This window comes from Panthera onca, chromosome Y (genome assembly GCF_046562875.1).
Source record: "Panthera onca isolate mPanOnc1 chromosome Y, mPanOnc1 haplotype 2, whole genome shotgun sequence".
Classification (NCBI taxonomy): Eukaryota; Metazoa; Chordata; class Mammalia; order Carnivora; family Felidae; genus Panthera; species Panthera onca.
In genome coordinates, this window is record NC_138358.1 from 20,468,739 (window position 1) to 20,731,238 (window position 262,500).

At 41.5% G+C, this 262,500-nt stretch overlaps 4 protein-coding genes, 2 long non-coding RNA genes and 1 pseudogene across 6 annotated transcripts; 6 read left to right on the forward strand and 1 right to left on the reverse strand.

Annotated features, from left to right (window-relative positions):
- The first annotated feature begins 9,945 nt into the window (after positions 1–9,945).
- LOC145714901 (uncharacterized) lies at positions 9,946–10,764 on the forward strand. Its single transcript, XR_014137041.1, has 3 exons — positions 9,946–10,349; positions 10,494–10,605; positions 10,698–10,764. It is a non-coding gene; the product is annotated as an uncharacterized LOC145714901 (long non-coding RNA).
- LOC145714900 (uncharacterized) lies at positions 10,756–11,725 on the forward strand. The gene is made up of 3 exons (XR_014137040.1): positions 10,756–10,843; positions 10,937–11,021; positions 11,557–11,725. It is a non-coding gene; the product is annotated as an uncharacterized LOC145714900 (long non-coding RNA).
- A 6,010-nt stretch (positions 11,726–17,735) lies between these two features.
- LOC145714980 (testis-specific Y-encoded protein 1-like) lies at positions 17,736–21,461 on the forward strand. Its single transcript, XM_081794571.1, has 6 exons — positions 17,736–18,569; positions 19,788–19,865; positions 20,022–20,133; positions 20,272–20,417; positions 20,523–20,614; positions 21,308–21,461. The coding sequence occupies exons 1-5, from the start codon at positions 17,886–17,888 to the stop codon at positions 20,592–20,594; spliced, it is 1,092 nt and encodes a 363-aa protein (XP_081650697.1). The 5' UTR covers positions 17,736–17,885; the 3' UTR covers positions 20,595–20,614; positions 21,308–21,461.
- Positions 21,462–33,220: 11,759 nt separating this feature from the next.
- Positions 33,221–36,514, forward strand: LOC145715060 (uncharacterized). The gene is made up of 7 exons (XM_081794641.1): positions 33,221–33,549; positions 33,799–34,366; positions 35,059–35,136; positions 35,281–35,392; positions 35,485–35,630; positions 35,724–35,808; positions 36,340–36,514. Exons 1-7 carry the CDS (start codon positions 33,221–33,223, stop codon positions 36,366–36,368), a joined length of 1,347 nt encoding a protein of 448 aa, XP_081650767.1. The 3' UTR covers positions 36,369–36,514.
- Positions 36,515–43,384: 6,870 nt separating this feature from the next.
- On the reverse strand, positions 43,385–47,224 carry LOC145714884 (uncharacterized). Its single transcript, XM_081794415.1, has 6 exons — positions 45,441–47,224; positions 44,671–44,748; positions 44,415–44,526; positions 44,177–44,322; positions 43,999–44,083; positions 43,385–43,463 (listed from the first exon to the last, which is right to left on the reverse strand). The coding sequence occupies exons 1-6, from the start codon at positions 46,662–46,664 to the stop codon at positions 43,435–43,437; spliced, it is 1,674 nt and encodes a 557-aa protein (XP_081650541.1). The 5' UTR covers positions 46,665–47,224; the 3' UTR covers positions 43,385–43,434.
- A 41,229-nt stretch (positions 47,225–88,453) lies between these two features.
- LOC145715072 (cullin-4B-like) lies at positions 88,454–226,090 on the forward strand. Its single transcript, XM_081794656.1, is given in 20 exon segments — positions 88,454–88,671; positions 92,334–92,449; positions 96,188–96,291; positions 96,551–96,620; positions 99,242–99,315; positions 99,958–100,120; positions 100,221–100,311; positions 101,501–101,606; positions 102,365–102,432; positions 112,787–112,905; positions 137,786–137,978; positions 138,777–138,881; positions 139,352–139,462; positions 168,773–168,858; positions 169,437–169,544; positions 170,659–170,772; positions 191,235–191,340; positions 191,413–191,585; positions 223,902–224,054; positions 225,575–226,090. Coding segments are annotated over 20 exon segments (2,364 nt in total). The 5' UTR covers positions 88,454–88,463; the 3' UTR covers positions 225,671–226,090.
- Positions 106,045–107,483, forward strand: LOC145714987 (cyclin-A2 pseudogene; annotated as a pseudogene).
- Positions 226,091–262,500: the final 36,410 nt, after the last annotated feature.

Consider the following 262,500-nt stretch of genomic DNA (forward strand, 5'->3'; position numbering starts at 1 on the left):
AAGATGTCTTCACCAGAATTGGAAACAACAATCAGGGTGCCTGGGTAGCTCAGTTAGTTGAATGTCTGACCCTTGATTTTGGATCAGATAATGATCCTAGGGTCATAGAATCAAGCCCTATGTTGAACTCCACACTAAGTATTGAGGCTGCTAAAGATTCATTCCCTCTATCTCTGCCCCTTCACCCAATTGTTCATGCTCTCTCTCAAATCATTGTTATCGTCGTCACCCTCCTCCTCCTCCTCCTCCTCCTCCTCCTCCTCCTCCTCCTCATCGTCATCATCATCCATCATCATCCAAGATTTTTAAAAATAAAACAAACAATCATAATGATACTTGCTATCCTAAAAAAGCATAAAACACACCAGAGAATCCTTGCTGCAGATGTACAAGAACTAAAGTCGAGGCAGGCTGAAATTTTAAAAGCTATAACTGAGATGCAAGCATGAATGGATGCCATGACAATGGGGATGGATGAAGCAGGGGAAGGAATCAGTGATATAAAAGATAAAAAGTATGGAAAATAATGAATCTTAAAAGAAGAGGGAAGGAAATAATTGAATCACAAATGTAGACTTAAGGAACTCAGTGACTCATTAAAGTAATATAATTTATTTCATTGGAGTCTGAGAAGTTGAGCAGAGAGAAAAAAGTGCAGAACACTTATTTCAGCAAATTATAGCCCAACACACCCCTGATCTGGGGAAAGTCATAGACATTGAAAGGCAAGAAGCTCACAGATCTCCCATTAAATTAAACCAAAGCGAGCCATCACCAAGATATATCGGAGTCAGATTTATAAACTATAGAGAAAAGGAAGGAATCCTGAAAGTAGGAAGAAAAAAAAAACACACAAAAAAACCAAGAAACAGACAAAGAAACAAACAAACAAGAAAACAAACAAAAAAAACACCTAAACCTACAAAGGAAGACAAATCAAATTCACAGCAAATCTGTCCACAGAAAGTTAGTAGGCCATACATGAGCTGCAGGATATATTCAACTGCTAAATGGGAAAACTATTCAACCAAAAATACTCTATTCATAATGGAAGCACTGATAAGAGATAAGGAGTCCCCCTAATAAAAACTAAATGAAGGTGTGACCGCTAAACCAGACCTGCAGGAAATATTAAAGGAAACTCTTTGAGTGAGGAAGCAAAGAACACAAACAACAAAGTCTAGAAAGGAACAGAGAAAACCTCCAGAAATGACAAGTTTACAGGTAATTACAATGGCAGTAAAGTCATATCTACTGATAATCTGACTATAAATGCACTACTAAATGCTCCAAACAAAAGAACCAAAGTAACAGAATGGATTAAACAATAAGAACTATCCATATTCCGGTTACCAGAGACTCATTTTATATGTAAAGCCACATGCAGGTTGAAAGTGATGAGATAGAGAACAATCTATCAAGTTAATGCACCTCAAAAGAAATCTAGGGTAGACATACTTATATTGGACAAACTAGACTTTAAACCAAAGACTATAAGAAGAGGTGAAGTTGGGAAGCATATCATAATTAAAGGGTCTAACTGTCAAGAATATCTAACGATTGCTGTGTCTCTGACATCTTTCTTCCTTCTTTAGGAAAGCCTGGCTTGCTAGATAGTTTCCTCTTCTGACCGGCTTTGCTGCATCCCAGAGGTTTTGAGTTGTGGTGCTATCATTTTCATTGACTTCCGTATACGTTTCAATTTCCTCTTTAAACCGTTGGTTAGCCCACTCATTCTTTATGAGGATGTTCTTCATTCTCCAAGTATTTGTTCCCTTTCAGAATTGTTTCTTGTGGTGGATTTCGAGTTTCGTAGTGTTGTGGTCTGAAAATATGCACGGTATGATCTCGACCTTTTTGTACGTACTTAGGGCTGATTTGTGTCCCAGTATATGATCTATTCTGGAGAACGTTCCATGTGCACTGGAGAAGAAAGTATATTCTGCTGCTTTGGGTTGAAATATTCTGAATATATCTGTTAAGCACATCTGGTCCAATGTGTCATTCAAAGACATCGTTTCCTTGTTGATTTTTTCATTAGATGATCTACCTGTCCATTACTGTGAATGGGGTGTTGAAGTCTCCTCCTATTATGGTATCACTACCGATGAGTTAAAATGTTTGAGATTAATTGATTTATATATTTGGGTGCTCTCACATTTGGCACATAAATGTTTACAAGTGCGAGGTCTTCTTGGAGGGTAGACCCCTTGATTATGATATAAGCCTCTTCTGCATCTCTTGATGCAGTCTTTATTTTAATGTCTAGATTGTCTGACAGAAGTATGGCTACACTGGCTTTCTTTTGTTGACCGTTAGTATGTCGGATGGATCTCCATCCCCTTATTTTCACTCTGAAGGTGTCTTTACATGTAAACTGGGTCTCTTGTAAACAGCATATTGATGGATCTTGTTCTCTTATCCATTCTGTTAACCTATGTCTTTTGATTGGAGCATTGAGTCCATTGACATTTAGAGCGAGAACTGAAAGATATGAGTTTACTGCCATTATGTTGTTTGTAGAGTCGGAGTTTCTGGTGGTTATATGATTATGAATATATTGAATATATATTCATATTCATCATGTCTCCCCTCAGAGTGTCCCCCTAAAAATTGCATGCAGGACTGTTTTAGTGGCCACAAACTCCTTTAATTTTTGTTTGTCTGGGGACTTTTTCTCTCTCCTTCTATTTTGAATGACAGCCTTGCTAGATAAAGAATTCTTGGCTGCGTATTTCTCCTATTCAGCACTTTCAGTATGTCCTACCACTCCTTTGATGCCTGCCAAGTATCTGTGCATAGGTTTCCTGCAAACGTGGTCTGTCTTCCCTTGTAGTTTAGGGACTTGTTTCCCTTGCTGCCTTCATGATTCTCTTCTTGCCTGAGTATTTTGTGAATTTGACTGTGATATACCTTGCTGAGGGTTGTTTTTGTTGAATCCCATGGGGGGTCCTCTGTGATTCCTGGTTTTTGATGTCCGTGTCTTTCCCCAGGTTACCAAAGTTTTCTGCTACGATTTGCTCACATAACCCTTCTACCCCTATTTGTCTCCCTTCCTCTTCTGGTACCCCTAGGATTCAGATCTGGTTCCTTTGGCATGAGTCACTGATTTCTCTAATTCTTCAGTCGTGCTCTTTTCCTTAAGCTCCCTCGATTTTCCTGCTTCCATATTCTCCATAAGTTTGGCCTCTATATTGCTGATTCTCTGTTCTGTCTCATCCATCCTTGACGCCGCGGCATCCAGCCGTCACTGCAGCTCAGTTATATCATTTTTCATTTCATTCTGGCCAGTTTTTACTTCATTTTTTCTCTGCACAAAGGGACTCTAAACTCCTTTGGACTCCAGCTAGTATTCTTACAATCGTGATTCTAAATTCTGCGTCAGACACCTTGCTTGCATCTGTGTCGGTTAAATCTCTGGCTGTCGTTTCTTCATGCCCTTTCTTTTCAGCTGAATTCCTTCCTTTTGTCATTTTGAGGGGAGAAGAGGAATTCATGAGGTAGAAAAACTTAAATGAAAAAAATTCAAATTAAATATTAATATTAAAAAATTAAGCACGTGAATAGAAAAAGTAGAAAAATGATGCTAGAGTCTAGGCATGTTTTGTCTGGGTGTTGAAAATGGTTTGATACAGTTGAGGAAAAAAACAGGGGGAGGAAAAATAAGAAAAAAATAATAAAAATTTTAAGATGAGAAATCGTTTGAGAATTTGAAAAAAAAAATACACTGAAGTAGACTAAAATGAGATGATGGGAGTAAAACAGATTTTGTGAAATATACACAAAAATATACACAAAATATACACAAAAAATACAGAATAAAGTAGAAAAAGTTAAAGAAAATTAGTAAAAATTAAAAAATATGTATCTTTTGTCTTTCTGTATTCAAGAAAAAGAAAAGAAACGAATTAGAGAAAAAAGATTTAAACTAAGGAAAAAAAGGAAATAGTTTGAAAATCTGAAAAAGGGAATACACTGTAGTACACTAAAATACATTATGGAAGTAAATAGAATTTGGAAAAAATTACATAAAGCAAAACATATAGCAAAAAGTGAAAAAATTATTTTAAAGGAAAGTGAAAGTGAAAATGAAAATTTTCACCTTCTGCAATCAAGAACAAGAAAAGAAACGAAAAAGAGAAAAAAGAAAACAAAGAAAAATGGAAAACGTTTGAAACATTGAAAAGGTGAATAAACTGAAGTACACTAAAATACAATATTGGGAGTAAAATAGAATTTGAAAAAAAGTACGCAAAAGTACAAAACAGTAATATAAATTAAAGAAAACATATTTAATGAGAATTGAAAATAAAAATGAGTTTTCTCTCTTGCTGTATTCAAAAAACAGCGTAAAAGAGAAAAGGAAAAAAGGAATGAAAGAAAGAGAGGAAATTGAATCGATGGACCTGCTAACAGATTGAAGTAGGACTGAAATTATTTCTCTTTCTCCTAGAAGTCAGTCTATGTACCGCTTTATAGTCCATAAACTAAGCCGGGTGTGAGACTTGTGCTGCTGAGAGCGAAGGTGGCCCAGCTAGGCGGGGCTCCGTGTAACCGCTCTGTTGTCCACTAGATGGCGCTGCCAGCCCACTGGGGTGGATTGTTGCCACTCTCCTTGGTGCATATGCACATGCCCAAGAGCGGTGAAAATGGCGCCGTCCAGCTACCCAGTCTGTTCTCCTGGATCAGCAATCACACACCCGTCCTCTGTCTTCAGCTTCTGTCCACTGCGCGCTTTTGCATTCTCCGTGACCAGGCCCCAGGGAGTACCTCTCTCCTGAGTTGCGTCTCAGATGCGCTGGTTTTCCGGGCCCCTTACTTCTGAAGGACTGCGGCTTTGACCCGTCCCGTCCCTCTGCAGAAGGGTCTCACCGAGCAATGGCCGAATGAGCAATGGCTGAACGTAGGCTGCACCTAGGAACGCTTGCTGGGCCCTGCTGCTGCCAGTGCTCCGACACTATGGACCAATGCCAGCCCGCCCCACAAAAAGTTTGCAAGTCAGTGTAACCGCAGCATTTCAGGGATTATGGAAAACCACAACACACATCTGGCACCAGACTTCACGACACTTAACGACCTTGTTCCAGCACCAGCAAATGGGGTGTGCATGGACCAGGTGGCTTCAACAGTCCCTACCAAATGTCTTTCCAGCAGTGGAACCACCTTTTTCTGAGTGGCCTGAGAACCTCCTACACGACCCTGTTCCTGAGAATTAGCCCTTCCCACCACAGCACTGCCAGGCATAGAACTGCGGATTTGCAGACTTTGCGCACCCCGTTTACAGTCTGAATGGAATTTAAACCCTCCTATTTCTCCTTTCTCCCATTTCAGTTTAGTCCGTGCGGCCACGTCCAATTTTCCACATTCTCTCCACCTGCTTTGGGGATGGGTGGGTTCCCTGTATGCTCTGCCCCCGCTTCCACCTGCCCAGTCTCCTTCGCCTCTCCGCGCACAAAAGCACCTCCCTTCCCATGCCTCCTCGCTCTCCAAGTTCACTTCTGCATGCCACGTACCTGCTGAATTCGGTGGTTCAGGATATGCAGATTGCTGTGCTAATCCTCCAGTCAGTTTCCTGGGTGGGTAGGATGGTTTAGTGTTGGTCTGGCTGTATTTCATGCACGCGAGACACTTAAGAAGCTTCCATGCTGTCTGCCATCATCTTGGCTCCTCCCCAAAGGGGTGAGATCTGTAGTACCCGTTCTCCAACATCAGCTATCCCACAGGACAGACCTGGTCGGTGACAAACCTGAAAAGGACATGTAGCAAAAAGGGAGGCCACCCTGGAGGGGGAGGCAGAGAAGTGGCTCCGGACCTGGGAGGGGAGGCAGGGGCTCAATTGCCGGAGCCACGCCCACTGCCCTCCTGCTGATTGCTCCTGAACAGCAGCCCACTGCTCACCTAGGCAGAGCTCCTTCACCCCAAGGACACATGGTCACAAAGTTCACTGCCTCTGCCTCTGCCTCTGCCCCACCTGCACATCAGCCAGGGCCACTGCAGTGTCCGAAGGGCCACAGGGCCGTGGGCATGCTTCCCAAATGCTAGTGGGCTCCGGAAGGAGGCAGCAGGCATGTAAAAGCCTTGGGCCTGGACACTCCACCTGAGGGCCTAGTCTAGAGCCTCATGCCTCAAGTTCCCTTTCCTTGTGCTCTGTGTCCCTAGCCTGAGATTGGGCTAGGGCCCCAAACCGCATGAGTCATGGTCCGCAAAACACTGACATTCCTGACAATACCAGGCCTCCATTCTGCTGGAAGAGGGCGTTCAAGGGTCCAGGAATCACAGCAACACCCCTTCTCTCAGTCCCAGATACTGACGCTCATTCATAAATGAACACACACACACACACACACACACACACACACACACACACACACGTACAAACACGTACAAACACACTTCCTCCCTGTGGCTATCTCCAGTTGTGACTTACTCTCCTTCCTCTGCCTCCTTCGGTATCCCTCTGGTCTCTGTCTGTCTCTTTGTCTCTGTGATAGTTTTCTTTTCAGAACGCTTCCTCCCACCCCACCTCCGTCTCTCTTTCTCTTTCTCTGTCCAGTCCTTGTACCGTATGAGTTCATCTGGGCTCCCGTGTGCCGTGCATGTCCATATGGACATAGTAGGCTGCTGACGGCACAGGGCTTCGGGGGAACACGCAAAGAAACACACAAGTAACAGGGGTGAGAGCACATCCAGACCTCCCAAGCCGTGACTGCCTCCAGGCAGCCCACACAAGCTGGGTATACATGTGAACCGTGAAAGGTCAGTCCCTTGGCCCTTGCCCTGTAGGTTGCAGCCAGCTGGGAGGTACTGAAACCCAAGACACTCCCCAGGGTTGAGAGGGGCTGAGGTGAGCGCAGGGGTCGATAGGCTGGGAACCTAGTCGTGGCTGGTGTTTCTCCACCTGCCACATTCCAGTTTTGTCGGTACTGGAAGGTTGGTATCAGTTGTGGCTGTCTTTCCTTGGCGTCTCAGTGCAAGCTTCCTTGACCCAATGGAGATACTGAATCTGCCCTAGTTTTCAGCCAGCTTTGGCCGCCAGCACAAATGCATGTGTTGTGTGAGGGGGGAAAGCAAGTGTGAGTCGTGGGAAGGAGCTAGCCTCGCGAGCGGGATGTGACAGAGGGCACGTGTGAGTGCAGAGGTCCACTAGAGTGTCTGTGAGTGTATCGTGGCTGGCGCCTTTGAGTACTTTTGCGTGAGACCCGGCGTTTGCGCTGGCAGCGTGTGCGTGTCTGTGTCCACGTGCCGCGTGGCCGTGCATCTTTGTGCCTGAGTGAGTGTGCGTAGGCCGTTGGGGAGCAAAGGAAAGAGACTGGGGGCTTTCCTGATTTGGTGCGTACCGGGGTGGTTCAAGTGCCAAAGTTCAGAGAGTGCCATCCCTTTGCTCCTGGGATCGCGCATGATAGGCAGCCTCCCCTAGGGTGGTGTCCTCTCCATGTCACACACCTCTTGTCACCGAGTGACAAGAGTTTTCCCTAGCGGGAACAGTGTGCCCTAGCGGGTGCACTGCTAGCCTGCTGTCATGACATACATGTCTTCTTGGAGTAGGGATGGACGTAGGGCGTATGCAAAGGAGGCAGACCAGATGCAAACCAGGGTGCAGACAGCGGGCGCACAGCTGAAATGCGTTTCACGGACAGCTACGCTGACCCGCTCAGTGGATTTGCCAGACTATGGGCACGATGACCAAAGGTGGGGGTGTAAACGTGAAAAGCGTGGAGGTCCCCCTTTTCCCGTGTGTGTAGATAGCCTCGTGCCCAGGCCGTACGGGACGCCGAGGGGGGGGGGGGGGGGAATGTGAAAGTCCCCTTTTCATTGACAGAGGCCAAACAGGGCACGCAGAGGGCTAAGTTGGAGGCCCCTGGAGGCGCCGCACTACCGAAGCCCGGGGCTCACTGTGTGCCGTTACACGCTCGCAGCAGATTCCCACCGCCCTGAAAGGTGGGGCCGCCGACGCCACGCCCACTGCCGTCCTCATGATTGGTCCTGGAGCCAGGCTGGGAGTCTGGGCGTGGTTTGCAACGCCCTCAGCTTCAGAGCCGCATGCGCACTTCTCTCACCACAAAGGCCTCTGCGGCAGCATCACCACAGCGACAGCCACCGCCGTGGCTTCCTGGGTACAGCGCCTGTGCGCATGCGCCCCCTGGGCCCTTGGTCCACGGCAGAAGGCGGGAGGGCGTTGTCAGCCATTGTCGTCAGGGCTCCACTGACTGGGTCTGGTGAGGGAGGCCCGTGCTTTCACCTCCTGCCGCTTCGTTTGAATCTGCCCCACCTGCGGTCCTGGGCCAGCTCCACATGGCGAAGGATGTAGTGTCTGGAAAATGTGGCAGTGCCCCGTAAACTGCGGTCGCGTTCGTCATGGAAGGCGGTAGTCAAGAGACCCGGGCTCGAGGGCATACAGTATTCCTGGACGCGACTGAGGCGCCACACGACGATGGTGTCGGGGCCAGAATGCCCCGAAGTGCACAAGAATATCCGGTCCGACGTGAGACAGAGGTGTCCGGCCGAAGGGAGGATTTGAAGCTGCTGGTGGACAACATAATATCGGTGGCGGAGCTGTTGGGCCTGGTGGAGGAGGGAGTTGAGGCGGCGGCCACAGAAATACACGTTCTTGCAGATGAGAAGGATGACCAGAGGAAGCATGAGGAAGACGAGGGACAGGCGGGGGAGCAGGATAATTATGTAGAGGAGGGACAGGAGGAGGAAGAGGAGGTGGAGGATAAGGACCAAGAAGAGGGGGAGGAGGAGGAGCGGGAGGAGGACGAGGAGGAATGGGAGGAGGAGGAGGAGGAATGGGAGGAGGACGACGACGAGGATGAGGACGAGGATGAGGAAGATGATTTTCAAGAGGAGGAGGAGTGGGAGGAGGATGACGATGAGGATGAGGATGAGGATGTGGAAGATGATTTTCATGAGGAGGAGGAGGACGAGGAGGAGCAGGATCATAAGAGAAGTAGGAGGAGGAGAAGTAGGAGGAGGAACAGGAACAGAAGGATTAGGAGTAAGAGGAGAAGGAGGGGGAAGAAGGTCAAAAGCCGACGATCAGGGGGAGGAGGAGCAGGGGCAGGAGCAGCAGCAGGAGGAGCAGGAGGCCTTACAAAAGGAGCAGAAAGAGAAGGGGGAGGATCAGGAGCAGAGAGATTAGGAGGAGGATGGGGAAGAGTTAAGGGAAGTTGCGGAGCAGGAAGCGGGGGAGCAGGGGCAACAGGATTTACAAGAAGAGCTGCAGGAGGAAGAGGCAAAGCTGGGAAAGGAGGAGAAGGAAGAGATGGAGCTGGGGCACGAAGAGCAGGAGCTGAGGAGCAGGAGAAGGAGGAACCAAAGTGGAAGGAGCAAGGTGGCTGGTGCCTGGGGAACGCACAGGAGCTGCACGTGAAGCAGGAGGAAGAGACGCAGATGAGTGCAAGCCTACATCCTTTCCTGTCCTTGCTCGAGGCTCTTCAGACGGAGGTGCAGCCCTTGAATACACATGCCAGCCGGGAGGACTCTCAACTCAAACCCAGCATATGGCAGAGGCGGCAGCGTCATCTGCAGCAGAGAGGTGCCCTTATTCAGGGCATCCGTGGTTTCTGGGCCAAGGCTGTATCCTTCCTGCTGCTGGTGGAGGGTCCAGAGGGGGCTGGGCTTGCGCAAGAGGAAGGAAAGGGCGGTGACATTTAGAGGAACCCAGGACAGGGACTGGAGCTAAGCCGCGCTCCAGTGGCCGGGAACGTGCAAACGTGATCCCATCCGGTGGTCCTGGCTCTGCAATGAGTGTGGGAGGAGGGCAGTGCCGGGGTGGGGGAGGCATGTGTGCTTTACGTCGCACCTGGCACGGAAACAGAGCTGGGAGAGTGGGGCGTGGCGGTGGAGGTCCAGGCCAGGTCCGGGAAATGACCGAGGGCTTCCTCCCACACAAAGCCGCGTGGGGGCACGTTTCTGGGTCCCGCTAGGCATCTTGCTGCGGGGAAGGCGATGTGAATGCCCACTGGTCGGCGCGAGACCGGATGTGTGCTGTCTGGCTGTGTGGAAGTAAGCGTCCTCAGTGTCCTCACGAGCACACAAAGCTAGGCGTGGTTGCGGGCGTCTGGGCATGCACAGCCTCCTGTGCGTGTCTAGCAGAGCCCTGCGCGATCCTGAGACCCCGTGGGCCTGGACGCAGCCTGTGGGGAGGGCTTGAGACCCTGGGGGAGGACGCCAGTCCCGGGGGGAGGACGCCTGGATGCTGTCCACACTGGTTCTCTGGTTCGAGCTCTCTCACGCCCAGCACCTGAAGGCTCTTTGACCTGCGGCAGTTTGTGAACCACCCTCAGATGTCAGCCCTGAGTAGTAAGCCCGATGAAAGCATGCTTCGCCACATGACCAATTTGAAGGTCGGCCTGGGAGTGGGAGGTGGTGTGGGTGGCTGGCTGTGTGGGGAGGGGAGGTGGTGGGGAGAAGTGATGTGTTCCTTCCTCAGGGGAGGGCGGGTCTCCTGGAACAAGATTTCACATTTCTGCCCCACTGTACCACGGCAGGTGGAGGAACACAAGTTTCCCAGGGAATGCCGGAAGATCCTGCTGTTTTTTGGCAAGAACTCCTACTTCCAGAATGAAGTCGTTACGAAGGAGTATGTCCTAGGCCTTGATGGTAAGTGTCCACTGACTGCATGGGCGGCCGTGGGTGGAGGGTTGAATGTGATAAGTTCTCTGGCGCCTTCTCACATACGCGTCTTCCTGCAGGGTATAGGGCGTCTCATTCCAGTCCCATCCAGTGGCACCCAAGGTACAGACAGGAGGCCTACAGACACAGGCATGACAACAGCAGCCTCAACTTCTTCAACTGGTTCTCTGACCACAGCTTTGCCGGCTCTAGCAGGATTGCTGAGGTGGGGCCCTGTAACAAGGAAGGGAGGTGATTTTCATGGGTTCCCCCACTGCGTGGGATAGCTACCTGAGGCCTGGCCTGTCTCCCCTACCAGATAATCATAGAGGATCTTTGGCCCAACCCCCTGCCGTATTTCAAGATGAAGGAGGCCCCAGGAGAGAGAACTGAGAGGGAAAGAGGTGAGCAGCCAAGGGTGTGGGCACGGAAATGTGTGCCGTGGGGTCCAGGGCACAATTCTCTTCTGCATGGAGGCACCGAGAATGACAGCGGCCCAGGAGGTGACCCCAAGTCAAAAGGGCATCAGCCTGAGACAGGGAGTCTTAAGAAGTAACGTGTCCAAGAGGCTTTGCCCCTTTGGGGAGCCTGAAGGTGGGAAGGGGGCTAGACAAAAAGAATGAGCAAAGCGGGACAACCAAAGCTGGCTCATCACATAGCACGGTGACAACTGTCATTCCCGGACCTTGAACCCCACCCTCAGGCCTCCTACCACCATCCCACATGTTGTCTGGCTTCTGGATCCCCTTGTCAGCTTTGGCACAGCTTATCACACCCTCCCATCCTACTTTCCGTTTGGAAACATTCAAGCAACCTTACTCAGGGCCAAGATAAGACTCTCACCTGTCCTGTGTGTGTGTGTGTGTGTGTGTGTGTGTGTGTGTGTGTGTGTGTTTCTGTCTGTCTGTCTGTCTGTCTGTGTGTACCCATATATCCCAGGGATATGCACGATCTTGAGAAGAGTATGAAGGAGCGTCGCACTTCATCGACCCCAGTGGAAACCCTTCCGATGCTCACCGATGGTCCACAAGATTCTCCTGGCCATGAAATAAGGACAAGGGTGGTGGTGACACGTGGCGCAGGGCGGGGGTCCAATACATTTGAAGAAATATAGACTGGGAGATAAACAGCATGAAGTGTTTGTGTGTGTCTTCCTCTCAGGTTCGCTCTGGGGCGTGTCCATGTATACATGCGGCTGTCCAGAGGTGTAAGTGTTCTGTGCCTGCACACTGGAGTTCCAAGGAAGGGCGGGACGTAGGACATTGTCTGTAGGGATGGGTCACACATTGGGATTGCATGTGAGGTCAGTAAGATTGAAGCAATGGGGACTTGAGTGAGGGAGGCCAGGGCACAAACCTGAGAGAAAGGCCAGTGCCCAGGTTCATAGCTTTCCTGTGAAAATGAGGAAATTCAAGGAAACGGAGAGGCCAGCACAGGCCAGGGATGTCCAATATTCAGGGTTTGGGCATGTCCATGATGGTGCCCCCAGAATCGCGCATGGGGACACCCTCAGTCATGTTGACTGAACCGCCACACAGAGAGGAATTCCCAGGGTTGATTACCCTCTGGTTTTCAGACGTCTACCAATGCAGACTGTCTTGTGGACAAGGTCAGGATCTCAGGACCAGCCACACATATTTGAGGGATTGTGAGCAGGTTGTAAGATTGGTGTCCAGGGGAAGGAACCGAGGGACCAGAGGCAGAGTGGGTGGGTAAGACCGATGAAGTTCTGCTTCAGGCAGAGTTGACAGGGACAACATACACACTGCAGAGAAAACAGCCCACTACAGTCTCACGCAACTCCAAAATCACAGCCAACTTTTCTGGTTCCACTTCCTGAAGCTGAGCCTCCCAAACACCGCTTCACTTATTCTCACACACACACACACACACACACACAAGACTCCTGAAGGAGTCCTAGTGCTGATGCCCTTGTGTGAACTTTGCTGTTTCTGAAAAGACCTCTGGTTACGAATGGGTGGCCCAGATTGCAAGCCAACAGAGGGGAGGGTCGCGGGGAGGTGGGGCTCTTCAAGGGCACGAACACGCCAACCTCTCCCGTGTGCCCTCTGCCCTCTCATCATCAGCCGTGATGAGTCGGGAGATGCTCTTCCTCTGTGTCCACAGGCTTAAGCCGTGTGTCCAACACGCCATGTGAGACTTGTGAGAAGACTCCCAAGTGCAAACACCAGCAGGCGCTCAGGGAGGTCGCCTCGTCCCAGGCAGCCTGTGTTCCTTTGCCTGAGTGCCAGGACAAAGGCTGCCTCAGCCACATAGGGAACGATGGACTTGTGAGGCCTTAGCATTCTGTGCAGAGGTCCCCGGCAGGCCTGGAGCTTAGAAAGGACTGGGACGAGCCTCACCTGCGAAGACGTGAGTGCTGGGATACTCCTTACACAGCAGATGGCTGCTTGCCAGAGATGTCTGTGCTAGGGATGGGGCAAAAGCTCCACCGTGCGAGCAGTGCAGTAGACAGAGTTCAGCCTTGTCCATCGCAGGCTCTTCTGTATCCCCAAGTAACACGGCCCCCAGCACAGCGTGCCTGAGACTGACATCCCGACACTAATATTCCTGTCTCCCAAGCTGCCCAAGCTCCCCAGGATCCCCACTGCACAGCTCTGCAGTACAAGAGGCTTCTCTGCAGTGGCTCTATTCCAGAGAAGGCGTGGGCAGTCCCAGTGCATGGAGGCCTCTTGCCCCTATCATATGCAGACAACATGGTCAGCGGGGTGTCAGCACGCTGTGGAGTTGAGGATCTGTGCGACCAAGCCTTACCTCTTCCAGGGCAGAGGCTGTCGCACTCTCTAGAAGGGAAGGCAGGCCTTTCTCTCGCTGCTGTCTGCACACTGGCTGGAGAAGCACGTCTTCTCAGCTGCTTGATGGGTAAATGTCAGGGTACCCTGGAAAAGCTCCCAGTGCTGACCCGAGTCTTTGGGTGTGAACATCCAAAGAAAGTATGGCCAGTGATTGTGCAGTGGGAATACGGCCTCAGTGGTCATGAGGCTGGGCCCTTTGGGGCATCTTCCTGCACAAGCAGGCCGTTACTTGATAGGTCTTGCCGAGCAGGAACACTTTAGGGGACAGGTGAACACAGGGTCCCCCACATGTTAATATCTCCAGCCAATACCTCCTTAGGGGCCAGGGTGACGTTTCCGCCCGGCCTGTCCCAAAGACAAGGTACGGACAAGGTGTGGGTGTGGAATGCACTCACGGCACCCAGAGCCAAACCCTCGAGTGTGGACACTTGAGGTCCGTGGGCAGAGGCCTCGGTGCTCTGTGTCCGAGGGATTACAGCCCTCATGCTGCACACCCGGCATCCCCGGGTGTCCTCCCGTATCCGCAGCTCTCCCCGGGGAGCCCTAGGGTCCAGGAGCTGCTAAACCCCCTGCACAACTGTATCTGCTGCCCAGCGGCCTCTTCCACCCCAACATCAGCGTGTGTGGGCTCCAGAGTGCTGTCCCTCGAGAGAGGACACCCTCAGCAATTCAGGAGCCTTCTGACTTCCATGTCTCTGAACCACACGTGTCTCATTGGCCTGTCGGGATCGTCACATTGTTCTCTGTTCACAGGAAATGTCTCGCATTGCCTGTGCTCCTCTGTCTCCCTGAGTGAGCCCTGGCGTGTTTGTGTCTTTTCCTGGCTTTGCCTGTGCCGACACCTCTCTGGTGATGCCTCCTTGCCTGGCCTAAGTGGGCACAGCTGTACCCGTGTAACCGCCTTCGTCTCTGCACACCTGTGTGTTGGGTCAGCTGTGGCTCTGGTGGCCTGTCTTGTCTTTGGTGTATGCTTCTGCGCTTGAGTGTGCTTCCCTCTGCATTCAACCCCTTTCTTCCACTGACAGATCCAGTTGCTGTCCTGCTGTCAGGTGGAGGGGCTTCTGCGTGTTCTGTTCTATGTTCCAGGAGCCAGAAATCCTTCCGTGCCTGTAGGACCTTCGTCAGAGGATTGGCCATGCACTCACTGCCAGCCAGTGAATGTCCCCAAATGCAGCTGGCTTGCTGTGAGCATTCCGTCACACCTCTATTTTCTGTCCTTCTGTTTTCAAACCCTCTGCGCCCGAGGGGCTCAAACGTCACTGGCCTGCACGTTGCAGATGCAGGCGTAAATTGTGAAAAGCGGACCGGCAACGTTTTCCCACTTACTCTTTTGCCACGTGGCATGTTCCTGGCTGGGAGAGACTTCCCCCTGCCAGTGTGTGTCTCGTTTCCGTGTGCCTCCTGTGTGTTCTGGTCCCTAATTTGTCCATTACGTCCTACCTGGGAGTCTGATTCATGTTTGCAGGAACGAGGCTGACACCTTTGACTGCTGGGTTCTGAGCTCAGCTTAGTCCACCAGGACTAGTGCGTGCCTGAGGGACACAACGGGCAGTGACGGATGTGCCCGTATCCTTCACGTGCAAGCGCTCCGTCCAGCCACCTTCACCGGGACATTTCTCAGCGACCCCTCTTTGTTTGTGGTGAGAGCACTTGCCTCTGAGAAATCTGACGAGGCGGTGAAGCATTGCTTACGGCTGCCCTGTGCAAGTTAGATCTCCAGAACTCATGCACATGGCATGACTGCATCTTCACACCCGAGGCCCGACACCTCCTCATCGCACCCTCCCCTGATTAGCACCACTCTACTCTCTGGTGGACTGCATGCCTTTAACTCCTTTAGTCTCCTCAGGAATCCATCAGGCAGGGCTCACCACCACTGTGCTTCTGTCAGGGGCTGGCTTCTTTCAGTGAGCCCAGTGCTTTCTGCACTGATGCTCAATGCACCCGCAGAAGGGTGAGCCACACTAAGCCCGGCGGCAAACCCTTTGGCCCTACGTTTCCCACATGTGTGCCTGGTGGCAGAGGTGCACAAGGAGCCCGCCTGCATGCGTCTCCCAGGTCCTCCACAGGGTACAAAGTACCGCCTCAGGAGGCTGATCCGCATCACATGGGCATAGCTCTGCTTGCACGTGTTAGCCTTTCGTATCATACAGGCAGCCCAGACTTAGAAATCCTGCTACCTGCTTACAACTATCCAGCCCTCGTGCTTCTGCAGACGCTCTGTGTCTGTACAGACATTTGAGTCACGGTCTCGTGACCTTCCAATACAGCTTGATGGTCTGTCCTTAGCTTACAGCCTGGGATGCGGTTCTCACTCATTGTCCTCCCCTCGGGTGCGAGTTTCCTCCATCACTGTGGTGGAAGGTAACCTTTATCACCATACGTTGGCTTGAAATTACTGGGCGGATCACCTGTCTGCGTCCGGGGATCCGAAGGAGACCTTGGCTCTTTTGCTCACGGTCCACCCTTTCTCTGTGATGAGTCGCTTTGGATGAGAAGCTTGCCAGAGGCGAGGGGGCCTCAGAGTTGAGCACATTTCCTGGGCATCTGTGAGAACTTCGTTGGTTCCACTCGGAAAGCGTTCACATTCATGGATGTGCAGCCTCTGCTTTTGCTTGAATTTGCCGAGCTTTGGGACGTGATTTCTTCCCGCACGTGCTCTGCCTAAATCTCTGCTGTGTCTTTCCGGCAGTCCCGTTTCCTGTCTCCTGCTGGTAAGTACAGGGCTTCCAGCAGCCCTGTGGGGAACGGGTCCTTGTTTTCTTCCCTGCGGTGCCCTCTTCCTCACCCCGAATGACCTCATTGCAGCTTCCTTCTAGTTCAGCGATCGTTTCAGACTGCCCTTAAGGTCCAGGTGGGAGCGGTGCCTTTTGTGCTGAGGGCTGACCACTGTACAGCATTCGTCTCTGTGCAAATTGCACAGGTGAATTTCACCAGGTGAAAGTGCACACTGCAGTTGCCCTGTCTTCAGAGTCAGCCCACCTGTCTCCGCCTCGGCTGCCCCTGCTCTCCTTCCTCCTACCCTCTCCTTACCTCCCCCTCCCTTGTCTTCTTCCTGTCCCTCCCTCCCACTTTCCTTCCAGCTCTCTTTGTCTTCGTCTCCCTCCTCTCCATCACTAATGCCTCCCCCTGTCTCCGCCTGTCTTCCTTGTAATAGGTGCCCCTCTGTCTCTTCTTGTCTTGCTCCTCCTCCCTGTCTCTCCCGCCAATCTCCCCGGACTCTCCCTCTCCAGGCCGGTCTTCCCCTCCACTCGTCCTTCCTTCATCTGCTTGCATGTGTCTCTCTTTCTCTCCCTCTATAGCTCTGTCTCTCTGTGTGTCTCTTTCTCACTGTCTCTCTCAGTGGACCTTCTGTGTCTGGGTGCATGCTTCTTCAGAATTCTTGTTGGTGCCTGGGAAATGGGAAGGGAACTCGTCTGCTTTCGTGTGTACTAGTGAAAGCAGGCACGGGGCTTTCTCAGAGACAGACACAGACAAGTTTGCAATTCTCGGTGAAGGGCCCCTAAGTGCCCTGCTTGGTTGGGGTTGTCCTCCTTTTCGTGGAAGGTTAGATTTCCGGACCAGAGCAAACTACTAAATCCTACTACCCATCTCCCTGGCGCTCTGTACGGAGATCAGTAGGGCACCAGGGGCAGATGGTGCTCTGGGGGTTGTTCTTTGCTCTGAATTGCAGTGCAGTGAGTTCTACTGAGCTGCTTTCTTGCAAGGACACGGTGGTGGGGTGGGTCTAGGGTGGGTGTCACTGGTTCTGGGTGGGCACCCACCTTACCTCCGCCCTCAGCCTGACGGCCGAGGAGGAGAAACCGTGCAGACGGCCATGTGGCTCTGGTAGGCGCGACACCAAGGACTTCTCCAGGCCTTGCCCAGCTTCATGAAAAAGGGGCAAGGGACGGAGCATGCCGTGGCTCACGGCGTGGACATTCCTGTGCTGAATGCTCTGGTGCCCGCAGTGAGGCCTCTGGGGAAAGGGTGTACAAGCGACCACAGACTGTGTGATACCCGGGACCTCGCAAGTCAGGCCTGGAAGGTGACAGCGCTGAAGAGGACATGCAGCAAAACGGGGGTCACGCTGGCGGCTGGGCACTTGCTCCAGAGCCGGGACCGGCCGCTGGCGCGCGCTTGCTGGCGACCAGCACCCTGTCTTGCTGTCTTGCAACTGATTGCTCCCCGAACCTGGCTAGCGGGCCTGACCTGCCCTGGAACCACTTCTCTCCCAGGCCGCATGCGCACACTCTTCACTGCCTCTGTCTCGGCCCCTCCTCCACAGCAGCCACAGCCAATGCGGAGTCCTCAAATCCCAGAGGCTGTGCGCCTGCGCCCAACTTGGGCGGGCTGCAGCGAGAGGCAGCAGGGAGCTAACAGCCTTGAGGCCCAGGCTCCCTCCACCTGCTTCCACTTCCTTGTCCTTGTCCTGAGGCTGCCCTAGCTACACTGGGGCCGGGGCCGAGCGTCATGGCCAGCGTGTCGCGGTCCGGACAAAGCGGAGATTCCCGCCGACCCTGGGCCCTGATCGTCCCGGATGCGAAAGGTGGAGAGTCCCGGCCCCGCGGGAATGCAGGGGCGCTGGAGGGCGTGGGCTGGCCGCAGTCCCCAGGTTCAGGGGCGGCAAACGCCCATCCTGTGCAGGAAGCCCAGGCCGGGTGTGAGATACAGGTGGCAAGCCCAGCGGAGGAATTGGTGCTGATATTGGATGACGGAATGGTGGCGGCTGAGGTGGTGATCGGGGAGGAGGAAGAGGACGGCGAGGCGACCAAGGATGAGGTGGCTGGAGAGGAGAATTCTGAGGAAGCCAAGCCAGAAGCAGAGGACATGCACGAGGAGGAGGAGGTGGAAGTTGAGAGACAGCAGCAGGAGGAGTTTCAGGAGCAAGAGGAGAAGCGCGAGGCAGATGCAGAGGCGGAGGAGGGGCCCCAGCTCTCCCAGCCGCTGCAGCAGCAAGAGCCAGCGCTGCGTCCTGCCTCAGCCCAGGACCCGCTGGCAGCACTGGAGCGTCTTCAGCTGGAGATCAGCGCTGGGAATGCCCAGGATTCCAGGGCCTTATGGCGGCTGAAGCGCAGGATTCTTCGGAGGCAGATTTCTTACCTGGATCACAGAAGGGCCATCATCAAGCACATCCCTGGCTTCTGGGCCCAGGCGGTATCCTTCCTTGTGCTGGTGGGTGATGGCGGGGGCTGTTGTGCAGGAGGGCTGGGCACTGAGAGCAGGGTGCCTCAGGGCGATGGCCCCCAGAGAGGAGAGCTGGGGAATGGTCCCTGGCCCTGGGTTGGTGTGGTCTGGGATCCAGTGTAAGGCCTTGGACAGGGGCGGTTGTTGGGGATGGGGGGACTTGGTGACTGGGTCTGTTTCCTCTAGGTCTCCGCCAACGTTGGCCTGCAGGCTGGTCTCAAATATTACTTGCAGACACGAGCCATGTGTCCCCATGCTACCAGAGCTAGGGTAGCACAAAGCAGCCTTCACTCAGAGCAGATAAGGCAAGGAAATATTTCGCTGCAAAATGGGAGAGTTACACAGGCCGCACACCCACCTTCACATTCACAGGCTGTGCACGTTTCCTAGCAGTTCCTTCAAAAGAGAGCATTTCAGACACACACTCATGACCTTTAGTGGAACCACGCCACGCCCCTTTGCCTGACAGTAGGACGACTGAGACCCACTCCGAATGGGGTACAAGCTGCCTCCTCAGACCCTGACACACACACACACACACACACACACACACACACACACACACACAGAGGATTCTCTCCTGGTATCTCCACCCCTGCTTCCCTCTCTGTCCTCAGGCTCCGGCTCGGTCCCACCCATGTCTTTCTCTCCGGACTGGCCGTGTCACTGTGTCTAATCCTTTTCCCTCCTCGGCCCTCCTCGTCCGTGCTTCTCGATCTCTTTCTCCCTCCCACACCCTCTGCTTGCAGCGTAAGTGTGCAGTCGGGTTCCTGTAAGCCATGTTATTCCATCTGGACTCAGGAGGCTGGTGACAACATAGGTCTTCACGGGAATATGCCAAGAAACCCAGCCGTGAGGAGGGGTCAGAGCACATGCCGACATCACAAGCTATGATGGGCTGCTGGCAGCCCACACAGGTCAGATATAGGAAGGAACTGTGAGGCGTGCAGGCAGTGGAGTCTCTCCCTGCTGTGTGCAGACAGCGTGGGAGGTACAGGAAGCCAACGGACTGCCCAGTGTCGATGGGGTCTGATGCATCTGCAGAGGCTGAGGAGTGTGGGGACTAGTGTTTCCTGGTCTTTCTGCACATGCCGTGATCTAGTCCCTTGCTCTTAGCCTGGGAGGGTTGGAGGGGGGCTGTGTCTGTTTCCACAGCATCTGAAGGCACAGCTCCTTGACACAGCACAGATTCTGAATCACCCCCAGTTGTCGGCCATGATCGGTGCCCAGGACAAAGACGTGCTCAGCTACGTGGTCGACTTGGAGGTGAGACCGGGGAGGCTGTGGCTGGGGGCCATCCCGTCGGGGGTGGGATTTGGGCAGGAGAGGGTGGGGCAAAGGTGCTCACCCTCACAGCCAGGCAAGTAGCTCAGGACCCCGAGGGAGGACACTTGCCCCCTCCTGTCCCATTGCTCACGGCAGGTGGAAGAAGTGGGCCATCCCAAGTACCGCTGCAGAGTGATGTTTTTCTTTGGGGACAACCCGTACTTCTGGAACCCAGTGATCATTAAGGAGTATCAGCTTAGCTTTGCTGGTAGGGTGTGGGTCCCATGATGGTGCGGGGCAGGGGGATGAGGAGCATGAATCAGGGGCAGGAGGGAGGGGGAGGGGGAGGGGCAGGTGGGTGGGGAGGAGGCCATCAGCTTGCTCCTCAAATCCTCTCTTCCTGCAGGCTACAAGGCATCGCGTTCCACTCCAGTCCAGTGGTTCTGGGATTATGAACGTGGAGCTCCCAGTCGCAGGCATGACCCCACCAGGCTTAACTTGTTGAACTGGATGTGTGAGCACAGCTGCCCAGGGACAAACAGGATTGCCGAGGTGGGGCCCTTGAGGCCTTCGTCAGCAGTGGGGATGTGGGTGGCCCTGGGCCAGAGAGGTGAGGGGGCTATGCCCAATATGGCACCGGCCTGTGTCCCCTACCAGATCATCATCGAGGACCTGTGGCCCAATCCCCTGCAGTACTTCCTGATGGAGGAAGGGACCAGAAGACAGTGATCTGACATGCGCATGTGTCGGTGAGAACCCCAGTATACGGTGTGTTGACCTGTGTGTTGTATGGGCAAGGGAACGTGGGCCACACATTGGCTTGGAAATGGAAGGTCCGCCAAGACAGGGACACAGGTAGCATGGGGAGAGGGTGGGAGGATGACAGGGAACCTGCAGAGACTCAGCTGCAAACACACAGAGGGTCGAAGCCTGCAAACCAAATGCAGTTGTGCTGTGGGCTGGGGCTTTGGAGAGCAACTCGGGAGGAGCAGTGCTTCACCACAAATGCTCCCCGTGGATGTCCGCCCTGTCCCGGGCTTCCCCCTGCTCCTTCAGTCTGGATTTGCCTCCCAGTCTTTGGGTCAGGAGCTGCCGTGTCCCCAGGCGCCACTGTGGTGAGAATCTCTCACTTCCTTCCATGTGCCCCACCACGCCATGTCCTCCCGCAACCTGACAGCCATTCTTAGATCTGTTCCAAAGCCATTGGGGGCTGGAAACGACTCCCTGGGTGAGAAAGCAAGGGGGATCGCAAAAGGGTGAGGCACAAGAGTGACACCATCTGGGATGTATTTGCAAATATCCCATATCACTCTTGGTTTCTGTTGCATGGGGGTGTGTGTGTGTGCGTGTACGCAAATGTGTCTCTGTGTGCCCACATGTGTCAGGGGCTCTGCATCTGTGTGGGCATGAATGGCGCAGAGCTCCTATGTTTGCCCATGCAGAAACAATGGAGGACGTGACCAGCACTAGAAGAGATGGGTGGATGAGTCTCCTGTCTTCTATGAGCCCGGGAGAGAACTAAGGAAGAAATCACGTTTGGCAGTCTTGAAGAGTTTCCACGATGTTTATGTGGACACATACAGGAAGCTAAAAACCCTTCTGTTTTTGTGTATGTGTTTGTGTGTGTTTATGGGGGACGCAAGGAGGCTCGACGAGAACGGGACCTGAGTGTGACTGTCCTAGCCGCTGCCCGGGTGATTCTGTGTGTGCAGGAGAGGTGCAGTACTGGCGTGGGGCCGGTGTTGCCATGTGCACAGAGGCCTGCCTTCTTGGGCAGGAAGAGCCTGGAAGGAGGAGGAGGAAGAGACAGACCTGTTATTTGGAGATTTATTGTATAGGCCAGAGCCGAAAGGCAGGGAAGGGGATTGCACAGTGGGACCAAATTGGTCCATTGGGTCCTGGTACAGTGTGGCCAGGACTCGGGGGGTTTCAGCCAGGACCCTTGATCCCAGAGGGGTGCTGTGTCCTTGGTGAGATAGAATCCAGTCAGCAAAGCCTCCAGTCAGGATCAGAGCTAAGACCACATGTCCCCGGACAACTCAGGAGCAGGCAGGCTTCTCATAGTCGATGCCAGTATACCTTGCTGCTGCCTCCCACACCCGGGGCTCCTTTGACCCCGAGCCCTGTCCTCAGACAGTGGCTCAGGATGGGAGATGTGTGAGGGGGAGGGGCAGGTGTGGGTTGTGGGCAGCAGCGAGGCTTATGAGTGGGAATTCATGGAGAGAGTACGCCCGAGGGCAGAGATCCAGCGTGAGTTCGTGCGAGTGTGTGTGGGCGTCTGTGGCAAACTGGGCCTGAGATCCGTGGTGGTGCCGGCAGTGTGAGCGTGCATATGTTTGTGCGATTGCGTAGCGGTGTGTCTCTGTCTGTGCAGGAGTGGGTGGTTAGGCCACTGGAGAGACAAGGAGAGACACAGCGGTCTGTGTGAATGAGGTGCTTATGTGGGACGGTCAGGTGCCAGAATACAAGAGTGCAGTCCCTTCCCTCCTGAGTCCTGATGGTAATCGCTGGGATGGGTGCAATCGTTGCTGTGCCAGGGGGCTCAAGTCAGGATGCAAAAGGGAGATTGGTGCAAGGTCAAGAGGGGGGCCGAGGGGAGGAAAGCCTGTGTCCAGTGGCCAGTGGACCACTTGTGAGTAAGTGTGCTTGTGTGTGTGTTAGTGTGTGTCTATGTGGGAGTGAGTGTGTGTGTGTGTGTGTGTGTGTGTGTGTGTGTGTGTGTGTGTGTTGAGTGGCCCTGGTGGGCCGACAGTAGCAAATACGTAGGGGCTACATGGTGTGCCCAGGCTTTGTGCACAGGGTAGCTAGGGAACCCAACCTGTCAGGCTACGTGGTGTGCAGAGGGCGTAGGTATTTCCCTGGAGGGAGCCGTCCAGCAAGAATCTCTGCTCTTGGCAGATGAGCCATGTTTTGTCACCAGTCAGCTCTTCCTCGGGGCTCTCCTCTCTGCTTCCTGTGCACCAGGCCCAGGGAAAGGGAGGAGCTTGGACCCTAGACCTCAGGTGACTTGAGTCCCCCAGGGGTGCCATAGCAGGGTGGTGTGGGTGATCCATGTGTGGACGGGCAGGTGAGCAGCCTGCCAGCTGCTCTCTGAGGGGACAGTTCCTTGCCAGCAACACCTCTCCCCGCAGCACAAGATCACCACTGTCGCTGCAGCTGGGCTGGGGACATGTCAAGGTGTGTCCCAGAACTGTGTTCCCCTTGCATGTAAGTGGTGCCAGAATGCGCCTCTCAGTCCCTGTGCGGGTGACCCTGATTAGCCTCAGGCTTTGTCGACTCCTGGCCTCATGTAAATGGGGAACTGGGTTCCTTTCTCAGTGTCTCAGCGGTTGCATGTCGACAGAGGATGCTGTGGACATTGTGGTCAGGATTCTGACCGGGCTCCCCCCGCCCTGCCCCAAACCACAGTGGGCAGCACATGGCCCACTGTGTGTGCGCTTTGGGGAGTCTAAAGCCGTACAGCCCCTCCAGTATTCTTCTCAGGTGGTGGAGGGTCAAAGGGGCCTAGGGAGGAACACTGGTCCCAGTCTGCTGCCGGCTGTGCCCACAGGTGTGTGTGCCCAGCTCCTTGACGCTGAAGCTGCAAGGCTTCCGCACTGCCCCCAAAGCCCCATCCCTAGAATTTGCATGTGGGCCAGATGGAAGTGAAGTCCCAGTGACCCTGCGGGAGCACAGCGGGTGGTCTCGTCTGTGCTTGGCCACCCACCTACCTGCCTTCCCCGCAGCCCGTTGCCCCCATATAGGGCTTTCGGTAAACACGCGGCCACCGTCCAGCATGAGAGGAAAGGCTTGACGGTGTCCCAGTACCGCTGGTCATGTGTTGGCTGCTGCCAGCTGACAGCATGGAGACCCCATGGCCCAGTGGAGGGTGTCCGACCTGTCCTACAAGGAACTGGGGACGACTGTACGGATGCATCAGGTCCCATGCAGTAACCTAGGCCTGACTTTATCCGCCTAGGGGGTGATCGAAGAGCCTTGGGGTCCCAGGCCTGGCATATGTGTCGGTGAGCTTCCTCCTGGATGGCGCTGCCGACACAAGGCTGGCTGGTCAGGGGTCGCGTGTGAGGCCCGTTGGGTCCCGGCCTCTAGGTCCGATACTGCTGTAGGTGTTGTTGAAAAGACAGAGCACGATATGACCATCCCTTGGGTGTCGCTGCACCGGGGATCCCGTCGCTGCTCCCAGGGTCCCACTACCGAGTCTCCCCGGGAGGCCTGGGAGGTTGCCAGGCTCCTTTTGCAGGGACACAAAGGCTTGTGAGAGCCCATCCGCAGGGTCCGGTGCTCATTGCGGATGACTTGGGGGCAGTGCGAGATCTATTGCTCCCGTCCTTAGAGGAGATTGTGGTAGTCTTAAGGGACAAAGATGTGCGTGGAGAATAGAAGGATGTCCAGAGGAAGCATTGGAGGAGGAAGAGGACGAGGAGGAGTAGGAGGATGAGGAGGAGTTGGAGGAAGAGGATTGGGAGGAGTTAGAGCTGGAAGAGAAGGGTGAATGATTGGGTGCAGGAGAGGGAACAAGTGGAGGAGGAGGATGTCCAGGATGAGGAGGAGCACGAGCCAAAGGAGCAGGAGCAGCTGGGGGAGGATGTTGAGGAGGACGAGAGCAGAGGGAAGAGGGTGGGGAGAAAAGATAGAGCCAGGGTTCCAGAGCATGAGTAGAAGTGTAGGAGCAGAAGGAGGAAGAGCCCGAGGAGGAAGAGGTGGAGGGAGAGGAGGAGCAGGAGGAGTTGGAGGAAGAGGATTGGGTGGGGTTAGAAGAAGAGGAGGAGGAGAAGGAGCAGTGAATGACTGGGTGCAGGAGAAGGACAAATGGAAGAGGATGATGTCCAGCACCAGGAAGAGGCGGATTACGGGCCAGAGGAGCAGGAGCAGCTGGAGGACGGAGTCGACTAGGACGAGAGCAGAGGGAAGAAGAGGTGAAAGGTCAGAGGTAGGGCAGGAAGGGCGGTAGCAGGAGAGGACCTGGAGAAGGAGGAAGAGTCCTAGGAGGAAGAGTTGGAGGAGGAGGAAGAGGTGAAGGACGAGGAGGATCAGATGGAGGAAGAGGACTGGGAGGAGTTACAGGAGGAGGAAGACGAGTGAATGATCGGGTGCAGGCGAGGGAAGAAGTGGAGGAGGAGGAAGTCCAGGACGAGCAAGAGGAGGAGCACGAGTCGAAGAGCAGTAGTAGCTGGGGAGGAAATTGAGGAGGACGTGAGCAGAGGGAAGAAGAGGAGGAGGAGGAAAGGTAGAGCCAGGGCTGGAAGAGCAGTAGCTGCAGAGGGGGAGCAGAAGGATGAAGAGGCCCGAGGCTAAGACTTCCAATACTGTGTTGAATAACAGTGGAGGCGGTGGACATTCCTGTCTCGTTCGTGACTTGAGCTGAGAGCTTTTGCTCCTTGAGATGATATTCACGTTGGGTCGTTCATACATGGCTTTATGATCTCGATGTGTGCTCCTTCTATCCCTACTTTCTTGAGGGGTTTTACCAGGAAAGGATGCTGTATTTTGTCCATCACTCTGTCTGCATCGATTGAGAGGATCCTGTGGTTCTCGTCCTTTCTTTTATTGATGTGAGGAATCCCGTTAATTGTTTTGCAGATGTTGAACCAGCCCTGCGTCCCAGGTACAAATCCCACTGGGTCGTGGTGAATAACATTTTCATGTATTGTTGGATCCGAGGGTCTAATATCTTGTTGAGGAGTTTTGCATCCATGTGCATCAGGGAAATTGGCCTATAGTTCTCCTTTTCAGTGGGGTCTCTTTCCGGTTTTGGAATCAAGGTAACGCTGGCTTCATAGAAAGAGCTTGGAAGTTTTCCTTCCATTTCTATTGTGAGAACAGCTTCAAGAGAATAAGTGTTAACTCTTCCTTAAATGTTTGCTGGCACTCCCCTGGAAAGCCATCTGGCCCTGCAGTCTTCTTCCTTCGGCAGGTTTTGGATTACTAATTTGATTTCTTTACTGGTGATGGGTCTGTTCAAATTTTCCTTTTCTTCCTCTTTCAGCTTTGGTAGTGTATATGTTTCTAGGAATTTGTCCATTTCTTCCAGATTGCCCATTGTATTGGCAAATAATTGCTCCTAATATTCTCTTCTTATTGTTTGCCTTTCTGCTGTGTTGGTTGTGATGTCTCCTCTTTCATTCTTGCGTTTCTTTATTTGGGCCCTTTCCTTTTTCTTTTTCATCAAACTGATGACTGGCTTATCAATTTTGTTAATTCCTTCAAAGAAGCAGCTTCTGGGCTCATTGATCTGTTCTCCTATTTTGGTTTGTTTCTTTGTTTGTTTGTTTGTTTGAGGTTGTTTTTGTTTTTGTTTTGTTTGGTTTTTGGTTTCAATAGCATTAATTTCCGTTAATCATTGTTATTTTCTGTCTCCTGAATGTTTTGGGTTTCGTATGGTGTTCTTTTTACAGCCTCTTAAGGCGTAAGGTGAGGTTGTGTCTCTGAGATCTTTCTTTCTTCTTTAGGAAGACCTGACTTGCTAGATAGGTCCTCTTATAACCGACCCTGGTGCGTCCCAGAGGTTTTGGGTTGTGGTGTTATCACTGACTTCCATATACATTTTCATTGACTTCCGTATACTTTTTATATTCTCTTTCAACCCTTGCTTAGCCCATTCAATCTTTAGTAGGATGTTCTTCAGTCTCCCAGTATTTGTTACCTTTCCAAATTGTTTCTTGTAGTTGATTTCGAGTCTCTTAGTGTTGTGGTCTGAAAATATGCACGGTGTGACCTCGATCTCTTTGAACTTCCTTAGGGATGACTGTTTTCCCCAGCATATGATCTATAGAGGAGAATATTCCATGAGCACCGGAGAAGAATGTATATTCTGCTGTTTTATTATGAAATGTTCTGAACATATCTGTGAAGCCCATCTTGTCCAGTGTGTCATTCAAAGCCCCCGTTTGCTTGTTGATTTTTCGTTTACATGATCTGTCTATTGCAGTGAGTGAGTGCATAGAAGTCTCCTCCTATGATGGCATTACTAAGAATGAGGTTCCTTATGTTTGCGTTTAATTGGTTTGTATATTTGGTTGCTCTCAAATACGCCACATAAATGTATCCATTTGCTAGGTCTTCTTGGTGGATAGACCCCTGAATTATGACATCATGCCCTTGTGTATCACTTGACACAGTCTTAAATTAAAGTCTAGATTGTCTGATAGAAGTATGGCTACTTTGGCTTTGTTTTGTTGACGGGTAGCATGACAGATGATTCTCCATCCCCTTCTTTTCACTCTGAAGTTGTTTTCACATCTAAAGTGGGTCTCTGGTAAACAGCATATCGATGGAACTTGTTTTCTCATCCATTCTGTTCCCCTATGTTTTTTGATTGGAGCATTCAGTCCACTGACGTTTAAAGTAGTACTGAAAGACACGATTTTATGGCCATTATCTTGTTTGAAGAGTTGGAGGAAAACATATCTATATATCTTTATATCTATATCTACGTCTCCATCTCCATCTATATGTGTATGTGTATGTGTATGTGTATGTATATGTATATGTATATGTATATGTATATGTATATGTATATGTATATGTATTGTATTAACTGTATCTATATATCTATATCTATATCGATATGTATATGTCTATATACATCTATATATATAATTCTATATCTATTTGTATATATAAATATAATTATAAAGATAGATAGATAGATAGATAGATAGATAGATAGATAGATATCAATTTCCCTCTGAGTGTCCCCCCTTAAAATTGCGTGCAGGTGTGATTTAGCGGTCACAAACTCCTTTAAATTTTGTGTATCTGGGAACCTTTTTCCTCTGTTTCTATTTTGAATGACAGCCTTGCTGGATAAAGAATTCTTCACTGTGGATGTTTCTAATTCAGCACTTTGAACGTATCCTACCACTCCTTTCAGGCCTGCCAAGTTTCTCTGGATAGGTCTGCTGCAAACCTGATCTGTCTTCTCTTGTAGTTTAGGGACTTGTTTCCCTTGCTGCCTTCATGATTCTCTTTGCCTGAGTACTTTGTGAGTTTGAATATGATATGCCTTGCTGAGGGTCAGTTTTTGTTGAATCTGATGGGGTCCTCGGTGCTTCCCGGATTTTGATGGTGTGTCTTTCCCCAGGTTAGCAAAATTTCCCACTATGATTTGCTCACATAACCTTTCTACCCCTTTTTCTCTCTCTTCCTCTTCGGGACCCCTATGATTCTGATGTTGTTTTTCGTTCTGCATGAGTCACTGATTTCTCCAATTCTTCAATCGTGCTCTTTTCCTTAATCTCCCTCGATTTTGCTGCTTCCATAGTCTCCATAAGTTGGTCCTCTGAATCGCTGATTCTCTGTTCTGTCTCATCCATCCTTGACACCGCTGCATCCATCCGTCATTGCAGCTCAGTTATATCATTTTTAATTTCATTCTGGCCAGTTTTTACTGCATTTTGTCTCTGCACAAAGGGACTCTAATCTACATTGGACTGCAGCTAGTATTCTCATAATCGTGCTTCTAAATGCTGCTTCAGACATCTTGCTTGTGTCTGTGTTGGTTGAATCCCTGGCTCTCGTTTCTTCAGGCTCTTTCTTTCTGGGTGAATTCCTTCCCTTTGTCATTTTGAATGGAGAAAAGGAACTCATGAGGTAGAAAATTCAATGAAATATTCAAATTATAAAATGTTAAAAGTAAAAACTTAAAAACACACATGTGAATAATGGAATGAATGATGCTAGATTCTAGGCATGTTTCACGTGGGTGTTGAAAGTGGTTTTGACACAGGAGAGAAAAAAACGTGGGAGTGGAGAAAAATTTAGAAAATACTAATAAAAAATATTAAAAAGGGAAATGTTGTGAGAATTTGAAAAATCAATACACTGAAGTAGACTAAAAGGAGAAGATGGGAGTAAAATAGAATCTGTGAATATAGACACAAAAGGAAAGAATAATGTAGAAGAGTATTAAAGAAAGTTAGTAAAATTTCCACCTGCCCAGTCTCCTTCGCCTCTCCGCGCACAAAAGCACCTCCCTTCCCATGCCTCCTCGCTCTCCAAGTTCACTTCTGCATGCCACGTACCTGCTGAATTCGGTGGTTCAGGATATGCAGATTGCTGTGCTAATCCTCCAGTCAGCTTCCTGGGTGGGTAGGATGGTTTAGTGTTGGTCTGGCTGTATCTCACGCACGCGAGACACTTAAGAAGCTTCCATGCTGTCTGCCATCCGGGCTCCTCCCCAAAGAGGTGAGATCTGTAGCACCAGTTCTCCGATATGAGACATCCCACAGGAAAGTTGCGGTCGGTGACAAAGCGGAAAAGGGCATGTACCAAACAGGGAGGTCACCCTGGAGGGGGAGGCAGAGAACCTGCTCCAGACCTGGGAGGGGAGGCAGGGGCTCAAATGCTGGAGCCACGCCCACTGCCCTCCAGCTGATTGTTCCTGAACAGCAGCCAACTGTCTGGGTCTGGCCTGGAGCGCCTTCACCCCAAGGACCCATGGTCAAAAAGTTCACTGCCTCTGCCTCTGCCTCTCCCCCACCTCCACCGCAGCCACAGCCACAGCCACAGCCACAGCCACTTCAGTGTCCGAAGGGCCACGGGGCCGTGGGCGTGCTTCCCAAATGCTGGTGGGCTCCAGAAGGAGGCGGCAGGCATTTAAAAACCTTGGGCCTTGACACTCCACCTGCTGGGCCTAGTCTGGAGCCTCATGCCTCAAGTTCCCACTCCTTCTGCTCTATGGCCCTAGCCTGAGGATGGGCTAGGGCCCCAAAGCAAGGGAGTCCTGTTCCGGAAAACGCTGAGATTCCTGACAATACCGGGCCTCCATTCTGCTGGAAGAGGGCGTTCGAGAGTCCAGGAATCGTGGCAACACCCCTGTCTCAGTCCCAGACAATTTCACTCGTTCATACGCACTCACACGCACACGCACGGGCACACACACACACTCCCCCTCTGTGGCTGTCTCTAGTGGTGACTTACTCTCCTTCTTCGGCCTCCTTCCATGTCCCTCTGGCCTCTGTCTGTCTCTGAGTCCCTGTGATCATTTTCTTGAGGGAACGCTTCCTCCCTCCCGCACCTCCATCTCTCTTTCTCTGTCTCTGTGCTGTCCTTGCACAGTATCAGTGCATCTGGGTTTCCGTGAGCTGTGCGTGTCCATAGGGACGTAGTAGGCTGCTGATGGCACAGGGCTGCAGGGGAACACACAAAGGAACGCACAAGTACCAGGGGTCAGAGCACATCCAGACCTCCTAAGCCGTGACTGCCTCCAGGCAGCCCACACAAGCTGGGTATACATGTGAACTGAGAAAGGTCAGTCCCTTGGCCCTTGCCCTGTAGGTTGCAGCCAGCTGGGAGGTACTGAAACCCAAGGGACTGCCCAGTGTTGAGAGGGTCTGAAGAAAGGGCAGGAGCCGAGGAGGCAGGGAACCTAGTCATAGCTGGTGTTTCTCCACATGCCATGTTCCGGTGCCATTGGTACTGGAAGGTTGGTATCATTTGTGGCTCTCTTTCCTTGGCATCTCAATGCAAGCTTCCGTGACCCAATGGAGGTCCTGAATCTGCCCTAGTTTTCAGCCAGGTTGGGCCCCAGGACAAATGCACGTGCTGTGTGAGGGGGGAAAGCAAGTGTGAGTCGTGAGGAGGAGCTAGCCTCGTGAGTGGGATGTGGCAGAGGGCATGAGTGAGTGCACAGGTCCACTAGAGTGTGTCTGTGAATGTATTGTGGCTGGCGCCTGTGAGTACTTTTGCCTGAGACCTAGCGTTTGTGCTGGCAGCGTGCACGTGTCTGTGTCCACGTGCCGCGTGGCCGTGCATCTTTGTGCCCGAGTGAGTGTGTGTAGGCCGTTGGCAAGCGAAGGAAAGAGACTGGGGGCTTTCCTGACTTGGTGAGTAAGGGGGGGCTCCAGTGCCAAAGTGCAGCGAGTGCAATCCCTTCGCGCCTGGGATCGACACGGAGCTAGCTGATCACCTTTCATGACGGGAGGAAAGCCCGGACTTTGCCTGGGTCCGCTCGTTCTGTGTTGCCTTGGCCAGGGGCAAGTTGGGGTTGGGCCACCCATGGCGCAGTGGAGGAGGACCAAAGTTCCCTGCAAGGAAGTGGGCGTTAGTGGAGGGAGGCAGCAGAGAGCATGAGTAAGTCTGGCCCTGCTCCTGGAGCGGCCTAGGGGATCATCGCAAGGCCTTGTGGTCCCAGCCAGGGTATGTGTCTCGGTGAACATCCTCCTGGATGACCCTGCAGAGACAGGCCTGGCTGGTCTAGAGTCCCTTGCGAAGTTGGGGCCCGGCCCCTGGACCCCAATACTGTGGTAGGTGTTGTTCAAACTGAAAGGCATTGCCTGCTTGTCCCAGACAGTCCCTGCACCTGGGACCCAGATTTGTTCCCACGTTCCTGCCACGGGGTCTCCCGGCGATGCGTGGGAGTTTGACAGGCCCCATTTCTCTGGAGGGAGTGAGTTGCATAGGTCAGGTGCACCAGGGTCTGGGCCTGCTTTCCTGTCTTGCCCACCCGCTACGTCCTCTGCTGAGGGCAGCTTGAGGGCTCACCACTGGACCTGTTCCTCTCCCTTTCTGGGTAAGAGTTTGCCTCTCTGTCGGTCACACTGGCCACCCCCTCTCAGCCCCCTGCCACCTGTTCAGCCTCCCCCCATCCACCTGCGTTTCTATGCATTGCTGTCACCTGAAGCGGTGGTGTGCTGCCTCATATATCACAGCCACCCTGGAGCATTGCTGTACCCCGTTCGTATCCTGACATAGCCCAGCGAGTCTGGAGGAACCTCTTCTGTGTCACGGAAGCAACATGTTGGCCAGAGGGCCCGGCACACGAATTTGGAAATCCTAGAATCCCCCGCCTGCCTGGCAGCCTCCTGGTCCCATAAAGAGGTAGGGGAACACTGCATTCCACCAAAGGGAAAAGGCAATGCATGAGTGTGGTGCCTGGCCAGGCAATGCATCTCGAGCCTCCAATCCTGCAGTGGCTCTGTGTGGTGTGTGTGTGTGTAGCTTATGCTGTCTGACATAGACCGGCAGGGAGTCCACATCACCACTGCCCTGACAGGGAGGGAGACCACATCATCGCCCTCACTGCACACCGTCTGCAGCTTATTGCTTCCCCAAAGTGGTCATGTGGCTTCATGTAGACCCTGGGGCGTGTCCCTCACTTGGGTCCCAACACTGCATCCCCCAACCCCCCGGTACCTCTCGGAGACCCTTGAAATCATGCTGCCTGTGGCACAGGGGGACAGTGTTTTGAGCCAGCGCCCACGCTCATGGCAGCCTGCCGCCTAAGTGAGTGGTAAAGGAAATGGGACCAGGATGAACAGACATACGGCCAACGAAGGCCTGGGGAGGGTCCCTGTGAGAAGATGGCCAAGCATTGTGGGAGGAAGGGGACCGCTGTCTGTGGGACAGACACAAGCTCCAGGAATCCCAGGGCCCACGGTCACGGGTCTTTCCTGTGCACTGCCACACACGGGAGCAATGGGCAGCCCATCACGAGAGGGGGGTGTGTGCTTGCCAGTGTCACTTTCCAGGCAACGGGGACAAACGGCAAGAGCGGCGCGCATGATACGCAGCCTCCCCTAGTGTGGCGTCCTCTCCACGTCACACACCTCTGGTCACCGACCTTCCCTAGCCGGTGCACTGCTAGACTGCTGTCATGACATACATGTCTTCTGGGAGCAAGGATGGACGTAGAGAGTATGCAAAGGAGGCTGAGCAGATGGAAAACCGGGGTGCACAGACAGCAGGCGCACAGCTGACATGCGTCTGCCGGACAGCCAAGGTGATCCGCTGAGTGGATTTGTCGGACTAGGGGCACAATGAACAAAGGTGGCGGTGTAAATGGGCAAAGCGGGGAGGTCCCCCTTTACCCGTGTGTGTAGATAGCCGCGTGCCCAGCGCAGCGTGGAATGCAAAGGTCGCTTTCGCATGGCCAGAAGCCAAACAGGGCACCCAGAGCGCACAGAGGGCCGGCTGCAAGCCCCCCGGAGGAGTTGCACTGCACGGGGCCCAGAGCCTTCCTGCCTATGCAACAGACGCGCCCCAGTTTCCGGGTGACCTAGGGGCGGGACCGCCGAAGCCACGCACGCCACCGTCCCTATGATTGGTCCTGAAGGCAGTGAAGCGGCCTGGGCGTGGCTTGGAGCTCCCTCAGCCTCAAAGCCGAAGGCGCACACCTCTCCCCACAAAGGCCTCCGAGGCAGCATCGGCATAGCGATAGCCACCGCCGAGGCATCCTGGGTACAGCACCATGCGCATGCGCCCCCTCGACCTTTGGGCTCTGGGAGGAAGGGGGAGCGAGTTGCCAGCCATTGCCCTCAGGGCTCCAGTCACTGGGTCTGGGGAGGGGCGCCGTGCTTTCACCTCCCGCTTCGTCGTCGGTAGGAGCCACAGTTGGTGTCTCGGGCCGGGGCCGCATGTTGCGTGACTCGTGTTTCCGAAACACTGGGGATGCCCGGAGGCCCCATGCCGCCTTCGACCGGGAACGGGGCGGTCGAGAGACGAGGGCCCGTGGGGACACTCGGTCTCCGGCAGGGCCAGAGGTGCCGCAGGCCGAAGGCTTGCAGGCCACAAGCGAACAGCCTGTGCAGGAAGGCCAGGCCCGACCCGAGAGGCAGGTGGGCGGCCCCAGCGAGATATCGGTGCCGCTGGTGCATGACATAGTGGCGGTGGAGGCGCTGTGGGGCCTGGCGGAGGAGGAGGTTGAGGTGGCGGCCGCGGAAGAGGACGCGCCTGGGGAAGAGGGGCATGAGCAGAGGAAGAAGGGGGAGGAGGACGAGGAGCAGGAGCCGGGGAAGGAGAAGGTCCAAGTTCACGAGGAGGAGGACCTGAAGGGCGAGGGGGAGCAGCAGGACCAGAAGAGCAGAAGGAGGAGGAGGAGGAGGAGGAAGAGGGGGAGAGGCAGCAGGAGTAAAAGATTAGAAGTAGGAGGAGCAGCAGAAGCCCAAGCAGAAGGAGGAAGAGCGGAAGGAGGAGGAGTTGGCGGAAATGAAAGGGGAGGAGCAGGAGCAGCAGGGTATACAAGCGGGCGCGGCGGCGGCCACGGCGCCGGCCGCGGCGGTGGCGGTGGAGGCATTGGCGGCGGCAGTGGCAGGGGAAGGGGACCAGGAGGAGGAGCAGGAGGAGGAAGGGAAGGCGTGCGAGCCATTAAAGGGAGAGCAGAATTGCAAACCGAGGAGGTAGAGGAGCAGGAGAAGGAAGCGGAAGCGCTGGAGGAGCAGCAGCAGGGCGAGGAGGAGGTGGAGGGCAAGGAGGACAAGGAGGAGCGGGAGGAGGAGGAACAGAAGCCGAGTGAGCAGGAAGGCCGATGGGTGGAAGAAGCCCAGGAGCTGCAGGTGAAGCAGGATAAGAAGGAGCAGGTAGAGTCAGGCCTCCGTCCTTGCCCTTCCCCACTGGAGGCTCTGGAGGCTCTGGAGGCCCTTCAGATAGAGCTAGAGCCGGTGAATAAACAAGCCAGCCAGGAGCACGCTCGACTCAAACTCAGGATGTGGCAGAGGCGGCAGCGACATCTGCAGCAGAGAGGTGCCCTTATCCAGGGCATCCGTGGTTTCTGGGCCAAGGCTGTATCCTTCCTGCTGCTGGTGGAGGGTCCAGAGGGGGCTGGGCTTGCGCAAGAGGAAGGAAAGGGAGGTGACATTTAGAGGAACCCAGGACAGGGACTGGAGCTACGCCACGCTCCAGTGGCCGGGAACGTGCAAACGTGATCCCATCCGGTGGTCCTGGCTCTACAATGAGTGTGGGAGGAGGGCAGTGCCGGGGTGGGGGAGGCATGTGTGCTTTACGTCGCACCTGGCACGGAAACAGCGCTGGGAGAGTGGGGAGTGGCGGTGGAGGTCCAGGCCAGGTCGGGGAAATGACCGAGGGCTTCTTCCCACACAAAGCCGCGTGGGGGCACGTTTCTGGGTCCCGCTAAGCATCTTGCTGCGGGGAAGGCGATGTGAATGCCCACTGGTCGGCGCGAGACCGGATGTGTGCTGTCTGGCTGTGTGGAAGTAAGCGTCCTCAGTGTCCTCACGAGCACACAAAGCTAGGCGTGGTTGCGGGCGTCTGGGCATGCACAGCCTCCTGTGCGTGTCTAGCAGAGCCCTGCGCGATCCTGAGACCCCGTGGGCCTGGACGCAGCCTGTGGGGAGGGCTTGAGACCCTGGGGGAGGACGCCAGTCCCGGGGGGAGGACGCCTGGATGCTGTCCACACTGGTTCTCTGGTTCGAGCTCTCTCACGCCCAGCACCTGAAGGCTCTTTGACCTGCGGCAGTTTGTGAACCACCCTCAGATGTCAGCCCTGAGTAGTAAGCCCGATGAAAGCATGCTTCGCCACATGACCAATTTGAAGGTCGGCCTGGGAGTGGGAGGTGGTGTGGGTGGCTGGCTGTGTGGGGAGGGGAGGTGGTGGGGAGAAGTGATGTGTTCCTTCCTCAGGGGAGGGCGGGTCTCCTGGAACAAGATTTCACATTTCTGCCCCACTGTACCACGGCAGGTGGAGGAACACAAGTTTCCCAGGGAATGCCGGAAGATCCTGCTGTTTTTTGGCAAGAACTCCTACTTCCAGAATGAAGTCGTTACGAAGGAGTATGTCCTAGGCCTTGATGGTAAGTGTCCACTGACTGCATGGGCGGCCGTGGGTGGAGGGTTGAATGTGATAAGTTCTCTGGCGCCTTCTCACATACTCGTCTTCCTGCAGGGTATAGGGCGTCTCATTCCAGTCCCATCCAGTGGCACCCAAGGTACAGACAGGAGGCCTACAGACGCAGGCATGACAACAGCAGCCTCAACTTCTTCAACTGGTTCTCTGACCACAGCTTTGCCGGCTCTAGCAGGATTGCTGAGGTGGGGCCCTGTAACAAGGAAGGGAGGTGATTTTCATGGGTTCCCCCACTGCGTGGGATAGCTACCTGAGGCCTGGCCTGTCTCCCCTACCAGATAATCATAGAGGATCTTTGGCCCAACCCCGTGCCGTATTTCAAGATGAAGGAGGCCCCAGGAGAGAGAACTGAGAGGGAAAGAGGTGAGCAGCCAAGGGTGTGGGCACGGAAATGTGTGCCGTGGGGTCCAGGGCACAATTCTCTTCTGCATGGAGGCACCGAGACTCACAGCGGCCCAGGAGGTGACACCAGGTCAAAAGGGCATCAGCCTGAGACAGGGAGTCTTAAGAAGTAACATGTCAAAGAGGCTTTGCCCCTTTGGGGAGCCTGAAGGTAGGAAGGGGGCTAGACAAAAAGAATGAGCAAAGCGGGACAACCAAAGCTGGCTCATCAGATAGCACGGTAACAACTGTCATTCCCGGACCTTGAACCCCACCCTCAGGCCTCCTACCACCATTCCACATGTTGTCTGGCTTCTGGATCCCCTTGTCAGCTTTGGCACAGCTTATCACACCTTCCCATCCTACTTTCCGTTTGGAAACATTCAAGCAACCTTACTCAGGGCCAAGATAAGACTCTCACCTGTCCTGTGTGTGTGTGTGTGTGTGTGTGTGTGTGTGTGTGTGTGTTTCTGTCTGTCTGTCTGTCTGTCTGTGTGTACCCATATATCCCAGGGATATGCACGATCTTGAGAAGAGTATGAAGGAGCGTCGCACTTCATCGACCCCAGTGGAAACCCTTCCGATGCTCACGATGGTCCACAAGATTCTCCTGGCCACGAAATAAGGACAAGGGTGGTGGTGACACGTGGCACAGGGCGGGGGTCCAATACATTTGAAGAAATATAGAATGGGAGATAAACAGCATGAAGTGTTTGTGTGAGTCTTCCTCTCAGGTACGCTCTGGGGCGTGTCCATGTACACATGCTGAAGACGCTCCAGCGCTGCCAGCGGGTCCTGGGCTGAGGCAGGACGCAGCGCTGGCTCTTGCTGCTGCAGCGGCTGGGAGAGCTGGGGCCCCTCCTCCGCCTCTGCATCTGCCTGGCGCTTCTCCTCTTGCTCCTGAATCTCCTCCTGCTGCTGTCTCTCAACTTCCACCTCCTCCTCCCCGTGCATGTCCTCTGCTTCTGGCTTGGCTTCCTCAGAATTCTCCTCTCCAGCCACGTCATCCTTGGTCGCCTCGCCGTCCTCTTCCTCCTCCCCTATCACCACCTCAGCCGCCACCATTCCGTCATCCAATATCAGCACCAATTCCTCCGCTGGGCTTGCCACCTGTATCTCACACCCGGCCTGGGGTTCCTGCACAGGATGGGCGCTTGCCGCCCCTGAACCTGGGTACTGAGGCCAGCCCACGCCCTCCAGCGCCCCTGCATTCCCGCGGGGCCGGGACTCTCCACCTTTCGCATCCGGGACGATCAGGGCCCAGGGTCGGCGGGAATCTCCGCTTTGTCCGGACCGCGACACGCTGGCCATGACGCTCGGCCCCGGCCCCAGTGTAGCTAGGGCAGCCTCAGGACAAGGACAGGAAACGGCAGCAGGTGGGGGGAGCCTTGGCCGCAAGACCATGAGCTCCCTGAAGCCTCCCGCCGCAGCCCGCCAAAGTTGAGCGCAGGCGCACAGGCTCTGGGATTTGAGGACTCCGCATTGGCTGTGGCTGCTGTGGAGGAGGGGCCGAGACAGAGGCAGTGAAGAGTGTGCGCATGCGGCCTGGGGGCGAAGTGGTTCCAGGGCAGGTCAGGCCAGCTGGCCAGGTTCGGGGAGCAATCAGTTGCAAGACAGCAAGACAGGGTGCTGGCCGCCAGCAAGCGCGCGCCAATGGCCGGTCCAGGCTCTGGAGCGAGTGCCAAGGTGCCAGCGTGGCCCCCGTTTGCCGCATGTCCTCTTCAGCGCTGTCACCTTCCAGGCCTCACTTGCGAGGTGCCCGGTATCGCGCAGTCTGTGGTCGCTTGTACACCCTTTCCCCCAGGCCTCACTACGGGCACCAGAGCATTCAGCACAGGATCGTCCACGCCGTGAGCCACTCCCTGCTCCGTCCCTTGCCCCTTCTTCATGAAGCTGGGGCAAGGCCTGGAGAAGTCCTTAGTGTCACGCCTACCGGGGCCACATGGCCGTCCGCACGGTATCTCCTCCTTGGCCGTCAGGCTGAGGGCGGCGGTAAGGTGGGTGCCCACCCAGAACCAGTGACACCCACCCTAGACCCACCCCACCGCCATGTCCTTGCAAGAAAACAGCTCAGTAGACCTCACTGCACTGCAATTCAGAGCAAAGAACAACCCCCAGAGCACCATCTGCCACTGGTGCCCTACTGATCTCCGTACAGAGCGCCAGGGAGATGGGGTAGTAGGATTTAGCAGCTTGCTCCGGTCCTGAAATCTAACCTTCCACTAAAAGGAGGACAACTCCAACCAAGCAGGGTACTTAGGGGCCCTTCACCGAGAATTGCAAACTTGTCTGTGTCTGTCTCTGAGAAAGCCCCGTGCCTGCTTTCACTAGTACACACGAAAGCAGACGAGTTCCCTTCCCATTTCCCAGGCACCAACAAGAATTCTGAAGAAGCATGCACCCAGACACAGAAGGTCCACTGAGAGAGACAGTGAGAAAGAGACACACAGAGAGACAGAGCTATAGAGGGAGAGAAAGAGAGACACATGCAAGCAGATGAAGGAAGGACGAGTGGAGGGGAAGACCGGCCTGGAGAGGGAGAGTCCGGGGAGATTGGCGGGAGAGACAGGGAGGAGGAGCAAGACAAGAAGAGACAGAGGGGCACCTATTACAAGGAAGACAGGCGGAGACAGGGGGAGGCATTAGTGATGGAGAGGAGGGAGACGAAGACAAAGAGAGCTGGAAGGAAAGTGGGAGGGAGGGACAGGAAGAAGACAAGGGAGGGGGAGGTAAGGAGAGGGTAGGAGGAAGGAGAGCAGGGGCAGCCGAGGCGGAGACAGGTGGGCTGACTCTGAAGACAGGGCAACTGCAGTGTGCACTTTCACCTGGTGAAATTCACCTGTGCAATTTGCACAGAGACGAATGCTGTACAGTGGTCAGCCCTCAGCACAAAAGGCACCGCTCCCACCTGGACCTTAAGGGCAGTCTGAAACGATCGCTGAACTAGAAGGAAGCTGCAATGAGGTCATTCGGGGTGAGGAAGAGGGCACCGCAGGGAAGAAAACAAGGACCCGTTCCCCACAGGGCTGCTGGAAGCCCTGTACTTACCAGCAGGAGACAGGAAACGGGACTGCCGGAAAGACACAGCAGAGATTTAGGCAGAGCACGTGCGGGAAGAAATCACGTCCCAAAGCTCGGCAAATTCAAGCAAAAGCAGAGGCTGCACATCCATGAATGTGAATGCTTTCCGAGTGGAACCAACGAAGTTCTCACAGATGCCCAGGAAATGTGCTCAACTCTGAGGCCTCCTCGCCTCTGGCAAGCTTCTCATCCAAAGCGACTCATCACAGAGAAAGGGTGGACCGTGAGCAAAAGAGCCAAGGTCTCCTTCGGATCCCCGGACGCAGACAGGTGATCCGCCCAGTAATTTCAAGCCAACGTATGGTGATAAAGGTTACCTTCCACCACAGTGATGGAGGAAACTCGCACCCGAGGGGAGGACAATGAGTGAGAACCGCATCCCAGGCTGTAAGCTAAGGACAGACCATCAAGCTGTATTGGAAGGTCACGAGACCGTGACTCAAATGTCTGTACAGACACAGAGCGTCTGCAGAAGCACGAGGGCTGGATAGTTGTAAGCAGGTAGCAGGATTTCTAAGTCTGGGCTGCCTGTATGATACGAAAGGCTAACACGTGCAAGCAGAGCTATGCCCATGTGATGCGGATCAGCCTCCTGAGGCGGTACTTTGTACCCTGTGGAGGACCTGGGAGACGCATGCAGGCGGGCTCCTTGTGCACCTCTGCCACCAGGCACACATGTGGGAAACGTAGGGCCAAAGGGTTTGCCGCCGGGCTTAGTGTGGCTCACCCTTCTGCGGGTGCATTGAGCATCAGTGCAGAAAGCACTGGGCTCACTGAAAGAAGCCAGCCCCTGACAGAAGCACAGTGGTGGTGAGCCCTGCCTGATGGATTCCTGAGGAGACTAAAGGAGTTAAAGGCATGCAGTCCACCAGAGAGTAGAGTGGTGCTAATCAGGGGAGGGTGCGATGAGGAGGTGTCGGGCCTCGGGTGTGAAGATGCAGTCATGCCATGTGCATGAGTTCTGGAGATCTAACTTGCACAGGGCAGCCGTAAGCAATGCTTCACCGCCTCGTCAGATTTCTCAGAGGCAAGTGCTCTCACCACAAACAAAGAGGGGTCGCTGAGAAATGTCCCGGTGAAGGTGGCTGGACGGAGCGCTTGCACGTGAAGGATACGGGCACATCCGTCACTGCCCGTTGTGTCCCTCAGGCACGCACTAGTCCTGGTGGACTAAGCTGAGCTCAGAACCCAGCAGTCAAAGGTGTCAGCCTCGTTCCTGCAAACATGAATCAGACTCCCAGGTAGGACGTAATGGACAAATTAGGGACCAGAACACACAGGAGGCACACGGAAACGAGACACACACTGGCAGGGGGAAGTCTCTCCCAGCCAGGAACATGCCACGTGGCAAAAGAGTAAGTGGGAAAACGTTGCCGGTCCGCTTTTCACAATTTACGCCTGCATCTGCAACGTGCAGGCCAGTGACGTTTGAGCCCCTCGGGCGCAGAGGGTTTGAAAACAGAAGGACAGAAAATAGAGGTGTGACGGAATGCTCACAGCAAGCCAGCTGCATTTGGGGACATTCACTGGCTGGCAGTGAGTGCATGGCCAATCCTCTGACGAAGGTCCTACAGGCACGGAAGGATTTCTGGCTCCTGGAACATAGAACAGAACACGCAGAAGCCCCTCCACCTGACAGCAGGACAGCAACTGGATCTGTCAGTGGAAGAAAGGGGTTGAATGCAGAGGGAAGCACACTCAAGCGCAGAAGCATACACCAAAGACAAGACAGGCCACCAGAGCCACAGCTGACCCAACACACAGGTGTGCAGAGACGAAGGCGGTTACACGGGTACAGCTGTGCCCACTTAGGCCAGGCAAGGAGGCATCACCAGAGAGGTGTCGGCACAGGCAAAGCCAGGAAAAGACACAAACACGCCAGGGCTCACTCAGGGAGACAGAGGAGCACAGGCAATGCGAGACATTTCCTGTGAACAGAGAACAACGTGACGATCCCGACAGGTCAATGAGACACGTGTGGTTCAGAGACATGGAAGTCAGAAGGCTCCTGAATTGCTGAGGGTGTCCTCTCTCGAGGGACAGCACTCTGGAGCCCACACACGCTGATGTTGGGGTGGAAGAGGCCGCTGGGCAGCAGATACAGTTGTGCAGGGGGTTTAGCAGCTCCTGGACCCTAGGGCTCCCCGGGGAGAGCTGCGGATACGGGAGGACACCCGGGGATGCCGGGTGTGCAGCATGAGGGCTGTAATCCCTCGGACACAGAGCACCGAGGCCTCTGCCCACGGACCTCAAGTGTCCACACTCGAGGGTTTGGCTCTGGGTGCCGTGAGTGCATTCCACACCCACACCTTGTCCGTACCTTGTCTTTGGGACAGGCCGGGCGGAAACGTCACCCTGGCCCCTAAGGAGGTATTGGCTGGAGATATTAACATGTGGGGGACCCTGTGTTCACCTGTCCCCTAAAGTGTTCCTGCTCGGCAAGACCTATCAAGTAACGGCCTGCTTGTGCAGGAAGATGCCCCAAAGGGCCCAGCCTCATGACCACTGAGGCCGTATTCCCACTGCACAATCACTGGCCATACTTTCTTTGGATGTTCACACCCAAAGACTCGGGTCAGCACTGGGAGCTTTTCCAGGGTACCCTGATATTTACCCATCAAGCAGCTGAGAAGACGTGCCTCTCCAGCCAGTGTGCAGACAGCAGCGAGAGAAAGGCCTGCCTTCCCTTCTAGAGAGTGCGACAGCCTCTACCCTGGAAGAGGTAAGGCTTGGTCGCACAGATCCTCAACTCCACAGCGTGCTGACACCCCGCTGACCATGTTGTCTGCATATGATAGGGGCAAGAGGCCTCCATGCACTGGGACTGCCCACGCCTTCTCTGGAATAGACCCACTGCAGAGAAGGCTCTTGTACTGCAGAGCTGTGCAGTGGGGATCCCGGGGGGCTTGGGCAGCTTGGGAGACAGGAATATTAGTGTCGGGATGTCAGTCTCAGGCACGCTGTGCTGGGGGCCGTGTTACTTGGGGATACAGAAGAGCCCGTGATGGACAAGGCTGAACTCTGTCTACTGCACTGCTCGCACGGTGGAGCTTTTGCCCCATCCCTAGCACAGACATCTCTGGCAAGCAGCCATCTGCTGTGTAAGGAGTATCCCAGCACTCATGTCTTCGCAGGTGAGGCTCGTCCCAGTCCTTTCTAAGCCCCAGGCCTGCCGGGGACCTCTGCACAGAATGCTAAGGCCTCACAAGTCCATCGTTCCCTATGTGGCTGAGGCAGCCTTTGTCCTGGCACTCAGGCAAAGGAACACAGGCTGCCTGGGACGAGGCGACCTCCCTGAGCGCCTGCTGGTGTTTGCACTTGGGAGTCTTCTCACAAGTCTCACATGGCGTGTTGGACACACGGCTTAAGTCTGTGGACACAGAGGAAGAGCATCACCCGACTCATCACGGCTGATGATGAGAGGGCAGAGGGCACACGGGAGAGGTTGGCGTGTTCGTGCCCTTGAAGAGCCCCACCTCCCCGCGACCCTCCCCTCTGTTGGCTTGCAATCTGGGCCACCCATTCGTAACCAGAGGTCTTTTCAGAAACAGCAAAGTTCACACAAGGGCATCAGCACTAGGACTCCTTCAGGAGTCTTGTGTGTGTGTGTGTGTGTGTGTGAGAATAAGTGAAGCGGTGTTTGGGAGGCTCAGCTTCAGGAAGTGGAACCAGAAAAGTTGGCTGTGATTTTGGAGTTGCGTGAGACTGTAGTGGGCTGTTTTCTCTGCAGTGTGTATGTTGTCCCTGTCAACTCTGCCCGAAGCAGAACTTCATCGGTCTTACCCACCCACTCTGCCTCTGGTCCCTCGGTTCCTTCCCCTGGACACCAATCTTACAACCTGCTCACAATCCCTCAAATATGTGTGGCTGGTCCTGAGATCCTGACCTTGTCCACAAGACAGTCTGCATTGGTAGACGTCTGAAAACCAGAGGGTAATCAACCCTGGGAATTCCTCCCTGTGTGGCGGTTCAGTCAACATGACTGAGGGTGTCCCCATGTGGGATTCTGGGGGCACCATCATGGACATGCCCAAACCCTGAATATTGGACATCCCTGGCCTGTGCTGGCCTCTCCGTTTCCTTGAATTTCCTCATTTTCACAGGAAAGCTATGAACCTGGGCACTGGCCTTTCTCTCAGGTTTGTGCCCTGGCCTCCCTCACCCAAGTCCCCATTGCTTCAATCTTACTGACCTCACATGCAATCCCAATGTGTGACCCATCCCTACGGACAATGTCCTACGTCCCGCCCTTCCTTGGAACTCCAGTGTGCAGGCACAGAACACTTACACCTCTGGACAGCCGCATGTATACATGGACACGCCCCAGAGCAAACCTGAGAGGAAGACACACACAAACACTTCATGCTGTTTATCTCCCATTCTATATTTCTTCAAATGTATTGGACCCCCGCCCTGCGCCACGTGTCACCACCACCCTTGTCCTTATTTCATGGCCAGGAGAATCTTGTGGACCATTGGTGAGCATCGGAAGGGTTTCCACTGGGGTCGATGAAGTGCGACGCTCCTTCATACTCTTCTCAAGATCGTGCATATCCCTGGGATATATGGGTACACACAGACAGACAGACAGACAGACAGAAACACACACACACACACACACACACACACACACACACACACACACAGGACAGGTGAGAGTCTTATCTTGGCCCTGAGTAAGGTTGCTTGAATGTTTCCAAACGGAAAGTAGGATGGGAGGGTGTGATAAGCTGTGCCAAAGCTGACAAGGGGATCCAGAAGCCAGACAACATGTGGGATGGTGGTAGGAGGCCTGAGGGTGGGGTTCAAGGTCCGGGAATGACAGTTGTCACCGTGCTATGTGATGAGCCAGCTTTGGTTGTCCCGCTTTGCTCATTCTTTTTGTCTAGCCCCCTTCCCACCTTCAGGCTCCCCAAAGGGGCAAAGCCTCTTGGACACGTTACTTCTTAAGACTCCCTGTCTCAGGCTGATGCCCTTTTGACCTGGGGTCACCTCCTGTGCCGCTGTGAGTCTCGGTGCCTCCATGCAGAAGAGAATTGTGCCCTGGACCCCACGACACACATTTCCGTGCCCACACCCTTGGCTGCTCACCTCTTTCCCTCTCAGTTCTCTCTCCTGGGGCCTCCTTCATCTTGAAATACGGCAGGGGGTTGGGCCAAAGATCCTCTATGATTATCTGGTAGGGGAGACAGGCCAGGCCTCAGGTAGCTATCCCACGCAGTGGGGGAACCCATGAAAATCACCTCCCTTCCTTGTTACAGGGCCCCACCTCAGCAATCCTGCTAGAGCCGGCAAAGCTGTGGTCAGAGAACCAGTTGAAGAAGTTGAGGCTGCTGTTGTCATGCCTGCGTCTGTAGGCCTCCTGTCTGTACCTTGGGTGCCACTGGATGGGACTGGAATAAGACGCCCTATACCCTGCAGGAAGACGCGTATGTGAGAAGGCGCCAGAGAACTTATCACATTCAACCCTCCACCCATGGCCGCCCATGCAGTCAGTGGACACTTACCATCAAGGCCTAGGACATACTCCTTCGTAACGACTTCATTCTGGAAGTAGGAGTTCTTGCCAAAAAACAGCAGGATCTTCCGGCATTCCCTGGGAAACTTGTGTTCCTCCACCTGCCGTGGTACAGTGGGGCAGAAATGTGAAATCTTGTTCCAGGAGACCCGCCCTCCCCTGAGGAAGGAACACATCACTTCTCCCCACCACCTCCCCTCCCCACACAGCCAGCCACCCACACCACCTCCCACTCCCAGGCCGACCTTCAAATTGGTCATGTGGCGAAGCATGCTTTCATCGGGCTTACTACTCAGGGCTGACATCTGAGGGTGGTTCACAAACTGCCGCAGGTCAAAGAGCCTTCAGGTGCTGGGCGTGAGAGAGCTCGAACCAGAGAACCAGTGTGGACAGCATCCAGGCGTCCTCCCCCCGGGACTGGCGTCCTCCCCCAGGGTCTCAAGCCCTCCCCACAGGCTGCGTCCAGGCCCACGGGGTCTCAGGATCGCGCAGGGCTCTGCTAGACACGCACAGGAGGCTGTGCATGCCCAGACGCCCGCAACCACGCCTAGCTTTGTGTGCTCGTGAGGACACTGAGGACGCTTACTTCCACACAGCCAGACAGCACACATCCGGTCTCGCGCCGACCAGTGGGCATTCACATCGCCTTCCCCGCAGCAAGATGCCTAGCGGGACCCAGAAACGTGCCCCCACGCGGCTTTGTGTGGGAGGAAGCCCTCGGTCATTTCCCGGACCTGGCCTGGACCTCCACCGCCACGCCCCACTCTCCCAGCGCTGTTTCCGTGCCAGGTGCGACGTAAAGCACACATGCCTCCCCCACCCCGGCACTGCCCTCCTCCCACACTCATTGCAGAGCCAGGACCACCGGATGGGATCACGTTTGCACGTTCCCGGCCACTGGAGCGCGGCTTAGCTCCAGTCCCTGTCCTGGGTTCCTCTAAATGTCACCGCCCTTTCCTTCCTCTTGCGCAAGCCCAGCCCCCTCTGGACCCTCCACCAGCAGCAGGAAGGATACAGCCTTGGCCCAGAAACCACGGATGCCCTGGATAAGGGCACCTCTCTGCTGCAGATGACGCTGCCGCCTCTGCCATATGCTGGGTTTGAGTTGAGAGTCCTCCCGGCTGGCATGTGTATTCAAGGGCTGCACCTCCGTCTGAAGAGCCTCGAGCAAGGACAGGAAAGGATGTAGGCTTGCACTCATCTGCGTCTCTTCCTCCTGCTTCACGTGCAGCTCCTGTGCGTTCCCCAGGCACCAGCCACCTTGCTCCTTCCACTTTGGTTCCTCCTTCTCCTGCTCCTCAGCTCCTGCTCTTCGTGCCCCAGCTCCATCTCTTCCTTCTCCTCCTTTCCCAGCTTTGCCTCTTCCTCCTGCAGCTCTTCTTGTAAATCCTGTTGCCCCTGCTCCCCCGCTTCCTGCTCCGCAACTTCCCTTAACTCTTCCCCATCCTCCTCCTAATCTCTCTGCTCCTGATCCTCCCCCTTCTCTTTCTGCTCCTTTTGTAAGGCCTCCTGCTCCTCCTGCTGCTGCTCCTGCCCCTGCTCCTCCTCCCCCTGATCGTCGGCTTTTGACCTTCTTCCCCCTCCTTCTCCTCTTACTCCTAATCCTTCTGTTCCTGTTCCTCCTCCTACTTCTCCTCCTCCTACTTCTCTTATGATCCTGCTCCTCCTCGTCCTCCTCCTCCTCATGAAAATCATCTTCCACATCCTCATCCTCATCCTCATCGTCATCCTCCTCCCACTCCTCCTCCTCTTGAAAATCATCTTCCTCATCCTCGTCCTCATCCTCGTCGTCGTCCTCCTCCCATTCCTCCTCCTCCTCCTCCCATTCCTCCTCGTCCTCCTCCCGCTCCTCCTCCTCCCCCTCTTCTTGGTCCTTATCCTCCACCTCCTCTTCCTCCTCCTGTCCCTCCTCTACATAATTATCCTGCTCCCCCGCCTGTCCCTCGTCTTCCTCATGCTTCCTCTGGTCATCCTTCTCATCTGCAAGAACGTGTATTTCTGTGGCCGCCGCCTCAACTCCCTCCTCCACCAGGCCCAACAGCTCCGCCACCGATATTATGTTGTCCACCAGCAGCTTCAAATCCTCCCTTCGGCCGGACACCTCTGTCTCACGTCGGACCGGATATTCTTGTGCACTTCGGGGCATTCTGGCCCCGACACCATCGTCGTGTGGCGCCTCAGTCGCGTCCAGGAATACTGTATGCCCTCGAGCCCGGGTCTCTTGACTACCGCCTTCCATGACGAACGCGACCGCAGTTTACGGGGCACTGCCACATTTTCCAGACACTACATCCTTCGCCATGTGGAGCTGGCCCAGGACCGCAGGTGGGGCAGATTCAAACGAAGCGGCAGGAGGTGAAAGCACGGGCCTCCCTCACCAGACCCAGTCAGTGGAGCCCTGACGACAATGGCTGACAACGCCCTCCCGCCTTCTGCCGTGGACCAAGGGCCCAGGGGGCGCATGCGCACAGGCGCTGTACCCAGGAAGCCACGGCGGTGGCTGTCGCTGTGGTGATGCTGCCGCAGAGGCCTTTGTGGTGAGAGAAGTGCGCATGCGGCTCTGAAGCTGAGGGCGTTGCAAACCACGCCCAGACTCCCAGCCTGGCTCCAGGACCAATCATGAGGACGGCAGTGGGCGTGGCGTCGGCGGCCCCACCTTTCAGGGCGGTGGGAATCTGCTGCGAGCGTGTAACGGCACACAGTGAGCCCCGGGCTTCGGTAGTGCGGCGCCTCCAGGGGCCTCCAACTTAGCCCTCTGCGTGCCCTGTTTGGCCTCTGTCAATGAAAAGGGGACTTTCACATTCCCCCCCCCCCCCCTCGGCGTCCCGTACGGCCTGGGCACGAGGCTATCTACACACACGGGAAAAGGGGGACCTCCACGCTTTTCACGTTTACACCCCCACCTTTGGTCATCGTGCCCATAGTCTGGCAAATCCACTGAGCGGGTCAGCGTAGCTGTCCGTGAAACGCATTTCAGCTGTGCGCCCGCTGTCTGCACCCTGGTTTGCATCTGGTCTGCCTCCTTTGCATACGCCCTACGTCCATCCCTACTCCAAGAAGACATGTATGTCATGACAGCAGGCTAGCAGTGCACCCGCTAGGGCACACTGTTCCCGCTAGGGAAAACTCTTGTCACTCGGTGACAAGAGGTGTGTGACATGGAGAGGACACCACCCTAGGGGAGGCTGCCTATCATGCGCGATCCCAGGAGCAAAGGGATGGCACTCTCTGAACTTTGGCACTTGAACCACCCCGGTACGCACCAAATCAGGAAAGCCCCCAGTCTCTTTCCTTTGCTCCCCAACGGCCTACGCACACTCACTCAGGCACAAAGATGCACGGCCACGCGGCACGTGGACACAGACACGCACACGCTGCCAGCGCAAACGCCGGGTCTCACGCAAAAGTACTCAAAGGCGCCAGCCACGATACACTCACAGACACTCTAGTGGACCTCTGCACTCACACGTGCCCTCTGTCACATCCCGCTCGCGAGGCTAGCTCCTTCCCACGACTCACACTTGCTTTCCCCCCTCACACAACACATGCATTTGTGCTGGCGGCCAAAGCTGGCTGAAAACTAGGGCAGATTCAGTATCTCCATTGGGTCAAGGAAGCTTGCACTGAGACGCCAAGGAAAGACAGCCACAACTGATACCAACCTTCCAGTACCGACAAAACTGGAATGTGGCAGGTGGAGAAACACCAGCCACGACTAGGTTCCCAGCCTATCGACCCCTGCGCTCACCTCAGCCCCTCTCAACCCTGGGGAGTGTCTTGGGTTTCAGTACCTCCCAGCTGGCTGCAACCTACAGGGCAAGGGCCAAGGGACTGACCTTTCACGGTTCACATGTATACCCAGCTTGTGTGGGCTGCCTGGAGGCAGTCACGGCTTGGGAGGTCTGGATGTGCTCTCACCCCTGTTACTTGTGTGTTTCTTTGCGTGTTCCCCCGAAGCCCTGTGCCGTCAGCAGCCTACTATGTCCATATGGACATGCACGGCACACGGGAGCCCAGATGAACTCATACGGTACAAGGACTGGACAGAGAAAGAGAAAGAGAGACGGAGGTGGGGTGGGAGGAAGCGTTCTGAAAAGAAAACTATCACAGAGACAAAGAGACAGACAGAGACCAGAGGGATACCGAAGGAGGCAGAGGAAGGAGAGTAAGTCACAACTGGAGATAGCCACAGGGAGGAAGTGTGTTTGTACGTGTTTGTACGTGTGTGTGTGTGTGTGTGTGTGTGTGTGTGTGTGTGTGTTCATTTATGAATGAGCGTCAGTATCTGGGACTGAGAGAAGGGGTGTTGCTGTGATTCCTGGACCCTTGAACGCCCTCTTCCAGCAGAATGGAGGCCTGGTATTGTCAGGAATGTCAGTGTTTTGCGGACCATGACTCATGCGGTTTGGGGCCCTAGCCCAATCTCAGGCTAGGGACACAGAGCACAAGGAAAGGGAACTTGAGGCATGAGGCTCCAGACTAGGCCCTCAGGTGGAGTGTCCAGGCCCAAGGCTTTTACATGCCTGCTGCCTCCTTCCGGAGCCCACTAGCATTTGGGAAGCATGCCCACGGCCCTGTGGCCCTTCGGACACTGCAGTGGCCCTGGCTGACGTGCAGGTGGGGCAGAGGCAGAGGCAGAGGCAGTGAACTTTGTGACCATGTGTCCTTGGGGTGAAGGAGCTCTGCCTAGGTGAGCAGTGGGCTGCTGTTCAGGAGCAATCAGCAGGAGGGCAGTGGGCGTGGCTCCGGCAATTGAGCCCCTGCCTCCCCTCCCAGGTCCGGAGCCACTTCTCTGCCTCCCCCTCCAGGGTGGCCTCCCTTTTTGCTACATGTCCTTTTCAGGTTTGTCACCGACCAGGTCTGTCCTGTGGGATAGCTGATGTTGGAGAACGGGTACTACAGATCTCACCCCTTTGGGGAGGAGCCAAGATGATGGCAGACAGCATGGAAGCTTCTTAAGTGTCTCGCGTGCATGAAATACAGCCAGACCAACACTAAACCATCCTACCCACCCAGGAAACTGACTGGAGGATTAGCACAGCAATCTGCATATCCTGAACCACCGAATTCAGCAGGTACGTGGCATGCAGAAGTGAACTTGGAGAGCGAGGAGGCATGGGAAGGGAGGTGCTTTTGTGCGCGGAGAGGCGAAGGAGACTGGGCAGGTGGAAGCGGGGGCAGAGCATACAGGGAACCCACCCATCCCCAAAGCAGGTGGAGAGAATGTGGAAAATTGGACGTGGCCGCACGGACTAAACTGAAATGGGAGAAAGGAGAAATAGGAGGGTTTAAATTCCATTCAGACTGTAAACGGGGTGCGCAAAGTCTGCAAATCCGCAGTTCTATGCCTGGCAGTGCTGTGGTGGGAAGGGCTAATTCTCAGGAACAGGGTCGTGTAGGAGGTTCTCAGGCCACTCAGAAAAAGGTGGTTCCACTGCTGGAAAGACATTTGGTAGGGACTGTTGAAGCCACCTGGTCCATGCACACCCCATTTGCTGGTGCTGGAACAAGGTCGTTAAGTGTCGTGAAGTCTGGTGCCAGATGTGTGTTGTGGTTTTCCATAATCCCTGAAATGCTGCGGTTACACTGACTTGCAAACTTTTTGTGGGGCGGGCTGGCATTGGTCCATAGTGTCGGAGCACTGGCAGCAGCAGGGCCCAGCAAGCGTTCCTAGGTGCAGCCTACGTTCAGCCATTGCTCATTCGGCCATTGCTCGGTGAGACCCTTCTGCAGAGGGACGGGACGGGTCAAAGCCGCAGTCCTTCAGAAGTAAGGGGCCCGGAAAACCAGCGCATCTGAGACGCAACTCAGGAGAGAGGTACTCCCTGGGGCCTGGTCACGGAGAATGCAAAAGCGCGCAGTGGACAGAAGCTGAAGACAGAGGACGGGTGTGTGATTGCTGATCCAGGAGAACAGACTGGGTAGCTGGACGGCGCCATTTTCACCGCTCTTGGGCATGTGCATATGCACCAAGGAGAGTGGCAACAATCCACCCCAGTGGGCTGGCAGCGCCATCTAGTGGACAACAGAGCGGTTACACGGAGCCCCGCCTAGCTGGGCCACCTTCGCTCTCAGCAGCACAAGTCTCACACCCGGCTTAGTTTATGGACTATAAAGCGGTACATAGACTGACTTCTAGGAGAAAGAGAAATAATTTCAGTCCTACTTCAATCTGTTAGCAGGTCCATCGACTCAATTTCCTCTCTTTCTTTCATTCCTTTTTTCCTTTTCTCTTTTACGCTGTTTTTTGAATACAGCAAGAGAGAAAACTCATTTTTATTTTCAATTCTCATTAAATATGTTTTCTTTAATTTATATTACTGTTTTGTACTTTTGCGTACTTTTTTTCAAATTCTATTTTACTCCCAATATTGTATTTTAGTGTACTTCAGTTTATTCACCTTTTCAATGTTTCAAACGTTTTCCATTTTTCTTTGTTTTCTTTTTTCTCTTTTTCGTTTCTTTTCTTGTTCTTGATTGCAGAAGGTGAAAATTTTCATTTTCACTTTCACTTTCCTTTAAAATAATTTTTTCACTTTTTGCTATATGTTTTGCTTTATGTAATTTTTTCCAAATTCTATTTACTTCCATAATGTATTTTAGTGTACTACAGTGTATTCCCTTTTTCAGATTTTCAAACTATTTCCTTTTTTTCCTTAGTTTAAATCTTTTTTCTCTAATTCGTTTCTTTTCTTTTTCTTGAATACAGAAAGACAAAAGATACATATTTTTTAATTTTTACTAATTTTCTTTAACTTTTTCTACTTTATTCTGTATTTTTTGTGTATATTTTGTGTATATTTTTGTGTATATTTCACAAAATCTGTTTTACTCCCATCATCTCATTTTAGTCTACTTCAGTGTATTTTTTTTTCAAATTCTCAAACGATTTCTCATCTTAAAATTTTTATTATTTTTTTCTTATTTTTCCTCCCCCTGTTTTTTTCCTCAACTGTATCAAACCATTTTCAACACCCAGACAAAACATGCCTAGACTCTAGCATCATTTTTCTACTTTTTCTATTCACGTGCTTAATTTTTTAATATTAATATTTAATTTGAATTTTTTTCATTTAAGTTTTTCTACCTCATGAATTCCTCTTCTCCCCTCAAAATGACAAAAGGAAGGAATTCAGCTGAAAAGAAAGGGCATGAAGAAACGACAGCCAGAGATTTAACCGACACAGATGCAAGCAAGGTGTCTGACGCAGAATTTAGAATCACGATTGTAAGAATACTAGCTGGAGTCCAAAGGAGTTTAGAGTCCCTTTGTGCAGAGAAAAAATGAAGTAAAAACTGGCCAGAATGAAATGAAAAATGATATAACTGAGCTGCAGTGACGGCTGGATGCCGCGGCGTCAAGGATGGATGAGACAGAACAGAGAATCAGCAATATAGAGGCCAAACTTATGGAGAATATGGAAGCAGGAAAATCGAGGGAGCTTAAGGAAAAGAGCACGACTGAAGAATTAGAGAAATCAGTGACTCATGCCAAAGGAACCAGATCTGAATCCTAGGGGTACCAGAAGAGGAAGGGAGACAAATAGGGGTAGAAGGGTTATGTGAGCAAATCGTAGCAGAAAACTTTGGTAACCTGGGGAAAGACACGGACATCAAAAACCAGGAATCACAGAGGACCCCCCATGGGATTCAACAAAAACAACCCTCAGCAAGGTATATCACAGTCAAATTCACAAAATACTCAGGCAAGAAGAGAATCATGAAGGCAGCAAGGGAAACAAGTCCCTAAACTACAAGGGAAGACAGACCACGTTTGCAGGAAACCTATGCACAGATACTTGGCAGGCATCAAAGGAGTGGTAGGACATACTGAAAGTGCTGAATAGGAGAAATACGCAGCCAAGAATTCTTTATCTAGCAAGGCTGTCATTCAAAATAGAAGGAGAGAGAAAAAGTCCCCAGACAAACAAAAATTAAAGGAGTTTGTGGCCACTAAAACAGTCCTGCATGCAATTTTTAGGGGGACACTCTGAGGGGAGACATGATGAATATGAATATATATTCAATATATTCATAATCATATAACCACCAGAAACTCCGACTCTACAAACAACATAATGGCAGTAAACTCATATCTTTCAGTTCTCGCTCTAAATGTCAATGGACTCAATGCTCCAATCAAAAGACATAGGTTAACAGAATGGATAAGAGAACAAGATCCATCAATATGCTGTTTACAAGAGACCCAGTTTACATGTAAAGACACCTTCAGAGTGAAAATAAGGGGATGGAGATCCATCCGACATACTAACGGTCAACAAAAGAAAGCCAGTGTAGCCATACTTCTGTCAGACAATCTAGACATTAAAATAAAGACTGCATCAAGAGATGCAGAAGAGGCTTATATCATAATCAAGGGGTCTACCCTCCAAGAAGACCTCGCACTTGTAAACATTTATGTGCCAAATGTGAGAGCACCCAAATATATAAATCAATTAATCTCAAACATTTTAACTCATCGGTAGTGATACCATAATAGGAGGAGACTTCAACACCCCATTCACAGTAATGGACAGGTAGATCATCTAATGAAAAAATCAACAAGGAAACGATGTCTTTGAATGACACATTGGACCAGATGTGCTTAACAGATATATTCAGAATATTTCAACCCAAAGCAGCAGAATATACTTTCTTCTCCAGTGCACATGGAACGTTCTCCAGGATAGATCATATACTGGGACACAAATCAGCCCTAAGTACGTACAAAAAGGTCGAGATCATACCGTGCATATTTTCAGACCACAACACTACGAAACTCGAAATCCACCACAAGAAACAATTCTGAAAGGGAACAAATACTTGGAGAATGAAGAACATCCTCATAAAGAATGAGTGGGCTAACCAACGGTTTAAAGAGGAAATTGAAACGTATACGGAAGTCAATGAAAATGATAGCACCACAACTCAAAACCTCTGGGATGCAGCAAAGCCGGTCAGAAGAGGAAACTATCTAGCAAGCCAGGCTTTCCTAAAGAAGGAAGAAAGATGTCAGAGACACAGCAATCGTTAGATATTCTTGACAGTTAGACCCTTTAATTATGATATGCTTCCCAACTTCACCTCTTCTTATAGTCTTTGGTTTAAAGTCTAGTTTGTCCAATATAAGTATGTCTACCCTAGATTTCTTTTGAGGTGCATTAACTTGATAGATTGTTCTCTATCTCATCACTTTCAACCTGCATGTGGCTTTACATATAAAATGAGTCTCTGGTAACCGGAATATGGATAGTTCTTATTGTTTAATCCATTCTGTTACTTTGGTTCTTTTGTTTGGAGCATTTAGTAGTGCATTTATAGTCAGATTATCAGTAGATATGACTTTACTGCCATTGTAATTACCTGTAAACTTGTCATTTCTGGAGGTTTTCTCTGTTCCTTTCTAGACTTTGTTGTTTGTGTTCTTTGCTTCCTCACTCAAAGAGTTTCCTTTAATATTTCCTGCAGGTCTGGTTTAGCGGTCACACCTTCATTTAGTTTTTATTAGGGGGACTCCTTATCTCTTATCAGTGCTTCCATTATGAATAGAGTATTTTTGGTTGAATAGTTTTCCCATTTAGCAGTTGAATATATCCTGCAGCTCATGTATGGCCTACTAACTTTCTGTGGACAGATTTGCTGTGAATTTGATTTGTCTTCCTTTGTAGGTTTAGGTGTTTTTTTTGTTTGTTTTCTTGTTTGTTTGTTTCTTTGTCTGTTTCTTGGTTTTTTTGTGTGTTTTTTTTTTCTTCCTACTTTCAGGATTCCTTCCTTTTCTCTATAGTTTATAAATCTGACTCCGATATATCTTGGTGATGGCTCGCTTTGGTTTAATTTAATGGGAGATCTGTGAGCTTCTTGCCTTTCAATGTCTATGACTTTCCCCAGATCAGGGGTGTGTTGGGCTATAATTTGCTGAAATAAGTGTTCTGCACTTTTTTCTCTCTGCTCAACTTCTCAGACTCCAATGAAATAAATTATATTACTTTAATGAGTCACTGAGTTCCTTAAGTCTACATTTGTGATTCAATTATTTCCTTCCCTCTTCTTTTAAGATTCATTATTTTCCATACTTTTTATCTTTTATATCACTGATTCCTTCCCCTGCTTCATCCATCCCCATTGTCATGGCATCCATTCATGCTTGCATCTCAGTTATAGCTTTTAAAATTTCAGCCTGCCTCGACTTTAGTTCTTGTACATCTGCAGCAAGGATTCTCTGGTGTGTTTTATGCTTTTTTAGGATAGCAAGTATCATTATGATTGTTTGTTTTATTTTTAAAAATCTTGGATGATGATGGATGATGATGACGATGAGGAGGAGGAGGAGGAGGAGGAGGAGGAGGAGGAGGAGGAGGAGGGTGACGACGATAACAATGATTTGAGAGAGAGCATGAACAATTGGGTGAAGGGGCAGAGATAGAGGGAATGAATCTTTAGCAGCCTCAATACTTAGTGTGGAGTTCAACATAGGGCTTGATTCTATGACCCTAGGATCATTATCTGATCCAAAATCAAGGGTCAGACATTCAACTAACTGAGCTACCCAGGCACCCTGATTGTTGTTTCCAATTCTGGTGAAGACATCTTATACCTGCATTGATTAAATCCCTGGACATTACTTCTTCTTTCTGTTCTTTCTTTCAGGCTTCTTGCAGGATTCCGCTTCTTAATCAGTACACTTGTTTTGAGTGAGGGTTTTGTGCTGGTGTTCTGGGGGACGGTGGTTATGTTGAGCTTAATCTCATGCCTTAGTAGAGATGCACCTGTGAGGTGCACAGGGGTGAGTCCTGGTGTAGGTGGCTTTAGTAGCCACTTATTGGCACTGTTTAGCTCACCGAGGTCAGTCACTGATGATCGGTGGGGCAGGAAATGGCATCTCCCTGGTTCGTCATCCCTGGAATGGAGAGTTTGTCCTTGCCATTTTCTGGGAAGCTATCTCGGTAAAGCAAACAATCACCACTCCTGTGTACCTGGCTTTCATAAGATCCTTTCCCTCACTCTGTGCCTGAGTCCTTCTGCCTGCCAGGCAGCATAGTATCCCCATGCTTTATCTCAGGGACACGCTGGATGCCTAAACTCCAAATAGTAGGGACTCCCGCATCAAAGAACACTGCTTAATCTCACCACCCTTTTCCCATTTTCCAGTTCATCCCAGGAAAGTGATTGATGGCCACACAGTTTGGAATTCGTGGCAAATTGCAGCAGAAGGCCAACAACAAAGCTTGATGGCCTCAGCCACTGTCTCTGCTTCTACATCTGGGAACAGTGTGGCATGTTGGAGCCATGAGTTTTTCTCATGAGGGAGGCCTTGCTGCCATGCCCCAATGCACTGAAAGAAGGGGAACCTTTTCTACCTGTGCGACAAAGGGGACCGTGAAGCCACGCTGTCTGCACCTGGGTCACTGCCTTCCTTCCCCACAGTGAAAAAGTCAGGCAGGCATAACCCTGGTGATGGCAGACTTGTAAACTTTCAGATTTTGTGCTTTGCTGCGTAAAGGAACTTGTGGAAATCTTTATAAGCAGGGCTCCATCCACAGCATCGACAGTTCTTCTCTGCTCCAAATCAGCTCTACACAGCTCCTATCTTCCATGAGGTGGACATTTTTCGACTTGTTGACTTGCAGTTTTGTTCTCTTAGCTCCCAGGTTGATTTCCTGGGTGTTCGTAATGATTTGATATTTATCTAGCTCTGCTGAAGGACCATACGAGCTTAGGGTCCCCCTGCCCCTCTGCCCCTCTGCCAACTTAACTCATCCTAGGGAGTTCACATGAATGAAATCATGACTATGCAGTCTTTTCTTGGATTTCCTACATAATCATGCTGTCTTGGAAAACTTACACTTTTGTTTCCATCTTTCCAGTCCCTATGCCTTCAATTTCTTTTCATCCTCTTCCTAGTTGTCTAGTGGTTATCCTTAGCATTGAGCATATATACTCAATTGTATTAAATATCAAGTTACTCAATGACTGAAAATAAACGAGCAATTAAAAAAGCATTAGTCCTAATTATTCCTCTCTTGTCTAACGTGCCATATGTGACCTCCATGGCATTGGTATGTTAAAATTATAATCAGTGCTGGTTAGATATTCCCATCTGTTCACCAATTTCTTTGTTTATGATTGCTTTTGATTCAACTCCTTCATTCTGGACGCAATTACTGTCTTCCCAAAGGGCTCCTTTTCTATGTTCTTTATCTGAAAATGTCTTTGTTCTGTCCTTATTGTCAAGTGGTGGGTTAGTAGACACAGAGTTACCAATTGACCATTATAGTCTATCAGCACCTTGAAGAGAACATTTTACTGTTTTTGATCTTTGTTGAGAAGTATGGCATTTGTTGGTCTAATTGTAGATGTTTTATCATTTAATTTCTGTTTTCTCTTCTAGTGCCGTTTAAGGATCTCTCCATGGGTCTGAAGTTGCTGCATTTTCACTAGGGTAGGTGTGAATCTACTCAAGACTCAGTGTACTTTCGCATTCTGAGGTCGCACTTATTTCATCAACCCTGGAAAAATTTCAACGTCACTTCAAATGTCAAGATTTTCACAGTCTGTATTCCACTGAAATGCCTGGAGACACACACAGAGCCTTCTCATTCTATTTTCAAGGCCTTGTAAGTGCTTCCATGTTTCAAATTATCTTTATCTTCCAGGCTCTGTTTCAGGAAACTTCTTCATATTTACCCCCTATCTAGCTAGCCACCTAACACTACTATACAGTTTTATACTTCAAAAATCATATTTCTTGATATTGCCAAATGTTCCATGGTGGAGGGAACAAAATCCCTCCCAGTAGACCCCTGAGTTTAAGGTAATGAAAGGCCCAGGATGTTATCATATACTGATCCAATGCAATTTTATTTAATATTTTCCTCAAAATCCTCCCAACATGCCATAGCATTCATTACCCAGGGCCTTTGGCAACCTGAAACCCCGAGGTTCTCAATGGGGAGGAATTTTACCCCAAGGATATTGGGAAATGTCTGAAGATTTATTATCTCAACACAAGGGGAGAGGAAGCACCCCTTGCACCAAGTGGGTAGAGGCAACAGATGGGTATACACCTCTTACAAGGCACAACATACTCCCCCACCCCCAACAAATCTCGCCCAGAATGTCATTGGCGCTGATTTTGAGAAATCCCGTTCTATCCCAACCAATTATAATGCCTTAAAGATCTCTAAGCTCTTGACATGATTATTTTTCTGTGTGTATACGTGGGCTTATTTAAAATCTAAGTTTCAACTTAGAGTTTGTTGCATGCATTGTTGCTTGCACCCGAGTGTTTGCAGCATTCAAATATTTTTTATTCCTAACTTTATTTTTTGAAAGTGTATGCACGCAACATGTTTGCCTACACATTTCAGAAACTGAAAGGCTTCAAAGAAAGGAAGTTGTTTGCAGAAAAATGTAGAAGAGGAGAATAAAACGTCAGACACACCCTGAAAACAAATAGGTTTTATTTTAGATGATCACAACAATATTATATGTATGTAGGACATTTCTTCAAGAAATTTTTTGGCAGCCATTGCAAACAGTAGGACCTTCATTCACACCTTTCATTGGGGGATGTTTGCGTACAGTCATGGGTTTCACTTTACTCCTCTGTTTCGTGGAAAATGTTCCACAGAAGACATGGCAGCACTTATTAGCGAGAGGGTGGCAGTTGTGATTCCTAGTGGGAATACATAGGAGAAGCGTTTCCTTATCAGCATTTCTTTTCCAATGGGAAAACTAAGTGGGAAATCAAGGGTGGTTTGGCCATAAAAATCCACAGCAAAATTCCAGCTCGCTGTAATTGCAGTACAACTACAGCTACAGATGAGAAAGAAGGCAGAGACGTTGTAACACAATCGAAGGAAATCTGGGTATGGGGCATGGATCCAGCGGACCACAAGTGCCACTGAACCAAAAGTCAGGACTACGGAATTCAAAGAATTTGCCAACAATATCAGGCCCTGCCCATGCCAGATTTCATCTGAAATGACCCAGCTTCCATTGATCCTGCCATACATAGGCCACTCAAGAATTGCACCAGAGATGCTACATTTTTGAAAGTAGAAAGCTTCCCAAAGTCCAATGTACACAATGGAAACAATGTTGCTGTTAAACTCCCACACGCGCCAGGATCTGCTGTTGGCTAGACTGATGCCAAAAGCCCAGGCCAGATAACTGAAAAACAGGCCCATCAGTTTGAGGTACAGGTGCTTCAATTCCAGTTGATGGATGACAGGGTAGAGGCATCATGAAATCAAAGCAGGAACACACCAAAGAGAAAAAAGAATCAGAATGAATGAGTCACAGTTCCGAAAGTGCTCAATATTTATGTCTTGCCCTTCTGGTCTACGCGTCATATTTGATAGTCTCATATATGTATTCGCTTTCAATTAGTGTTCTAAATGTTTATGTAAGGATAAAATGACCCCGGTGACGGTATAAATTTACATGCCATTCTGGGAACACAGTGTGACATATCTCTCAACCACCAAACTGTTCAATATCTCTTGTCTAGCAACTCCAATTCCAGGACTTTTGCCAAGTTATTGCTAAGAGTTTGCAAAAATATACATAGAGAGATGTGGTTTTTTTTCCCAGCACTGTTTATCAGGGAGAAAAATTGGAATTAAGTGAATGTCTACAAATAGAGGAATCATTAACTAAATTATAGTACATCAAGGATTATAGTGAAATATTACACGACCATTACTAAGAAGGAGTGAATCCGTGTAAATGACCTGAAGAAACCTCCATGGGAAAGCAAAATGAAAAATAATCCATATGGTATGACAATCTGCGTCAAAAGAAAACACACAACTTTCTTTATATATCTGCAAGTATAGATATGTGCATACGTTTTTGAAAGTTTAGAAGGATGCACACAAAAAGAGGAACCCTGATCAACTGACAGAAGTAGAGAATTTCCTTCTTATTTTCATATTTTCTATAATCTGTATGGTGCATAGTTTTAAATGGAAAACAGAATAAACATAACCTTGATGATCTGTAACATGTTGCACACAACAAATCATGCTAAGGGTGCCTGAGTGGCAGAGTCAGTTGTCGGACTTGTGATCCCAGCTTAGGTCTTGATCTCAGGGTCATGAGATGAAGCCCCGCATGGCTCCTCCACTGGGCACAGAGCCTACTTAAAAAAATTCATGCCTATTTACTTTTTCTTAATCCATCCCTTGCTTAAAACTCTCCCTTTAGACGTTGGCTTCTTTTAAGGGTACAACTTAAAAATAGCTTGGTGTGTTTTGCATGAAGCAAATATCTCTTACAAAGCAAAATCTAGATTGTGGCCCAACCTGTTTGCATCTGTTTCAGTTTTAATCCTTGGAGTTCGTGGCAAGGATAATCAGAAAATGATACTCCTAGGGCTTCTCCCTCTGCTGATTAGCAGAAAGAATGAGACAGAGAGGAATGCTCAGAGTGGAATGCTGAGTGGGAAACATAAACAACCACCCACGTAGAAGAGTTTTAGGACCCTCCAAACTACATCTCCTTGCTATGAAGCCTGATATCCCCAACACTGTATCCTCTCTGTTCCATAATCTTCTGGGGAATGCACTTCCTCATTGCATGAAAGCAGCAGTTTTAGTAAAATTAGAAAGATGAATTTGGAGCTGACGGCCAGTTTGATGACCTCACTCTCCAGGAATGATATTTCCTTGCCCATAGAGGTCTGAGCGAATGGTCCATAAGACCAAGGAGTTTTGACAGCATGAAGAATCAGGACGAAGCATGTTACAAATGCAGAAAAGTATGCCAGTTCAAGGAAGTTTGGGTGCATCTGTGTGTGGAACCAGTGGAATGAGAACATGTTTTTCCTGATGATCAAATTTTAAACACTCCCTGTATCTTATGTTAACATATTACCCATATGCCATGTAGAAGGACTCCAGTGTGCAGAAGCTTAAAGAATGGTAAATATTCTTCGTAGCAGCAGGAAATTTTAAACTGGAAGGGGAAAATGTCAAGCCAACCTTCAAAGATCCACAAGGAGAGACGAACAACCTATAGTAAAAAAAAAAAAAGCTACAATTAATGTAGAGTTTGGGGCTCCGAAGAAAGCCCAACATACCCTGCCTCTTACCAAATGTTTATTATACATAGCTTGCATTTTGTAAAGGTCATTGCCTATTGCAGATAATTCACATTAACACATTTCAATTCTCATAGCAGCCCAATGATAGATATAGAGTTATGACCCCCATTTTTGAAACGAGGGGCTTGAGCTCCGAGAGGTTGAGTAACTTACTCTAGGTCACACAGACATAAATGGCAAAGCCAGACTCTAGAGCTCTTGGTGTTGACAGAGTTATTCATGGCTCTCCTGATACCAGATGGCATTTATTCACATCCAAAGAGAATAAAAAATACAGGTGCCTAGACAGCTCAATCCCTTAAGCGTCTGACTCTGGATTCATCTCAGGTCATACATGATCTCACAGTTTGTGAGTTCAAGCCCCACGTGGAGCTCTGTGCTGGCAGTGCAGAGACTGCTTGTGATTCCCTCTCTCTCCCTGTCTCTGCCTCTCCTCTGTTTTTTCTGTCTCAAAACAAATAAGTAAACTTAAAAAACATAGACAATTTCTATGTCAATTATAATAGTGGCCCATATTTTATGTCCCATAAAAAATGAAGCTGAATCTTGAAGGACAGCAACATATCGGAAAATAAATTACAAGCTTAGTCAACAATGTGCATTGCTGGTGGGAATGTTAAATAGCACAGCCACTGGGGAAAACAGTACAGAGATTCCTCAAAAATTGAAACTTAGGATTGCCATGTGGTGCAGCCCTTCCACTTCTGGATATGTATAACCAAAAGAAGAGAAAGCAGGAACTCAAATAGATATTTGCCCACTCATGTCCGTAGCAACATTATTCACAAGAGCTTGCGTGGAAACAACACAGATTCCCGTCAGTGGATGAACGGATAAGCTAATGTGGTCTATCCATATCCGGAATGATATTCAGGCTTCTACAAGAAGGACATTCTGACACCTGCTACAACACGGGTGAACCTCAAGGGCATTATAACGAGGGAAGTAAGTCAGACAAAAAGAACAAATACTCTATGGTTCTACTTCTATGAGTAACCTAATCAAACTCATAAAGACAGAAAGTTCAATAGTGGATGGCAAGGGGACTTAGTGTTCAATGGGTACCGAGTTTGTTTTGGAACATGAAAAAATTCTGGAGATGGATGGTTGTGAGGGTTGCACAACAACGTGAATGTCGCCAATGCTGCAGAACGCTTCAAAATGGTTAAATGAAAAATTCTTTGTGATAGATATTTTATTACCATAAAAAGTGACACAAAAAGCAGGTATTTTATAAAAAAACAAAGCAAAGTTGTGTTCAATCTATCGAAGAAATGACACCCCGTGGTTTGGCAACACCGTCCCTGCATTTCTAAGTTACAAGCAGTTAACGTTTACAAGTTTGCTTTCCCACAAACACACAGCCATATCACTGTGGCATGGAAAGACAGGTATGATGTCGGGGATGCCATTACCCCATATTGTGAGTTTTCATTCATAATCAAAGTGATACTGAAATAAACTCAGTTTTAAAAGCCGACGGCATAGACACTAGTAGGCCGTGGTAAAAATGTGAAGATGCTGGGTTATGTCAGAACAACAGGGGCCTGGACTTAACTTTCTTTGTTGGACCATCCAGTGAATGACATGTAAGCTCTTCACAGATGAGATGAAATGATTAAACTAAAATGACCCCCAAGATGTCTCAAGGCTCTCCTTGACCAGGGAAAAAGATAAAGCACGTTAGTTTCCCTACTGTGGCAAAAAAAAAAAAAAAAAAAAAAAGCCTTTCTAAGGACACACAGAGTAGTAGTAGCTGCCAAACTGTAAGGGAAATAAGTCAAATTATTCTTGGGGTGCCTGGGTTGCTCAGCTGTCAGAGCCTGTGACTCTTGATCTAGGCTTGTGAGTTCCAGCCCCACATTGGGCCTACAGGTGATTTACCAAACAAACAAATGTCCTTCTTTTTCCATGACTACAAGTGCGGATCTGTGAATTATGAGTGCCAGGTACATTCCAAGAGATGCTATAGAGCACCAGAGCAGTGAAACACCACTTGGAGAGGTGTTTCTAGAAGAGAAATTTATTTTTGGAGGACCTACATCAAAATAATCACAGTACTTCATGAGAGTCTTAAGTCGGAAAACTATAAGAAGGTTCATATTGAATTGGAAGAAAGATGTGTCATGACAGGAGCCAAAGTTAGGGCCAACAGGAATGCACCTTCCTTAAGCTTCCGTGGACAGGGATGCATGGATAGATATTGACGTAGGTCTCATATGTGGCCTCTTTCTGTTTTGTTTCAGTTGGAAAGATCGGTTCTATTCTCCCCCCTTTTGTTGCCAGCTATGCTTATAGTTGTAAACTTATATAATTTTAATCTAAGGCTATGATCAAAATTATCAAAACTCACACAGTAAGCATGATATTAAAGTGAACCAGAGCCAGAACTGTGCAGAGAAGAGACACAAGGGTAGAAAGATTTATAGCAAATAGGGAGAGTACAGAGAAACTTACACTATCATTGTTTTATTTCTTTTTGTTTCATACTTTACTTGCAGTGTAATTTACAAAGAGTAAAAAATACTCCCCTTCAATGTACAGCTCAGGGAAGATTTACCTATTTCCCACAGTAACTTCCATTTAAAGGAAAAGAATATTCCAGTCCCCCAAACCTCTTTCTTGACTCTTGCTAGTCGATAGTCAAGTCAATAGTAGGCCTGCCCCCCCCCCCACCACCCATGTGTAAACAACTAATCTAGTTTCCTCTACCATAAATGTGTTTGCATATTATTTTTAAATTTTTAACGTATATTTATTTTCGAGAGAGAGACACACAGAGCGTGAGCAGGGGAGTGTCAGAGAGAGAGGGAGACACAGAATCCAAAGCAGGTTCCAGGCTCTGAGTCGTCAGCACAGACCCCAGTGTGGGCCTCCAAACCACCAACCATGATATCATGAGCTGAGCTGAAGTTGAACGCTTAACGGACTGAGCCACCCAAGTGCCCCTGTTTGCGTATTCTTAAACTTCACATATATGGAAACACACGGAATGTAACGTATCTTCGCTGTCAGCTTTCTTTTGTTTGGCATACCGTTTGTGAGATTCACCTGTGCTGTCGAATGCATCATCACTTTGTTCATTTTTATTGTTGCATAGTATTCCGTTGTTTGGCCACACCCAATTTGTGTACCCATTCTTCTGTAGATGAATATCTGGGTTGTCTCCAGTTTGGGGCTATTAGGGGGATGAGTTTATTAATATTTTAAAAATAAAGCATATATTTCCTTTATAAGTCAACTCATTTGCTCAAGCAGCAGTTAGGAAATCTGTGTTTTGTAGAATTAGATTTTTTTTTTGAGAGGGAGAGAGAGAGGGAGAGAGAGGGAGCTAGTGTGAGCTGTGGACGTGTAGAGAGTGAGTGGTAGAGGATCCAAAGCAGGGTCTGTGCTGACAGCAACAGGCCTGATGCAGGACTCAAACTCACGAACCTTGAGATCCGATCCTGAACTGAGACAAAGTCAGATGCTCAACCAACTGAATCAGCTAGCTAGCTGCCCCTGCCTGTAGAGTTAGTTTTCTAAAGAAATGTGGCAAGTCAGGAATCTAGACGGACTTTTAACACTTCACAGACAACCCACACACTATTTGCTGCTCCCCTGTTTGGGGGGAGGCTTTTAGAAGAGGAGAAAGCCAGGAAAGACAGGTGGATGGAAACTTGTATTCTCCACAAGACTTGTGTCATTCTTGCAGAGAAAAAGCATATATCCTAGAGAAATATGCAGAGGGCATTGAGTTGGGGTGTGGAGTCTCTGATAGCACCCTGAGTCATGTGAATAATAGCTTTTGGAGCATAAAAATAACTACCCCGCAGATAATTCTATTATTGTGTCGACTACTATGTTGGAGGACCGTCAAAAGACCTCAGATTTCATCCCAGCTCATCCTCTGACCAGTGACAAGCCACTTAGAATCTCTATATTTTGATCCCTCATGTGGAGGATGGGAGCCACCTGCCCCACATCCTTTCTGTGCCACAGGAACTCTGTGCTTCCCGGTGCTTAGGCAATCAAGCACATTCTCCAGGGCTACCAGACAGAGAAAGGTAAAAGTAATTCATGAACCATGAAACATCAAGTCACTGGGCATTATGATAACTGTCACCTCCTGGTGTTTCCTCGGAACCTGAGCTGGGACTACTGGAGAGGATGAGGAGTTGCCAGCACTAGCCTGTGCTACCTTCCCTGCCTTGGTCAGGGAGTGCTGTCACTCTTATGTGGCTCCCTATTTCCCAGTCTCAACAACAAATATTCTGGCACTTTCGATTTCGTCTCCAGCCCAAATGCCATATGGAATCCCTCTTGCTCCTGATTACCTTGGAAGGATACCCATGAGGGAGAAAGAATGTAAGAAATGCCCCCAGCCCTCATAGCATCCTCTGGTACCTAAGTCAGTGCTAGATACATTCCCATGTCTAATACACAGGATATATTCTTTTTGCTTATTCCTGTAAAAAATAATCGTTCCAAGAGGTAATTTGGGAGGTCTTGAAACTCATTTTTCTCCTTTTCTTCTTTTACCCATCTCCCCCAAGGCAAACCCAGCCATGGCGATCCCCTTGCTTTATGTATCTAAAGTCCTTATGATCCACTGGGTTGTTCTCTCTTGAGACTGCAGGCAAAAGAGCTTCAAACACCCACCAAACACCCACCAAAGGCAATTCAGCCACTCCCCTGTGACCAACAGGTGGCAGGTGTGTCACTCTGTTGGTGGTCACCGTCTCCTGTGAGAGAAGTGGGTTGAGGCAGCCTTTTCTCATAAGCATGTCTTCTACAACCTTATGTTTTCCAAGTAACCTGCGGCATGGATCCTCTTAATTTACACAACTCCGCTTTAGAAGCCCCTATCTGTGAAGTTGGCCTTAATTAGACTTATTACGGTGGAAGGTTTCGTTGGGGGAAACGTGATGTTTACCCGGAAGCCGCTGTACAAGCCATTACAGTTTCCTGGAGAATATGTGGGACTCAGGCCTAGGCCACCCTGAAAGTCTGAATGGGCCTCAGACTTGCCATCATGTCTTTTCAAAGACGTGGGAAGGGAGCCAGGAACTCTTTAACTAAAGGAAAAGGATGGGATTTTCTCCCATTGCCCACTACTTGAGAGCTAAGGGTGTCATGTAAGTAACGGTCAGCAGAAAAATATGAGAATGCTATTAGAATTTTACAAAATCTCAGGGGTGACTGCGTGGCTCAGTTGGTTAAGCATAAGTAAGTCTTTTGCTCAGGTCATGACCTTGTGGTTTGTGAGCTTGAGCCCCATGCCAGGCTCTGTGACATCTCAGGGCCTGGAGCCTACTTCAGATTCTGTGTCTTTCTCTCTCTCTCTCTGCCCCTCCTCAGCTTGAACTCTGTTTCTCTCTCTCTCTCTCTCTCTCTCTCTCTCTCTCTCTCTCTCTCTCTCTCTGTGTGTGTGTGTGTGTCTCTCTCTCTCTGTCTCTCTCTCTCTCTCTCTCCGTCTCTGCTAAACATTAAAAAAATGTTTTTGTTTTTTTTCCAAAATCTGCATCAAGAGGAAGAATTTGTTGCCCAGAAACCATAATACAAAGCCTAAAGGCAAAGTGCCTGTTTAACATTCTACCAGAGCACTCAGCCCGCTTGGGTCTACAGGCAGTGTTTTTGGAAAATATATTTAAACAGCTGATAGACTTATGTTGCCACGGGGAAAAAAGTTCAAACACTATGCCGTCAAAGACTTAAATATTCTTTGGAAAGAAGGACATTCGATGTTAGCCCTCTGATTTCTCTTCTGTGAATTTTGCGTGGGCCATAGACTGTCGCTTTAGACTAAAGTGAGTATGTCACCTTCATTTTAATGTTTAACCTATTAAAACCTTGTTTTTTCAGTCATTCATTTAGTTTAATTGAGGTCATTTAAACATCTGAAGAGTGTGAATCCTATTAGCAACCAAGCAGCACAAGTAGAAGGTAGAAGTCTTATATACTCGGTATCATCAAGGCTCTTGGTTAAATGTTTTGGTGGCACTTTGCATGTGAAAGATACCCAATGAATTTTTGGTGAAAGAATTCATCAGTGGGTGAAGGACTGTCTTAAGCATGATTCTGGAATGCAATCCAATAGAAGGGATTAGAAGTTACCCTGGGAGCCGAAGCTGACTAGGCCACCTATAGAGTTTGGGAGAAGAAGTCCACAAAGGTCATACCTATTGGGGAGGGTTCTGGAAGAATATATTTAAATTTGTATAAACAAGACCTATACTCCTAATACAACTTAAAAATAATTACATTAACAGTTGTATTGATATCACCAAAAGAGAAGAGATATTTCCCGCCCCCCAAACCACACACACACACACACACACACACACACACACACACACACACACACAAATATAAGTGTTGAATAGAAAAAGTAAATATGAACTGAACTTCTAGGAATGAGTGAGACTTAGCATATGTCCCTTCTCCAAGTCCTACTCCAAGATATCTACTAAGAGAAATAAAAGTGCATTCGTTCATAAATCCAAATGCAAGTGTGTATAGTACCTTTCTCCGTAATTGCCTCATTCTGGAAACAACTCAGTGGGGGAGAAAAACTATCTTAAACAATCCTCAAGAAACAAAGTAGATGGATGTCTGGGTGGCTCAGTCAGTTGAGCACCCAACTCTTGATCCTGGATCAAGATCCCAGCATCCTGGAATCAAGCTATGCATCAGAGCTCTGCACTGGGTGTGAAGCCTGCTTGAGATTCTCCCTACCTTTGTCCCTCTCCTTCGTTCATGCTCTCTCTCGTGAAACTAAAAAAGTAAGTAAATATGGGTTCTGTGTGACTCAGTTGTTTAAAAATCCAGCCCTTGTTTTCAAATCATGGCTCATGAGTACAAGCCCCACGTCGGGTTCCACACTGACAGTGCAGAGCCTGTTTGGGACTATTTCTCTCCTCTTCTCTCTGCCCTCCACTGCTCATGCTCTCTTAAAATAAATACGACTTTCAAACAAAAATAACCTGAAAGAGAGGAAAAGACATACCATGTTCCTGAGTTTCAGTGCGGTGAGTTCTATTAAGCTGTTTTCTGGTAAGGACATGGCGGAGGAGAAACATGGCATGTGGAGAAACACCAGCTATGACTAGGTTCCCAGCCTCCTCAGTTCCTACCCTTTCTTCAGACCCTCTCAACACTGGGCAGTCCCTTGGGTTTCAGTACCTCCCAGCTGGCTGCAACCTACAGGGCAAAGGGAAAGGGACTGACCTTTCACAGTTCACATGTATACCGAGCCTATGTGGGCTGCCTGGAGGCGTTCACAGCTTGGGAGGTCTGGATGCGCTCTGACCCCTGTTACTTGTGTGTTTCTTTGGGTGTTCCCTTGCAGCCCTGTGCCATCAGCAACCTACTATGTCCATATGGAAACCCAGATGCACCGATACTGTCCAAGGACAAGACAGAGAAAGAGAAAGAGAGAGAGAGGTGGGGGAGGGAGGAGCGTTCCCTAAAGAAAATGACCCCAGGGACTCAGAGACAGAGAACAGAGGAATATTGAAGGAGGCAGAGGAAGGAGAGGAAGTCACAACTAGAGATAGCCACAGAGGGGAGTGTGTGTTGCTCTGTGTGTGTGTGTGTGTATGTGTGTGTGTGTGCGTGCGTGCGTGCGTGCGTGCGTGTGTGTGTGTGTGTGTATGGATGAGTGAAGGGTCTGAGAGAAGGGGTGTTGCCACGATTCCTGGACTCTCGAACGCCCTCTTCCAGCAAAATGGAGGCCTAGGATTCTCAGAAGTCTCAGCGTTTTCTGGAACATGACTCATTCGCTTTGGGGCCCTAGCCCATCCTCAGGCTAGGGCCATACAGCACAAGGAGTGGGAACGTGAGGCATGAGGCTCCAGACTAGGCCCAGCAGGTGGAGTGTCGAGGCCCAAGGCTTTTACATGCCTGCTGTCTCCTCTGAGCCCACCGGCATTTGGGTAGCATGCCCACAGCCCTGTGGCCCTTAGGACACTGCTGTGGCTGTGGCTGTGGCTGTGGCTGTGGTGGAGGTGGGGGAGAGGCAGAGGCAGAGGCAGTGAGCTTTTTGACCATGTGTCCTTGGGGCGAAGGAGCTCCGGGCCACACCCAGACAGTTGGCTACTGTTTAGGAACAATCAGCTGGAGGGCAGTGGTTGTAGCTCCCGCAATTGAGCCCCTGCCTCCCCTCCCAGGTCTGGAGCAGGTTCTCTGCCTCCCCCTCCAGGGTGGCCTCCCTTTTTGCTACATGTCCTTTTCAGCCTTGTCACTGACCAAGTCTGTCCTGTGGGATATCTCATATCGGAGAACCGGTGCTACAGATCTCACCTCTTTGGGGAGGAGCCAAGATGGCAGACAGCGTGGAAGCGTCTTAAGTGTGTCGTGTGCATGAAACACAGCCAGACCAACACTAAACCATCCTACATACTTAGGGAAGTGACTGGAGGATTAACACAGCAATCTGCATATCTTGAGCCACAGAATTCAGCAGGTATGTGGCATGGAGAAGTGAACTTGGAGAGTGAGGAGGGGCAGGAAGGGAGGTGCTTCTGTGTGTGGAGAGGCCAAGGAGACTGGGCAGGTGGAAGGGGGGCAGAGAATACGGGATACCACCCGTCCCAAAAGCAGGTGGAGAGAACGTGGAAAATGGAAATGGCAGCAGGGACTAAACTAAAAAGGGAGAAAGGAGAAAGGAGAGGGTTTGAATTCCATTAAGACTGTCAACATGGGGAGCGCAATATCCGCAAATCTGCAGTTCAAAACCTGGCGGTGTTGTGGTGGGAAGGGCACATTCTCAGGAGAGGGTTCGGTGCAGGAGGCTCTCAGTCCACACGGGGAAAAGTGGTTCCACTGCTGGAAGGACATCTGGTAGAGACGGTTGAAGCCACCTGCACCCAGCAGACCCCAGAACATGGCCACATTCGTTGGTGCTGGAAGAAGGTCATTAAGAGCGAAGCCTGTGTGTTGTGGTTTGCCATAATCCCTGAAATGCTGCTGCTACACTACCTCGTAAACTTTTCTGGGGTGGGCTGGCCTTGGGCCTTAGTCTCTGGGCACCAGCAGCAGCAGGGTCCAACTAGCATTCCTAGGGGCAGCCAATGTTCAGCCATTGCTCATTCGGCCATTGCTCAGTGAGACCCTCCCGCGGAGGGGCGGAGCAGGTCAAAGCCGCAGGCCTTCAGAAGAAAGGGGCCACGGAAAACAACCACATCTGAGACAAAACTCAGGAGAGAGGTACTCCCTGGGGCCTGGTCACGGAGAGTGCAAAAGCGGGCAGTGGACGGAAGCTGGAGACAGAGGACAGTGCACGATTGCTGACCCAGGAGAACAGACTAGGTACCTGGGTGACACCATTTTCACCACTCTCGTGCATGTGCATACACGGCAAGGAGAGCCTCAACCATCCACCCCAGTGGGCTGGCAGTGCCATCTAGTGGAGAACAGAGCGGTTACACTGAGTCCCTCCCAACTGGGCCACGTTTGCTCTCAAGACCACAAGTCTCACTGCCGCACTGGGGAGTCCTTAGGTGTTGCTACAACAGCGGCCACACCGCTGTCTACAGGGTTTCTCCTCTTTGCCTTCACGGTGGGGACCAGGATGCTGTGGGCGCCACCAGGATCCAGGGTCACTCGCCGCAGCCCCACCCCACCTCCATGGCCTTACATGAAAGGAGCTAATAGAAAATTTTGCGCTGACATGAGCAAAGAGCACAGCCCGGACAAGTTCCGGCACCTGGTGCCTGACTGGACTCCTTACGGAGCCCCAGTGAGGTTGGGAGGTAGTGTTTGGGGATACCAATGTTCTCTGGTCCAACACTCTAGCTTTCAACAAAAATGAGGATGCCCGCAAAGAGGAACTCTCGTGGAGAGACCAGAGCCTCCTATGGACAACGCAGAAGTATGTCTACTTCTCTGCTTGCACAATAGGGCTTTTGCCTCTCCCTAGGCAGAGGCATGTGTGGCAAGCTGCCTTCCGCTGTGGAAGGAGCACCCCAGCGCTCACCTTTTCCAGGGTGAGGTTTTCCCTGGTGCACTGTGAGTTCCTGGATTTCCCAGGACCTCTGCACAGAAGACGAAGGCCGCAGAAGTTTCTTGGTGTCTACATGAGGAACCAGCCTGTGTCTAGTCAAGTAAGCCGCGGGGACACAGGTTGCCTGGGACAATGCTAGATCAATGAGTTCCTCTTGTTGGTGTTTGCGCTTGGGAGTCTTCCCTCACATGGCGTGTTGGGCAAAGGGCTTAAGCCTGTATAACATAGAGGAACAGCAGCATCCAACTCATCATGAGAGCAGAGCCCCCCGTCCCCACGACCCTGCCCTGTGTCCACTTGCACTCTGGGCCACCAGTTCCTAACCTGAGACCATTGCAGACACAGCGGACCTCTCTCAAGGGCATCAGCACTACCACTCCTTCAAGAGTCCTCCTTGTGAGTGTGAGTGTGAGACGGAGTGACTGTTTGTCTCTGTGGTGTGGTTGTGTGTATGTGGGTAAGTACCTGACAGTCAGTGAAGCAGTGTGTGGGGGGCCCGAGTTGAGGAAGGGGGACTAGACATTTTGGGTGTGTTTTTGGAGGTGCGTGAGGCTCTAGTGGCTGTTTCCTCAGCAGCGTGTACTCTCTCCCTGTCACCTCTGCCTGAACCAGAACATCATCTGTCTTACCCACCCACTGTCCCTCTGGTCCCACGGTTCGTTCCCCGGGACACCAATCCGACAGCCTGCTCAGGCTCCCTCAAATATGGCTGGTCCTGAGATGCTGACCTTCTCTCCAAGACACTCTGCATTCACAGCTGCCTGAAGACCACAGTGGAATCAACCCTGGGAACTCCTCCCTCTGTGGCGGTTCAGCCAACGTGCCTGAGGACGTCACCACGCGGGATTCTGGGGGCACTCCCATCGTCCTCTCGAAACCCTCAGTCTTGGACATCCCTGGCCTGTGCTGGCTTCTCCCTTCCCTTGAAAAGGCGCACTTTCCCAGGAAAGATTTGAATCTGAAAACTGGCCTTTCTCTCAGGTTTTTGCCGTGTCCTCCCTCACTCAACTCCCTCTTGGTTAGATCTTGATGTCCTCACATGCGGTAGCAAAGTGCGACCCATGCCTATGGACAATGTCCTAGTCCTGCCATTCCTTGCAATTCCAATGTGCAGGCACAGAACTCATACACCTACAGACAGCTGCATGTATACGCCGACACACCCCAAACGCTACACAAGCAGGAAACCCACACAAACCCTTCATGCTGTTTATCTCCCATTCCATGTTTGTTCAAATGTATTGGAACCCCTCCCTGCCCCACGTTTCACTGCCACACTTGTCCTTATTTCATGAGCAGGAGAATCTTGCTGACCATCTGCGTGCATCGGAAGGGTTTCCACCGGGGGTGGGGAAGTGTGATGCTCCTTCATAGTCTTCGCAAGATCTGGCAGATCCCTGGAATATATCACACACACACACACACACACACACACACACACACACACACACACACACTCACACTCACACACACACACACACACACACACACTCAACAGGTGAGTGTCCAATATTGGCTATATTGAACGCTGCTGGAGTGTGTCACACCAACAACGTGATGAGATGGGGTGGTAAACTGTGCCCACGGTGACAGGTGGCACCACAGGTCAGCCAGCATGTAAGACGGCGTTAGGAGTCCTGAGGGTGGGGTTCATGGTCCTGGAATCACAATTGTCACAGGGGTATGTGATGACCCAATTTTGATGTCCAACCTGCTCCTTCATGTTGCTTAGCCACTGCCCACCTTCAGCCTCCCCAGTGACACGAAACTTCGATGTCACTTCATGTCTGAAGACTCCGTGTCCCAGGCAGACGCTCTTTAACCTAGGGTCAATCCCATTCGTCCTGCGAGGCTCACATTCCCCATGTGGAACACAACCGTGCCATGGAACTTGCGGGACACATTTCAGTGCCCATTCGCTCCTCTGCTCACATGTCTCCCTCTCAGTTCCCAATCCTGGGGCCTTTGTCCTCTTGAATACTGCAGGGGTTTGGGCCAATGTTCCTCTATCGTGATCTGGCAGGGGAGACAGGCCAGGGCTCAGATCTGTATCCCAAGCAGCTGGAGAACCCATCAAAATCACCTCCCTTGTCACAAGGCCCCACCTCAGCACTCCTGCTAGGGCCGGCAATGCTGTGGGTCCTGAACCTGTTGAAGGAGGGGAGGCGGCTGTTGTCGTGCCTGTGTCCTTATTTGGGTAGCACTGGATGAGACGGAATGAGACGCCGAAAGCCCTGCAGGAAGACGCGTAGGTGAGGAGGCGCTGGAGGCCTCTTGCTAGAAAGGGTAAGGGCATCCTGCATAGCAACGACTTCATTGTGGAAGTAGGAGTTCCTGCCAAAGAAGAGTGGGATCCTGCAGCAATCCCAGGAAGCTTGAGTTCCTCCAACTGCTGGCATACAGTTCGGGCACAAGGTGAGATCTTGTTCCAGGAGACTTGCCCCCACCTGAATTCAGAAATACATCTCATGCCCTACCACCTTCAGTCCGCAGCCACCCATTCCCCAACACAGCTTCCAGCTCTCCAGCCAGCCTTTCAGGTTCCACAAGGAGCGAAGGACGTCCTCAGCTGTTTCCTGTTCCGTGCTGACATCTAGGGGGGTTCCCAGCCTGGCACTGCTCTCACCCGTCCTCCCCCAGGGACTCACGTCCTCCCCACAGGCTGCCCCTAGGCCCACGGGGTCTCAGATTTCTGCAGGGCTCTGCTACACACCCACGGGAGGCTGTGCATGCCCAGACACCCCCATCCACGCCTATCCTTGTGTGCTCATGAGTACACTGAGCACGCTTACTCACACACAGCCAGACAGCACACACCTGGGCTCACGCTGACCACTGGGCATTCACACCGCCTTCCCCGCAGCAAGATGCTTAGGGGACCCAGAAGCGTGCCCCCACGCTGTTTTGTGTGGGAAGAAGCCCTGGGTCTAGGCCCCAGTCTGGCCTGGACCTCCACACCCAGTCCCCACGGCCCCAGTGGTGCTTCAGTGCCAGGTGGGACCTAAAGCACACATGCTTACACCGCCCCTGCACTCCCCTCCCCCCACACTCATTCCAGAGCCAGCACCATTGGATGGGATCCCCTTGGCACGTTCCTGCCCACTGGAGCGGAGGTTTTCACCACTCGCTGTACTACATTCCTGTAAATGTCACCTACCTTTCCTTGCTCTTGCACAAGCCCAGTCCCATCTGGACCGTCCACCAGAAGCAAGAAGGACACAGGCTTGGCCCAGGAGCCATGGAAGCCTGGGTAAGGGCACTCATCTGTTCCCTATTTCGCTCATGCCTCTCCTCTCCCTACTCCTCCCCCTCCTCCTACTCCCCCTCCGCCCCTTCCGCCTTCTCCTCCACCTCTTCTGCTACTGCTCTTCCAGCCCTGGCTCTATTTATCTCCTCCTCTTCTCTCTGCTCTCCTCCTCCTCAACCTCTTCCCCCAGCTGCTCCTGCTCCTTTGCCTCAGGCTCTTCCTCCTCCTTGTCTTGGACTCCCTCCTCCTCCACTTGTTCCCTCTCCTGCACCCAATCAGTCATCTTCCTCCTCCTCCTGTAACTCCTTTCAATCCTCTTCCTCCATCTCATCCTCCTCATCCTTCTCCTTCACGTCTTCCTCCACCTCCTCCAAATCTTCCTCCTCGGCCTCTTCATCCTTCTGCTCCTCCTCTTCTGCTACTGCTCTTCCAGGCCTGGCTCTATTTATCTCCTCCTCTTCCCTCTTCTCTCGTCCTCCTCAACTTCTTCCCCCAGCTTCTCCTGCTACTTTGGCTCATGCTCTTCCTCCCCCTTGTCCTGGATTCCCTCCTCCTCCACTTGTTCCCTCTCCTGCACCCAGATATTCTCTCCCCCTCCTCCTCCTCCTCCTCCTCCTCCTCCTCGTCCTTCTCCTTCTCTCCCCCCTCCTCCTCGTCCCCCTCCTCCTCCTGCTCCTCCTGTAACTCTTCCCTAACTCTTCCTCCAACTCCTCCACTGCCTCGTCATTCTGCTGCTCCTCTTCTGCTACTGCTCTTCCAGCCCTGCCTCTATATGTTCTCCTCCTCCTCTTCCCTCTGTTCTCATCCTCCTCAACATCCTCCCCCGATGCTCCTGCTCCTTTGGCTCCTGGCCTCTTGCTACTTGTCCTGGACTTCCTCCTCCTCCACTGTTCCTTCTCCTACACCTAGTCATTCACTCCTTCGTCTACTTTCTCCCCTCCTCCTCCTCCCCACACCACCTACTCTGTCCTCCTCCCCTCCTCCTCTCCTGTCATCCTCCTCTACCTCCTCCCCCTCCTCCTCCTGGTGCTCCTCCTCTAATTCCTCCCACCCCTCTTCCTTCAACGCCACCTCCTCGTCCTCCTCCTCACCTCTTCCTCCTCCCCCCTCCACCTCTTCCTCCTCGGCCTCTTCATCCTTCTGCTCATCCCCTTCTACTACTGCTCTTCCAGCCCTGGCTCTATCTTTTCTCCTCCTCGTCTTCCTTCTGCTCTCATCCTCCTCAACATCCTCCCCCAATGCTCCTGCTCCTTTGGTTCCAGACCTCTTCCCCCTTGTCCTGGACTTCCTCCTCCTCCACATTCCTTCTCCTACACCCAGTCATTCACTCCTTCTTCTCCTCTTCTCCCCTCCTCCTCCTCTCCTTTCTACCTCCTCTCTCCTCCTCCTCCTCTCCTCTCCTCCTCCTCTCCCTCCTCCCCCTCCTCCTCCTGATGCTCCTACTCTAATTCCTCCCACCCGTCTTCCTTCAACGCCACCTCCTCGTCCTCCTCCTCACCTCTTCCCCCTCCCCCTCCACCTCTTCCTCCTTGGCCTCTTCATCCTTCTGCTCCTCCTCTTCTGCTACTGCTCTTCCAGCCCTGGTTCTCTCTTTTCTCCTCCTCCTCCTCTTCCCTCTGCTCTCATCCTCCTCAACACCCTCCCCCAGTGCTCCTGATGCTCCTTCAGCTAGAACTAAGGGCCTGAAGAGTTCTCTCTGGTCAGGACATGGCATGGGCGGGACTTTGTGCTGGTCTTCTGGGGAAGGGGCATGCACATTCTGTGACTGAGGCTAGCATGACTTAAAAGGGCAGTTCCACCACAACGCAAGGTGTGGGACCTGTTGTATCATTCATTTAGCAGCTAGTTCAACTCTGCGCTTCTTCCCTCATACAGCTGTGTGTTTATGCTGCAGGGATAGGGAGGGAAATGATTCCAGCCAGTTACCTTGTTTCCAGAGAGGAATCTGCATGAATGTTACCTCACAGTGATTCTATCCAAGAAGAGTGAATAATCCCCACTGTGTGCCCTAGGCATGCCTTAGATCACACTAACTGCCTACTCTAGTAGTAGGGCAGTGCCCTCAGGGCTCTATCCCAGCCCAGTATTCTGACCTATGAAACCCCAAGCTCCAAGCCCCACTGGTTGTAAGAACTCTTGAAAATCAGCCTTTCTTTTTTTTCCTACCAATGGCTTTGAGGAACCATCCTGCTTTTGAAATCCCCGATGTGCTCCTCTCCCCCTCTCCCTTCCTCCCTCCCTCGCTCCCTCCCTCCCTCCCTCCCTCCCTCCCTCCCTCTCTCTCTTTCTCTCCCTCCATCTCTCTCTTCCTCTCCTTCCATCTCTCTCTCTGTCTCTCTCTCTCTCTCTCTCTCTCTCTCTCTCTCTCTCTCTCTCTCTCATTCTTCTCTGTGACCAGGGATCCTTCCCCTCTGTAGCATCCACAATTCATTTCGCCCAAACCACATCTCTACACTTCCTACCTTCCTCGATGTGGCTTCTTCTGTCTCTAGGGGTGGAGTTTGTTTTGTCAGTCATCCAGCTGTTTTCTGGGGGTATTTAGGATGATATGATAATTATACAGTTGTGTTTGTGGGACAAAACTAGCCTAGGGTTTTCCTACACTGATGCCATCTTCTAACATTTTTGTGTTTTTAAAAGAAGTTTATTTATTTTGAGAGAGAGAGGCAGAGACAGTGGGGACGGGGAGAGAGAGAGAGAGAGAGAGAGAGAGAGAGAGAGAGAGAGAGAGAGAGAGAGAGAATCCCAAGCAGGCTCCGCACTGTCAGCCTGGAGCCCCATATGCGGCTCGATCTCATGAACCCAAGAGTCAGATGCTTAACGAACTGACCACCCAGGTGTCCCTGATATTTTTGTCTTTTAATCTTTACACTAGAATTGTGTTAGTAACCGTCGTGTTATATGCCACAGTTTTTGCACTTCAGTATAAACTTGCTTTTAGCTGTGTTTTTATATTACTTTTAGTCCCCTTAGTGAATAATGAATGTCCTTATATCTCTGCTTAAAGAACTCTTTTTAACATTTCTCCTAAGGCAAATCTAGTGGTGAATTCTCTCACATTTGTGTTACTAGGAAAGTTCTTATCTTTCCATTTCTGAAGAGTATATGTTCTAGATAGAATATTCTTGATTCTGCTGTTTATGCTCTTTATTGGATATTTATTTTATTCATTGAACTATTTAGTTCCAGAATTTGTTTGGTTCTTTTTTATGACACCTATCTCTTCACTCAATTTTCATTTTTGTTATGAGGTTTTTGATTTGTTGCCTTGTCCTTGTGGGGTTTTGGTAGCCTATTGACTTTCTTAACAAAGTGATTTTTGAATTCTTCTCGGTTAAAACCACGTGTCTCTTCTATGCCTTTAAGTTGGTTACAACAGTTTATTGTGCTCTTCTGGTTTGTCATGGGTCCTTATTTTTCATGTTCCTAGAAGTTTTGCATTGTTTTATTGCCATTGGAAATAGCAGCCACCCCTTCTACTGTTTACTAACTGTATTCAGTAGGGAGACACCGTCTTTGAGCCCTGCTAGAATTTCTGAAGTTTCCTTAGACCTTATGGATACACCTTCTCCGTTCTTGTTGCTCTCTCCTAAGGCAGACTTCTTTTTTTTTTTTTAATATGAAATTTATTGTCATATTGGTTTCCATAAAACACCCTGTGCTCATCCCAACAGGTGCCCTCCTCAATACCCATCACCCACCCTCCCATCCCTCCCAGCCCCCATCAACCCTCAGTTTCATCTCAGTTTTTAAGTGTCTCTTATGGCTTGGCTCCCTCCCTCTCTAAACTTTTTTTTTTTTTCGTTCCCCTCCCCCATGGTTTTTTGTTAAGGTTCTCAGGATCCACATAAGAGTGAAAACCTATGGTATCTGTCTTTCTCTGTATGGCTTATTTCACTTAGCATAACACCCTCCAGTTGCATCCACGTTGCTACAAAAGACCATATTTCATTCTTTCTCATTGCCACGTAGTATTGCATTGTGTATGTAAACCACAATTTCTTTATCCATTCGTCAGTTGATGGACATTTGTGCTCTTTCCATAGTTTGGCTATTGTTGAAAGTGTTGCTGTAAACGTTGGGGTACAAGTGCCCCTATGCATCAGCACTCCTGTATCCCTTGGGTAATTTGCTAGCAGTGCTATTGCTGGCTCATAGGGTAGATCTATTTTTAGCTTTGTGAGGAACCTCCACACTGTTTTCCAGTGGCTGCACCACTTTGCATTCCCATCAACAGGGCAAGAGGGTTCCCGTTTCTCCACATCTTCTCCAGCATCTCTAGTCTCCTGGTTTGTTCATTTTAGCCACTCTGACTGGCGTGAGTTTGTATCTCAGTGTGGTTTTGATTTGTATTTCCCTGATGAGGAGCGATGTTGAGTGTCTTTTCATGTGCCTGTTGGCCATCTGGATGTCTTCTTTAGAGAAGTGTCTATTCACGTTTTCTGCCCATTTCTTCACTGGATTATTTGCTTTTCGCGTGTGGAGTTTGGTGAGTTCTTTACAGATTTTGGATACTAGCCCTTTGTCCGATATGTCATTTGCAAATATCTTTTCCCGTTCTGTTGGTTGCCTTTTAGTTTTGTTTATTATTTCCTTTGCAGTGCAGAAGGAACTGTTTGTTTGTTTGTTTGTTTGTTTTTGTTTGTTTTTGTTTTGTTTTGTTGTTGTTGTTTTTAAAACTCATGAGGTCCCAACTGTTTATTTTTTATTTTAATTACCTGCCCTTTGGCGATGTGTCAAGTAAGAAATTGCTGCGGCTGAGGTCAGAGAGGTTTTTTCCCTCTTTCTCCTCTAGGGTTTTGATGGTTTCCTGTCTCACATTCAGGTCCTTTATCCATTTTGAGTTTATTTTTGTGAATGGTGTGAGAAAGTGGTCAAGTTTCATCCTTCTGTGTGATGCTGTCCAGTTCTCCCAGCACCATTTGTTAAGGAGACTGTCTTTTTTCCATTGGATGTTCTTTCCTGCTTTGTCAAAGATTAGTTGGTCATACATTTTAGGGTCCGATTCTGGAGTCTCTATTTTATTCCATTGGTCTATGTATCTGTTTTTGTGCCGATACCGTATGCTCTTGATGATTACAGCTTTGTAATAGAGGCTGAAGCCTGATATTGGGATGCCTCCCACTTTGGTTATTTTCTTTAATATTACTGTAATATTAGGGGTCATTTGTGGTGCCATACACATTTTAGGATTGCTTGTTCTAGCTTAGGGAAGAATGCTGGTGCAATTTTGATCGGGATTGCAGTGAATGTGTGGATAGCTTTGGGTAAGTGTTGACATTTTAACAATATTTGTTCTTCCAATCCATGACCACGGAATGTTTTTCCATCTCTTTGTATCTTCTTCATTTCCCTTCATAAGCTTTCTATAGTTTTCAGCATACAGATCTTTTACATCTTTGGTTACGTTTATTCCTAGGTATTTTATGACTCTTGGTGCAGTTGTGAATGGGATCAATTTCTTTATTTGCCTTTCTGTTGCTTCATTATTAGTGTATAAGAATGCAACTGATTTCTGTACGTTGATTTTCTATCCTGCAACTTTGCTGAATTCATGTACCAGTTCTAGCAGACTTTTGGTGGAGTGTACTGGCTCTTTTATGTAGAATATCATGCCATCTGCAAAAAGTGAAAGCTTGACTTCATCTTTGCAAATTCTGATTTGTGCCTTTGATTTCCTTTTTTGTCTGATTGCTGATGCTAGAACTTCTTACTATGTTAAACAACAACAGTGAGGGTGGACATCTCTGTCGTGTTCCTGATGTCAGGTGGAAAGCTCTCAGTTTTTCCCCACTGAGGATGATATTAGCTGTGGGATTTTAATAAATGGCTTTTATGATGTTTAAGTATGTTCCTTCTATGCCGACTTTTCTGAGGGTTTTTATTAAAAGGATGCTGTATTTTGTCAAATGCTTTTTTCTGCATCGATTGACAGGATCATATGGTTCTTATCTTTTCTTTTATTAATGTGATGTATCACATTGATTGATTTGCGAATGTTGAGCCAGCTCTGCAGCCCAGGAATGAATCCCACGTGATCACGGTGAATAATTCTTTTTAGATGCTGTCAAATTTGAGTTGCTAGTATCTTGTTGACAATTTTTGCATCCCTATTCATCGGGGATATTGGCCTGTAGTTCTCTTTTTTTGCTTGGTCTCTGTCTGGTTTAGGAATCAAAGTAATGCTGGCTTCATAGAATGAGTCTGGAATGTTTCCTTCCCTTTCTATTTTTTGGAAAAGCTTGAGAAGGATAGGTATTATCCCTGCTTTCAAAGTCTGGTAGAATCCCCCAGGGAAGCCATCTGGTCCTGGACTCTTATTTGTTGGGAGACGTTTGATCACTGATTCCACTTCTTTGCTGGTTATGGGTCTTTTCAATTTCTTCCTGTTTGAGTTTTGCAAGTGTGTGGGTGCTTAGGAATACGTCCATTTCTTCCAGGTTGTCCAGTTTGTTGGCATATAATTTTTCATAGTATTCCCTGATAATGGCTTGTATTTCTGAGGGATTGGTTGTAATAATTCCATTTTCATTCATGATTGTATCTATTTGAGTCATCTCCCTTTTCTTTTTGAGAAGCCTGGCTAGAGCCTTATCAATTTGTTTATTTTTTTCAAAAACCAACTCTTGGTTGCATTGATCTGCCCTACCGTTTTTTGAGATTCTATATTGTTTATTTCTGCTCTGGTCTTTATTATTTCTCTTCTCCTGCTGGGTTTGGGGTGTCTTTGCTGTGCTGCTTCTAGTTCCTTTAGGTGTGCTGTTAGCTTTTTGTATTCGGGATTTTGTCTTGTTTCTTCAGATAGGCCTCGATAGCCATGTTTTTTTTCTTCTCAGGACTGCCTTTGTTTGCTGCATCCAAAGGGTTTGGATTGTTGTATTTTCATTTTCATTTATTTCCATATATTTTTTAATTCCTTCTCTAATTGCCTGGTTGACCGATTCATTCTTTAGTTGGGTGTTCTTTAACCTCCATGCTTTTGGCGGTTTTGCAGACTTTTTCCTGTGGTTGGTGTCAAGTTTCACAGCCTTGTGGTCTGAACGTGTGCTTGGTATGATCTCAAGTCTTCTATACTTATTAAGGGCTGTTTTGTGACCCAGTATGTGATCTAACTTGCAGAATGTTCCATGTGTACTCGAGAAGAGACTATATTCTGTTGCTTTGGAAGGCAGAGTTCTAAATATATCTGTCAAGTCCATCTGATCCAATGTATCATTCAGGGCCCTTGTTTCTTTATTGATCCTGTGTCTAGATGATCTATCCATTGTTGTCAGTGGAGTATTAAAGTCCCCTGCAATTACCACATTCTTATCACTAAGATTGCTTATGTTTGTGATTCATTGTTTTATATCTTTGATGGCTCCAGTATGCGGCACATAGACATTTATAATTGTTAGCTCTTCCTGATGGATACACGCTGTAATTATTATATAATGCTCTTCTTCATCTCTTGGTACAGCCATTAATTTAAAGTCTAGTTTGTCTGATATAAGTATGGCTACTCCAGCTTTCTTTTGACTTCCAGTAGCATGATAGACAGTTCTCCATACCCTCACTTTCAGTCTGAGGGTGTCCTTAGGCCTCAAATGAGTCTTTTGTAGACAGCAAATAGATGTTTGTTTGTTTGTTTGTTTGTTTGTTTGTTTGTTTTTAATCCATTCTGATACTCTATGTCTTTTTGTCAGAGGATTTAGTCCTATTACATTCAGTGTTTATTATAGAAAGATATGGGTTTGGAGTCATTGTGATGTCTGTAGGTTTCATGCCTGTAGTGCTGTGTCTGGTACTTTGTGGTCCTTGCGACATTTCTCTCACAGAATCCCCCTTAGGCTCTCTTGTAGGGCTGGTTTAGTGGTGATGAACTCCTTCAGCTTTTGTTTGTTTGGGAAGTCTTTTATCTCTCCTTCTATTCTGAATGACAGGCTTGCTGGATAAAGGATTCTCAGGGGCAAATTTTTTTTTCTGTTCATTACATTGAAGATTTCCTGTCATTCCTTCCTGGCCTGCCAAGTTTCAGTACCTAAGTCTGCCACCAGTTTTATGGGTCTCCCTTTGTAAGTCACAGCCTGTGTAACCCTAGCTGATTTCAGAATTTTCTCTTTATACTCGTATTTTGCCAGTTTCATTATGATATGTCATGCAGAAGATTGATTCAAGTTACGTCTGAAGGGAGTTCTCTGTGCCTCTTGGATTTCAATGTCTTTTTTCTTCCCCAGATCAGGGAAGTTCTCAGCTATGATTTGCTCAAGTACACCTTCAGCCCCCTTTCTCTCTCTTCGTCTTCTGGAATTCCTATTATACGGATATTGTTCTGTTTGATTGCATCACTTAGTTCTCTAATTCTCCCCTCATACTCCTGGATTTTTTTCTCTCTCTTTTTCACAGTTTCCTCTTTTTCCGTAATTTTATCTTCTACTTCACCTATTCTCTCCTCTGCCCCTTCAATCCATGCTATGGCCGCCTCCATTTTATTTTACACCTCATTTATTGCATTTTTAGCTCCTCATGACTATTTCTTAGTCCCTTGGCCTCTGTAGCAGTAGATTCTCTGCTATCCTCTATGCTTTTTTCAAGCCCCGTGATTAATTGTATGACTATTATTCTAAATTCACTGTCCGATATATTGCTTAAATCGTTTTTGATCAATTCGTTAGCTGTCACTACTTCCTGGAATTTCTTTTGAGGAGAGTTCTTCCATTTTGTCATTTTGGGCAGTCCCTGTGGTGGCTCCCAACTGCAGTGCACTTCCCCTGTGCTGTCGGGAGTAACTTGTGTTGGTGGGCGGGGCCACAGTCAGACCCGCTGTCTATCCCCAGCTCACTTCTGGGGACACAGTCAGACTGGTGTGTACCTTTTCTTCCCCTCTCCCAGGGGCAGGACTCACTGTGGAGTGGGGTGCCCCTGTCTGGGCTACTTGCACATTGCCAGGCTTCAGTGGGATCTGGCGTATTAACTGGGGTGGATCCACGAGGTGCACAGGGGCAGGCGGGGCAGGCTTAGCGCACTTTGCTGTCAGGGGTTCCCTGTGGGACGGGCCCTGCAGCACCAGAAGAGAGGCAGGCCAATCAGAGAGATGGATCCACAGAAGCACAACGTTGGGCATTTGTGGGTGCAAGCAAGTTCGGTGATGGAAACTGGTTCCCTTTGGAATTTCGGCTGGGGGATGGGAGAGGGACATGGTGCTTGCCAGTGCCTTTGTTCCCCACTGAGCTGAGCCCTGTCTTCCTGGACTCAGCAACTCTCCTTCCTGGTGGCCTCTCGCCCTCCCCGCTCTCTGAGAGCAGAGCTGTTGACTTTTAACATTCCAGATGTTAAGTCCTCCTGGCTGTCAGAATGCACACAGTCCAGCCCCTCCACTTTTGCAAACCAGACTCAGGGGCTCTGCCTTGCCAGGCAGGCTGCCCTCCACTGCCCGGGCTCCCTCCCACCAGTCCGTGTAGCACACACCGCCTCTCCACCCTTCCTACCTTCTTCCTTGGGCCTCTTGTCCATGCTTGGATCCAGAGAGTCCATTCTGCTAGTCTTCTGGCGGTTTTGTGGGTTATTTAGGCCGATGTGGGTGGAATGTAAGTGATCAGCAGGATGAGGTGAGCCGAGTGTCCTCCTACGCTGCCATCTTCCCTATTCCTCCTAAGGCTGGCTTCTTAAGATTGTATGCCTTTTCTTGATCCTACCACCAACCAGACGTTGGGCTAAAAAAACTTCTTTTTTGTTTTCCGAAAGGCATGATGCTAAATTCCACTTAGTGGTTTGGTTCATTGCAGTCTGTAGAGTCAGAGCTCCGTTCTGCACATACTCAATTGTTGTCTGCAACGTATGGTGCTCTTATCGGGAGCATACACAGGAAGCCGGCCACTAGGTGGTGGGTGGGTGTGGGTGAGGTATGCAGAGGCTTGGTGGTTCCTTTGGGCCAGTTGAGGATTTGTGGGTGAATCATCACCCATGAGCATTGTTTCTTGATAGAGTCTACGGTGTGGTCAATAGAATCCACATCACTTTAATACCTTCAGTGTTCTGTCATCCTGCCAACGTTTTTCCAAACAGCTCACCAAACAGCTCGTGAATCAGTACGCTGGATCAGATGAAAGAGAAATGAGGCTCTTTGGCAGTATCCCACAAAGTTGGGGAAACTGAGTATATACTCCCATGGTTTCATTCTTTTCTTGGTCTTACACTGAGTTCGTTGGGGGAGAAGAGATATAATCTGTTCCTCTTACCCTCTCTAATATATCCAAACTTGTGTTTCATTTGTTTAAGTATGTGGTAGAACTTTTTCTCTGGCCTTCCATAAATGTTTCTTTCCAGTGATCACTTATCTAAGACAGTGTTTTTCAGGGTCCTGAACTTCAGCTAAAGCAGTTCACAGGACACAGACTACAGCCAGGTCTGAGGTCTGTCTGCATATTGCCTGACACTTGGTTAATCAAGACCCTCCTGGGTCCCTTGATATATGGTGGGGGATCCAATGTCTCTTACAGAAGCACTTTTGTGTATGGATAGATGCCAGTTTTTTTGTGAATGAGGGAAGAGAACAAAACCAAAAGATGACTTATTCAGCCATGATATTGATGTCAGTCCTAACCACTTTTAAATGTACAATTCTGTAGCATTAAGTACATTTAAAATGTTGAACAACAGTAACCACTATGCATTCACAGAGTTATTTCATCATTCCAAACAAAGCCTACGTACCCATTCAAAATAATTCTACAAACTGATAAAAAGTAAAAAAAAAAAAAATTATAAATATATATATATACAGAAGTTACCCTTGATACAGATACCCAATGACCATTCACAAGGGAACATTTATAAAGACTGTGAAGTTCACTTATTCTGGAATCTTTTACACGAGGTAAGTGGCTGATAGTCCAAACTATGTCTTTTCCCACCTTGGATAAGTCAAACTGAGAACCAGTATTAGTACTGTTTTGTCAGATTCTTTTGTGGCCAAAGAGTGTAAGACTAGAGTGCGGTGGAAAGATTAATGAATGGGTGTTTGTGTTGGTCTACTAAAAAAGGTTGGATCAAAATATCCTATTACTTAGGTGGCAGATAATTCGATTATAGTAAATCTGACAGAGCATGGAGGTAAGATATTCTGATAATATCAGCAAGCCAAAGAGGTTATGTAATTGTGGCAGTATATAACAGATAAAAGAACCTGATAAGATTCCCAAAGGATTAAAAACTTGGTTGTAGGATTTCTGGAGAGTATGGGCATATATACGATACATAGAAAGAAAAATCAAGTTTCTACCTAACTATATAATTAGTACAAGGTAGTATAGTTGTTTCTTGCTCAAAATCATGTTGCAGCTTACCAACATCTGTTAAAATTGGAAGCGGAAAATATACATATTTTAGATTTTGTTAAGAGGAAGCGAGAGTTTTACCATTTATTAATTATACAAAGAAGAGGAAATGGTGGTGTCTTTCTTTTGTTTGGATTCTGAGGAAAGAGACAGTTTAAGTGGCATTTTATTCTCCCTTTGACCTGGTCAGAGAAGAAATGAAGCTCACTATTTAGAGCAATACATTGCTTTACTGAAAGTAAGTTAAGGTAAATTGTTGAAAATATGAAAATAATTGTCCAAGGATAGAAACATGTCTATCCCTGACTGGAGAATACTGTTGACTCACTGTAACCTTTATTTAAATCTTGCAAATTCATCCTTCTGGAGAACACTCATTTACGGAACTCTCTAATATCTACCTCTATCATCTAAACATAAAGAAGATCAATAGGTCATTGTTAAGGGACATTAATACTAATGGTTTAAGATAGTAGCCAAACATTTCTAGTAGATTTAAAGCAAAATCAGTTGTTTTACAATCTGCCCCTTTTTTACTCTTTGTGAATCATCGGGATCAGTATTTCAATCCGTCTTTCTTAAGGCTTAATGATTCACTTCATTTAGCAAATGTTGATTGTAGTAAGTAGTATTCTATGGAATGAGTATGTACATGGTAATAGAAGACACAAAAGTGCTTATGAATCTCATATTTCGTACTGCCTTTGCTGTCATAATTTTTCATCACTACATGTAAAAAAATCAAAGTTTTTCTACAGTATTGTAAGAACAGGTAAATTTTCTTCCATCAGACTATAAACAAAAGTAACCTATTTATCTTTCTTGCACTTCTCTCAAGTTCTAGTGAAGAACTGAAATAATTAGTGTTTCTACACCTCATAGGATTGGCAACAACATTAAACGAACTAACTTCAAGGAAGCACTTAATGTAGTACTTGGCACTGTGTTATTGTTTATTATACTAAGTCCTCTGTAGCTACAAAGGAGAGTGGGCCTGAAGGCATTTAAATAATTGATAGAATTGTTAAGGTTAGTAAAACACACACACACACACACACACACACACACACACACACACACACACACAAATGAGTTAGGTGAAAAAAGGTAGTCAAAAATATTTTTTTTACAAATTTATTTAGATTCCAGTTAGTTAATATAATGTATAATATTAGTCTGGTGTACCTCATAGTAATTGAAATATGTTTGATAAGTAAATGTCGGTAGTGGGCATATGTCTAGTTAAGGTTTGTTTAAATGTATTAACTTTCATTAATTTAGAGGATTTAGCAACACAATGTAGCAATATAAAAGGTGAAAGTACCAGTTACCAAAAGCCATTCACAGATGTGCAAGGGGGAATGGAATAACTCAGAATATGAGCTAAGCCTTACAGCAAAATAGAATTAAGAAGAGAAATTCATTTTCATCTATGCATCTACACCAAAATTAATAATGTTCACTTTATGCATTCTACATAGAGGTTAATTTAAATAAAAGTACCAGGACTTACAGCATAAAAAAACAAACAAACAAACAAACAAACAAAAAACTAATCAGAAAAAAATAATTCCTTCCGTAGGAACTTTATAGCTTTAATAAAGCTGGTTAACGGTTATTTTTCCCTACATCGTCATTGACAGCTTCTGACAGCTTTTATACATTGCTTTAAAGGCCGTGGATGGAACGGCTTGACGAGTTGGCCTCCCAAGGAAAGGATATACAAGATTGATACATTTATGCTCCACATTCAGATTACTTAAATAACTGCATACATTTGAGGGCTAAGCGATCTACTGCAATCTGCTAAGAAAAATGTTTTTTTTCCACGCAGGGTTAATTGATCTTGTATTTCTCTACAATATCTTTCTCCGGACATGGCTCTAGCTCCTTTTCTCTTTTGCCTGGCAGCGCAGAGGGTAGTTGTGCTATGCAAGCGAACGTCATAATCAGAATTTTGGACTCCGTCATTTCCGGTGGAGACATCTTGAGGTGTCGCATCGCGAGACGGCGAGGCTGTGGGGGACGTCAAGCGTCGTTTCTGAGTACTTTCTCCGGTTTCAGAGAGGCAAGTACTTTGCACCAAACAACCAGAAAATGTGTAAATTATTACTGGTTTCTTATGCCTTGATCGTAAGGGTGCCGTGTTGCTGTTTTAGTTCTAGCAGTCAGGAGGCTTCTAGCGTCGATTTTGTAACCGGAATTCTGTGTGAATGTATGTTGCCTATTTCTACCATTGCGTCTCTCTCTGTCTCCCTAAACTTCTCTCATGTTTTTCCGTGATTTCGGAGGGATATCCAAAATATCCATGATTTTTTAAAGTCCCTGTTTATTTGTGCCTAACTCATTATGTAGCGTAATTTGCCTTGCTTTTTATTTTCTTTTACAGGCTTTCCCCTTCATTTTCTTACATACCTCTTTTTGACTTTGTTCTTACCTTTAATCCTTCATTAAACTTAACTCTTTCCACCCATGTGTGTGTTTTTATTTATTTTATCATTTAGCACCTTGGGTATCCTACTTGCTAGATTTTCTGGACCTTTATAGTGAATGTTCCATGAGAGTGCAGAGCTTTGTCTCTTATTTGCTGTATATTACAAACGTCTGTATAGCTAACCGTGATGTAAAGTGGTACAGAGTAAACAAATGTATTATATTCTGGCTTTTCTGGCTTTCTGTACTTCACTTCTTGTCTCATTGATTTCTGTCTCTTAGCTGTTTCTGTGGTTTGTGTTTGTGTTTGTGTTTCTTTTCCCCCCTCAGGTAAGCTCTGTGTTGCAGGAGGTTGTGAAATATTCTGATATAGGTGCCTTGTACGTTTTTTTTTTTTCTTTTGCAGTTTGTATTTACATTGTGTTCTCTTTCTGTCTCCCTCTTTTTCATTTTTTCCCCTCTGTTTCCCAGTTTTCTCTTGTTTTCTAATCTCTTGTGTTTCCTTCCCATGTTTGCCCTTGCATATTCCAAAACACTTTTACAACCATTTTGTCATTTGCCACTATGCTGTACTGAAACTCACTTCTTACTTCAGCAGTCTCACTTTTTCCCTTTGTGCTTGGTTACTTTCCTCTTTTTCTTTTGACGATTATTCATTTTTTCATTCTCTTCATTTTCACAATATTTCATCTCCTCATCTGGTCATTAGTGTTTTGACTATTTCTCAAGAGATTATGACTACCTGCTGATGGTCTCCCTGCATCTGCTTCCATGTAGTGTTAAGAAAAAAAATGAGTAAAATATAGGAACAAGGGTCAGGAATATTACTAAATGCTCTTCGTGTTTGTCTCCTTTTGCTTCTTTTTCCTGTCACCAAAACTTCTTAAGTCTTCTACTAGATAAAATTATAAACTTGAATTTTCTTGGATTTCATAGGACTTAATGTGAAAATGCCTCAGGAAGACTCATCATCATCTGCAGCTGCTGCTGCCTCTCAGAAACAAGAACAACTTAAAAACGGAAAGTTGATAGTTTTCTCTGTGGCTGCAGACCATCACAACAATGACTTCACTAAAGCCCCAACAACTCTGTCTAGTTTTGCCAGTAACATGCTTGGCACTGGCTCTGTCAAGAAGTTGGTAATCAAAAACTTTAAAGGTAACTTAATGATAATTTTTTTAAGATTTCAGTTTTAGCTTTTCATACCCTGTTGCTGCTTTTTTACTTTAAATTCAGAGAGATACAGTTAATATTTTTCGAGGTAGTTAATTTTTACAAGATTAGGAACATTGATTTTACACTCTGAAGACCTGAATCCTGGCCCCAGTTTAACCATGGAGTGACTCGAGACCTTTGGAAAATTACTCCACTCTTCAGTACTTTGTTTCTCTCTAAAGTACATTTATGCCCTCCCTTACTGTTTGAAATACTCTAGGTTGCCACACCGTTGTAGAATACATTCTCTTCCATCTTTTTAGTGAGTGGATCTGTAATATTACTGAGAAAAGTTCTTACATGGGGAGTCCAAAGGCAACAATTTAAATTTTTAATAAGTTACAGAACAGGTGGTAAAAAATTGTGCATTTGGACATAAACAGTGAAACCATAATAAGATCCTTTATTAGGAGTAGATTTTAAATTTTGAAGAGATATTAATATAAAAATTAAAACTCATGATAATCATTGGTTTTTCATACAATTTTTATAGAATTAGCGTAATTTTTCATATAATATTTTCATATCGAATTCATAAAACAGAATCCTTACATGGTATTTTGGCATTTTATAAACCAATGTTTTTGGTATCTTGTCAAGATTCTCATTTTTTAGTTTACAGGTTTTAAAGGGCATATTCCAACCCCGTTGCCATCTTTAGTTGTCAAGAAAAAAATTAACTTTTTAAAATTTTAATTAATATTATTTAAAAACTTTTGAATTCAGTTATTTTCTGCTCAAAAAATAGTTTTGTAAGTAAATATCAAACAATCCAAAATTTATGAATAAGACCTCAGATTTTCTAGAACTTTTCAAAAGTAAATGTTTGTAACATTTTGCCCCTTGGTGTTTTGCTTTTTACCTTTTCGCCTTATCCAGAACCTAGTGCATGCTAGATTTATTATGCAGAAGTTTGACTTTAGATTGTTGAAGTTTCAAAAAGCAATCTTACTTTAGTGGCCAAGTAAGATTTCAAATAGCATGAATTATTTGAATTCATGTTATACTCATGCATTGTTGCATAGATTGAAAAATTTACTTTTTCCAATCTTTTTTGGTATATTTCAGCATTAGGGTGAATTTAAGGAACTGAAATGCTTTGGTCTGTGCATATGTTTTTCATTGTTTTAGTCAATATTACTAATTTGATCTGGGTTCTCATACTCAGGGCAGAGCTATATCAAGTATCTCTTAAAGTTATTTAAATAATTTTGACTGTTTTTTAAGTTTATTTGTTTTAAGACAGAGAGCACAAGCAGGGAAGGGGCAGAAAGAGAGGGAGAGGGAGAATCCCAAGCAGACTTCCCACTATCAGCACAGAACCTGACACAGGACTCGAATTCATGAAGCATGAAATCATGACCTGGGCCAAAATCAAGAGTTGGAAGCGTAACCAAGTGACCCACCCAGTTGCCTCTACAAATTTAATACTCCTACGTAAAGGATATACAACATTTGCGGTTCTGTCTCATGTATTAAAATACTACAAATAAACTTAGAAAATATTCTGTTTTAGTGGGATGGAATATTGAAATAGTTCTGTAGATCATCATCATCCGATATCTGACTTTCAGGTGTTTTTGCTAACTTTTTTATATAAACTAGATTTGAAGCAACACTCATATTCCTTTTTCCGTGACATAATTAATAATGCTTTTCAGATTTTTAAAATAACTCATTTATTTCAGGGTAAAGTTTGTATTAAATTCTGCATAGAAGAAGGAATGGTTACCATCTTGGATAATAGTAAATTTTTTTGAGAGAGAGAGAGTGAATGTGGTACAAAGAAAAATAAACTTAATATTATATATATATACACATATATATATATATGTAATTATAATTATATAATATATATTATATATAACATAACTTTGTGTATTTTATATATAAACCCTAATATATATGTTAATATATATTATATATAATGACTAATATAATCATATTAATTATATTAATTATATTATATTAAATATAGTGTAAATTTAGTTATATATAATTATTAATGGATATTAATAACTAATATATAATATATATTATATATAATGTAATTTTATATATATTATATATTGGCCTATATAGTTTCCCTTCCGAAGGGCCCACATCTTGGTTTTGATTGTTTTCTACCTCAGTTAATTTGTGCTTAATTTTGTATTATTTTTCTTCTTATTTTAGATTCACTTTATCTTTGCCAGCTTCTTAAGTATAACCTTATCATTTATTTGCAAGATTATTTTTGTTTAGTAATTTAAACATAAAAGTTTCTTGTTTTTTGTTGAGACTTTCTTTTACAAATTTTGTGCTGATATTTTTACTGAGGAGAAATTCACAAAGAATAAATTGGATGTTAACTTTTAAAGTATACAGTTGTACACTTAGCACTTGACGGTATTATGTAACTACTGCCTCAGTTTAATTGTGAAATATTTTAATAGGTAGAAAATGAAAACCTATGTTCACAAGCATTATGATCTCTCTGCCCCATTCCTTTTCCTTTCATTTCTGTCCTCTCTCTACGAGGCAGTCAGCTCTCTGATTTCTGTCTTTATAGATTTGCCTCTTCTGGATGTTTCATTCTATAATCTTTTTTGTGCCTGGCTGAGTTCAGTTAGCATAGTGTTTTTGAAGTTCATTCAGGTTGTAGTATGTGTGAATGCTTCATTTTTATGGCTTAAATAAAATCCTATCATATGGATGTACATAGTGCCATGAACATTTATATACACTATTTTGTATGAATACCTGTTTTTAATTCTTTTGGATATACACTAGGAAGGGAATTGTGGGGTCATATGGTAATTTTATGGTTAATGGAAGAACTGCTAAATTTTCCACATTCTCCATACAATTTTATGTTCCTACCAGAGAAGTATAAGCGTTCTAGTTTTTCCACATCCTCTAAAAAACTTGTTATATCCTTCCTATTAAGTATAAAGTCGTATGTCATGATTTTGACTTGTATTAATCTATTACTATGTTGGGCAGCCTTTCATGGGTTACTTGGCCGTTTGTATATGTTCTTGAAAGTATCTGTTCAAATCTGCTGCCTAGTTATTAATTGGTTGATATTCTTTTTTGTGGATGAATTGCAACAGTTTTTTTTTTTTTATTCTGGATGCTTCATGTTTACCAGTTATTAGGAAATATTTTATTGTATCCTGATGGTTGTGTTTTGCTTTCTTTATTCCTTACCTTTGATCCACAAAAATTTCACATTTTAACTTAATGAACCCCAATACATTATCTTCTGTCACTTATGTTTTGGTGTCATGTGTGAATTTACTGCAAGGTCCAAGGTCACGAAGATTTATCCCTTTGTTTCTTACTAAAAGTTTTATAGATTTTGCTTTCGTATTTACATTTATGTCTTTGATCCATTTTGAATTGTGTTTTGATTATGACACTGACTTCGTTCTTTCATATGTGGGTATCTTGTCGTAGTACCATTTGCTGAAGTGACTATTCTTAACCCACTGAATGGCCTCAACAAGCTTTGTTTAAAATAAATTCATTATATTATAAATGTGTGAGGATATGTTACATGTTCTAGTATTTTGACATTGTCTCCCAAACAGTTATGCTATAAACTTTCATTTATTTATTAGATAAACCCCTGCCACTGGAAAACTACACTGAAGAAACATGGCAAAAGTTAAAAGAAGCTGTACAGGCTATCCAGAATAGTATCTCTGTTAAGTACAGCTTGGAGGAACTCTATCAGGTGTGTGTTACTTTTGGATACAGGTATTCACTAATCATAATGGAATCAGGGTTTATAGTAATAATTGAATTATAATTCCTTGGATAATTTTTATCATCATGCATCGTAATCATGGGATCTACCAAGATTACAATCATGCAGTACACTTTGTGTATTTATGTTTGATTGATTTACTTAGTTACAATTATGTTGTGTATAATTTTGTACTTTTATGCATATATTCTTATTGTTCAGGGTATTTTATTTTATTTTATTAATTTTTAAATTTTAAATATAATTTATGATTAAGTTGGCTAACCCACAGTGGATGCAGTGTGCTCTTGGTTTTGGGGGTAGGTTCCTGTGATTCATTGCTTACGTACAGCACCCAGTGCTCATCCCAAAAAGTGCCCTCCTCAGTGCCCAATAACCCATTTTCCCCTCTCCCCTAGTGCCCCAATAAACCCTAGGTTTGTTCTCTGTATTTAAGAGAGTGTGTAACTATTTTTTCCCCTACCCTTACCCCATGGTCTTCTGTTTAGTTTCTCAAGATCCACACATGAGTGAAAACATATATATATGTCTCTTTCTCTTATTGACTTGCTTCACTTGGCATAATACCCTCCAGTTTGACTTGCTGCACTTTGCATACTACCCTCCAGCCCCATCCACATTGCTGCAAATGGAAGGATTTCATTCTTTCTCATTGCCAACAAATATACGTGTGTGTGTGTGTGTGTGTGTGCGCGCGCGTGCGCACACGCGCGCACACGTGCATGTGTTATGTATATTATATATGTTATTAATTTATTAATAATACTAATTTTATTATTATATTACATATTATTATATTACTATATAATATAACCTTTTATATATAATTTGTATTATATTATATTATCCATTTATCAGTTGATGGACGTTTAGGCCCTTTCCATAGTTTGGCTATTGTTGAAATTGGTGCTACAAACATTGGGGTACATGTGCCCCTGTGAATCAGCACTCCTGTATCCTTTGAATAAACTCCTAATCGTGCTATTGGTGGGTCATAGTGTAGTTGTATTTTTAATTCTTTGAGAAACCACCACGTTGTTTTCCAGAGCAGCTGCACCAGTTTGCATTCCCACCAACAGTGCAAGAGGGTTCTTGTTTCTCCACATCCTCGCCAGCATCTGTAGTTTCCTGAGTTGCTGATTTTAGCCTCTGTGACTGGTATGAGGTGGTATCTCACTGTGGTTTTGATTTGTATCTAGCTGATGATGAGCGATGTTGAGCATCTTTTCATGTGTCTGTTGGCCACCTGGATGTCTTCTTTGGAAAAGCGTCTATTCATTCATTCTACTCAATTCTCCAGATTACTTGTTTTTCACATGTTGAGTTTGCTAAGTTCTTTATAGGTTTTGGTTACTAACGCTTTATCCAGTATGTCGTTTGCAAATATCTTTTCCCTTTCTGTTGGTTGCCTTTTAGTTTTGTTGTTTCCTTTGCAGTGCAGAAACTTTTTATCTTCATGAGGTCTTGATAGTTCAGTTTTGCTTTTAATTCCCTTGCCAAGAGATACAGGAGTGCTGAGACATAGGGGCACTTGTACCCCAATGTTTATAGCAGGACTTTCAACAATAGCCAAATTATGGAAAGAGCCTAAATGTCCATCAATTGATGACTGGATAAAGAAATTTTGGTTTATATACACAATGCAATACTACATGGCAATGAGAAAGAATGGAATATGGCCTTTTGTAGCAACGTGGATGCAACTGGAGAGTGTTGCTCCTCTTGGCTTGTTGTTCCTCCCTTGGCTTTGGAGACCTGTTGAGCATCTGAGGTCAACGAGGTTGTTGCCTGTTTTCTCCTCTAGGATTTTGATGGTTTCCTGTCTCACAGTTGGGTTTTTCATCCATTCTGAGTTGTTGTTGTTGTTTTTTTTAATGTATGGTGTAAGAAAGTGGTCCAGTTTCATTCTTCTGCATGTTGCTGGCCAGTTCTTCCACCGCCATTTGCTAAAGAGACTGTCTTTTTTCCAGGGGATACCCTTTCCTGTTTTGTCAGAAATTAGTTGGCTATACATTTCTGGGTCCAATTCTAGGTTCTCTGTTCTATTCCAGTGGTCTGTGTGTGTGTTTTTGTGCCAGTACCATACTGTCTTGATGTAGTAAATGCTGAAGTCTAGGATTGTGATGCCTCCTGCTTTGGTTTTCTTTTTCAACATTACTCTGGCTGTTTGGGGTCTTTTGTGGTTCCATACACATGTTGGGATTGGCTGTGCTAGCTTTGAGAAGAATGCCAGTGCAATTTTGGATGAGGTTACATTAAACATGTAGATTGATTAGGGTAGTATTGACATTTTGACAATATTTATTCTTCCAGTCCATAAGCGTGAAATGTTTTTCCATTTCTTTGTGTCTTCTTCACTTTCCTTCACAAGTCTTCTATAGTTTTCAGCATACACATCTTTGTAGACTACATCTTTGTATAGACTATCTTTGAGTAGACTACGTCTTTGGTTAGGTTTATTCCTGGCTATTTTATGATTCTTGGTGCAATTGTAAATGGGATTGATTTCTTGATTTCTCTTTCTTTTGCTTCACGATTGGTGTATAGAAATGCAACTGATTTCTGTACATTGATTTTGTGTCCTGTGACTTTGCTGGATTAATGTATCAGTTCAAGCAACTTTTTGGTGGAGACTTTCAGGTTTTCCATGTTAGAGTATTATGCCATCTGTGAAAAGTGAGTTTGACTGACTCTTTGACAATTTTTATGCCTTTCATTTCATTTTGTTGTCTGATTGCTGATGCTAGCACTTTCAGCACAATGTTAAACAACAGTGGTGAGAGTGGACATCCCTGTCATGTTCCTGATCTCAGGGGGAAAGCTATGTTTTTCCCCACTGAGGATGGTACTGGCTGTGAGGTTTTCTTATATGGCTTTTATGATGTTCCATTGTTCAAGTTATTTTAGTTAAATGTAATTTAGCCTGGTCCTGTACATGTTTTTTCTTAGTTTAAAAAGAACCTAGGCATGCTTATGTAGCTCTGACAATTAAGCCTCCAAAAGGCTCTATTACTGAAATGTAGCATACTTTTTCTTTATTAAATGTGCCTTTGGTCATAAAGTTTTGGTTAGACTCTAGAACTCTTATAATGTTGATTCTGAACATTCTTGCCAGATGAATTCTTTGTTTTATGAGGAGTGAGAGCTTTGCACTATTGGTGACTTCACTGCAGTGGTCAGTAGGGTGTATTTTAATATAAACAAATGGTTTGTTTTATTGTTTGTTATAGGAATTGAAAGTCACACTTAATAAGATTGTGTTTCATTGTATTGTACACATTTTTAAAATGTATTTTCTAATTTTAAAATTTTAAAGAAAGATTGTAATCTTTTAAAAATTCTGAAAATTAAGACGTGGTTTAACGTATGGTTTGAACAGCTAATTTCAGAGAATTATTTTTAAATTAAAGAAAGCTGATTACTATGAATGTCTTGGTGCTTAGAATTACTCATAAAGAATGGGTTTGTACATACTGATTGAGATGGAAGACTTTAAATTCATTTTCTTAGGGTTCAGATACTGCAAATTTTGAAATAGCTTTTCATCATTTAATAGTCATGAATATATTCATGACATTCCTATTCACTTATTAATTCATATAAAATAAGTTCACAATCAGTGGTCCGTATATAATCAACAGTTGTAGACAAAGTAACTTTATTTTGCATTTTTTCAACTTAAGCACAAAAATTTCATTTTTTCAGAGTGTTGAAAACCTTTGCTCCTACAATTTATCTGCAAACTTGTATAAACAGTTGAAGCAGCTTTGTGAACACCACCTCAAAGCACAAATTCATCAATTCAGAGAGTATCCTTTTTTTTCCTCTTTGAGTTGTTTCCTGTCTTTTGTCAAATTTTCCATGTCAGTATCTATCAAGTGGAATAATTTACTTGGTATATGGGATTAATGTTATTTTTGTTCTCTTTGTGTTCTGTTTAAGACAGACATCCTTGGACCTGAGGTTATCATTAAGCAGTTTTAAATACTGTCTTTTAGAAGTCATATCTTCCGTTTGCAGAATGTGTGTTAATGTTAGAATATAAAGTTTTTCTTAACATTACCTCATGGATTCTGTGGATAATGGCCCTTTTCTAAAGAAAATGGATAAATGCTGGCAAAATCATAGCAGACAAATAGTAGAGTATAGAAATTATATTTTTAGTTCAGAGAATTATCATGGAATGTGTTAAATGGTTCTGTAAATGAAAAACTTCAAACTGTAGTTAGCCCATACTTTATTTAAAAGCTTCTGGAAGTACTTTTATGGTAGACCAAAATTTTCAGTTCTTTAACGTTTTAATTTTAATTTATTTATTCGCTTACAATTAGGTGTTTTTTTCCAAACAGATAATTATACTTTAGATGTAATTGAGTTTAACATTAATAGGAGCTTAAACAAGAGGCACAAAATGTATGTCAGATTTAGTCTTACTAAATAGTGTGTGAAATTAGTAATTTATCATCTGAGTTTTGAATATATGGAGGAATGTGTAGTAGAGCTATAACAAAGCTATACTAAATAAGATAGATAAACCTGTAAATGCTTCAACACAAAATATGTCTATATTTTGAAAATGAAAATATGTAAATTGTGTTTGCTTTTCTATTTGGCAGAATAAAGCATAAGGTAATATGATATGTTGATACTATTATTAGATTTAAAAGTTTATTTAAGGTATAAAAACAAAACTGCAGTGAGTTTAAATCTTCACTAATGGAAAACATTTCTCTCAGTTTCATATGTAAAGAATAAAAACTAGAATAGACTAAACAGTTCAATAAAATGGTGATACTGAAGAGTTTATATTTTTAAAATATAAAAGGAGGTCCCCACATGAATCATGACATGAAAGTATTTATCTAATTGGTTTTAATGAATTGCCAAGCATATTGGCTGATTTAGTTCTTTGTATTTGGAGTTGTTATTCTCACTCATTCGGACCATAAGATGTGTCCTAAGTCATTGATGGCTCCCACATCCCATCTTTCTAGTTTTCTTTGTTTAAAAAAGTAATTGTGGGTCTTGGTTAAAAATGAGGGCTGTAATCCATACAAATACCAATTTCTTTTAACCTCCCCAAAAGTGTTAACATGGCAAAATTCTCTCAACAGCATAATAACCCCTTCCCACAACATTTCCAGATGTCCTCTGTAGTGTTAAAAGAGGAATCAGCAAAAGAGGTGCCATAAATGTTTTAAGTTAGAAGCAAAAAAAGTAGACATTTTCTAAAAACAGTGTATTTATGGCTACAGTTGTTGCTGATGTTAATTGTACAAGCATATTTTAAATCCTACACAGTTGATTACACCATTTATAATGATGGTGAACTTGCCACAAAATTAAGTGTGTGTGAAATAATATGCCATGCATGTTGATTATTCCATGCAATATGTAAAAATCATTCTGAAAAATATTTCCTGGAAAATTCTTACTCTTTTAAGATGTAGTTCAAAGGTTATCATTTCTTTCATGCTTTCTAGGCTATTCCACTCTGGCTTTTATTCCACCCTAGTTTTCTTTTGCTTCTCATTTGCTTTCTCCCATCTCTTTGTATTATAGCACTTAAAAGCATGTTTGTAATATAGCACTTAAAAGGTGTGTTTAAAGCATTAATGCTCTATTTCCTTTTGTAGATTATGAATTCTTTACCAAGTTTTTTGGTATAATAGAGTCATCACATTGTGCAAGTTTAAGATGTACAGTGTGATGATTTGGTAACGTCTGTATACTGCAAAATGATTACTACGGTAGAATTAGCTAATACCTCAATTACCACTTTTCATCATTACCATTAACTTTTTGTGGTGATAACAGTTAAGTATCTGTTCTATTAGCAACTGCCAAGTATCTTTCCAGCACATATGGTGATTAACTTCATCACCATGCTTACATTGGATCTCCAAAATTTATTCATATTACAAGTGAAAGTTCATGCCCTTTGGTAATTTATTTTAAAATTTAAATGATTAAAACCTTATTTCTTTACAAATTAATTACATTTTCATTAATATATTAGTATAACTTGAATTTAATACCTAAAGTTTTGTCAGTTTAATTTTTTAGTACGGTAAGTATTAGCAGATACTTACACTGGTGATAATTCTTTGCTTTCATCAGTACTTTTTAAAAATATGAAGGGGACTTGAGACAATAATGTGTGAGAACTGCTCTTCTTATATATGCTCACATCGCAGTTAATTTGTACATAGCCAGTATATTCATAATAAAGAAGTTTGTACATAACCAGTATATTCATTATAAAGAATTCTCTTCCTGCTGTGTGTGTTTTTAAATAAAAGCGGTGAAATGTTATATTTGTACCCGGCCTTGGTCTTCGTAAGTATTGCTGTTAATTTTCCATATTTCCTCTTCTTTTATGGTACAGCTCTGTCTTATATTTTCAGTCTGCTGAAAATGTATATGTAGGTGTTTTTCAAAGATGTGTTGAGCAGACTATACTTACCACTAATATTCATATATCGGCAGTTTTTACATAAAATAACCCATTAATAAATTTTCTTTATATATTTCTATTAATCTTTATTATTTAAGAACTAGCAGCGTAGAAAAGAGTGAAAAATTTGAAAGGTTATCTTTACCAGAGAAATAAATACATTATTGCCCATGTTTGATTGATAAGAATGTTATAAATTATGTGCTTTTCTTAAGAGTTAAGTTTTTATTTGATGGGATGATAATTTAACCAAAAAATCTTTGAGACGTAGTGTTTTACCTTTATTTTTTTATTTCTAACAGAGCATGATTAGGAACATTTTTCTGTTCCTAGATAGAACTTATGCGTTTCAAATTTTGATGTTGTCTTCAATTTGGTAAGATACAAATAATTACTTAAAACACTGTTACATGTGATTTATAATCACCTCCTTTATCTTCTGAGAGACAACACAATAAGAGAAAAATCATTTTCAAAATGTGTATTTCTTTGTATCCTAAAACTTTGACTTTTTTAAAATGATATTTGAGTACATGGTAACACAGTTTTAAGTGTTACTTTATAATTTACCTCAATTTAAAAACATGTCTTAATTAGGAAACATACTAGTTCTAGAATCTAATCTAGGACACTGAATCCCATTTGAAATACTTCGTTATAAAACACTAGAAGGTCACTAAGTTGATATTAATGTCGATATTATTCATACCATTGTGCTTATTATGAAGGCTAAAAATCTAGGGCCAGTTTAGAAGCTTTAGCGTCCTAAATTTTGCTTAATTTTTAAGAAATTACTGAATTATACATGTCATCCACTGTGCCTTATTTACACTGAAATCTTATTTAGTGATTTCAGACCATCAAAAAACAAAATAGAAATATTTATCCAACTGTAGATACAGTGAATTTAACATCAAGTTATATTTTGTTTCGACTGGGAAATGCATTATATACACAGAAGTGTAACTGATGGGGAAAATATAAGCCAAAATTTAGGCAGATTTTTTGTTTGTTTTAGGGATATGGGCCTTGAATTATTTAAATCATATATAATTTGTGATCAGAATGTTCGTAGCAGGACCATAGATGGAATTCTTGTGTTGATTGCGAAAGAAAGAAATGGCGAAACGGTTGATCGATGTCTTATTCAAAGGCTTGTAACTATGCTTTCTGATTTGCGGGTAAGTAATTCCTTAACTTTCATTAAATTGAAACTGATTTCTAATGTCATATCTTAAAGATAACTTTTAACTAAGTTTCTTTTATATATTCCATTATTAGATTTACCAAGAATCTTTTGAGAGTAAATTCTTAGAAGAAACAAGCAGGTTCTATGCAGCAGAGGAAAGGAAGCTAGTGCAAAAAAAAAGAGGTATTTGAGATCAAGATGATAATTATAAATTCTTTCAATATCCATAGAAAAGATTATTAAAATGTAAAGAACCATGTTTCTTTATAATTCCTATAAATTTTGACAAACCTTTCTTCCTGACAATTTTTTATTCTTTTTTTTCTTTTTTGGTCAGTTATGCTAAAGATTTGTCTACTTTGTTGATCTTTTCAAAGAAGCAACTCTTGGTATGGTTAATTTTTTTTCTATTGTTTTTTTTTTTCATTTCTCTCTCATTAAATTCTATGCTAAATATTGTTTCTTCATTTGCTTTCGTTTTACTTTGTCTTTTTCCAGTGTCTTTAGATAGGAAGTAGGTTTTTTTTTAAAGTTTATTTTGTTTTGAGGTCTTTGTTTTTCTGATGTAATTATTTATAACCATAAATTTTCTTCTAAATAATGTGTTAGCTGCCATATTAAGTTTAGGTATGTTCTAGCCCCGTTTTCACCTATTTTAAGGTACTTTGTAGTTTCTCTTTGATTTCTTCATTGACACCTTGATTATTGAGAAATGTGTTGTCTAATTTCCACATATTTGTGACTTTCTCAAATTTTCTTATTTTCCCATGTTTCACTCCATTTTGATGAATGAGCACAGTTTTTATAATTTCATTCATTTAAAATTTATTTGCTTGTTTTGTGAATTGATGAGGTCTGTCTTGCAGAATATTCTGTGTGCACTTTGAGCAGAAGTGTATTCTGTTGTTGAGTGGAGTGTTCTATAAATACTTTTTCGTGTTTAGTGTTGTTAAAGTATTGTGTTAACTTGCTGGTTTCTGTCTGAGTACTCTATCCATTATTTTGGATATAATATATGTCCTTTTATATATCATGTACATTCTGTATGTACTGTGCATCATAGATCTGTATGTAGTCAAGTCATCAGCTTTTGTTGAATTTTCAGTGTTTCTCTTCATTTATAACAGCCCTTTGCTTCATGTATTTTATATTTTTGTTTGGTTATATTAAATTTTCAAACCATGGATTCCAGTTACAAGCTGTAACCAGTTTAATAATTCTTGACATTCTGACTTGATAGAAACAAAATGACCATATAGCTGTGCCTTTCAAGGTTATGACACTAAATTGATTTAAAAGAGGAATGTTTTTGTTTGCTTGCTACAAAAACTTTGTAACTTTCGTTCTTTAAGTCCCATGATTCTTAAAATAGGAAGGTAAAAATTTTATTTTCAGATTCCTGGGTGTCTTTACCACATCAAGAAGCTCCTAGAAGGAGAAGTAGACAGAGTTAGAACCTACCTATGCCTTAACACACAGTAAGAATTACATATTTTGTATTTGTATATGTAATTTCTATATACCATATTTATATACACTTTGATTTTGCTTTACTTAGATCAGAAATTATCAGGGACACCTGGGCGGCTTAGTCAGTTAAGCATCTGACTTCACCTTGCCTCAGTTCATGTCTGTGCTGATAGCTCAGAGCATGGAGCCTGCTTTGGATTCTGTGTCTCCCTCTTTCTCTGCCCCTACCCTGATCGTGTGCATGCTTTCTCTCTCTCACTGTATCTCAAAAATAAATGTTAAAAAACTTTTAAGTTGTCGTATGATAGGATTAAATAATATAGTTCTTCACCTTTTTTGCTTAGTTCCTGCCTTTCTCCTTTCTTCATTTGTATCAAAAAGATGGGAAAGCCTGACAAATAAAAATTTCTTCGTAAGTTTATTTTTTAGTTTTTTGGATGAGTGGGAAACTTTAGAAAATTTGTTGTTGGTCTTGTTTAATTAGAGGTAAAATAGTAATTTTTATGTAAACTAGATGTTTATTATTATCACATAATTTTCTGTAGTTATGTAATGATAATTATAACTCTGAAATCAGAAGTTCATGCAATGAAATTCAGTCTCCTGAAGACCAGACTACAAATCTTATGGCACTCATACATGCATAACAATGTAAAACAGAAATCAGGACAGATGACAATAATATATGCAGCAGGGTTTTGGAAAACCGTTTTAACTCTCCATTAGGAGAATCTTGCAGTGATTCTAAACTCGTTTTTTTAAACAGGAAACAACTGGTCACTATGCTAGAAAAGCAGCTTCTAGGTGAACACTTATCAGCAGTTCTTCAGAAAGGTAAATGAGAATATGTATGTTTTGAGAAGGCATTATTAAAGAAAATAATTTTATTTTTTTACATTTTTAAATGATTTTAATTATTAATGCATTCTGTGTGTAAGTCTTCCTTTAAAATGATTGATAAAACCAGATACAATTTTTTTCTCATTCTCTCATTTGCCAAAGCAGTTTGTGTCATGTAGTATATTCAGGGTTTTTTTATAAGAATACTAAATGAGAGTTACACATATACCTTGAGATAGTAATGTGCTCAAGCTTTATTTTTGGCTGATGTTTTAAAAATAGTCTGTATTGTTACCTTTTTTTCTGGTGTTTTAAAATTTTAGATTGTAGGTTAGGGCTGTTGAGCACATGTTTTGCTTCTGGTATTTTCCCTTTTCTTCACGTAAAGGCAACATTTGTTCAACAAATTTGTGATGAGCTTTTGCTTCTTGGTGCAAAATAAATGGATTCAATACAGGACATAATTTTTTAGAAAACCTTATTAAATGAGTGCATGTAAACTAAAACCTAACGTTGAAAAGAAGTACATTATTGAAAGGAGAGTCTGTGTCTAGTGACCTCCCACGAGGAAAAGATTTAGGCATGATCATAAACAGGGAATCCTGGTGTTGCTGAAGTATACTTAACAAGGCTTTAGGGAATAGTGAATGTTAGTTTAAACTGGAGAGAGTAAGTGTAGTTGATCACATTGGCCTTTTGAAAAATTGGATTATATTCTAGATATGATTAAAATCTTCTTGAGCACAAAGAGCATGTAGGAGAATATTGTAGTAACTTTTTAGACAGATGGAGCCTTGATTTTATGGTTGAAGAAGGGAGAATGTCATATTAATTAAGGTAATTTTATTCTTGGGAAAGGACTTTTTCGTATGTTAATCCAGAGTATTCTATAATTTTAAGTTTTATTCCTGTCCACAGTATACATTTGGTTATTATTTTTCCTTATCACTTGAAGTGCCTTGTAAATAAATTAAATACATAAAATTTAACTATATTTTAATTTATCTTATTTCATCTCTTTCCATCTCATTTCATTCCATATCATTTAATCTCATTTCATTTCACTTGAAGAGAGAGTGACCCTGATGAGAGGGCCAAAGGGAGAGAGAGAGAATCCTAAGAAGGCTCTACACTTGTTGTTGAACCTGACACAGGCTCAGTCTCATGAACCTGGGATCATGACCTGAGCCAGTGAAACCCAGAGTTGGATGTTCAGCTGACTGACCCAACCAGGCACCCCTAACTATTTATTTGACAACAGAAATATAGAGTGGGGAGAGCACCAGTACTGTGAATTTTTCTATTAGAAGGAAATTCATATCATCAGAAAGGTATTTCAGATATTTGAAATTAAAATGAAATAGAGTCAGAAGAACTCATAATTTAAAATTTTTCTATCATCTTATTTTTTTTTTTATTTTTGGAATATGAATGCAGCTGGGTGAGGTGTCCAGGACCACCCTCAAGTTCAGCAATTTGCTAAAAAGTACTCCCAAGAATTCAGAAAAGATAATGATGAACCATGTAAGTTGAAATCATCAAAGAGAAGAGGATCATAGAACAAAGTCCAGGCATGAACTTTCAGTGGTCTTCTCCCACTAGGGTTGTACGGACAGAGCTTAACTCTCCTAGAAATTGTGATTGAAAGCATGCATATAGTGTTGCCAAGTAGGGAAACTCACATCACATGGATGACTTTCAGCATGACTGATCTTAGTGTCCAGTCCCTTCAGAGATCAGGCTGGTATTTCCTGGCCCAAACCCCCCACCATGAGTCACATTTTACCATGAACTGTGTAGCATGGCCCATTGCCCCCCAGTAAATAAAATTTTATCCTGCGTGGTATTCAGAGAGTTTACTGATTACCTTCCAGAAGCTGTATAAAGGCCAGACTTTTCTTTAAGCAAGAGATATCCTTTACTGCACAATAATAGAATGGAATTAGATAAAATTAAAATAATTGTGTTTCTAATCTTGGTCTTAGAATAGAGTGATACTGTAAGCCCCCCATATGACTTACGGACATTTTCACTCTTCTAGGAAACATCTTTGGGATGGGTTTCTACAGGTACAACAGGTGTTTGTCCTTGAAAACCAGTGGGTTTTGTTTGTTTGTTTGTTTGTTTGTTTGTTTGACTTACTAAATAGATTATTGTTTCTGTGGTAACAGAAAAATGTGCATATCTACAAGGCTTTCCACATAGTTTGTGAAACACCTGAATTAAGGAGAGGATTCTCAGTAAGAATGAGGAAATGTTTTAGTTTTTTCACTGCTGAATGGACAGATGGACATATATTGGATTGGAGAAAATTTGTGAACTCTTGCTTATTAGTGGAAAGAAAAATTCTTGTTTATTAGGATTCCAGATAGTAGTAAACTTCACGGATGCCTATTTATGGGTTAACCATCGTGTACATTATCTGTATCCTTTCATACCTACATCTCTTCTGGGCTTGCAGTCCTCGCAATAATTAAGCCGATGGTCAGGGAACGAAGACTGATTCTAACATGGATGTTAGGCAGACATTTCAGAAGACAAATCACCCATTAGAACATTAGGTATCCCCGAGAAGTTACGAACTAGGGGTGATTTCTGGATCATCTTAATACAAATATTCTTACAAATCTTGGCTTATTTATAGGATTTCCTTATTTAAAATTAAATTTCTCCTTAGAAATGTTATAGGTCCATTGTATCTCAGGCTTTCAGTTGAAGCATTTGTAATTATGTGCAGTCTTATGTAGATCCTCACATTTATATTAAATAAATGCATTTTTAGTAACTTTTTCTAGCTAAAATGAAGTCCCATATCTTCCCCTACCTTCAGTATTCACTAAATACTGACTGAAGATATTTAGGGTACAATTTACTGCAAAGTGAAGGTTCAGAGAAATGGTTGGATCCAGAGAAAACAAAACAAAACAAAACAACAAAACAAAACAAAACACCCATCCCATGAGTTCATCTACACAGAGGCCACAATAATGGCAAAAATTAAAAGATAAAAGTCTTTCAAGATTCTAGGATATGTGCTGCTGAAATGAGCACAATCTTTCAACATTCTGAAGAAAATTGTTTTCCAAACCAGAAAGTCTACAAGATGCAGCCTTGTTTTATTAATCTAAAATTATGTCTGAGAGATATAGGAAGTATACATTTATAAGCCAACAGTGAAATACCATTACTTCCGATTGTAAGTTTCCTCTTTTGATAAATATACATAACTTAAACTTCACCGTTTTAACTACTTTTAAGCATACATTTCAGTGGCAGTAATTTCATTCACAATATTTGGAGCCATCAGTACCATCCACCTGCGGAACCTTTTAGGAATAGGAATCCTGTATGAGCTAAACAGTGCACTCTAAATATTTTGATGCTTGCATTTTAACTTGTTAACTATTTTCAGTATAGATGTAGTTACAGTGCAGAAGATATGGCAAGTGTCTCTGAAAATGCCTTATTGAGTTATTTGGTGTATTAACTACCTGAACTGCAGGAACAGCCAGCTGCCACTCCAGTGGGCTGCTTGCTGCGTCTTGGAAGCATCTTTATCCCTGCACACTGCTTGCATATGCCTTTTGCAACCTCCTTGGTACTGCGTTATCCTTAGCGGGCAAGCTGCCTAGAGATGGGGCAGCTGGATGTGGCTGGAGTGTTTCTTGGCCTGGGAAAGAGTACACACTGCTTTGCGCCACAGACTTATCCCACCAAGATCCCAGAAGCTGTGATGTTGGGCAGCTCCATGCCCAGGCCTAGAACCAGAGGGGCTGCTGATAACTGTAGCACATGGCAATCCAAGAGGACCAGAAGAACATCAACCAAGAGAAGGTGGTGCCTGCTCAATAAACTTGGGAAGGCGTGGCTGTACTGAAGGCCAGGAACCATGCTTTGCGGTGTCACAGCAAAGGCCCAAGACACAACAGATTGCGCCTCTTAAGGATCTTCCTATGCATGATGAACATGCTGCTGTACCTCCCTGGGAAGCAAACAGTAAGCATCCTCCATTTACCAGGCGGATAAAACACAAGAATAGACTGAAAAAGGCCAGATGAATCTAAAAAAAAAAAAAAATCATGAAAATGTGCTGGCTTTCAATTTAGCTTTTACTTTACCTAGACCAAGAGAACCACTGGTATCTCTTGATTATCCAATGGATAATAGTTTTGAGTCACCACGCATTACGGACATATCAATTGTACTAGAAGATGGAAACCCAATGAATGTTAAAGAAGTCCTGGATTATCATGAGGATATTGACACATACCTTAGGGAAATGGAGATTAAATGTAAACCTAAAGGGGCACCTGGGTGGCTCTGTCAGTGAAGCGTTAAGTGTCCACTTTGGGCTCAGGTCATAATCTTGCAGTTCATTAGTTCGAGACCCGCTTAGGTCTCTGTCCTGACAGAGCAGAGCCTGGAGCCTACTTCGGATTCTGTGTCTCCCTCTCTCTCTGCCCCTCCTGCACCTGTGCTCGGTCTCTCTGTATCTCAAAAATGAATTCAGTGTTAACATTTTTTTTTTTAAATGCAGGCCTCAAGTGGGTTACATGGAGAAATCTGTAAGACCTAATAAACAGTTTTCTGTGCTTGTGGACTGGTTTAAATAGGAGAATAGTACAAAGCACAGAATGAGACCCTGCATTTGGCTGTGAACTACATTGATAGATTTCTTTCATCAGTGTCTTTGTGCAGGAAATCTTCACCTTCTGGGCACACTTCTATGCTGTTAGCCTCAAAGTTAGAAGAAATATACCTACTTGCACCAACAGTAAATCAGTTCTCCACCATAACTTGTCCACCAGCAGTCTGCAAACTGCAAAGTTGAAAGTTTAGCAATGTTTCTGTGAGAATTAAGTTTGATAGATACCATACCTAAAGTATTTGCCATTACTAGAGCAGCCTTTCATTTCACACTGCACACAGCCACAGGACAAAGCTGCCCTAGATAATGAGTTCAAAAGACTGGAACTAATATCCTGGAGTTGGTGATACGTCTGTGGGTCCATGTCTGGGTTCTCTCTTCTGTTCTGTTGATCTGAGTGTCTGTTCTTGTGCCAGTGCCATACTGTCTTGATGATTAGAGCTTTTAGTATAGCCTGAAGTCTGGGATTGTGAGGCCTCCTGCTTTGGTTTTCTTTTTCAAGATTGCTTTGGCCATTCAGGGTATTTTCTGGTTCCATACAAATTTTAGGATTGTTTGTTCTAGCTCCGTGAAGAACGCTGGTGTTATTTTGATAGAGATTGCATTGAATATGTATGTAGATTGCTTTAGGTAGTATTGACATTTTAACAATATTTGTTCTTCCTATGGAGCATGGAATCTTTTTCCATTTTTTTTTTTTTGTGTCTTCTGCAATTTGTCTCATAAGCTTTCTATTGTTTTCAGTGTATAGATTTTCTACCTCTTTGGTTAGATGTATTTCTAGGTATTTTATGGGTTTTTGGTGCAACTGAAGAGGGGATCAATTCCTTGATTTGTATTTCTGTCGCTTCACTGTTGGTGTATAGGAATGCAGTTGATTTCTGTGCGTTGAGTTTATATCCTGCAACTTTGTTGAATTCATGAATTAATTTTTGTAGTTTTTGGTGGAATCTTTTGGGTGTTCCATGTAGAGTATCATGTCATCTGTGAAGAGTGAATGTTTGACCTCCTCCTGGCTGATTTGGAAGCCTTTTATTTCTTTGTGTTGTCTGATGGCAGAGGCTAAGACTTCCAATACTATGTCGAGTAACAGTGGTGAGAAAGGACATCCCTGTCTTGTTCCTGACCTTAGGGTCAGGAATTTTTTCCCCATTCTCTCAATTTTTCCCCATTGGGTCGTTCATATATGGCTTTTATGATTTCGAGGTATGCTCCTTCTATCCCTACTTTCTTGAGGGTTTTTATCAAGAAAGGATGCTGTATTTTGTCAAATGCTTTCTCTGCATTTATTGAGAGGATCGTATTATTCTTGTCCTTTCTTTTATTGATATGGTGAATCATGTTGTGTTGTGGATATTGAACCAGCCCTGCAATCCCCGGTATAAATCCCACTTGGTCATGGTAAATAACTTTCTTAATGTATTGTTGAATCCAGTTGCCTACTATCTTGTTGAGGATTTTGCATCCATGTTCATAATTTTTTTAATGTATTGTTTTAGTGTATTTAATGTATTTTTTCATGTATTGTTGGTTAATACCTTGTTGAGGATTTTGACATCCATGTTCATCAGGGAAATTGGTCTATAGTTCTCCTTTTTAGTAGGGTCTCTGGTTTTGGAATCAAGGTAATGCTGACTTCATAGAAAGAGTTTGGAAGTTTTCCTTCCATTTCTATGTTTTGGAACAGCTTCAAGAGAATAGGTGTTCAGTCTTCCTTAAATGTTTGGTAGAATTCCCCTGGAAAGCCATCTGGCTCTGGACTCTTGTGTTTTGGCAGATTTTTGATTACTAATTCGATTTCCTTACTGGTAATGGGTGTGTTCAAATTTTCTATTTCTTCCTGTTTCAGTTTTGGTAGTGTACATGTTTCTAGGAATATGCCCACTTCTTCCAGATTGCCCCTTTTATTGGCATATAATTGCTCGTAATGTTCGCTTATTATGGTTTTTATTTCTGCTGTGTTTGTTGTGATCACTCTTCTTTCATTCTTGATTTTATTTATTTGGGTCCTTTTCTTTTTCTTCTTGATCAATCACTCTAGTTTATCAATTTTGTTAATTCTTTCAAAGAAGAAGCTTCTGGTTTCATTGTTCTGTTCTACTGTTTGGTTGGTTGGTTGGTTGGTTGGTTGGTTGGTTGTTTTCGATAACATTAATTTCTGCTCTAATCTTTATTATTTCCTGTCTTCTGCTGGTTTTAGGTTTTATTTGCTGTTCTTTTTCCAGCTCCATAAGGCGTAAGGTTAGGTTGTGTCTCTGCGATCTTTCTTCCTTCTTTAGGAAGGCCTGGATTGCTGTGTACTTTCCTCTTATGACCTCCTTTGTTGCATCTCAGAGGTTTTGGGATGTGGTATTATCATTTTCATTGACTTCGATATGCTTTTTAATTTCCTTCTTAACTGCTGGGTTAGCGCATTCATTCTTTAGTAGGATGTTCTTCAGTCTCCAAGTATTTCTTACCTTTCCAATGTTTTTTTTCTTGTGGTTGATTTTGAGTTTCATAGTGTTGTGGTCTGAAAATATGCACGGTGTGATCTCTATACTTTTGTACTTACTTAGGGCTGATTTGTGTCCCAGTATATGGTCAATTCTGGAGAACGTTCCATGTGCACCTGTGAAGAATGTATATTCTATTGCTGTAGGATGAAATGTTCTGAATATATCTGTGAAGTCCATCTGGTCCAGTGTGTCATTCAAAGCCATTGTGTCCTCCTTGATATTTTGATTAGACGATCTGTCCATTGCTGTGATTGGGGTGTTGAAGTCTCCTACTATAACGGTATTACTATCAATGAGTTTCTTTATGTTTGTGATTAATTGAATTAAATATTTGGGTGCTGCCTCATTTGGCGCATCAGTGTTTACAATTGTTAGGTCTTCCTGGTGGGTAGACCCCTTGGTTATGACATAATGCCTTTTCTGCATCTCTCGATACATTATTTATTTTAAAGTCTAGATTGCCTGATAGAAGTGTGGCTATTCTGGCTTTCTTTTCTTGACCATTAGCACGATAGATGGTTCCCCATCCCCTTTTCAGTCTAAAGGTGTCTTTAGGTCTCAAGTGTGTCTCTTGTAAACAGCATATAGATGGTAATTGTTTTCTTACGCATTCTGTTACCGTATGTCTTTTGATGGGAGCATTGAGTACATTGACATTTAGAGTGAGTACTGACAGATACTAATTTATTGCCATTATAAAGCTTGTAGAATTGGAGTTTCTGATGATCTTCTCTGGTTCTTTCTTGATTTTGGTATGTATGTATGTACGTACATATGTACGTATGCATGTGTGTGTGTGTGCATATATATGTGTGTGTGCGTGTGTATATATATTTGTATATATGTATACATATACGTGTGTGTGTACGTATATATGTATGTGTGTGTGTATACATACATTTTTTTTTTTCATCTTTTCTCCCCTCGGAGAGTCCCCCTTAAAATTTTTTGCAGGGCTGGTTTAGTGGACACAAACTCCTTTAATTTTTGTTTGTCTGGGAATCTGTATCTTTCCTTTTATTTTGAATGACCATCTTGCTGGATAAAGAATTCTTGGCTGTCTATTTTTCTGATTCAGCACATTAAAATATCCTGCCACTCCTTTCTGGCCTGCCAAGTTTCTGTGGATAGGTCTGCTGCAAACCTGTTCTGTCTTCCCTTACAGTTTAGGGACTTTTTTCCCTTGCTGCTTTGATGAGTCTCTCCTTGCCTGACTGTTTTGTGAATTTGACTATGATATGCCTTGTTGAGGGTCAGTTTTTATTGAATCTAATGAGGGTCCTCTGTGCTTCCTGGATTTTGATGTCTGGGTCTTTCCCCAGGTTAGCAAAGTTTTCTGCTGTGATTTGCTCACTTAACCCTTCTACCCCTATTTCTCTCTCTTCCTCCTCTGGGACCCCTATGATTCTGATGTCGTTACTTTTTAATGAGTCACTGATTTCTCGAATTCTTAAATCGTGCTTTTTTGCCTTAATCTCCCTCTTTTTCTCTGCTTTTTTATTCTCTGTAAATTTGTCGTCTATATCGCTGATTCTCTTTTCTGCCTCATCCATGCTTGCTGCCCGTGCATCCATCCGTGATCACAGCTCAGTTATAGCATTTTTAATTTAACTCTGGGTATTTTTTTACTTCTTTTATCTCTGCACAAAGGGACTGTAGTCTATTTTGGACTCCAGCCAGTATTCATATTATCGTGATTCTAAATTCTGGTTCAGACGTCTTGCTTGTATCTGTGTTGGTTAAATCCCTGGCTGTCGTTTCTTCGTGCTCTTTCTTTTGGGGTGAATTCCTGATGAATTCTGTGGTTCAGGTTGTGCAGAGTGTTGTGTTAATCCTCCAATCAGTTTTGTAGGTGTGTAGGATGGTTCAGTGTTCATCTCAACAATAATATTTTATAATGTAAATTGAAAATAGAGATTTGTAAATAATGAGGCCCCAAATGTGGAAAACTAAGATATTTTTCTATTCAAGTCCTATCTTTGGATTTAAGAAATGTTTCACTACCAAAGTCCTACTTGTCTTTAAAACATTGATATATAATTTACGTGTCATAAAACCAGTCTGTTTTAACACACATATTTGATTGGTTTTTAGTATATTAATGACAATGTGCAGTCATTGCCCCTGTGCAGTTTAGAACAACTTTTTAATGATTGACAGTTTTCAGTTTACCGTGACAGTTTTAATGCTTAGAAATGCCAGTAAAAAATCTACAACCGAATATGTCATCTGTTATAGCTTTTTTCATTTTCTGTTTTTATAACGAATTTAAATTTGAACAGAAAACGATTTATACTTCACATAAACCATAATAATAAATGGTAAACTGGTAGTATGGATTGATTAAAAAGGTAGGAATTTATCAACACAGTTACTGGGAAGTGAGAGGTGAACTAAAATAGCATAGTTTTTAGATCTCCAAAGTTGACGAATGCTGAAAAGTTATTAATTTATAAATTGGCAGATACTAGCAAATTATGATATTTTATTAACCTTAGTTTCTTTATTTTATATGTTCAGTATGGTATATATATTTCTAGGATAGAGTTGGCAGAAAGTTTCTTTGGACGGTGAGGGTTCTTCAGGTAATGTCGAATAGAGAAAAGCAACGTGTCGATAGTGATGTATTCTGATGCTGAACACGTGGCTTTTTAGAAGCAAATATATTGCTATATGTCTTTTGCATTCTGGGGTTTTTATGCTTGTTTATTTATTTATAGAATGATTATATTTGTCCATGTATTTGGGTATATTGTATACCTTCCTGTTCTTATGTAAAAATCAGTATCTGGCACTTAATCAGATATTTAATGTGTCTAGTTAAAGTTCTATTTAAAATCTGTAATTTTCTAATTCATGCACAGTAATATCTATATTACAAACTTATTTACTATAAATTTATGTGATGTATGTTTTGCGGCAATAATACGAAATACACAGTGGTTTACAAGACAGCATTTATGACAGTGGAAAAACAAATAGTCCAGAGGAATAGATTACACTCTTTTTTCTGCCATCCATCTAATTATTTCTTAATAGACACTTACTGATACGACACTTACTTGCAAAGTTTAGGACTGTAGCATTTTTAATCCAGAGTAAATGTCTTGAATGTAACAATCTCAAATTAATGTATCATTTAACGTATATCTGAGGTGGGTATTTGTATTGCTAATTTTGCTTTCATGTTTCTAATATTCAGGCTTAAGCTTTCTTCTTGATGAAAATAGAATTGAGGATTTGTCTTTAGTCTACCAAGTATTCAGTAAGATAGAATGTGGCTTTCAAGTTCTTCTCCAGCATTGGATTGAGTATATCAAGGTATTTATTTAAAGAAGATGCTGCATTAAGTAATTTAGATTATTTACGGCTAATTTTTCCCCCTTTAATAATGTATTGTTTTTAATTTAGAACTTTCTATCTTTAAGAAATGTTTAACTTGAAATTGATGAAGAATCTATGCTCTAAGCCTTCTTGAAACTCTTATTTCTCTGTATATGTAAAGTCTTGCTCCCCCAAATAATACTTGCATTTTGAAGGGGAAGAGTGGGGACATTATTTACTGGTGTAACATTTTCTTTTAGTGCCTCACATTTCTTTTACCACCTTAAATTTCTACTCTTCTGTTTAATAACAAGAATTTGTTATTGAAAAAGTCTGTAAGCATAAATTGTCTCAGAGAAACAGCGGGGAGAGAGTCCTCACCAGCCGAGTGTCCTCGTAAGTTCAATGTTTTTCAGTGAGTAATTAACTAATGTTTTGTAAGTGGTAGACTAACATGAAATTTATTATTTTAACCATTTAGAGATAGGAAATTGGGTGAAATTTAGTTAATTCTTAGATACAAACAATAGACGTAGAGACGGACAGAAAGTAGCTTAATAGATGCCAGAGGCTAAGAGGGGAAATGAAAGGAGCAGCTGCGTAAGTGTTGCTGGTTTCCACAAGCATCCTCCCTATTTAGCTCTGGAATATGTTCATGACTTTTTACAGAATCCTAGTACGCATTGAGCAGTCACTTTACTTACCTTCTCCCTGGAGGCTTTGGCAATTACTAATCAACTTTCTGTGAATACTGATTTTTCTGTTTTGGTTATTGCCTAGCAATTAAATCGTATGATACGTGGGTTTTTGTTTCTGCATTCCTTTACACAGGATGATCTGTCATCAATGTTATAGGAGTCTTTTATCATTTTTGGTGTCAAAATAATATTCCACTGTATATCTGTACTGCATTTCGTTCATCAGTTTGTAACTGGATGCACACTTGGATTGTTTCCACCTTTTGATTCCCACCTTTACTATGGGGGGGGCGGGACAGGTATTGGGAATTGTTCTTAATTTAAAGTTTTATATAACTTCCAGTTAGTTAGCATACACTATAATATTAGTGTCAGGTGTACAGTATAGAGATTCAGTCCTTCTGTACAATACATGTGCTCATCACAAGTACCTATCTAATGCCCATCACCTATTTAAGCCATAACTACCTCCCTTACCACCTCTCTTCTATTCTCTAGAGTTAGAAATCTATTTCCAGTCTGTTTCTCTTTCATTTCTGCCTTTGCTCATTTGTTTAGTTTGTTAAGTTCTACACGTGGTTGAAATCATATGGTATTTCCCTTTCTCTGACTAACTTATGTTGCTTCTAGCTCCAAACATGTCATTACAAATGGCAAGATTTTATTCTTTTTTATGGCTTATATTCCATTTTGTATGTAGATCACTACATTCGTTTAATTTTTTAAGTTCTTTTTAAATTTAAAATTTTAAATTTAAATTTAAATTTTTTAAAAAATTAAATTAAATTAAATTCTTTTAATTTTTTAATGTTTATTTTTGAGAGAGAGAACACAAGTTGGGGAGGGGCAGAGAGAGGGGGAGACAGAATCTGAAGCAGGCTCCAGCCTCTGAGCTGTCAGCACAGAGCCTGATGCAGGGCTTGAACTCACAAATTGCGAAATCATGACCTGAGACAAAGTCAGATGTGTAACCGACTGAGCCACCCATGCTTCCCTACATATATAACTACTTTTTTACTCAAAGTTGGTGAACATATGGACAGTTTCCATATTTTGCCTGTTATAAATAATAATAATAATAATAATAATAATAATAATAATAATGATAATAATAATAATAGTAATAATAAATGCTGTAAACATTGGGGTGCATGCATCACTTTGAATTAGTGTTTTTGTATTGTTTGGGTAAGTACCCAACAGTGCAGTTGCCGGATTATATAGTCTATTTTTACCTTTTTGAGAATCTGCATACTGTTTCCTAGAGTGCCTTCACCAGTTTTTTCTCTTTCTCTCTTTCTTTCTCTCTTTTTCTCTCTCTTTCTCTCTGTCTCTCTCTCTCTCTTTCTTTCCCTCCCTCCCTCCCTCCCTCCCTTCCTTCCTTCCTTTTCTTTATTTCTTTCCTTCTTTTCCTTTCTCTTTCTTTTCTGCTTTTTCTTTCGTTTTGATTGCTGAGGGTATGACTTTTACTACCGTGCTGAATGACATTAGTGGAGAGTGGACATCCCTTTCTTGTAAAGGGAAAACTATCAGTTTTTCTTCATTGAGGATGATTCTAGCTATGTGTTTTTCATAATTGTCCTTTTTTTATGTTGAAGTATATTCCCTGTAAATATTCTTTATTAAGGATTTTTATCATGAGTGGATGGTTTTTTTTTTTTTTTGGCAAATGCTTTTCTGTATCTGTTGAGATGATTATATGGTTCTTATCCTTTTCTTTATTAATGTGGAGTGTCATGTAGATTTGTGAATATTGAGCCAACCTTGAAACCCAGGAATAATCTGGTGAATGATTATTTTAATAAATTGTTGGATTATATTTGCTAGTATTTTATTGCGAAGTTTTGCATCCATGTCCATCAGGGATGTGGCCTGTAGTTCTCTTTCTCAGTGTAGTCTTCCTCTTATTTGGAATCAAGATAAAGCTGGTCTCATAGTATGAGTTTGGAAGATATCCTTCCTTTTCTTTGTTTTGGAATAGTTTGAGAAGAATAGGTATTAACTCTTTTATTTTTTTATGTTTTTAATATGAAATTTGTTGTCAAATTGGTTTCCATACAACACCCAGGACTCATACTCAGTACCCATCACCCACCCTTCCCTCCCTCCCACCACCCCTCCCTCCCATCCCCCATCAACCCTCAGTTTGTTCGCAGTTTTTAAGAGCCTCTCATATTTTGGCTCCCTCCCTCTCTAACCTCTTTTTTATTTCGTCCCCTCCCCCGTGGTCTTTTGTTAACTTTCTCAGGATCCACATAAGAGTGAAAACATATGGTATCTGTCTTTCTCTGTATGACTTATTTCACTTAGCATAACACTCTCCACTTCCATCCACAATGCTACAAAAGGCCATATTTCTTTCTTTCTCATTGCCACGTAGTATTCCATTGTGTATACAAACACAACTTCTTTATCCATTCGTCAGTTGATAGACATTTGTGCTCTTTCCATAATTTGGCTATTGTTGAAAGTGCTAGTATAAACATTGGGGTAAAAGTGCCCCTATGCATCCAGCACTCCTGTATCCCTTGGTATTAACTGTTTTAAATGTTTAGTATAATTCATCTGTGAAACCGTCTGTCCCTAGACTTAGTTTATTTGGAAAGTTTTTGATGACGGATTCAGTTTCTTTTTGGTTATTGACCTGCTCAGGTTTTCACTTTTTTGTGTTTGTTTTTCATTTTCGCAGCTTATGTTTCAAAGAATTTATCTATTTCTTCTAGTTTTCCAATTTTTTGGCCTATAGTTTTTCTAATATTCTTTTTTTTTTAAATAATTTTGTGGCGTTGGTTGTTATTTCTCTACTTTTATTTGTGATTTTATTTATTTGGGTCCATTCTTTTTTCATTTTGATAAGCTTGGCTAGCGGTGTATCTTCTTTTTTTTTCGAAGAACTAGCGCCTGGTTTCATGGAGTTGTCTGATTTTTTTCTATATCATTTATTTCTGCTCTGGTCTTTATTATTTGCTTCCTTCTGTTGGCTTTAAAACTGCTTTCGTAGTATCCCAAAGGTTTTGTACTGTTGTGTTTTCATTTTCATTTGTTTCCATGTATTTTTTTTTTATTTCTTCCTTAATTTCCTTTTATTGGAGAATTTAGTCAACTTACATCCAAAGTAATTATTGATAAATATGTACTTAGTAACATTTTGTTGCTTTTTTTGTTTCTGGACATTGTGTCTCTGTCACTTTTGATATCTCCTTTGCTCTCAAGGAGTCCCCTTTAATATTTCTTTTAGGGCTGGTTTAGTTTTATTTGTCTGGGAAACTAATTTGTCAAATTCCTTTAGTTTTATTTGGGAAACTCTTTATCTGCCCCTCTCTTCTGAATGATACCTTCCTGGATAGACTATTCTTGCCTGTAGGTTTTTCCCATTCAGTATATTGTATATATCATCATTCCATGGCCTTCTGGCTTGCTAACTTTCTGTTGAGAGATCTGCAGCTAGCCTTCTGGGTCTTTCCTTGTATAGTAGGGACTTTGTTGTCTTGCTGCTTTCAGGATTTTTTAATGCTATATTTTGCAAGTTTAATTGCAACATACCTTGGCGTTGTCCTGATCTTGTTGGTTTTGATGGGGATTCTCTGTGTTTCCTGAATCCTGGATTTGCATGTCTGTTTCCTTCCCCACATTAGGGAAGTTTTGAGCTATTATTCCTCAAATAAATTTTCTTCCCCCTTTTCTCTCTCTCCTTTTTCTGGAACTCCTATAATATGGGTGTTACTACATTTGATGGAGTCACTGAGTTCTTGAAATCTATTCTCATGTTCCGTAATTATTCTTTCTTTTGTTCAGCTTTATTATTTTCCATTTTTCTTCTCTAGGTCACTAAGTTATTTATTTCCTCATTCCAGTGCACTGTTCATTATATGAAGTGGGTTTTTAATCTCATCTGTTGCATCTTTCATTTTTGATGGATTCATTTTTAACACTTTTATCTCTGTGGTAAGGATGTCCCTGAGGTCTTCTGTTGTTTTGAATCCCAGCTTGTTTCCTTACAGATGTTCTAAATTCTCCATCAAGTATGTCATTTATATCTGTTTCACTTAGATCTCTACTTGCCTTATCTTGTTCTTTCATTTGGAATAAATTCTTCCATGTTCACATTTTGTCTTCATTTCTGCCTCCTTCTCTGTGTTATAAAACACACTTATGGCTCCCTATCCTGAGAGTCGTGGCTTTATGAAGAAGAGGTCATGTAGTACCCAGGGCCTGCCACTTTAGGGAGGGTCTCCACTGTGCTGTGAGTACTTTGCCATTGTGTAGTACTCCTCTGTCTTTCTGACATATCTCCAGAGGCTGCTTTTGGTCTTTGGAAAGAATGTGGTGTGTGCTCTGGTATGCTTGTGACGTGAGGGCCGACGCCACTTTTACCAGAGCTGAAGCCTTGCAGGACTCTCTGGTTGGGAGATGTGGTGTGGGCAGGGGTTTATGCTGATTTTCTGTGGGAGGACCTGGCATGCCACACTGGGACTGAGGCATGCTTGACTGAGAAAGGTGGTCTTGTCATAGTGTAGGGGTGTGCAACTTGGTGTAGCAAGTTAGGCAGTCATTGTAGGTTCCAGTTGGTTCTGGGTTTATGGTGAGGACTGGGGAAAGGAAATGAGGCTAGCCAGATCCTTTGTTCCTAGAGAGGTATCTGTGTGAATGCTGAATGCTGCCTCTCAGGGATAAACTCCAATAAGAGTGACTGAATAATGCCCGCGCCCCTCCCTCCCCATGCCTCAGGTGACCTTCTAATCATTGTTTCCATGCCATCTACCTGCAAGTTGTTTGCCTGTATTTTCTCCAGGAGCAGTGCAGTACCCCTGGGCCCCATCTCAGCCAGCTGCTCCGACCTTTAATATTTGAGCCCCATTGGTTGCAAGAACTCAGAAAATTCAGACCCTCATTTTCCCACACAGTGGTTTTGGGAGTCTTCCTCTGTAGCTCCATTCTCTCATTCTTCTCTGGGACCAGGACCTCTGTAGCACCCTCTTTCCATTTCTACCCTAAACCACATCTCTGCACTTTCCTCCTTACTCAGTGTGGCCTCTTCTCTCCCTCTAGTTGTGGAGTTTGTTCTGTGAGTTTTCAGGTCAATGTCTGGGATATTTAGGATTACTTGGTAACTATCTAGTTGTGTTCCTGTGTTGATGGGAGCCTGAGGTCCTCCTGCTCTGCTTCTGTCTCCCTCCAAGATTGGGAATAGGTTCTTAGGAACTTTTGTATTTACATGAGATATACAAATATCCCTTGATATTGTTTGAATAAATGGTGTTTTCAGTGCATACCTGGAAATGGAATTGTTCTGTCATATTCTAAAAAGTGGAATTGCTATGTTACATTGTAATTGAATAATCATTAGACTGTTTTCCACGGAGGTGTAACATATTTTATTGCCATGGTGCTGTTTTCCATTTTCTTCCATTTGTTGAAAAGGTTGAAGATGTACTGGAATTCATTTTTTTTTTATGTCTTTGTTGTATTTGGAGGAAAAAGGCATCTGCATCCTGTGCTTTCCTTTGATTACAGTTTTTTTTTTTTTTTAACTTGACTAATCTCTTACTTTAGGTCTATTTAGCTTATTTCTTTTTTCCACATTGGTAGATTTTGTGCTTCTCAAAATGGGTCCCTGTCCATCTAGGTTATCTAATTTGTTGTTGTGAAATTGTTTACTCTTTGACCAACATCTCTACATTTCCTCCAACTCCCAACTTCTGGAAATCACCGTTCTACTCTGTATTTCTTTGAGCTCTATTTTTTAGTTAGGTTCCACATATACATGATACCGTAAAGTATTTTTCTTTATGTCTCTGGCTTATTTAACTTAGCATATATCTTCCAGGTTCATCCGTTTTTTGCAAATGGCAGGATTTTCTTCTTTTGTTTAAGTTACTTATTCATTTTTAAGTTATTTATTTAATTTATTATTTATATTTATATTTATATTTATATTAATATATATTTAAATATTTATTTATTTATTTATTTATTTATTTATTTATTTACTTACTTACTTACTTACTTACTTATTTCAGGCTCCCATCAACACAGGAACACAAGTAAATAATTATCAAATAATCCTAAATATCCCAGACATTGACCAGAAAACTCCCAGAACAAACCCCTCCCAAACAGAGGGGCCATCTGGATGGCCTCTTTGGGAAAGTGTCTTTTGTCATGTCTTTTGCCCATTTCTTCACTGGATTATTTGTTTTTTTGGTGTTGAGTTTGATGTTGTTTATACATTTTAGATATTACCCTTTATGTCCTTTGCAAATACCTTCTTCCATTCCACTGTGTTCCTTACAGTTTTGTTGATTGTTTCCTTTGCTGTGGAGAAGATTTTTATCTTCGTGAGGTCCAGTAGTTCAGTTTTGTTTTTGTTTCCCTTGCCTCTGGAACAATATCTAAGAAGTTGGTGCAGCCAAGGTCAAAATGGTTGTTGCCTGTGTTTCCTTCTAGGATTTGATGGCTTCCTGTCTTACATTTGGGTCTTTCATCCACTTGAGTTCATTTTCATGTATGTTGTAAGAGAGAGGTCCAGGTTCATGCTTCTGAATGTTGCTGCTGTCCAGTTTTCCCAACACCATTTGCTGAAAAGACTGTCTTTTTTCCACTGGATACAATTTCATGTTTGTAAAAGACTAGTTAGCCATACATTTATGGGTCCGCTTATGGGTTTTCTTTCCTAATCCATTGATCCATGTGTCTGTGTTTGTGCAGTACCATACTGTATTGATGATTACAGCTTGGCAGTATACCTTGAAGTCCAGAGTTGTGATACCTCTAGTTTTGGTTTTCTTTTTTATTTTAACATTACTTTGATTATTTGGGGTCTTTTCTGGTCCTGTAAACATTTTAGAATTGTCTGTTCTAGCTCTCTGAATGTTTCTGGGGTTAGTTTGATAGGGATTGAATTGACTGTGTGGATTGCTTTGGGTAGAATCGACATTTTAACAATATTTGTTTTCTCAGTTCAGGAGCATGGAATATTTTTCCATTTCTTTGTGTTTTGTATTTCTTTTCATAAACTTCCTATACGTTTCATCATATTGGATATTTTACCTATTTGGTTTGGTTTATTCCTAGGTATTTTATGGTTTTTGGAGCAATTGTATACGGGACTGATTCCTTGATTTCTCTTCTGCTTTATTATTGGTGTATAGAAATACAGCCAGTTTCTTTGCATTGACTTATATCTGGCATCTATGCTTATTCCAGTCAGTTTTAACAGTTTTTGGTGGAGATTTTCAAGAGTTCCACATAGGGTATCATGTAATCTGTGAAAGTGAATTTTGACTTCGTTCTTGCCAGTTTGTATGCCGTCTATTCTTTTTTGTTGTCTGATTGCTGAGGCATGCACTTCCAACACTATATTGAACAACAGTGGTGAGAGCGGACATCCCTGTCATGTTCCTGACTATAGGGGGAATACCCTAAGTTCTTCCCCATTGAGGATGATAATAGGTGTGGATATTTTGTTTATGGCCTTTATATTGTTGAGGAATGTTAATTCTATCTCTGCTTTTGAGTTTTCATTAAGAAAAGATGTTGTATTTTGTCAAACGCTTTTTCTGCATCTGTTGAGAGGATCATATAGTTCTTATCCTTTCTCTTTTTGATGGAGTGTATCACATTGAGATAATTGCAGATAGTGAGCCAGTCTTGCAGTCCAGGAATAAATTCCACTTGATCATGGTGAATAATTCTTTTAATATATTATTGCATTTGTTTTTCTAGTGTCTCGTTGAGAGTTTTTGCATCCGTGTTCGTCAGGGAAATTGGTCTGTAGTTTTCCTTTTTAGTGTTTTTTGTTTTTTAGGGTTTTAAAATCTAGGTGATGCTGGATTCATAGAATGAATATGGACGTTTTCCTTATTAACTCTTCTTGAAATGTTGGTAGAATGCCCTTGAGAAGCCATCTGTCTTTGGACTTTTGGTTTTTTGGGAAATATTTTATTACTTACTCAGTGTCTTTACTGGCTGTGATTTTGTTCAAATTTTCTATTGCTCTTTCAGTGTTGTTAGTTTGTGTCTTTATTGGAATTTGTCCATTTTTTTCCACATTGCCCAGTTTGTTGGCATATAATTTCTTATAATAGTCACTAATTATTATTTGTGTGTCTGTGGTGTTGGTTGTGATACCTCCTCTTTCATTTGTGGTTTTGATCTCTCCTCTTTTATTTGTGACTTTATGTATTTGGGTCCTTTCTGTTTTCTTTCTGGGCTTTATCAATTGTGTTAATTCTTTCAAAGAACCAGATCCTGGTTTTGTTGATCTGTTGTACTTTTTTTGTTATTTCAGTACCATGGATTTCTGCTCTAATCTTTATTATGTCTCTTCCTCTGCTGGATTTTGAGCATTATTTCTTTTACCCAACTCCTTTAGGTGTAAGGTGTTTTTGAGATGTTTCTTCCTTCTTTAGGAATCTTTGAATTGCTATGTGCTTCCTGCATCCCAGAATTTTGAACTGTTGTGTTTTCATATACTTAGGCTTCCATATACTTTTTAATTTGCTTTTTAATTTGGTCGTTAATTTCTAGGTTAACCCTTTGATTCTCTCCCTCTCTCTCAAGTTATATATATAACTTGAATTCTTTTTATAAAAATATAATTTATGAATTCTCTTTATATCTTATGTATTTGTATTTATATGTTTATATAAAAAATAAATATATATTTTTACACATTTATATTTATTTATACATACGTATATAATTGTATTTATATACATATACATACATATATATGTACGTACATTATTTATACATATATGTATACAATGTATTTTTAAATTGATATCTGTACAATACCAGTGCTCATCCCAACAGGTGCCCTCATCAATGCCCATGACCCACTTTCCCCTCTCCCCCACCCCCAATCAACCCTCAGATTGTTCTCAGTATTTAAGAGTCTCATGGTTTACCTACTTCCGTCCCTGTAACTTTTTTTGCCCCTTCTCATCACCCATGGTCTTCTGTTAAGTTTCTCAGGATCCACATATGAGTGAAACATAATGGTATTTGTCTTTCTCTGCCTGACTTTATTTCACTTAGCATAATACTCTCCAGCTCCATCCACCTTGCCACAAATGGCCAGATTTCATTTTTTCTCATTGCCAAGTAGTATCCCATTGTATATGTAAACCACATCTTCTTTATCCATTTGTCAGTTGACGGACACTTAGGCTCTTTCCATAATGCGGCTGTTGTTGAAGGTGCTGCTATAAACATTGGGGTCCAAGTGCCCTTATGCATCATTACTCCTGTAACGCTTGGGTAAATTCCTAGCAGTGCTTTTGTTGGGTCATAGGGTAGTTCTAGTTTTCATTTTTTGAGGAACCTCCACACTGTTTTCCACAGCAGCTACACCAGTTTGCATTCCCACCGACAGTGCAAGAGATTCCCATTTCTCCACATCCTCTCCAGCATCTGTAGTCTCCTGATTTGCTCATTTTAGCCACTCTGACTGGAGAGAGGTGGTATCTGAGCCTGGTTTTGATTTGTATTTCCCTGATGAGGAGTGACATAGAGCATCTTTTCATGTGCCTGTTGGCCACATGGATGTCTTCTTTAGAAAAGTGTCTATTCATGTCTTCTGCTCATTTCTTCACTGGATTATTTGTTTTCCAGGTATGGAGTCTGGTGAGTTCATTATAGATTTTGGGTACTAGCCCTTTGTCCCATACGTCATTATAAATATCTTTTCCCATTCCGTTGGTTGCCTTCTATTTTTGTTGATTGTTTCCTTTGAAGTGCAGAAGCTCTTTGTCTACACGAGGTCCCAATAGTTCATTTTTGCTTTTAATTCCCTTCCTTTTGAGATGCATTGAGCAAGAAATTGTTGCAGCTGAGGTCAGAGAGGTTTTTTTCCTGCTTTCTCCTCTAAGGTTTTGATGGTTTTCTGTCTCACAGTCAGGTCCTCCACCCATTTTGAGTTTATTTTTGTGAATGGTGTAAGAAAATGGTCTAGTTTAATTCTTCTGCATGTTTCTGTCCAGTTCTCCCAGCACGATTTGTTAAAGAGACCGTCTGTTTTTCATTGGATATTCTTTCCTGCTTTGTCAAAGATTAGTTGAGCATGCATTTGTAGGTCCAGTTCTGGGATTTCTATTCTATTTCCTTGGTCTATGTGTCTGTTTTTGTGCCAATACCATACTGTCTTGTTGATGACAGCTTTGTAGAGGCTAAAGTCTGGGATTGTGATGCCTCCCACTTCAGTCTTCTTCTTCAATATTACTTTGGCTGTTCGGGGTCTTTTATGGTTCCATACAGATTTTAGGATTCCTTATTCTAGCTTTGAGAAGAATTTAGATTGGGATTGGGATTGCATTGAATGCGTAGATTGCTTTGGGTAGTATTGCTTTGGGTAGTATCGACATTCCAACAATATTTATTCTGCGAATCCATGAGCTCGGAATGGTTTCCATTTCTTTGTATCTTCTTCAGTTTCCTTCATCAGCTTTCAATAGTTTTCAGCATACACGTCTTTTACATCTTTGGTTGGGTTTATTCCTAGGTATTTTATGATTCTGGGTGCAATTGTGAATGGGTTCAGTTTCTTTATTTCTCTTTATGTTGGTTAATTATTGGTGTATAAAAATGCACGTGATGTCTGTACATCGATTTTGTATCCTGCGACTTTGCTGAATTCATGTATCCATTCTAGCAGCCTTTGGTGGAGTCTCTTGGGTTTTCCTTGTAGAGTATTATGTCATCTGCAAAAGTGAAAGCTTGACTTTAACTTTGCCACTTTTGTTGCCTTTGGCTTCCTTTTGTTGTGTGATTGCTGATGCTACAACTTCCAACATTACGTTAAATAACAGCGGTGAGAGTGAACACCCCTGTCCTGTTACTGATCTCAGGGGGAAACCTCTCAGTGTTTCCCCATTGAGGATGATATTAGCTGTTGGCTTTTCATAAATGGCTTTTATGATGTTTAAGTATGTTCCTTCTATCCTGACATTTCCGAGGGTTTTTATTTAGAAAGGATGCTGAATTTTGTCAAATGCTTTTTCTGCATCGATTGGCAGGATCATATGGTTCTTTTCTTTTCTTTTGTTAATGTGATGTATCCCATTGATTGATATGCGAATGTCAACCAGCCCTGCAGCCCAGAAATGAATTCCACTTGATCATGGTGAATAATTATTTTTATATACGGTAGAATTTGATTTGCTAGTATCTTGTTGAGAATTTGTGCATCCGTATTCATCAGGGGTATTAGCCTGTAGTTTAGTTTAGTTTTGTTTTGTTTTGTTTTGTTTTGTTTTGTTTTGTTTTGTTTTTGCTGGATCTCTGTCTCATTTGGGAATCAAAGTAATGCTGGCTTCATGGAATGAGTCTGGAAGTTTTCCTTCCCTTTCTATTTTTTTTGAACAGCTTGAGAAGGGTATGTATTATCTCTCTTTAAATGTCTTGTAGAATTCCCCTGGGAAGCCATCTGGTCCTGGACTCTTATTTGTTGGGAGATTTTTGATAACTGATTCAATTTCTTTGCTGGTTACGGGTCTGTTCAAGTTTTCTATTTCTTCCTGTTTCAGTTTTGGAAGTGTGTGGGTGCTTAGGAATATGTCCATTTCTTCCAGGGTATCCAGTTTGTTGGCATAACATTTTTCATAGTATTCCCTGATAACTTCATGTGTTTCTGAGGGACTGCTTGTAATAATTCCATTTTCTTTCATGGAATGAATGAAATTTTTATCTATTTGGGTCGTCTCCCTTTTCTTTTTGAGAAGCCTGGCTAGAGGTTTATCAGTTTTGTTTATTTTTCCAAAAAAAACCAACTCTTGTTTGCATTGATCTGCTCTACAGTTTTTTTAGATTCTATATTGTTTATTTCTGCTCTGATATTTATTATGTCTCCTCTTCTGCGGGGTTTGGAGTGCCTTTGCTGTTCTGCTTCTTGTTTCTTGAGGTATGCTGTTAGATTTTGTATTTGGGATTTTTCCTGTTTCTTGCGAGAGGCCTGGATTGCAATGTATTTTCCTCTCAGGACTGCCTTCACTGCATCCCAAAGCATTTTGATTGTTGTATTTTCATTTTCATTTGTTTCCGTATATTTTTCAGTTCCTTCTCTAATTGCCTGGTTGACCCATTCATTCTTTAGTAGGGTGTTCTTTAACCTCCATGCTTTTGCAGGTTTTCCAGACTTTTTCTTATGGTTGATTTCAAGTTTCCTAGCATTATGATCTGAAAGTGTGCATGGTATGATCTTTATACTTACTAAGGACTGTGTTGTGACCCAGTATGTGATGTATCTTGGAGAAAGTTCCATGTGCACTCGAGAAAAAAGTATATTCTGTTGCTTTGGAATGCAGAGTTCTAAATATATCTGTCAAGTCCATCTGATTCAATGTATCATTCAGGGCCCTTTTTTCTTTCTGATCCTGTGTAGATGATCAATCCATTGTTGTATGTGGGGTATTAAAATCCCCCTGCCATTATCACATTCTTATCAATAAGCTTGCTTATGTTTGTGATTCATTGTTTTAGATACTTGGGGGCTCCAGAATTTGGTGCATAGACATTTACAATTGTTAGGTCTTCCTTATGTATAGACCCTGTAATTATTATATAATGCCCTTCTTCATCTCTTCTTGCAGGTTTCAATTTAATGTCTAGTTTTTCTGATATAAGTATGGCTACTCATGCTTTCTTTTGACTTCCAGTAGCATGATAGTTCTCCATCTTTCAATGTCACTTCAATCTGAAGGTGTCCTCAGGCCTAAAATGAGTCTCTTGTAGATAGCAAATAGATGGGTCTTGTTGGTTTTTGTTTTTTTTTTATCCATTCTGATACCCTGTGTTTTTCCATACATTCAGTGTTATTTTTGAAAGATACGGGTTTAGAGTCATTGTGTTACTGGTAGGTTTCATGCTTGTGGTGGAGTCTCTGGTCCTTTGTGGTCCTTGCCACATTTCACTTACCGACTCCCCCTTAGGATCTCTTGTAGGGCTGGTTTAGTGGTGATGCATTCCTTCATTTTTTGTTTGTTTGTTTGGGAAAACCTTTATATCTCCTTCTATTCTGAGTGACAGACTTTCTGGATAAAGATTCTTGGCTGCATATTTTTTTCTGTTCATCACATTGAAGATTTCCTGCCATTCCTTTCTGGCCTGCCAAGTTTCGGTAGACAGATCAGTCACGAGTTTTATCGGTCTCTCTTTATATGTTAGAGCATGTTTATTCCTAGCTGCTTTCAGAATTTTCTCTTTATCCTTGTATTTTGCCAGTTTTACTGTGATATGTTGCGCAGAAGATCAATTTAAGTTATGTCTGAAGTGGGTTCTCTGTGCCTGTTGGATTTCAATGCCTGTTTCCTTCCCCCGATCAAGGAAGCCTCAGCTATGATTTGTTCAAGGACACCTTCAGCCCCTTTCTCTCTCTTCTTCTTCTTCTGGAATTCCTATGATATGGCTATTGTTCCATTTGATTGCATCACTTAGTTCTCTAATTCTCCCCTCATAATCCTGGATTTTTTCTCTCTCTCTCTTTTTCTCAACTTTCTCCTTTTCCATAATTTTATCTTCTACTTCCCCTTTTCTCCCCTCTGTCTTCAGTCTGCTCTGTGGCTGCCTCCCTTGTGTTTTACACTTCATTTAGAGCATTTTTAATTCCTCATGACTATATTTTAGTCCCTTGATCTCTGTAACAATAGATTCTCTGCTGTCTTCTCTGCTCTTTTCAAGCTAGCAATATTTATGACTGTTATTCTAAATTCTTGTTCAGTTATGTTGCTTAAGTCGGTTTTGATCAATTCATTAGCCGTCTCTACCTCCAGGAATATCTTTTTAGGAGAATTCTTCTGTTTCCTCATTTGGGGTATTTTACTGTCCCTTATGCATTTTAAAAGCTTGTTGTGTGCTCTGCACCTGCGAGCACTGCTATGTTAAAGGAGGGTCATACACTGTCCAGGGTCTGGCCCTTCAGGAGGTGTTTTCTGGAGATTGTTACTCGCTCTGTGTTGTTGTGACTTTGGTTATTTTATTACCCTACTGATAGTGATATTTTAAACCCTACACCAGGCGTGCTTTGATTTGTTCCTTTGAGTAACCTATAAAGGAAAACAGACAAACAGGAGACAAAACCACTCAAGCACAGAAGAAACAAACAAACAGCACAAAGAAACAAATAAGAACAAAAAACTAAAGACTGAAAAAACAAACTGAAAATGACCCACTAGAATTAAATTAGAGAGTGGAGGCGTTGATGATGGAAGAGCACATACAAGAAGAGAAATGATAGGAGTGTGGGAAGAAGAAAAACTAAACGTTGACTAGGCAGAGAGACTAAAAGGCTTAATCCATAGAGAGAAAGGAAAATAAAGGAGGAGGCAGGGAAACGAAACGAAGATAGTTACCCAGACAGAGAAACTATATGGCTTGATTATTCCAGAGAGAGAGAAAGAAATGTAAAGAAGGACGTGTAGAACATGTATCAAGACAATGGATTAAATATGTCTGTTTAGACAAACCAATAAACAGAGTAACCAGCCTAGGGGAGGGAAGAGATAAGGAGGAGAAATGGAGGTGGGGGGAGAATATATCTTAAATACCCAGAATTGATCTAGAGTTAATCCAGGCAGTGTTGAAGTGCTTGTCGGGGGGAGTTTTCCACAGGGTCTGTGCCGCTCTGGTGGTTACCCAGTGCTGAGGAGTGTGGTTTGGTATAATCGGGACCCAGCTCCCTCCACTGTGGGCCCCAGGGGTGATCCTTGAGGCCCTGCCTTGATGGTGGTGGTGGCGGGGCGGGGGGGGGGTGGGGAATGGCAATCCCCCAGTCTCTTCTCCAGGGACCAGACTCAGTGGACTTTGTTTGAGTCCTCCTTACTGTGCCGCTGGCATAGATGGGGCGGTCCTTCTTGCTCCACTAACTCCCCCGACCCTGTGCTTGGCTAGGATTCAAAGTCCTGCTTCCCTGCGCTCTGGCACTGGGGGAGCGCCTCTCAGTGTGCTCCAATATGTGGCTCCAGCTGGGTTTGTGCCGCCACGCTTCAGGGAGGACTGCTTTTTCCTACTGCGGACTGAGCCACCGCCCTTGCAGACTCAGGCAGACACAGGCAGGCTTTGTCTTTACCACAGCACTCCAGGGAGACAGCCGCCTTTTCCTACTGCAGACTGTGTCCTCAGCCTAGCCACTGAGCCTGGGGGTGGCAGCTGCAGGCAGGCTTTGTACTATCGCTCAGCCCTCCAGGGAGGGAACCACTTGGTCCCAGCTGGGGACTGAGCCCCTGATTAACCACCACACCCAGGCCTTGGCTGCCCTCCTCCCCCTGTCCGGGAACAGGGAGCCAGACCCAGTCCGAAGAAAACCCCACATTTAGAGATCAGATCCCTCTCCATCTCAGTCTGAGGTCTTTCTCCTGTCTGGATATGGTCCTACACTTCCCTAGCTGCTCTTTCCTTTCCCTTTGTCTCTCCGCAGAAGGGGGTCCCTCCCCTCCATGCCCACGTGGGCTTTTTTTTTTATCTCCCTCAGTTCACAGTCACCCACATGTTTTTCTCCAACTTTCAAATTTTCTTCCTGGTAGATTCAGCCTCTTTTCCTCCAGGCTTTGGTGTTCAAAGTCCCTCGGCTTGTGCACTTCTTTGTTTGAGAGTCGCAGGAAGTATGGATCTGCCTACTTCTCCACCATGTTGTCCCCTCCTCCCCTAAGCCATTGATTCTTTAGGATGTTCTTTAATCTCCAAGTTTTGTGGTTGCACCAAATTTTCCTTGTGGTGGATTTTGTGTTTCATACTGTTGGGATCTGAAAAATATGCATGGTCTTAACTCGGTATTTTTTTTTTTTTTGTATCTCATGAAGGCTGATTTGTAACCCATTATGTAATCTGTTCTACAGAATGTTCCATGTGCACTTGAAAAGAATGTGTACTTTGCTCCTTTAGGATGAAATATTCTGAATGTATCTGTTAAGTCCATCTAGCCCAGTGTGTTATTCAAAGCCATTGTTTCCTTCATTTTCTGCTTGGATCATCTGTCCATTGATGTAGGTTGAGTGTTAAAATCCCCTCCAATTACGGTGCTTTTCTCAACGAGTTTCTTATATTTGTAATTAAAATTTACATATTTGGGTGCTGTCACACTGGTGGCATAAATATTTACAATTGTTAGGTCTTCTTGATGAATGGTACCTTAATTATAATTCACTTCATCTCTTTTTATAGTTTTTGTTTTAAGATCTAGTTTGACATAAGTACGCCTACTCCAGCTTTCTTTTAATGACCATTAGCTTGATACGTGGTTCTCCAGTCCCCTTCTTTCAGTGTGTAGGTGTCTTCAGGAGCAAAATGAGTCTCTTGTAGGCAGTATACAGATGGGTCTTGTTTTTTTATCCATTCTGATAGCATACGTGTTTTTATTGGAGCATTTTGGTCCATTTACATCTAGAATAATTATTGAAAGGTATCAATTTAGTGTCATTGTGTTACTCATAGAAGTGTTATTTTTGTGATGATCTCTGTTCCTTTGTAGTCTTTGTTGATTTGGTCTTTTTATTTTGTTTTGATTTGTTTTTTCTCCATTCAGAGTCCCCCTTAAAATTTCTTGCAGGGCTGATTTAGTGGTTCACAAACTCATTTAAGTTTTTGTTTTTATGGGAAACTCTGTATCTCTCCTATTCTGAATGACAGTTTTGCTGTATAAAGAATATCTGGTATTCAGCACATTTAATGTATCCTTTTACTCGTTTCTCGTCTTCCATGTTTCTGTGACATACCTGCTGGGAACCTGATATGTCTTCCCATGTAGGTTAAACACTTTTCCCCTTGCTGCTTTCAAATTGTTGTCTTATATTTTGTGATTTTGACTATGATATGCATTTGTAATGGTCAGTTTTCCTTGAATGTAATGGGAGTTCTTGGTGCTTCTTGGATTTTTATGTCTGTCCTCCAGATTAGGGAAGTGTTCAGATACAATTTGCTCCTATAAACCTTCTGCCCATTTTCCTGTCTCTTCATCTTCTGGGACTCCTATGATTCAGATGTCATTCCTTTCTTAATAAGTTATTGGTTTCTCCAAGTCTTTGTAGTGATCTTTTGGTTTTGTTTACCTTTTTTCCCTGCTTAATTATTTTCCATAATTTTATCTTCTGTATGCTGTTTTGCTTCATCCATTCTCGGCTGTCACGGCATTCATTTGAGATTGCATCTTGGTTAGCGAATTTTTAGTTTTGGGCTGCCTAGGTTTTAGTTCTTTTATTTCTGCATTAAGGGATTGTCCTGTGTTCTATGCGTTTGTTTTTGTTTTTTTTTTCGACTCAGCTCGTATTCATATTATCATGATTTTAAAATCTAGTTCAGACATTTTACTTATACGTGTATTGATTAAATCCCTGCCACCATTTTTTTCCTGTTCTTTTTTGGGGGTGAATTCCTGCGTCTTGTCATTTTAGAGGAAGAAAAAATTTAATAAAATAAAAAATTTAAATTAAAAATTTAAACACGAAATAAATAAAGGAATCTAGATCCTAGGTGTGTTTTGGTCTTCTTGTTGAGGAAAGCTTAATAGGATAGAGTAAAAAAAGAAAGGGAAAAAGTTAAAAAATTAAAAACTAAAAAAAAAATTAAATAATAGAGTAGAATAAAAATTTTAAAAATAAAAAATAACTTGTTTCTGATATAGAAATAGAAAAATAACACAAACAAAAACAGAAGGAAAGAAAATCAACAAATAAATGAAACAGCAAACAGCAAGAAACCTGAATGAAGTTACATCTAGTTTCCCTGGTGCAGAACACTATAGTCCGTAGTCTAATAAGAAGGTAGAAGGAATTTGTGCTGGTCTTCTTGAGGATGTATATGGAGAGCAGTTAGCAGGGCTTGGTATAACAGCTCTGTTCTCCACTTGATGGCACTGCTTAGCCTACTGGGCTTGATCTGTGTGTGAGTTTTCACATGCTCTAGAGGAGAAAAATGGCTTTATTCAGTTGCCTAGTCTCTGGAAGGCAAACTTCACGCTCTCACATCCCACAGTCAAGCATCCTTCCTCTGTCTGGTGCTTTTGTCCACTCCCCACCTCTACTCTGGGTCCAAGATACCTGCCTGCCAGGTGGTGTCTCCTTCCAGACTTCTATCTCAGATGGGGCTGTGTTGAAAACCCCACAGTTCAGAGACCCTGGTGGCTCTGGGGTCTGTTTGTACTGATTCTCTGGGGCAGTTCCCTTTGAGCAATGGCCAGTACCCTGGCTCAATGACAAGACACTCATGTGATTGTGCAGCAGTGGATATTTAGAGTTAATGGCATATTCACAACATACAGCTGGTGCCCGTTTTCACCGCACTCTGGTATCTTTGTTCCAATACCAGCAAATGTGGCTGCTCTCCAGGGTCTGCTGGGACTTTTGCTTATGGGGAGGCTGTATGGCTTCTACCAAATGTCCTCCAAGCAGGGGTGCCACTTTTCCCCGTGTGGCACGTGGACCCATCAGACCCCTCTGTCTACTCGTGGACGTTCTCACCAGAGCACTGCCAGGTACTTTCTCACCAGAGCACTGCCAGGTATTAAGCTTCAAACCTCAGACACTGTGCTCCACTGTTTATAGAATCCTGTGGTATTGAAACCCTCTCATTTCTCTCCATCAGTGGTTTTGGGAAACAGAATATTGGTCCAGTCCTCTCTGAGTTTTTTCACTCATTTTTTTCTCTTCAGCTACTTTCGGGCGGGGGGGTGGGGGTGGTTTTCTTGCATGATCCTGATATGCTACGCTGTCCCCTTTTCTCTTTTCTCCCTTCCTTCCACATAGGAGACTCTGTGGCATCTCTCCGCTGGTTAATCTCTCCATACAATGTACCTGCTAAGTCCTCTGTCTCAAATTATGCAGACTATTGCATTAATCCTCAGATCAATGCCGTAGGTGTTCAAAATGGTTTGATGCTCATCTTTGATGCTCATCTAGCTGCATTGCATGGATGAGACAGGGTGTGTTGGTGTAGGAGCTGCTTTGGAGGAATGCCTGCTACGTGAGGAAGGTTGGATGGAGTGGATCTACAGTGGAACTTGGAAGCAGGGGAACCAGATGGCAGGGGAACTCTTTCCCTCGGAGGCAGGGGAACTCTTTCTGATAGAAAGATAGGTGCAGAGTGTTCACACTAGTTCCTATAAATGTCTGTGTATCTCGACCGGGGAATGGGAAAGAAATGGCATCTGTTAACACTTACGTTCCTGGCATAGCATCCTAAAATTTCTGCTCCACTCCCAGGACGTATTCTGAGGTTAGTAAATAAATCTCCTTCACATATACCTCAGGCTCTTTCAGAAGTCCTGCTTCTGTGCTATATCTTATCCAGGTTATTGTTTATACTTGCTCTTCAAGATAGAGACTCAGTTTCTTTCTTTCTTAGAGAAAAAGAGAGCATGAGTGAGGTGAGAAGCAGAGGAAGAGAGAGAATTTAAGCAGGCTCCACAGTTAGTGCTGAGCCTGACACAGGACTCAGTCTCATGACCTCAGAGATCATGGCCTAAGCCAAAATCAAGAGTCAGATGCCCAACCAGCTGAGTCACAAAGGCACAGCAGACTCAATTTATTGCTACTTTCTGGCTCTCCTGTAACTGAGACGACTGATTTTTAAAAATACCTGGAGTTAAGCCCATGTACATAGTAGCTAAAAGTTGAGATCCAGTGGCTTTCAAAGCTACAAGTTATAGTGAGTTATCTTCTAGTGCAGGTCTCCTGTGCTGTGGGTGCCTAGTATGTGCCTGCTCTTCTTCCTTCTCCATGCTTATGGTGTTCTTCCATTTTTTGGTTAGTCTCACCAGAGGTTTGGTCCTAATAAAGTCTTCGTTCTCCTATGTTTTCTGCTTTGGCCTCATCTGTGATAAACTGGAAAATATTTATGCCAGTCTTTGTGTAATTTTCAGATTAGTTCCACTGATGTGGCTGTTTTCTTGGTGTGTCTTTGGGGTGAGGTGAGCTGGGGATCCTCCTACTCCACCATCTTCCCAGGACTCTCACAGATTGTTTCTTATGCTTGATTGAATGTGTTGTTTAAACTCTCTGCTGAATTTTTCAAAGCAGTAATTGCATTCCTTAGCTCTAGGTGTTCTAGTTTGGTTTTAAAATCATTTCTCTATTTGTGTTGATTCTCCCATTTATGTAATTTTTCCTGTTTTCATTCAACTTCATTAAAAACTTCCTGTGGTGTTGTCACATGCCCCTTGTTCCTTGTTCTTTTATTGTCGTGTGTGAGACCTGCGTATTTGAAAGTGATGAGCTCATACAAGGTTAACAAGTGTACTTTGGTGGGAAGATTTTTACCAGTCCATCTATATGAGGTTTCTGAACAGGCCAGCGTAGAACATCGATGGGTGATTAGGGCTACTTCTGGTGTGTCTGCTCAGGCAGGGTTACCACCAACACTGAGGACAGGCTGGACTTGCATCAGGGCACATCCATTGACTATTCCGAGGGCTGCTGAGATGCCTCTGTGGTTAGGCGAAAGACAGGATGTGCTCCTTTGCCAGGATTGGATTTACTGTGCGGCTACGTAGCGTTGTATGCTGGGCTTCATGATCAGGAGAGGCCACCAAGTGGGAATCCATTGTCAGGCAAGACCATTCGCTGGGCTCTCTACCTTTGCCACTGGTTGAGTGGGACCACCAGCTCTTTTACCTGGCTGAAGTGGTGTTTCAGATTGTGCACTGCATTAGGTGAGAGGAGTATTAGACCAGAGCCACTGTGTGTTGTTTTTCAGCAGAGTGGCTGACCAGTCTCCCAGATAAGATAGTTAGATTTAGGTTGGTGGCTAGCTTTGTGATTGGGCGGAGTCAAAGTCTGTGCCACATGGTCAAGTTTCCGGGATGACTGGGGCTTCAAGTTATAGTCTGTGGGTCAGTGGGCAGCTTGCCTGGTTTTCTGCCCAGAAGGGTCACAGACCCAGCTCCAAGCCAAACCAAATCACTGGTTGGTGACCTCAGCTGTACTCCTTACTCAGTTGCATTTGCTTGTGTGGGTGCTGTCTGGGATGCAATGCCTCTGCCATAATCTGACCTTTGATTATTGTGAGCTCTGTGTCCTTCTTTGTGACTAGCTTACACATGGTCCAGCCTTTACCATAGGTGGTCTGTCAGTGTTCCCTACACAGTAGTTTTCTTCCTGGGGCCACCCATGAATACTGGCAAAGCTAAGTGTCAGCCTTAAACTATCTTTTTACCACTGGAAAAACTAGGTCCAGAGTACATCTCTCAGTGTGGTACTATTCCGGCCTGGGGGAGGACAGTATGTATGTATAGTCAGTGTGAAATTGCTGACATTACTGTTTGATGCAGCTTTTCCCAGTTTTTGTGCTTCTAGAAAGGAGCACTTCAGACTCACCCAGGAGGTTCTAGGGTTTTCAAAAGTGTGTTCTTGTGTTGCCAAGTTTTCTTCTCAAAATTTTCTATAGAATAGACTAGACTGTTGCTTGTTAATCCATGTTTTTATGTGGAGAGACCGGGGTCCAGGACCACCTATTCCAGAGTGTTGCTGATTTCATTATCATTTATCAGTTTTGTTTATATTTGCTGTGAAGCATTCGGTTTTATGATCCTGACTTTTCATTTCAGTTTTCATTTCCTTTCATTTTCTTGATTTTATCTTTTGATTTGTTTCTTCTGTACTTCCCATGCTAGTTTTGTTTAGTTTTCTCTCCTTTTTCTGGTTCCTTGAACCGTAAAGCTAGCGATTTGATTTGAGGTCTTTCTCATGTAAGCATATATGGATGTAAATTTCTCTCTCTTGCATCGTTTTATAAATTTTGGTATATGGTGTTGTAATTTTCATTTGTGTCTGTTTTCTGATTTCCTACGTGACTTGTTTGGCTGTTTAAGAATGTGTTTAATTTGCACATAATTGCAATTTTCCACTTTTTCTTTCTGAAAATCATTTCTGGTTTTGTCCCATTGTGGTGAGATAATATACTTTGTGTGATTTTAATCTTTTACATTTTATTGCAGATAGTTGTGTGGCCTAAAATCCTGAGAGTGTTCTGGGTGAATTTAAGAAAAATGTACATTCTGATGTTCTGTGGATTATTAATATATCTGTTAGGTCTAGTTTAAATGTTGTTTTGTTGTCTATTTTTTCTTTATGTTTGTCCACTTGTTATATCAGTTTATTAAAGCGGGCCAGTAAAGTATCCCACTATTGTACAACTTCCTCCCCCGTTTGTGTGAATTTTTGCTTCAGAAGGTTTAAAGCTCTATCTTAGAAATTGTTCTATTTCTTGACAAATTGACTCTTTTTTAAAAGTAATCTCTATACTCATTGTGGGGCTTGAACTAAAAGCCTGAGGTCAAGAGTCAGGTATTCTACAGACTAAGCCAGCCAGGCACCTCTAAACTGACCCTTTTTAAAATATAATATTTTTCTTTTTCTACTGTAACAAAGGCAAGTTTGTCTAATAGGGGTATAGCCACTGCAGCTCTCTTTTATTACGACTTGTGTGATATTACGACTTGTTCCTTCCTTTTTCTTTGAATATTATTTGTGTCTTTGGATCAAAAGGGAGTCCAAGTAGTAGATTAGGTTTTCAAAATTTGTTTCGCCAGTATCTACCTTTCAACTGGGGAGTTTATTCCATGTACACTTAATTATTGACAAGAAAGGCCTTCTGCCATTATAATGTTTGCTTTTTATGTGTCTTATGTGTATATAAAAGTTCTTTTATAAATGCCTTTTTATAGGCTTTTATAAAGGCTGTATAAAATTACAGCCTGACTTTACTGCTGACTTTTTCTAGTGCACTCCTTAGATTCATCTCTGATTTAATTGTCTGTGTATTTTAAAATTCTTTTGTTATTGATTGATTTGGGGATTGTAAGGAGAATCTTTTTTATTAAATATAGTTTGAAATTGGGGCGCCTGGGTGGCTCAGTCGTGGTTAAGCGGCCGACTTCGGCTCAGGTCACGATCTCGCGGTCCGTGAGTTCGAGCCCCGCATCGGGCTCTGTGCTGACAGCTCAGAGCCTGGAGCCTGTTTCAGATTCTGTGTCTCCCTCTCTCTCTGCCCCTCCCCTGTTCATGCTCTGTCTCTCTCTGTCTCAAAAATAAATAAACGTTAAAAAAATTAAAAATAATCAAAATCTCTAAAAAAATATATAGTTTGAAATAATAATGACTTAGGTGCAGTAGTATGCAAAAACTCTGCTGTATACAGTTCCATTCCTTCATGTTTATGCTTTTGTCTCACATTGAATCTCTACACATCCATGTTTATGAAAATAGGTTTACGTTCGTTGCTTAATACATTTGTCTCCTAAATCATATATAGTAACAAGGAATTATAATCTATACTTAGAAGAAACTGGCCTTTATATTTATGTGTGCTAATACATTTACAAATGTTTTTGTTCATTTTTAATATGTCTTCAAACTATTACCTGTTGTTCTTTTATTTCAACACTAAGAAATCCCATTAGTTTTTCTTAGAGGGCAGGTCTACTAGCAAAGAACTATCTCAGCATTTGTTTATCTTCTTATTTCCTAATTTTTCTTCACTATTAAAGAATGTTTTTTCTAGATATAGAATTTTTGGTGACAGTTTTTCCGCCCAGCACTTTAAAGAGGTTATCCTGTTGCCTCTTGACTTTCACACATATAATGGGGTTTATTACTATTGAGGATCCATTGAATTGCTTCTCTTAACTGCCTCTAAGAACATTTAGATGTTGAAGGTGAGATGTCAAGAAGTTGTGTTATTTCATAGTTTCTTTCTTCATTAAGTGTTTTCCCTAGTTTTAAGTTCCTGATTTTATTCCAGAATTTGGAAAATTTGATACTGACAAGTTTTGATAGCTTTATGATTCTTTTAATGCAATCCATTTTTGGTGATCCCTTTCACTTCCCTTTCTACCTCTTTTTTTTTTTTTTTTTTTTTTTGGTTTTTGTTTTGTGTATTTTCAGATACTTTTCTTCTGCTATATGTCCCTGTTACTCTATACACTCACCCTCCTTTTTGATTTATTAGGCACCATAGACTTGCATTTCTGATATGTTTCTAAATAATTCTCCACTCAGATGAACTTTTGATTTACATGTATTTATGTTGGCTTCGTTTCCAGATTATCTTGTCTTTATCTAGAAATGAATTTTTCTTTTGAGATTTACTGAATATTTGCATTTCTGAGATTTCCTTGTAAATGATGTAAAATTTTCTATTAAAGGTGTTTTACTTGCTGTGTAAATACAATAACCTGACTTACTTTTATTTTCCAGAAATTTGGTAGCAGCATAGTTATTAACCCTACGAAAGATAAGACAATGGTGCAAGAGCTTCTGGATTTTAAAGATAAGATAGATTTTATTATTGAAGCGTCTTTTCTGAAAAATGAGAAAATTATTGTTGCTATGAAAGGTGCTTTTGAAACGTTTATTAATAAAAGACCTAACAAACCAGCTGAGCTTCTAGGTATGGTTTTCAATTTTACGCAATATGTATTTTATTTTTTATTTTGTTGTTTTAAATTATGTAACAAGAGTTCAGTTTGACCTCCTGATTGGTCATAATGTTGCCAGATTGACTACCAATGTTTGTAATAAACTATTTCTCTCAACTTTAGCGTTCACAAGACTTTGTTCCTTTGTTTAATAGTAACCCAGCCCTTTGGAAGCTCATGTGTCTTTAGCGTCCTATAAAATTATCAGTTTCTCTTATCAGTAGATAAGACTCATTTTAAAATAAATGAAAGCTTTCCTTACTCTCATGAAACCTAATGATTTTATATTATAAGGGATATCTTTTTGCTGACATAAAAACTTGAAACACAGTATCAATTTGATTGTTCAAGAAACCTGAAACACATTATCAATTTGATTTTTCAAGAACAATAAATTATTTAGATGAGTACAATCAACATTTAATAAGTCCTTAAGACTTTGGGGTTAATATAATCTCAGTTTCATGCAATATCTCGCAATATTTTGTTTTTAAAAATAGATTAGGGGCATGGTAGTGAGGAAATGACTATATTGTAATATTTGATCATTGAGGTTATAGAAATATAAAAATATCAGTGTAGAACTTACAGGAAGTAATTTATCTTTTTCTGCCACTCATCTGTCCGTTAACTCATTTATTCATTTTTTGTTTCATGAAAATTAATGCACCTCACTCTGGGGGAAAGTATTTGCTTGAATAAATGGTTTTTGTTCATATACATATTTGAAAATATAGCATTACTTAGAAAATTATTTTTTTACATTTTAGCAAAGTATGTGGATTCAAAGCTCCGTACAGGTAACAAAGAAGCTACGGATGAAGAACTTGAAGAATTATTAGCTAAAGTGGTAATTTTATTTAGGTTTATTCATGGTGAGTAATTTGGTTTAAATGTCTATTTAAAAGTTTTAAAAAATGGTAACATTGGGGAAGTATAAAGCACTAAGTGCAAATCCCAACCTAAATTGAATTCAAATAATGTTTTCTGGTGGTAAAACTGATAACTTTAAAAAGCTAACAATTCAGTGGCAATAAGTACGTTCACATGATTGTGCAGCCATCACAATTACTTAATCTCAAAAATTTCAGTATAAACTCCATACACATTAAGCAGTCATTTGTCATTTCCTTCTTGCCTTCAGCTTCTGGAAACCAAAAATTTGACTGCTCTCTATATGAACTTAAGTGTTCCGAGATACTTTATATAAGTGCATTCAGATAATACGTAACCATCTGTTTCACTTGCTGTTTTCAGATGTATTGAATATAGTGTCTCATTTAATTTTCTGCCATTTTGCATTTTCCATCTTTGGCATTAAGGTGTTTTTCCTTAAATGTCACAGAGAAAGATGTTTCTGAAGCCTTCTACAAAAAAGATTTAGCAAAACGTCTCTTACTTGATAAGAGTGCTTCAGTTGATGCAGAAAAGTCAATGCTGTGCAAACTTAAACAAGGTGTGTGTCTTGACAGGTATATTGTTTGTTTCAGTCATATTTTTTGAGGGGGGGGGGCTTTTGTGCTTCATGAATCTGGGTGGAGAACTATGATTTCATTTCAGTGTTTACCTCTCATTTGGTAAGAGCTTGTTCTACACATCATTTTACAAACTACTAATTTAATGTGGTTATCCAAAAGTGTATGCACTCATTTGGCAGCTCTGTCATCATCCTTATGTGTTCCCACAGGCAGGTTATTTTAAGATTTGTATTTATAAATTTAGGATATTGGCTAAACTCTGGATAAGGTGGGATCATCTCACAAACATAAGTAAAAAGTAAGAGAAGCATGAAGATGTATAAAAAGGCAATTTAACCTAGTCAGAAAATTGAGGACAGTTTCTTTAAGGAAGCATGATTGAAATACAATGTGGAGATACAGAAATGTTGACGATGATAGCAGAAGTTAGTCCGTGCTAGAAAGAGTTTAGCAATTTGAAACGCTGGGGAATCAGAATAATCAGAGAAGAACACACAAGAGCTGTCATAAAGGCTAAACTGAAAAGTTAATAGGTGTAAGATTTTGCGTGACCTTGGAGACCTTGTCTGTGATAACTGTTTTGTACCCTGGAAGCAGGATTATTTAAACAATTTGAAATAAGTTGTAGAAGTACTAATTTCTTTGTTTTTTTCTTTGTATTTTTTTTCAGGTTTTTATTTAAATTTCAGTTAGTTCAAATACAGTGTAATAATAGTTTCAGGTGTACAATTTAGTGAGTCATAATTTCCATACAACACCCACGGCTCATCAAAATAAGTGTCCTTTTTAATCCCCATTACCCATTTAAGCCATCTCGCACCCACCTCCCCTTCCGGTAACCATCATTGTGTTCTCTATAGTGAAGAGTCTGATTTGCCATCCGTCTTTTTTTTCGTCTTCTATGTTTATCTGTTGTGTTTCTTAAATTCCACACACTAGTGAAATTATACAGTATTTGTCATTCTCTGACTTCATAATCCACTCTAGCTCCATACATGTTGCTGCAAATGGCAAAATTTCATTCATTTTGATTGCAGACCACCCCCCACACACACACACACGTGAAGGGGGTGGGGGGGGAGAGAGAGAGAGAGAGAGAGAGAGAGAGAGAGAGAGAGAGATCTTTATCCATTTATCTGTCAGTGGACATTTGGATGCTTTCCATAATTTGGCTATTGTTGATAGTGATGCTATAAATATAGGGGTTCAGGTATCCATTCAAATCAGTAGTTTTGTATCCTTTGGGTAAAACCTATTAGTACACTTGCTGGATCAAGGCAGTTCAGTTTTGAAGTTTTTGAGAACTTCCACACTAGTCTCCAGATAGACTGCACAAGTTTGCATTCCCATGAGCAGTGCGAGAGGGTTCCCTTTTCTCTGCATCCTCACCGATACCTGCTGGGTTTTGTTTTTTTTTTTTAGTTGTTAGTTTTAGCTATTATGACTGGTGTGAGGTGGTATCTCATTGTGGTCTTGCTTTGTATTTACCTGATGATGAGTGATGTTGAGCATCTTTTCCTGTGTATGTTAGACATAAGGATGTCATCTTTGGAAAAATGTAGATTCCTGTCTTTTACCTGTTTTTTAACTGAGCTGTTTTTCTGGTGTTGGGTTGTATAAGTTCTTTATGTATTTTGAATACTCACTGTTTAGCATGCATGTATTTTTGCTAACATTTTTCCCGTTCCATAGAATGGAAATGGGAAATTCTGATTTCCCATTGGAAATGCTGATTATTCCCTTCACTGTTCAGAATGTTTTTTTTCTGTATGAAGGTCCAATAATTTATTTTGCTTTTGTTTCCTTTATTTCTGGAGACATATCTAGTAAGAAGTTGCTATGGCTGAGGTCAAAGGGTTTGCTGCTTGTGTTTTTTTTTTCTCTAGGATTTTGATGGTTTCATGTCTCATGTAGATCTTTCATCCATTTTGAACTTATTTTTGTGCATGGTGTAATAAAGTAGTCCAGTCTCACTCATTTACTTGATGCTGTCCAGTTTTAACAACACTACTTGTGGAAGAGATTGTTTTTTCCCCATTGGATAGTATTTCCTGCTGTGTCAAAGACAGTTGACCATGTACTTGTGGGGTATATTTCTGGGTTTTCTGTGGTGTTTCATTAATACATGTGTCGGGGTTTTTTTGTTGTTGTTGTGTTGTTTTGTTTTGTTTTGTTGCCAGCACCATGCTGTCTTGATTACTACAGGCTTTGCAATACAGTTTGAAGCCAGAATTGTGATGCCTACAGCTTTGCTTTTCTTTGTCAGGATTTCTTTGGCTTTGGGGATCTTTGTGATTACATATAAATTTTGGTATTGTTTGTTTAGGCTCTGAAAAATGCTGGTGGTATTTTGATTGGGATTGCATTAAATATGTATATTGCTTTGGGTAGTATACACATTATAACAATGTTTGTTCTTCTAATCCATGAGCATGGTATGCCTTTCCGTACGTTTGTGTCTTTTTCAATTTCTTATATCAGAGCTGTATAGTTTTCAGAGTACAGATCTTTTATGTTTTTGGTTACCTTTACTCCTAGGTATGTGGTGCAGTTATAAATGGGATCAATTCCTTTGTCTCTCTTTTTGCAGCTTCGTTATTCGTGTATAGAAACGCAACAGATTTCTGTACTTTGATTTTGTGTCCTATGACACTACTGAATTCATTTATCAGTTCTAACAATTGTTTTGGTAGATAGAGTCTTTGCGTTTTCCTACGTAGGGAATCATGTCATGTGCAAATAGTGAGTGTTTGACTTCTTCCTTGCCAATTTGGATTCATTTTGTTTCTGTGAATTGTCTGACTGCTGACGCTAGGGCTTCCAGTACTATGTTAAATAAATATGGTGACAGTGGACATGCCTCGTTCCTGATTATAGAGGAAAAGCTCTCAGTTTTTCCCCATTGAGATGATACTAGCTGTGGGTCTTTCTGGTATGACCTTTATTATATTGAGGCATGTTCCATGTATCCCTACTTTGTTGAGGGTTTTTAACATGAATGGGTATTGTATTTTGTCAAATGTTTTTTATGCATTTCTGGGAAGCTCATATACTTCTCTTACTTTCTTTTATTAATGTGGTGTATCACATTGATTGATTTGTGAATAATGAGCTTACCGTTGCAGCCCACGAATAAATCCTCCTTGATCAAGTTGAATGGATTTTTAAATATATTGTGATACTCCATTTGCTAGTATTTTATTGAGATTTTTTGCATTATATTCATCAGGACACTGGCCTATAGGTCTCTTTTTAGTGGAGTTTTTATCTGGTTTTTGAGTAAGGTAACACTGGCTTCATACAATGAGTTTAGGAGTTTTCTTCCATTTCTATTTTTTTTAATAGTTTGAGCAAAATAGTTACTAACTCCTCTTTCTGTGTTTGGTAAAATTCCCTTACAAAGCCATGTGCCTCTGGACTTTTATGTTTTGGAAGATTTTTTATTACTCAGTTTCTTCACTGGCTATTGGTCTCTTCAGTTTTTTTTTTTTTTTCATTTATGTTTCAGTTTTGATAGTTTTTATGTTTCTAGGACTGTATCCATTTCTTCCAGATTGTCCAACTGGTTGGAATTTAATTTTTCATAATACTCTTTTTTATAATTTCATTTCTGTGTTATTTGTGATCTCTCCTCTCTCACTGATTATTTCATTTATTTGTGTCCTTTCTCTTTTCTTTTTTTTTTAACTTTTTTTTTTTTAACGTTTATTTATTTTTGAGACAGAGAGAGACAGAGCATGAACGGGGAAGGGGCAGAGAGAGAGGGAGACACAGAATCGGAAGCAGGCTCCAGGCTCCGAGCCATCAGCCCAGAGCCCGACGCGGGGCTCGAACTCACGGACCGCGAGATCGTGACCTGAGCTGAAGTCGGACACTTAACCGACTGAGCCACCCAGGCGCCCCTCTCTTTTCTTTTTGATAAGTCTGGCTAGGGGTTTATCAATATTGTTTTTTAGAAGAACCAGATCCTGGTTTCATTGATCGGTTTGTTCTACTGTTTTTATTGTTTTTTTTTTTTTTCATTTGCATATAAGTTATTTCTGCTTTAATCTTTGTTATTTCCTTCATTCTTCAACCTTTATTTGCTGTTCCTTTTCTTGCTCCTTTAGGTGTAAACTTAGGTTTTATATTTGAGACTTTTTTTGCTGTTTGACATAGGCCTGCATTGCAGTATTGTTCTGTTAGGACTGCTTTTGCTCCTTTTAACGTTCTAAACTGCCCTAGTTTCATTTTCATTTGCTTCCATGTATTTTTTTATTCCTTACTTTGCCTATTTAATCCATTCATTCTTTAGTAGGATGTTCTTTAGCCTCCATGTATTTGTTGTCTCTCCAAATATTTTCTTATGTTTGGCTTCATGTGTCATAGCATTATGGTCAGAAAATATGCATTATATGATGTCATTCTTTTTGTATGTGTTGAGACCTGACTTGTGACCCAGTATGGAATCTTTTCTGGAGAATGTTCCATATGCACTCAAAAGGAACGTGTGTTCTGCTGTTTTAGGATGAAATGTTGTGAATATATCTGTTAAGTTCCTCTGGTTCAGTGTGTCATTTAAAACCATTGTTTCCCTGTTGATTTTCTGGATAGATGATCTTTCCATTGCTGTAAAAGTGGGATGTTAAAGTCCCTTGGTACTATTGTATTTTTGTCAGTGAGTTCCTGTATGTTTGCTGTTAGGTGGAGTATATATTTGGGGGAGCCAGTTTAGGGCATAAACATTGACAGTTGTTAGATCGTATTGTTGAATAGGCCCGTCTATATGATACTGTGTTTTCATTGCTTGTTAACAATCTGTGGTTTAAAATCTAGTTTTTCAGGGGCACCTGGGTGGCTCAACTCTTGATTTCAGCTCAGGTCATGATCTCATGCAGAACCTGTTTTGGATCTTCTGTCTCCCTCTCTCTGCCCCTCCCTTGCTTGTTCTCTCTCTCTCTCTCTCTCTCAAAAACAAATAAACATGAAAACATTTAAAAAAATACCTAGTTTTTCTGACATAAGTATTGCTGCTCCAACTTTCTTTTGATATCCATTTCCATGAGAAACTTTCCTCCATTCCTTCATTTTCAGTCTGCAGGTGTCTTTATGTCTGAAATGAGTGATTCTTTTTCATGAGCGAGTATTATACCATTGTATTTATATACCATTGTGCCTTTATTGATTCATCAGTGAATGGACATTTGGGCTCTCTGTATAACTTGACTACTGTTGACAGTGCTGCTGCAAAGATAGGAGTGCATGTATCCCTTCTATCAGTACTTTTGCTTCCTTTGGGTCAATACCCAGTACTGCGATTGTTGGATCATAGGGTAGTTCTGTTTTTAATTTTTTCGGGGAACCTCTATTTTGGTCTCTGTAGTGGCTGCCCAAGTTTGTATTACCACCAACAATGGGAGAGGGTTTCCCTTTCTCCACATCCTTGCCAATACCTGCTGTATCTTGTATTGTTGATTTTAGCCATTGTGACAGATGTGAGGTGGTATCTCATTGTGGTTTTGATTTTTATTGCTCTGATGATGAGTGATGTTGAGCATCTTTACTTCTGTCTGTTGGCCATTTATATGTCTGCTTTGGGAAAATGTCTTTTCATGTTTTCTGATTTTTTAATTGGTTTGTTAATTTTGGTTTTGAGTTTTATAAATTCTTCACAGATTTTGAAAATTAACCCTTGAGCAGATATGTCATTTGCAAGTATCTTCTTCTAATCCATAAATTGCCTTTTCATTTTGTTGATTATTCCCTTTGCTGTGCAGAGCCTTTTGTCTTCATGAAGTCCAGATAGTTTCTTTTTCCTTTTGTTTCTCTTGTCTCAGAGATATATTTAGTTAGAAGTTGCTATGGCGAAGGTCAGAGAGGCTACAGTCTGTGTTATCTTCTTGGATTTCCATGGCTTCCAGTCTCATGTTCAGACCTTTCATCCATTTTGAATTTATTTTTATGGATGGTGTAAGAAAGTGGTCTAATTTCATTTTTGACAACACTAGTTATTGAAGAGACAGGTATTTTTTCCCCATTGGGTAGTATTTCCTGCCTTGTCAAAGATTAGTTGACCTTATAGTTGTGGCTTCATCTATGAGTTTTCTGTTCCCTTGATCTTAGTGTATGTTTTTGTGCCATCACCATACAGTCTTTATTGCCACACCTTGGTAATATGACTGTAAATCAGGAATTTCAGTTCTTCCAGCTTTGCTTTTCTTTTTCAAGACTGCTTTTACTGTTTGTGGTCTTATGTGGTTCCATACATATTTTGGGATTGTTTAGTGTAGCCCTGTGAATAATGCTGTTGGTATTTTGATAAGAATTGCATTAAGTATAGATTACTGTGGTGGTATAGACATTTTAACAGTATTAGTTTTCCGGTCCGTGGGCATGTAATGTGTCATTTCTTTGTGTCAGTTTTAGTTTCTTTCAACAGTGTTTTACAGTTTTTTCAGGGTACAGGTCTTTCACCCCCTTGGTTCGGTTTATTCCTGGGTATCTTACGACTTTGGATGTAATTGTAATGGGAGTTATTTCTTAATTTCCCTCTGTGTTGCTTTCATTATTGGTGTTTTGAAAAGCAACTGATTTCTGTGTGTTGATTTTGTATCCTGCAGCGTTACTGTATTTGTAAATCAGGTCTGGAGCATTTTGGGTTTTTTTTTTTTTTTTTTCATATAGTGTATCACGTTATCTGTAAATGGTGAAAGTTTTACTTATTACTTACTTATGGAATAACTTTATTTCTTTTTTTTTTATTTGATTGGTCTCACTAGAACTTTCAGTACTATGCTGAATAAAAATGGATAGAGTAGATATCCTTGTCCTGTTCCTGAAGTTATGGGAAAAGCTGTGATATTTTCCCAGTTGAGATAGATAGCAGCTGTGGGTTTTTCATATTGGTCTTTATTATGTTGGGGTATGTCTCCTCTAAATCTACTTTGTTGAGGGTTTTTATCACTAGTGAATGCTGTAGTTTTTGAAAGGAGTCAGTCATATGGTTCTTATCCATTCTCTTATTGATGTGATGTAGCACATTGTTTTGCAAATATTGAATCACCCTTGCAGTGCCAGGAATAAATCCCCCTTGACTGTGGTAAATGATTTTTTTAAATGTGTTGTTGTATTTGGTTACCTAGTATTTTAATGAAGATTTTTGCATCTGTGTCCGTAAGGGATATTGGTCTATAGTTCTCTTTTTCAGTGGCGTCTTTATCTGGTTATGTTTTCAGGAAAATACTGGCTTCATAGAATGGATTTGGAAGTTTTCCTTTCTTCTATGTTTTTTGGCATAGTTTGGGAATAGGTTTGTACTCTTCACTCAGTTTTTGCTAGAATTTGCCAGTGAAGCCATTTGGTCCTGCACTTTTATTTGTTGGGAGATCTTTTATTGCTGATTCAGTTTCCTTGCAAGTTTTCTATGTCTTACTGTTCAACTTTTCTTACTATAGAAGTGTGGGTAGTTTATGTCTGTAGGAATTTATCCATATTATCTAGGTTGTACAATTTGTTGGCCTTTAGTTTTTCATAATAGTTCTTTCATAATTGCGTGTGATTTCTGTGGTGGTGTTTCTTGTTTCTCGTTTGTAATTTTTTTTATTTTCTTTGTGGGAGTTCTTGCTTTCTCTGTTTGGTAAAGTCTGGCTAAAGACTTGCTAGTTTTTTCAGAGAACCAACAACTCATTTAATTGATCTGATGTACGTTTTTTTTTTCATTTCTGAATACTTTAATTGTCTCATGTTTATTATTTTAGCTGGCTTCAGGCTTTACATTTCCCCCCCTCGTCCCTTTAGTTGTAAGGTTAATTTGTGTATTTGAGCTTTTTATTTCTTCTTGAGGTAGATCTGTTGTATAATATAATTCCCTCTTGGGACTGCCTTTTCTACATCCCAGAGGTTTTGAACTGTCATGTTTTCATTTTCATTTGTTCCCATGTATTTTTTAAAATGTCTCCTTTGATTTCATGGCTGACTAATTCATTGTTTAGTAGAGGGCCCTTTAATCTCCATGTATTTGTGGTCTTCCTGGATTTTTGTTTTGTGGTTGACTTTAAGTTTCATGAAAAGTTGCATAGAATCATTTAACCTTTTTGTGTTTATTGAGACTTGATTTGTGTCCTAATATGCAATTTATTCTGGGGAGTGTTTCACGGGCACTTGAAAAGAATGTGCATTGTGCTGTTTTAGATTGCAATGTTCTAAAAATATACATGTTAAGTCCATCTGGTCCAGCGTGTCATTCAAAGCCATTGTTTCTTTGTTAATTATCTGCTTAGATGATCTGTCCATTGATGTGGGCTGCTAAAGTCTCTTACTATTGTTGTCTTGTTATCAGTGTATTCAGTTATGTTATTATTTTTTAACATTTGGGTTCTCGCAACTTGGCTTTAGTAAACTCCTGGAATGACAATGCTAGCGGATTAGGTGACAAGTATCTGTGGATCCCTGCCTCCTGTCTCTGTGCCTGTGCTGGAGAGCATGGAAGAAAAATGGGACCTACCAGGTCCTTTGTCTTCAGTATTCCCCAGCATGTTCCAAAATCACTATCAACAGATCTTTCTGCTTCCCTAGTATTGTATAAACTGCCATTTTATGTTATCTCTCCAAGGGCATTGTCCTTAAGGGCATTGACCAGCTATCACTCATCCTCTCAGTTCACCCAGTGCTGCTGAGTCATCTGACCTCTATAGGTCCAGGCTCTAAGTCCCACTTGTATAAGTTGACAGAATTCAGCCTGTCTGGTGTTTAAAGCCAAATGTTATGGGGTAAGTCCTCCCCATGTCAGCTCCCTGGTGTGAAGGCCTATTTCTCTACCCTCTGCACATGCAGCACCATCCTACCTGCAGGCAGCCTCCTTCCATCTTTCTGACCTTCCTGTGCTTTCAGATGCAGTTTTGTGTCTGTAGTTAGCTGTGGAGTTTGTTGTCCAGTCTTCAGGTCACTGTCTGCTTTATCGACTTGGATGTGGATGGCATCTAGTTGTAAATGTGGGATGAAGTGAGTTATGAGTCCTCCTATAGGGTCCTCCTACTCTGCCATCTTTAATGCTCCTCCCTAGAACAGTTTTTTGCTGAAGTGTTTGGGATTTTCTGTATGTAAGATCACATCATATACTTAAAATGACAGTTTTGCTTCCTTCTTCCTATTTTGATGCCTTTCTAAAATGTCTCTTAAGTAATTGCTCTGGCTAGGTCTTCCAGTACTGTATTGAAAGAGTGCTGAGTGTGGGCACCATTTTCTTGCTCCTGAGCACAGAGAAAGAAACTTGGAGGAATTTTAAAGTTGAATGTGAGCTCTGATTTCTTCTAGATGGCCTTAATGAGATTGAGGCATATTCTTTCTACACTCAATTTGTTGAGGGTTCTTACCACGATAAACTGTACTTAATACGTCAGATGCTTTCTCCGCATCTGCTGAAATGATCACACATGATTTTAATTTGTCATTCTATTTGTCTGTCACATTTATTGTTTCCTTATTTGGAACTGTCTTCACATTCCAAGGATAAATCTCACTGGTCATGGTGACTGATCCCTTAAATGTGTTGGTGAATTCAATTTGCCAGGATTTTGTTGACAAATTTTGCAATATATGGAAATTGGCTTAAACTTTAATTATTATATACATGTTGGTATACATGTAAATACATATTTTTATATTTTTATATTTTTATTTTACTTACAGTTATTTATTATATATATGTAAGTATACATGTAGATGTATATTTTTATATTTTTCTTTTATTTAAAATTATTTCCTTTCTTTGACTTTAGATTCCATTATCACATACATAAAACTGTTGATGTTATTTATATTAGTATACTATATAATTAATTGGTTGACATCATTTTGGATTAAAATTATGGGGTTGCATATCAGCTTCATTAACTGGATATTCAGATGTCTCCGAAAGTTTGGGAAGTCCTCGGCCATTGCTTCTTTATGCTTTGCACCCTCTCTGCGTCTCTTCTTCTTCTGGAACTCCATTGCATTGATGAGCAGATTGTTTCTCTTAATGCTGTTCAATTTGTAAGGTCCAGGCTGTGAGCTGTCAGCACAGAGACTGATGCAGGGCTTGAACTTAACAGACTGCGAGATCCTGACGTGAGCACAGTCAGATGCTTAACCAATGAGCCACCCAGGAATTTTTCAATTCAGTTACTGAATGTTTGAAATGGGAGTTTATTCTTAGTTCATTTTTAGCTTTTCTATCTCTGCGGTGATTGTCTTCTTTTCTTCATGCATTCCTTTTTTTTTTGTTTTTGTTTAGTTTTTACATTTTTAACTCATTGACAATGCTCATCGCACTTATTTTAAATTCTTTGCTAAGTAGGTTTTATTCCTTTCAGTTTTGTTTTGGGGGATTGCTCTTTTTTTAGTTATTCTTTTTTTTTTTCAGATTATTACTTCTTTTTTTCCCCAAATTATTATTTAAATTCCAGGTAGTTAACATACAGTGCATTATTGGTTTCAGGAATAGAATTCAGTGATTCACCACAACATGGTGCTCATCACACCATGAGCTCATCAACATGGTGCTCATCACACAAGTGTCCTTCTCAATACCCATCACCCATCTAACCCATTCCCCCCACCACCTCCCTCCATCAAATTGCAGTCTGTACTATTTTTAAGAGTCTTTCATTGTTTTTCCCCTCCTTTTGTTTTCTTTCTTCCACTTCGGTAGGGTCATCTGTTTTCTTTCTTAAATTTCATATATGAATGCAATTATGTGGTTTTAATATTTCTGTCTTTCATTTAACATAGTATGATCTACCTCCATCCATGTCACTTGCAAATGACAAGACTTAATTATTTTTTATCACTGAGTAGTATTTCATTGTATATATATCCCACATCTTCTATATTCTTCATTCATGGACATAGCTCGAGAGCTATTTCCATTGTTTGGGTACTGGTGATGCTACTGCTATAAAATTGTGGTGCATGTACCCCTTTGAATCAGAATTTTTGTATCCTTTGCATTGTTAGATGGTGGTATAGTTCTATTTTTAATTTTTTTAGTGTTTGTTTATTTTTGAGAGAAAGACAGAAAGTGAGTGGGGGAGGGGCAGGGAAAGAGGGAGACACAGAATCCCAGGCAGGCTCCAAGCTCTGAGCTGTCATCACAGAACCCAGTGTGGGGATTGAACCCATGAGCAGTGAGATCATGGCCTGAGCTGAAGCCAGATGTACCAGCTGAGCTACACAGGTGTCCCTAATTTTAATTTTTTGAAGAGCTTCCATATTGCTTCCAGAGTGGCTGCACCAGGTTGCATATCCACCTTCAGTGCAAGAGGGTTCCCCTTTGTCCACATCATCAACAGTATCCGTTTCCCGAATTGTTCATCTTAGCCATTCTGACAGGTGTTAGAAGGTGTCTCATTTTGGGGTTTGATTTGTATTTCCCTTGTGATGAGTGCCATTGAGCATCTTTTCATGTGTCGGTTAGCCATCTTTATCCAAAAAAGATAACCAGATATCTTCTTCCAAAGAAGACACTTAGTCTTCTTGTCCTCTACCCATTTCTTAATAGGTTATATTCTTTTTGGATGTTGAGCTCGATAAGTTCTTTATAGATAACCCTTTATCTGATATGTCATTTGCAAATATCCTCCCATTCTGTAGGCTGCGTTTTAGTTTTGTTGATTGTTTCCTACACTATGCAGTTTTCTATCTTGATGAAGTCCCGGTGGTTCCGTATTGCTTTTGTCTCCCTTGCCTCCAGAAATGTGCCTAGAAACAAGTTGCTACAGCTGAGGTCAAAGAGGTGGCTGCCTATGTTCTCCTCTAGAATTTTTATGGTTTCATGTTTCACATTTAGCTCTTTTATCCATTTGAAATTATATTTGTGTACAGTGTAAGAAAGTGGTACACTCTCATTCTTCTGCATCTTGCTTTCCCATTTGCCAACACCATGTGATAAAGGGACTTTTTCCTTTGGATATCTTTCCTGCTTTGTCAAAAATTAGTTAACCATACTATGGTTGTGGGTCTGTTTCTCGGTTTTCTATTGTGTTTCATTTATCTGTGTGTGTGTTTGTGCCCGGACCTTAACTGTTTTGATGACGAAAGGTTTGTAATACAAGTTGAAGTCTAGTTGTGATGCCTCCACCTTTTCTTTTCTTTTCTTTTCTTTTCTTTTCTTTTCTTTTCTTTTCTTTTCTTTTCTTTTCTTTTCTTTTCTTTTCTTATTCCGGATCTATGACTGTTTGGGGTCTTCTCTGGTACTGTACACATTTTAGGAATATTTGCTCTAGCTCTGTGAAAAGTCCTGGTTATTTTTATATATATATATATATATATATATATATATATATATATATATATATATATATATATATGTATGTATGTGTGTATATACACACACACACACACACACACACACACACATACATATATGTTACATATATACAAATATATACATACATATATTTACAATATATATAAATAAATATATATTATAAATATATGTATATATATTTTAAATATATCTATATTTAACATCTTAACAGTATTTTTGGTTCTCTTTCCTTTTCATTTTTTAAATTTTCATCCAAATTCGTTAGTGTATAGTGCAACAATGATTTCAGGAGTAGATTCCTTAGTTCCCCTTACCTATTTAGCCCATCCCCCCTCCCCAAGCCCCTCCCATAACCCTCAGTTTGTTCTCCTTATTTATGAATCCCTTATGTTTACTCCCGCTCCTTGTTTTTATATTATTTTTGTTCCCCTTTCCTTATGTTCATCTGTTTTATGTCTTAACAGCCCTCATACGAGTGAAGGCATATGATTTTTGTCTTTCTCTGACTAATTTCACTTAGCATAATACCCTCCAGTTCTAGCCACATAGTTGCAAATGGCAAGATTTCATTCTTTCTGATGGCCGAGTCATACCCCGTTGTATGTATATACCACATCTTCTTTATCCATCCATCCATCGATGGGCATTTGGGCTCTTTCCATACTTTGGCTGTTGCTTACAGTGCGGCTATAAACATGGGGGTGCATGTGTCCCTTCGAAACAGCACACCGTATCCCTTGGATAAATGCTTAGCAGTGCAATTGCTGGGTCATACAGTAGTTCTATTTTTAGTCTTTTGAGGAGCCTCCATACTGTTTTCCAGAGTGGCTGCACCAGCTTGCATTCCTACCAACAATGCAAAAGTGATTCTCTTTCTCTGCTACCTCACCAACATCGGTTTTTGCCTGAGTTGGTAACGTGACTATACTGACAGGTGTAAGGTGGTATCTCATTGTGGTTTTGATTTGTATTTCCCTGATGATGAGTGATGTTGAGCATTTTTTCATGTGTTGGTTGGCCGTCTGGATGTCTTCTTTGGAGAAGTGTCTACTCATGTCTTTTGCCCATTTCTTCAGTGGATTATTTGATTTTTGGGTGTTGAGTTTGATAAGGTCTTTGTAGATTTTGGATACTAACCCTTTATCTGATATGTCATTTGCAGATATCTTCTCACATTCTGTGGGTTGCCTTTTAGTTTTGCTGATGGTATCCTTCGCTTTGCAGAAGCTTTTAATTTTGATGAGGTGCCCGTGGTTCATTTTTGCTTTTGTTTCCCTTGCCTCTGGAGATGCATTGAGTTAGAAGTTGCTGCGGGCAAGATCAAAGAGGTTTTTTCCTGCTTTCTCCTCGAGGATTTTGATGGCTTCCTTTCTTCCATTGAGGTCTTTCATCCATTTTGAGTTTATTTTTGTGTATGGGGTAACAAAATGGTCCAGGTTCATTCTGCTGCGTGTCGCTGTCCCGTCTTCCCAGCACCACTTGCTGAAGAGACGCTCTTTATTCCATTGGATATTCTTTGCTGCTTTGTCAAAGATTAGTTGGCCGTTCATTTGTGGGTCCATTTCTGGGTTCTCTTTTCTGTGCCATTGATCTGAGTGTCTGTTCTTGTGCCAGTACCATACTGTCTTGATGATTAGAGCTTTGTAGTGTAGCCTGAAGTCTGGGATTGTGAGGCCTCCCGCTTTGGTTTTCTTTTTCAAGATTGCTTTGGCCATTTGGGGTATTTTCTGGTTCCATACAAATTTTAGGATTGTTTGTTCTAGCTCTGTGAAGAATGCTGGTGTTATTTTGATAAAGATTGCATTGATTATATAGATTGCTTTGGGTAGTATTGACATTTTAACAATATTTGTTCTTCCTATGGAGCATGGAATCTTTTCCATTTGTGTGTGTGTGTGTGTGTGTGTGTGTGTGTGTGTGTGTGTGTGTGTGTGTCTTTTCAATTTCTTCCATAAGCTTTCTATTGTTTTCAGTGTATAGATTTTCTACCTCTTTGGTTAGATTTATTCGTAGGTATTTTATGGGTTTTTGCGCAACTGTCAATGGGATCGATTCCGTCATGCCTCTTCCTGTCGCTTCATGCTTGGTGGAAAGGAATGGAACCGATTTCTGTACATTGACTTTATATCCTGCAACTTTGCTGAATTTATGAATCAATTCTAGCAGGTTTTTGGTGGAATCTTTTGGGTTTTCCATATAGAGTATCATGTCGTCTGTGAAGAGTGAATTTTTGACCTCCTCCTGGCTGATTTGGAAGCCTTTTATTTCTTTGTGTTGTCTGATGGCAGAGGCTAAGACTTCCACTACTATGTTGAGTAACAGTGGTGAGAGTGGGCATCCCTGTCTTGTTCCTGACCTTAGGGGGAAAGCTCTCAGTTTTTCCCCATTGAGGATGATATTAGCGCTGGGTCATTTATCCATGGATTTTTTCGATCTCGAGGTATGCTCCTTCTATCCCTACTTTCTTAAGGGTTTTTATCAAGAAAGGATGCTGTATTTTGTCAGATGTTTTTTTCTTAGTCTCTTGAGAGGATCGTGTGGTTCTTGTCCTTTCTTTTATTGATGTGATGATTCACATTATTTGTTTTGTGGATATTGAACCAGCTCTGCATCCCAGGTATAAATCCCACTTGGTTGTGGTGAATACTTTTTTTAAATGTATTGTTGAATCCAGTTGCCTACTAGCTTGTTGAGGATTTTTGCATCCATGTTCATACTTTTAAATGTATTCTTTTAATGTATTTAATGTATTTTTAATGTATGGTTGGCTAATATCTCGGTGAGGAATTTTGCGTCCATGTTCATCAGGGAAATTGGTCTATAGTTCTCCTTTTTAGTGGGGTCTCTGGTGTTGGAATCAAGGTAATGCTGACTTCATAGGAAGAGTTTGGAAGTTTTCCTTCCATTTCTGTGTTTTGGAACAGCTTCAAGAGAATAGGTGTTCACTCTTCGTTAAATGTTTGGTTGAATTCCCCCGGAAAGCCCTCTGGCCCTGGACTCTTGGTTTTGACAGGTTTTTTATTACTGATTCAATTTCCTTACTGGTAATGGGTGTGTTCAAATTTTCTATTTCTTCCTGTTTCAGTTTTGGCAGTGTATATGTTTCTAGGAATATGTCCACTTCTTCCAGATTGCCCCTTTTATTGGCATGTAATTGCTCGTAATGTTCGCTTATTATGGTTTTTATTTCTGCTGTGTTTGTTGTGATCACTCTTCTTTCATTCTTGATTTTATTTATTTGGGTCCTTTTCTTTTTCTTCTTGATCAATCACTCTAGTTGTTTATCAATTTTGTTAATTATGTCATAGAAATAGCTTCTGGTTTCATTGATCTGTTCTACTGGGTGTTTTTTTTTTTTCTGTTTTGTTTTGTTTCTTTTTTTTTTGTTTGGTTTTTTTTGGTTTCGATAGCATTGATTTCTGCTCTGATCTTTATTATTTCCTGTCTTCTGCTGGTTTTGGGTTTTATTTGCTGTTCTTTTTCCAGCTCCTTAAGGCGTAAGGTTAGGTTGTGTCTCTGAGATCTCTCTTCTTTCTTTAGGGAGGCCTGGATTGCTGTATACTTTCTCCTGATGACAGCCTTTGCTGCATCCCAGAGGTTTGGGGTTGTGGTATTATCATTTTCATTGACTTCCATATACTTTTTAATTGCCTCTTTAACCGCTGGGTTAGCCCATTCATTCTTTAGTAGGATGTTCTTCAGTCTCCAAGTATTTGTTACCTTTCCAAATTTTTTTCTTGTGGCTGATTTAGAGTTTCATAGCATTGTGGTCTGAAAATATGCATGGCATGATCTCGATCTTTTTGTACTTACTTAGGGTTGATTTTTGTCCCAGTATATGCTCTATCCTGGAGAACGTTCCAAGTGCACTGGAGAAGAATGTATATTCTGTTCTTTAGGATGAAATGTTCTGAAGTCCATCTGGTCCAGTGTGTCATTCAAAGCCATTGTTTCCTCATTGATTTTTTGATTAGATGATTTGTCCATTCCTCTGATTGCAGTATTGAAGTCTCCTCCTGTTTTGGTATTATTATGATGAGTGTCTTTATGCTTGTGATCAATTAATTTATGTATTTGTGTGTTGCCACATTTGGTGCATAAATGTTTAGAATTGCTAGGCCTTCTTGGTGGATAGGCCCCTTGATTATGCTATAATGCCCTTCTGCATCTCTTGATACAGGATTTATTTTAAAGTCTAGATTGTCTGAGAAGTGTGGCTACTCCGGCTTTCTTTTGTTGAACATTAGCATGATAGATGGTTCTCCATCCCCTTATTTTCATTCTGAAGGTGTCTTTAGGTCTAAAGTGGGTCTCTTGTAAACAGCACATAGATGGATCTTTTTTCTTATCCATTCTTTTACCCCGTGTCTTTTGATTGGAGCATTGAGTGCGTTGATGTTTAGAGTGACTACTGAAAGATACGAAATTATTGTCATTGTGTTTCTTGTAGAGTTGGAGTTTCTGGTGGTGTTCTCTGGTCCATTCTAGTCTTTGTTGGTTTTGGTCTTTTTTTTTTTTTTTTTCATCTTTTCTCCCCTCAGAGAGTCCCCCTTAAAATTTATTGCAGGGATGTTTTAGTGGTCACAAACTGTAATTTTTGTTTGCCTGGGAAACTTTTTCTCTCTCCTTCTGTTTTGAAGGACAGCCTTGCTGGATAAAGAATTCTTGGCTGCATATTTTTCTGATTCAGCACATTGAATATATCCTGCCACTCCTTTCTGGCCTGCCAAGTTTCTGTGGATAGGTTTGCTGCAAACCTGATCTGTCTTCCCTTGTAGTTTAGGGACTTTTTTTTCCCTTGGTGCTTTCATGAGTCTCTCCTTGCCTGAGAGAGAATGTCCTCCTTTGTCTCTCCTTGTGAATTTGACTATGATATGCCTTGTTGAGGGTCATTTTTTGTTGAATCTAATGGGGGTCCTCTGTGCTTTCTGGATTTTGATGTCTGTGTCTTTCCCCAGGTTAGGAAAGTTTTCTGCTATGATTTGCTCACCTAACCCTTCTACACCTATTTCTCTCTCTTCCTCTTCTGGGACGCCTATGGTTCTGATGTTGTTCCTTTTTAATGAGTCACCAATTTCTCTAATTCTTCAGTCGTGCTCTTTTGCCCTGATCTCCCTTTTTTTCTGCTTCATTATTCTCCATATGTTTGTCATCTATATCCGTGATTCTGTGTTTTGCGTTGTCCATCCTCGACGCCACAGCATCCATCTGTGATTGCAGCTCCGTTATAGCATTTTTAATTTCATTCTATTTTTTGCTGCTTTTATCTCTGCAGAAAGGATTTCTAATCTATTTTTGACTCCAGCCAGTATTCTTATTACCGTGATTCTAAATTCTGGTTCAGACATCTTGCTTGTATCTGTTGGTTAAATCCCTGGCTGTTGTTTCTTCGTGCTCTTTCTTTTGGGGTGAATTCCTGCTGAATTCTGTGGTTCAGGTTTTTCAGATTGATGTGTTAATCCTCCAATCCGTTTTCTAGGTGTGCAGAATGGTTTAGTGTTGGTCTGATTGTATTTCATGGACTCGAGATACACAAAAAACTTCCATGCTGTCCCCATTCCTGGTTATATTTTAGTAGGGGTTACATTAACTGTATAGATTGCTTTGAAATTTTAACCATGTTTGTTCTCCAGTTCATGAGCATGGAATGTTTTTCAAATTCTTTGTGTCATCCTCAATTTTTTTCACCAGAGCTGTATAGTTTTCAGAGTACTGGTCTTTTACCTCCTTAGGTACAATTATTCTTAGGTGTGTTATGTATGGTTTTGGTGCATTGAAATGGGATCAATTCTTGGATTTCTTTTTCAGCTCCTTCATTGATGGTATGGAGGAATGCAACAGACTTCTGCATGTTTATTTTATATCCTGTGACTTTGCTGAATCATATATTAGCTCTGCCATTTGGTGGAGACCTTTGGGTTTTCAACATAAAATATCATGTTGTCTTCATATAGTGAAAATTTGAATTCTTCCTTGCCAATTTGGATGCCTTTTATTGCTTTCTGTTGTCTTGTTGCTGAAGCTAAGATTTCTGTACTATGTGAAATAGTAATGATGGGAGGGATATCGTTGTCTTTTTCCTAACTGTACAGCAAAAGTTGGCAGTTTTTCCCCATTGAGGATGATATTAACTGTGGGTCCTTTGTATACAGCCTTTATGATGTTGAAGTATGTTCCACCTGTCACTACTTTGTTGAGGGTTTTTGTCACAAAAGAATGCTGTATTTTGTCTAATGGTTTTTCTGCCTCTGTTGACAGGATAATAGGGTTCTTCTCCTTTCTTCTGTTAATGTGGTGTATCACGTTCATTGATTTGCAGATATTGAACCAGCCCCATAATTCGTGTTAAATAACTCTTCTAATGTGCTGTTGGATTTTATTTGCTAACATCCTGTTGAGAATTGTTGCATCCATGTTCATCAGGGGTACTGGCCTGTAATTCTCCTTGATGGTGGGGTCTTTGTCATTTTTGGAACCAAGGTAATGCTGGCTTCAGAGAATGAGTTTAAAAGTTTCCCTTCCATTTCTGTTTTTGTTTTTTGTTTTTGGTTTTCTGGAACAGTTTGACAAGAGTTGGTATTAACTCTTCTTTAAATGTCTGGTAGAGTTTCCCTGGGACGGCATTTGGCCCAGGACTCTTGTTTATTGAGAGATTTTTGATCACTAATTCACTTTATTTGTTGATTTTGGGTCTGTTAAAAGTTTCTATCTCTTCCTGTTTCGGTTTTGATAGTTTATATGTTTCTAGGAATTTTTCCATGTGTTCCAGATTGCCCAGTGCAATGGCATATAATGTTTCATAATATTCTCTTGTAATTGTAGTTTTGTGGTGTTGGTTGCGATTTCTCTCTTTCCATTCATGATTTTATTTATTTGGGTCCTATGTCTTTTCTATTTAAGTGGCTAGGGACTTATGGATTCCGTTAATTCTTTCAGAAAACCAGCTCTTAGTGTCCTTCATCTGTTCTGTGATTCTTTTTGTTCGTTTCTATATTGTTTATGTCTGCTCAGATATTTATTATTTCCCACCTTCTGTTGGCTTTAGGCTTTATTTGCTGCTCCTTTTCTAGCAACTTTAGAAAAGGTTAGGTTGTATACATGGGACCTTTCTTGCTTCTTGAGATAGACCTGAATGAATTGCAGTGTGCTTCCCTGTTACGACTGCCTTGGCTGCATCCCAAATTTTGGATTGTTTTTTTTGTTTGTTTGTTTTTTCATTTTCACTTCTGTTTCCTTTTTGATTTCCTCTTTAATTTCCTGGTTAGCCGAGTCATTCCTTAGTAGGATGATAACTTAAGGTCCAGATAGTTGAGGACTTTTCCAAAGTTTTTATTTTGGTTGATTTTGAGTTTTATAATGTTGTGGTTTGAAAATATGATACTGCATCTAAGATCTTAATGTTTTGGTACTTGTTGGGGGCTGATTTGTGACCCAACATGTGATCCATTCAGGAGAATGTTCGTATGTGCCTTAAAAAATGGGCGTTTTGATGCTTTAGGGAGAAATGTTCTGAATATATTTGTTAAGTCCATTTGGTCCAGTGTGTCATTCAGCGCTGTTGTTTCCTAGTTGATTTTCTGCTTGCAAGACTGTGATTTCCTGTTACCCCCAGAGTATGCCTGCAGCATACTAATACATAAGCTGTGGTGTTTGCCTCTTTTTAGTACCTTCCAAACTGTACTTCCACACTGACGGTCTTTTTGGTACTCTAATTCAGATGAAACTTCACCACTCCCTCATGTACCCTCCAGACAGCCACAATACTAGATGTATGGCTTACACTTCTGTTTTTATCCCACAGAAGGAGCTCTGTTCCCACAGAAGTTGCATCATGGTATGCTGGCTAGTAGCAGAGGAATTTGCAAAATGTCATGAGTTTTCCTACCCGTTTTTCTGGTCTGTTTATTCTCCACTAACTCATGTGTTGTATCTTCTGTACTGTATAGTTCTTACAAAGGTATCTTGTTTTGAATGTTGTTATGTCCATGTGTCTAATTGGTGGTCTGAATATCCCTAGTCTGTCATCTTTCTGATGCATCTTTAATATTTCAAGTTGTATTTAGATTTAATTTTTGACCTACTGTGTGCTCTGTGCTGGAAAATATTCCAGTGCCATTGGAAAGAATCTGTCATCTACTCCTTGATGACTCATCTCTGCATCTTTTGGGTTTGTTGATATATTGCATTCTTTTTTTGTTGTTGTTGTGTATGTGTGTGTGTTCTACTTCTTTAGTAGTCCTTTATCTAATTGTTCTATGTATTATTGAAAGCAGAATATTGATGGCTTCCTTTGTAATTTTAGGATTATGTACTTTGTGGCTCTTGGTTATGTGTGTATTTTCATTTTTATATAGTTTTAATGGCTTTGCCTGTTATTAATATATAATGTTCTCTGTTGCTAGTTATAATTTTTTATGTAAACGCCGTTCTGTAGGATGTAGTGTAGTTAGTCACCCAAGTTTGCCTATATTATCAGCATGAAATACATTTTTCCATTATTTCCTTCAACCTACACTTCTTTAAAAAGGGTGTTTTATATACATCATGGATGGATGATTTCTTAAATGCATCTGTCAGTCTCTGCTGTCTGTTGAAGAGTTTATTATACTTACATATACATTATTTATAGCATGGTTTTGAAAATATATATTGTTGTCAAGTTGGCTAACATACAGTGTGTAGAGTGTGGTCTTGGTTTTGGGGGATAGATTCCCTTGGTTCATCACTTACATATAACACCCAGTACTCATCGCAACAAGTGCCCTCCTCAGTGCCCATCACCCATTCCCCCCTGCCCAGTAACTCTTAGTTTCTTCTCTGTATTTAAGAGTTTCTTATGGTTTGCCTCCCTCCCTTTCTGTTTATAACTATTTTTGCTCTTCCCTTCCCCCCTTGCCCGCCTTCCCCCTTTCAAGTTCCACATATGAGTGAAAACATCTGATATCTGTCTTTCTCTGACTGACACATTACACTTAGCATGATACCCTTCAGTTCCATCCTTGTTGCTGCAAAAGGCAGGATTTCATTCTTTGTCATTGCCAAGTAGTGTGCCATTGTATATATAAACCAAATCTTCTTTATCCATTCATCAGTCGGTGGACATTTAGGCCCTTTCCATAATTTGGCTATTGTTGAAAGAACTGCTGTAAACATTGGAGTACATGTGCCCCTATGAATCAACACGTCTGTATCCTCTGGATTAATTCCTAGTAGTGCTATTGTTGGGTCGTGTTAGTTCTATTTTTAATTATTTGAGGAACCTCCACACTGTTTTCCAGAGCAGCTGCACCAATTTGCATTACCACCAACAGTGCAAGAGGGTTCCTGTTTCTCCACATCCTCACCAGCATTTATAGTTTCCTAATTTGTTCATTTTAGCCACTCTGACCAGCGTGAGGTGGTATCTCTGTGTGGGTTTGATTTGCATTTCCCTGATGATGGGGGGACACTAAGCATCTTTTCATGCTTCTGTTGGCCATCTTGGTGTCTTCTTTGAAAAAGTGTCTGTTCATGTCTACTGCCAGCTTCTGCACTGGATTATTTGTTTTTCATGTGTTGAGTTTGGTAAAGTTCTTCATAGATTTTGGATACTAATCTTTTATCCTGTACATCATTTGCAAGTATCTTTTCCCATTCCGTTAGTTGCCTTTTGGTTTTGTTAATTGTTTCCTTTTCGGTGCAGAAACTTTTTATCTTGATGATATCCCGGTAGTCCTTTTTGCTTTTAATTCCCTTGCCTTTGGAAATGTATGGAGCAAAAAATTGCCGTCTGTGGCTGAGGTCAAAGAGCTTGTTGTCTCTAAGGCAAACTCTCTAAGGTTTTGATGGTTTTATTTCTCATATTTGGGTCTTTCAACCATTTTGAGTTTATTTTTGTGTATGATGTAAGAAAGTGGTCCAGTTTCATTCTTCTGCATATTGGTGTCTAGTTCTCCGAGCACCGTTTGCTAAAGAACTGTCTTTTTTCCATTGGATACTCTTCCCTGCTTTGTCAAAGGATAGTTGGTCCTACATTTGTAGGTCCAATTCTGGAGTCTCTATTCTACTCCATCGATCGATGTGTCTGTTTTTGTGCCAGTACTGTACTATGTTGATGATTACAGCTTTGTAGTAGAGGCTAAAGTTTGGGATTTTTGTGCCTCCCCCTTTGGTTTTCTTTTTTAACATTACTTTGGGTATTTGGAGTTTTTGTGGTTCCGTAAAAGTTTCAGGATTGTTTGTCCTAGCTTTGATAAGAATGCCAGTGCAATTTTGATTGAGATTTCATTGAATGTGTAGATTGCTATGGGCAGTATTAAAATTTTAACAATATTGTTTTCTTCCAATCCACGAGCATGGAATATTTTTCCATCTCTTTGTGTCTTTTTCAGTTTCCTTTATAGGTTTTCAATAGTTTTCAGCATACATATTTTTTACATCTTTGGTTAGACTTATTTTTATGTGTCTTACGGATCTTGGTACAATTGTAAATGGGATCATTTTTTTTTTTAATTTATTCTGTCGCTTCCTTACTGGCATTGTATAGAAGTGCAAATGATTTCTGTACATTTTTATACCCTGCGATTTTTCTGAATTCATGTATCAGTTCTAGCAGCTTTTTGGTAGAGTCTTCCAGGTTTTCCATGTCGAGTAATCATGTCATCTGCAAAAGTGAAACTTTGACTCCTTTTTCTCCAATTTTGATGCCTTTTATTTCATTTTGTTGTCTGATTGCTGATGCTAGGACTTCCAAAACTATGTTAAACAACAGTAGTGAGAGTGTACATCCATGTACTCCTGAGCTCAGGGGGGAAGCTGTCAGTTTTTCCCCACTGTGAGGATGATACTAGTTATGGGGTTTCATATATGGCTTTTATGATGTTAAGGTATGTTCTTTCTATCCCGACGTTCTTGGGGGTTTTTGTTAAGAAAGTATGCTGCATTTGGTCAAATGCTTTTTTGCATCTATTGATAAGATCATACGGTTATTATCGTTTCTTTTATTAATGTCATGTGTCACATTGATAGATTGTCAAATGTTGAATGAGTCGTGTAGCCCAGGAATGAATTCCACTTGATCATGGTAAATGATTCTTTTTATATGCTGTTGAATTTGATTTGCTGGTATCTTGTTGAGAATTTTTGCATCTGTGTTCATCAGGGATATTAGCCTGTAGTTTTCCTTTTTTTGTAGGGTCTCTGTTGGGTTGGGGAATAAGGTAATGCTGGCTTCAGAGAATGAGTCCAGAAATTTTCCTCCTGTTTCTGTTTTTTGGATAGCTTGAGAAGAATAGGTATTAAATGTGCTTTAAATATCTGCTAGATTTCTCCAGGGAAACCATCTGGTCCAGGCTTTGTATTTGTTGGGAGATTTTTGATAACTGATTCAATTTCTTCACTGTTCACATTTTCTACTTCTTCCCATTTGAGTTTTTGTAGTATGTGGGTGTCTAGGAACTTGTCCATTTCTTCCAGAGTGTCCAGTTTTTTTGGCATATAATTTTTTATAGTATTCTCTGATAATTGCTTGTATTTCTGACGGGTTGGTTGGGATAAATCCATTTGCTTTCATGATTTTATCTATTTGGATCCTCTCTCTTTTTGAGAGGTCTGGCTAGCGGTTTATCAATTTTGTTTTGTTTTGTTTTATTTTGTTTTTAATCTGCTCTTAATTTGATTAAGAAATTAAGATGATCTGGATTTTTGTTTTTGTTTTTGAGTTCTATATTGTTTACTTCTGCTCTGATCTTTATTATTTCTCTTCTTCTGTTGGATTTAGGGTTTCTTTGTTGTTCTGCTTCTAGTTCCCGTATGTGTGCTGTTAGATTTTGTATTTGGGTTTTTATTATTTCTTGAAATAGGTCTGGATTGCAGTGTATTTTCCTCTTAGGACTGCACTGCTACATCCCAAAGCATTTGAACCGTTACTTTTCATTTTCATTTGTTTCCATATTTAAAAATATTTCTTCTTTCAATGTCCATTTGACCCATTCATTCTTTAGTAGGATGTTCTTTCATCTCCATGCACTTGGGGGGTTTTCCAAACTTCATCCTGTGGTTGATTCCAAGTTTCATAGCATTGTGACCTGAAATGTGCTGGTATGATATCAATTCTCTTATATTTATTGTGGGCTGTTTGTGACGCATTATGTGAACTATCTTGGAGAATGTTCCCTGTGCACTTGAGAAGAACGTATATTCTGCTGCTTTGGGATGAAAAGTTCTGACTATATCTGTGAAGTACATCTGGTCCAGTGTATCCTTCAGGGCCACTGTTTCTTTATGGATTGTCTGCCTAGATGATCTGTCCCTTGTTGTAAGTGGAGTGTTAAAATCCCCTGCAGTTACCACACTGTTACCAATACGATTGCTTAAGTTTGTGATTAGTTGTTTTATGTATTCGTGTGCTTCTGAATTCAGTGCTTAAACATTTATAATTGTCAGTTCTTGACCCCTTAATTGTAATATAATGTGTTTCCTCATTTCTTGTTACAATCTTTAGTTAAAATCTAGTTTTTCTGATATAAGTATGGTTACTCCAGCTTTCTTTTGACTTCCAGTAGCATGACAGATGGTTCTCCATCCCCCACTTTCAATCTGAAGGTGTCCTCAGGTTTAAAATGGGTCTCTTGTAGACCGCAAATAGATGGGTCTTGTAGACCGCAAATAGATGGGTCTTCTTTTTTTATCCATTCTGATACTTTATGTCTTCTGTTTGGAGCATTTAGTCCATTTACATTAAGTGTTGTTTTTGAAAGATATGGATTTAAAATCACTGTAATTTGTAGGTTTCATGCTTGTAGTGATGTCTCTATTCCTTTGTGGTCTTTGCACCTTTGCACTCACAGTCCTTTTGCAGGGCTGGTTAGTTGGTGATGAACTCCTTCAGTTTTTGTTTGTCTGGGAAAACCTTTATATCTCCCTCTATTCTGAATGACAGGTTTGCTGGATAAAGGATTTTTGGCTGCATAGTTTTCTTGTTCATCACATTGACTGTTTCGTGCCACTCCCTTCTGGGCTAGAAAGTTTTAATAGGTAGGTCTGTTGCTACCTTGTGTTTATCCTTGTAGGTTAGGGCCCATTTGTTCCTAGCTGCTTTCAGTTTTCTCTCTTTGTATTGAATTTTGACAGTTTCACTATAATATGTCATACAGAAAATTGATTCTTACTCTATCCGAGGGGAGTTTTCTGCGCCTCCTGCATTCCAGTGTGTGTCTCCTTCCCTGTATTGGGGAGTTTCTCAGTAATGATTTGTGCAAGCACACCTTCTTCGGCCCCTTTCTCTCTCTCTTCTTCTGGAACTCCTGTGATGCGGATATCATTATGTTTCATTGAATCACTTAGTTCTCTTAATTCTTCCCTGGTGGTTGAGAATTTTTTTTATCTCTGTATTTCTCAGTTTCATCTTTTTCCATAATTTTCTCTTCCATTTCACTTATTCTCCCTTTGTCTCTTAGTCACTACCTCTAGATTATTTTGCACCTTATTTACAGCATTTTTAATTCATTATGTCCATTTTTTAGTGCCTTCATCTCTGCAGCAGTGGATGTCTAATGTCTTCTGTGCGTTTTTGAAGCCCGGCGATTAACCTTACAATTGTTACTGTAAATTCTTGTTCAGTTACATTGTTTCTATCTGTTTTGATAAAGTGTTTAGCTATCACTTCTTCTTGGAATTTCTTTTGAGGAGAATTCTTCCGTTTCATCATTCGGCTAGTTTTCTGTCTCTTATGTGGTTGAAAAACTTGTTACGTGCTCTGCACTTGTGAGCGCTACGATATTATAGAAGGATTATACCGTGTCGAGAGCCTGGCCCTACATGACATGTTTTTTGGAGAGTGTTACTTGCTGTCTGTTGTGGTGACTTTAGTTGCTTTGTCTCCCTTCTCATAGTGATGTTTTGGACCTTCCACCAGGTTTTCTTTGATTTGTTCCTTGAAGTAGCCCTGGAAAGGAAAACAAACAAAAAGAAACATAAAGCAATAACAAACAAAGAAAAACAAAAAAGAAACAAAGCAAAAGCATGAAAACAAAACATAAACAAAATCAAAAAACTATAAACACTAGCTACAACGAAATAACACTAGCTAAACTAAATGGGCAGTGTTGATGGCGTAGGCCTTATCCCATACAAAGAGAGAAGTGACAGGGGCGGGAGAAAAGAAAAAAATAAATAAAATTGACCACACAGAGAAATTTAATTATTGCTTGTTAAGGAATCTTGCCAATTTGATGTTTACTTTCTGTGCATTTTGTGTCTTCTGTTTCACAGTTTCTCCCTTATTGTTTCATTTTGTGTTTAACTGAATTCATTTTGTGCTTTGAATTCTTTCTCACACAACGTTTTATCTACATCTTTTATTTTCCTAAGTGTTCCTTTGGAAATAGAAATGAGTATCTTAGGGGCACCTGGGTGGCTCGGTCAGTTAAGTGTACAAGTCTTTTTTGCGCCTAAAGTCATGCACTCTCAACAGTTCACACATTGAGTCCTGTGTGGCTGTCTGTAGAGCCTGCCAGAGATTCTGTCTCTCCCTTTCTTTCTGTCTGTCCCCTCTCTTGCATGGTCCCTGTCTTAAAATAAATAAATAAACTTTATAAGAAATTAGTATCTTAAACTTACAAAGTGCAGTAGTTCAAATTAACAGGAACTGAGATCTGATATTACCCCAAAATTTTAGTCCTGTATTTTAGTCCTGTATTTATGTTATTACAAAAGTTACCTTCATATATTGCGTGGCCAATATCATATATAGAATATGTATGTATATACATAATATATAAATATAAATGTAGTATTTGTAATATGTACTTTTATGATATATTTATATATTTCATGGTATATTTATAAGACTCTATGTAAATTTAATAAATATATAGTATGAAAATTATTGCAAAAAGCATATATAATGTACCATGTAATATATAATAATATAGAAATGTATATGTAATGTATGTGAAATATGTGTATGTGTAATAAATGTAACTCTGTGTGTATGTTATGCATGTGTTTATGCTATATATAGTACATTATGTACAGTTGTGGATATACTTGTAATGTATATTATGATAAATATTGCTTTCTTCAATGAATCATGTAGGAAATAGAGGAGTTCCAAGCCAAAAATATAATACTGCTGGGTTTATATTTACCTATGTAGCCTCCTTTATCAGCGTTCCTTATTTCTTCTTAGACCTTTGATATACCATCTGTTAAGCTTGAAAAGTCTTCCTTTATCATTTCTTGTAGGACAGAGCTAACTGAATCCAGCCCCTCACCATTTTTGGTCTTACTGTCTCTTTCATTTTTGAATTACTTTTTAGGAATATAGATTTTGTATTTGAGGTTTTTCCCTTTTATTAGTTATATTGTCCCACTGTCCCGGTTTTTTGGAGATATCAGTCATATTATTGAGTGTTCTTTTATGAACAAATCATGTTTATCTAGGTGTTTTGAAAATTGTCTTTAGACATTTTTATTATAATGTGGTGCAGTGTAGAACTGCTTGAATTTAACCTATTTGGAGTTAATTCAGCTTCTTGCATGTGTAGGTTATTGTCTGCCATTTAATATAGCAAGTATTATTTCTTCCCATTTGTCACTATTTTATCTCTGAGCTTCGCTAATTATACATTGGCACACTTAACCCATGTCCGGAGGTATTATAGTTTCTGCTTATTTTTCTTCATTGTTTTTCTTTGTGACTGTCACATTGGATGCTTTTATTTGATTGGTTTTCATGATTATGTATAAGATAGTGGATTTATAGTCATTTTTGTAAGTCTAATGTCTACACTCCCTCCCAAAGAGTTTCTGTTAATTTCTTTTTCTTATAAATTGCCATATTTCCGTACTTTCTGTATGTCTTACAGCTTTTGTTAAAAATGGCAATTTTCCATCTAAATAAAAATAGTATTCCTTTTTTGGGATATCTCTGAAGTATCTATTACTGTAGTTTAGACCAGTGCTAGTTATTTTATGTTTTACTAATAAATGGTAACTCTAGAAAGAAGATATTCTCCCTGTCCAGCCTTTGTTGTTGCCTCTTGTGAGCTGAAGTTGTCCACTTGTTTTGTGATTTTCCTACCATTTTTTCAGAGTATATTTTCTCTGGTGTGTGGTAATGAAGGCTCCTTTGAATTATCTCAGTAGGTACTGGTAACGGACAGATTTTCTGAAACCCTTGAAAAGAGAAAAAAACACACACAGACAGACACAGATAGGATAAGGGAAAAGAAAAAAGAAGGAAAAAGAAAAGCTTATATTGGTCTTTTAAAATTGGTTCTGTGTTAGGTAATTTTTTTTTTTTACTCTCAGTTATGATAATGTTTTCTTAGTAGCTTTTCTGTTCTGCTTTCACTGAGCCTGAATTTAAAGAGGTAAAATAATGAATTTAAAGAGGTAATAATTTGACACAATTTTTTCTTAACGTGCCTTCTGACTTGGGCTTATGAGTGGCCTTACTAGGCCATACAAGTGAGCCTACTAGATTTCCTTAACTTGCCTGTGCTTTTCATATTTATTATTCCTGAATATTCCACTTTCTGGCTTTACCTCCTAGTCTGTCGGCATGTATAATTTTTTCCCCAATGGTTATTTGTGTTTCAGAGAGGAAAAGTGTACTTATTTGTCTGTGAATGTTTTTGGCAAGCTTTCTTTGTATGGATGCTCACACAGATAAGAGTTGAGTCAGTTACTCTAGGTTACCTAAATCCAGTCCAAACATGATTCGTTGGGAACCAGGAACTCACAGTAGAAGCACAAACAGTCATGTACAGGATTTTTTTTGAACAGGAAAATGGGTAGAATTTGACTGAGGTAAAATACCATATGTACTATATTCTGGTTAAATATTCACTTGGTTGATAAGAACCTTTGGCTATCTCTTAGAACTTTGATGAGGCATATTCTTGACACTTTCCCAAGATTTATCAGTGTTTATTTCAGGGAAAAGGACTCTTGTAGTTCCCTGCTTGGTGGTGTTCTCCAATGCCACCTATAATTGGTTGTTTTAAATATTTTACAGAATGTGGAACTGCTTTCACTAATAAACTTCAAGGAATGTTTAAAGATATGGAGCTTTCCAAAGATATCATGATTCAGTTAAAACAGGTATTCCTAGCCTAAGAGATTTTTTAATGTAGTATAAAGTTCTTGAATGGTTTGGTTCCCTTAAGATTTATACTTACATTAGAGACATATTAAAGGAAGTTTAAATAAGACTCCACTTTTTGTGTTTTTTGAAAGAAAGTTCATACTTTTATAACCTTCCCACCGCATATTTAAAGAACTGATTACAACATATTTTGAGTAACCATTTTTATTTTTTTTTTACTCTTACTTGGCTTTCCATTGCTTTGCTATGTACATTTTAGTTTCAGTATTTTTGACTCTGTGTGTATCTTTTTCATAATTTTCTTCAGATCATTTGAGGTAAGATGGATTTTTTAGAAAATACAGTGGAAGCTTAATTCTATGTTTAATTAATTGAGGCAACCAGACTGCACGTTCTTGGTTCTTTTCAAGCATTTTATTAAAATGAAAATGTCTGTTTCATTTAAATGCAGGTTGTATTTTCAATGAGTAATTTATTACTCAGATTAATTTTAGTAATGCATTTCTAATATAGAGTTATAGCTATGTAAGAGTTTTAAAATTCTTACATTCATTACATCACTACGTTTTTGCAGTATACGAAGAACCAAAATATACCAGGAAACATTGATTTAACTGTGAATATTCTGACGATGAGTTTTTGGCCAACCTATATCCCTAAGGAGATCCAGTTACCCCCAGATGTAAGAAATTCACTGTTTACATTATTATATTATATAGTAGATTAATTTTCAAGTACCTTTTAATCTTTTTTAATTTTTTTGTAAAAGTTTTTAATGTTTATTATTTTTGAGACAGAGACAGAGACACAGACAGAGCATGAGTAGGGGAGGGGCAGAAAGAGAGACACAGAATCTGAAGCAGGCTCCAGGCTCTGAGCTGTCCTCACAGAGCCCAATGCTTGGCTCGACCTCACGAACCATGAGATCAGGACCCTGGCCAAAGTCAACACTTCACTGACTCAGACACCCAGACACCCAGGCACCCCAGCCTTTACTCTTTAATAAGTCTTTAGGCCATACTTTACGTTCATATAAATGTCTCCTTAATGTTCTCTGTTTTGAAATGTAGTCATACAGTTTTTAGGGGGGCACACAGGTAAAATAGTTCAGTGTTAAATAATTCAGTAGTTCATAGTTTAAATAGTCTGTCTTTTTCATGTAGTCAGTTGTAGATTTTGAATCGACCAGCCTGGCTTCCTTTTGCTTTTATGCTTTGCATTTACTGGTATTGACTTCTATTTCTCTTACTGTGTATCAGTAAAAATATTTACTCATGTACCACATAAACATATGATAGAAAAAGTCATCAACAAATCACTCAGTATCTATTGATTGCTCCACTTAGTAATCATGGAAACCCCTCTCCAACTGCTACCGGTTTTTAGCTTTCTTACCATACAGCTTTGGTTTTAGCTTTCTCTTCTCCATAAATCAATTACCCATCCTGTTGGTTGTTCCTCTTACCGGGACCTGGTGGCACCTCAGTTGCTATTATCTTTACTTTCTTTCTCCATGGATTTATTTAATTTGTATAATTGTATTGCCATATTGGTGGATTTCCTGTAAGTTACTGAATGCACTACAGTTGAACTAGAAGAATCAACAGAGGTTGTTTCCTTGTTTCAGAAGTCTTTTTGGCCCCCACCCAGTCTTTTCTCCACAGAAATGTGTTACATACCCTTGGGGAAACCATGCATGGTCATGACATATGTTTTTAAATATAATATTCTAGGGCTGCAAGTAGGACTTTAATTGGTATACAGTATATCAATTTTTCTTTATTTCTTTCCTCCAGATGGAAAGACTTCAGAAAAATTTCAAGAATTTCTACTTAAGCAGACACAGTGGCCGGAAACTTCAGTGGCAGTCAACTCTTGGACGTTGTGTTCTTAGAGCTGAATTTAAAAAGGCAAGCAAATGATCTTTAAGATAGCATTTTACTTAGACTTCTAAGTTATAACAATTTTACCTTGATAAAGAATATTTACTTTAAATTTTATTTATTTTGAGAGAGAGAGAGAGACACACAGAGAGAGAGAGAGAGACAGAGACAGAGACAGAGAGACAGAGAGACAGAGAGCACGAATGGGAAGAGGGGCAGAGGATAAGAGGAGGAGAGGGAATCCCAAGCAGGCTCTTTGCTTTCAATGCAGAGCTAGATGTGGGTCTCTGTCCTAAAAACAGTGGGATCAGGAGTCAGATGACACTTAACCAACCGAACCACCCATGGTCCCTGATAAAATATATTTTTAATACGTACTTTATGGAGAAAGCTCATTTGTTGAATAATGGTGTGTTTATGCATTATGAGTATGCTGACAGATCAATCATTTGTGTATAAGTGAATTTTTAAAACATAGTACTTGCCATTTTTATCTCTGTGATACCAGTGCACATTGTTTGATCTCTGATGTCTCAGAATCCCAATCAGTCATCATTAGAGCCCTGGGATGTTAACCACCCGGGACTCACATAGCTAATGGACGCATGCACTGAGTTTGAGGCAATGGTGTGATGTTGTTATGACATAGTTGAGTGAACTGTTTTATTAAAACTATTTCTCAAGATTGAAAAAGAAAAAAGACCAGTACAAAAGCTCCTGGATTGTGTGGAATAGAGAAACACAGTAACATTCTGATGCGATGGCATAAATGAAGCACAGAAGAAAAATGTAGACTGATATCCCAGAGATCATTTCTTGATGTCTAGTGTGTAAGGAGCTGTTGGGATATAATAGGCGATGAACTCCCTTTGTGTCTAGTGGCATCCATTGTTGGAACTTCTGAAATAATGACACAGGAATTGGCTGGATGTCTCCTCGTATCCAGCGGCTTTGACTCTTACCCTGTGTTGTAGGTTGAAAATTGGGCCCCAAAGATAAGTCCGTAAACTTACTATGCTTTGGAACTAACGTTTCTATATTTTGAAGAAGGTTTTTGCAGATGTGGTGAAAGACCTTGAGCTGAGGAACTCATCCTGGACTATATGATGGGCCCTAAAATCCATATCAACTTTCCTTATGAGAGAGAGGCTTGGCAAGCTTATACACAGAAATCCACATACAGGGTGCCCGCCCCTTTGCCCCGCCCCCACCCCAGAGACAGAGAGACAGAGAAAAGAAACAGAAAGAGAAGGGTGATGTAAAGATAGAACCTGAGGCTAGAAGATATTCTGAACCCTCTGAAGAGACTAAAGTCCTGCTACACCTTGATTCTTACCCAAGGATGCTGATGTGAATTTCTGGCCTTCAGGCTTGGAGAAAATACATTATTTGTGTCTTTTTAAACCACGATGTGTGTGGTAAGTTGTTACAGCAGCCACAAGAAGTTATACATCCTCATATGCACTTTACTGTGTGACTTAGTTTTTTCATAGATGGCCCAGGCACTGACAATCTATACATAAGTATGTCCAACATGTTTTAGTCAGCATTCAAAGAAGAGACTGAACCTGTTCCTTAGTGTCGAACTTCAGTATGGCGCCTCCGTGATCAAAGTATTAATGGATGAGAAAAGAGGTTTTGTTTTTAATCCTGCCTCTGCCGGTTTGGGGGTGGCCTTGCTGAAAGGTAATAACTAAAGTTTGATACAAGCAGAGGGAAAGAAACACATGTTTATGTTTATGTAATGACAATTAGATGCTTATGGTTCTCTACAATAACATGAGATTCACTTGATTCCCCCAAGGTAAAGTTGGGCCGAAATGATTTAAATCCTCAGGCTACACCTGAGTATTTAATGTTACTGGAGGAATTGAAGCAAGATAATAACTAATCATAACTAATTTTTCATGTATATGTGTGAATTCTTTATTACTTTTGGCCCTTAACACACGTGGAAAACTCAGTATATGCCAGTAGAACAAGTGAAATAGTACAGAGCTGTAGTTAAAAATTAAAAAAAAAAAAATCTCAGTCCTTTCACTTCAGAATCCTGAAATGAATAAACAAGTTTATATACAACCATGTTGTTTTATGTGATGATGCAAACATGTAACACTTAGTTTTGTCTCATTTTACTGATTATTTACTGAGATTACTAGTGTACATGTCACACTGCTACTTCTTTTTATCCCTCTAATGGATTCATCATGAGCATCTATGCTAATTAAACTATGAAGATACCGTTTTTAATTGTTCTCTGTTATAATTCTTCTTAATATTTCAAATGATCTTCAGGGGCAAAAATCCCCAATTAGAGAACAGTAAGCATTGTTTGTAATACAATTGAAAAGGGAATCATGAAAGACTATATTTTCCTGAGTAGTTAAATGCTGATAATACCACACAGAAACAGTTTTCTTGTGATTAGGCACGTATGTTTTGGCTTTGATTTTTGAGAGTGCATATTTTCTATCTGTTTTTAAGTTGACTTATTTTGAGAGAGATGGAGGAGAGAACAAGCAGGGGAGGGGCAGAGGGAGAGGGTGAGGGAGAGGGAGAGGGGGGAAGAGGATCGAAAGTGGGTTCTGTGGTGACAGCAGAGAGCCCAGTGCTGGGCTCACACTGATGTGCCACGGTGATGACTTCAGCATAAACCCGATGCCTAACTGAGCTACCCGGGCCATCCTGAGAAAGCATATTTTCAAAACAGCTCCTCGTTTCATAAGAAAGATTCTTTTTTAGAGAGAGGACAGAGAGGGAGGGAGGGAGGGAGGGAGGGAGGGAGGGAGGGAGGGAGGGAGGGAGAGAGAGAGAGAGAGAGAGAGACAAAGACAGAGACAGAGAAAGAGAAAGAGAAAGAGCAAGAAGGAGAAGGGCAGACAGAGAAGGAGGGAAAGAATCTTAAGCAGGCTCCATGCCCAGCAAAGAGGCTTATGTGGAGATTCATCTCCTAACCAACCTTGTGATCATGACCTGACCCAAAATCAATAGTCGGATTCCTAATTGACTAAGCTACCCAGGTGCACCTCACCCCCTATTAAAAAAGATTCTAGCGTAGACAGCACATACATTCTCTTTAATTGAACAGGGTTAGAATCATAGCAAAATTGAACAGAAGGTACAGGGTCCCTCATTATGAACAACTCCAACCAGAGCAGTACATTTATTACAGTTGTTAGTATTCCATTGATGCATAATTATTTCTGAAATCCCATAGATTATTTTAGTGTTCAAGGTTGGCATTTTATGGGTTTGGACAAGGTATTATGACATGTATTATGTAGACTAGTTTCAAGTCCCTAAAATTCCTCAGTGTTCCACTTGAATTCCACATGTATTTTTACTTTATAATTTTGTGAATACATTATTTTTTTCAGAAGAGTTACATTTTCCCAGTAAAAAAATGTAAATGATGGTTTTGTTCCGTGTTTGTTTTTGTCTTATATAGAAAATTACACACATTTGACTCTTTACTAGGAAAATACCGTTCATCATTGTAGAGCATTTGACACAATATTCTAATGATGTAAAAGAATCAGCTCTTCTTAATTACTTTGGAAGTTCATGTAATCTTAACCAAATTTGTGAACTATATTGGTATCAATAAAACCTTAACATTTTTTTTAAGTTCATCTGAAAGAATATGTATGAGTAGTAAACAGCGAAATTCTAAGAGCAATAGGGAAAGTAGTTCTAGAGCCTATTTTTCATTACCATGATATAAATGATGCCCCTTGGAATATAGTAAATAATATTCATTTTTTCTAGAAATTTCCTATAGAAATATTCATTGCACCATATCACTGTTGACTCCAAGTACCTTTTTTTTTTTTTTCCAAAAATTTCTGAGGATGCCTTTCTCTAACATTTTGATTTGGGTTCCTAAGATTAAATCAAGTTATGATTGAGCTTTTTTTTTTCTTTTAAAACAATGAGAAATTAGAAGCTCTCAATAGGAAGCCATATTTGATAGGAGAAAAGAAGAATAGAGAAAATGAAGTATTTGAAATAAAGATTAATCAAAGAAACAGTTGAATAAAAATGTTGAGAATTGAATATGATTTATACATTGCAAAAGATTTACTCTGGTATTTTAATTTAAAAAAAGATAAACTAGACCCCATCAAAGTATATTGTCATGAAATCTTAGATAAGAGACACAGAAAAATTTGTAAAGCCTTGAGAGAGTGAGAAACTAAAACTCATAGAATGTATGACTGGAGGCTACAAGGCATCTGATTGCTCAGTAGCAGGAACTTGAATATGATTACATTGTCTTCAGTTCTCTAAGGAAAATGATGTCCAGGTGCAATTTATGTGCTTAAGAAAATAATTATTCGGATATATACATGAAATTGTCCTATATCAGGCACACAAAGTCATAAAAATATAATTTCCATCTATTCTGTCTCTGGGAACTTTAGGAAATGTACTGCATCAAAATGACCGATTATAAGACAGATGTCATAATACGGGAATGGACATCCATCTGTGGAAACACAAAGGGAATCCATAGGGAGCCGGTGTGTTCAGAGGGTGTTGGAAAGATTGCCTTCTAAAAGATTGAATAAACTCAGTTATGGCACTGTAGATAAAATGTAAATAACCTTCTGCATGGTTAGAGCTTTTTAAACACATTTTGCTTAGACTAGATCAAAGAATAAGTCTGTCTTAAGACTTAAATGATGTCTGTATACCTAGAGTATTACCTGTGTGGAATTAGTTACCTTTTATATTTCAGAAGCAAGGATTTAGACTGTGATTATGGAGATGTTCCAGAATTTTAAGATTTCTGACTCTTACTGTTCTCCTGGAGACTGTTATCTAGGAGTAATAATTTTCATTGGAAAGTATTTGCTTCTCTCCCTGTCTTGGTGTAGGGCAGAGGTTGTTGCATATATAAGTCGTCACATTACCTTCTTCAAAGTTTCATCCCAAGATAAGCAAGGGTTGGGAGGAAAGGGAACTAGTGCAGTTTTTGATGGAACTCATAATTAGTATATCCATATCTATGGAAATCTGCATTCAGTATAACCTGAATAATACATGATATTATTAATATATAATAATATGAATGTAGGTGTTAAAAATTGTTTCTACATTCTGGTTTGTTTGAATACATTTGAAAGGAAATAGTACCTTTCTTGAAAGCTTGATGATGTATTGATATATGGAAAAGAAAAACAATATAAAAAAGTATTTAGCAGTAAATGCAAATTATAGTTATAATCAGCTACAATCATGATCCTGATACATAATCACCATATGTTATTTTTTCAGCCATAAATATAATTTACCTGTTTCAATATATATTTACTTAGCTGTATAACTTTGAAATTTCATCATTTTCTTTGAGAGTGGTTTCTAAATTGTGTAAGATTCACATGCCACAAAAGCTGGATCTATTCCTGTTTTGGACCAAAGTCTGAAGAGCATGGAAAAACATTAGAGAGAAAGACATAACTGGAGAATGGGGGATAAAAGGGAATGGAGAAGACTGGGGTAACAAAAAGTAAAGGCCTTTGGGGCTTCTGGGCGGCTCAGTTGGTTAAACGCCTGACTTTGGCTCAGGTCCTGATCTCACAGTTTGTGAGTTCAAACCCCACGTTGGGCTCTGTGGTGACAGCTCAGACAGAGCCTGGAGCCTGCTTCAGATTCTCTGTCTCTGTCTGTGCCCCTCCCCCTCTTGCGCATGCACTTGCTGTCTCTCAAAAATTATAAAACATAAAAAATTGTTTAACATAGAGGGCTTAAAGTTGGAGGAATGGAAATATCTGAATTTGAAGCAGGAAGAAAAGAAAATTGGTGGGGGAAACTGGAGGGAATCAAGATATAATAAATAAGCTGGCCGTTGAAACCAGTTAAAGTTTATAGTCTGACATCTAACTGTAGAGTTAAATGTTGACTATGGGCTTCTCCTTTGTGGCTTTTATTATGTTGAGGTATGTTCCCCCTCAGCCCACTTTGTTAAAAGTTCTATCAGGAATGGATGTTAACTATTTTCAAGTGCTTTTTTTTTTCCCAACTGTTAGAGGTGATCATGTGATTTGCATCTTTGATTCTGTTAATGTGATGTGTGACACTGATCGATTTCCATATGTTGACTCCTCTTTGCAATCCAGGGATGAATCCCATTTTATCATGGGAAATCTTTTTAAGAAGCTGTTAAAAATTCAGTTACCTGGTATTTAGCTGAGAAATTTTGCACACATATTCAAGGGCTATTGGCCTGTAACTTTCTTGTTATTATAAAGGTAAGAACGTTGGCCTAGTGAAATGAGTTTGGTAATGTTTCCTCACCTTCAGTTCTTTTGAGAAGATGAGAGTTTGAGTTTGAGAAGTTTGAGAATAATTGGCACTAATTCTTTGGATAGTTTTCCTCTTGTGAAGTCGTTAGGTTTTGGATTTTCTTGGTAGATAGGTTTTTGGTTAGCTATTCAATGTCCTTACCACTAGTTCGGTCTGTTCAAGTTTTTGTTGCTTTATGTTTCTTTGGTGGTAAGCTGTATATTTCTAGAAATTCAGTTAATTCTTACAGGTCGTCCAATGTCTTGGTGTATGATTGTTCGTAGATGTCTCTGTGATTCTTTGTATTTCTGTGGTATCTGTTGCAATGTCTTCTCTATAATTTTGTGTTCTCTCTCTTTCTTTGTTAGTGTATAAGAGGTTTGTCAGTTTTATTTTTTCAAAGGACCAACTTTTTGTTTTGCTAATGTTACTTAATTTTTTTTTTCATTCTCTTTCACGTATTTCTGCTCTGATATCCATTATATCCTGCTAACTTGGTCTTAGTTTTGGTTTTTCTGCTTTCTTCCAGTGTAATATTAGGTTAACTTGAGATACTACTTAATGTAGATATTTATTGCCATTAAGTTCCCTCTAACTTCTGTTTTAGGTACAGCCCTTTTAGTTTTGTTACATTTGTTTCCACTATCATTTGTCTCGAGTAATTTAAAAATGTCTCTCTCCTTTTTAGTTTTTAATCCATTAGTTAGTCAGGGTTGTGTCATTCAATTCCCATGTATTTGTGAATTTTTCTTTTGCCACTGATTTCTAATTTGATACCATTGTGGTCAGAAAAGAGACTTGGTGTAATTTGTGTCTTTTTGCAGTTTTAGAATTATTTTTATGGCATGCATGATCTGTCCTAGAAAAGATTCTTTGTATGCTTAACTCAGTAGTTTCGTTTGTTTTGTTTTGTTTTTCAAATCTGTCTCCTAATTGATTTTCTGTCTGGATGAACTCTCTGTTTTGAAAACAGTGTATGAAAAGAAAGTTCTTAACTATTACTGTGTTGTACTTATTTCTCCTTTTAGTTCTGTCACTGTTTGCTTAATAGACTTAGATGCTCCAATGTTGACTGCATATATATTTTAAACTGTTACATTCTGGATTGATTGGCCCATCGTTGTATAACATTTTGTCTCTCTGTCCATTTTTGGCCTAACGTGTATTTTGTCTAAAATAAATAGAGCTACCCTGCTTTCTTTTGGTCACCATTTGCTTGAAATATCTTTTTATGTCTTTTATCTCTCATTCTGTATATGCTGTGAAAGCTAAAATGTATTTTGGTATCCAGCATATCATTGGATCTTATTTTTTCGCCTCTCTGTTATTATTGATTATACATTATATTGATTATATTGTTTATATATTGATTATAATTATCGCTTGTTTGGAGACTTAGTTTTTTAAGTAAGTGTAAAGTAATTAGTGATTGATAAGGACTTAGTATTGCCATTTCATTGATTTCCAAATGTTTTACAGATCTTTCCTTCTTGCATGCCCTTTGTGTTTGACAAATTCTTTTAGTGGTGCTTTCATTCCTTATCCTAATGCCTTATCTATCTGCTACATGTTTTTCCTTGGTGGTCACCATGTGGTGTTTACCATTGTGTATTAAACTGATAACATATTGATAACATATTGATAGTAATTTTATACTTTTAGCTCTCTCCCCTCACATTTGGATTATTAATAGTTACAATTTACATGTGTATTCAATAACAAATTAATACATCTTGATTATTTTTAATATTCATGTTTGTGAACTTTATTTTAGAATGCTGAATTAAGCACTGTCATTACAATATTAGAGGATTTTCTTTGGTAAAGTATTTTCAATTACCAGGACATATCGTAAATTCTTATGTTTTCATGATATTAATTGGCATGTTTTATTTGGGATTGAAGAACACCATTTAGAATTTCATATAACGTAGATCCAGTGGTGATGAACCACTTCTGCTTTTGTTCAGGAAGATCTTTATGTCCTCCTTATTAAAAGGAATAACTTTGCTACTAATAGCATTTTGGTTGAAAGTTTATTTCACTACTTTGTGTATATCATGCCACTCTCTCCTGGCTTTCAAAATCTTGGTGAGAATTCTCGTATTCTTTTTTGGGCTCATTTAGATATTATGAGTTATTTTTCTCTTGTTGGTTTCAAAACTCTCTTTATTTTTGAAATTTGATAATGTAACTACAATGAATCTTACTATAGTCCTGAAAAGGTTCAACCTATTTGGGATTCTTTGGGTCTGGATGTACATATCTCTTGCACAGTGTAGGAAGTTTTCAGCTCGTATTCCTTAAATATACTTTCTGTCCCAGTGTCTCTCTCCTCTCTTTCTGGGATTCCTATAATCCTAGATCATTGATTCTCTATTCTGTGTGATGAGATGGCTGTTGAAGCTCTAATCTGAATAATTCAATCAGTCATTGTGTTATGCCACTGGAGAATTTGTTTTTTCTCTTTAATGGTTTCTGTATTTTTGTTGAACATACGTGTTTCATGTATTGTTTTCTTAATTTTCTTTTGTTGTCTTTCAGGATGTTTTTGTAGTTCAGTGAACTTCTCTAATAGTTCAGGATTATTCTGAATTCTTTGTCTTAGAGTTCATTTCTTTCACATCAGTTATTGGAGCTTTGTTTAGTAGCTTTTCATGGTGTAATGTTCACTGTATTAGTCACAATTCTTGATTCCTTGAATTACTACCTACACATTAGACTAAGCAGTTTCCTCTTACAGACTCCACTGGTTTGTTTTGGCATGGGGAGACCCTCACCAGGCAGCTCAGCTAGGTGTACTGAAAACTTCAGCTGTTAGCATATATGGGCAAAAAGGCTCAGTGTTGGGAAATTAGTAGGACACGGACCGTGCTCTGAGAATGGTGTGTACCATGGAAAACATTACGAGATCATAGAGTATTTTTTCTTTTTTTAATTAAAATTTTTTTAATTATTTTTTTTTAATTTTTAAATTTTATTTAAATCTAAGTAGGTTAACCTATAATGTAATAATGATTTCAGGAGTAGAATTTAGTGATCCATCAATTAATATTAATGTAAATGCCCATCCCAACAAGTGTGCTCCTCATTTCCCATCACCCACTTAGATAATTCCCCCAAACAACACCCCTGCAGCAACCCTCAGTTTTGTTCTCTGTATCTGAGAGTCTCTTACGGTTTTCCTCCGTGTTTTTATCTTATTTTTCTTTTTCCTTCTCTATGTTTCCTTGTTTTGTTTCACATGTAAGTGAAATCATACAGTATTTATCTTTCTCTGACTGACTTATTTAGCTTAACATAATACACACCAGTTGCATCCCAGTTGTGGCAAATGGCAAGACTTCATTCTTTTTTCTGCATCACAAAGGAGTGTTCCATTGTGTGTGTGTGTGCGCGCGCGTGTGTGTGTGTGTATACATATGTATACATATATACAACGTCTGTTTTAATGTTAATGTCACTTGATGGACATTTGGGCTCCTTCCATAATTTGGCTATTGTTGATAGCACTTGTCATAAACATTGTGGCTCACATGCTCCTTGAGATCAGCATTTTTGTATCCTTTGGATAAATACCCAGTAGTGAAGTTGCTGGGTTGTAGGGTAATTCTATTTTTATTTATTTGAGGAACCTCCATACTGTTTTACACAGTGGCTACATCAGTTTGTATTCCCACCATCAGTGCAAAAAGGTTCCCCTTTCTCTGCATCCTCACCTACATCTGTTGTTTCCTGAGTTGTTCATTTTAGCCATTCTGATAGGTGAGATGGTATCTCAGTGTGGTTTTGATTTGTATTTCCCTGATGATGCATATTGTGGAATGTTTTTTCATGTGTGTGTTATCCATCTGGGTGTTTTCTTTAAAAAAGTGTCCATTCATGTCTTTTGTCCATTTCTTTATTGGATTATGTGTTTTTTGGGTGTTGAGTTTGATAATTTCTTTATGGATTTTGGATACTGTCTCTTTATCTGATACGTCATCTGCACCTATCCCCCAATTCTGTTGGTTGCCTCTTTTAAAACTGATTATTTATGTATCTTGAGAGAGGGCGGAGAGAGAAAGAGCAGAGAAGGGGCAGAGAAAGAGAGGAGAGGGTCCCAAGCCGGCTCCATGCTGTCAGCACAGAGCCCAATTTGGGGCTTGATCTCACAAACCAATTGCAAGATCATGACCTGTGCTGAAACCAGGAGGAGGATGCTTAACCATCTGAGCCACCCAGGTGTTCACCCTGCCATTAGTTGCCTTTTAATTTTGTTGATTGTTTACTTTGCTGCGCAGAAGGCTTTTATCTTGATGAGGTCCCAGTAGTTCATTTTTGCTTTTATTTCCCTTGCCTCTGGCGATGACCAGTAAGAAGTTTCTGCAGCCAAACAAAAAGGGGTTGTTTCCTATTTTCTCCTCTAGGATTTTGAGGGTCTCCTGTCTTACATTTAGGTGTTTCATCCAGTTTGAATTCATTTTTGTGTGTGGTATGAGAACATGGTGTAGGCTCATTGTTCTACATGTCACTGTCCAGTTTTCCAGTCACCATTTGCTTAAGGCACTGTCTTTTTACTTCGGATATTCTCTCCTGCTGTTCCAAAGATCAGTTGGCCATAACATTTGTAGGTTGATTTATGGGTTCTCTATTTTTTTTAAGTATGAAATGTATTGTCAGATTGGTTTCCATACAACACCCGGTGTTCATCCCAACAGGTGTACTCCTCAATACCCATCACCTACCCTTCCCTCCCTCCCGTCCCCCATCAACCATCAGTTTGTTCGCAGTTGTTAAGAGTCTCTTATGGTTTGGCTCCCTCTCTCTCTACTTTTTTTTTCCTTCCCTCCCCCATGGTCTTCTGTAAGTTTCTCAGGATCCACATAAGAGTGGAAACATATGGTATCTGTCTTTCTCCGTATGGCTTATTTCACTTACCATGACACTCTTCAGTTCCATCCATGTTGCTACAAAAGGCCGTATTTCATTCTTTCTCATTGCCATGTAGTATTCCATTGTGTATATAAACCACATCTTCTTTATCCATTCATAAGTTGATGGACGTTTAGGCTCTTTCCATAATTTGACTATTGTTGTAAGTGCTACTATAAACATTGGGGTACAATTGCCCCTATGCATCAGCACTCCTGTATCCCTTGGGTAAATTCCTAGCAGTGCTATTGCTGGGTCATGGGGTAGATCTATTTTTTCATTTTGTGAGGAACCTCCACACTGTTTTCCAGAGTGGCTGCCACCAGTTTGTAGCCAACAGCGCAAGGGGGTTCCCGTTTTTCCACATCCTCTCCAGCATCTATAGTATCCTGATGTGTTCATTTTGGCCAATCTGACTGGCATGAGGTGGTATCTCAGTGTAGTTTTGATTTGTATTTCCTTGATGAGGAGCAACGTTGAGCATCTTTTCATGTGCCTGTTGGCCATCTGGATGTCTTCTTTAGAGAGGTGTCTTACTGATGTTTTCTTCCCATTTCTTCGCTGTATTATTTGCTTTTTGGGTGTGGAGTTTGGGGAGTTCTTTATAGATTTTGGATACTGACCCTTTGTCCGATATATCATTTGCCAATAATCTTTTCCCATTCCGTTGGTTGCCTTTTAGTTTTGTTGATTGTTTCCTTTGCTGTGCAGAAGCTTTTTATCTTCATGAGGTCCCAGTAGTTCATTTTTGCTTTTAATTCCCTTGCCTTTGGGGGTGTGTCAAGTAAGAAATTGCTGGGGCTGAGGTCAGAGAGGTTGTTTTTTTTTTTTTTTTTCCTGCTTTCTTCTCCAGGATTTTGATGGTTTCCTGTCTCACATTCAGGTCCTTTATCCATTTTGAGTTTATTTTGGTGAGTGGAGTAAGAAACAGGTCTAGTTTCATTCTCCTGCGTGTTGCTGTCCAGTTCTCCCAGCAGCATTTGTTAAAGAGACTGTCTTTTTTTCCATTGGATCTTCTTTCCTGCTTCGTCAAAGATTAGTTGGCCATACTTTTGTGAGTCCAATTCTGAAATCTACATCCTATTCCATTAGTCCATGTGTCTGCTTTTGTGCCACTACCATACTGTCTTGATGATTATAGCCTTGTAGCAGAGGCTAAAGTCTGGGATTGTGATGCCTCCCACTTTGGTCTTCTTATTCAGTATTACTTTGGCTATTTGGGGTCATCTGTGGTTCCATACATTTTTAGGATCCTTTGTTCTAGCTTTGAGAAGAATGCTGGGGCAATTTTGATTGGGATTGCATTGAATGTGTAGATTGCTTTGGGTAGTATTGACATTTTGACAGTATTTATTATTCCAATCCATGAGCACGGAATGTTTTTCCATTTCTTTGTATCTTCTTCAATTTCCTTCATAAGCTTTCTGTAGTTTTCAGCATACAGATCTTTTACATCTTTGGTTAGGTTTATTCCTAGGTATTTTATGCTTCTTCGTGCAATTGTGAATGGGATCAGTTTCTTTATTTGTCGTTCTGTTGCTTCATTACTAGTGTATTAGAATGCAACTGATTTCTGCACGTTAATTATGTATCCTGCAGCTTTGCTGAATTCATGTATCAGTTATAATAGACTTTTGATGGAGTCTCTCGGGTTTTCCATGTAGAATATCATGCCATCTGCAAAAAGTGAAAGCTTGACTTCATCTTTGCCAATTTTGATGCCTTTGATTTCCTTTTGTTGTCGGATTGCTGATGCTACAGCTTCCAACACTATGTTGAACAACAGCGGTGAGAGTGAACATCTGTGTTCCTGTTCCCAGGGGGGAGAGCTCTCAGTGTTTCCCCACTGAGAATGATATTAGCTGAGGGCTTTTCATAAATGGTTTTTATGAAGTTTAAGTATGTTCCTTCTATCCCAACTTTTCCGATGGTTTGTATTAAGAAAGGATGCTGAATTTTGTCAAATGCTTTTTCTGCATCGATTGACAGGATCATATGGTTCTCCCCTCCCCTCTTTTCTTTTCTTTTTTCTTCCCTTTCCCTTTCCCTTTCCTTTTCCCTTTCCCTTTCTCCCTTTCCCTTTCCCTTTCTCCCTTTCCCTTTCCCTTTCTCCCTTTCCCTTTCTCCCTTTCCCTTTTCCCTTTCCCTTTCCTTTCCCTTTCCCTTTTTCCCTTTCCCTTTTTCCCTTTCCCTTTCCCTTTTTCCCTTTCCCTTTTTTCCCTTTCCCTTTTTCCCTTTCCCTTTCCCTCTCCCTCTCCCTCTCCCTTTTTCCCTCTCCCTCTCCCTCTCCCTTTTTCCCTCTCCCTCTCCCTCTCCCTTTTTCCCTCTCCCTCTCCCTTTTTCCCTCTCCCTCTCCCTTTTTCCCTCTCCCTCTCCCTCTCCCTTTTTCCCTCTCCCTTTTTCCCTCTCCCTTTTTCCCTCTCCCTCTCCCTTTTTCCCCTCTCCCTCTCCCTCTCCCTTTTTCCCTCTCCCTCTCCCTTTTTCCCTCTCCCTCTCCCTGTTTCCCTCTCCCTCTCCCTTTTTCCCTCTCCCTCTCCCTTTTTCCCTCTCCGTCTCTCCCTCTCCCTCTCTCCCTCTCCCTCTCCCTCTCCCTTTTTCCCTCTCCCTCTCCCTCTCCCTCTCCCTCTCCCTCTGCCTCTCCCTCTCCCTTTTTCCCTCTCCCTCTCCCTCTCCCTTTTTCCCTCTCCCTCTCCCTTTTTCCCTCTCCCTCTCCCTCTCCCCCTCTCCCTCTGCCTCTCCCTCTCCCTGTCCCTCTCCCTCTCTCCCTCTCCCTCTCTCCTTCTCCCTCTCTCCCTCTCCCTCTCCCTCTCCCTCTCCCTCTCCCTCTCCCTCTCCCTCTCCCTCTCCCTCTCCTTCTCCCTCTCCCTCTCCCCCCTCTCCCTCTCCCTCTCTCCCTCTTCCTCTCTCCCTCTCCCCCTCTCCCTCTCCCGCTCCCCCTCCCCCTCCCATGTATCACATTGATTGACTTGAGAACGTTGAACCAGCCCTGCAGCCCAGGAATGAATCCCACTTGATCATGGTGAATAATCCTTTTAAATGCTGTTGAATTCAATTTGCTGGTATCTTGTTGAATAATCCCTTTAAATGCTGTTGAATTCGAATTGCTGGTATCCATAGTCATCAGGGATATTGGCCTAGTGTTCTCTTTTTTTGCTTGGTCTCTGTCTGGTTTAGGAAACAAAGTAATGCTGGCTTCCTAGAATAAGTCTGGAAGTTTTCCTTCCCTTTCTATTTTTTGGAAAAGCTTGAGAAGGATAGGTATTTTCTCTGCCTTAAATGTCTGGTAGAGTTCCCCAGGGAAGCCATCTGGTCCAGAACTCTTACGTGTTGGGAGATTTTTGATGACTGATTCAATTTCTTCACTGTTTATTGGTCTGTTTCTGTTTCTTCCTGTTTGAGTTTTGGAAGCGTATGGGTGCTTAGGAATTTGTCCATTTCTTCCAGGTTGTTCAGTTTGTTGGCATATAATTTGTCATAGTATTCCCTGATAATTGCTTGTATTTCTGAGGGATTGGTTGTAATAATTCCATTGTCATGCATGATTTTATCTATTTGGGTCATCTCCCTTTTCTTTTTGAGAAGCCTGGCTAGAGGTTTATCAATTTTATTTTTTCAAAAACCAACTCTTGGTTGCCTTGATCGGCTCTACAGTGTTTTGAGATTCTATATTATTTATTTCTGCTCTGGTCTTTATTATTTCTCTTCTCCTGCTGGGTTTGGGGTGACTTTGCTGTTCTGCTTCTAGTTCCTTTAGGTGTGCTGTTAGATTATGTATTTGGGATTTTCTTGTTTCTTGACATAGGCCTGGATTGCAATGTATTTTCCTCTCAGGACTGCCTTTGCTGCGTCCCAAAGCGCTTGGATTGTTGTATTTTCATTTTCATTTGTTTCCATATATTTTTCAGTTCCTTCTCTAATTGCCTGGTTGACCCATTCATTCTTTACTAGGGTGTTCCTTAACCTCCATGCTTTTGGTGGTTTTCCAGACTTTTTCCTGTGGTTGATGTCAAGTTTCATAGCCTGTGGTCTGAAAGTGTGCTTGGTATGATCTCAATTCTTTTATACTTATGAAGGGCTGTTTTGTGACCCAGTATGTGCTCTATCTTGGAGAATGTTCCATGTGCACTCGAGAAGAAAGTATATTCTGTTGGTTTGGAATGCAGAGTTCTAACTATATCTGTCAAGGACCCTTCTTTCTTTATTGATCCTGTGTCTAGATGATCTATCCATTGTTGTAAGTGGAGTATTAAAGCCCCCTGCCATTACCGCATTCTTATCAATAAGGTTGCTTATGTTTGTGATTCGTTGTTTTACATGTTTGGGGGCTCCAGAATTTGGTGCATAGACATTTATAATTGTTAGCTCTTCCTGATGGATAGACCCTATAATTATTATATAATGCCCTTCTTCATCTCTCGTTACAACCTTTCATTTAAAGTCTAGTTTGTCTGATATAAGTGTGGCTACTCCACCTTTCTTTTGACTTCTGGTACTAGGCTAGTTCTCCATCTTTCAGTCTCATTTCAATCTGAAGGTGTCCTCAGGCCTAAAATGAGTCTCTTGTAGACAGCAAATAGATGGGTCTTTTTTTTTTTTTTATCCATTCTGATACCCTATGACTTTTGTGTGGAGCATTTAGTCCATTTACATTCAGTGTTACTATAGAAAGATAGGGGTTTAGAGTCATTGTGATGTCTGTAGTCTCATGCTTGTAGTGATGTCTCTGGTACTTTGTGGTCGTTGCAACATTTCACTTACAGAATCCCCCTTAGGCTCTCTTGTAGGGCTGGTTTAGTGGTGATGAATTCGTTCAGTTTTTGTTTGTTTGGGAAAGCCTTTCTCTCTCCTTCTATTCTGAATGACAGACTTGCTTGATAACGGATTCTCGAGGGCATATTTTGTCTCTGCATCACATTGCAGATTTCCTGTCATTCCTTTCTGACCTTCCAAGTTTCAGTAGCTAAGTCTGCTACTAGTCTTATGGGTCTCCCTTTATATGTTAGAGAGAGTTTATCCCTAGCTGCACTCAGAATTTTCTGTTTACCCTTGCATTTGCCAGTTTCGCTATGGTAGGTTGTGCAAAAGATCGATTCAAGCTACATCTGGAGAGAGTTCTCTGTGCCTCTTGGATTTCAGTGCCTTTTTCTTTCCCCAGATAAGGGAAGTTCTCAGCTGTGATTTGTGCAAGTACATCTTCAGCCTCTTTCCTCTCTCTTCCTCTTCTGGAATTCCTATTATATGGATATTGGTACGTTTGATAGCATCACTTAGTTCTCTAAGTCTCCCCTCATACTCCTGGGTTTTTTTCTCTCTCTTTTTCTCAGCTTCCTCTTTTTCCATAATTTTATCTTCTAATGCACCTATTCTCCCCTCTGCCTCTTCAATCCGAGCTGTGGTCGCCTCCATTGTATTTTGCACCTCATTTAGAGCATTTTTTAGCTCCTCCTGACTATTTCTTAGTCCCTTGATCTCTGTAGCAATAGATTCTCTGCTGTCGTCTATGCTGTTTTCAAGCCCAGTGATTAATTTTATGACTATTACTCTAAATTCTTGTTCACTTATATAGCTTAAATTGGTTTTGATAAATTCGTTAGCTGTCGTTACTTCCTGGAGTCCTTTGAAGAGAGTTCTTCCGTTTTGTCATTTTGGATAGTCCCGGGACTGGCACAGAACTGCAGGGCACTTCCCCTGTGTGCTGTGTGGAGTAACTTGTGTTGGTGGGCGGGGCCGCAGTCAGACCGGATGTCTGATCTCAGCCCACCGCCAGGGGCCACAGTCAGACTGGTGTGTACCTTATCTTCCCCTCTCCCAGGGGCAGGACTCACTGTGGAGTGGAGTGGCCCCTCTCGGGGCTACTTGCACACGCCAGGTTTGTGGTGCTGCTTCAGTGGGATCTGGTGTATTAGCCGGGGTGGATCCGCAAGGTGCATGGGGCAGGAGGGGCAGGCTTAGCTCGCTTTGCTGTCAGTGGTCTCCTGCGGGAGGGGCCTTGCAGCACTGGGAGGGAGGCAGGCAGGCAGACCCGTTGGAGGGATGGATCCACCAAAGCACAGTGTTGGGCATTTGCCAGGTGCAAGCAAGTTCGGTGACAGGAACTGGGTTCCCTTTGGGATTTCAGCTCGGGGGGGGGGGGTGGGGGAGAGGCAGATGGCGCTTGCCAGCACCCTTTGTTCCCAGGCCGAGCTGAGCTCTGTCTTCCGGGGCTCAACAACTCTCCCTCCCAGTGTCCTCTCACCCTCCCTGCTCTCCGAGAGCAGAGCTGTTGACTTTTAACATTCCAGATGTTAAGTGCCACTGGCTGTCAGAACTCACGTAGTCCAGCCCCTCCGCTTTTGTAATCCAGACTCGTGGATTCACCTTGCCAGGCGGGCTGCCCTCCACTGCCCTGGCTCCTTCCCACCAGTCCGTGTAGCGCGCACCGCCTCTCTGCCCTTCCTACCCTTTTCCGTGGGCCTCTTGTCTACACTTGGCTCTAGAGAGTCCATTCTGCTAGACTTCTGGTGGTTTTCTGGGTTATTTTAGCAGATGTGGGTGGAGTCTAAGTGATCAGCAGGTCGAGGTAAGCCCAGTGTCCTCCTACATCACCATCTTCCAGTTCTTCCATCTGGGCTCTCTGTTTTGTTCCATTGATCTGTGTGTCTGGTTTTGTGCCAGGACCATACTATCTTGACAATTACAACTTTGTAATAAAGCTTGATGTCCAGAATTGTGATGCCTCCAGCTTTAGCTTTATTTTTTTTACATTACTTTGGCTGTTTGAAGTCTTTCCTGGTTCCAGACAAATTTTAGAATTGTTTGTTATAGCTCTGTGAAGTGTGCTGATACTACTTCAATAGGGACTTCTATGAATATGTAGATTGCTTTGGATAGAATTGATGTTTTAATAGCATTTTTTCTTCCAATCCATGAGCATGGAACCCTTTTCCATTTCTTTGTGTCTTCTTTAATTTCTTTCATAAAGTTTCTATAGTTTTAAAGATACAGATCTTGTACCTCTTCAGTTAATTTTATTCCTAGGTATTTTATGGTTTTTAGTGCAATTATAAATGGCATTCCTTTATTTTTCTTTCTGCTGCTTCATTATCGGTGTGTGGTAATGCCATTGATTTCTGTCCATTGATTTTATATCTTACAGCTTTGCTGAATTCATGTATCATTTCTAACAGTTTTTTGGTGGAGTCTTTTGGATTTTTCCATGTAGAGTAGACGAGTGAAGGTTTGAGTTCTTCCTTGCTGATTTTGATGCTTTTTATTTCTTTCTGTTGTCTGATTGATGAGGCTAGGACTTCCAACCCAGTGTTGAACAGCAGTAGTGAGACTGGACATTCTTGTCATGGTCTTGACTGTAGGGGAAAAGGTCTCGTTTTCCCCATTGAGGATATTAGTCTTTTATGATGTTGATATGTGTTCCTTTTATTTTTACTTTCTTAAGGGTTTTTTTTTTGTCAAAAAAGGGTGTTGTATTTTGTCAGATGCTTTTTCTGCACCTACTTAAAGGATCATGTTGTTCCTGTCATTCCTTTTATTAGTATGTTTTATCACGTTGCTTGATTTGTGAGTATGGAACCAATCCTGCAGCCCAGGAATAAATTCACTTGCTAGTGGTGAATAATTTTTTAAATCTGTTGTTGGATTTGGTTTTCTAGTATCTTGGGAATTTTTGCATTTATATTTACCAGGGAAATTGGTCTGTAGTTCTCCCTTTCCATGGGATGGTGTTTGTTTTTCTGTATCTTATTTCACTTACAGTTACGCTGTCAAGATCCATCTTTGTTGTCAGAAATGGCGTAATTCTCTCTTTTTTATTGATAAATAATATTCCATTGTTTCTGTATTATTATTTTTTTAAACTCTGTTTATATATCTCTATACTGATCTTAACCTGTGTGTCTGTCATACCTATCTTACCTGTCTGTGTAAGCTAATCTATCACATTTTCTCTATACATTTTTCTGTTCATTGACACTTAAGTTGTTTCCATGTCATGGCTACTGTAAACAGTCCTGCAAAACAGCAGGTGCACATATTTCTCTGAGGTAGTGATTTTATTTTTTTCTTTCAACTATATCCTTAGAAGTAAAATTGCTGAATTGCATGTTAGTTCCATTTTTAATTTTATGAGGAACTTCCCTTTTGGATTTTCTATTTCCCTAACTAATGATGTTTTATACAGTTTTCATGTAGTTGGTCATTCACATAGCTTCTTTGGAAGAATGACTATCCAGGCCCTATGCCTATTTTCATTTGGATTTATTTTGGATTTTTTTTTCCTGTTGAGTAGTTATGAGTACTGTATGTATTTGTATATTACTCCTTATTAGATAGATGGGTTTGCAAGTATTTCCTGCCATTCTATAGGTTACCTTTTATTTTCTTGAAATGAAGAATGAATGAATTTATTTACTTTCCTGCACAAAAACTTCCATTATGATCTGGTCTATGATATGTTTGTTTTTTGTTTATTTATTTCTGAAATTTATTTTAATTCAAGTTAGTTAAAATAGCATAGTATTGGTTTCAGGAGTAGAATTCAGTGAATGATCACTTACGTATAACACCCATAGCTCACCCTGACAGTTGCCACCTTTAATGCCCATCCATCATCTAGTTAGCCCATGCCCCCACCCTACTGCCCCCAACAAACAAACCCTCAGTTTGTTCTGTGTATTTAAGAGAACTGTATTTACGGTTTGTCTCCCTGTCTGTTTTGATCTTATTTTTCCTTCCCTTCCTCTGTGTTCATCCTTTGGGTTCGTAAACGCCAAATCATATATTTTGGTATCATATCCAAAAAGTTGTTGTCAAGACCAGTGTCATGGAGTTTTCCCCTTATGCTTGAAACTTCAGATTTCACCTTTAACATTTAATTAATTTAAAGTTAATATTTGGAATGGTCTCAAATAGGAGAACAATTTTGTAATCTTTATTGTTACTGTCAGTGAATAGTGACTGAAAGAAGCATCTGGGAAATTGTTTACCCACTTTTAGTACCTTGATTATGAGTGGTGATAACACAAATATTTTTTCTGGGTTTTAAATATCTAATGTATTGTTAGTTCTAAAGTGGAAAGTATGTTTATTTATTGTGGAAACAGCCAATGCTGTTTTTTTCTGTTAATGTCTGCCACTTTTAGCTCTATTTTGACCTCAACAGGACTCAAGTTTCAATTACTATTAATATTTTAATATAATAAATAGCGAGGATTTTAGGTAGCTAAAATCATACCTACATCATCATTAAATTGGTATTTTTCTATAAGAAATTAATAGAATGTTGCTTTTAACAGGGCAAAAAAGAACTCCAGGTAACCCTTTTCCAAACATTGGTGCTGTTGATGTTTAATGAAGGAAATCGGTTCAGCTTAGAAGAAATTAAGGTGGCTACTGGAGTAGGTAAGTATTGATTGTAATTGTTTAACTCTGTGCTGTAATAAAAATGCTAAACATTTTTTTTTTCTCATTCAGAGGATAGAGAACTTAGAAGAACTCTACAATCATTAGCTTGTGGCAGAGCTAGAGTTCTTATCAAAAGTCCCAAGGGCAGAGATGTGGAAGATGGTGATGTATTTTTTTGTAATGAGGAATTCAAACACAAACTCTTCAAGATAAAGATCAGTGAAATCCAGATGAAAGAAACGGTACTTTTTTTCTCACTTTAATGTCACTTTAATTTTCTGATGCCTTTTAAGAAGTCTTTTTTTTTTTTTTTTTTTTTTTTTTTTTTTTTTTGGTTCAGTAGTTAGAATAATATGTTTTTTGTGTTTTGGTAAAAAACATAAAATTTTACCATCATGAGCATTTTGAAGTGTATGGTTCAGTAATGTTAAATATATCTACACTGTGTGCAACAGATATGCAGAACTTTTTCATTTCAAAAAATAGAAAATTTGTTTTAACAAGACTCTGTTTTCTTCATACCCCAGCCTTGGTAAATAACATTTTTATTTTATTTTAGTTGAATATGACTAATTTTGGTACTTTATATAAGAAGAGCCATAAGTATTTCAAGTATGTGTCTTTTTGTGACTGGCGTAATTCACTTAGCATAATGTCCTCAAATTTCATTAAAATACGTAGCTACAGAGCAAGTAAAAGGATTTTTTTTCATTTACAGCTGAATATTCCATTACATGAATATGTCACATTTTGTTTATCCATTCATTCACTGATGATCATTGGGTTGCTTCCACCTCTTGGCTGTTGTGAATAATGATGCTGTGAATATGAGTGTACATGCCTGTACAGAGATACAAGTATCTCTGAGGCTCCGCTCTTAATTGTTTGGACATTTGGCCAGAAGTGGGTGTGCTGGATCATAGAGTCATTTTATTTTAATTTTCTTTTGGGGAACCAGTATACTGTATTCCATAGAATTTTCTAAGTTTTACAGTCCACCACCAGTGCAGAAGAATACCAGTTTCTCCACATATTTGGCAAAAGTTATTTTCTCTCTTGATATTATTATTATTGTTAGTAGTAGTAGCAGTCGTCGTCTTAGTATTAGTATTAGTATTTATATTTTTATAGTAGATATTCTGCTAGGACAAAAAAGTGATATTATCATTTTGATTTGCATTCTATGAGAATTTATAAGTTTGAACAACTATTTATGTGCATTATGGCCGTTCGTATATCAATATTGGAAAAAATGTGTATTCAAGCACTTTGCCTTTTTTTTTAATTTGAGTTATTTAATATTTTTGTTGTTTAATTTTGGGAATTATTTATACCTCTGAGATATTAATGACTTATATGTATATGATTTACAAATATTTTCTCATTCTGTAGCATGCTTTTCAACTCTTGATTTTATCCCGTGATGCACAAAAAAGTTTAATGTAGTAACATTTGTCTGTTTTGCTTTTACCCGTGCTTTTTGTCAAATCCAGTCTCTTGAAGCTTTTTTCCTGTTTCCTTTGAGGAGTTTCTGTTTGTGTATTTGTCTTCTTTGTTTTGTTTTGTTTTCTGGTTTTAATTAAATTTAATTTTTGTGTGAGTTAAATGTCCACTTTCATTCTTTTGCATGTGAATATCTATTGAACCATTTTTTATTAAATTTTAACTTTTAATCCCGTTGTAGCTGACATACGTTAGAATATTAGTTTCACGTAGACGGTATAGTAAGTCAGCCCTTCCACACAACACCCAGTGCTCTTCCAGATGCCCTCCTTAATTCCCAACACCTATATATCCGATTCCCACAGGCACCCACCCGTCCTCTGGAAACCATCAGTGTGTTCTCTAGAGTTAAGAGTCTGTTTCTTGCTTTTTTTCTTTAACTTGTTTGTTTTATTTCTCAAATTTCACAAATGAGTGAAATCATACAGGATTTGTCTAGCTCCATCCATGTTGCAAATGGCAAGATTTTATTCTTTTTTAGGATTTCTGGTTGTGTGCGTGTATCACATCTTCTTTATGCTTCCCTGGACACTTGGGTGACTTCCTTAATTTGGCTTTTGCAAATAATGCTTCAAAAAACAGGGCTGCACGTATCCCTTTGAGCTAGTGTTTTGGCATTTTGGGGTAAGTACCAAATTGGTGCATTATAGGGTAGTTCTACTTTTGACTTTCTGAGGTATCTCCTTACTGTGTTCCAAAGTAGCTACACCAGTGTAAGAGAATTCCCCTTTCTCTGCATCTTTATCAGCACCTGCTTTTTCTTCTGTTGTTGTTTTTTTTTTTTTTATTTTAGCCATTGACTGTTTTGAGGTGATATATCATTGTAGTTTCGATTTGTATTTCTCTTGATGATCTATGATACTGAGCATCTTTTCACGTGTCTGTTGGCCATATGGATGTCCTCTTAGGAGAAATATCTGTCCAAGGTTTCTGCCTATTTTTAAATTGGATTATTTTCTGGATGCTGAGTTGTATCAGTTCTTTACATGTTGTGAATACTAACCCATTATCAGTTATGTCATCTGCAGTGATGTTATTGTGCCATTGAGTACATTGTCTTGTAATTTGTTAATTGTTTTCTTTGGTATGCAGAAGGTTTTTATTTTGATGTAGTCCCTATAGTTTGTTTGTTTGTTTGTTTGTTTGTTGTTTGTTTTCCCTTGACATAGGAAACCTCTCTGGAAAGCCCATGCTCTCTCTATGATTTTTATGGTTTCAAGTCTCATTTTTAGGTCTTTAATTCATTTTGAATGTATTTTTGTGTCTTGGGTAAGAAAGTGGTTCATTTTAATTCTTTTTCATGTCCCTGACCAGTTTTTCCATCAGTATGTATTGAAGAGACTTTACATATTCTTGCTTCCTTTGTTGAATATTAATGTATGTATGGTTTTATTTCTGGGTTTTCTGTTCTTTTTGCTCTGTTTCTTTTTGTTCTGTTCTTTCTACTTTTATGTAATTTCCTTGCTGTATTGATTATTACACTTTTATAATATAACTTAAAATCTGGAATTGTGATACCTCCAACTTCGTTCTTCTTTTTCGAGATTGCTTCACGTATTTGGGGTCTTTTGTGCTCCATATAGATTTTAGGATCATTGGTTTCAGTCCTATGAAAAATGCTCTTGGTATTTTGATAAGGGTTGCATTAAATGTAATGCATTTACATTGTTTAGGTTTTGGTTTTGGTTGTTTAGGATTTTAACAATATTTCTTCTTGCAATCTATGAGTATGGGATGTTTTTCCGTTTCTTTGTGTCATCTTCAGTTTCTTTCATAAGTGTTTTGTGTTTTCAGAGTACAGGTCCTTCACCTCTTTGGTCAGGTTCATTCCTAGGGACTTAATTATTTTTCCTGCAATTGTAAGTGGGAGTATTTTCTTAAATTTCTCTTTCTGTGACTTCGTTTTTAATGTATTTAAATGCAGCCTTTTCTGTAGGTTGATTTTGTATCCTGCAACTTTACTGAATTCATTTATCGGTTTTAGTAGTTTTTTTCATGGAGATTTTAGGGTTTTCTGTATACAGTACCTCATGTCATATGCAAATAGTGAAAGTTTTCCTTCTTTACCAATTTGTATGCCTTTTGTTTTTGTTGTTGTTGTTGTCTGATTGATGTGGCTAGGACTTCTAAGTACTAATTTGAATAAAAGTGGTAAGAGTGGGTTATCCCTGTCTTGTTCCTCAACTCTCAGTTTTTCCCCATTGAGTATGAAGTTTGTTACAGGTTTCATAGGTGACCTTTATATGTTCTCTCTAAAGCTATGTTGTTGAGGGTTTCTATCATGAATGAATGTTGTACTTTGAGAATGCTTTTTCTTCATCTGTTGAAATGATCGTATGGTTTTATATTTTCTCTTGTTAGTGTAACATATTCCCTTGATTGATACGGGAATATCAAACTATCCTTCATCCTGGGAATGTATTTAACTTGATCATAGTGAATGATTTTTTATGTATTATTGAATTTTGTTTGCTGTTATTTGGTTGAGAATTGTTGCATCCATGTCCACCAGGGATATTGGCCTGTAGTTCTCTTTGTGTTGTCTTTCTTTGGTTTTGGATTCAGGGTAATGCTGGCCTTAATAGAGTGAATTGGGAAAGTTTCCTTCCATTTCTATTTTATGGAATAGTTTGAGAAGAAGTGGTATTATCCTTCTGTTTTGATAGAATTCACTTATGAAACCATCTTGTTCTGGAATTTTGTTTGTTGAGAGTTTTTAGATTATTGAGTAATTTCATTGATAGTAATCAGTTTGATCAAATTTTCTATTTCATCCTATTTTCAGTTTTGGCATTTTACGTTTCTCATAATTTATCAGTTATTTCTACAGTGTCTAATTTGTTGGCATATGATTTTTCATAATATGGTCTTCCAGTTGTTTCTGTGGTGTTGGTTATTATTTCTCCTTTGTTGTTTGTGGTTTTGTTAATTTGAGTGCTTTTTTTTATGGGTCTGGTTAGATATTGATCCATTTTGTTTATCTTCTCAGAGAATAAGATCCTGGTTTCACTGAACGGTTTGTTTGTTTTTTCTTGTTGAACACACTTGTATCCTTTATACATTGAGGGGTGTTCAGTATTGTTCAAGATCATTTGACCATATATGCAAGTATGTTTTCTTTCATCTTCTGTTTCTATTTCATTGTCTATATTTCTCTGCCCTTTTACCATACTATTTGTATTACTATAGCTTTTGTAATATTGTGTAAAATCACAATGGGGGTCATCCATTGTTTTCTTCCTTGTTCTTTTCTTCTTTGTTCTTTTTTCATTATTCATTTTACTTTTAAAATCACATGATTTTAAAATCGTTTCTTATTTCTGCATCTGCAAAAATTTGATTTAGAATTTTGATAGGCATTACAAAGTATCTGGAGATGGATTAGGTATTATTGATACCTTAACAATATTCACCTAGTTGATGAATATGGGATGGATTTCCATTTATGTCTGTCATATGTATTTCTTTTAGCAATATTTTGTAGTTCAGTGGGTGTCTTTTACCAATACTCCACTAGTTTAACTCATAACTGTTGTTTTTACTTTTGATGCTTATGAAAGTGGTACATTTCTTTATTTCTTGTTTCTCCATTTTTACTAAGGTACAGTTGACAGTTAAAACTTGTATGATTCGTGCTGTACACTTGATGTTTTGACATAAATAGACATTGTGGAATAATTGCCATAATAAGGCTAATTTGACATATCCTTAAATCTCTCTCATATGTTAACTTTTTTGTGTGTGTGATTTTAGTGGTAAGAATATTAAATTACACTCTCAGTAAATCTCAAGCATGTCATACAACAGTTGTTAAGTATATTTAACATTGCTCTATATTTAATATGTAGGACTCATTCATCTTGCATAACTAAAACTATTTTTTTATTTCATGGGAACATGACCTGAGCTGAAGTCGAGTCAGACTTTCAACCACCTGTGCTACCCAGGTATCCCCCACCCCATCTGTCCTTATCAACATTTTATTGTTTTGTGTGTCACATCTTTAATTTTAATTCATTTTGTGTATGACTTGAGCTAAGGGTCCAGTTTTATTCTGTTATAGATGGATGTCCCGTATTCCCAACAGTTATGGAAGAGATCCCTTTTCCCCACTGTGTTTTCTTGGCCTCCTGGCATAGTCTTGTGTTTTAGGGTATTTAATGGTCTGTCAGTTTTATTCTGTTGGCATATATCTCTTTTTATTCCAGTGTTGTAGACTCGTAAGTCTGAAGTTCTCTCTTGGCCAGCAGTAGAGCAGATTCAGGATGAAAAGTAGAGATGGCTAATGTCCAGGAAATGACAAGATCCCCGAATAAGGGTCCTTGCCCCGTATTTATTATTATCAGAAAGCTTACAAAAGTGATGGACACGCAGAAAGAGAGAGTGAATCTGTGAACATAAACTCATGGCATGAGGAGAAGGGGTTTTTGAAGATATCGGTGTTTGGGTTTGGGTCAGTATAAAACAAAATCATGGCGCCAGGCAGATGGATGTTAATGGCAGACAGGAGGTACCATGTCTGTTTATCTTAGCTAGCCTAGGGGATAAGACAGATAGAGCATGCAACCTCAGGGTTAACAAGGCACCTTTTCTTTTGCTAACCAGCTCCACTTTGGGCAGCTTAACCAGCATAGCAGGAATCTGTAGCCCCGTATACCTGTTTACCCAATTTGGTCCTTCTTTCCTATGAAAGCAGCTCTCTGCTGTAGTACTAAATTGGGGGACACTTTTACCCTGAATGCTTAATCTTGTTTAACTCATATAACTTTGTATTGGGAGCCTTTGCCCCCTCTCTGTTCTGGGGGCCTTTACCCACCCCTGCTCTATCCTCAGGTCCTAATCTTGTTTACCCAAGGTTGGGTGTGATCATGTTATGGCTTTGTAATTCTTTATGCCTTGTTAACCCATGGTGCAAGCCCAGGGAGTTCCTAAGTTTAATCCTCAAATTCCAGTATCCTACTATTTTGATTAGAGTAGTTTTTAGTATGTTTTGATCAGGGAGAATCATAGTGTTATCTCGGTGTTCTTTTTATTTTTAAAAATTTTTATGTTTATTCATTTTTGAAAGACAGAGAGAGACAGAGCAGGGGTAGGGCAGAGAGAGAGGGGGACACAGAATCTGAAGCAGGCTTCTGGCTCTGAGCTGTCAGCACAGAGGCCAGTACAGGGCTAGAACCCACAAACTGCAAGATCATGACCTCAGCTGAAGTCCAGCATCCAACCAACTGAGCCACCCGGGAGCCCCTAGGTGTTCTTAATATTTCTTAAATATTCTGGGTCTTTGTGGTTTCAAATACCTTTTAATAGGCTTTTTTTCTCTTTCTGTAAGACGTGACATTTTGATTTTGCTAGAGATTGCTTTGAATCTGAAGGTTGCTGTGGGTAGTGTGGACATCTTAATAATAAGTCTAACTTTTCAGAGACACAGGATGTCTATTTATTATAAATGTCTTTTGTGAGTTTTTCTAGTGCTTAGTATACAAGTCTTTCATCTCCCATTTAATCGTAAGTATTTAATTCTTTAATTACTTTTAAATTTGAATATAATTGACACAGTATTACTTTAGTTTCAGAATTACAACTCAGTAATTCTGCAACTCCGTATATTATGCTGTGTTCACCACAAGTATAGGTATTATTTGACATCATACAATGCCATTACAGTGGCTTTGACTGTGTTACTTCTGCTGTGTCTTTCATTCTTATGAATTATTCATTCCACAACTGGACACCTGTGTGTCCTGCTCCCTTTCACCCAGTTTGCCCATCCTACCCATTCTCCACCCTCTTGCAACCTTGAATTCTCTGTGGAATTTATAGGTTTGATTCTGGCTTTTTGCTTTTTAATGCATTTGATTTTTAGATTTCACCTGTGAGTAAAATCATGTGACATTTGCCTTTCTCAGTGTGACTTATGATACTTAGCATAATATCCTCTAGTTCCATCCCTGTTGATAATGGCAAGAACTCATCCTTTTATATGGCTGAATACATGTTTATATACATACACACACCACATATTTCTTATTCATTCATCTATCAGTGGACACTTAAGTTACCTCCATATCTTGCTATTGTAAATCATGCTGCAGTAAACATAGGAATGCACGTATCTTTTTGAATTAGTGTTTTTTTTTTTTCCTCCTTTGGATAAATACCCTATAGTAGAAATACTAAATCATACGGAATTAATATTTTAACCTGTAAAGGCACGTCCATGCTTTTTTTTTTACAGTGGCTGTACCAAATCATATTCCAACCAACAGTGTACAAAATTTCCTTTTTCTACATAATCTCACTGATAACTTATTTTTGGTCTTTGTTTCTGTCTTTTCTGATAGGTGTAATATATTTTATGGTGGTTTTGGCTTGCATTTCCCAGATGATCGGTGATTTGGGCATGTTTTCATGAGTCTTGGCCTTCTGTAGGTCTTCTTTGGAAAAATACCTATTCATTTCCTTTGACCATTTTTTAATTGCGTTTCTTTTTTACTGTTTTCATCATATATTTTGGATACTAAAACCTTATCAGATATATCATGACTCTTTTCCTGTTCAGTACATTGCCTTTGCATTGTGTTGATGGTTTCCTTCAGTGTGCAAAAATTTTAATTTTTCATGTAGTCCCAATAGTTTGTTTTGGCTTTATAATAATATTACTCTTGCTAGAGGAGATAAATCTAGCAAAATGTTGCTTTGGCCAATGTCAAGGGAAGTTACCACCTATGCTCTATCTATCCTAGGATGTTTATGCTTTCAGGTCTCATGTTTAGCTCTTTAATTCATTTTGAGTGTATTTTTGTGTATAGTGTAAGAAAGCGGTCCAGTTTCTTTATTTTACATGCAGTTACCCAGTTTTTTGAGCACGTTTTATTGGAGAGACTTGTCTTTTCCCTATTCGCATGTTCGTGCCTCTTTTAGAGGCATATGTTAATTGGCCAAATAATTATAGGTTTATTTTTGGGATTTATTCTGTTCTCTTGATCTGTATTTCTGTTTTTGACCCAGTATGGTACTCTTTTGATTACTACATATTTGTTACATATCTTAAAACCTGGGATTGTGATAGCTTTGTTTTGTTTCCTTTTTTTCTAAAGATTGCTTTAGCTATATGAGGTCTTTTGTGGTTTGAAGACATTTTAGGATATTTTGTTCTACCTCTGTGAAAATATATTTTGATTTCATTATATTTCTTTAAATCTGTAGATTGCTTTGGGTAGTGAAGGTATTTTAACCATATTTATTCTTCCAGTCCTATGAGTATGGAATGTTTTTCCATTTCTTTGTCTCCTCTTCAACTTTTTTAGGGTTCTCTGTTTAGTGTTTTTTGTTCTGTGTTTTTCAGAATTCAGGACTTTCAGGCTAAGTTTATTCTTAGGTGTTGTATAGGTTTGGGTTGCAATTGTAAATTGAATTATTTTCATAATTTATATTCTACTTTGTTATTAGTTACAAACAGTGCAATTTTATGGGTATTGATTTTGTGTCTTGGCACTTACCTAATTCACTAATTACTTCTGATCATTTTTGGTGGAGGCTTTAGGATTTTCTTTCTTCATTACCAATTTGGATGCCTCTTATTTTCTTTTCTTTTGTGATTGCTGCAGCTAGAATGTCTTCTTTTTTTTTTTAATTTTTTTTAACGTTTATTTATTTTTGAGACAGAGAGAGAGAGAGCATGAACAGGGGAGGGTCAGAGAAAGAGGGAGACACAGAATCCGAAACAGGCTCCAGGCTCTGAGCTGTCAGCAGAGAGCCCGATGCGGGGCTCGAACTCATGAATCTTGAGATCATGACCTGAGCTGAAGTCGGATGCTTAACCAACTGAGCCACCCAAGCGCCCCTGCAGCTAGAATTTCTTATGTTAGGCTAACTAAAAGTGTTGAGCTCCTAGCTGCCTAGAAGAAAAGCTTTGTTTTTCCCTATTCAGTGTGTTGATAGCTGTGTTTTCTCATAGATGATGTTTTATATTGAAGTATGTTCTCTTTAAACTGACTTTCTTGGGAGTTTTTTTCATAAATACATATTGAATTTTGTTAGAATTTTATGCATCTATTGAGGCAATCATACGATTTTTTTCGATCAATTTTTGATGTGTTGGGTATGACATTGACTGATTGCAAATATTGAACTATACTTGCATCTCTGGAGTTAATCCTTCCTAATTGTAGTAAATGATGTTTTTAATGTTTTATTGAAGGTAGTTTGCTAATGTTTTGTTGAGGGTTTTTGCCTCTGTTTATCAGGTATATTGGCCTGTAGTTTTCTTTTTTTGGAGTGTCTTTGGTTTGCATGTCAGGGTAAACCTGGCCTCATAGGATGAATTTGGAAGCATTTCTTCATCGTACGTGGTTTTTTTTTTTTTGGGGGGGGGGCATAGTTTGAGAGTAGATATTAACTATTATTTAAATGTCTGGTAGAATTCCCCTGTGAATCCATCTGATCCTGGGATTTTAATTTTTGGTAACTTTTAATTAACAGTTCAATTTCATTACTACTGCTTGGGCTGTTAAGATTTTCTGTTTCTTCCTGATTCAGTCTTGGAAGATGTTTTTAGGAATGTATCCATTTGCTCTAGGTTGTTCATTTTGTTGGGATTTTTTCATAACATTCTCTTATAATTCTTTATATTTGTGTCGTATAAGTTCTGTTTTGTTTCTCATGTTATATATTGGGTCCATTTTCTCTCTCCTATGCTCTCTTTCCCTTTTTGGTGAGCCTGGGTAAGGGTTTATCAATTTTGTTTATATTTTCAAGGATCCAGGCGTGGATTTACTTATTTAAACTTTCTGCTGTTTTCATAGTCTTTATTTTACTGATTCTGGTCTGCTTTATTTGTTTATTTGAGCTTTTTCTTATTTATTGAGGTAGTCTTGTGTTGCTATATATTTCCCTCTTAATACAGCTTTTGCTGTGTTCAAAAGATTTTGGATCATTTTGGTTTCATTTTCATTTGTTGTCACATATTTTTGTATATCTTCTTTGATTACTCTGTTGACACATTTAGTATCCTCTTGTTTAACTTTTGTGTGTTTGTGCTTGTGCCAGTTTTTTTTCTTGTGATTGCTTTCTGGTTTTATCTTGTGGTTGGAAAAGTGGCATGATGTAATTTCAGTCATTTTAAATTTATTGAGATGTGTTTTGTGGCCTAACATCTGTGTATTCTGGAGAATGTTCAATGTGCCCTTGGAAATAAGGTGTGCTCTGTTATTTGGGGGTGGAATGTGCTTAATATATCTTTTAAAGTCCATCTGATTCAGTCTGACATTGTTTTCTTACTGATTTTCTTCTTGGATGATCTTTCTATTGATGTAAGTGGGTGTTGAAGTCACCTACTATATTGAATTGCCATCAGTTTGTCTTTATGTCTGTTAATATTTGCTTTTTGTATTCAAGTGCTTCATTGTTGCGTGCATAGATATTTTCAATTGTTACGTGCTCTTATTAGGTTGATCCCTTTATCATTATGCGATGCACTTTTTTTCTTTTGCTGTAGTCTTTGTTTAAAGTCTGTTTGGTCTAGGGCACCCCAGATGGCTCAGTCAGTTAATCTTTCAACCTAGGCTCAGTTCATGATCTCACTGTTCAGGGGTTCGAGACCCGCGTTGGGCTCTGTATTGACAGCTCAGAGCCTGCAGCTGGCTTTGGATTCTGTGTTCCCCTCCCCCCCGCCCTCTCTGTCTCTGCCCCTCCCCGACTTGTGCTCTGTCTCTCTTTGTCTCTTAAAAATAAATAAACATTAAAAAACTGTAAAAACGATAAAAAAAAATAAAGTCTATTTCATCTGATATTAGTATTTCTACCCAGGCTTATTTTTGCTTCTATTTGTATAATTATTTTTTCCCAGCACTTCACTTACAGTCTGTATGTATCTTTAGGATTGAAATGACTCTTTTCTAGGCAGCATATGGACTAACCTTTTTAAATTCATTTTGCAACCCTTTGTCTTTTGATTGGAGTGCTTACACTGTTTACATTTAAAGTAATTATTGACAGAGATACCTGGGTGGCTTAATCATTTAAATATCTGATTCTTGATCTCCTCTCAGGTTTTGGACATAGTCATGAGTGCAAGCCCTGCATTGGTCTCTGAGCTTGGCATGAAGCCTATTTTACTTACTAGCTAACTAAGTTTATTGATACCTTTGTATCTGTTGCTATTTTTATTAGTTTCTTGATTTTTTTTTTTTTTTTAGTTTTTCTCTGTTTCTGTTTTCTTGTCTTGTGCTCTTTGTGATTGGCGAATTTTTGTAGTGATATATTTGCCTTTCTTTTCTCTTTATTTTTTTTGTATCTCTCATAGGTTTGTAGTTTGTGGTTACAAAGAGGTGTACTATAAGGTCCTATGTAAGTAGAAGTCTGTATTAATTTTATAGTCATTTAAGTTGAAACACATTAATTTTTTTTTATTTTTACCTGTCTCTTACCATTGTCCATTCATTCTCCAACATTGTCATATGTTATGTGTTTTAATTCAGTGTCTACTTATAGCCGTTTTTTTTTTTTTTTCACTGAAAGAAGCCTGCTTAACGTTTCTCTTATGGCTGGCTTTGTGGTGATAAACTCATTTGTTTGGCAAATTCTGTCTCTCCTTCAAATCCAAATTATAATCTTGCTGGGGAAAGTATTCTTGATCGTAGTTGTTTTGTTTTGATTTCCCTTCAGCACTTTGAATATATCATGCCACTACTTTATGGCCTGAAAAACCTGTTGAAAAATCTGCTGGTTAGCCTTGTTAGTTTTCCCTATATTACAGGTAACTTTTCATTTCTATATTGCTGCTTTTGACATTTTCGCTTTATCTTTATTTTTTGATATGTCAATTATTATGTGTGTGGTATAGAGCTTCTTTGGCTCATCTTTGTGTGAGCTTTTTGGATTTGGAACCTGTTTAATTCCTTATGTGAGAAAATGTTTCTGGTATTATTTTGTTCAAGTAAGATTAACACACCTCTCTCTCACATTCTTCTCTGAAACCCCAATAATGTAAATGTTTGTTCCCTTGATATTGCCCATCCAAGATATATCTTAATCTATACTCATTTTTAAAATCTTCTGTCTTTTTGCTGTTCAGCCTGAATGTTTTCCATTACTTTCTTAGATCACTGGTACATTCTCCTAACTCCTCTGATCTGCTGTTGATTCCCTGTCATGTTTTTGTTTTTTAGTTTCATTTATTGTATTCTTCATTTTTGATTGCCTCTCTTTAATATTTTCTGTCTCCTTACCGAGTCTCACTGAAATCTTTCACTGTTCTTTTGCAGCACCATGAGAATCTTTATGATCATTACTTTAAATTCTTTATCAGGCATATTGCTTTTCTCCGCTTCATTTGGTTGTTCTTCTGAAATTTTGTTGTTCATTCTGTTGGATAACGTTTCTCTGTCTTCGCATTCTGCTTGACTTTCTGTGTTTGTTTTTTGTATTTGGTGGAACAACCACTTCTTTTATTTTTTTTCTTTTGAATAGTTCCTTCTAATCTTGAAGAAATGGTCTTCTGTATAGTTGTCCCTCATGTAGACTGTGTAGTTGTTGACTTTTGCTGGCTGGCTAGAGCTATAATTTGCATGATTTGTAGTGGCACCCCAAAAGAACTACCATAGCTGATTTGGTCACAGATCCGTGTGGCCTCTAGGCTCTCCACACACTGGGTGTCCTCACAGAACAGCAAAAACTAAAGTGGGTCAAAGCCAGGTGTCCTATGGCTCTACAACCAGAGGGCTCCTTAGCATGATAGCTGAATATGAAGTAGGTGTCTCTGTATTAAATACACCCTCACAAGACAGCTGAATTTGAGATTCGTCCTCGGGAACTCTGTGCAGGGGATGCCTTTGCAGTTCTGCTGTAGCTAAAGCATTGTACAGGCAGGCCATGATGTTCTTGAGCTCTCAGCACAGAGGGTGCCCTAGTTAGATTGCTGAAAGTAAATTGGGGTGGGGGATTTTCTACACACAGAAAGTACTTTGGCAGGATCACTGAAGTGGATGTAGACTTGAGTATGCCAGGACTTTTCCACACAGACGGTGTACTCTTATGGTGACTGGAACTGATGCTGGCACAGGCTGAGGTTCTGGGGCACTTTGTGCTTAATGGGACAGCTGGACCTGTAGCAGACATTAGCTGAGAGGTCCCAGAGTGCCCCCGCCACCAGTAATTCCCTTGAAATCCACTTGAAGTGTAAGTGGTGCATGTCCTGGAGTATTCAGTGGTGCTTTGCTACAGTTTCACCTTTTCACGAAGTCTAGAAGTGTAGTAAGAATTAACCAGGAATATTCCAATATTCCTTTTGTAGGATGGCTGGGACTGGTATGGGTTGTTTCCCTGGGGCTCACTCAGGCAACAGACTAGTTAGGGTACCCTGGCAGCACTGTTATGTGCTCTCAAGATGGAGGGGGAGTATAGACATATCTGTCAACCTCTCCTCCCCGGAGAAAATTCTAGTAGGTCCACTTGCTATTTGGAGGAGTTCTAAGGGTGGTTCTCTAGTGCTAGTTGCTCTTTTAAACCACTGGATTTTAATTTTGTTTTTGTTTTTGTGTTTTAATATACCCAAGTGTGACTATGTCTGGAAATAGACTAGTTTAGACCTGGAGTTTGCTAAAGCAGTAAGCTTGTTATGGCATCCCTACTCATCTCTGGTTTGCACTTTCAAAGTGGGATGTAAACCATGTTTCTGTCCAGTTTCTCTGACCCAGAAGGAGTTTTAGCAAGTCCTCTGCCATTTGGCAGGGTTCTAGGGCTGTCTCTGTTATAAACTAGTTGTTGTTTAAAACTGCAGCTGTGTTCTGTGCCCAAAGAGGTTCTGTTTAATTTTTCTTTCCCCAACAAGGGATGATGGGGAAGAAACCCCATGCCTCTCTTTGAGAGTCCTTTCTCTGTTTGGTGTTACAAGGCCAAAAAACAATATCAAAGCCTAGTATTCAGGAGAACAAGCCTTATTTGTAATGGCCACAGCATGGAAAAGTGAGAACTGAGTTCACAAGTCAACTTCTCTTTTATGGTGAATTTGGGGTAGAATTTTATATCTACGTTTCTTGGAAACATTTTTCTAGATGTGTCTTTTGAGGCAGGGGGAACAAAAGCAAAAATAAACTATTGGGACGTCATCAAATTAACAAGATTTTGCAAAGCTACTGAGTGGGAGAAGTAATTTATAAACCTTCATATGTTTGTTAATGATATGTACAGTAAGGGGTTAATATCTCAAGTATGTAAAATAAAAGTATGTAAGGAATTATACAACTCAAACTCTACAACTCAACACCAAAAAAGCAAAGAATACAAATAAAATATGAGCAGAAGAACATTTTTCCAAAGGAGACGTACAGATGATTAACAAACACATGAAAAAAGTCTGAACATCAGTCATCATCAGGGAAGTGCAAATCAAAACCAAAAATCAATTAGAGATCACCTCTTACCTGTCAGAATGGGTAAAATCAAACACACAAGAAACAACAAATATTGACAACGAGGTGGGAAAAAGAGAATGCTCAGGCAGTGTTGATAGAAATGCAAACATACATCCATTATGGAATTTCCTCAAAAAATTAAAAGTAAAATTACTCAAGGAGGCATGGAAGATGGTGTAGGAGGATGGTGGGCTCACCTCGTCTTGCTGATCATTTAGATTCCACCCATTTCTGCCTAAATAACCCAGAAAACCACCAGAAGACCATCAGAATGGACTCGCCAGAGCCAAGCATAGACAAGAGGCCCACAGAAGAGGGTAGGAAGGGCAGAGAGGCAGTGCGCGTCACAGGGCCTGGCGGGAAGGAGCTGAGGTGGTAGAGGGGCAGCTCGCCCAGCGGGGTAGAGCCCCCGAAGTCTGCCATGCAAAAGCAGAAAGGTCAGAATCTGTGATTTCTGACAGCCAGTGGAACTTAACATCTGGAGTGTTAAAACGCAACAGCTCTGCTCTCGGAGAGCGGGGAGGACGAGAGGACGCTGGGAGGGAGAGTTGTTGAGGCCCAGAAGACAGAGCTGAGCTCGGCCTGAGAACAGAGGTGGTGGCCAGCACCATTTCCCTATTCCCATCCCCCAGATGAAATTCCAGAGGAAACCAGCTCGCGTCACTGAACTTGATTGCACCGCGCAGAAAGCCCAACGCTGTGCTTCTGTGGATCCATCCCTCCGGTGGGCCTGCCTCCATTCCAGTGCTGCAGGGCCCCTCCCTCCTGGGACCACCAGTGGCAAAACTAGCTTAGCCTGTCCCTCCTGCTGTTGTGAACGTTGCAGATCCACCCCCGCTAATGCATCCTTGGCCAGATTCCATGGAACCAGCACCACAAGCCTGGCAGTGTGCAAGTAGCTCAGACAGGAGCTGGACAGCTCACTGGACAAGTAGCCCAGACAACAGCAAGACACACCACTGCACACTGAATACTACCCCTGGGGCAGAGGAAGATAAAGAACACACCAGTCTGACCGTGGCCCAAGTGGTGGGCTGGGGGCCGACTTCAGGTCTGACTGTGGCCCCACCCACCAAAAGTTACTCCGGACAGCACAGGGTAAGTTCCATGAAATTTTGAACTACCAGGGGAACTACCCAAAATGACAAAACGGAAGTACTCTCTTCAAAAGAAACTCAGGAAGTAGCGACAGCTAACAAGTTGATCAGAAACTGATTTAAGCAATATAACTGAACAAGAACTTAGAATAATAGTCATAAAATTAATCACTGGGCTTGAAAAAAGCATAGAGTACATCAGAGAATCTATGGCTACAGAGATCAAGGGACTAAGAAATAGTTGTGAGGAACTAAAAAATGCTATAAATGAGGTGCAAAATAAAATGGAGGCGGCCATAGCATGGATTCAAGCCGGAGAGGAGACAATAGGTGAATTAGAAGATAAAAATATGGAAAAAGAGGAAGCTGAGAAAAAAAAAAATCCAGGAGTATGAGGGGAGAATTAGAGAACTAAGTGATGCAGTCAAATGGAACAATATCCCTTCGTAGGAATTCCAGAAGAAGAGAGAGAGAGAGAGAGAGAGAGAGGGGCTGAAGGTGTACTTGAACAAATCATAGCTGAGAACTTCCCTGATCTGAGGAAGGAAAAAGGCACTGAAATCCAAGAGGCACAGAGAACTCCCTTCAGATGTAACTTGAATTGATCTTCTGCATGACATATAGTGAAACTGGCAAAAAACAAGGATAAAGAGAAAATTCTGAGAGCACCTAGGGATAAACGGGCCTTAAACATACAAAGATAGACACATAAGAGTAGTAGTAGACCTGTCTACTGAAACTTGGCCAGCCAGAAAGCAATGACAGGAAATCTTCAATGTGGTGAACAGAAAAAATATGCCCTCAAGAATCCGTTATCCAGCAAGTCTGTCATTCAGAATAGAAGGAGAGAGAAAGGCTTTCCCAAACAAACAAAAACTGAAGGAACTCATCTTCACTAAACCAGCCCTGCAAGAGATCCTAAGCGGGACTCTGTGAGTGAAATGTTGCAAGGACCACAAAGTTCCAGAGACATCACTACAAGCATGAAACCTACAGACATAACAGTGACCCTACACCCGTATCTTTCAAGATTAACACTGAATGTAAATGGACTAAATGCTCCGACAAAAAGACATAGAGTATCAGAATGGATAAAGAAACAAGACTCATCTATTTGCTGTCTACAAGAGACTCATTTTAGACCTGAGGACACCTCCAGATTGAAAGTGAGGGATGCAGAACTATCTATCATGCTACTGGAAGACAAAATAAAGCTGGAATAGCCATACGTATATCAGACAAACGAGACTTTAAATTAAAGGCTGTAACAAGAGATGAAGAAGGCCATTATATAATAATTACAGGGTCTATTCATCAGGAAGAGCTAACAATTAGAAGTGTCTACGGACTGAATGTGGAAGCCCCCAAATACATAAAACAGTGAATCACAAACATAAGCAAACTTATTGATAAGAAAGTGGTAATTTCAGGGGACCTTAATACCCACTTACAACAATGGATAGATCATCTAGACACAGGATCGATAAAGAAACAAGGGTCCTGAATGATACATTGGATCAGATACACTTGACAGAAATATTTAGATCTCTGCATTCCAAACCAACAGAATATACGTTCTTCTCGAGTGCACATGGAACATTCTCCAAGTTAGATCACTTAACTGGGTCACAAAATAGCCCTTCATAAGTATAAAAGAATTGAGATCATACCATGCATACTGTCAGACCACAAGGCTATGCAACCTGACATCAACCACAGTTAAAAGTCTGGAAAACTGCCAAAGGCATGGAGGTTAAAGAACACCCTACTAAAGAATGAATGTGTCAACTAGGCAATTGGAGAAGGAATTGAAGAATATATGGAAACAAATGAAATAAAAATACAACAGGCCAATGCTTTGGGATGCAGTGAAGGCAGTCCTGAGAGGAAAATACATTGCAGTCCAGGCCTATCTCAAGAAACAAGAAAAATCCGCAATACAATGTCTAATAGCACGCCTAAAGGAAATAGAAGCAGAATAGCACAAAGACACCCCAAACCCAGAAGCAGAAGAGAAAGTATAAAGATCAGAGTCGATATAAGCAATATAGAATCTCAAAAAACTGTAGAGCAGATCAATGCAAACAAGAGTTGGTTTTTGAAAAAATAAACAAAATTATTAATTCTCTAGCCAGGCTTCTCAAAAAGAAAAGGGAGATGACCCAAATAGATACAATCATGAATGAAAATGGAATCATTACAACCAATCCTTCAAATACAAGCAGTTATCTGGGAATACTATGAAAAATTATATGACAACAAACTGGATAACCTGGAAGAAACAGACAAACTCCTAAGCACCCACACAATTCCAAAACTCAAACAGGAAGAAATAGACTTGAACAGACCCATAACCAGTGAAGAAATTCAATCAGTTATCAAAAATCTCCCAACAAAGAAGAATCCAGGAGCAGATGGCTTCCCTGGGGAATTAAACCAGACATTTAAAGCAGAGAATATACCTACCCTTCTCAAGCTTTTCCAAAAACTAAGGAAGGAAAACTTCCAGACTCATCCTATAAAGCCACCAATACGTTGATTCCCAAACCAGAGACCCAGCAAAAAAAGAGAACAACAAACCAGTATCCCTGATGAATATGGATGCAAAAATTCTCAATAAGATACCAGCAGGTTGAACTCAACAGCATATGAAAAGAATTATTTACCATGATCAAGTGGGATTCATTACTGGGCCTCAGGGCTGGTTCAACATTTGCAAGTCAGTGTGATACATCACATTAACAAAAGAAAAGAAAAGAACCATAGGATCCTGTCAATCGATGCAGAAGCAGCATTTGACAAAATTCAGCATCCTTTCTTAATACAAACCCTCAAGAATGTCGGGATAGAAGGAACGTACTTAAACTTCATAAAAGCCATTTATGAAAAGCCCTAAGCTACTGTCATCCTCAGTGGGGAAACACTGAGAGCTTTTCCCCCTGAGATCAGGAACACAACACGGATGTTCAGTCTCACCGCTGTTGTTTAACATAGTGTTGGAAATGCTAGCATCAGCAATCAGACAACAAAAGGAAATGAAAGGCATCAAAATTGGCAAAGATGAAGTCAAGCTTTCACTTTCCACAGATGACATATTATATGTGGAAAACCTGATAGACTCCACCAAAAGTCTCCTAGAACTGATAAATGAATTCAGCAAAGTCGCAGGAAACAAAATTAATGTACAGAAATAAGTTGCATTCTTATACAGTAATAATGAAGCAACAGAAAGACAAATAAAGAAACTATCCCATTCATGATTGCAGCAAGAAGCATAAAATATCTACGAATAAACCTAACCAAAGATGTAAAAGATGTGTATGCTGAAAACTTTAGAAAGCTTATGAAGGAAATTGAAGATGATACAAAGAAATGGAAAAACATTCCATGCTCATGGATTGGAATAATAAATATTATTAAAATGTCAATACTACCCAAAGCGATCTACACATTCAATGCAATCCCAGTCAAAATTGCACCAGCATTCTTCTCAAAGCTAGAACAAAGGACCCTAAAAATGTATGGAACCGCAAATTACCCCAAATATTATAGTAATATTAAAGAAAGTAACCAAAGTGGGAGCCATCACAATCCCAGACTTTAGCCTCTATTACAGAGCTGTAATCATCAAGAGAGTAGGGTATTGGCACAAAAACATGCATAGACCAATGGAATACAATAGAAACTCCAGAATTAGACCCAAAAAAGTATGGCCAGCTAATCTTTGACAAAGCAGGAAAGAATATCCAATGGAAAAAAGACAGTTTTTTTTAACAAATGTTGCTGGGAGAACTCGACAGCAGCATGCGGAAGTATGAAACTAGGACAGTTTCTTACACCATTCACAAAAATAAACTCAAATTGGAGGAAGGACCTGAATGTGAGAGAGGACACCATCATAACCCTGGGGGAAAAAGCAGGAAACAACTTCTTTGACCTCAGCTGCAGCAATTTCTTACTCTACATGTCTCTAAAGACAAGGGAATTAAAAGCAACAATGAACTATTGGGACTTCATCAAAGTAACAAGGTTCTGCAATGCAAAGAAAACAATCAACAAAACTAAAAGGCAACCGAGAGAATGGGGAAAATATTTGCAAATGGTGTATTGGATAAAGGGTTAGTATCTAAGTCTGTAAAGAACTTACCAAACTCCACACCCAAAAAAACAAATAATCCAGTGAAGAAATGGGCAGAAAACGTGAATAGACACTTTTCCAATGAAGAAATCCAGATGGCCAACAGGCACATGAAAAGATGCTTAACATCACTCCTCATCAGGGAAATACAAATCCAAACCACACTGAGATATCACCTCACACCAGAGTGGCTAAAATGAACAAATCAAGAGACTATAGATGCTGGAGAGGATGTGGAGAAACGGGAACCCACTTGCACTGTGGGTGGGAATGCAAACTGGTGCAGCCACTCTGGAAACAGTGTGGAGGTTCCTCATAAAATCAAACATAGATCTACGCTATGATCCAGCAATAGCACTGCTAGGAATTTACCGAAGGGATATAGGAGTGCTGGTGCATAGGGGCACTTGGCACCCCAATGTATATAACAGCACTTTCAACAATAGCCAGATTTTTGAAAGAGCCTAAATGTCCATCAACTTATGAATGGCTAAAGAATATGTGGCTTATATATACAATGGAATACTACATGGCAATGAGAAGGAATGAAAATACGGCCTTTTGTAGCAGCATAGATAGAACTGGAAAGTGTTATGCTAAGTGAAATAAGTCATACAGGAAAGACAGATACTATATGTTTTCACTCTTATGTGGATCCAGAGAAAGTTAACAGAAGACCATGGGGGAGGGGAAGGAAAAATAAAGTTAGAGAGGGAGGGAGCCAAACCATAAGACACTCTTAAAAACTGAGAATAAACTGAGGGTTGATCAGGGTGGAAGGGAGAGGAATGTGGGTGATGGGCATTGGGGAGGGCACCTGTTGGGATGAACACTGGGTGTTGTATGGAAATCAATTTGACAATACATTTCATGTTAAAAATAACAAAATAAAATAAAATTACTATATGAACTAGGAATTCCAGTGTTGTCTTTACCCTACAAATTTGGAAAGATTTATGCACCTCTGTGTTTATTTATGTTTATTTCTGCATTATTTACAACAGTCAAGATACAGAAGCAACTGGAGGGTCCATCAATAGATGAATGGGTAATGATGTGACACACATAAACACCTACACGTGAATGTTATTCTGCCATAAAAAAGAACGAAATCTTGCCATTGCAACCATATAAACGGAGCTAGAGTGTAAAATGTTAACGTGAAATAAGAGAAACGTGAAATAAGAGAAAGACAAATACCATATGATTTCCACAAGTTATATGAGGAATTTAGGATACAAAGCAAATGAACAAAGAAAAAAAGAGATTCTTCATCAGAGAGAATATTCTGATGGTCACCAGTGAACAGTTCAGTGGAAGAATGGGTGAAATTGGTGAAGGGGATAAAGGAGTACACTTAATGTGATCAGCACTGAATAGTGTATAGAATTGTTGAATCATTATGCAATACACCTGAGACTAATTTAACACTGTGTTAGTTATACTGGAATTTTAAAGAATTACAGATAACATTAAAAAAAAAATTCCCCTTGATTTCTTCTTTAGTCCATAGTTTGTTTTTTTTTCCTTAAGGAATGTGTAGCTAATTCCCATCTATTTGTAAGTTTGCAAGCTTTACAGTTGTTGATATATTGTTAATAATCATTGTGATCAAATAAGTACTTGATATGTCAGTCTTACTAAATTTGCTAAAATGTGTTTGTGGTCTATCATATCGTCCTGAAAAATATTCTATATGTATTTGAAAGAAATGTGTAATATACTACTATGGATGGAATGTATTTTTCAAGGTCAGTGTTTTCCTCTCAGTGTTCTGTTTGTATGATTTATTCACTGCTGGAAGTGGTTTTGAAGTGCACACTATTATTATTTATTATATCTTATTCTCTGTTTTCCTTTAGTATCTATTTTTTCCTTCAGATCTCTATTTACCTAATATATGTAAATGATCTGATCAATCTTGAATGTGTATATATTTGTCAATGTTGTATCTTCTTAATGACTTGTCTACTTTATCATTATCTGACACTGATTGGTTTCTTGTTACCATATTGGCTTATTCTGTGTGTGTTGCTTGATATTAATATAGCTACTTTGTCTTTCTTTTGGATTCCTGTGTATGGAATAACTCCACTTAATATTGTATCTAAGTCTTTAAATTGAATGGAATCTCTTGAAGGCAGAAAATAATTGGGTCTTATTTTCAATCTCTTCCACTTTGTAGATTCGAAAATTCAATCCATCTATATGCTGTTTATTGATACATACTAACTAATGCCATCTTGCTAATTGTTTCTGGTAGTGCTATAGTACCATTGGTCCGTTTTTCATCTATTACTGTCTTACCTTTGAGAATGGGTGATTTTTTACAGTTACATTGTCTGATTTTCTCTCTTTGTGAAACTAGTGTGGGTTTTTGATTAGTAGTTAATGGGCTAATATAAAATGTCTTGTAGATGTAACAGTAAATAATTCTATTGACAGTAACTTAAATTAGCATAAAACACTACCTGTTTAATCTGTCTTACTTTACTGTCATCGTCTGTCACAGATTACTCATTTGATTGGTAATTATTACAAAATTACAGTCACTGAAGTTATTTTTTTAATTTAAATTTTAGTTAACTTGCAGTGCAATATTGGTTTCAGGAGTAAAATTCAGTGATTTATAAACAACACCCAGTGCTCATCACAACTTCCATTTTAATACCCATCACCCATCTAGCCCATCTCCCACCCACATCCCTCCATCAACCCTCAGTTTGTTCTCTATGATTACATTTCTCGTGATTTGTTTCCCTCTCTTCTCTTTCTCCCCACCTTCCTATCTGGTCTTCTTTTCTATCTTAAAATCTACATATGAGTGAAATCATATGGTCTGTCTTTCTCAGAATTATTTCACTTAGCATAATACCTTCTAAGTAATGTTCCATTGTACATACATACTACATCTGTTTTCTTTTTTAATTTAAATGTTTATTTTTCAGAGAGAGAGAGAGAGAGCGCGCACAAGCAGGTGAAGGCCAGAGACAGAACGAGACACAGAATCTTCAGGCTGCAAGCTGTCAGCACAGAGCCTGACATGGGGCTTGAACTCACGAGTTGTGAGATCATGACCTGAGCCAAAGTCTGACGCTAAACCAACTGAGCCATCCAGGCACATCTGTACCACATTTTCTTTATCCTTTCTTTCATCAGTCAGTGAAACTGACTTGTGCTTTCTCCCTAGTTTGGCTTTATAATAAGCTTGGCTATAAACATAAGGTTTCATGGACCCCTTTGAATTTTTATTTTTGTATCCTTTGTATCCTTTGGGTAGTTCTATTTTTAGGTTTCTGAGGAGTTTCCATACTGTTCTCCAGAATGGCTACACAAGTTTGCTCTCCTACCAAGTGCAGGAGGGTAGTCCTTTCTCTGCATCTTCACCAACCCCTGTTGTTTCTTGTGTTAATTGTAGCCATTCTGACAGGTGTGAGGTGGTATCTCATTGTGGTTTTGATTTGTACTTCCCTGGTGATGAGGGATGTAGAACACCTTTGCATGAGTCTGTTCACCTTCTGGATGTGATCTTTGAATAGTTTGTATTGATGTCTTCTTCCCTTTTCTTAATTGAGTTGTTTGTTTTTTGGGTGTTGAGTTTGATGATTTCCTTACAGAGTTTGGATACTAACCCTCATCAGATACATTGTTTGCAAATATCCTCTCCTATTCCATTGTTGTAGACTCTGGGTCTGGAGCTCTTTCTCGTCTAGCAAGAAAGCGGGATGCAGGATTAAACTATGAGAGATGGCTAATGTCAGGGAGAAGACAAGAGCCCTGATTAAGAGTCCTTGCTCCATTTTTTTAGGATCTGAAGGCTTACAAACATTGTAATGGACATACACAAAGAGACAATGAGACTGTTAACATTAACTCATGGACATGAGGAAAAGAGGGTTTTGAAGATCTGTGGGGTTAGGGGTTTGGGCTAATACAAAACAAAACCCTGGCGCCCAGTGGCCAGGCAGAAGGTTGTTTACAGCAAACATGAGACATGGCCTCTGTTTACCTAAACTGGTTGAGGGGACAAGAAAGAGCATGCTACGTCAGGGTCAACAAGGCACCTTTGTTTTGCTCTTTAGCTCTGGTCTGGGCAGCTTCACCTCACAGTGATTTATCTCCCTATTTACCTGTTTACCTAGTTTACCTAATGTGGTCCTTCCTTCCTGAGAAAACAACTTTGTGCTATAGTACTAAATTGGGGGGCGTTTCTGCCCTGTATACCTAATCTTGTTTACCTCATATACCTTTGTTCTATATTTGGCCTTTGCCTCACCCTCTCTGTACAGGGGGCTTAGCCCCACCCTCCTTATGCTAATTACCTAATCTTATTTACCCAGACTTGGGTGTCAGCATCCTGTAGCTTTATAGTCCTTTATGCCTTGTTAATCCATCAGTGCAAGCCCAGGGAAATCCTGAGCTTATTCCCCAGGTTCCATAAGCTTCCTTTTAGTTTTGTTGATTGTTCCCTTTTGCTCTGCACAACCTTTTTATCTTGTTGAACTCCCATTAATTAGTTCCGGTTTGCTTTTGTTTTCCCTTCCCTTCCCTTCCCTTCCCTTCCCTTCCCTTCCCTTCCCTTCCTTTCCCTTTCCCTTTCCCTTTCCCTTTCCCTTTCCCTTCCCCTTTCCCTTTCCCTTTCCCTTTCCCTTTCCCTTTCCCTTTCCCTTTCCCTTTCCCTTCCCTTCCCTTCCCTTCCCTTCCTTTTTCCCTTCCTGTTTCCCTTCCTGTTTCCCTTCCTGTTTCCCTTCCTGTTTCCCTTCCTTTTTCCTTTCCTTTCCCCTTTCCTTTCCCCTTTCCTTTCCCCTTTCCTTTCCCCTTTCCTTTCCTTTCCCCTTTCCTTTCCTTTCCTTTCCCCTTTCCTTTCCTTTCCTTTTTCCTTTCCTTTTTCCTTTCCTTTTTCCTTTCCTTTTTCCTTTCCTTTCCTTTTTCCTTTCCTTTCCTTTCCTTTCCTTTCCTTTCCTTTCCTTTCCTTTCCTTTCCTTCCCTTCCCTTCCCTTCCCTTCCCTTCCCTTTTTCCTTCCCTTTTTCCTTCCCTTCCCTTTTCCCTTCCCTTCCCTTTTCCCTTCCCTTCCCTTTTCCCTTCCCTTCCCTTTTCCCTTCCCTTCCCTTCCCTTTTCCCTTCCCTTCCCTTTTCCCTTCCCTTCCCTCCCCTTTTCCCTTCCCTTCTCCCTTCCCTTTTCCCTTCCCTTCTCCCTTCCCTTTTCCCTTCCCTTTTTCCTTCCCTTCCCTTCCCTTTTTCCTTCCCTTCCCTTCCCTTCCCTTTTTCCTTCCCTTCCCTTCCCTTCCCTTCCCTTTTTCCTTCCCTTCCCTTCCCTTCCCTTTTTCCTTCCCTTCCCTTCCCTTCCCTTTTTCCTTCCCTTCCCTTCCCCTTCCCTTCCCCCTTCCCTTCCCCCTTCCCTTCCCCCTTCCCTTCCCCCTTCCCTTCCCCCTTCCCTTCCCCCTTCCCTTCCCTTCTCCCAACCCCATTTGTTGAAGGGACTGTCTTTTTTCCATTGGATATTCTTTCCTGTTTTGTCAAAGACGAGTTAATCATATAATTGTGGGTCTCTTTCTGGGATTTCTGTTCGATTTTGTTGATACACATGTCTGTATTTTGCGCCAGTACCATACTCTCTTGATGACAAAAACTTTGTAATCTTGAAATCTGGAATTGTGATACCTCCAGTTTTGTTTTCCTTTTTCAGGATTGCTTTGGCTATCTGGGGACTTTTCTAGTTTCATTTCTGGTGGTTTTGATAATAGCAATTCTGACAGGTGTGAGGAGATACGTCATTGTGGTTCTGATTTTCATTTCCCTGATGATGATTGATGTTGAGCCTTTTTTCCTGTGTCTCTTAACCATCTGAATTTCTTCTTTGAAGAGATATCTGTTCATGACCTCTACCCTGTTTTTAGTTGGATTGATTGTTTGCATGTTTGTGGATACTGAGTTGTGTGAGTTCTTTATGTATTTTAGCTATTAATCCCTTACAGTTGTATCACTTGCAAATATATAAATTCCCTGAGTCAGTAGTGTCTTTTTATTTTGTTGGTGGGGTTTTGGTTGTTGTTTGTGTTTTTAGTTTTTTTTTGTCTTTTTTTTTTTTTTGCCATGGAAAAGAGTTTTAGTTTGATTTAGTTTCATTTGTTTATTTTTGCTTTTGTTCACTTTTCTGAGGAGGCAGATCAAATATATGTATATACACACACATTGCTAAGACCGATGTCAGGGATTTCTTCTAGTGGTTTTCTTCTAGTAGTTTCCAGTCTTATACTTAACTCATTAATCCCCTTTTAGTTTATCTTGTATATGATGTAAGCAAGGAGTCCAGTTTCAACTTTATTTGCAAGTAGCTGTTGAGTTTTCCCAACAACACTTGTTGAAGAGCCGGTCTTTCCCCAGTGTTTATTCTTGCCTCCTTTGCCAAAGACTAATTTACCTGTGTTAACATGGGTTTATCCCTGGACTGTGTATTCCATGTATCTGTTTTTGTGCTAGTACCACCCTACTTTGATAACATATCCTTATAGTATAGTTGGAAATAAGAAAGCCTGATATCTCCAGCTTGTACTTCTTTCTCAAGATTTCTTTGATCATTCAAGGTCCTTTGTGGTTCCATATACATTTTAGGATTTTTCCCCCTAGTTTTCTAGAAGATACCATTGTTTTCAATAGAGATTGTATTGAATCTTTAGACTGCTTTGGGTGGCCAGGATATTTTAATAATATTTTTTTTTCGGTCCAGGTGCATGGTGTATCTTTCAATGTATTTGTGTCATCATCAGTTTCATTTACCAATCTTACAGTTCCTTTCCTCTGCTCCCTTTTTAGTTGGATTGCTTTTTTTTTAATGCTTACATTTATTTTATTTGTGTTTTGTGTGCAATTGTCAGTGGATTGTTTTCTATTTTTTATAGTTAACTAATATTGTATAGAACATAACACATAACTGGCTTGTAAATTGACTGAACTCATAACTTAGTTTTAATCATATTTTGCTGGAGTCCTTAGGGTTTTCTCCATATAGTATCATGTTGGTTTATGTAATAGTGATAGTTTACTTCTCTTATAATTTGATTGCCTGTGTTTCTTTTTCTTATCTTATTGCTATGGCTAGGATTTCCAGTACTGTGTTAAGTAATAGCGGTGAGAAGGCATTCTTGTCTTATTCCTGATCTTACAGGAATAAGTTTCACCATTCAATGTGATGTTAGCTGTGTGTTTGTCATTCATGGTCTTTATTACGTTGAGGTACATTTCTCTCTATCCACCTTGTTGAGAGTTTTGGGCACAAATAAGTTTTGGATTTTATCAGATGCTTTTCCAGCCTCTGTTGATATGATCATGATTTTTGCCACTCCTTGTTTTCTTTGTCATCCATTTTAAAAATATTTTTCCTCGCCTTTATTTTAGAGAGAGAGAGAGAGAGAGAGAGTGGGGAGAAGATATAAGAAGAGAGAGAGAATCTTAACCTCAACCAACTGAGACACCCACATGCCCCATCATGCATTTTCAGTGTGTTTTGTTACAGTGATTGATATGCAGATGTTGAACCACCCATCCTGAATCTCTTAAATAAATCGCACTTGATCTTTTTCTACGATTCTTTTAATGTATTGTTGCATTTGATATGATAATATATTGTTGAGGATTTTTATATCTGTATTCATCAGGAATATTGGCCTATAATCCCTCTAACTTTACAGCAAAAAACAAGTGGATAGTCTTCAAAATACAACTTTTATTGAGTTGAGCTAAATCTAAAGAGAGGCAAAACACAAGTACAGACTCACGTTAGCCTAAAAGGAAGTAACCTCTATACCTGTGGGTATGATATTTTAACATACTGCTAAAGGCTTGATAAAATTACTATGAGATATAAAATACATGGAAATGAAGACATAGTAGGAGTTCACATTTATCCTACAGATCTCAGTAAGTGAGAACTCAGAGGAAAGGTTACACAGAAACCAGAGAGAGCTCTCCCCACGCAAGTTTCACTGCAAGAAATGCCTGGACTCTTCTTTTACAAATAAAATCCTAAACCACCAGGGGGAAACAGTAAACATTTAACTTTTGACATAGTAAAGGGAAAATGTAAGAGAAAACTTCTCTTAACTATAAAGAAGTAGAAAAGTATTGTACACTTAAGCCTTTTGAAGACATTTAGCAATTGCAGTGGGATAAAATGGAATAAAAGGGGCTACCTTCAAGACACAGGCACAAAAGGCTAACTTAAGTTTGACGGTGAGTCAGAAAAACAGAATGATCCCTTCCTTCTCCATCGCTGTGCTTTAGCAAGTAAAGAGTAAGACAAATGACAGTGTTACTGCTGGGGGTAGAACAAACTGCTGGGGGGAAAACAAAAGAATTGAGAGAGATACCCAGGAATGGAAGAGTCTTGGTAGAAGTCAAGGATTAACAGGAGACATTAATTCCACCTCTATGGTAGAGCAAAACAAAGATAAAGTAAGTTCGGATGCAGTGAAATGGCTAAGACAGGTAACATCACCTCTTCACTCAAGATGAGAAGCAGAAAAAGCTGAAAAGCTCTACCATGGTAGAAAGGAAGCCAGATGAGACGGTGCCCAGCTTCCCTAGTTGTGCAAGACTTTGGTAAAGAAATCCATCTTTTTTCCTAGTAAAAGTAAGTTTTACCTATTTTGCAAGTATTTTCAAATAACCAGCTTGTTTCACTGATTGTCTGTTTTATTCTTTATTGTGTTTGTGTCTGATCTTATTATTTCTTTCCTTCCACTGGCTTGAGTTTACTTTTCTTTTTCTGGTTTCTTACGTTATCAATTTGAGATCCCCCTCTCTCTGTTAGGTGTGCATTTATAGCCTTAAATTTCCCTCTGAGCACTGCTATGCAGCATTCCATGGTTTTATTTTTGACTTCCTATTCTTTCTGATTCTTTTCTAAATATCTTCTGTTTCCCCTGATGATTTAGTTTTTAGTCTATTGGATATTTAAGCGTCTGCTATTTATATCCTTGTCATTTTCTTGATTGATTGATTGATTGTAGAAAATATTTTTAATGATTTTGCTCTCCTAAAACTTATTTTAAGTGACATTTTTTGTCCTAACATATGGTTTGTTCTGGGAAACATCCCAAGTGACCTCACAAAACTGTATTACTGCTTTGTTACCTGGTGTACTTCTTTCCTTTTTTTTTCTAAATTTTTTTAACGTTTATTTATTTTTGAGACCGAGAGAGACAGAGCATGAACGTGGGAGGGTCAGAGAGAGGGAGACACAGAATCTGAAACAGGCTCCAGGCTCTGGGCTGTCAGCAGAGAGCCCAACGCAGGGCTCGAACTCACAGACCGCGAGATCATGACCTGAGCCAGAGCCCGCCACTTAACCGACTGAGCCACCCAGGCGCCCCTCTTTTTTTTTTTTTTTTTAAAGAGAGAGCACAAGCAGCAGGAAGGGGCAAGGTAGACAGAAAGAGAGAGAGAGAATTTTAAGCAGGTTCCACATCCAGCATGGAACCAAAAGCAAATGTCAGTCTTGGGGTGAAAGGCAAGATCATGACCTGAACTGAAATCAAGTGTCAAGTGGCTAACCAACTGAGCCACCTAGGTGGCCTCAACTTTGTTCCCTTTTTTATACATGAGTAATTTTACAGCAATCCACTGACGGACATTTGGGTTATTTTGTTGCTTAGGGTGTTTTATATATGCCTGTTAAATCTATTTGCTTATAGTGTTGTTTACATCTCCTATATCTATATTAATCTTTTATCTAGATGTTCTGTGTATTATTGAAAGTGTGGTATTAAGTCTCGAATAATTATTTTCAAATATTTTCTCACATAATTCTCTCAGCATTTGTTTCATTTTATTTTGTGGCCCTTTGGTATATATATGTTTAGGATTATTTTATTTTCCTGATGAATTGAGCATTTCATCAATGTAAATATCCTTTGGTCTCTTGTAAGTTTTTTACTTACAATTGAATATATATGTGTGTATGCATATATATGTGTGTATGTACTTATATTTGTGTATCTATGTATTTATATATATCTAGACATTATATATGCATATGTATGTGTATGTATATAACTGTATATATATTCCAGTTCACAGACTCTTAACAATATAAAAACATAAAAAATATAAAAAATAAAGAGTAATCTAGATAACAAATAAAGAACTTGATGGGGCACCTGGGTGGCTCAGTCGGTTAAGCATCCGACTTCGGCTCAGGTCATGATCTCATGGTCCATGAGTTCAAGCCCCGCATCGGGCTCTGTGCTGACAGCTCATAGCCTGGAGCCTGTTTCACATTCTGTGTCTCCCTCTCTCTCTGCCCCTCCCCTGTTCATGCTCTGTCTCTCTCTGTCTCAAAAATAAATAAACGTTAAAAAAAAGAACTTGAGTAGATATTTCTTGAGAGAAGTTATTCAAATGGTACACAGACACATGAGAGAATGCTCATCATCATTGGTCTTCACATATACCTAAGTCAAAATTACAGTGAGATTCCACATTACTCCCAGATGGCTTGAATCGACAAATCAGATACAAAGAGGTTTTTAAAAGAAATATGAATCCTGTGCATTTCTGGTGTGAATATGTAGTATTGCAGCATCTGTGCAAAATAGTTTGAGATTTCTCAGTTAAACTCAGAGTGACCATTTGACTCAGCTATTCTCATTAACCATTAAAGAGAAAAAAATATATGTCCACTGAAGCTTGTCACAAGAATTTCTTGCAGAATTACCTATAGTAGCCAAAATGGAAATAACCCAGATGTCCATCATTGGATAAATGGATAAGTAAATTGTATTGTACACATACAATGAAATATTACTCATATATACAAAAGAAACAAAGTACCAATACATCCTTCAGTAAGAATTACCCTTCATTATGTATAAAAAGCATTATTTATGTGTATAGAAGTATTTTGTGTATAAAACCTTATGCTAAGTGACAGAAGGCAGACATAACAGGTCAGTTATAGTATAGTTCTTTCCATTATATTTGAAAAGTCATAAAATCCATATTTAAGAAGAGTAGTGGTAACCACATCATGAGTGAATGGGAAATGATGAAGGATTACTTAATGTGCACAGGGTGTTTTCTTGAGTGGCAAAAATGTTTTGAAACTAGAGAGAGATAGTGGTTGCACAACATTTTGAGTATGCTTAAATGCTTCCAACTGTATATTTAAAATTTTTAAACCATTTTAAAATTGTTAATTTTGTATTTTGTGATTCCACTTCAATAAAAAATGTATGTCTGAATGGTAGAAGATAAAGTAAGATAGTTTTATTAGACATAGTGTATTTAAAGCTTTACTGGTAAAACAGGAGTTGAGATCATCTTAAAAATGAGAAGTATAAAATGAGCATTTAAGAAAATGTAATGATGAAAGCACACACAGAAAATGAAGTAGTAAAAATGAAGAAAATACTGACAAATTAAAAATAAGCAACTCTTGCTTTGAGAATTTGGAAGGCTTTATTTGGAATTTGGAACCCAGAAGGCAATTCAAAAGATTCTATATTCCTGGAAACTCAGATGATTTGGAGGATCACTGTTGAAGGTTTAGGATATGAATGAAAAAATATTTGCAGTTAGAAGTTCAAAAAAATTGTTTTTTTTTTAGAATATACGTATAGGGTGCCTGAGTGGCTCTGTCCGTTAAGTGTCTGACTTCAGCTCAGGTCATGAGCTCATGGTTCCTGAGTTCAAACTCCCCGTAGGGCTCTGTGCTGACAGCTCAGAGCCTGGAGCCTGCTTAAGATTCTGTGTGTCTCCCTCTGTCCGCCCCTCCACCGCTTGCACTCTGTCTCTCGCATTGTCTCAAAAATAAATAAGCATTTTAAAAAATTCAAAAAAATAATATACATATGAAAATTAAAAAAAAAAACCAAACTTCGTTACACATATCCTTTTCCAATTGCCAGAAGTTAAAATAAGAAAAGTCTCTGAAATACATGATTTAATGTAAAGTAAAATAGAAAATAAAGCTTTAGCTTGAATAAATAGAATAATTGTTAATGGAGTAATTTTATATGTACAAGATAAGTTTTACTTTGTATCTATGACATGACATTTAAATATCGTATCTTGAAACCTATAACATAGAATTGCAAGAGCGTGTTTATTACCACCGAAGTCATACAACTAACTTGTTTAAAAGAACTGCTCAAATCATAGCACGATGCTTTCCTATTAATAGCTTTTCTGGTTAAAAGGAGTCTAAAATTGAGGATGACTTAATACAAACTTAAATCCAAAAAGTGTAGTATATAAAAGGTTTGCGATAGAAGCAAAAGTGAATTATATATCGTTTCTGTTACTGGTTTTACAAAAAGTGATCTTTTGAAACCTTTAATTTTCATAACAGTTTAATTATTATTGAAATTTTACGTATTGTCATTTTAACTTTTAATTATTTTCATTAGATAGAGGAACGTACCATCACCACACAGAGAGTTTTCCAAGATCGACGATATCAGATTGATGCTGCAATTGTTCGCATTATGAAGATAAGGAAAACACTTACCCACAGTGTACTTCTCTCAGAATTGTATAACCAGCTAAAATTTACACTACAGGTAAACAAATCTACCAAAAATCCAGTGGCATTGAGTACTTTTGAATAAAACCATAGGTTTATACGGTAATTTCAAGTAAAAATTTATCTATGATATGGAGTAAAACTTGTGAGTGTGATTATCACAGGACTTAGGTCCCTTTTTGTGTTATGGTTTACTGGATTAGGTTATTAAATTTTATCAGTTTTATAAATAAAAAGTTGTAACATTTTGAAAGGTAACACAAAAAAATAGAAAAAGAAATTAGTCTCATGATCTATTTTAAGTATTTTCACTGTACCTCCATGGTTTAGATTCACTTCCTTGATGTATCTTCTTGATGAAGTACAGTTAGAAGTTGCCTTTATTTGCACTGCTTATGAGCAAATACTTCACAGTTCCTAGCAGAGTGGCCTTTGGTCTTACTATGATAGTCCTTTGTCTATTTTTACATCTTATAACGGTTGATCTTTGTGACATTATTAAATACTACAACCTAACAAATTGTTAACAATATTTGGCAAATTACCGCTTACTTAGCCATTTTCAAAAAGTCTTTTTAAACACAATATGTAGCTAATTTGTCTGATTCTTATAGGTTAGACATTTTAATAACTTTTTTCTGCCATAATTATTAAAAATGTCAAGCTATTGGTTCGTATGTCGTCATAAAATAAAATGAAAATTGTAGTTTTGTGTATCCTAAGTAATCAAAATAGAATTGCTACAAACACTTCGATTTCTAGTCTAGTGTTTATGGCTTGGTTCACAAAGCCTGTCAGCTATGATTTTTTTCAATCCTGCTTCGTCTCATATCTTTCTCATTTTCTGACTCTTGCCAAACTCTTTACATAACGCGTGTACCTCCACTTCCTCACGGAGGGTGATAATATTAACAACTCACTCAAATGTTACTAAGACAAAAGAGTTTCCTGAAGCATATAGTAAGTGCTAAGGAATTATTAGCTGTAGCTGCTACTTTATCAATGTTGTGATTTTTAAAATTTAAAAGCTGTTTTTTCCTTTGAGGAAAAAAAAAAAAAACTCTTCGAGTTCTCTGCAGTGCTCTACACATGGCTCAACTGGGGTGCTTATTATTTAGTAAATTATAGAATTACTTTCTTTAATGTGATTTCTGGTGAGTGCAATCCGTACACCAAAACTAACCATGTGCCTAATAGAAACATCAGTGCCTAGGGTATTGGCTGTCTTCTATATTTTAGAGCCCTCCTTATGGGGAATAGTTAATGAGTATAACTTCTTTTTTATTAAAGAAATTGAAAGTATGATTTTTTACCAAAATGCATCCCAGATGCATTTTATTCTATTCTTTATGTATTAGTTGTACTTTATTCCTAGTTAGCACCTTTCTAATGTATTTCGGATTTGATTATAGTAATTTTTTAGTTAAGAAATTTATTGTTTCCTGAAAATTATGAATAATAAAAATATGAGATACAAAATGTGATATATTTAGGATGAGAGTAGAAAATAAAATGCTGTGATTTCATTTTTATTAACATTAATAATTTATTTTGTAGCCTTCTGATCTGAAGACGAGAATAGAATCTTTAATTGACAGAGACTACATGGAAAGAGATAAAGAAAATCCAAATGAGTACAAGTATATTGCATGAACTTCTGGCCTTACTATTTCTACTTATAGTAGTTGACTCATAGTCCTGTTAATTGATTAAAATATTCCACTGACACATGAATAAAAGCGGTGCATTAAAATACAAATGCAGAATTAAATTTTCATCAACATTCTCAGTTAAAGTATACAGTTTTCTGAATGACATGTATTTTTAATGTTGCTATTAAACTATACATAATGATCTAAAACTCCCTGGAAAATTTCGTAATGTTTACTGTCTGTCCTTCATTTCAGTATATATTGATTACATGTAGTATGCATTAGTTTAATAAAGAATAAGTTTCATAAAAAGCAACATATATCCATAAATATTTAAGTGTAAAATCGCACTGTGAATTATACATCTGGATGATTTAAACTCTATTTCAAATTAAGTATTAAAGCCATTTATTTGTCCTTATATTGGTTTTTCTGTGTATTTGTCCTTATGTTGGTTTTTCGGTGTGAAATTAATCATATAACAATTTACTATTAACATATGTAAACCATGTTAAAATTTAACCTATAATAGAACAATCATTTTAGACATCTCTAAAACATTTAGTTCAGCTTATATTTATATATTTATATATGTATGTGTATATATATATATATATAAAATATATAAATTTTTGTCGTGTTTATTTTTGAGAGAGAGAGAGAGAGAGACAGAAACAGAGCGTGAGTGGGGATGAGCAGAGAGAGAGGGAGACACAGAATCAGAAGCAAGCTTCAGGCTCTGAGCTATCAGCACAACCATGATGAGGGGCTTAAACCCATGAACCCTGAGTTCATGACCTGAGGTGAAGCCTGACACTTAACCACCTGAGCCACTGAGATGCCCCAATGTCAGCTATGTATTTAAACTTGTACTAAATTATATTTGTACTAAATATATATATTTTTTTTACATAAATGTACATATATATGTACTAAATATATATATAAACATATACATATAAACATATATATAAACATATATATATATATATATATGTAGGTATATGTGTGTGTGTATATATATTTTTACATATATATACATGTGTGTGTATTTGTACTAAAATCTAATATTAAATTTGTCATTTTAATGACATTGTCTTTCATTTACAGTTTTTGGCTTGTAGTCTGTTTTGTCTGACAGTGGTATTAGTGTCCCTGCCAGTTTTTAGTACATGTTTGCATGTACTATGTGTTGTATCCTTTTATTTTAGCTTGTGTGTGTCCTAAGGTGAAACATGAGTTTCTTATGGATAATATATAGTTGGAGACTTTTATTTAGGGAAATTTAAGTAATATACATTTAATTAATTACAGGTGTAAAATTGCTATTGCTATTTTCTTAATTATTTTCTGTCTTGCAGCTTGTTGTCCTTTCGCACCTTTTTTGCCTTCCCTCATGTTTCACGTATATTTTTGTAGTTACGTGATTTCATTCCCTTCTCATTTCTTTTTCATATTCTTTAGAGGTTTCCTTTTTGGTTAATGTTGCAATTATATGAAAAATCTTAAAATTAGTTTATTTTAACTGATATAAGTTTACCTTTCAAACACATGTAAAATATACTCTTTCACATTTCTGACTTATATACTTTTTATTACTTCTGTATTCACTATGTATTTTACATGGATCCATTAGAGTCACCTGGGTGGCTCCATCAGTTAAGCATCCAACTGTTGATTTTGGCTCAAGTCATAACCTCATGGTTCATGATTTTGAGTCCCACATCTGGCGCTATGCTGACAGTATGGAGCCTGCTTGGGATTCTGTCTCTTTCCCTCTCTCTGTCTGCACTTCCCCCACTTACTTTCTCTGTCTCTCTCAAAAATAAATAAAAAAATTATAAATACAGATCCATTAATCTAAATTTTTAATTGCATTATGCTTTTGTTTTTTTAAAGTTCTGTGTTACACTAACGTGGTTTACCCTTACATTGTAATATTCCAGAGTTCTGTGTTTTCTGTAAGTTTAACTTAACCTGGAAGAAATTTGAAGAACTACCATCACCATTTTGTAGTTCATGTCAGGCGGTGAATGATGTCAGCTTTTTATCTGGAAATGTATTAACTTCTCCTGAATTTCAGAGAATTATTTTGCCAGATATAAAGTTCTTAGTTGTTAGCATTTTTCTTTCAACACCATAATATATCATCCCACACCCTCTAAACTACATGGTCTCTGTTGAACATTCTATGAATACTTTAACAGTAGTACACCTGTGGGGCGCCTGGGTGACTCAGTTCATTGAGAATCCAAATTCAGCTCAGGTCATGATTTCCTGATTCTTGAATGCGAGCCTCACATTGGGCTCTGTGATGACAGTTTGGAGTCTGGATGTGCTTCAGATTCTGTGTTTCCCTCTCTCTGCCCCTTCCCTGCTCATGCTCTGTCTCTCTTCTCTGTACACATTAAAAAAAAAAAAAAAGAGTACACTTGTATATGACAAGTTGCCTTTCTCTTCAGCCTTGGAGATACGATCTTTCTTTTTTCTTGTGTCTTTTGACAGTTGACTTGTGATAAATATTTGTATAGATAGGTGTTAGGGATTTATCCTGGTTGGAGTTCAGTGAAATTTTTAATTTTACGTTAATTTTTCTAATGTTTGAGGATTTCTTGGCATTTCTTCAAACCTTCCAACACCCACATTCTTCTTTGTGACTTTCATAATACATATTTTGTTCTGCTTGATTGTGTCCCATTAGTCCTTTGGATATACTTCCCTTTTCTTTCTTTTTTTTTAAGTTTGTTCATTTATTTTGATAGAGGGGGAGCAGAGAGAGCCCAGAGGGGAGAGAAAGTCTCAAGCAGCCTCTGCACTCTCAGCACAGATCCCAGCGCAGGGCTCAAACCCACAAATTGCAAGATCATGATAAGACGCTTAACCGTCTGAGCCACCTAGGTGCCCTCACTTTTCTTCATTCCTTTTTTCTTTTTTGTATCTCTGCCTAAGTTATTAGAAAAGTTTTTACTTTGAGCTTATTTTTGTTTCTCAGTATATGTATGTGTTAGAAATCACCACAGTATGTAGGTGACATTCACCATCACATGTTGAGCACTTTTTATCTTATGGTAAGAACTGTTAATATTTATTCCATTAGCAACTTTCAAATATACAATATGTTATAATTAACTGTAGTCACCATAGTGTGCATTATATCCACAGGACTTATTTATGTTATAACTGGAAGTTTTCACCTTTTCACCACCTCCACCTATTTCGTCCCCCACCCCAAATACTTTATTTGGCAACCACTAATGTCTTCTGTATGAGTTTGTGGGTTTTTTTCTTCCCTTTCTTCATCTTTTTAAGAGTGTAGATATAAAATACAACAAAAATATAAAAAAAATTGGCATTTTGTTTTCACTTAACATGGTTATGTCTACTGATCCATTCTGTCACAGAAAGCAGGATTTCCTTCCTTTTTTATGGCTCAGTAAAATATAATGTACACTTATATGCACATTTATTTTTATACATGCATGTGTTTATGTTTGTACTTATATCAAATTTCCCTGTCTCTTTCTCTGTCGATGGGTTCTAGGTTGTTTCCATAGTTTGCCTAGTATAAACCATGCTGCAGTGAATATATGGTGCAGATAGAAAATAAAATAAAATAAAATATAGCTTTTATTTCCTCAGATACAGAGCCAGAAGGGGAATTGCTGCATGTTGGGGGAGTTAGATTTTTGATTCTGGGAAATTCTATATTGATTCCCAAAGACTGTAGAGTCCACATTCACAATGACCACTCACAGCGTTTACTTTTCTCCACATTCTAACCAACACATGTTACTTTTGACTTTTGGTAGTAGTTTATCTAATAGGCTTGAGGTGTTATCTCCTCGTGGCTTTAATTTGCATTTCCCTCATGATGAGTAACGTTGAACATCTTTTCATGAACCTCTTGGCCATCTATGTGTCTTCTTGGAAAAAATGTCCACTAAGATCCTATGCTCATTTGTTAATAGTTTTTGTTTTCAGTATGGACCTGCATGCATATGATATGTATAATATATCCTAAAATACATATGTAAATTATATGTATATTATTTGGGGGAGATATTAACCCCTCATCTGATACCTGACTTGCAAATATTTTCTGCCATTCACTAATTTGCCTTTTATAGTTGATGGTTTTGTTTCCTGTTACTTTAGTACCACTTGTTTAGAATTATCTTTTTTTTTTTTTTTTTTTTTGCCTCTGCTTTGGTTCACATCTAAATATTCATTACCAAGAGTGACATCAAGGTGCGTACTGCCTGTTTTTTTCTAGATGTTATGGTTTCAGGTCTTATGCTCAAGTCCTAATCCATTTTGAATTGATATTTATGTGTGATGTTTAGGCAGTGGTCCAGTTTCATCATTTTTCAAGTGACTGTTTCATTCTTTTAGTACCATTTATTGAAGAGATTATTTTGTTCCCATTGCACATTATTGATTCCTTGTTGTAAATCAGTTGATGATAATGTGTGTGGGTATTTTTGCAGACTTTCTATTCTATCATACTTAACTTGATTACTGTAACTTTGTCATATTATTTGAAATCGGAAAGGGTGATGCCTCCAACTTTGTTTTCCTCAGTATTGCTTTGGCAACTCAGAAATGTTTATTTTATATATTTTACAATATTTCTAGCTCAGTGAAAAATGACACTGACATTTTAATAGGAATTGAGCTGAATTCATAGATTTCTTTGGGTAGTGTAAACAACTTTACAATACTTATTCCTCCAGGCTATGAGATGGTATACCATTCTGCTTGTAGTGGCTTCAGTTTTACTCATTAGTGTCTTACAGTTTTAAGAGTATATAGGTCTTTGACGTCAGATAAGTTTATTTGTAGGTATTTTTCTGGATGCAGTTGTAAATGGGGTTATTTTCTTAATTTTCCTTCCTGATAGTTTGTTTTTAGTGTATAGAAACAAAGAGGTTTCTGCATATTAATTTTTGCAACTTAACTGAATTCATTTTTTGTCTGTTAGTTTTTTTGTGTGACTCTTCAGGGCTTTCTACACATAGTATCATGTCATCTGAAAGTGGTGATAGTTCACTTCAATCTGGACATGGTTATTTCTTTCTTTTGTATCTTTGCTGTAGCTAGAATTTCCAAGAATAAAGATGGTGAAAGTGGGCATTCTTGTCTTGTTCCTGTTTTTAAGGAAATATTTTCGGTATTTCATCAGTGAATATGATCTTAGCTGTTGGCTTTGGCATTATTATGGCTCTTTCTTCTGTGCCATTTTTTGAGAGTGTTTATCATGAATCATCACTGAATTTTTTTAAATCATTTTTTTCTGGAACTAGACAACATTATGTAACTTGTATGGTTCATTTTCTTAAGTTGTGTGTCATGTTATGTGATTCACAGATGTTGAACAGTTTTTGTATCACTAAAATAAATCCCACATTATGATCTTTTTCATTGCTGTTGAATTTATTTTGTGAATGTTTTGTTCAGGATATTTGCATCTATATTCATTAGGGATGTTGTCCTTCAGTTTTCTTATCTTGTGGAAACCATGTATAGTTCTGGTTTTAGGGCAATGGTGACCTTATAAAATGTTTTAAAAATACTCTCTTCCTTTGTATTTTTTGGAAAAGTTTGAGAAGCAGTCATGTTAATTCTTTCAATGTTTGGTAGACTTGAGCAGTGATACTGTTTGGCTCTGGATTTTTCTTTTCAGGGAGTTTTTGATTACTCATCGGTGTTCATATTTTATGCTTTATCATGATACTGTTCGTATATTGTATAATTTAGGTATTTATCATTTCTTTTCTGTCCACAAAATTGTTATGTGTAATTGTTCAGAATAGACTTTTATGATTCTTTGTGTGATGTCAGTTATAGTGTCTCCTTTTTCATTTACGATTTATTTTGTGTTTTTTATTTGTTTGATTTTGTGAATCAAACTTAAGATTTGGCTTTAAAATAGCAGAGCTCAGTTTATTATATTGATTCTTTCTGTTGCTAAGAGTGGGATGAGAAAGGAAGGAAGCATTGGTTCTTTTTTTTTAATCTTTTTTTAAACCTTTATTTATTTTGGAGACAGAGGGAGACAGAGTATGAACGGGGGGAGGGTCTGAAAGAGAGGGAGACACAGAATCTGAAACAGGCTCCAGGCTCCAGCCGTGACACAGGGATGAAACTCACAAACGGTGAGATCATGACCTCAGCCGAAGTTGGACGCTCAACTGACCGAGCCACCCAGGCGCCCCAAGAAGCATTGGTTCTTAATTGCTGCCACAGTCGGGAATTACAGGACACCAAAATGCAAGTAAAGCAGAGCAAAGTTTTATTATAATACACTTCAGGGTAGGAGCACACTAGTCAAAAGAGACTGGCCCAGAGAACTCCAGGGTTTGGGCTTATGTCAATTTTGACGTGGGGGCGGGGTGGTCATAGGTTTGTAACATTTATGACTGACAGGCCTGGGTTATATAATAATTAGCCAGGTAAGCATGTCCTTTAGGGGGCTGTATTTGAAATGCCTGCATGGGTAGGAAACTGCAAATTTTCTCTAATTTAGAAAAAGTGATACAAGAACAAGTCAAATAAGAACAAGTGGACTGCTTTTGTGCACAAGTACAACAAACATAACAAATTTAACTCTTCCTCTGTGGGGATGTTGGATCCAAAGGCCCACTGCCAGATGGGTGGAACGCGTGACTTCTGGGCTGTCCTTGCTTGGTCCTGTTACCAAAACATCTAAGGTCCATCCTTCTGCCACTCATGCCTAGTTTCCTGCCTATTGTATGTGAGTATTTATAGCTTTCATTTCTATTCTGGTCTCTATTTCCGGACTTCTAATAACTTGGGACTTATTTTGTTCTTTTTCTAACTATTTGAGCTTTAGGTTGAGTTAGACTGGTTATTTGAGATTTTTCTTGTGCCTTAATGTAGGCCTTTATCACTTTCCTCTTAGAACTGCTTTTGCTTCATCCCATAATTTGTGGTATTTTGTATTTACACTTCCATTTGCCTGAACAAGTTATTTTTTTCCTTCTTTGACCCACTAGATACTCAGTTGCATAGTGCTCAGTCATCACATTTCAGAATTTTTGAACTTTCTTTTTGTAATTGATTTCTAATTGCATACCACTATTGTCAGGGTATATGCTTGATGTAGTGTCAATATTATTAAATTTGTAAGAATTCTTTAGTGGCCTTACTTCACTTCATCCTGGGAAATGATCTGTTGGACTTGAGAAGAATGCATAATATGTAGAATGCTTTTGGGTATAGTGTTCCGTATATATCTGTTAAGTCCATTTTGTTTAATGTGTTGTTTAATTTTTTATTTTATTTTATATTTTCTTTTTATTGATTTCCTGTCAGAATGGTTTATGTCTTGATGAAAATAAGGCATTACGTCATATGCTATTAGTGTAGTTCTACCAGTCTATATCTGGTTTTGTGTCAAATCTGCATTTGGTGTCAAATCCAAGAAATCATTGCCAACAATAATTTGTCAGAGGCTTTCCCAATTTTCCTCTTATGAATTCCACAGTTGTAAGTGTTACTTCACAATTTAATATACTTGCAGTTTATTTTTATGTTTGATGTATGGCATGGGGCCAAATTTATTATTTTGTAGGCTCACATCCACTTCTCAACACCATGTGTTGAAGAGACTGTCCTTTCACCAATGTGTATTCTTACCTCCTTTGTAGAACCCATTGTTTTGGTGTGTGTCTGGATTCTCAATTGTGTTCTCAACTCTATTCTATTCCATATTGTTTAGATTATTATAGCTTTGTGATATGTTTTTTGTGCTGACATATGAATTTTAGGGTTTTTCTTTTCTTTAAAAACCAGCCCAGTGATGCCAGCCATGGCAGGTTTCTCAAGCCTGTCTGTGGGGAGGGTGTTGGAGTAACACATATTGTAATTGGCATTTCCTGGTGAATTGCTCTTTCAATTATTTAACCGTGTCCTTTGTCTCTCAAAAAAATTATCTGATGTCTTTTTGTCTATATAAACATAGCTGCTTGTGCCCTCTTTGGCTTATTTTTTTTTAATATTTTTTCATCTGTTCACACCCAACCCATGTGTCTCCTTAAGTGAAAGTTCGTGCCTTATTTGGCAAAGATCCCAGACATAAATTCTTCTTGATCATGTTTATGATGTTTTAATATCCTGGGGATTTTTGTGAATAAAGTTGACATATAACACTCTTTAAGGTATATACAATGTGTTTGTTTCACTTCTATATTGCAAAATTATTAACAGTATAGCATTTGCTAAAGCTGCGACTCATCACATAATTCTTTTTTTTTCTTTTTTTTTTTTTTCTGGTGAAAATGTATCTACACTTAGCAACCTTGACATATAATAATATAATATATAATATAATACAATATAATATAATATATACATTATAATACATATAATATAATATTATTATCATACATTAGTGTCAGCTATAATCACAGTACTCTTCTTGTATCACCCATATCTTAGTCATCATATAAACAGGAATTTTGCAAACATTTACCAACACTCTCAATTCCTCAATTCTTGAGCACCCAATAAGTAGCAAAATGGTTTCTACTCTGTTTCTGTGAGTTCTTAGAAGCTATATATAAGTGATATCATACAGTCTTTAAGTTATTCACTTACCAGCACACACTTATGTTTTATCCACATTTTTGTAAATATCAGATTTCCTTCCTTCTCATGGATGAATAATATTCCCATATATGTACCCAATATCTATATAATTAATACATTATATAATTAATAAACTTTCTAAAAATAAATATTTTAATTAATGAATTGGCAGTGTTTAGGTTGTATCAATTTCTTGACTATTGTGAATAATGCATAATTTTTGATATTGATATCACAATTTTTTCCCATGTTGGAGGGATACAGACAATTCTTAAAGTTTTTGTTTAAATACCAGTTAGGTAACATACACTATAACATTAGTTTCAGGTGTACAATATAGTGATTCAACACTTCCATACACCTGGTGCTCATTACAAGTGCACTCCTTAATCCCCATCACCTATTTACCCACCCCCTACCCACCTCCCCTCTAACCATCAGTGTGTTCTCTATAGTTAAGAGTCACTTTCTTGGTTTGCCTCAATCTTTTTTTTTCCTTTTCCTAATTGGTTTCTTTCTTAAATTACACGAATGAGTGAAATCATGTGGTATTTGTCATTCGCTGACTGACTTATTTCACTTAGAATTGTGTCTAGCTCCACCTGTGTCATTGCAAATGACAACATTTCTTTTTCATGCCCAAGTAGTATTCCATTGTCTCTATATGTGTTTGTGCATCAGTGTGTGGTGTGTGTGTGTGTGTGTGTGTGTGTGTGTGTGTGTGTGTGCGCATATATCCACTTCAGTCAGTGGATGCTTGGTCTCTTTCTATAATTTTTCTATAATTTAGCTATGTTGATAATGCTGCTGTAAACATCCAGAATGTATGTGTCCCTTAAATTAGTATTTCTGTATTCTTCAGGTAAATACATAGTAAGTAGGACGTAGTAAATGCGTAGTAAGTTAGTGACATTGCTGAATCATAAGACAGTTCTATTTTTTTAACTTGAGAAATCTTCATACTATTTTCCAGAGTGACTACCCCAGTTGCATTTTCACCAACAGTATAGGAGTGTTCCTCTCTCCCCACATTCTTTCCAAAACCTGTTGTTTCTGTGTTGTTAATTTTAGCCATTCTGACAGGTGTAAGGTTGTATACCATTGTACTTTTGATTTACATTTCCCTGATGATGAGTGATGTTGAGCATCTTTTCATTTGTCTGACCATCTGGATGTCTTTCTGGGAGAAATGTGTGCCCAAACTTATGTCCCTTTTTAAATGGATAATAGGTTTTTAGATGTTGAGTTTTAGAAGTTTTTATACATTTTGGATATAAATCCCTTACTGGATTTGTCATTTACAAGTATTTTCTCCTATTGTGTAGGTTGCCTTTTAGTTTAGTTGATTATTTAATATGCTCTGGAGTTTTTACTTCGATGTAATCCTAAAATTTATTTTTACTTTGTTTCCGTTCCCCCAAGAGACATACTTAGAAAAAAAGTTGCTGTAACCTGCATTAAGTGATTATTGCTTGTGTTCTCTGTAGGATTTTTATGTTTTTAGGCTTCACATTTGGGCCTTTTAATCCATTTTGAATTTATTTTGTGTGCGGCATAATAAAGTGGTCCAGTTTCATTCTTCTGATGTTGCTGTCCAGTTTTCCAAACACCATTTGTTGAAGAGACTTTTTCCTATTGTATATTCTTCACTGGTTTGTGTAAGATTAATTGGCAATATAGTTCTAGGTTCATTTCTGGGATTTTTGTCCTCTTCCACTGATCTATGTGTCTATTTTTGTGCCAGCATGATTCTGTCTTGATCAAGATACTTCTAACATAACTTCAAGTCTGGAATTATGATGCTTCCAGCCTGCTTTGGCTATTCAGGGTCTTTTATAGTTCTATACAAATTTTATGTTATATATGTTTTATATATATACAAATTCTATACAAATTTATATTATATATGTTATATATATATTAATATATATTATATATATTAATATATATAATATATATATATAATATTATATATATATATATATATATATATATATATATATATATATATATATATATATATTATATATATATAAAACAATGCTTTATTTTACAAAATGCTTTTTCTACATCTATTGACAGGGTCATATGTTTCTTGTCCTTTCTCTTATTAATGGGGTGTATCGCATTGATTGATTTGCAAATATTGAAAGAGCCCTGCTGCCCAGGAATAAATCCCACTTGATCATGATGAATTATTATTTTAATGTATTGTTGAACTTTATTTGCAAGTATCTTGTTGAGCATTTTTGCATCCAGTTTCATCAGGGACATTGGTCTGTAATATCTCTTTTTTAATGAGGCCTTTGGTTTAGGAATCAAGTTCTAGAATGAGTTTGGAAGCTTTCCTTCCACTTCTATTTTTTGGAACGCTTTAAGAAGAATACTTATTATTCTTTAAATGTCTAGTAGAATTCCACTTGGAAGCCATCTGACGCAGGGCTACTCTTTGTTGGGAGATTTTTGATAACTGATTCATTTCTTTGCTGGTTTTATGGGCCTGTTCAAATTTTCCATTTTTTCCGGTTTCAATTTTGGTAGAGTGTGAGTTTCTAGTAATTTCTACATTTCTTCCAGATTGTCCCGTTTGGTAGCATATAATTTTTCATAGTATTCTTTTATAATTTCTTGTATTTCTGTAGTGTTTTTTGTGATGTGTCTTTCATTTGTGATTTTATCATGTTGGGTCCTCCCTTTTTTCTTTTTGAGAAGTCTGTCAAAGGAGTTATAACTTTTGTTTATTCTTTCAAAAAACCAGCTTTAAATGTCAATGATCTGTTCTGCTGACTCTTTGTGTGTTGTATCTGTATCACTTATTTCTTGTCATAGATTGTGGGTCTAAAGTCCTCTTTTGACCAGCAAAAGAAATGGATGCAGGATGAAAAATGAGAGATGGCTAATGTCCAGGAAAAGACAGTTGCCCCAAATAAGGGTCCTTGCCCATATTTATTAAGATCAAAATGCTTACAAACATGATGGGAGTGCACAGAAAGACAATGAATCTGTGAACATGAACTCATGGGCTTGAGGGCAAAATGGTGTTTGTGGTTTGGGTCAATAAGAAACAAAATCCTGGCACCAGGCAGATGGGCAGATGGATGTTAACGGCAGACAGGAAGCACAATGTCTGTTTATCTTAGCTAGCTTAGGGGGTAAGATAGAGGACACAACCTCAGGGTTAACAAGCCACCTTTTCTTTTGCTAGTCAGCTCCACTCTGGTCAGCTTAACCCACAGTGCAGCAGTCTGTACCCCCATTTACCTGTTTACCTAACTTGGTCCTTCCCTCCTGCGAAATCATCTTTATGCAATAGTATTAATTGGGGGGCCCTTCCACCCTGAAAACCCAATCTTGTTTATTTCATATACCTATGCACTGGGTGCCTTTCCACCTCTCTATTCTTTCTGCCTTTGCACCTCCCTATTCTGGGGTCCTAGCTTTGTTTACCCAAACTCCAGTGTGAGCATCCTATGGCTTTGTACTTCTTTATGCCTTGTTGACCCATTGGTGTAAGTCCAGGGGATTCCTAAGCTTTCCCCCTACAATTTCTGCTCTAACCTTTATTATTTTCCTTTTTCTGCTGGTCTTGGTCCTCATTTACTTTGGGTGTAAGGTTATGTGTTTAGTACCTTTCTTGATCTTGATATAGGACTAAATTGCAAGATACTTCTCTCTTAGGAGTGATGTCGCCAGATCCAAAGAGTTTGGACTGTTGTGTTTTCATTTTCATTTGCTTTCGTGTGTGTGTGTGTGTGTGTGTGTCTGTTTAATTGCTTCTTTAATTTCCTGGTAAACCCATTCATTTTTAGTAGAATGTTCTTTAATCTACATGTTTTTGAGGGATTTCCAAAATTTGCCTGTGTTCTCCTATAGGCTTCTTATGGTTTCAAGCCTCACATATCGGCCTTTTAACCCATTTGAGTTTATTTTTATGTGTGATATAAGAAACTGGTCCAGTCTCATTCTCCTGCATGTTGCTGTGTAGTTTTCCAACACCATTTGTTGAAGAGACTTTTTCCTATTGGATATTCTTTGTGGAAGATTAATTGACAACGACATAGTTGTAGATTCATTTCTGGGATTTTGGTTCTCTTCTACTAATCTGTGTGTCTATTTTTGCACCAGCATCATTCTGTCTTGATCAAGACAGCTTTCTAACATAACTTGAAGTCTGGAATTGTGATGCTTCCAGCCTGCTTTGGCTATTCGGGGTCTTTTATAGTTCTATACAAATTTTATGATTGATTGTTCTAGCTCTGTGAAAATTCTTTTGCTGACTTGAGAGGAATTACATGAAATGTATAGATTGCTTTGGGAAGAGTAGACATTTTTTTTCTATTTTCTTTTAATTTATTTAAGTTCAAGTTAGTTAACATACAGTGTAGTATTGGTTTCAGCAGCAGAATATCAGGAGCAGAAATTCATCTCTTGCATATGACACCCAGTACTCATACCAACAAAGGCTCTCTTTAATGACCATCACCCATCTAGACCATCGCTCACCCACTTCCCATTCACAATCCTCATTTTGTTCTCTGCATTTAAGGGTCTTTTATGATTTGCCTTCCTATCTGTTTTTATCTTATTTTTCCTTCCCTTCCCCTATGTTCATCTGCTTTCTTTCTTAAATTCCACATGTGAGTGAAATCATATCATATTCTATTTGTCAGTCTCTTACTTCCCTTAGCATAATACAACCTAGAACCATCAATGTTGTTGCAAGAGGCATGATTTCATTATTTTTCATCACTGAGTAGAGAGTGTGTGTGTGTGTGTGTGTGTGTGTGTGTGTGTGTATGTATGCATGTGTGTGTGTGTACTGTGTGTATGCTATATATAGAGAGACAGTATATATTCCACACCTTCCATATATATACCATTGTGTATGTGTGTGTGTATATACACACACATACTATATACACACACACACATACATATATGTGTATATATATATGTAAACACATACACTATATATATATATTTTTTTTTTCAACATCTTCTTGATCCATTCAGCAGTTGATAGACATTTGGGCTCTGTCTATATTTTGGACATTATGGACAGTGTTGCTGTAAACATTGGGGCACAATGTATCGATTCAAATAAACAGTTTTGATCCCTCAGATAAATACCTAGAAGTGCAATGGCTGTATTGTAGGGTGGTTATATTTTCAAAATTTTTAACGTTTTATTCATTTTTGAGAGACAGACACAGAGCACAAGCAGGGGAGGGGCAGAAGGAGAGGAAGGCATAGATTATAAAGCAGGTTTCAGGGTCTGAGCTGCCAGCACAGAGCCCGACATAGGGTTCAAACTTACAAATTGTGAGCGAGAACATGATCTGAATCAAAAGAGAAGCTCAAACGACTGAGCCACCCAGGTGCCCCTGTTTAAAAATTTTTGAGTAACCTACCTACTTTGTTCTTCACAGTGGATGCACCAGTGTATGTTCATACCAATTTCACATCTTCACCAGCATTTGTTGTGTCGTCAGTTGTTATTTTAGCCATTCTGACTGGTGGGACATTGTATCTCAGTGTGGTTTTGATTTGTATTTCCTTGATGATGAGTGATATTGAGCATCATTGCATGTGTCTGTTAACCATCTGGATGTCTTCTTTGGATAAATACCTATTCATGTTTTCTGCCCATTTATTCATTGGGTTTTTGTTCTTTGAATGTTGAGTTTGATAAGTTCCTTACAGATTTTGGATACTAACCCATTTTCCGATATCTCATTTGCAAATATCGTCTCCCATTCCATCAGTTGCCTTTTAGTTTTGTTGATTGTTTCTTTTGCTGTGCCAAAGCATTTTTACCTGATGAGATCTCACTAGTACATTTTTGCTTCTATTTGCTTTTCCTTTGAAAACACATCTAATAAAAATTTGCTGTGGCCAAGGTAAAAGAGGTCACTTGCTGATTTCTCCTCTAGAATTTTGATAAATGTATAATTTTTCTTGTGGTTGATTTCAAGTTTCATAGCATAGTTTTTATAAATGTGCATGGTATGATATAGATCTTTTTATACTTGTTGAGGGATGATTTATGACCCAGCGTGTGATCTATTCTGGAAAATGTTCTATGTGCACTTGAGAAGAATGTGTATTCTGCTACTTTAGGATAAAATATTCTGAATGTGTCAGTCAAGCCCATCCAGTCCAGTTTGTCATTTATATCTGTTATTAATTGATTTATATATTTTTCTGCTTCCACTTTGGGAGTATAGTTACAATGCTTAACTCTTCTTGATGGATTGATTCCTTTATTATGATGTAATACCCTTCTTCATCTCTTATTACAGTCTTTGTTTTAAAATCTAGCATGTCTAATATAAGTATGGCTACTCTGGCTTTCTCTTGATCTCCATTGGCATGAAAGATGGTTCTCCATCCTCTCACTTTGAATCTGAACGTTTTAAGATCTAAATAGAGTCTTCTATAGGTAGCATATAGATGAATATTTTTTAATGCATTCTGATATATTGTGTCTTTTGATTGGAGCATTTAGTCCATTTACATTGAGTGATTTCGAAAGGTAGAATTCAGTGCCGTTGCATTACCTGTAGCTGTGGTGTATCTGGTGATGTTTTCTGTCCTTCGTAGCCTTTGTTCCTTTGGTCTTTTTTCTTCATGCAGAGAGCCCCCCTTAAAATTTCTTGCAGGGCTGCTTTAGTGGTCATTAACTTCTTTCGTTTTCGTTTGTCTGGGAAAGTCCTTACCTCTCCTATTCTGAATGACAGCTTTGCTGGATAAAGGATTCTTGGTTTCATATTTTTTGTTCCTATTCAGCACATTGAATACTTCCTGCCACTCCCTTCTGGCCTGCCAAGCTTCAGTGGACAGGTCTTCTGTTAACCTTCTTTTGTCCCTAGCTGCTTTCAAATTTTTCTATTTTTGTATTTTGTAAACCTCGCTATATGTCATTGTGTTGACCTGTTTTTATTGATTGTGAAGGGGATTGTCTGTGTCACTGTGCCTCTTTGACTTCAATCCCTTTTCCTTCACAGATTAGTGAAGATCTCAGCTGCGATTTCCTCAAATAAGCCTTCTGCCCCCATTTCTTGCTGCTGCTGCTGCTGCTGCTGCTGCTGCTGCTGCTTCTGGGATTAGTATGGTATGGAAATTGTTTTTTGTCATGGAATCACTAAGTTACCTAAGTCTTCCCTTACATCTAATGGATTTTTTTTTTAGCTTCATTACTTTCCATAATTTTATCTTCTAGTTCACCTATTCTCTGCTTCTTCAATTCTCATTGTGACTGATGCAGTTGTTTTTTCATCTCCATCCTACTATTTTTTCATTCATCCTGACTAGTTTTTAGATCTTTGCTCTCTGCAGCAAGGGTTTCTCTGGTGTCTTCTATGCTTTTTCAAGTCCAGCTAGTAGTCTTATGATTGTTGTTCTAAATTCTTGTTCAGATATATTGTTTACATATGTTTGCAGCAAGTCTCTTCTGTGATTTCTTCCTGGCATTTCTTTTGGAGAGAATTTTTCCATGTTGCCATTTTGACTAAATTTCTGTCTTTTGCATGTTTTGAAAGCTTGTTATGTTTCCTTCATCTAAGAGTACTGCTATGTTGGAAGGTGACATACACTGTCCAGATCCTGGCACTTCAGGAAGTGTTTCTGGTGTTTGCTGTGTGCACTGTGCTGTAGTGTGTTGTCTGCTCTTTGCCACTTGTCAGTGCTCTGCAGAGCTCCTTGGTTGCAGTGGGGAGTATTTCGACATTCAACTAGGTGTGCTTTCATGTGTTCATTGAAGTGAAAATAACCCTGAAAACAAAGGGTGGGGAAGCCTGATTCCATAAAAACAGAAAAGGAAAGGGAACAGAAACAAGCAAACAAACATAGAATCAAAAAAACTTTGGGGAAATGCTCTCCCTGTGTGTCCTACCCTTTCTCTCTCTTCTCAGTGACCACAACTTCCTCCCTTCCACAGAACCTGGGCCCTGTTTCTTCCCTACACCATGTCTCCACAAGCCCTGCTTTCTGAAGTTTGACTTCTGCTCTCGCTTACACCGGGAATTTTTTCTGTCGTTCTTCAGGACGATTTCTGAAATACTTAAGATGAATTCAATTATCTAGCTGTGTTCATAGAACGAGGTGGGCCTAGGGTGCCATCGTCTAACCCCCTAACTAAAGACTGGGGTTTTAAAATCCAGTTTGCTTGGCTGTGGTAGAGCCCCCAAGGAAATTGGGATGCTCTTGGAAAAAGGCAAGGTAATAGCCTGGGAATATACAGCAGGGAAGCAGTGATCTGAAGAGCACATGAAGCACACAGTGGGGAGATTAGGTGCTTGTATTAGAGAGTGCCCCAGAAAAGGGGTGCTCACAGAGTGGCCCCCCTGCAAACAAAAGGACTAACAGGTATCATTTCCCTTCACTACCTTTCAGCATAAGCAAAGGGCCACTTGCAGTAACTAGTGCAGCATCAATATATGCTAGCTAACTTCCTTACACTAGCCCCCCCCCCCGCCCATACTCCAAGGGAACAACACCTTCCCAATCATTCTTCATTGAATCCTAGTGGGTTGAGCCTGATTAAACCTCATTGTGACTGATGTCTCAAACCCCTGCCAACAACTGACTCATGGCACAAGAGTCTTGTAAGCCCTCATTTTATCATTTATCAGGTATCATTGTATAAGTGGACCAGAGCAGAACTATTTAGAATGTGTCACATTCAGGCCGTGGACCAGATGTTGAAGCAAAGACAGCCTCTAAATATGACTTATATAAAGGATGGACTGGCTAGAGAACAATACAACACATATAGCACACATTGGAGAACCTTCTGAATGTGCTAGGCCCTAGCGAATAGGGAGAACTACACAACAATGCACTATAAGATCTGTTCTTCATTAGGTTAAAACCCTCCGGAAATAGAGACATAGCTTACTAACTTTCATCAATATGAACAAAAGAGAAAAGAAAATTATGCAGAATTAGAATAGACTTGGGGAACTCAGTGACTCCACAAAATATTATAATATTCATTAATATTCACATTATAGGAGTCCCAGAAGAAGAGATAGACAAGGTGGAACAAAATTTATTTGAAGGAATCAAAAGCTTAAGACTTCCTTATTCTGGGTAAGGAAATATATCCATATCCAACAGGCACAAGAATGCCCAACAAAATTCAGCAAAGCAGACCTGCATCAAGGAATAGTGCAATTAAGTTGGCAAAATATATTGATAAAGAAAAATTTTAAATCAGAAAATCCAAAGAAGTAGAAGTGAATTCCAGCAAGGCTATTGGGGTTTTTCAGTAGAAATATGGCAAAACATAAGGGAGTGGCATGTTATATTCTAAATGCTCAATGGAAAAAAATCTACAGCCAACAGTATTCCATCCACAAGGCTAACTTTTAGAATAGGTGAGAGAGAGTTTCACAGACAAAAGTAAAGGAATTTATGACCACTAAGCCAGACCTTCCGGAAATATTAAAGGGGACTCTGAGGAGAACAGGAATGACCAGAAGTGACAGTCTCAATGTAGGAAACACAGAATTAGAAAAACTGAATATTTCTGTTAAAAAGCCCTCAAGGAACTCACAAAATAAAACATGCAAAACGTAACATGTATCTAAAATGTAAGGAATGCAGGAATAAAGAATGAATTTAATTTAAATTACCGCCAACTTAGGCAGATGGAAGCCTAAGACAAAGAAAGGGTGATTGAGCACATATCTGTGAGGGAACAAACTTCCTGTACCAGAAACTATAGAGAGCAGGACGAAGCCATCTTCACATCTAGCACACCCACACTGATTTACCCCAGGGAGCTAAGCGTCACCACCAAGTGAAGAATGGAACTTTTACACCCACCAGCGCCCTCCATGCACATCCCCCAGAAGACAAGCACATTTCTCTTTCACTTACTTAGTATATGGACCATAGAGAGTGTGCTGCAAAGTTTTAGTTCTCAGTACTGGATCTAGCTTCCTATGGATTTAATTTTGTTTGCTTATCCATTTGTTCATTTTATTTACTTCTGTTTTTCTGTATATTACTTTTTTTTTATTCCTGGGATACTGAAAGAACAAATATTTTTATTATATTTTATTTTCTTCATTTTAGAGTCCATTGTTTTAATTTTTTAATTTTTATTTTTTAAATTTCTCTTTTCTCTCTTTTCGCTCTTTTCTGTCAAGCTTCTCTCAACAAAGTAAGGAGACCAAAACAAATTGAGAATCCAGTATCCTTTGTTTGATTTTTAATGTTTATTTGCTTGTGTGTTTGTTTGTTTGTTTGTTTGTTTGCTTTTAATGTGTAGAGTTTATTTCTTCCTCCAAAATGATAACATGGAAGAATTCATCCCAAATGAAATAAGAGGAAGAAATGACAGCTAGGGATTTAATCAACACAGATGTAAGTAAGATGTCTGAACTGGAATTTAAAACCACGATTAAAAAATAACTAGCTTGGGTTGAAAAAAAAAAAAACCTAGAACACTAGAGGATCCCTAGGGATAAAAAGTAAAATCTAGTCAGGCCAAAATTAAAAATAATACGAAAATACAATCTGGAATATATGCTATGACAGCGAGGATAGATGAAGCAAGGCAGTGAATCAGTGATAAGAAGATAAAATCATGGGAAACACTGAAGCAAAAAAAAAAAAAAAAAAAAAAAAAAGAAAAAAAGGCAAAATATATGCAAGACTTAGAGCATTCAGTGACATATTAGAGAGGAATAACATTTGTATCAAAGAGGTCTAGACGATGGAGAGACAAGGGTCAGATGGTTTGTGTGAGAAAATAATAGCAAATACTTCGGTAATCTGGGGGAAGAAACACACATCAAAATGCAAGAAGCACAGAAAACTCCCGTTAAATTTAACAAAAACCAACCATCTCCAAGGCATGTTATAGTCAAAGTCACAAAATACACAGATGGGGAATGAATTATGAAAGCAAGGGTGAGATGTGTCTTTAACCTACAAGGGAAATCAGATCAGGTTACCAGCAGATCTATCCACAGAAATGTGGCAAGCCAAAAAAGAGTATCAGTAAATATTCAATGTGCTGAATGGAGAAACTCTGCAACCAAGGATTTTTTATCCAACAAGGCTCTCCTTAGGAATACAAGAAGAGATGGAGCGCTTGGGTGGCTCAGTTAGTTAAGCATCTGAGATTGCCTCAGGGCATGATCTCATGTCCTGCATCGGGCTCTGTGCTGACAGGTTGGAGACTAAAGCCTGTTTCGGATTATGTGTCTCCCTCTCTCTCTGACCCACCCTGTTCATGTTCTGTCTCTCTCTGTCTCAAAAATAAATAAACGTTAAAAATTTTCTTAAAAGGAATACATGAAAAGATAAATACCCAGACAGAAACTAAAGAGATCCATGATCATTAAACCAATCCAGCAAGAAATATGAAGGGGGATTATTTAGAGAAACAAAGCAAAACAAAATGTACAAAAGCAACAAAGACTAGAAAAGACCAGAGAACATTAAAAAAAAAAAAAAAAAAAAAAAAATCAAGTCTACACACAACTCAATGACACTAAATTCATACTGTCCAATAACTGGCCATAGCAAAAATTAGAAATAGCACAAATAATTGGAGAATACAGAACATTGCACTAAAGAATGAATGGGTTAACCAAGGAGTTGAAAAGAAATTAAACAAAAAAAAAGATGACAATGAATATGAAAACACACCAGTCCAAACCTTTTGTGCTACAGCAAAGGAAGTCTTAAGAGGAAAATATGTTGCAATGCAAGCTTCCCAAGAAGCAAGAAAGTTCCCAAATATATATAACTTAATCTAAAGGAACTAGAAAAGGAACAATAAAGCCCTAAATCAGCAGAAGAAAAGAAATAATAAAGACTAGAGCAACGATTAAAAATTTTGAAATTTAATTTAAAAATCAGTAGAATACATCAATGAAACAAAGTGGTTCTTAGATTCACAAAATTGATAACCAGCCAGATAACTAGCCAGATTTATCAAAAAGAAAAAGGAAAGAACCCAAATTATAACATAACGATGGAAAGAGGAGAGATCACAACCAACATCCCAGAAAGATAAATGATAATAGAATATTATGAGCAATTATGTGCCAACAAAATGGGCAATTTTGAAGAAATAATTCCTAGATACATATAAACTACCAAAAAGAAAATAGGAAGAAACAGAAATTTTGAACCTACCTATACCAGTAAAGAAATTGAATCAGTAACCAAAAATTTCCCAACAAGGGGCCCCTGGGTGACTCAGTCAGTTGCCTGTCTGACTTCAAATCAGGTTATGAGCTCATAGCTCATGGATTCATGTCCCACGTTGGGCTCTGTGCTGAAAGTTAAGAGCCTGTAGTCTGCTTCAGGTTCTGTGCCTCTCTCTCTCTCTCTCTTTGTGCCTCCTCTATAGCCCTCTCCCTCTCCCTTCCCTCCCTCCGTCTCCCTCCCTCCCTCTCTCCCTCTCCCTCTCTCTCTCTCTCTCTAACTCTCTGAAAAATAAACATTAAAAAATGTCCCCCACAAAAAAGTCCAGAGCCAGATGGCTTCCCAGAAAAATTCTACCAAACATCTAAAGAAGACTTAATGCCTATTCTTTTCAAGATGTTCTACAAAAATAAAAATGGAAGTACACCTTCCAAATTCATTCCATGATACCAGCATTACTTACCTTGAATTCAAAATCAAAGTCCCAACCACAAAGTACAATTAAGTCCAATTTCCCTCATGAACCTGGATGCAAAAATTCCCAACAAGGTACTAGCAAGTCAAATGAAACAATACCTTAAAAAGTTATTTACCAAGATCAAGTGGGATTTATTCACGGCCTGCAGCGTGGTCCAACATCTGTAAATCAATCAACATAATGCACCACATTAATAAAAGAAAGGATAAGAAACACATGTTCCTATCAATAAATGCAGAAAAAGCATTTGACAAAATACAACATCCTTTCTTGACAAAAACCCTAAAGAGAGTATAGATAGTATGTATCTCAAATTATAAAGACCATATATGAAAAAAAAACACAGCTAATATCATCCTCAATGGAGGAAAACTGAGAGATTTCCTCCTAAAATCAGGAACATGAAAGGAATGTCCACTCTCACCACTGGTATTCAACATAGTGCTGGAATCCTGGCCTCAGCAGTCAGAAATCAAAAAGAAATAAAAGGCATCCAAACTGGCAAGGAAGAAGTACAGGTTTCAGTCTACAGAGATGAAAAGATACTCTGAATGGAAACCCAAAGGACTCAACCAAAAAAACTGGTTAGAATTCATACATTCAGCAACGTTTCAGGATATAAAATCAACATACAGAATTTGGCTGCATTTCTATATACCAATAATGAAGAAGCGGGAAGAAAAATCAAGGAATGGAACCCATTTAGAGTTACACCAAAAAAACCATAAGTTACCTAGAAATAAACCTACCAAAGAGTCTTGTAAAATATCTGTATGCTGAACATTATAGAAAGCTTATTAAATAAATTGAAAAGGTCAGAGGGGAAGATGGCGACATAGGAAGATACTGAGCTCACCTCATCCTGCTGATCGCTTAGATTCCACCCACATCTGCCTAAATAACCCAGAAAACTGCTAGAAGACTAGCAGAATGGACTCTCCAGAGCTGAGCATAGACAAGAAGGTATGAAGGGCGGAGAGGTGTTGCACGCTACACGGACTGGCGGGAGGGAGCCAGTGCGGTGGAAGGGCAGCCCACCTAGCAAGGCAGAGCCCCCCGAGTCTGGCTTGCAAAAGCAGAGGGGGTGGACTCTGTGAGTTCTGACGGCCAGCGGGACTTACATCTGGAATGTTAAAAGGCAACAGCTCTGCTCTTGGAGAGCGGGGACACTGGGAGGGAGAGTTGTTGAGCTCCAGAAGACAGAGCTCAGCTCAACATGGAAACAAAGGCGCTGGCCAGCGCCCTTTCCCTCTCCTATTCCCCAGCCGAAATTCCAAAGGAAACCAGTTCCCGTCACTGAACTTGCTTGCACCGTGCAGAAAGCCCAACACTGTGCTTCTGTGGATCCATCCCTCCAACAGGCCTGCCTCCCTCCCAGTGCTTCAGGGCCCCTCCCTCAGGGCACCACCAATGGCAAAGTGATCTAAGCCTACCCCTCCCACCCCTGTGCATCTTGTTGATCCACCCCCATTAATACGCCCTTGGCCAGATCCCATGGAACCAGCACCACAAGCCTGGCAGTGTGCAAGTAGGCCATACAGAGGCCACACCACTGCACAGTGAGTATTATCCCTGGCACAGGGGAAGATAAGGGACACAGCAGTCTGACCATGGCCCAAGCGGTAGGCTGGGGGCAGACTTCAGGTCTGACTGTGGCCCCGCCCACCAAAAGTTACTCCAGACAGCACAGGGTAAGTTTCATGAAGTTTTGAGCTACCGCAGGAACTACACAAAAGGACAAAATGGAAGAACTCTCTTCAAAAGAAACTCCAGGAAGTAGCTACAGATAAAAATTGATCAAAACTGATTTAGAATTAACTAAACAAGAATTCACTAAACAAATAACTGAACAAGAATTTAGAATAATAGTCATAAAATGAATCACTGGGCTAGAAAAAAGTATAGAGGGAAGCAGAGAATCTATTGCTACAGAGATAAAGGGACTAAGAAATAGTCATGTGGAACTAAAAAATGTTACAACTGAGGTGCAAAATAAATTGAAGGCGGCCATAGAATGGATTCAAGAGACAGAGGAGAGAATAGGTGAGTTAGAAGATAAGATTATGGAAAAAGTGGAAGCTGAGAAAAAGAGATAAAAAAATCCAGGGATATGAGGGGAGAATTAGAGAACCAAGTGATGCAATCAAATGGAACAATATCCCTTTCATAGGAATTTCAGAGGAAGACAGAGAGAAAGGGGCTGAAGGTATACTTGAACAAATCATAACTGAGAACTTCCCTGATCTGGGGAAAGAAAAATGCATTGAAACCCAAGAGGCACAAGAGAACTCCCTTCAGACATGACGAATCGATCTTCTGCATGACATATCATAGTGAAACTGGCAAAACACAAGGATAAAGAGGAAATTCTGAGAGCAGCTAGGGATAAACATGCTTTAACGTATAATCAGAGACCCATAATACTAGTGGCAGACTTAGCTACTGAAACTTGGCCGGCCAGAAAGGAATGACAGGAAGTCTTCAATGTGATGAAGAGAAAAAAATATGTTCCTGAGAATCCTTTATCCAGCAAGTCTGTCCTTCAGAATAGAAGGGAAGATAAAAGTCTTCCCAAACAAACAAAAACTGAAGGAATTTATCACCACTAAACCAGCCCGACAAGAGATCATAAGGGGGATTCTGTGAGTGAAATGTTGCAAGGACCACAAAGTACCAGAGACATCACTACAAGCATGAAGCCTACAGACTTCACAATGTGTCTAAACCCATATCTTTCAATAATAACACTGAATTTAAATGGACTAAATGCTCCAACCAAATGTCATAGGGTACCAGAATGGATTTAAAAAAAAAAAAAAAAAAAGGACCCATCTACTTGCTGTCTACAAGAGACCCATTTAGGCCTGAGGACACCTTCAGATTGAAAGTGAGGCGATGAAGAACTATGTATCATGCTACAGAAAGACAAAAGAAAGCTGGAGTACCCATATTTGTGTCAGAAAAACTGGACTTTAAATTACAGGCTGTAACAAGAGATGAAGAAGGGCGTTATATAGTAATTACAGGGTCTATCCATCAGGAAGAGCTAACAATTGCACATGTCTATGTGCCCAAAACAGGAGCCCGCAAGTGTATATAATAATGAATCACAAACATAAGCAACCTTAAGGATAAGAATGTGGTAATTGCAGGAGAGTTTAATATTCCACTTACAACAATGGGCAGATCATCTACACAGGATGAATAAAGAAACAAGAGCCCTGAATGATACATTGGATCAGATATACTTGACAGATATATTTAGAACTCTACATCCCAAAGCAACAGAATATACTTTCTTCTCAAGTGCACATGGAACATTCTCCCAGATAGATCCCATACTGGGTCACAAAACAGCTCTTACTAAGTATGAAAGAAATGGGATCATACCATGCACACTTTCAGACCACAAGGCTGTGAAACTTGACACCAACCACAGGAAAAGGTCTGGAAAACCTCCAAAAGCATGGAGGTTAAAGAACACCCAACTAAAGAATGAATCGGTCAACCAGGCAATTAGAGAAGGAATTAAAAAATATATGGAAATAAATGAAAATGAAAATACAACAATCCAAACCCTTTGGATGCAGCAAACAAAGGCAGTCCTGAGAAGAAAAAAAAAACATGGCTATCGAGGCCTATCTGAAGAAACAAGACAAAATCCCGAATACAAAAAGCTAACAGCACACCTAAAGGAACTAGAAGCAGCACAGCAAAGACACCCCAAACCCAGCAGGAGAAGAGAAATAATAAAGACCAGAGCAGAAATAAACAATATAGAATCTCAAAAAACGGTAGGGCAGATCAATGCAACCAAGAGTTGGTTTTTGAAAAAAATAAACAAATTGATAAGGCTCTAGCCAGGCTTCTCAAAAAGAAAAGGGAGATGACTCAAATAGATACAATCATGAATGAAAATGGAATTATTACAACCAATCCCTCAGAAATACAAGCCATTATCAGGGAATACTATGAAAAATTATATGCCAACAAACTGGACAACCTGGAAGAAATGGACGTATTCCTAAGCACCCACACACTTGCAAAACTCAAACAGGAAGAAATTGAAAAGACCCATAACCAGCAAAGAAGTGGAATCAGTGATCAAACGTCTCCCAACAAATAAGAGTCCAGGACCAGATGGCTTCCCTGGGGGATTCTACCAGACTTTGAAAGCAGGGATAATACCTATCCTTCTCAAGCTTTTCCAAAAAATAGAAAGGGAAGGAAACATTCCAGACTCATTCTATGAAGCCAGCATTACTTTGATTCCTAAACCAGACAGAGACCAAGCAAAAAAAGAGAACTACAGGCCAATATCCCCGATGAATAGGGATGCAAAAATTGTCAACAAGATACTAGCAACTCAAATTTGACAGCATCTAAAAAGAATTATTCACCGTGATCACGTGGGATTCATTCCTGGGCTGCAGAGCTGGCTCAACATTCGCAAATCAATCAATGTGATACATCACATTAATAAAAGAAAAGATAAGAACCATATGATCCTGTCAATCGATGCAGAAAAAAGCATTTGACAAAATACAGCATCCTTTTAATAAAAACCCTCAGAAAAGTCGGCATAGAAGGAACATACTTAAACATCATAAAAGCCATTTATTAAAATCCCACAGCTAATATCATCCTCAGTGGGGAAAAACTGAGAGCTTTCCACCTGACATCAGGAACACGACAGAGATGTCCACCCTCACTGTTGTTGTTTAACATAGTAAGAAGTTCTAGCATCAGCAATCAGACAAAAAAGGAAATCAAAGGCACAAATCAGAATTTGCAAAGATGAAGTCAAGCTTTCACTTTTTGCAGATGGCATGATATTCTACATAAAAGAGCCAGTACACTCCACCAAAAGTCTGCTAGAACTGGTACATGAATTCAGCAAAGTTGCAGGATAGAAAATCAACGTACAGAAATCAGTTGCATTCTTATACACTAATAATGAAGCAACAGAAAGGCAAATAAAGAAATTGATCCCATTCACAACTGCACCAAGAGTCATAAAATACCTAGGAATAAACGTAACCAAAGATGTAAAAGATCTGTATGCTGAAAACTATAGAAAGCTTATGAAGGGAAATGAAGAAGATACAAGGAGATGGAAAAACATTCCGTGGTCATGGATTGGAAGAACAAATATTGTTAAAATGTCAACACTTACCCAAAGCTATCCACACATTCACTGCAATCCCGATCAAAATTGCACCAGCATTCTTCCCTAAGCTAGAACAAGCAATCCTAAAATGTGTATGGCACCACAAATGACCCCTAATATTACAGTAATATTAAAGAAAATAACCAAAGTGGGAGGCATCCCAATATCAGGCTTCAGCCTCTATTACAAAGCTGTAATCATCAAGAGCATACGGTATCGGCACAAAAACAGATACATAGACCAATGGAATAAAATAGAGACTCCAGAATCGGACCCTAAAATGTATGACCAACTAATCTTTGACAAAGCAGGAAAGAACATCCAATGGAAAAAAGACAGTCTCCTTAACAAATGGTGCTGGGAGAACTGGACAGCATCACACAGAAGGATGAAACTTGACCACTTTCTCACACCATTCACAAAAATAAACTCAAAATGGATAAAGGACCTGAATGTGAGACAGGAAACCATCAAAACCCTAGAGGAGAAAGAGGGAAAAAACCTCTCTGACCTCAGCCGCAGCAATTTCTTACTTGACACATCGCCAAAGGGCAGGTAATTAAAATAAAAAATAAACAGTTGGGACCTCATGAGTTTTAAAAACAACAACAACAAAACAAAACAAAAACAAACAAAAACAAACAAACAAACAAACAAACAGTTCCTTCTGCACTGCAAAGGAAATAATAAACAAAACTAAAAGGCAACCAACAGAACGGGAAAAGATATTTGCAAATGATATATCGGACAAAGGGCTAGTATCCAAAATCTGTAAAGAACTCACCAAACTCCACACGCGAAAAGCAAATAATCCAGTGAAGAAATGGGCAGAAAACGTGAATAGACACTTCTCTAAAGAAGACATCCAGATGGCCAACAGGCACATGAAAAGACACTCAACATCGCTCCTCATCAGGGAAATACAAATCAAAACCACACTGAGATACAAACTCACGCCAGTCAGAGTGGCTAAAATGAACAAACCAGGAGACTAGAGATGCTGGAGAAGATGTGGAGAAACGGGAACCCTCTTGCCCTGTTGATGGAATGCAAAGTGGTGCAGCCACTGGAAAACAGTGTGGAGGTTCCTCACAAAGCTAAAAATAGATCTACCCTATGAGCCAGCAATAGCACTGCTAGCAAATTACCCAAGGGATACAGGAGTGCTGATGCATAGGGGCACTTGTACCCCAACGTTTACAGCAACACTTTCAACAATAGCCAAACTATGGAAAGAGCACAAATGTCCATCAACTGACGAATGGATAAAGAAATTGTGGTTTACATACACAATGCAATACTACGTGGCAATGAGAAAGAATGAAATATGGTCTTTTGTAGCAACGTGGATGCAACTGGAGGGTGTTATGCTAAGTGAAATAAGCCATACAGAGAAAGACAGATACCATAGGTTTTCACTCTTATGTGGATCCTGAGAACCTTAACAAAAAACCATGGGGGAGGGGAACGAAAAAAAAAAAAAAGTTTAGAGAGGGAGGGAGCCAAGCCATAAGAGACACTTAAAAACTGAGATGAAACTGAGGGTTGATGGGGGCTGGGAGGGATGGGAGGGTGGGTGATGGGTATTGAGGAGGGCACCTGTTGGGATGAGCACAGGGTGTTTTATGGAAACCAATATGACAATAAATTTCATATTAAAAAAAAAAAAGAAGTCTGCCTTAGGAGAGAGCAACAAGAACGGAGAAGGTGTATCCATAAGGTCTAAGGAAACTTCAGAAATTCTAGCAGGGCTCAAAGACGGTGTCTCCCTACTGAATACAGTTAGTAAACAGTAGAAGGGGTGGCTGCTATTTCCAATGGCAATAAAACAATGCAAAACTTCTAGGAACATGAAAAATAAGGACCCATGACAAACCAGAAGAGCACAATAAACTGTTGTAACCAACTTAAAGGCATAGAAGAGACACGTGGTTTTAACCGAGAAGAATTCAAAAATCACTTTGTTAAGAAAGTCAATAGGCTACCAAAACCCCACAAGGACAAGGCAACAAATCAAAAACCTCATAACAAAAATGAAAATTGAGTGAAGAGATAGGTGTCATAAAAAAGAACCAAACAAATTCTGGAACTAAATAGTTCAATGAATAAAATAAATATCCAATAAAGAGCATAAACAGCAGAATCAAGAATATTCTATCTAGAACATATACTCTTCAGAAATGGAAAGATAAGAACTTTCCTAGTAACACAAATGTGAGAGAATTCACCACTAGATTTGCCTTAGGAGAAATGTTAAAAAGAGTTCTTTAAGCAGAGATATAAGGACATTCATTATTCACTAAGGGGACTAAAAGTAATATAAAAACACAGCTAAAAGCAAGTTTATACTGAAGTGCAAAAACTGTGGCATATAACACGACGGTTACTAACACAATTCTAGTGTAAAGATTAAAAGACAAAAATATCAGGGACACCTGGGTGGTCAGTTCGTTAAGCATCTGACTCTTGGGTTCATGAGATCGAGCCGCATATGGGGCTCCAGGCTGACAGTGCGGAGCCTGCTTGGGATTCTCTCTCTCTCTCTCTCTCTCTCTCTCTCTCTCTCTCTCTCTCCCCGTCCCCACTGTCTCTGCCTCTCTCTCTCAAAATAAATAAACTTCTTTTAAAAACACAAAAATGTTAGAAGATGGCATCAGTGTAGGAAAACCCTAGGCTAGTTTTGTCCCACAAACACAACTGTATAATTATCATATCATCCTAAATACCCCCAGAAAACAGCTGGATGACTGACAAAACAAACTCCACCCCTAGAGACAGAAGAAGCCACATCGAGGAAGGTAGGAAGTGTAGAGATGTGGTTTGGGCGAAATGAATTGTGGATGCTACAGAGGGGAAGGATCCCTGGTCACAGAGAAGAATGAGAGAGAGAGAGAGAGAGAGAGAGAGAGAGAGAGAGAGAGAGAGAGAGAGAGATGGAAGGAGAGGAAGAGAGAGATGGAGGGAGAGAAAGAGAGAGAGGGAGGGAGGGAGAGAGGGAGGGAGGGAGGGAGCGAGGGAGGGAGGAAGGGAGAGGGGGAGAGGAGCACATCGGGGATTTCAAAAGCAGGATGGTTCCTCAAAGCCATTGGTAGGAAAAAAAAGAAAGGCTGATTTTCAAGAGTTCTTACAACCAGTGGGGCTTGGAGCTTGGGGTTTCATAGGTCAGAATACTGGGCTGGGATAGAGCCCTGAGGGCACTGCCCTACTACTAGAGTAGGCAGTTAGTGTGATCTAAGGCATGCCTAGGGCACACAGTGGGGATTATTCACTCTTCTTGGATAGAATCACTGTGAGGTAATATTCATGCAGATTCCTCTCTGGAAACAAGGTAACTGGCTGGAATCATTTCCCTCCCTATCCCTGCAGCATAAACACACAGCTGTATGAGGGAAGAAGCGCAGAGTTGAACTAGCTGCTAAATGAATGATACAACAGGTCCCACACCTTGCGTTGTGGTGGAACTGCCCTTTTAAGTCATGCTAGCCTCAGTCACAGAATGTGCATGCCCCTTCCCCAGAAGACCAGCACAAAGTCCCGCCCATGCCATGTCCTGACCAGAGAGAACTCTTCAGGCCCTTAGTTCTAGCTGAAGGAGCATCAGGAGCACTGGGGGAGGATGTTGAGGAGGATGAGAGCAGAGGGAAGAGGAGGAGGAGGAGAAAAGAGAGAACCAGGGCTGGAAGAGCAGTAGCAGAAGAGGAGGAGCAGAAGGATGAAGAGGCCAAGGAGGAAGAGGTGGAGGGGGAGGGGGAAGAGGTGAGGAGGAGGACGAGGAGGTGGCGTTGAAGGAAGACGGGTGGGAGGAATTAGAGTAGGAGCATCAGGAGGAGGAGGGGGAGGAGGGAGAGGAGGAGGAGAGGAGAGGAGGAGGAGGAGAGAGGAGGTAGAAAGGAGAGGAGGAGGAGGGGAGAAGAGGAGAAGAAGGAGTGAATGACTGGGTGTAGGAGAAGGAATGTGGAGGAGGAGGAAGTCCAGGACAAGGGGGAAGAGGTCTGGAACCAAAGGAGCAGGAGCATTGGGGGAGGATGTTGAGGAGGATGAGAGCAGAAGGAAGACGAGGAGGAGAAAAGATAGAGCCAGGGCTGGAAGAGCAGTAGTAGAAGGGGATGAGCAGAAGGATGAAGAGGCCGAGGAGGAAGAGGTGGAGGGGGGAGGAGGAAGAGGTGAGGAGGAGGACGAGGAGGTGGCGTTGAAGGAAGAGGGGTGGGAGGAATTAGAGGAGGAGCACCAGGAGGAGGAGGGGGAGGAGGTAGAGGAGGATGACAGGAGAGGAGGAGGGGAGGAGGACAGAGTAGGTGGTGTGGGGAGGAGGAGGAGGGGAGAAAGTAGACGAAGGAGTGAATGACTAGGTGTAGGAGAAGGAACAGTGGAGGAGGAGGAAGTCCAGGACAAGTAGCAAGAGGCCAGGAGCCAAAGGAGCAGGAGCATCGGGGGAGGATGTTGAGGAGGATGAGAACAGAGGGAAGAGGAGGAGGAGAACATATAGAGGCAGGGCTGGAAGAGCAGTAGCAGAAGAGGAGCAGCAGAATGACGAGGCAGTGGAGGAGTTGGAGGAAGAGTTAGGGAAGAGTTACAGGAGGAGCAGGAGGAGGAGGGGGACGAGGAGGAGGGGGGAGAGAAGGAGAAGGACGAGGAGGAGGAGGAGGGGGAGAGAATATCTGGGTGCAGGAGAGGGAACAAGTGGAGGAGGAGGGAATCCAGGACAAGGGGGAGGAAGAGCATGAGCCAAAGTAGCAGGAGAAGCTGGGGGAAGAAGTTGAGGAGGACGAGAGAAGAGGGAAGAGGAGGAGATAAATAGAGCCAGGCCTGGAAGAGCAGTAGCAGAAGAGGAGGAGCAGAAGGATGAAGAGGCCGAGGAGGAAGATTTGGAGGAGGTGGAGGAAGACGTGAAGGAGAAGGATGAGGAGGATGAGATGGAGGAAGAGGATTGAAAGGAGTTACAGGAGGAGGAGGAAGATGACTGATTGGGTGCAGGAGAGGGAACAAGTGGAGGAGGAGGGAGTCCAAGACAAGGAGGAGGAAGAGCCTGAGGCAAAGGAGCAGGAGCAGCTGGGGGAAGAGGTTGAGGAGGAGGAGAGCAGAGAGAAGAGGAGGAGATAAATAGAGCCAGGGCTGGAAGAGCAGTAGCAGAAGAGGTGGAGGAGAAGGCGGAAGGGGCGGAGGGGGAGTAGGAGGAGGGGGAGGAGTAGGGAGAGGAGAGGCATGAGCGAAATAGGGAACAGATGAGTGCCCTTACCCAGGCTTCCATGGCTCCTGGGCCAAGCCTGTGTCCTTCTTGCTTCTGGTGGACGGTCCAGATGGGACTGGGCTTGTGCAAGAGCAAGGAAAGGTAGGTGACATTTACAGGAATGTAGTACAGCGAGTGGTGAAAACCTCCGCTCCAGTGGGCAGGAACGTGCCAAGGGGATCCCATCCAATGGTGCTGGCTCTGGAATGAGTGTGGGGGGAGGGGAGTGCAGGGGCGGTGTAAGCATGTGTGCTTTAGGTCCCACCTGGCACTGAAGCACCACTGGGGCCGTGGGGACTGGGTGTGGAGGTCCAGGCCAGACTGGGGCCTAGACCCAGGGCTTCTTCCCACACAAAACAGCGTGGGGGCACGCTTCTGGGTCCCCTAAGCATCTTGCTGCGGGGAAGGCGGTGTGAATGCCCAGTGGTCAGCGTGAGCCCAGGTGTGTGCTGTCTGGCTGTGTGTGAGTAAGCGTGCTCAGTGTACTCATGAGCACACAAGGATAGGCGTGGATGGGGGTGTCTGGGCATGCACAGCCTCCCGTGGGTGTGTAGCAGAGCCCTGCAGAAATCTGAGACCCCGTGGGCCTAGGGGCAGCCTGTGGGGAGGACGTGAGTCCCTGGGGGAGGACGGGTGAGAGCAGTGCCAGGCTGGGAACCCCCCTAGATGTCAGCACGGAACAGGAAACAGCTGAGGACGTCCTTCGCTCCTTGTGGAACCTGAAAGGCTGGCTGGAGAGCTGGAAGCTGTGTTGGGGAATGGGTGGCTGCGGACTGAAGGTGGTAGGGCATGAGATGTATTTCTGAATTCAGGTGGGGGCAAGTCTCCTGGAACAAGATCTCACCTTGTGCCCGAACTGTATGCCAGCAGTTGGAGGAACTCAAGCTTCCTGGGATTGCTGCAGGATCCCACTCTTCTTTGGCAGGAACTCCTACTTCCACAATGAAGTCGTTGCTATGCAGGATGCCCTTACCCTTTCTAGCAAGAGGCCTCCAGCGCCTCCTCACCTACGCGTCTTCCTGCAGGGCTTTCGGCGTCTCATTCCGTCTCATCCAGTGCTACCCAAATAAGGACACAGGCACGACAACAGCCGCCTCCCCTCCTTCAACAGGTTCAGGACCCACAGCATTGCCGGCCCTAGCAGGAGTGCTGAGGTGGGGCCTTGTGACAAGGGAGGTGATTTTGATGGGTTCTCCAGCTGCTTGGGATACAGATCTGAGCCCTGGCCTGTCTCCCCTGCCAGATCACGATAGAGGAACATTGGCCCAAACCCCTGCAGTATTCAAGAGGACAAAGGCCCCAGGATTGGGAACTGAGAGGGAGACATGTGAGCAGAGGAGCGAATGGGCACTGAAATGTGTCCCGCAAGTTCCATGGCACGGTTGTGTTCCACATGGGGAATGTGAGCCTCGCAGGACGAATGGGATTGACCCTAGGTTAAAGAGCGTCTGCCTGGGACACGGAGTCTTCAGACATGAAGTGACATCGAAGTTTCGTGTCACTGGGGAGGCTGAAGGTGGGCAGTGGCTAAGCAACATGAAGGAGCAGGTTGGACATCAAAATTGGGTCATCACATACCCCTGTGACAATTGTGATTCCAGGACCATGAACCCCACCCTCAGGACTCCTAACGCCGTCTTACATGCTGGCTGACCTGTGGTGCCACCTGTCACCGTGGGCACAGTTTACCACCCCATCTCATCACGTTGTTGGTGTGACACACTCCAGCAGCGTTCAATATAGCCAATATTGGACACTCACCTGTTGAGTGTGTGTGTGTGTGTGTGTGTGTGTGTGAGTGTGAGTGTGTGTGTGTGTGTGTGTGTGTGTGTGTGTGTGTGTGTGTGTGATATATTCCAGGGATCTGCCAGATCTTGCGAAGACTATGAAGGAGCATCACACTTCCCCACCCCCGGTGGAAACCCTTCCGATGCACGCAGATGGTCAGCAAGATTCTCCTGCTCATGAAATAAGGACAAGTGTGGCAGTGAAACGTGGGGCAGGGAGGGGTTCCAATACATTTGAACAAACATGGAATGGGAGATAAACAGCATGAAGGGTTTGTGTGGGTTTCCTGCTTGTGTAGCGTTTGGGGTGTGTCGGCGTATACATGCAGCTGTCTGTAGGTGTATGAGTTCTGTGCCTGCACATTGGAATTGCAAGGAATGGCAGGACTAGGACATTGTCCATAGGCATGGGTCGCACTTTGCTACCGCATGTGAGGACATCAAGATCTAACCAAGAGGGAGTTGAGTGAGGGAGGACACGGCAAAAACCTGAGAGAAAGGCCAGTTTTCAGATTCAAATCTTTCCTGGGAAAGTGCGCCTTTTCAAGGGAAGGGAGAAGCCAGCACAGGCCAGGGATGTCCAAGACTGAGGGTTTCGAGAGGACGATGGGAGTGCCCCCAGAATCCCGCGTGGTGACGTCCTCAGGCACGTTGGCTGAACCGCCACAGAGGGAGGAGTTCCCAGGGTTGATTCCACTGTGGTCTTCAGGCAGCTGTGAATGCAGAGTGTCTTGGAGAGAAGGTCAGCATCTCAGGACCAGCCATATTTGAGGGAGCCTGAGCAGGCTGTCGGATTGGTGTCCCGGGGAACGAACCGTGGGACCAGAGGGACAGTGGGTGGGTAAGACAGATGATGTTCTGGTTCAGGCAGAGGTGACAGGGAGAGAGTACACGCTGCTGAGGAAACAGCCACTAGAGCCTCACGCACCTCCAAAAACACACCCAAAATGTCTAGTCCCCCTTCCTCAACTCGGGCCCCCCACACACTGCTTCACTGACTGTCAGGTACTTACCCACATACACACAACCACACCATAGAGACAAACAGTCACTCCGTCTCACACTCACACTCACAAGGAGGACTCTTGAAGGAGTGGTAGTGCTGATGCCCTTGAGAGAGGTCCGCTGTGTCTGCAATGGTCTCAGGTTAGGAACTGGTGGCCCAGAGTGCAAGTGGACACAGGGCAGGGTCGTGGGGACGGGGGGCTCTGCTCTCATGATGAGTTGGATGCTGCTGTTCCTCTATGTTATACAGGCTTAAGCCCTTTGCCCAACACGCCATGTGAGGGAAGACTCCCAAGCGCAAACACCAACAAGAGGAACTCATTGATCTAGCATTGTCCCAGGCAACCTGTGTCCCCGCGGCTTACTTGACTAGACACAGGCTGGTTCCTCATGTAGACACCAAGAAACTTCTGCGGCCTTCGTCTTCTGTGCAGAGGTCCTGGGAAATCCAGGAACTCACAGTGCACCAGGGAAAACCTCACCCTGGAAAAGGTGAGCGCTGGGGTGCTCCTTCCACAGCGGAAGGCAGCTTGCCACACATGCCTCTGCCTAGGGAGAGGCAAAAGCCCTATTGTGCAAGCAGAGAAGTAGACATACTTCTGCGTTGTCCATAGGAGGCTCTGGTCTCTCCACGAGAGTTCCTCTTTGCGGGCATCCTCATTTTTGTTGAAAGCTAGAGTGTTGGACCAGAGAACATTGGTATCCCCAAACACTACCTCCCAACCTCACTGGGGCTCCGTAAGGAGTCCAGTCAGGCACCAGGTGCCGGAACTTGTCCGGGCTGTGCTCTTTGCTCATGTCAGCGCAAAATTTTCTATTAGCTCCTTTCATGTAAGGCCATGGAGGTGGGGTGGGGCTGCGGCGAGTGACCCTGGATCCTGGTGGCGCCCACAGCATCCTGGTCCCCACCGTGAAGGCAAAGAGGAGAAACCCTGTAGACAGCGGTGTGGCCGCTGTTGTAGCAACACCTAAGGACTCCCCAGTGCGGCAGTGAGACTTGTGGTCTTGAGAGCAAACGTGGCCCAGTTGGGAGGGACTCAGTGTAACCACTCTGTTCTCCACTAGATGGCACTGCCAGCCCACTGGGGTGGATGGTTGAGGCTCTCCTTGCCGTGTATGCACATGCACGAGAGTGGTGAAAATGGTGTCACCCAGGTACCTAGTCTGTTCTCCTGGGTCAGCAATCGTGCACTGTCCTCTGTCTCCAGCTTCCGTCCACTGCCCGCTTTTGCACTCTCCGTGACCAGGCCCCAGGGAGTACCTCTCTCCTGAGTTTTGTCTCAGATGTGGTTGTTTTCCGTGGCCCCTTTCTTCTGAAGGCCTGCGGCTTTGACCTGCTCCGCCCCTCCGCGGGAGGGTCTCACTGAGCAATGGCCGAATGAGCAATGGCTGAACATTGGCTGCCCCTAGGAATGCTAGTTGGACCCTGCTGCTGCTGGTGCCCAGAGACTAAGGCCCAAGGCCAGCCCACCCCAGAAAAGTTTACGAGGTAGTGTAGCAGCAGCATTTCAGGGATTATGGCAAACCACAACACACAGGCTTCGCTCTTAATGACCTTCTTCCAGCACCAACGAATGTGGCCATGTTCTGGGGTCTGCTGGGTGCAGGTGGCTTCAACCGTCTCTACCAGATGTCCTTCCAGCAGTGGAACCACTTTTCCCCGTGTGGACTGAGAGCCTCCTGCACCGAACCCTCTCCTGAGAATGTGCCCTTCCCACCACAACACCGCCAGGTTTTGAACTGCAGATTTGCGGATATTGCGCTCCCCATGTTGACAGTCTTAATGGAATTCAAACCCTCTCCTTTCTCCTTTCTCCCTTTTTAGTTTAGTCCCTGCTGCCATTTCCATTTTCCACGTTCTCTCCACCTGCTTTTGGGACGGGTGGTATCCCGTATTCTCTGCCCCCCTTCCACCTGCCCAGTCTCCTTGGCCTCTCCACACACAGAAGCACCTCCCTTCCTGCCCCTCCTCACTCTCCAAGTTCACTTCTCCATGCCACATACCTGCTGAATTCTGTGGCTCAAGATATGCAGATTGCTGTGTTAATCCTCCAGTCACTTCCCTAAGTATGTAGGATGGTTTAGTGTTGGTCTGGCTGTGTTTCATGCACACGACACACTTAAGACGCTTCCACGCTGTCTGCCATCTTGGCTCCTCCCCAAAGAGGTGAGATCTGTAGCACGGGTTCTCCGATATGAGATATCCCACAGGACAGACTTGGTCAGTGACAAGGCTGAAAAGGACATGTAGCAAAAAGGGAGGCCACCCTGGAGGGGGAGGCAGAGAACCTGCTCCAGACCTGGGAGGGGAGGCAGGGGCTCAATTGCGGGAGCTACAACCACTGCCCTCCAGCTGATTGTTCCTAAACAGTAGCCAACTGTC

Bases quoted from the DNA above. Each gene is read 5' to 3' on its own strand.
- LOC145714980 (XM_081794571.1), top strand. From the start codon at position 17,886: ATGGCCAGCGTGTCGCGGTCCGGACAAAGCGGAGATTCCCGCCGACCC. The intron at 18,570-19,787 runs GTATCCTTCCTT...GACACAGCACAG, and splicing joins CTGGCTTCTGGGCCCAGGCG to ATTCTGAATCACCCCCAGTT. The intron at 20,418-20,522 runs GTGGGGCCCTTG...GTCCCCTACCAG, and splicing joins GGACAAACAGGATTGCCGAG to ATCATCATCGAGGACCTGTG.
- LOC145715060 (XM_081794641.1), top strand. From the start codon at position 33,221: ATGTTGCGTGACTCGTGTTTCCGAAACACTGGGGATGCCCGGAGGCCC. The intron at 33,550-33,798 runs GCATGAGCAGAG...CGGAAATGAAAG, and splicing joins GACGCGCCTGGGGAAGAGGG to GGGAGGAGCAGGAGCAGCAG. The intron at 35,137-35,280 runs GTCGGCCTGGGA...GTACCACGGCAG, and splicing joins GCCACATGACCAATTTGAAG to GTGGAGGAACACAAGTTTCC.
- LOC145714884 (XM_081794415.1), bottom strand. From the start codon at position 46,664: ATGGAAGGCGGTAGTCAAGAGACCCGGGCTCGAGGGCATACAGTATTC. The intron at 44,323-44,414 runs GTAAGTGTCCAC...GTCTTCCTGCAG, and splicing joins GTATGTCCTAGGCCTTGATG to GGTATAGGGCGTCTTATTCC. The intron at 44,084-44,176 runs GTGGGGCCCTGT...CTCCCCTACCAG, and splicing joins GCTCTAGCAGGATTGCTGAG to ATAATCATAGAGGATCTTTG.